Raw genomic sequence first — 274,460 nt, forward strand, 5'->3', positions numbered from 1 at the left:
ATTTCCTGATTTTGTGTTATCGGTTTGTGGAAATTCTGACATCTCAACAGATTTCTAAGCACCACAAGTGTGAACAGGCAGCATGCTGCACAAGTGAAACATAACGCCAAGACTTACTTACTATTAGTTACTTTAAGTTGACTCTGGCAAGTTAGTCCCCACAGACTTCCAAATTTAAAACAGACATAAACATGTTTACAGGCCGTTAAATGAAACGGTCTATGTCGATTATTCACTCTGTGGAATATTTTTTTTCACAGCTTATCAATTTAAATTCTTTTGAAGACTGAATGCAATCCACTCCATAACCTTAAGTATAAATTAAAGTCTGCTACATTTGATGTGTCTTCACACAGGCCATGTCTGTGCTGTACCAGTCTAACACGAAGAGCATTTCTGTAACTTCAAGACAACACTGCATGTACTATGTAGTATGAATTGCAAGTTACAGTTTTACTAGTAGTTACTTGAAGTGCCACTATCTTGGATTGTTAAGTAAGGTTTGATGGGGCTACTCCAATTTTCAGAGTTAGAATTCGGACTAAAGGGGACATTCCAGTTGAATTTTCGACTGGGAACTCATAAATTCTGACTTTCTGCTTGAAATGTATCATGCAACATGCATCATGTGCAGGCTGTAGGATGTGTTTTATTAATGAGCAAGTACAAATACTCCCATGACGGGAAGCAATGCCATGCAGCACCAACCAAGCAGTTAATATCTTTAAAATTAATATGTACTAACCAACCTATTAAATTTAGGGGTGTTGCCACATCGAGTTACATTATGCCAGCACAGTCTAACTGGTACCTGTCAGCTGAGTGTCACGTCATTAGACCAACTCCCTGACCTACACTTTTCATCTCCATGTTGTCGTAACAATATGGCTCATTGTGCCTAAACTAGCTAACTAGCTTGCTAGAATTAGCGGAAATCTATAATGACTACATCATTAAGAGCATCAACAATAAATAAATATGATCTTATGTTGACAATGCTGGGTTTTACAAAACCAATGGGAGCAGTTTCACAGCTACCTCCATCTTTTATATATAGTACACTCTCCAGTCCAGAGTTTTATCCTGTAGAGCACACATGAAGAAAACCATTTTCGATGTTCAGATCTTATTTAATTTAATATTGGTGGTTAGCATTGTTGCCTCGCAGCAAGAAGGTCCTGAGTTCAACTCCACCACCTTACCAGGGCCTTTGTGTGTGGAGTTTACATGTTCCCCCCGTGTTTGTGTGGACTCTCTCCAGGTACTCCTGCTTTTTCCTATGCAGGGTTTCCGCCTTTGTGTTACAAGCTAAGTTGTCAAATGTTAAATGTTATAGTTGCACGCAGCACATTGCACAGATGAGACAGTTTATGTTGCTGCTACTGTTTGTATTCCTGTGCCACAGGAAAGATAATTAATCATGTTGAAATAAAAATATGGTAAAAATTGCAAAACAATACATTAAGTTCAACTTCCCACATTTATCTGTTTGGGTCACAGTACTGTTAACCAAACATCGTGCCATATAAACAGCCCTGTTATGCATACCGCAAAGGTAATATATTTTTGTCAGGCTGGGAAAGGACTTTCTTAAACGCGTGTAATGTCAGGAAATTTTTTGTGATGATGTGCAGCGCTCATTAGTTTTTCAGATAACGCATTCCCTGCGGGGATATGGCAGCCAGCTCCTGCATTGCTAAGTGAAGCGCTGACAGCTGTGACATCAAATCACTGTTTGAAAGCGTAACTCATCACTACAACATTGTGTCATCATAAAAAGGAGGCCATACCTGCTAGTGTCGGTGCAGCAAGCCTCACATCATGACAGCCAGCTGCACCAATCTGCAGCATGAAAGAGGTGGGTGGCAGGTGGGGGCTAAAGGATCTGTGGCACTGAGAGAGGGGGAGGTGAGAATGATGCACAGAGAATAGGAGGAGTAGATAATGTAGGAGGGCAAAGTGGAGTTTGAAGTACTGTATTACATGGGATGAGGGAAAGCACTGGCAAAAACAGAAGGAGTTAAAGCAGAGACGGCAAAAAAAGATGAGAAGAAAATCTGTCAGTTGTTTGAACAGATTGGCAATAATGTCATTTAATACATATTCTGTTTGAAATTCACAGTCTGTCCAAATTCACTCTCAGAAAGGGCGTCGCCTATCTGATGACATTCAAACATTTTGTCCAATCAGCAGCTTAGCCATGGATTCAAAGGGACTCTGATATGACAGATGACAGCTAAAACTTATCCAAGCCATCCAGATGTGTCAGCTTACATCATATCTTTGTGATATCTGGCTTTTCGGGACCCGGAATGGAAGTGACAAGAGAGTGTTTTCTAAAGCAGTTCCTTGGCGATGCAGCTGTCACACTGACAGAGAGAAAAAGAAAGTCATAAAGGCTGTGTACACAATGTACATGCCTGTATTTGCATCCTCCCACTTGTAATTGACGTGAAACTTTCAAATCGAAATTGTTTGAATGATCTCAGCTGAGTATTTTGACAAGTAGAATACCGTATGCTGCAAGCGCGGTCTGTCTTTTCTTTTTTTTCCCCTCCGTGTCACAGGAAAGCTTGAGGTAGACTTGTCTGAATGGTTGCAAAGCAGCAGGGGGTCCCAGGCAATAGTATTCCCTCAGGTGCTTTGCAGACTTTCTGCCAAGTTTGCGCGGGCCACACGCTGAGTTTGTTCAGCCATCTGAAATTGTCGCCACAATTTTGAAGTCAAGAAGTTGGCTGATTGTTTTAAAAGATTATTCTCTGCAGATGAGTGTGAAGTATCATCCAGATTCAACAGAACTACACATGCAAACTCATTTGTATCTCTGCGCTACCGTATGGGTTTCTGCTGTAACACAACAGTTTTACACATCTGCCTTTCTTGTTTGGCTCAAACACTCCTCTTGGTGCATATTGTAAGTTCATTTAGATATACTTGTATCCCCTGAAAAAGTTGTCTTTTCTCATACTCATCAGTGATGGTGAACTACTGTGCCTGGATGAATTTATTGTCTGTGTGCAGAGGTGCTAGTTTCTTCATTACATGGCTGATCCACGTGAATTCGAGCAGATTTGAAGTCGGGCTTACTTTCTTCCAAATCCTGCTGAGGATTTCACTGCAAATTGATGCGGTCCCTTTTACAACGTCCTCGCCTGGGTACTGACAGAGCCTCGATAAATCAAGGCAATCACAACGAGACGGGAGAAGACATTGCCATAAATTCCATAAATGTACAGAATCTTAGCACATCTGTAGACGCTACCTGTCTCGCTCTGTTTCATGCTAATGGCACTTTCCTTTTGTTGTCTTTTTATCCATCTTCTTCTTGATTTCAAAGACTCCCATGTCAACATTTATCCTTTCATGATTTTAACAGTTGTGTCACTTTAATCCTTCACCGGCTTCCAGATGATTGTTGCACACTTCAAATGGAATTCAGAATTAGTAAAGTCATTGACAGAAAGAGGATTAGAGCAGAGGATATGCCATTATGCATTATTTGGTTGTGTCTCTTCACAAACACTTGTTGCACTTGTCAGTCGTGGGTCTTGGCCATTCCCATTTGAGGCTCTGGTTAGCGAGATGACAGGCTGTAGAGCATCATTCTGAGCATTTCAATAAACCTGAGGATCCTGCAGAGTTTATTTTGAAATTTTCACACACATTGACAGCTTCTCTTGAAAATAAAATCGAAAAATGTTGCCATAATGGAACCATCCATGACATTTTTGTATCCCTGATAGTTTTATGTACTGTGTACTATAGTATATACAGTTTGTATTGTATAAGATATTGTAGCGTTCGACCCGATAAACATACGCTGGGGCGATTGTTTTGACAGCAAGGCTCTTTATTTAGAGATGTGGGTTTATTCACAGCCACTCCCGCTCTCTGCAACTGTCACGTCCGCTCTCCCTCCGACTGTCACTGTCAACATAAAAAGACACACAATCAGTGTCGGAACCCAGCACACCTGTCGACCCCGCCCCTGCGCCGCCCCGGGAGCTCACTGTGTCACCCCTCCTCTGCAGCTGGCCAGAGACCACACCCACGCCACAGATATATATTTTAAACTGAAATTACAAATAATAATTTAATTACATTCATAAAACTAACTCTCAGTAACCTGCAGCAACCACTCCCCCTCTCCTCTTTCTCCATATATACACATTTCTGTACCCGCTCATGGACTGTTATAAATGGCTGTATATTTAGGGCAGCACAGCATGCCTGAAATGGTGATGTAGAGTTGTGTTTTGCTGCTAAATTTATTTTCAAGATCCTGTACAGTTTTTCATTTGCCAGACATAGCATGTAGACCCCTTAGTTCTATTCTTTCATGTTTATATCTCAGATGCATTTTTAGATTTTATGACTTTAGATTTAGATTTAATTATGTTGTTAGTTTGATGGTGAATCAATGCAATGAAATCTCCTGTTGATGTCCACTAACTGGTCTTTGTCCGATGTATCTATTCTATTCTGTACATAAACGAAAACTGCATACATATAGAAATCTAGGTTAGACAAAACTGAGTAACGGAGCAAAACTGTTGGTTAGATAGTTTGAGTACAACCACTGACTGGAATCACAGTTTACACATAGGTGTCTGTAGAGGTTTGAGAGCAATATCAGCCATACAGTGGAAACACACTAGTCACATGTTTATGTCTGACTCACCAACAACACCTGCTTGAAATCTGCACATTGCGATCTTGGAGATGAATATGCCTCTCAAGTGTCTGTGTGGGTCATCTCTGGCCTTGGCTATTCTACACCCTTTTTACAGGTTCTCACAGATCTTCCCATAGGTCAAGTATGTACAAACCTCAGCAAATGATCCAATTAGTAACAGCAAAGAAAGTGATGAAAATCTACCACGTCCTTCTCTGTAGGTTTCTAATAATAATAATAATAATAATAATAACTAAAACAAACATTTCTTTGCTGGGTACTTATGTTGTACCTCAATTGCAATCCCTTCGGAAAATTGAACATTGATGATTCAAGTTAGTGTTAAGAGCAAAGATATCATGCATTATCATCTTATAGCTATCTAGGCAACTTCATAGGATGTAGACTGTTAATACAAGGCTTTGCTGTATGCAAGAGTGGGTGACGTCACCCACTGGTGTGATGACTAAAGTTTTGTATTTTAGCTCTTGTGGTTCATGTGATTGTATTTGGACAAGACAACAGAGTTGTTGAGTTATCAGCAATCGGCCTCGAGGTTGCTGGTTGAGTGACATCAAACGCTGATGAATGTTTTATAGGAGCCTGAGCAGTCAGCGTGAATTACAAAGATACGCAAACCACTTTTCACTCTTCATAATGGCTGGGTCTCGAGAGGATCCTGCAGAAAAAGCAATGTAGCTCTTTCACTCCTCCATTTTTTTAAAATAAATTGCCCCTTTAGGTCGCAGAACTCCCCTGAGCAACATCCCTTTATGAAGATGACCCATGCCGGCTGAAATTTTCCAGACAGTTTCAGCACCTTCAGTCTTCCACTGTGAATCACTACAGTCAGCATTTATCACAACGCCCCGCTGTGGGGCCAACTGCCAGGTACATTTTTTACTCGGTGGTGGAAAAACCTCGGTGCTGCAATATTTAAATGGATGTTGAATGTGTCTTCCTTTCAGATGATATTTTTTCACTCATATCCACTCAAAATCTAAAGCTGGTCATGGTGTAATGTGTCTATTGACCAGCAGGTGGAGAAGTTATATGAACCGTTTGATCCTCAAGCCCCCACCCCTGTCCCTCCTCTGCCTCACGCTGCTCCCGATGTGAGAAGTTCCTGCATAAACTTCCACTCCACAGAGGGAGAACATATGTGGGAGATCTAACAGAGGCACACCACAAAGAACAGACAAAGAAACTTTTGAGCTGGACCTATTTCCTATTCTTGGATTGTTTTCTCAGATCAGGGTCTTCATGTGTATGGATCACTTTGTCAAAACATAGTGTGGATGTTTGATTGTGGAGTGTAAATGTAACTGCTGTAGACATGGATACATCATTTACTGTGAGACCTTTTGTCTTTGCCCTTCTGCTCTCCCTTCATCTGCACTTACACCTTTTTGTTTGGGCTGCTATGGACTCCTGCTATGATGAGGAGGGTGTGCCAAGCAGCTGTATGCCCAAGTTTGAGAATATTGCCTTCAGTCGCACGGTGGTGGCTTCCAATGTGTGTGGTTCTCCACCTGAGGACTACTGCATGCAGACAGGGTCAACTCGTTCATGCCACATCTGTGATGCCTCAGATCCACACCTGAGCCACAATACCAGCCTCCTGACAGACTTCCACCGGAATGAGGAGCCCACGTGGTGGCAAAGTCAGTCCATGTACTTTCGTATCCAATATCCCAACTCCGTGAACCTCACCCTTCACCTCGGTAAGAGCACACATCCTGAACACTTAATTTAAGTATCTGTCTTTACGTTACTTTGGTCTAATAGCTATGTCTAGAGTTCACTTATAGTCTCTGTTATACTAATGTTGTGTATAAATATGTATATAATACGGCACCGCATTTGTTGTTTTGATGATCTGAGCCTCTACAGACTGCAGATAGACTCCAGTCTGGTGTGAATCTCACAGAAATACAGTACATGTTAGGGATTTTTTTTTTGCACACTGAAATTTGATACCATCAGCTTTTTAGGTTTCTGGACACCCATATCTTCATGCATTATTCTGTGTATTGTGAGGCCTTTGATGGAGAAATCTTTAATCCAACACAGATGTGCTGCAGAACACATGATTTTTGTTAGGCCGCCTTGACTCTGAGGTTAACACTTTGGCCCAGACATAGCTTAGACTTCTGGTATTTCAGTGAGGACACTTTCACAAGAGCGTGTCTGAGAATTTGGTGGGATTTTACATGAAGATAACCTACAGTTGCATCTGACATGCATAAACAGGCACCAAGTAATCGTCTTCAGGCTCACAGTATCGTTAATTTAGCCCACATGCTGTCATGGAGTATGAACCCATGTTATCTAACCTTTTTTTTTAACTTGACATCCACACTTTCACATGGTGTCATTACAAATTAGCATTAATCTTCTGCTACAGGTTAAATTCACAGTTTTGCAGCAAATATAGAACTGACTATGAATGAAACTGAAGCCATCGTGTGTTTTTTAGAGAAACTGTAGGCAATAAGTAGCTTATAATAATAATAAGAAGAAGAAGAGGGACACGGGAAGTTAGCGAGGCATTTACATGAATCATATTTGGAAGGCAATAGATATTTGTCAGGAAAGTAAATTAATTTGCATTACCTGGGACTTTTTCAGCAAATCAGACACACAAGTTAAATCATATTTTTTTTGTTCGGTTTTTGTTTTAAATTGCCTTCTTTGTGTCCTCTTTCCCCCTGAAAAAATGCCTCTGACATGCATTTTGTGCACTGTGAACACATTTGACATTTCTCACTCCAGCCATTAACATCATTATCCCATTACCATGCTGTGCAAAACTGCTGAAATAAGCAGCACAGCACATTTGTCACTATAACTGAATTAAAATGTGGCGATTACTGTTAAAACGCATTAATACAAATCTTTTTATGCAATTATTTTCCCCGTTCCATTTATTTTTTTGAGCTGTGCTTGTGTGCCTTTCTGCAATTAAAGGTCTCTTATCACCAAGATGGTTCGTATATGTATTTGACATACCCAGGAAAAATATTTAGCTTATTTCTTATAATGTTGATTTTAACACTGATCTAATTTTAATTACTTTTTATGCAGAGCATTATATTAAGCACATTTGATTCAAAGTCTGAACAGAGAAATTTCCTGATCTCCCCTCTTTTGGCTTTATTCTGCCTGCAAAAAATACAGAAACAGTCCAAATGCACAAAATTGTTTTTTCCCAAATGAAGAGAAGTCAGCAGTGTCTTCTTCCTATATTATGCCATAGGCAGGTTGTTAACAAGACAGCACACCCACAACAAATCAGCCTACACAGCTAACAATAGTCCTGAAAATGACAATGGTCCCGAATACTAAAATGAGATCTGTCCGTATTCCAGTTAAGCTATACCTAGCAACTGAAACTCATACTTCACAAAGTCAACTTTAGGAAAAGTTGATACTTTTTAGATGCTAAAAGTAGGAAACAAATACAATTGATTTTTTTTTCACGTCTTTATTGATTTTTTCTATGCCATTTTGGAGTTAAAAGCAGGTGTAGATGATTATTTTTGCAGTTCCACTCAGTTCACTCAAATTAAATGGGAACTATCTCACAAAAACACTCTAATTACATTGTTGCCAATTTCAGTAGAATGGCATTGCTAGAAATCTCCTCTGGGTTTTATTAATATAAAACAAACTTCATTCAAAGAAGCAAATGGTGGAATTTATTCAAATGCCTCTTTTGTTCCAACAAAATGACAAGCAAGTGCTTTTTGCTTTTTTTCTGTTATGTCCAACATTGGGTTTGTAGATTTGAATTTCTCTGTTTATTAATAACAATGCAAAAGATAAATAAGTCTCCAATAACACCAGAAAAAGTTGCCAGATTTGTTGCTAGTCGCTTTTTAGAAAAAAAGTCGCTACGGGGGTCTGAAAACTCACTAAATATAGCGACAAAGTCGCTAAGTTGGCAACACTGCATGTACGGTGGCCCTGAGAGGCCACACGGACTGCAACTTAAGAAAACACTAGCAATAAGAAAAACGCTGCAAAAGCACACAAAACACAACAGAAGTAGGAAAAACGACAATGGAAATAGAAAAAAACAAAAAGGAAATAGGAAAAAAAAGATTTCCAAAAGCACAAGGGAAGTGTTTCTGGGAAGACAATAACCTGACGGACCAGTTGCAGGAACCAAAATATGCTAAGAATTGCACTGGGAGACACTTAAAAGAACTGGAGGTTCTATCGGTTTTGTGAGGAAAGACAAGATGAAAGCGTGTTAGCCTAACTTTTAGCCTAAAAATACGTCATCAGTATTATATGAATCATGATAAATCATGCCTACCATGTTTGGGGTTCCTGCAACTGGTCCGTCGGGTTATTGTCTCCCCAGAAACACTTCCCTTGTGTTTTTTCCTATTTCCATTGTGTTTCGTGTGCTTTTGCAGCGTTTTTCTTATTGCTGGTGTTTTCTTAAGTTTCACTCCGTTTGGCCTCTCGTAGACATGCTCTGTTTTGTGTTAAACATGTAATTTGATTGTTGCAAATGTTAATAAATCAGTTTTCATGTTTGATTTAAATATTCTAAATATTCTTCTCAATAACCTTGAGAGACGTATTCCCAGAAATATGTTTACATAACAGAGTTTGTTCACTCTGACACAATACCTTATTAAAACATGCCATAAGCCTTCGCCTTCTGGTTTGTGCCCTACTATTTTATAATGTATTGCTTTAATGTACAGCTACTGGAAGGCTATTTATATTATCAATAAACAAATAGAATAAATACAGAGGTCGAGCAGCAGATCAAATATTTTATAATGGAGATAGCTTGACTACATTCTCAGTTTGGGGTTACAAGTTTATTGGAGAAGTGCCTGCCAGTGTCCACTTGCCTGCCCTAGCCTGCCTGGGAGTGAGGGCTTTGGTTCACTTGTAAAAAGAGGAATGCATGGATTTTTTTTATCCCCCAATCTTCCCCTACCTATGCAGTAGAGGGAAGATGAGTGCTCCCTGTCAGAAAGTTGTGTTTCAAAGAAAAAAGAGACAAGGACAAAAATGATGAGAGAAGTTGAAAATGTCAGCGCACAGATGAGCGGTTACATCACGTGCTCTGAAAACAGGAAGTACCTCAATCAAATGGAGAGTATTGATTTCCAATAGCAAGCAGATGTCTGACTGTGCTTTGAGGCTTTGTTGTTTATATTTTCTGGCTAGTTCTTTTCCTGGAAAAAGGTGGCAGTGCTCCTGCTGCTGCAAAGGTATTTTCTTTGTTATTGGAGAGTTTGTTATTCTTCTAACTATTCCAGCACCTACCAGTCTGTCTCCCTGAGACTGAACTGACCTTTGCTCCCACTGCCCTATCTGCCAACTTTGTTTTCCTATACCCGGCGGCTTTGATGCTTCCATCCTGACACTGTATTCCTAAGTGAATGATGACTAAGTTTTCACATCACACACTTTTATGTAACTGAACATCCCTAAATTTTGCATGCGTGGCATACTTTTGGTTCACATGAAAACTGTGTGATCCATCTGGGTTGTTGGCAGGGGGTTCTTTAGACATCACTGTTTCCCTCTGCCTCTCCAAACAAAACAAGCGCTCTCTGAAGGGAACGCAGGCAAATGCGGCGATGATAAACACAGCAGTAGGACGCAGGGACACACACTGCAGCCAGGTCAGACCGGGTCTGTGGAAGAGTTAAGAGGAAAGGGGGAGTCGGGCTGCTTCAAGGGGAGTAAACAAAACATAATGAGGAAGAAGGGGTGGAAAAGAAAAAAATGCCAGGCAGTTTGCTGGTAAGGAATTGGGGTCAGGTTTTTTCCCACAAAGACTGGATGAGCCACACAAACACACACACACACACATTCTAACAGCACCCACTGATGTCTGCAGCTGGTTCTCATTCAGCGCAGTGAAAGAAAAGCAACATCCTGTTTCTGATGTAAAACAACGATAAAAGTCTGCCTCATTCGGCGTGACGCCTTCACAGCCTGAGCATCGGCTCACATAGGACACGTAATCCTGTCACAGAGTAAGAATTGGTCTCAAACTCTGAGATATAGCGTGATCAGAGGACAAATCCACTCCCACGTTTGATTGTTGATTTCAAAAATCTCCGCTCGGAGAGTAAACAGAATGTAAACAGTCTACAGTGCTTGTGTTGGGTTTAGCCTGGGCAGATGAGAGTAGCTGTGTCAAGTTGACATGGATGAGTCAGAACAAGTCAGACATTGAACTTCTCCAGCATACGACGCTTATTCTCAGTAAACATTGTCAAAATATCCACGGTGCGTTTGTGTATCTGGAGAAAACATTGAAAGCTTGGGCTGGATCTTTAATGCACATGATACTAGATCTGCTCTGTAAAGTCAGACAAAGCTGTTTTACCGGCTGTGCAAGCTTAGTTTTCGGTTGAATCATTTTATTTTGTTGTATTTAGCTGCGACACCTTAAAGGCCTGTCCGTGAAAATATTGTCTGACATTAAACCGGTCCGTGGCGCACAAAAGGTTGGGGACTGCTGATCTAGTTGATGTTTTCAGTGTTCAATAGCGTCCCTCTTGGTATTAAGTTACAAGTAGTACATATCTACAACACTACTTTCAGGGAGTATGATTTTTAATACACTTCTTTGACCACTTAATATTGTATAACTTTTAGAGTTTTTCATGAGAGTAAAATAAAAGTGCACATTATTCACAAAAAGGATCATTTGACATCTCTGAAGTGTAAGAATGCTACTAATTTTGGATGCATTTCAGCATTGTACACAGTGGACAGGTATTCTTTTGTTATATGTTACTTTGCTAAATTAAGTTCAACAACTAAAAAATCCCTTTGCTGTGCTCACATAAACTAATGAATATTTTAATGCACTCCTGAGTGAATATGGATCATGAATCATTAAACATTAAGCATAAAAACATACAAATATCATTTGCAATTAGTCTACATTTCATCACAGGGGATATCCAACAATTGCTTCATATTGTGCATCTTTTATGTCTCTTGCCTGAGTCCCAGCAGGACTGAGCTCACCTCACGCAGTGAGTAAATGAAAGCTAAATGATCTTAGAGATCCCAAAGGAATGATACCATTAGAGATTTCTGCAGAGACAAGAGACAAAGATGCCTAGCTCTGACTTGGCAGAAAAATAGCAACAGATGTCATTACGGCTGTACCAGAGGACAGCACCCCTCCACGAATGTGCAGAGCGATTGAGACTTAGTATCTAATGATGTAGAAAAAATACCCCAGAGTGCACTGAAGAAGACTGTTAAGAGAGTTTCTACATGCTTCTTCTCATTCTGGTCTCAATATGACTTCATTTTGTGTCTACTCAGTTAATCCCCCACGATATGGCTCCAAGGTTATTGTTTGAACTGTCAACAGTGAGTAAACAGTGGGGGTAATAACACCCCTCAATCAAAAAGAAGCATTGATTCAGGAAGAAGATGTCAGCTTTCTATATTAGGACAGAGCTATAGCATTAATCACTGACCTCCCTACTGCAGTTGTCTAAACAGGAAGTGCTGTAAAGAAAAATATCCCCTCCTGACTCTGGCATGCAAACCGGTGGGCAAATGTTAGTGGCATCCTTTTATAACCTCTTCCTCTCATACCATCACAAATGTATCTAGGTCAGCGGTACGCAGCCCCCGGGCCATGGACCGGTACCAGTCTGTGAGTTGTTTGGTACGGAGGTGTGAGAGTTGAGGCTTGGGTGTAAAATTTATGGCTTTCGGGGTTTTTATCGTTAACTCAGTTTCCCTTGGTCTTTTCCCGTGTTGTAGTTGTGTGTCTTATTTTGAAAGAAATATTTATGCGTTACCATAGCAACCAGAGAGCATTAAAGGGCGTTTCGGGAGGACGCTGCTAATAAAGTTACACAATTAGACAGTGAATTCATGTTTATTATTATTTTTACAATATACCAGTTTTTGTCTTGCTTGAATCATTTTATTTTGTTGTATTTATCTGCAACACCTTAAAGGCCTGTCCGTGAAAATATTGTCTGACATTAAACCGGTCCGTGGAGCAAAAAAGGTTGGGGACCGCTGATCTAGTTGATGTATTTTGAACCAACACTTTGTATTTCTTCATTTACAATGCAACAAATACAGCACGAGACGGGCAGATTTGTTAAATCCTCAACAGCAAGTCAAACGAAAAATCTGATTGCATCTCCTCAATTGTGTTCGAGCTATTAGTTGCAGTGATTGCTTTTTTCTTTTTCACAAATTAAATCTGAAATCGTCAGTACTGATTTAGACCTTTTGATTCATGTTTTATTTGTTTTCCACAGGGAAATCCTTTGAGATAACCTACATACGACTGAAATTCTACACCAGTCGACCAGAGAGCTTTGCCATCTACAAGCGTACAGAAAACGATGGGCCCTGGTTACCTTACCAGTGTTACAGCGCTTCTTGTCGAAAGACCTACGAGAGAGACGCTAAAGGTTACATTCGCCCAGGGGATGATGAAAGGACTGCTTTATGTACAGACGAGTTCAGCGATATCTCGCCCCTCACTGGAGGAAACGTGGCTTTCTCCACACTGGAAGGTCGGCCCAGTGCCTACAACTTTGACCAAAGCTTGGTGTTGCAGGTGAGGATGCATTTTGTTGGGTGACATGTATTCATGACTGATAGTGTTTCATTGTGTGTTCTCCAGATATGCTGTTACTGCATTGGCAGTGTGTTTCGGATGATTGTTATGCTAAAATGTCACTTTTGCCAATCAGATAGCATCCCATGCTGGATCAATATCTATACTTCTCTGTGTAAATAATTTAATCAGTTTTGACATGATATCCAACACCAGTTGCTCAACTGTAGACCCAAACCATGACAGAGCCTCAGTGCTTTTAAGGACGCTGTAGACACTCACTTATGCCTCTCCTCTGTATGTATTTATGACAATTTGAATCACAATTTAAAAACTGGAATCTACCACTCCATCAGACCCATTGCCAGCTGTTTTCTTTACTTAATATAATCATAGACTGTAGCAAAGTGATAGAAAAAAAACTTTTTAACAAATAAAAATCCAAAATGCATTCAAAAATACATATTTATCATGAATGGCAAATATTCATGTAGATATAATATGAAAAGAAATATTTGATACATTACATTGATGATAATCCACAATGGGTGCTAGCTTCTGCTCATATTAATGTTGTTAGAGGAAATGAATATATCTAAATGTGAGAATAAGCAGTAGCAGCAGGCTGCTCGCGTGATAACAGTGTTAACAGCACTGCATAACTTGATGTAAAGTTTATAAGTGCATGTAATGTTCTTGCCCCCCCTTCAAGCACTGATTTTATCAAAGCCTCTCGACTGCACACACTTTCACACAAACAAACATCCCGTAGCCATGCATGTATATGCATGCCTTTGAGCCTTTTTCAAAGCAGCTGAAGTGAATCTAATGTTATGTTTAGCTCTGATTAACATTGATGAAGCCTTGAGAGGGTTGTGCTGAATTAATGGAAGTCTCTTGTGGGCGAGTCTGGGAGGGGTGGGCACAGTAAAGCGTATCTAAAAATGAGAAAATAAAGTACTTTATGCAGCCACTCCTTTTGCTTTGATGGTGCTATGAGTATGCATTCATACATGCATCTGTTCACATGTTTCCTATATTGCAACTCAAGTTGGAAAACATTGGGTGAATTCCTTTATTATTAAGTATCGACCACCAGAAAGCCTTGATAATTACTGTATGTTCTAAATAGACAAAAGTAATCATGTCAAAATAAATTAAGCTGTCTAATTAGGACAGAGAGATCCTACAAGACTGAAGGAACCATATGCTTCATACATTACTAATACTATTTATGAACATATGAAAGAAACATATGTGTGTGTGGTTGAAAATAGTGGAAAGAAAGTAAGCAGTGGGCAAGCAGTGGATCCTATAAATTAACCAAAGAAATTTCAAGCAAAACATTTCCGGGGACTCATATGCAGCTGTTTTTTGTTTTTTCTAAAGCCACTGCCAACTTACAAACACACACTGATACACACTGGATATTGGCACTGGTGACGTGTATGTTACAAATATGAAAGACCCTGTGGCGTCAAATTTAACATACTGGGTTAGTGTCGTTATTTAATTTGCAGGGATAATGTTGTTAAATGGAGCATTTCACCACAAACCATAATCTTGTCCTAATTGTAACCAAGTAGTTCTCTTTTTGTTTTTGTTTTGTGCTTAATAAGACCAGTGAGTGAAATCCAAAGCAAAAAGCAAGTGAAACGTAAAAGGGAAAGCACAATGCTCCCAAACTGGACACAAATCAATGGCTCTTGGCTGACTAACTGGTGACTTATTTCACCAACAGCCCTCCAGCTACCAAATGTGGACCTTGTTCCCCTTTTAGAAGAGGACCGTTATCTCTCCGAGTCTAATATTGCCGTTGCCAGTGTTTTCTGACAGGCAGTAATTTACGTCCTGGCATCCTGGGATGACAAAACATTGAATTTGTGAGTTATTTCTGTAATTCTGAGAGAGTTATTATTACTGTTATTATTATTATTATTATTATTATTTTTAGCTGGACCTTAAATACTCAAAGCCATAAAGTCACTCGAAATGACATAAATCATATATACATGCAAAGTAATGTGAGCTGTGAGCTGAAAGTTATACAATTTTTACATTTTAAATTTAATGCAAGCACACGTAAAGACAAATGTATATTTATATTCATAACTTTGTAGACAGAGCTGGGTGCTATACCAGTAAAAATGTCCTGCATATTGATTTATCAACGACCACTGGGAGCAATGATGAGGAGAATGGACCTCTATTAAATGTGATCCCTCTTACTTGCGGTTTTAATCAAAAGTGCAGGTAAGATAACAGTTAACAGCTGGGAGATGCTCCATCGCAACATTCAAGAACAGTAAAGAGAAATGGAGGATGAAAAGACAGACCCGAGATGCACTAAAATAACTACTAACCAAGAGAGGAGTTGTGCCTGCTGTGTAGAAAGCTTCAGTTTTATAAGATGGAAGTCATTCTGCTGTAATTTCTTGTCCCACTGCTTCGATGCGCCTGACTTTCACTGTGGGTGGGGCTCGTTCACCTTCCTCCACAAATATGCAGCGACGGAGAACGAGAGGCCCCGTGTACAGATGGGTTGTGTACACTTGTTGTCGTGCACACACAGGTGTAAAACACGAAAGCAACCTGAGAATATGTGGATTGTCATTTCCAGTTTATAGTTTTTCACAACACTGGCACCTTCTCCGTCCATTCCTTAACTTGGGTTATTATACACATTAAGAATTTCAGCTTCAAACTAATGCTCTTTACAGACTGGCAGCCTGTCCGGGCTGTCCCCCACCTCTTAAACTATTGCAGCTAGGGTAGGCTCCAGGCCTCTGCGACTTTTAAATCAATACAGTTGTGAGTTGCAGATACTCACATGACACACATAAGGCAAGAACCACATCCTTCTGCCATGGAAAGAAACTGTGGTGCCAGGTGGGCCAATAAATCCACAGTACCCAATACTAGAGTACATTGGCTAGTTGTACATTGGCTATTTGGCATTTGCAACTGGTTCCAGTGGACAAATTCTACTGAGCAATGCTAAAAATTAACCTTTTCCTTTAATTATATCAACTAGGATTTGCATTTAATACTCATTTGCATACATGTAGACGGAAATTACATTGCATTTTTTAATCAAGTTTATCAAAATTTTACTTAGCCCCACAATAATTCAGAGGCCATTATTTTCTATTTCTATTGGCCTTACAAGTAAGCAGGAAACATAAATCAGTAGTATTTAGAAGTATTTAGATAGTCTCATACAACCCTTTTAATCAGAAGGAACTGTACTTTCCCTTCTTTACTCAAAGATTCACAAGATTAACAGAATAAAAGCAATTCTTTATTTTACTGACTTAAGAAGGAACAATTCTAAAAGATAAACAGTCACACTTTTCTTCACAGTAGTCTTAATGAATAGTTCTCCAGGCTTCTTGAGGGATGTTCAAAGTTCTTCTTTGAATGCAAGCATCGTGTTGAAGCACTTTACACCAGTACATTAAATAACTGCAAACTGCAATGTGTGTTGGAAGGAAATTCAACACCACCAACTTATAAAAAGACATAAAGGACCACTAGAAAGAGAACAAGCACTGAAAGAATTGAAGAGAGGAGGAAGTAAATCCCTCAGACGGACCCAGAGCCTGCTGTCACAGTCTTTCAGAGAGAATAACCAGGTAGCCTATATATTGGTGAAAGTAATGCTTCAATCATGACTGATGTTGGAGCTTCAGCATTAGTTAATGTTAAAATGTTATTGGTCATAGCTACATTAGCAGACCAATTATCTTTAGACTATATTCAGACATTCAGATAATATATTCTGCCCACTGAAATGTGGTACAATTCATACATTATTTTATTGGAAATTAAACACGAGCTATGAAAAATGTTTAAATATAATAACCTTTTTGTGTTGACTGTGAGGTCTCTTTCATTATTACATACACAGCCCATTTAAACTACTGAAGTTGGTCCAAAGTGCTTTAGCGACAGACACATTTACATTCCACGTCTCCAAAAAAACCCAGTTTCAAATACAGAAAAAGTTGAAAGGCTTGTTTTATGGTGTTAACTGATTCCTATGGAAAGTAAAAATCACAGTGATTCAGTGGTCAATAAAATGTGATTAGAATTCAGAAAATTGATGATGATTCATCTCAGAAATCATGACACTGCCCTCTGCTATATAAATTGACTTTATAAGTTAAAACTATTAGTATTTGTATTGGTAATACTGGCCTTCAATTTACTTGGTATTCAATCAATACAAAAATTTGCAGTATCGCATATCATTAACAGGTTCATCCTTTGCGTTAGGACCTTTTACTTAATACTTGAATGATTCACTGGTCAGTGTAAAAGGGCTTTAAAAAAGGACACAATATCAGAAGAAAAACTTTGTAAGACCTTGAAAAAGGGGAACTTCTACTCATTTAAAACATTACAACAAAAGTCCGGCTCCTCGAGATCAGTCCGCAGTCAGATCTCCTCCTGTCCTGTGCAACGTCTTCCAGAAAATAATAATAACACATTCTTATATCTGACCTTCCTCCTAAAATTTAGTGTGAAAATACACCTGACAGAGCCAAACTAGCACTTCTGTATAGTAAGCCGTCCTCCTCCGCATCATTAAATAAGAAGAGTTAGTGTGGATATCTGGGGGATATGCAATTTAACCTTGCCTAACCTACACTAAACATGAGAATGGTGGGGGGCGATTTGTGTTGCTCGTCCTGCCAATATGTTCTGTTCACAGTATACAACCATTACAAATGACATTTAAGGTGATTTATTCGTAACATGACTAAATCCAGGTCTTTTTTTCTTTCTAGCTCACTGTTGAAGTTCATGGTTTTCTGCAGGCTTTCATCCCCCCACGCTTGCTCGTTTCAGGAACATTTGATTTGAATATTTGAATATATACAAATTGGATTTTAAAAGAAAAAAAACAAAACGGCCTCAGTGAAAAATACGCAGATCTTTGTGAAATCACATAGTCATTTGTTGGTGTTACAAACTTTTTGTTAAAACCTGCCTATTTGTAAAACTGTTTGACCACACCTCAGATCCAATTATGGTGCCCACCTCTTTCCACAACAGCACACACATGCTTCCTCTGCCGTGCGCTGTCTCCATAAAAGAAAAAAAATCCAGTCCTCAACTAAGACTCTTTAAATGGGTGATGTTTGTTCCACCTCCTGCAGAGCAGAAAGACGCTGCTTTCTTCAAGAGTGATCACATTTTAAACTGGGAAAAGACGGAGGGTAGAAGGCAGCGACTGAAGCCACATCATCTCTCAAGCACGAGCTAAGCCGCGCTGAGAAGGATAAGGACATTCTCGCCACATCTCTGCTATGTAAGGTTCCCTTGCATCTAGCTGCAGTGAAAATAGAAATGAAATGCACTATTGGATTAGCTTTAGTGTTGTTAGAGGTTCGGCACATTGTGTGGCAGGCAACTGTCAGTAAGATGACAAACAGCTGCATGAAAGAGGAAAAGGACGACAGAACTGGATTGGACTCCAAAAGACTCCACTCCATCTGTCCTGCTAGGACAACAATGGAAGGAGAGTGAATGAAAAAATAAATATGTCTGTGGCTTAGCAATAGCCTCTTAACCCACTGTCAAAAAAAGACCACTCTGGATATTTCTACAAGCACAAGAATCTTCTCTCCACACTCCCATTATTCTCCCGCTTCATTGTTGCATCTCTCGCTCTCTCTTTCCTCTCTGGTGTGTATTACTTTGTTTCACCTCTTATGGCGGTGGAGCCACCATTTATTTCTATATATATATTTATTTATTTGCATAAGAGAAGTCAATGCTTGCTAGAAAACACAGCTGCACCCCAGTTTTCTAGTTTAGAAATTATTAAACTGTCTTTTTCTGATTAATCCCTTCACACTAGCCATTCACCGCTGTGCTGCTATTTTGGCCTCTGTATCTGTCTCTTATAAAACTCTGACTACGGCAGCTGGGACAATAGCAGGCTAAACTCTAGGCTGGAAGGACAGGCTGCTTTCAAGAGGTATTGTGAAAAGAGCATTACTTTTTCAGTTCACTTTTTCAGCTTCATGAATTAACACAGAAAGAAATGCCTTTCTCGCCATGAAAGGATTATGTGGGATTAAGTAATTAAGGGACTAAGGATTATATAAAGGACGAATGGGAAGCAGGTAGTCCAAGAGTTATAACAAGTGTGTAAGAAAGACAGGCTATTGCGGACACTTTTTTCTTTTATGACCACTAGAGTTAGTGTTCATAAAAGGATGGACACAGTAGCAATACTCATGCATGTGGCATTTAATGATGCTCAGTTTGCACTAAAGGGCAAACAACCCTGCCATGTTCAAAGTCACTCAAATCACACTTCTTCCATATTTTCATGCTCGTTTGAAGATCAGCAGGACATCTTGACATCATGTCCGCATGGCTAAATATACTGAGCTGCCAGCATCTGATTGGCTGATCAGATTTGTGTTGTGCAGGGAAACAGGTGGCCTATGAGTATACAGTATATAATGTCTATTGATTGAACTGGTTTTGTTTTCATTCACACACAAACTCTTGTATCTGTCTGTCTTGCAAAGTTTGACTCACAGGTGTGTCCACAGTTACAGCTTGTCTCAGAGGAACAGCCTCAGTAAAAAGCAACTTTTGATTCTGGTGTTTCTTCCTCAGTCAACATCTATGTGATAATTCCCAGAGTGCTGTGTATGTGGAACCACTGTGACCAGCTGAATAGAAAAATCAATCAATTATTGCATTAGTGTGTAAAAAGGCTTAACAGGATTCCATCCGTAAAAAGAAAAACAGCTTAGGTTTGCATGGGTATGTCAGTCAGCACCGGCTTATATACTAATTTATTGTATTTAACAGTATTCCGTTTTTCTCATGTAGCCTGTAATGTTATCTACTGTATCTCAGAGCATTAAATCTTAACTAGGGAAGTATGCAAAATATGATCCACTTTATTTAATGATTAATTTTATGTGTACAAACTAATTTGGGCCAAATCTCCCAGTAAGATTCCACACAATCAATGCAGTCAGGCAGCTCCCATTTAAAATGATTGATTCATATCAGCAGCGGAATACATTTAGAGTTCTGCATCTAGGCTCCAAGCTCACAAATATACTACACAGAAAACCTGGGGAGTGATAAGTAAATATCCACCAGAGCCTACAGGTGTATGCTGGGGCGGTGGATTGATTGAAACAGCAGGCAGCAAAGCAAGGCAACAGTGCCACTGACATGTCAGAGGGGAAAAAAGATTCTGCTTAAATTCAGAGGGTGTGCTTGGTATATGATGTGAGCAGAAGAGTGGGGTATGTTTCGTGTGTACGGTGTGATGCCGTGTAGCTCGACTTGCCTGCCTGGTTCCCCCACCCCCTCCTCTGATATGCCTACTCCGTGCTTAGTGAAGTAGAGCGCAATACTTTTGTTCTTATTACTGCATACACATTATGATTCAATTAATTCAATTAATGACCACTGCTGTGGAAAATTGCAGTAATGCAAAATAAGATTATTACACAATGTTTCACCAGTTAAATAAATCAATCGTTTATTTATTTACCGTTTAATGAGTTGTCATCGCTGCAGGTGTGCAACTCTCATTTCGACAACTTAAGCCTCTAATTACTTGTGTTGATTGTAATTAATTTCAAAAGTACACAAGCTTTACTATACTGGGTCTTATATATAAGACCCAGTTATATATATATATATATATATATATATATATATATATATTATTTTTATTTATTTTTTTTTAACCATACCAGTCACTGTTTAGAATAAGGGCTTAATTACCTTTTCAAACAACGTGGATTACTGGCATTTCTCATTAGCCTCTTGAACCTTAAGATGATTTTATTTAAACTGTAAAGCCATGTAGATCTTTTTTTTTTTTTGGGGGGGGGGGGTTAGGTATTCGGTATACAGGTGTTACTTACATTAAAACCTTTGCTGGCTGTATTTCAGTATGCTTTGGAGGACCCACTGATTATAGAGCAGCGCGGGATCAATATAAGCTAAGAATACATAGATTGGGTGGCAAATCTCTCAACAGACCTGCCAAACACCCGCTCTCCTTCATTCCACCTCCCCCCATCCACTCTCCGCCATGTTTTAAACAACAAGATGAGAAGACCCATAATTGACTGTGATCTGTTCTCCCATTAGAATAAAAGACGGATCAATTGCACCATTTCTTTCATTCAATCTCTCATTCCTTCTCTATTTTAAGGGTGATGGGACAGATGGGTGTAGTGAGCAGAGACAAAAACACATCAGCCATCCTCTTTGATGCTAAATCAAAGCTGGTGGAATGCAAAGGAGTGCTTTTTTTCCAATACAGTGAATCAGCAAAACAAAGATGGTGGGGCACAGGTTTCTTTATTGCTGCCATGCTACTTCCCGCTTGAGCTACTAATACTATTATAACAGGAAGAAAACAAGCAATTAAAACCGTTGGTGGTTAGAGTTACAAACCCATAATATGCCTTAATTGAGTATAGGATTAAGAGCCATAAAAAGCAAGGAGACAGGAACAAGGAAGGGAAGCGCGTATATGCACGTAGGTATGTTATTTGAAATGTCCACTGTAAAGAATCCCTTAAAGTTTGTCATCATTTAACACAAATATTGTATAGCTGTCTTTCAGAATCAAGACTACTATTAGGAAATGCATAGTTTCGTTTTACGATTTGTCTTGTCTGGTAGCATTTTGTCTCTGAGTTTTGTTTTGGGACTCATTATTCATTTGTATACAAACTAAACAGAAATAAATTAAAGTCTAGTAGTAGATTTTCCTTTTTAAAATGGTCTTCTCACGTCTTGCTCTCCTTTAGCGATTACGTTAATTGGTGCCATAGGTGTGAATGGTTGCCTGTGTCTCTGCCTTAGCCCTGTGACAGATTGGCGACCTGTCCAGGTGTGTACCCTGCCTCTTGCTCTATGACACTTTTTTAACATATGTTAACATTTCCCAGACAAGGAGTGTGTCCAGATTTTAAACAAATACTTGTAATACTGATGATTAATGATCCACCAGCTTTAGCTGTTTGATCAATATTAGCAAATATTAGCCAGAAGACTAAACTCACAGCTACTCGCAGGGCTTGTATTGTTAGAAATCCTGTTTTTATGCACCCGGTATAAACAGCACATCTGTTGTTGTCTATGAATCTGGCAGCCTTGCAAAATAATATCTCAAGAAATCATACACTCTAAAGAAGTCCTTCATCTCCTAAAGCCTCTTCATTAAACCACACTTTGTGTGACTATGATTAATATGTGGATACAAATTACAAACATTCACATTTTAGCACAGGTGTGAATGCTTACAAGCTGCTGATGCACAGAGGTAAAAGACAAGGTGCCATTTTTACATTGACAATGTTAACTACTGGAAGGGGGAAAAAATCCAAGGCATCCCACAAATGTCACAGACGTGTCATTAACTACAGCTGCTTTAAAAAATGCTGATCTTTATTTTGATTGCTTCTCTCCTATTGATCACTCTGAGCTAAAATCAATAAATACTAAATCCAAACCATCAACATATCTATTAGACATGTCTATTAAGGCTTACCATTGAACTAGCAAATAAAATCTGCCAATTCAAAAAATGATTATTAATAGACTATGTACCACAAGTTTTTAAGGTGGCAGTAATAAAATAATTAATTGAAAAGCCTTTAACTGACCAGGCATTTTAGCCTGTTATGTACAGATTTCCAGCCTTTGTTTTACTTCTAAAATCCTTCAAGATCAACTATGTGAGAGGGAAGGATTTACTTGAAGTATTTCAGACAGGCTTTAGATTGTATTATAGCACAAAAACAGGACCAGTAAAGGCTAAAGATCTTGTCATGGACTCTCTGTGCTTGTCCTGCTTGATTGCAGTGCTGCATTTAGAATACAGCATTGGGATTAAGGAAGTTGCACCGACTTGGTTAGAATTGTTCGCATCTGAAAGATTCCAACTTGTTTAAGAAAGCGTAGAGTCTCCCTAGACACAAAAGTCATCTGTAGAGCTGCACAGGGTTAAGACTTAGAATTATACATTCTTCATTTAAGGGAATTTGTAGTAGAAAAAAACTACACACATTTTAATTGCTATGCAGTTGTAAGAGATAGGTGATTAAAAAAATCAAGCCCTAAACTACAGGTATAACTTAAAAACAGTAAGGAAAGGGTGGCCTGGTATTTATTACTTCTTAGTTCAGATAAAATTGAAGTTTCCATGGTAAACACTATGATTACATGTGCATCTGTAAACATGATAGCTCAAAAAGTTTAGAATGAATTCTGATAAAACATTGCAGGGGTGTAGAGTGGGCACATGTTAGTAATGTCTTGATGCATTCTCAATCATCCAGGAAAGTAAATCTCCAAAAGTTTTGGAGACATGTAAGTAATACATTAAAATTAGCCTCAAATGCACAAAGGTCTTTAAGGTCAACTTAATTATTTATTGGTTGAAAATCGACATGAAGCCTTGTAATTTAGAAACTGGGATTCTTACAAGTGTGGTGTGTATTGTCAACATATGGAAAGTACCATATAAAGGTTTAAAATCATGTCACATCTGACCTCTGACCTCTCCTTCAAGGTCAATGAATTGATCCGAAGGCGAACGTAATGTTAATACTATATTGAACTAGCTTGCACTTTGAATTTGTCCATGCGCTACAAACTTCTGAAAGCATGTTTAAAAAGAAAGTCCTGGGTTCAAATCCGATTGCATGGGTTCTCTTTGGGTACTCTGGCTTTTACAGTCCAAAAACACGCATGGAGTTGGGTTACGCTAACTTGAGAGTGAATGGTTGTCTGTATGTCTGGGACAGAGTGGCGACTTGTCTTCTCACCCTGTGGCAGCTGAGATAGGCTATAGTCTCTCTGAAACCCTGATAGGTGCTATACAGAAAAATGCAGGACAGACTTTATTCAATCAAAAATATAGTCGGTGACAGAATCTTATGGAGCATGCAATACATCTAAAATAAGCATTTCAGTAAGCTTACCACTTGGCTTCACCTTGCTTTATTTTCTACCCCCTGCTCCCAGAAAATCAAACTCGTAAGAGCATTCTTTAGGCAAAGTAGAAGAAAAAAAATTTAAACATTAATGTAATCAGTGATTAGCCTCTGTGAAACCATATCTATAAAACAAGCCTCAGTACCTTCTGTTAATGCCATTGCTCAGACAGAATGTGTTTTTCATAACATTGATGTAATCAGAGTAAATGCCTCGAGCAAATACTGCCCGGTTATTTTTGGAATTGTTTGTAGCAACATTGCATTTCTATAAACATGTGCAGTGATCCAGCTAATGGAGTAAAAGCATACCCTGGAGGTGCAAAATAGGCCATAGTCTACCATACAATGTCTATCTTATTGACACTGTTTTTACCACCGGACCATGAAGACATCTCAACCGAGGACAGTTTTCAAGAAAAGGGATACATTGTAAATATAATGTATCTTTTTTCTTGGAAATTGTCCCCGGACAAGGGGAGGGGGGGCTCAGGAAACTTTTGCCTGGAAGGTTCATAAAGGCTGGGCACTTGTGTCAGGGGTTGAAAACAAACTCTTTACAAAGAGACTGTCAACAGAGCATTAAATGATTCCTCTTCTTCTATGCGCCATGTCAGTGTGCCATTTCCTCTGCACATTGGCTGTACAGAGCTATGCATTTTTCATGAGGCTTAAAACAGAAATTGCATCCTGTCTGTTTTATTAGCATCTTAATCCTTTTTCACTATTGCTACTTGTGCCTCGGTTTTTGAGGCGTGTGCGGTCTTGATATAGAGACTTCACATGCCTCATCTGCTGCTTTTAGAAAGTGTCTCTTGCAATTTTGAGCGGTCAAAGCAAAATGAAATAAAAACTAAGCCGGCGTTTAAATGCGCAGGTGTTTTTGTCTTACTTGTGTACATGCCACATATAAACACACAGCATTCTTTGCAACACCATTGATCTAATGGACTGTGTTTTCACTGCTAGTTTAGATTTTTATTTGAAATAAATAACACTCACCTCCTAAAGTAACGGCTTACTTCAAAGAGAGCCTTGTTGTCAAGTTTGTAAAGCTCTTTTTTTTCAATAATCATGCAGAAGATGAAAGCTGCTGTATGAATTCAAATTTAATTTGTTCAGTCATCCATTAAAACGGTTTGTCTGTCTCCCCTGCCACCAGTCCATCCCCTCTCCTTCAGTGTCTCGCTGTCTCTCTCTCTCTTACACTCTAGAAAGCTGTGTGGCAAATTGGAGCTCCGGCATTGAATGCCAATGAGTAAAAGGGGAAAAAAATACATATTGAGGGCACAGTGAACTTAAGCAATTAAATTAAAAAGTTATTAACTTTGGAATGAGGGACACTGCTCCCTTTCCTGTCACTGCCTGCAGCTAGAGGCTTCAGAGTTCAAGGAAACAGGGAAAGAAGATGGGAGAAGGGAGAGAGGAAGACAAGTGGAGGAAAAAAGGAGGGAGAAAAGACCAGAGAGATTTTAGAGGTGAGGGTGAAGGTTGTAAGCCCCTGAGCAAAGATGCATTTTAAAGCTGTGTGTGGAATGATAATAATAATGAAAAACAACTTTGCTATGTGCGGTCAAATGCATGTCTGTGAACCTGCCCATTTGATCATTACACGCTTATTGTCTTAGACAAAGGACTGGCTCTTTGCCACTCTCACACGCCAGAGCCTAAGTCAGCATCATTGTAGCATTGTGGACTAAAATTTCAAGGGAGTGAGAATCAAAGTTAATTAAGCTTTTGCTGTGCTTTGCACAAATAATACGTTTTGGGCTGACTACTAATTAACCCTGAGAAACCGCTTCCTTTCAGCAGACTAAGTGATATTTAGAACTATATCTGCTTTTTTTTTTCTTACACAATTAACACTGTTCTACCGAGCATTACTAATTACTCTTCCGTATAATAATGGTTGTGTACTCTGATAAATGGAAGAGTATTTGCTTTTAATGTGTGTTAGAATTTTAAAATGCTAAGAATTAATTTAAGCATTTGATCATTTATGAGTGTGTTGAGTTGGAGGCTGGGATTTAAAATCACTGAAATACCAGCCTGGCCCCACTGTAGTAAAGGCATGTGTTTCAGTATAAATGACTGTTAAGTAGTGTTAGTAATTTACTTATTAATTTAACAAAGCGGCTGGTCCAGTAGCCCCTAAAGTCTCGATCACATAAAAATGTTTCCCCACAGTAGACTGTATATAAAATATGGCAGTACTTCCTGTGCTGTCACCATTCAGTTTTGATACCTGTCATTGTGAAGCCTTAACTTTGCCTTTATGGATGCTGTTTTTTTGTCTTTCTTTTTTCTTTTTTTTTTTGGAGTCATATTTATCTAAGTTATCAGATAATGCTAGCAAGATTGAGAAACAGAGTGCATCTATAGACTATGTAAAGTAGAAGCATCACAAAGATACTGACTAATCCTAATTACAGCTAAATAACAAACAAATAGCTGAAGCACAGGCTTCTTGGATGGCCTTTTAGTACAGTTAACCCCATAGAAAGCTGTATTATTTGACAGATAATTGCATTAAAATGCAACAACAGGCACCAGCACCACTAACATTTCACTTGCATATCTCAAATTAGCTTAGGTGACGCCAAGCACAGAACTAGTAGCTAATTCTCAGCTGAACCCAGCTCTGCTCCAGCAATGGGGGAAATGAAAGATAGTGGCAAAAGCTTTTTTTCTTTTAATGTGTGCATTTTTATTGTAAATGTTTTTCAGCCTAGAGGTTGCCACTTGACAAAAACAGACTCAAAGCATTAAAACAACAAACTATAGATCCTATTTGTGGATAAATTAGCAGCAGATGACCAGTTTCTCTTTCTGCTGTGGGGTTTAGCATTGCTATCCCCGCAGCCTTAAACAAACAATAGCATGCTTGAAAACTCTCAGCATCAGTTTTCATTAAGGAAGCCTTCAACTATTTTGAGTGTAAGTCAAGAAAAAGAAATCTTTTCCTTGTGACAGAAAATGTGCAAGATGCTATAAATAGTGTTTCGTACAACAGACTCAAAGACTTTTCATTTATGTATGTGGCCTTTTTTACATTTTTTTTCGTCAGCTGTGCATCAGGGAGAGTTTTTTTTTTTTTCATTATAAGGACATTATGAAGGCATCACACCCATGAGATAAGCCAACTCTAGACAAGCGTAGCATGGATGACAAAGTAGAAAAAGATGACGATTCAAAGACATTTTGTAAGCATATTGCAGAGGATGTGTGATATTCTGTCATATCTGATCCCTTGTGCTCCCAGCTCCTCTCAGAAGCCATGGATGAAAATATAGTCATATTCAGGGAGCGTACTGCAAAGTGAAGAATGAGCATCTGTGTTCTCAATGCATCAGAGTCATAAAGCGTCATCCCAAAGCACATTAGCCTGTAGAGCCGAGTCAAGCAGGGGCAAAAATCGATAAAGCAAGTCTCAGAACAATAGCATGCACGCAGTTCTGCCACATTTTAGTTACTCTTACTACCAAATATCCTCAATAGGTTGCAAAAGCACAGAACCCTATGGAAAATCTGAAGTGTACTAGAACGATCATACTGGCGGAAAGGAACATATGAAGACAAGATATAGAGACATGAAGAGACGTTTCAGGCAAGAGGAGAATGAGTTTGCCCTCGCCTGGTGACAGATGCAATTCAGTTACCACCTTCAGTTGGTTGCTCTAATTAGAAGAAAAGAAAAAAAAATTCTTAAAAAAGGAAGTGTTAATTACAGGTTTTTACAGTCTTTACCACAAGTTGCACTTTGCTGACCCCAGTTGAAATAGTCCTCTTTATAGCGTTGACTGACACAGCTGACCCACGTGTGGTAGTCATACTGAGACCATTTATTGCAAAATCAATCAGGAGCATGTGCAATGCATTTACACCAGATGCTTCAAAATGTGGACTGTGACCACTTGATGCCACAGCAGTATGTCTCTTGGATCTGGAGGCACTAACCACGCAGGTGGTTTAAATCCCAAGATTGTCTCCTTTGAAATAGGAGGATGCTGGACCTGCTGACAGCATAAGAAAGCCCCCCAGAAGCAGCTCCTCTAAAGATAATTTAGTTCTAAACTTTTACTGCAGTGCTGCTCAGGCTATTTTAAGCTAAGAAACATCAGAGAAGGTTCCTGTGAAGAGAGCCTTAGAGGGTTCAGGCATGTCACCTTTTTTTTTCATTTCTTACAATCTCCCAACCATTTTCTTCTGCTGAACCATGACTAATACCTTACTCTGGTTTTTTTACATGCTAACTATGAAGAGGCAGAGGAATAGAAATTTTCTCAATGTGCACTGATACTATATTGATTCCAATCAAGTGTTTTTGGAGCCATTTTTTTATACTCTTAGAGACTCTTCAGTCTGCAGATCTTTTAATACAGAGGATGCAAAACTCATTTTAAAACCAGTGTAGTCAGGGCTGGCCAGATCACCAAAATTATTAGAGAACAACCTACTGAAAATATATTGAGCCATCCATTTATGAAACAGTTGAGGAAAAAGCAACAGAAAGGTACAATTTATAAAATTACAATATTAATATTTCATTCTTTTCCATATTCAGTCAGTAGCCATGCTGTGTATATGTGTGTGCTGATGTGCTGATGATCAATGTGTATATGTGCCATTTGGTACACCATGGGAAACCTCAAGCCACACCCATGTTCTGTGCATAATCGGTACACATGTGTAAAGATTTGTGACTATAGTATACATGGTTATGACGCTATCATGTTGCCAGAAGAAGCCAAAAATGGTCAAAAGAGCTTAGTAGTAAGTCTTGCTACTTACTAGGTCTCTCCAAAACCATGATTCCACACAGACTCAAAGAATAAAAAGAACTGTTGTTGGCAGCATATGCAAATTAACACTAAAAAGCAACCTACAGTTAGGACCATACTAGGGGTGCAATGATACACAAAATTCACAGTTCGGTTCGGTTCGGTACTTTGGTGTCACAGTTTGATATTTTTTCGATACAAAAAAAATATTCATGCTTTTTTAATTTGTCATTTATTAAAATTATAAATATATATATTTTAACTCAAAAGTACAGTTTTGCAAAGTAATAAAAAAATAAATCTATCTGATCGAGAAATCACTCATCTTTGGAAAAGAGAGTTTATTACAGAGAAATGGCTCTTTCCAAAATAAAAGCTATACTATACGCTTGTTCTGGGCTATATTCTCAGCAGCATATTAAACATATCAGGTCCCCATAAGGAGAATCATGTGCTAACGGCTGTCTAAATGACTCGGGTAAAGTTTGTAGCATGCGTGCTTGTTGTTTTTGTCTGCTTCCACTTGTCTTTGCACTAGGATGATGTCGGCGTAAATGTGCAGTCATATTCATTGTGTTCCCACTGGTGCTGTCAGCATTAATCTGAAATGATGTTAACGCCACAACACGGCAAATCTCCATTAACGAGATACAGCGGATCGCCCCGTGCGTGGGGCTGGACGGCGTCAACACGTTAACGAGCAAACTGTGCTAACGCACTAGTTCCCACCATTGACTGTATAAATGATGTGTTCTACAGTCAATGGTTCCCACCCATGTAATTGAGCATTGCGTGGCACATCCGACATACTGTTTTACTTTTGTCCATGACGCGCTTACCTTCAGGGTCACCAAAATAGTTCCAAAGGCCAGATCTGAATGAGGGTGGGGGAGGTTCAATTTGCCATGTTGCAACGAGCTTAGCTTCTGTCTTGCTAGCTTGCGCTGTGCTCAGTGGATCTGCGCTCGGTGGATCTGTGCTCGACAGTGCAGCCTAGGCAGAGTAGTCGAACGCAGATCCACTGAGCTCTCAACACAGACAGCAGTTGATAAAATAAATTAAAAATTTTGTATTGTTAGATACATATGCGTACCAAACCAAAAGCACTGTATCGAACGGTTCAATATCGACACTAGTATTGTTGCACCCCTAGAACATACCTTTAGCTGTTGTTGGTGCACATGTCAATCATATGTTAAACCTGCTCCAGCACTACAGAAAATTTGAATGATACATCCACAGTAAAGCATACATGTCTGTAAAGATTTTCCATAATTTAGTCATGTAAGTATAACGTTCACTTCAGAATTTGATAACAAGGCATTTGTAAATGACACAGTTTTATGTTTAATTGTCTAAAATTGTCAGAGTATATGTACTATGTGGTAAGGGGTGCATGCATGGTAAAATGCATGGTACATGAGATTAAAAAAAATGAATGAATGAACTCTTCACACATGTTTTTAGTCTGAGGCTCATCCGCTCCAATCTCCTTGTCTCCCATTGCCAGACTTCAAAGACATCTCTGGGGAGAAGCTTCAAAACATTAAGCATGACAGGCTTTCTCAGGGATCCCACAGAGTCCCAAACTAGCCAAGAAACAAAAAGAAAGTTTCTCTCCAGCTATTTGTTTTAAAGTTGTTCTGTTAAAAAAAAAGAAAACGTCATTTGCTCTCTCTTTACCTGGCCTCGCTTTTATCTTGCACCCTCTATTGTACTTCCCGTTAGCTTTTCCACTGTTTGTGTTATCCCTCTTTACCTTCTTTTCCCACTCTTGCTTCATCCTGCCTGTACCTTTGCAGCAGTCTCAAACAGAAGAGCTTAAATCATATCAGTGGTGGGAGCTTTGCCAAGTGCCATCCATTATACTGAAGCAGTGCTGCAATGTTGTCTCTTTTCTCATGTTTTTTTTTTTTTTCATATTTCAGCTTTATTCTCCATTAATCCCCTTTTTCTTCAGCCCTCTTTGTGACATTAACTCAATTTCTTACACCATACTCATTATCTCCCCATCATATCTGCGCTCCCTCTGCTGTTACACTGTAGTTTTCTTGACCATATCTTCTTTCCAACTTCCTCTCTTTTCTTTGCTGTCAACATTTGCTGTTTTATATATCTCACTCTTTTACCCCTATCAACTGAAGCCCAGTGTGGTTTTTTTTTCTCTTGCCAACCTTCTTGTCTGCTTTCTTGTGTCACCAAGAGTGGCAGCAGCCAGCAGACTTCCCGACGATGGTTCTCTTACATAATTTTTTTTTCTTTTCCTTTTGGCTAACCCTGTATATTTTTTCTTCTTCCCGTATCATTTCCTCTTCTTTTTTCTTTTCCAGGAATGGGTAACAGCCACTGACCTGCTCATCTCTTTGGACAGGCTTAACACCTTTGGAGATGAGTTTTTCAAGGACGCTAAAGTGCTGCGCTCGTACTTCTATGCCATCTCTGATTTCTCTGTGGGTGGCAGGTAAGAGACACCAGAAAATGTGGTGCCAAAGCAATGTCACCATGCTTGATACTCTCTGAAATAATAAATGTTGGGAACTAGTGTTGCTTAAGCAATTTTGATTTTCGACTTCACTAGCAGCTGTTTTTAAGGGAGTTATATAGTACTGAATGGCCAAATGTGTTTTAAAGTAAACTAATTCCCTGGCTGAGGTGTTATCGGTAGGTGGCTGGACATGCAAAGCACAGATTTTACCCAGTATATCATAAGTTGATCAGTTTTAAGGTTTTATGTATCAGGACATGATAAAATGCATTTGGTTCTTAGTAGGTCTTCAAATGAAGTAAATACGACCTCAGATGAACAAGTGCACCTAACTTATTATCCCGTGTCACTATTCATTTAACAAAATTTAGACCAAATGCAGAAGCACTGTTTGAAAAACTAGATCTATGCCATGATTCAGTAACCCTTTTCTATGGTCCACTCATCTTAACAATGTTGTTTCAGTTCACTCAGGTTTCTAGGTAGTCATTTATTCACAGCTCCCTGTAGCTGCTGCCAAAGCAGTTAATCGGGTTGAAGTTTGATTGCACCTTGATTTTTTTTCTTTTTCAGCCATTCTGTTGTAGATTTGCTGTTATGGTCAGTACTATTAGTTAAACTGCAGGAATGTCTTAAAGACATAAAGACTTGGATGGCCACTAACTTTCTGCTTCTTAACTCAGATAAAACTGAGGTCATTGTACTCGGCGCTGAAAAGCTTAGAAATATGGTATCTAACCAGATTCTTACTCTGGATGGCATTACCTTGGCCTCCAGTAACACTGTGAGGAACCTTGGAGTCATTTTTGACCAGGATATGTCCTTCAACGCACATATTAAACAAATATGTAAGACTGCGTTCTTCCATTTGCGCAACATCTCTAAAATTAGAAATATCCTGTCTCAGAGTGACGCTGAAAAACTAGTTCATGCATTTATTACTTCCAGGCTGGACTACTGCAATTCATTATTATCAGGATGTCCAAAAAACTCACTGAAAAGCCTTCAGTTAATCCAAAATGCTGCAGCAAGAGTACTGACAGGGACTAGAAAGAGAGAGCATATTTCTCCTGTTTTGGCTTCCCTTCATTGGCTTCCTGTTAAATCCAGAATTGAATTCAAAATCCTGCTCCTCACATACAAGGTCTTAAATAATCAGGCCCCATCTTATCTTAATGACCTTGTAGTACCATATCACCCTATTAGAGCACTTCGCTCCCGCTCTGCAGGCCTACTTGTTGTTCCTAGAGTATTTAAAAGTAGAATGGGAGGGAGAGCCTTCAGTTTTCAGGCCCCTCTTCTGTGGAACCAGCTTCCAGTTTGGATTCGGGAGACAGACACTATCTCTACTTTTAAGATTAGGCTTAAAACTTTCCTTTTTGCTAAAGCATATAGTTAGGGCTGGACCAGGTGACCCTGAATCCTCCCTTAGTTATGCTGCAATAGATGTAGGCTGCCGGGGGATTCCCATGATGCATTGAGTTTTTCCTTTCCAGTCACCTTTCTCACTCACTATGTGTTAATAGACCTCTCTGTATTGAATCATATCTGTTATTAATCTCTGTCTCTCTTCCACAGCATGTCTTTTATCCTGTCCTCCTTCTCTCACCCCAACCGGTCGCAGCAGATGGCCGCCCCTCCCTGAGCCTGGTTCTGCCGGAGGTTTCTTCCTGTTAAAAGGGAGTTTTTCCTTCCCACTGTCGCCAAAGTGCTTGCTCATAGGGGGTCATATGATTGTTGGGCTTTTCTCTGTATCTATGAAGCGCCTTGAGGCGACTTTTGTTGTGATTTGGCGCTATATAAATAAAATTGAATTGAATTGAATTGAATTGAATTGAATTGAATACTAATGTTTTGCTGTATGATCCAATTCGGGCCAAGCTAAAGTTGTCAGATGTCGCATTTAACTCTAGAACACTCGTGGTATACAGAGGAGTTCATGGTTGACTCAATGAATGCTAGGTGTCCAGGTCCTATGGCTACACAACAAACCCAAATCATCACCCCTCCACCACCAGGAACACTGCAGCTGTTTCAATGAGATGTTTGTGCAGATATGCTGTATTTGGTTTTCATTAAATGTGGTGTTGTGCATCATGGCCAAAGATCTCCACTTTTGGTACAGACTAGATGAGAAGTCTTCCACAGGTCCTGTGGTTTTCTCAGATGCAACTTTGCAAACCTAAGCCATGCTGTGTTGTTCCTTTTAGAGAGAAGAGGCTTTCTCCTAGCAACTCTTTCCAATCAAGCCATCAGTCTTTTTCTTGTCACGAACTTTAGCATTTAACATGCTAACTGAGGCTTGTAGAGTCTGAGATAAGCTTTTCACAGTCTGACCTTGAGGTGAATTTGTTGGGGAATCTGCTACTGGGGAGACTGGCAACTGTCTTGAATGTTGTGGGCTTGTAGAAATCTTTCTCACTGAAAAATGGTGAACTTAAGGCTATGTCCACACGTACACGGGTATTTTTGAAAATGGACATTTTCTGTTTTCGTTTTTAAAAATAATCCCGTCCACACGTGAAGGCAGAAATTAAGGAAAACGCTGCTAGGAACATGCCAAAGCAGCAGGTGGCGCTATATTCCTAACCGTGTAGAAATGTTGGCCAATCAGAAGTCTAGAAGCCTCGTGGGAAATAGTAAACAAAGCTGGGGCATAGAAGCAGAACCCAGTAGTATGTGTGGAGGGACAGTAACTGTGTGTGTATATGTAAGCATTTAAACACTGCAGAGAGTACAATTAACAGTAACAGTATTGTAGAAATTCATTTCACCGAAACAATAACGTGGCGCACAGTGTGACGTCAAAAAAGGCGCACACCTTTGACGCTGCATTTTCTCCGTTTTTCTCGTCCACACGTAAATGCAAAAACTGAGTTTTAGAAAATATCCACCCTGGCTGGAGTTTTTAGAAATCTTAGTTTTCAGTGACCGAAAACGCCGTTTACGTGTGGACGAAAGGTTCAAATGCATAGAAAAATCTGCGTTTTCAAAAATACCCGGGTACGTGTGGACATAGCCTAAGATTGTTTGGAAATAGTCTTTGAACGCTTCCTAGATTGATGGGCAACAACAATTGCTTCTGTAAGATCACAGCTGATATCTTTCCTCCTTAGCGTTGTGTTAACACACACCTGAATGCTCCGGACCCACAAACTGCCAAAATTTCTGCTTTTGCTGATGATCAATTCATCAAATGCCTTTGATTAGCAACAACTGGCTGCTACTTACCTTCTTAATTTCTATGAAAGCAGTAAGGGTGTGCTTAGCTTTTCATACACTGCTTCTGCATTCTTAAATGTTGTTAATTAAATAATTTTACAGTGTATTTATTCATCTGAGCTTGAATTTACCTAATCTAAAAGTTTACTAAGAACAAGATAATTTTTACTATGCCCTGATACATAAAACCTTAGAACTTTCTTTTTACTATACCATGACTCTGTGTGGCCATGGCAAGATAACGTGCTGAACCTATATTCTGTCCTGCTTTCTGCCTGTCAAGTTGCCATCAAATGAAAGTAAACCAAGATAATTCTCACTTCTCCTTCCACATCCTTGGGTTTATTACTCATAGTAATGAAAGGGGACATGGTACCAAAGACCAGGCTGCACCTTGGCAGTGCAGATAGAACTGAACGATTAAGCAGCTGAGATAAAGCCCTCACAAAAAACGCAAAGTTGATCTGACATCTGTCATAAACACTTAGGGTCTTTCAGCTGGATGACAAATTACCCACCAATGTCACAGCACGTGGGTAAGAGAGCCACATGGCCATTAGCCATATACTGGTGCTTTCTGCCTAAGTACACATGTTTTTACACCACACGCTACAGGTCAGGTCAGCAAGCCAGATGCTATTAAAAAATCCTCCAGGTTTTCTACAATATATCAATAGTGCAAAAAGAGCTGTGGTGGCTTCAAGGTAAGAAAAACAAGCTTACGACCAGAAGGTCGCTAGTTAAAACCTTGGACCCTGGATGGGAAAGTGAGAAAACAGCACTTTCCTCTGTCTCATCAAAGAAAGGTCCTTAACCTCAGTTGCTCCAGCGGAGGTGCTCAGTGGTCAGCAGGGTATGCTTAAGTTATATAAGGAAGCTTTGGGGTCTAACTTTGTCAATGTGAAGACAGAATTTAGCGAATATATTTTGAGTATAGCAAAATAAAGTAATGTTGGAAACAACCCACTCATGAGACAGATGTCTAAATATCTATGAGAAAATTTAAAGTGCACACATTACATGCTGCCAGTATATTTCAGATCAACACTCTCATATTCACACCTCACTTCTAGCAGTCTAATATGTAGATCGGAAGCACCTCAGAGATAACGGAAAGGAATGGGTGTGAGCCTCAGGCAAGCATACATCTGGTTCTGGGACAGCTGGCTAAATTTGACACAGCTTACCACTCAGCGACAAGTGCCTGTACCCCTGTCACAACCACTTGACAAACCCAGCGACACTGCCAGGAAATAGTGCACACAGGAAGGCATAGCTGTCATCATGCTTCAGAGGAAATAATCCACAGGCAGAGGGGAAGGAAATTAGCAGATAACAGTCTTATGAAAACTGAACTAAACAATCACGTTTAGCTCACAAATATTGACTTTTAATTTTGGAAGTTATTAAAATTACTGGAGATGCAAAATTTCATTTATAAATTAAAAAAAAGACAAGCATAGAGTTAATGCTTTTGCACATACTAATGCTGTAATACTGTAATCGATTACTTTTTTCAAGTAACGAGTAAAGTAAGGGATTACTATTGCAAAAACGGTAATTAGATTACCGTTACTTTCCCGTAGGAACGCTGCGTTACTGCCTTACTTAAACCGTTTTTGCGAGAATGTCTCATGACAGTGACGTAAGCGAGTGCGACGTTCGTGACAACAGCTGTCTGCAGATCAACAATGGATCATATATCGAGTGCAGGAGAGAGTATGAGCGTGCAGCGTTTAAAGCGTGGAAGTACTGACCTTATTTTGAGTTTGATTTCATAAAAAGTGACAAAAACCTTAAAACTAATAAAACAAGTTTTAAAAAGAGACTTTTCCATTTGATTACATTTTGTATGATGGATTATGCAGAAAAAGTAGAATTGGGCTGAAAGATCTATCGCTTTATCACCTATTCAGGTTGTAAATCGTGTTTTTAAAAAGTAACTAAGTAATTAATTACCTTTGAAAATAAGTAATTAGTAAAGTAACAAGATTACTTTTTTGGAGAAGTAATCAGTAATTAGTTACTGATTACTTTTTATAAGTAACTTGACCAACACTCGTTACCAATATTAGAGATACTGCACTCACTTGTTGCTGTTTCTGATACACTGGGTGAGTGTGAGTGTATTATTAGTGGCATATTAACACAGTTGAAAAGTGTAGTTGCTGAAGGAGAATAAAAGCCCTGCCTCACTCCAGACCACGTTTTCATCGGCGAAGGATAATAGAAAGTGACAACTTCTTACGGTGGAACTACCTTCCCGCTTTCCTTCCGCCTTCAAATCCATTCACTGTGTGCATAACTGTGTCCAAATTTGTGTGAGTAAAAAGGGGAGGAAAAACAGAGACAAACAAAAGCTTGTACATGCAGACTTTACCTAACTATCGATGTTTCCCTCAGATGTAAGTGTAACGGCCATGCCAGCGAGTGCACTGAGAGAGAACATGGTAACCTGGTCTGCGCCTGCCAGCATCACACAGTGGGAGCCGACTGCCAGAGATGTCACCCCTTTTACCAGGATAGACCCTGGGCCAGGGCCACTGGGGACTCTGCCAATGAGTGTTTGAGTGAGTAGCTTGATCCCGGGGTGACACCGTGAACCCACTGGGTGCAGCCATCTGGAAAATACACGGGCCAGTGTTAAATTCAAATGACATTCTCAGGCTGTCAGAGATCCCATTTAATCCATCAGTGTGCTACCTCACATCAATCCCCAGTATTTCTTAAATCTCGATATCTTCACATGCACCTTTTGTGTTTTATTGTGCGAGTTAGTAAATACAACCATTCATCACTGTTGGGGAGGATAAAAAGCGCGTAGTCTGACATGAAGTCCTCGTGGAAATCACTGAACTTTACTGATCTTCATTACGCTCTAGGGTGAATGATTTTTTATTATGCTGAACTCAGCTTTACACATAATTTAACAATACGTCTGCCACTGCAGATTGCCTTTTTTTTTCTTTTTTTGTGTGCAAAAGTTGCCAGTAAAGGAAATAATTTGATGTATTTAAAATTGCCTGATTGCAGAGCTAAACAGCTGAGAGATCCCTGGAAGATTTGTGTATATTTGAGTTTTGGCTCATATGCACAAATGTTTGCAGGCATTCTCCCACCGTTGCTTTTGTATATGTGATTTAGCTGAGTGTTATCGGGTTTGGCTCGTCAGACCATGCATTCCAGCTGAATCCTGCTGACGATTGACCCTTCTTTTTTTTCCCCCTGAATTCTATTAAGCAGCAGACTTGCTCTAATTACTCTTGCACTTGCTTCCAAGCAGATGGCATCTTAAATAGACTTCTGCACCCAACTTAATAAATTCTGTGCATTAATATAGACACCTTATAAAAGCACCAGAGAATGTGAAAGTGCAAAAAACCAAATGCTCATTGTAATTGTTCATCTCTGTCTGGCAAAAGATTCATTTTGACTGAGTTTGCCCCAGCCAACGCCGAAACAGTAATCACTGCTTTTAACTACTTGTGATTACAATCAGCAAATCAAAATCAACATACACTAAATACACAGAGTCATGTAAACAATAAAAAACAAGCTTTTTGGTGTTTAAACTAAATTTCTGACAAAATATTATTTTATTAAACTTCATCATCAAAAGGCTGGACAGTCTACATAAACATATGTCGAATGGAAGAGGTTCAAACATAAGGTCTGTGGGCCAGAATCAGCCCAAAAAAGACTCCAACCTGGCCCACTGGACAGCTGTGGAAAATGTGAAGGAGGACATAAATTTTGGACTATTAACAGCATTTTCATAAACAACTTATTGTACTGACAAAGACCTCACCCACAGCCATTCATACTACATTAATAAAGTAATAGATAAACAATTAAATGACAGAAAAGTTCCTGATTTTTCCCAATGTACTATAGAAACGTCTGTTTGTTTTACAGTGTGTACACAGTTAAATCAATAATAAGAATAGGAAATTTTCTTTGAATGAACAGAAACTTGCCACTTTATGATTACAGGGCAGTCTTGGCAATGAGGTATCAGAAGTTTCAGTAATTTTACACATGAATTTCTTACAGTTTAAGCCCAAAGCGTCATGCTGAGTCTTTCATTTACTATAGTGTTTCTTTATCGTGTGGAAAAACTGAGACAGTCTATTGAAATAACTCTTCCTTTTCTTATTTTGAGATATCTCATGGATTAAACTTGTCCGGCCCACTTAAGATCAAAGTGGGTTGTATGCGGCCCACGATGCAAAATCTTGTTAGAGTCTGTAAATGAAGGACTTACAGGGTAAGTTTCCTTTAAAATATATTACCCCATAAACTAAAAAACATGCCTTATTATATGAGCTATAAAATAATATAGGCTGCAGTACAAAGTTTAAGATTTAGTGTTTTATCTCCAGTTTTATGACTACATAAAAACGTCCTTTCCTCAATTATGATAATTTTACATAAAACACTGTAAGTTTTGATATGATTCACTGGCAGGCATTGGGTGTTCTATATATTTTGTAATTTATTAGCCATGCAACCCATTATCTTAGCAAGGGCAGTGTTTGGATTTGCAAACATTCATAGCGACATGTAGACTGGCATGTGTTAACAATATGGATCATTTCAGAGAATTTAGATGTATTCTTGTTAAACACGTGTTTCTGCATTTATTGTGGATGTATAATGTGTCCATCCATCCATCCATGGATTGAAATCTATCCCTGCTGACACTGGACAAGAAATAGGGCACACCCTGCGGGTCAGCATTCAGCCAAAGGCCTGACACATACTATAGAGGCAGGCAACCATTTACACCCCTATTCACACCTAAAGGTTGTAAAGCTAACTTGCATGTCTCGCGTGTGGACAGTGAGAGGAAACTGTAGCATGCAGAGGGAACCCATACAGGCAGAGAGAGTGCCACATCATTTTATTGATGATGATGGTGATTGATGTGGTCACTGTTTAAAGACTGCTATTCAAAAATGATTTTTAAATGATTATTATTTTTTTCCTAGTGGTACTGGTAGTAAGCCAGTTTTCCAACTTTTTCTAATTCAGCAGGTAGAAAAGCTAAAATGATAACAACAGAAATTTGTTCCTCAATAGACTTTAATGTAATGTATAATGTATAATTTAATGTAAAAGGTTTTCATTATCTTAATATAAATTGATTAGCACACAACAGCTGCTGCTACTAACAGAGCAAAAGAGCAAAAACATAATAACACAAAGATATTAAAGTTATGTTTGTGGCCCATTTAAAAATTAGCTACCCAGATTATACAACGTCAGTTTAAGAAAAAATGAACAAAAAAACATCCAGAAGACTCTGGTGAATCAAGCATCTCTTTTAATTGATATTTTTACACAGATATTCTTTTAGAACTGAAAATAAACTGCACCAGATGAGACCTTTAAAGATTTTTTAACTCTTGAAAGTTAACAATACGGCAATAATAAAGACAAAATATGAATTTTGTAAAACAAACACCAAGTGACACCCAGTTAATTAACTTCCTATTTTCTGCAGTCACGTCTTTTGCTGCATATAATAAATCATATTACAGAGATTTAAAACTTAAGCTACTGCTCACTTTCCAATAATTAACTTGTAGCTTCATATCATATATGATCATCCCAGAAAATCCAATTTATTAAATTTGTCTCTTAATCATTGAAGTGTTTGTTTGTGAGCACACGCAATGGGTTTGAATGAAGGATCAGATTCCTCAAAGGCTTTCCATTTCAGCACAAGCACTGCAGTGTTAAGTAAACGATTACCCACATTTACCAGAATGCTTAAAACAACACGAATAAGCACAAGTACAGTCATTCCAAATAATCCAGTGCTGACCCTGGATGGATTGTGTCAGCACAATGCTTTGGTCAATTGGGAAAATTTGCATAATCTTCCCACATAAAATGACACTTGACACATTACCCATCGTGTTTTAAAGATAGAGTATGGTTCCCTTTTTTTTCTAATACCATGTGACGATGATCATGGTTGACATAGAATTAGGGCTGGCAGTAATATCAGCAGGCTGATTACAATAAATGGTTTGTTAATAAGATGACTAGTTTCTGTTTTGCAGATTAACAGAAAACCATCTGTTTTATCTTCTTAGCTTTATTTCAGCCATAAAAACATAAAAAAAACTGTCACAGTTCCATCAGTCGTAATTTATGATCTTTACAGGGCACAATGTTTGGGGAGTTTCAGATTTAGAGCCTCATTTAAAAGAAGAAAAGGAAGAAAAGTGTGACAATCTTGCGATTATTACCGCTGTCTTTGCTGTTGTTCTTATCTGAACAGCAATAGCAGGTGGTAAATGGAAGCTTTAGGTGGCTGGAGTTTTTTCAATATTATGTGAACGTGACGTGAGTAATTTTAATATTAGTTTGTTTTTTTTTATACAAACTTGAATTCAGACTGTATTTTGTTTAGTTTTTTTTCCATCTGGCTGTTTTTGTTTTTTTTTTGGTCTAAAGGTGTGGAGAAATAACACAAACCCTTTTGCTACAGTTTGCTCTGTGTGTGTGTGTGTGTGTGTGTGTGTGTGTGTGTGTGTGTGTGTGTGTGTGTGTGTGTGTGTGTGTGTGTGTGCACGTGTGCACGTGTGTGTAAGTGTGTACGTGTGCATGCGTGTGTGTATCTGGAGTGCAAATGGAACGTCATTCTCATCAAGATTCTCCCCCTCTGAGACTGAAATCATTTATAGCCTGGGCAGGTTGCTTTGGGCCTTCACCATTTTTTGTTGTTTGCTTGATGTTGGAAGTGGCTTAGCCTGAGGCTGTTCCAGTAGGTACATGCTTTAAATCCCTTTTTAAACCACTGATTTATTGCTGATCCCGTTGTAGCTTGTATACTGTGATCATTTTGTTGCATACCTATTGTGAGGTCCATAACAAGGTAGATACATCACATACTTAACATTTTATTTCTGCCCCCTAAACTCCTGCTGTGAAAAAAGATGGTTGGGTAGCACCCAGTAATAATCATGCTATTTAGCATTAATAAGGTTTCATTACGGTATTAGCATCAACAACGTTAGCGTAAAACCTACATACATATCAACATTTAATATTGAAAACCCAGCTGCTAAATGTTCATGAAATTAGCTTGCTTTAAAGTAGCCAGGTCAAGATCATCATCAGCAGTTGCAGGTTGAGAAATGTTTCTAACATTAATTTCACACTAAGCTGAAAATGATGATAAGCTGGTGTAGAATATTCAATACCAAGACACTTACTTAGTCTGCAGTTTCTTAGAACATGCAAAATTCTAGAAAGCATCTACAGTTCTATAAGAATTAAGAGAGTAAGCAGTATCCAGCTGTTAATAATCAAATGCAGTTGATTAACTGATCATCAGTAAGTTTGTGCACCTGTGTAAAAGGTTTTGTCAAATAGCTTTCAGGAGCATTTAGATGTGTGTCAATATAGTGTCACAATCTACCCAGGAGTGGATGTCACAGCAAGTTCACTCATAGGTCAGACTGTACGATGCTCAGACAAATCGCAAGTGCTAGGTCTCAGTTAGCATGTGAAACATTAAAGCTCCTGATAGTACAATTACAAAATGACTGAACAAGTATGGCTGGTTTGGCTGCCAGAGAAAGTCTCTTCTCTCTAAAACAAACCTGGCAACATGACTTAGCTTTGGAAACCACAACAATTCTATATAAATGTCAGCAAAAACACTTCACTGTAAAGCACAATGGTGGAGGATTGGCAATTTGTGTTTGTTTTTGTAGCCACTGTTCTTGGGCACCTTGCAGTCACACAGTCAGGTTCTACAAGCTATTGAATTATGGGATGTATATATCTAGAATACTGCATAGAGTTCTGCAAAAACTTTCTTTTTCACATGACTTTAGGCTAGACAAAGGAAAAGAATCCCAAAAAGACTTTAATAGAAAGATTACAATAAATTCTTTGTTAGCATATAAAAACCTTTGAATTTGACATTTACCTTCTCTTCATCCCCACACTCATGAAGTTAAATAAAGTACAAGTATGATAAAGTTTAAATAAATGATAAAAGGAAAAAGTAAATGTGTGTTTGCTGCTTGGATTATATTACTTCTTTTGCATACAGCTATATAATCCTGTTATATTAAATGTATGGTCACATGTCAACATTTTTTCTTTTGGTAATTTCTTTAACCCTTTAAAACCTACCATAGAACCAAGTCCGCCAGAGCTTATATTATATTCTTACATGCTGTGGAGCCATTTTTGGGAGCATTTCAAGTTGCTATACATCAATACAACCATTATAGCCCAGATTTTAATAATATGTCTGCATTAAGTGCATAGTAATTACATAAATTGCAAAAAAGTGCAATAAACTACAAAAAAATTGAAAATCGTTTTTGCTTTTTTAACATATATTTCTAGTTAGAGAAATTTAAGAGGCGTATCCCTCAAAACTGTAAATACAAAAAAGTTGCACAAAATAGTTTCCCACCACAGGAAATTTATTTTAAGTGTCTTCATAGTTTTATTTTTGAAATACACCAATTTTTATATACTGCAGGAAAAACGAAAATAAATATTATAATGCAAATTTGCAAAAAAACAGCATATGCATCAAAATAAAGTATTTCCAGCAGTGCAATATGAGTCCTAAGCATCCCAGAAACGACACAGAAAGTCATAAAGTCAAACATAACTTTTAAAAACACCAGTATAGGCTCACGAGGCCCTGATGGTAAAAAAAAACTACATTTCCGCGAAAATGACGTCACTTCCGGTTTCGGGCAGGTCATGGCGGACATGCGAAAGTTCGCGCTGATGTCTATTCCAATGTAGGAAGTGTTATGAACAGCTGATCGGATCGGCAAAGCGTGTTTCTGGAATATTATGTTTTTGTTGCTGCAAACGCTTTTTATGCAGTTTTTGCAAAGCTATATGTGGAAGGAAACTGTGACCGAGGACAAGCTGATGGCATAAGATGTAAGTACAACTCCTCTGGTTTCATATGCAAAAAAAATTATTGCGCTAGCTTACGTGGTTGCAGAGCTACCGGGATTTAAAAATAGTTACGCAAAACAGAGCGTGCCAGCTCCGACCGGCTTTAAAGGGTTAAATAAGTCGTCTAGTCATTTATTAACTGGAAAATGTTCACTCTTTGATACAGACATACGAAACAATGGGAAGAGTCTGAGAAATAGTTATAATATTTATTACACATACAGTAACACAATCAGATCTCATATTGTTCATATGGTTTTGTAGAAATTTATAACATTTGCGATTTGTACAGTGGAAGAAAAATATCCCATCACATTCAGTCAATGCAGTTTTCTCTTTGTGTACACCAAAAGTAAAAAAATATCTACACCTAAGGAGTTCTTGTGTGAGCTTTTTGAGTTCAAAATAGGTATTGCATTATCTGACAAGACTTCCAACTCAGTCCAATCAACACCAAACCACCAACCAGTACAGAATGGTACTATACTTATTTCACACTACACCCCATTACATCCCAATGACTCTGTGACCAGTGTCAGATAAATTTGAAAACTTTTTCCCTCTAAAACTCTGTCCAGTTTATTTACGTTGAGACTTTTTCACCTCAACTGGCACATGATTGAGGACACATCACAGTTGTTTTCCATTACATCATAAGTAACCTTAACTACCAACAGGCCACAACAAGTCAGAACAGCACTGACCACAGCAGAACAAGCTTTATTCCTATTTTTCAGCAGCTGAAATGAAACCCTGTGCCACAGCTGTGCTAATATGTTGAGATAATTTAAATTTAATATATTTTGGATGGTAAAGTTAAGTAATGGTGGTTTGTAACGTCACCCATGATGAGGAAACTCAGAAAAAAGTCCTTCCCTATAGACATAATGAAAGGACAGAGAAATTAAAAGAGCAAATCATTAAAAATAAACAAATCATATATAAAGAAATGTCAGCTGTCCTACATTACTACTGAAGTGTCTGAAAGATATCAAAGCATGGGTGGCCTAATTTTTTGGAATTTTAATGAAAGTAAGACCGAGATCGTTGTTTTCAGACCCAGTGGTGTTTGTGATTCCTCGTCTCTTGGACCTGCTCCCCCTGCATTCATACGTGACTAACCTTGGTATCAAACTGGACTGTGATTTTATACTAGATAAGCAGATGAATTCTGTTATTAAAGCTAGTTTTTATCATTTGAGACTTTCATAAAGAATCAAATCCACTTTATCCTGTAAAATCTTTGAACGTCTTATTCAACTTCAGTCATAATGCCCCTTGGACGATTGCACTGCGCTCTATATTGGCCTTAGCAAAGCTTCCCTTAACACCCAGACCAAAGTGCTTCAGCTCGTCTTTTAGCCGGAACCTGCAAACGAGACAACATTTCCCCCGTCCTGGCATCTCTCCACTAGCTCCCAGTTCAGTTCTGGATCCATTCTAAGATTTTATTATTTGTTTTTTAAACTTTTAATGGATCACTGCCACCATACTGATCACTTAACTCCATATGTTCCCTCAAGATCGCTAAGGTCCATGGACCAGCTGCTCCTGCTGTCCCTAAAACCCGGCTGAAAACCAGGGGCGAGAGAGCCTTTTATGTTATTCAGCATGGCTCTTCATTATACTAAACGGTGGTTTTATAATATAAGTAAATGACTCTAAGGGGAAGAGAGAAATCAACTTTCCCAATAAAACTCAAAGACCTTCAACATATTTAAAAGGTTTAAAATGATTTATAGGATGTTTAGCTACTAAGCAAACATTATTATCATAGCAGTATAACTCACAGCAGCGAAACATGATGGCTTCTAAGTTGAAATCTTTATATTTTATATCATTTTATACACCAAACCATCACACTGGTTTAGCATACTCTTAAAGGCACTGTTTCCGGGAATATGTTTGTTTGCTTTCTTGCTGAGTTAGATAGGAAAGAGTGCAATTTTTCATTTGAAAAATCAAAATCAATCAACCTTGGGATAAATATACAATCCAACCAAGACAGGAAGCAGGGGGGGAAAGCCAGACTGACTTTGTCCAAACACAAACAGCAATTCACTTAAGTTGGCTGATTGACACACTAAGTTTGTCTGATCAGTGGCACAAATCTATCTGAAAAAAACAAACCCAAAAAACATCAGTTTGTGGTTTAATGTCATGTTGAAGTTGGGTGTAGTGAGCTCTAGTCTCATATTTAAGCTTAGATGAAAAATTGATGGCTCCTTAATGTCTAACTCTTGCCAAGAGAACAAATAAGCATATTTCCTGAAAGTAAATGCAATATAAAACACATTTATGAGGCCTTGCTGCATTGAACCTCAAAACACATTAAAGATTAAAACATGTATGAAATTGCCTGTCCCAGTTTTGTATGTATTACTGTAGAGTGTGTCATTACACATTCTTTTGGCAAGAAGGAAAGTAGATAGTGAGAATTATGGCATTATTATGTTAGAAATGAGACTTTGGAGGACTCCTGTAAAGAAATACAGACTTAATAACAAAAATAATAATCACCATCACTACTTTGGATAAGCTGAGATGATGGTGGTGGTCATGACATGATGACCATCACCATGTGTGGGCCAGGTCCCATGTAGTACGCTAAAAGTCTTATACAGTATGTGAAGCATGACTCCGCCTCGGCTGCTTTATCACTGCTGCTTTTCTATATTCTCTTGGCAGGACATCTCATTCATCCAGCAAATGAAATGTAAAAATGAGAAATCATTGTGCCTGCAGGGATTTCGGTCCCTCTCTGCAATGTGTTCTGCAACAGCACTAAGAAATTATTCATATAAAGGGCAGAAGACAGTAAGAGTGGTTTACATTACCTCCCCTGCAGATGACGCAGGGTGGCAACCTCCTTTACACTCCCAAAATCATTCCTCGCTGCTAAAAGAAGGAAAAATAAAGACTAGTGCTGGGTAAACTGGCCACAAAATATTGTCACAGCACTGATATTAATGTTTACTATGCATACGCTCAGACACTTTGGGTATTTATTGCTTACAAGATAAGATAATAATAATAATGATAATAATAATAATGGACAAAGAAGAAGAAATTGTTTCTAAAATCAACATCTTTGAACACTAACATCCTAAAATCACACAGCTCATCAAACAAAAGATCAGCATGAACATTTTGGCTGCCCCTGTAAAATTAATCAAAATAAAATACAACCTCAAGTGTGATTTTTGTCTTTTTGATCTTTGATCAAACATCGAACTCCCAGACTGATACTGGCAGGAGTTATAATCAAAATAATCAAAACGATGGGACAGCCTTCATATCACAGTATCACATCTTTTTATTTAGCTTTGATTATTTATGCTTTGCCATGCCACACAGAAATAAGTGGTGATTCTGGGCTATGAGAGGTCATGTGCTCTTAAAACCACAGGAGATAAAGAAGAACTTCGATTTTACTGCATGTCCAGATTAATTTCTCTGAGACAACGCCCCAAGGAGCAATAAGAGGGCATCGTCCACGCTTGTATAGGCATAATCTGCAAATTAAAGAGTCCTTGAAAGCCCTCAGTAGGAGTCTGAATGCTGCAGGACTGGCCACTCACCAAAAGTTAGTGTCACTGGCTCATAGTCTTACTGAGGGCACGGGACTGTCCATGTTTCTCACAGGGACAGTGCAGAATGTAATGAAACATCCACTTAATGTACAGTAAAGATGCACACAGAAGAGGAATTCAAATTTGTTATCAGAAGAGCTTGGACCTTTGTTTGTTGACTTATTGACCTGTCTTGTCACCTGCAACACTTTCTGTGCTGCATGAGCAATGGAGGAAAGTGATCATTGGATATACAATGTGCAGGAGCTTCAGGTAGCATTTAAATCCATACATTTCCAAAATTACTGGGACAGTGTTCAGTGAACTTTGTCAGTGAAACGAGGTCTGTGCAATTCTTTTATGAAAATATGACAATTAAATGATAATATTGGCAAAAATGACTATCTGTTGCAATCTACATACACATAAATTCATTTAGTCCACTTACATTCACAGTACATCCAGAACCTCATTCATCTAAAACAGAAATTCCAATAGTTACTGGACAGCTATTTAACTGCAAAACGACATAGCTGCTGACAACCTTACTTAACCAGAATATAACCAGTTGGCAACTAGGTACGACAAGTCACGTATTGCAAAGAGATTGGCTGCTAATAAGTTGTGCTTACTGGTGCAGACTGATTTAGACGGTGTCTATACATGATATTTACAAACCTTTGCAACTTTATCAGCCTCCAGTGGTTTGGAGACAGGCTGTCTCTCAGCAGGTAACCTGTGCAATCACCTTGTGATCAAAAAATGGTTGCCCAGAGGTTTGGGTTTCAAGACTGAAGTTGATTCACTGAGTGCAAAAACATTTGGTGCGATTCCAGGAAAACCACTGATTTTTCTTTATTGTAAAGAAGTTGCCATCCGATTTTTTTTTCCTCTAGTGTGACTGAGCCATCATCCAGTTCAGGGGTTGCTGGAGACTTTTCCAGATGACCTTTGGTTTAGATGTGGGATAAATCTGTTCTTCACTGAGAGGCAAACAACCATGACAATTACATCCACAGTTTCAACCAATTTAAAGTCAACAATTTTCCTAATATGAATGCCTCTGGACGCTTAGGGAGAACACGCAGAACCTTCTTCCTGTGAGGTGACTGTCCTAACTAGCAAACCTTAATTAGAAATGTATGTATGTAAATACAGAGTAGAAGTTACATCTTGTGCTTCTAGTCACTTTTGATTTATTTGGTGCCTCGTTTATTGAATAAACATAAATGCGGGATTGTGGTGCTCTCCAAAGATTATTGTGCCGTATGGTGGTTCAAAAAGTTCATATAAAGGGCACAGGCTATCAATTTGCACAAAAAACAAAGTGACTTTAATGAATTTATGAATACATTAACAAAAAACAGGATGCTGTAGCCTTGTCACAGAGCCAATCCAACAAAAGTCCAAAAAGAAAGATAAACTAACACAGAAAATAAAACCCAAACGTAAAGAACTAAGCACAAACGAAAAAGAGATAAGCAGGGAGAGGTGAGTAGGGGTTTATTAAGAGGCAAAATGACAAAGAACAAGTCGAACTTTAAATACGGAGGATTTATTGAGCACATAAGAAAACAACAAACAACAACATGGACTGGAATATAAAATACAGGGAGGCTTAGAAGCAACTAAAAGTTACAGACTTTCCTGTTTCATATCTGTTACACAATCATAATTTTGAGAAGACAGAAATGAAACCATATTTCCAGATTTGGCAGTTTTCTATAGTTTTGTTTGTTTTTTTGTTTTTTTTGTTGTTGTTTTTTAAATCTAATTATCCATAAACATTTATTAGTTTTCGTATTCCAATAAAACTGTCCCTCCCGTTATGTGAGCAGCACAGTCAGATAAAGATCAGGTTTGGTAGGTTTAGATCATTTTTAAAACTAAATTACAACCATTATTTGTAATAAAAGTTGTGTTTATTTATTTATTTATTTGATATATATATTGAACTTTGTTGCTTTATGGTCGATAGATTTTCCACTCTTAAACATAAGGTTCTGAGTTACCCTAATTGCACCGATTAAACAAGACATAAATGGTAAGGTTTATGGTTGTTATTTTATTTGCTCCTTATGGTCACACCATTAGTTGTGATTGTCATAATGCACTGTTCATTGTTGGTCCAGCAAGAAGTGCAACTAGTGCCACTGTTAAACTGATAAAAACCCATTTGATAGATGGAAACAATCAAGAGTGCAATACAGTCTGTATTCCTGTTGTAATCCTGTAGGTTTCAACCCTAAAGGCCACTCAAGAATGTATGAGCCGTAGCATTCTGGGAGGTTTAAAGTGCTTTGTGAACTATATCATCAGACTCAGCAAGGAGCTAACAGCGCCTACTTACTTGCATGAAGCCTCCACAGTGACACACAAGCTGTGTGCTCCCCAGGACAGGACTGTTGTAACAGCATGTTAAAGAGACAACAGTGGGTGGGCAAACATAAAAATGTGGACAAGATAACCTAACACAAGTTATGGAGAGCTGTATGGGGGAGTCTTCATGTTAAACTTGTTGAGAAACAGCCTCAAATGATTTGTTCTGCCTCAGCTCCCCTCTCCCTTTCTGCTGGTAGCAATCTTCGTCCCACATACGTATAAAACCTTAACTGCTCAGCTACAGTTATTTTACACCCCGTTACTAAGATGGCGAAGATGCTGTACTGTAACATGCTTATGATAATGTGCTCAGCAGTTTGATGTCTCACAAGAAAGGAGGCTAACACGGCCAACATCAAAGGCAGTTAATGTTAAAAAAAAAGTGTAGAGTAATATAAAATACAGTCGGGTAGCCGAAACCATTATAGTCACATACACTAAAAAAAAGTCATAGCACTAAAAAAATTACAAAATGTAATAGTAAAGAAAAAAAGAGAACACCTAAAATAGAGCTTTATAGTAAAAACAGATTCATAACAATGCTAAAGTTCGAATGATCAGAAGTATCATGTTGTGATTGCCCTGTAGCTTGTTTCACTATAGAGAACCACATTTACAGGTAAATGAGTAAAGCCTGGTTTCCAGATTATTATCTGGCACTGCACTGTAATACGTTGTCTTTATGAATGAGTAAATATTGTTTGAAATATCAATGTGTATGTGTAGCACTAGCTGAAATGTGACTGTCTCACAGTGTTTCTGACAGTATTTCTACTTGGCTATTAGCTAGCCTGTGCAGCAGTCACACTACCACTACCTGACATGATAAAGATAGAGTGAATGGGAGGTGACAAGTTGAGACAACCAGTTGTATTTGTGCCCTAGCTACCCGCTGGCGCCAATCAGAAGTGAGTCATGCAGAAACTTTTTATTTTTGTAGGTGGGGTGGTTGTCAGATTTTGTTGAACTGGGGATAGCAGATGTGTTTTGAAGGATGAGAACTGCAGTTCAGGCCATAAATATCGTCGGCCTAGACGGGCTAGGTGGACTTGTTTCCACTTGAGTAACAAACTGGACTGGTTATATTTGTCTAATGTTAGTATTTGCACTAAGAAATGGAACAAATACTTATGCCAATGTATATATAAAAAAATATAAAGGGATAGACATTCATGAAGTGCCTTGAGCAGCTGGTCAGAAAACACATCTGCTGCTCCCCAACATCCTGGACCCTCTTCAATTTGCCCACAGAAGGAGCAGAGCCATGGCAACACACACTGCCCTCATCCATCTGGAAAACGGGAACACCCTTCCTCCTCGCTCACTGAAAACACAGTGAGCGATTTCTTACTGTACTCTTGTGCTCCTTTTTCACTTCCAAGAACATTATCATTAAGTTTGCAGTCAATAGGACTGTTTGCAGTCAATGATGAGACAGCCGACAGAGCTAAACAGGCCAACAACCTTTCTCTCACATCAGCAGAACAATGGAGATGATAGTGAACTATCATCCAGTGGAGAACACTGGCTCATCCATATTAGCTATGCTAACATTGAAATGGTAGGCACTTTCATCTTACTCAGTGTGAACATTACTGAGAATCTATCCTGGACCCTTCACATGGACATCATGGACAGAAAGAACCGTCAGTGCTCATACTTTCTGAGGACACTTAGTTTTATAAGACACTATCTCCTGAATCTTCCACATAAGCACGATCAACAGCCTGGTGACAGGCTGTATGACAGTTTTGGAATGGAAGTTGCTTGCTAAAAGCTGGAAATCACGACAGAGATTGGGACAGCCATCAGAGATCGTCACTGCCAAGAGCTATCCCGCCATTAAAAAGATCTGCCTGATGTCTGTGTAAGGCCGACAGAATTATCAACGATCATAGCCATCCAGAAAACCAGCTGTTCTCCTTGTTACCCCCAGGCTGGAATATGGCTACACCAAACACTAGATTAAAGAACAGTTTTTATTATCAAGCCATGAGACTCCTCAACTGCAACCTTGGTCATGCATTGGTGCGTTACTGCAGTACAATATGTAACAGTAGAATTTAATCGGTCACTGGTACTGCTGTTTATAACTCTCAGTTTACCCATGTGCAATAATTCTCCATACTCTAATCTAATTTTTTCAAGAACCTCAGTATCCATGTTGCATCTGTAAGTCTTCTCCTAGCAAAGGTTGCTGGTTCCTGCTGTATCTTTTACAATAATCTGAAGTACAACTCAAGGATGGCGTTTTAGAAATGCAGAAATGAATAAACCTAATTTATTAAAAGCAAACAGGTAACTCACATTAACTCACATTGATGAATACACAGATAACTTGATTCTTCAGTTCATGTTTGATTTACTTTTAAATTCATTGGGGATTTAAAGCCACAACTTTTAGTTTTAGTTTCCATTGTCTTTAATTTAATTTTCAGATACAGCAGGCAGCAGTCGTCAATTACTCTTTATGTAGATTTCTCATAAAAAATGTAATCACATTCCCTCACTAATGATTCAGCAGCAGAAGTGATTTGTTACATTACATGTTTGACTCAGAACAACTTCATCAAAGGTGCCCTTAAACAACTTCAAAGACTTCACACCCACTTGCCTCATCTTCTGTATTTAACACTTGAAGGAAAAGAAAACAAGGTATTTTGGTTTTAATAAGCAGTCTGTACAGTCTGGATTCCGAATGTTTACTAAACACAAATTCCTTAGCTCCAGTGACTGCACAAAGCAATTAAGAAGTCCCATCCTAAGTGTGAAGACGTGCGTTCACACACCGACCCCCTCAAAACCCACATGACTCCATAAGCTCTTACCAGCAAAGCCTTTATTATGTTACTGACATGGACACGGACAGCTGGAGACACAGCGGCCAAGTAGTCATTCCTGTTATACTTCTTTGAAGTCCACTTGAAGTCCGCCACCTGGGGTGCGTGCGTAGTTGGTGCATTGAAATGTAAATTCTTCGCAGATGAGCGTGTGTGGTCACAAAAATATTGCTAGGCACCTGGATGTCAGCATAGACCCCTGTGCTCAGTGTTTGATGATGAAATTAACGTCACTCACACCTCAGCGGACTCACATAATCAATGCATAAGAAATGAGAAAACTTAGTAGTTGCCGTTCTTACCTCATTTACATGAACTATAGAGACCACTGAAGTAAACCTTTTACTAACGTAGTGTACAAATTAACGCGGTATCAGTAATCAAACTGTATGTAGCTTATCACATTGTCGATGCAAGACCATAGTAAGTATGATTGTAGGTAATACAGGCAGCCACAAGCCAAATGGAAAAACTAATGAGCATTTAGGAGCTCAAGTGCCTGAGTTTCCCTTAATGATGCAGTACAGACCAAAATAGGACAAAAAGAATTGGGCTTTTAGTGGTCAGAGGGCTGGAAACAGCTGCTGGGAATGATTGCTGTTGGGTTCCTATATGCTTTTTCTTTCTCCAATTCTGGGTAATAGGAGGGCCGGATACAAGCTATCATATGGTGAGAGGTTGCTAGTCTAAGCCGAAGATTAAAACCAAAAGAAATTCATGCTCAGATTCACGCCTGCGTTTATTTGGATGTTAGCACCTCCGGAACAACTGCAACATCCACACAGAAGGGTGGTGGATTTGTACCCATGTGCTGCTCAAAGAAGAAGAGCTAAGCCACAGCCAAGGAATGGATTAATATGTGTTAAATCAACAATAATTATGAACTCATTACTTTTAAAATTCTAAATATATATGGAAATGAGAGCAGTCACAATAGTGGTAGTTTTTTTAACCCTGCGAAGCCTTGATTTGTGGCTAGTAACTGTATCTATGCAGTATAAGTTACAGCCAAACAAATGAAGGCTCTGCACATTAAAGTCCTTAACCACCGAGCCCAAGTTCATCACATGTTAGGTTTTAAAAGCAACTGGTGAAAAAAGTTAAATACTAATGAGACTTCTTATTAAAAAGAAAGGGTAATCATATGGTTATTTCTAGCTCAACTGGGAGCTTGATTCATAATAAAATGGGCAATTTCACCTAAGTCCCCCCTCAGGGTAACTTGTAAACTAAAGAGGGATTTGATGTGAGGGGTATGAGAGCTGTGATGGTGTGTTATCAGCTGAGTAATTTGCTCTTGTATAAACATGAATTACTGTTATCTAAGTGCCCCCTGACAGCCGATTGGCTCCTCATTAGGCCTGTGTGAAATGAGATTAGCAACGAGACTCTAAATTATGATCCAATCCCAGAACACATAATCTCTCACATGCATATACCCTTTGTGAGTCTCTCCACTCCATCTATTTCTGCCATCCTTTTTTTTTTTAACTTCATTGCTTTCTGTATCTTCCCCTGTGGCTGCTCGTTCCTCGTCTTAGCATCTCTCCTGTCTTGACCTCTTACCTCTTCTCTCTTTTTTTTTTTCTGCCCCACCGACCTCACTCTCAGAGTGTAACTGCAGTGGGAGATCAGACCAATGTGTGTTTGACATGGAACAGTACCGGAGCACTGGCAGTGGGGGGCGATGTGTGAGCTGCAGAGACAACACCGATGGGCCCCACTGTGAGCGCTGCAGAGATGGCTACTACCGGAAATCTACAGAAGATCCCTGCCTACCCTGCAACTGCAATGTCAACGGTAAACTGCAGACACAAAAATCTCAATTGTTTTGATAATAACTGAAGCCCTAATTATGATCCATGCCAATGTCATTACTTGCTACTTTTGTTTTCTCCTGCATTTGAAAATGTAATTATGTTTAAATTGGAATGTCATACTGGCACAAAAAAGCACCATATGCAAGCTTTAGCTACAAATGAATTGGACTCATAGGATTAATTTTACAAATTTTATGGCCAATGTTTTTAAAAAATTAATGGCACTGCATTAATATTTTCTACGTCCCATCAGCTCACCAAACTTGCCTAGGAGTAGAATCTTTTTCAATGTATAATTCATTCAATCTCATCTTAGTTATCATTGCCTTAGCTTCCACGATGATCATTAAGGAAATCCATGGATTTACTCACCCATGCGGGTGTAAATTGATCCAGTTGACTCACTGAACATTATCAATAAAAAGACTCATTGCTCATTAAGCAAGGCCTAACTTTAGGTGGAGGAGCATTAGTGGTGGTGGTCACCCATCATCAGAGAATGAGAGAGAAAAGTGAACAAAAAACATTAACTATCTTTTCCTCTTCATATAAATAGTGTGCGGTGAAGGCACAGAGCTGCTGGAGTCCATTATATTGATCAAAGGTTATAGCAGACTCCATCAGGCTTCCCTTTTTCTCTTCTTTCTGCCCCAGATGGCCTTTTTTCTCCATTAACTAAAGCTTCACTATATCGGCTACAGTGTAGAAGCAAGGTTATATACTCCTCTTCCAGGAACAGAAATTCAAAACAAATGTTCATTATAGATAGATAGATAGATAGATAGATAGATAGATAGATAGATAGATAGATAGATAGATAGATAGATAGATATTTATAGAAAATACTCATCATTCTTGTCCTACACTATGATTACATTTTTCTTTATTTGAACCCTGCCAGGATCTGTGAGTCTACAATGTGATGTAGAAGGAAGGTGTGCTTGTCGGGAAGGTGTGACAGGAGAGAAGTGTAACACATGCCAGGCTGGCTTTCACTCGATAGGCCCCGGTGGTTGCAGGTGAGCAACATACATAATATATACAGCATACATGCATTCATTTTATGCTAGTGAACACAAGGCTCACTGACATTACATTTCATACAGCTTTCCTGTTTTATAGATGTGACACCTAACTTCCCAAAGCCTGAATTTATCAAACTGCAAAGCAGGACAAAAGGATTCAAATTTCTCGACGTGACACTACTGTGAATTAGTGACCTTATCAGCAAGTACCAGGATGTGCCAAACACAATGTCAAACTGCTAACAAGCATTGTAACAAGCAAGCCACCAAGTGCAGTGTTATTTTCCACATGGATAAAATTCATTTCAGTTTTATTAAGCTTTTTATTTCAGGGTGTCACGTATATTCATCATGCACAATATTAGTTACGCCAATGTGATTTTTTTGCTTTATGTATGTTTGGAGACTACTGAATTACTTCATGGTTATCCCCTTTTATGGACGTGTGCAGAAGTTGTCTGACTTCTATCAAGAAAACCTTTTTGTCTACATTACACAAATGCATCGTTTCTTGTCTAGCTATATTTTAAAGTTTTTGTTTTCAAAGTATCTTTTATTATTTTTGTTCAGTTTCACTCTTACCATTAGTGCCCTATTCAGCCACCACAAGCAGTTATATCCAGCACAGAAGCTCAGATAAATCCATGGCACACAACCTACTAAATACCAAACAGTGAACAAACCAACATGTTCTAAACCCCAACTCATCACATAGTGACACAAGTCAGAAAATCGTTTTCACGTTTATCAGAAGACAGCAAGCATCAGTGTATTTTGTAAGAAGCTGAGATATATAATGTGGTACCTGGCCATTTAGTGCCCTGTATGTAAATCCTAAAATCTACTGAAAGCCAGTGTAAAGACTATCTTAGCATGCTTGCTAGAATGTGTTAATAGTCTGGCTGCAGAATTTTGTACTGTATAGCTTGGAAGCACAAAAGACATGGTTTGTCCAAGCTGGTCAACACACATGATAAATGCAATGACACAAATGCTTGAAAGAATTTTTTTATAGTTCAGTTGAGTAGACCCTATGTCGCAAATTAGAAATGTTACTTAAATGAAAGAATCAGGAAATCAGCAAAGATTTTATATGCAAGTCAAATAATCAAATATTACACTATGATTTCAAATGCTGGACTTGACCAAAGAGAAGTAAGAGCCTGACTGATTTTAGGAAATAGTTCAGGAGGAGCTATAATTATCTATCAGTCTTGTTGATATTTAAAGTAAGTTCATTATCAGAGAGCCAATCACTAACCTGGATTAAACACTGGACTAGAGTGGACAGCCTATTCAGATGATGAGGCTTAAAAGATATATACAGCTGAATGTCATCGGCATAGAAACAATAAGAAACTTCATTAAAGTTTAGGTATTAAATTACTTTAATTTTACTTATTTTAGATACCAAATACATTAGCACCACAACTAAAAAATGCTAAAGGGATGTTTTCACAATATAAAGACAACAAGTCCAAGCATCACTCTGTGGCGAATAAGGAGTTAGACTCAGTTGGACACACAGTTAGTGAGTAGGTGGTGGACACAACTGCATTTAAGAAACAGATTTTCTTTTAGAACTGATGGAGAACAAAGAACTCACTGAAGAAATTTGTAAGATTTTTAGTTAAATGAAACAAAACATTTTTCCATGTTTAGTATACAGTAAATATAACTAGTAGAAACACAAAGTCCTAAGTCATTCCGCTCAGTTTGCTAAGCGACTTAGAATGCCAAATCTATTGTTTCTGCTCACCCTTTCTTAACCTCCTAAGACCCAAACTCTTCCACGGCATGCATTTTTAATTTCTCTTTGATATTTGGGCTGATTGGGACCAGATGAATGTAAAAACAAAGAATTACCAGATTTTTTTTTACCTAATTTTTGTTTCAAAGAAAAATGAGAGCCACATATGAGGATATTCGTTTAAAATTTCGATAGAACAGTAGCAGTATAATGTCCTCGTAAGTAGATATCAGGCCCTTGAAGATCAAAATTGAGTATTTTTGTCTAAATAACCCAAAATGTGATGTCCACATATGTGGACGCCAGGTCCTAGGAGGTTAAAATAAGTTTGAATCAATTCCTTATTTTATCTGCTTAGAACATGAAAATACATTACAGCTGATTTTTTTTTTTTAACTCCATTTTCTCATACTCAACTTTAAATAATACATTTCCAAAGAAATTTTACCAGTGTCATCAACTTTAAAAGGGAAAAGAAAAAGGCTGACCTAATGTCTTGCCAATTCATTGCAAACTTTTTGCATGAGTTCCCTCCTACCGCATATGGTCGTTGTTCAGATTGGTGAGCCAGCAGTCCTGAATAGCAGAAACGAAAGATCTGGTGTGTGAAGTCTCCTTAGAACCGAGCAAGAGATCATGCAGTCTTCTTCATGTTGCCATGGTGACTGAATCCAGCCTTGCTGCCTTCAAAATCTTCAGAGAACAGCTTGAGCTGCAGCTAATGCCAAGGAGAAACTTAGCCTGTAAAACTTTCTACTTTTCTCCAAAGGTAGTTGTCTTTATATGTAGTTGGTAGCATTGATCTGGTTTTATCCAAATTCATCAATTCATGATTGACTTAAACAGTCCTTCTTTTTTTTTTTTAACTGCCAGCAACTAGTTGACAATGAAGAGTTGTTCATGATAAATAAATAATTTAATAATTACACTTTTACTCTTTATTGATCATGATTTTTTTTTAGCTTTAATGTGTTAACTGTATGCATTACTAATGTGTTAAGTAAAATATTATTCTAATGTGTTTTACTAAGCTCTGACTTTAAGTTTCAGTATACCAGATGAATGAGCTCATTGGGTCAGACCGAGTTTAAGATACAGACTTGCTTTCAACCTGTTTTACCTGGGAGTGGGTTCAGTCAGACTTTTTTTCCAACCTTTATTGGAACGTGAAGATGCACTGACCAGCTGCATACATTTTTATGATGAAAAGCGCATTTCAACTTTGTCTGAACTGAGAGCCTCATACTAAGTATGAGTGCACATGAGCCTGCATGTAAATTTATAGGAAGGTGTATCTATGTGTGTGTGTGCACATCTGTGTGTTTGTGTGTGTTGTATGTTGTAAAATTCATATTCATAAGAAGTCTATCCGAGCTCTCCCTGACCCGCTTCTATCTGCCGGGGGAATGCTAAGTTGCGATAGTGTTGAAAGGCATATCAATGAATGTTTGGTGTTAATATTATTTCTTCTACCTGGATATTTTGACAACAGGCTGTGGGATGACTGTTAAGCAAAAGAACAGATATTGAGCTTTAGCCTCATTCATTTGACTTTATAGCTTCTACAGTAAGCATTTCTTTATGAAAAATTAAGCTATGCCTCAAAATGATAAATTTAAACAGAATAGCTTCCCCAGTTCTACAGAACTTTTTAACACCATTCAGCTATTTGTTTTGGTTATCTGTAACCGATAAAGCTAATGCAAACAAGAACCGATAAAGCCACTGTTTAACAAAAAGCAGTGCAAATATCAGCTAAATTAAAGGGAAATTTAAAGGAATAGATATTTTCCCCAAGAGCTGGTGGAGACCAAACTAGAGCTTAAAGCAAATGAGCCAGATAGCCATTTGTGTATGTTGTATCTCAGTTAACAAAAAGTCTGTAAATGCAGGTTTAAAAGTAGGCTTGATCAAGAGAATATTAAACCTCCCTTTCTAAAGATTACATACCAAAACGGTACATTAATATCTGCAATTGTTTCCCATAGATGATATTGATATGCACAAACACACACTTACACAAACAAACACACATCACTTTCTCTCATTCGTGCTGAAAACACAGGCTATTGAGTTGATGTGTGAATTACCCAGACCACTAGAGCAGAAACAACTAGAGGCTGCTTGCCTTGGGATAATTGAGTTATTGTAATTGCACCTCATTAAAAATAGATCCTGGGTTTCAATCTCAAACAAAAAGTAACCAGTCAATAAATGTGATCAAACAAAATTTGACAAAAATCCAACACGCTGCTGATCCATACACTTACACTTACGTGCTTTTTAATTGAGGTCGTTTTATACAGCCTTCAAATTTCAGATTTGGGTGTTGATGATTTGCTATGAAGAACATTTTGTACTTTTGAAAATGACTTTGTGGTGATGGCAGCAACACTGTGAATCAGTAATTAGGAAGGCCCAGGTTCAAGTTTTAAGATAAGAACCCATGTTGTTAAAATCTACTTGAGCGTGACACCCTGTGGTTTTTCAGAGCTGAACATCTGCTGTCTTGAAAGTGAGGAAACAGACAACAGGGATGTCTTCACATCAAATTGTCCTCATCTCAGAGTTTCCTGCCCATTTTCTTTTTCTGTTTCTCTTTTATACATGCGTGCTAAATGCAGTAGATTAAACTATTTCCTATTTTTCTGCAGGCCATGTGAATGTGACCTCAGTGGCAGTGTGGGTGACTGCTCTCCTCTGGATGGACACTGTTACTGTAAGCAAAATGTGGAGGGACAGAACTGCAACAGGTTGGTTATCGTGCTGTTGTTTGTTTCCCAGATAAAGAACAAACAAGCCAACTGTAAAGGTCTTTTACAAAAAAAACTCCAAACATTATGTAATATACCTATGTTTGGTCTCTTTTTAGCATCGCTTTTGAAAATAAATCATTTTCATTATCGCTCCTAAGGGGAAAATAACTTTGCAAATTTCATTCCCAGTCGGCTGGTGCAGCAGAAACGGAGGGCTTAAGAACAATTTGATTCAGACTTGCTTGAACATTTTTAAGCTATCTGTCATTTTAACAACTAAAGCAGTGCAAGCAACCGTTAAACTATGTCAATAGTCTCTGCTTCTCCCTTTCTGCTTCTATCTTGCTCCTGTGGGATAGAGGATCAAACAGATAACCTCACTATGACATTAGCAATACACACAGCCCCAGGTCTCCAACTATTGAATAATTCTGTACTCCCTGTTTGTTGACTTTTTGGCTGATTTCACGGGTGGTTGAGCAAGCTCCTCTCCTGTGTAATGTGACTAGTGTAGTGGCTGATTTTTAGCGGTGTTCCTGTCCCACCCACATGGCAGCAAGTGCCTGCAGGTCAGGGTGCTAGCAGCTGAGCTCCATTTTTCTTCTTAAAACGCCGCAATGTGTGCGGCAACTTGCACCCAAACTGCTGAACTGAAAAAAAGCTTAAATAGATAGTGAATATAACGGTGCAGCATGGATGTGGTAAATAGCTGTAATCAGGCGTGAGTAAAGCTTCTGCATGTTAATGACTTTTTTTATGCACAAGGATGTGTGTGTGTGTGCGTTTGTGTACCTGCAGATGCAAGCCAGGATTTTTCAATCTCCAGCAAGTAAACCCAGCAGGCTGCCAACCGTGCTTCTGCTTTGGCCACTCGCTGGCCTGCTCCTCGTCCAATCACTATGCTGCTGTCAACATCACTTCTGACTTCGTTGAAGGTATTGTCTTCCCAGCCATTAATGAGGTTTCCCTTGTTGCCTTGGGAGCTTTATTACTGAGCCAAAATTAACGAGACCAGCGATGTTTACTTTGTTCTCTCTGACCCTCTGTCCTCACTCCATTTTCAGCATTTGGCTCTGTGCTGAGAGCTCAGGAACAAAGCTGTTTTTTTTCTCCTCTTTTATTTTTTAGATAACAAAAAATGAAAGAAAGACAGAAAACATACATAAACATACATTGCAACCTACACAAAGCTGTTTGGACAGATAACCCCTGTAAGAAAATAAACATACAAACTCTTTGTGAACATGAATATTTAGCAGATGCGATGTCTTTCACCTCCAGATCAAGAAGGCTGGTTGGGAGAGTTTTCTGGAGGGCTGGACTACCCCCTGCTGTGGAAGGAAGGAGAAGTCTACCTGCTGCCTCTTACAGAAGAGGACACTGGCTTCTACAAAGCCCCCGGTGAGTCGGCAAGAAAAATAATAGAGATTTGAATGAATCCACAAGGTCAGATTGTTACCGCAGTCTCAACAGGTGGGCTGCATCCCCCAGGGAGATATTTAAGCTTTGCTGAAATAAATTTTATTCGTTATTAGTGATAAAACAGCCCCAGCTGTTGTTCTTCAAAACAAATATGTAAATGATATTAGTAAAGCATCTGTAATATCCATAGCTTGTTCCTATTGTTCGTTAGTGAGATTAATCAGGATTTTTTTGGCAGCGGGTCACGCGGTGGTTATTCTGTCACCGCTTTTTCCAATCCCTTATCAGAGCCATTAGAAGATAAGGGAATAAGCTGGCCCTGCCACAGGACTTAGGGCCCATTTCTATCAGCCGCGCCAGGAGCAAAGGCCTGATGGAATTGGATGTCTTGGCCATGCTGGAGAAGCAACAAAGTGAAAATTGGCTTGGTTTCTTCTTGTCTCCACTAAGTCGCTTCTAAGCATCAACTCACACGCCCCCCATCCCCACCAGCCTCTAGCCACTGTGCAGTCCGCAGCCCGAAGCAAAACAGGAGCAATCCCATTAACTCTGCATCCTGGAGGTTTAATGCCCAAAACGGGCGATCACAGGGAACGACTCCATTTGGAGGCGTCTTTTTTTAGGAAGATGAAAAACTCACAGCTGAAAGAGGATGTGACAAGGCCTAGTGGTCGGGCATAATTTATATAATGTCATTATAAATGCATTAGTAAGTTATGGATGCTCAAATGTGCGCGCGTGTGGTGACATGTCCTGACACATGCATTATGATTGCTTATATGCCCAAGCATATGCATATATATATATATGTATGTGTGTGCGCGTGTGTGTGTGTGCGTGTGTGTGTGTGTGTAATTAGAAATTAACATAGTTAATAATGTTTTGAAAAGTTCATTTCTTGTTCACACACTCTATATTGACGCCTCTGTAGTCCACAGCACTCAGATTAGTGGCCCCCACTGGCCAACAGCAGCTTTGTGACAGCCTGCTTATCTACTTTGTGCAGTACTTGTTTATGTTGTCTCTCCACATAATAAATGCACACATCTATTGCTTTACCATCCCCATTAATGATCTAATTTTCTCCCCTCTTTTTTTCATATTTGTGCATGTGTACAGTTTTTTTTTTCAAGATTACACCAGAGCAGCAGCTTTGGAAGCAGCTTTTTTTTTCTCTCACACTGTTTCTCCTCTTTTTTTATTTTTTTAAATTTGTATTTTGTGCTGAAATCCCTCTCCAGTGTTCGTCACCAAAGAAAGAGATAATTCTGAGTGACAACTCCTCCTCGAACATCATGCAAAACACAATTTCTGTGATTGCCGCAAATGTATTTGTCACCGTAGTTTGCTTTCGCCTTGAGCTGTCACTTGAGGGACGGGATTCAATCATCTGTTATTTTATTGAACTGGTAATGCAAGGGAGTGGCACGTTTTGGGGGATCTTCATGGCTCATTCTGCTCCAGAAATATCAGCCATAGCTAGGAGAAGGACAAGGCGTCACAGATATTTCCTTAATAGTGTTTAACAAGGAGTTGCTGGCCAGGCAGGCAGCCTTTTTAGACACTATGTGAAACGAAAAAGGGAGAAAGAATCTCACTCGAGTTTCCTGAATTCCCCATGACAATCAAACAATCACTTACACCAGCCGGGCTGTCAGAATTGTTCCTTCTTCTGCGTTGTGTGAAGATCAATTTTTTTTTCTTTTTCATTTTTGCTCACATCTCAAATTGTCCTCCCTTCTATTTTCCTTTCAGCGCTAGTCTGTCAAGTAGTAAATTAATATACGTGGGCATTTACCAACCAGTATTTGTGTATGCACTTGAGGACGCTGTTTCTCTGAAGCATTGCCACTTCCCCTCCTTCCGATCCTGGACATCTGCTTGACAGTTGACACAGGCTGAGTTCAAGTCCCCGCGGTGACTCAACAGACGGAACGCTCAAGTGTGGCTGCCAGGAACTATCACAGACAAACATGAAGTACCACCCTAAACAGTTGCTTTGACCTGCCTCCAGCAACTGTGGTCACCACTTGAATCTGCTGGACAGTAACGGCGGTTCTCTTGGCTGAGCACTGTTTCATGCTGAAGGGGACATCATCTAACATAAGTCCTTGCAGCCATGAGTTGGAGAAGCTTGCAGTGTGGATTTGAGTATATGCACCACATGCCAACCTGCTAAGCCTTAAGCAGGGGAGAAAGGGGGGGGGGGGGGGGGGGGAGTGAATTTTAATGCAATAATGTCTAGCAGGGAGAAGCATATAGTTGAGGAGTGAAAGGGAGAGAAAGAAGATCCGTGATATCAGCCCCAGGCTACCTGTCAGTCTGACTGAAGCTGCATGTGGCAGCTAAGGGCCTCACACAGCCTGAGCACTACCTGCAACTAAGTCTGCATGTAATTCAGTCTAGTGGCCTCATCATCTGGAAGGGTATACAAAAACAGAAGGGAGATGCAGCAAATGTAAATCGGGCAGTGCAGTGGAAACATGGAAGAGGGAGGAATGAGAATAAAAATAAAACTGAGGTGAAGAGAAACAGAGCAGAAGCAAAAGTCAGCCAATTTAGACTGAGTGATTGAGTGAGACAGTTCAATATGCTTGAAATAAACTGATAACGTCTAAAGACATCCTGACAGGAAATATTTCAGGCTCTGCAAATAAATCTGTGCCCTCTTGGAGTTCCTTTAATCTTGACCACAGGCAGTAAATAAAAGACGGCTGTAAGCATTGAGCAATCACCTGGTGGTTTAATGTTTGTTGTTGTTTTCTGGTGGGTTTTAGGTGTGTGCGTGGGGGGGGGAGGGGGAGGGGGGGTTGTTTAGTTTTAATCTAGCAGATATGACCACTGCTGAGCTTTGCTAGTGCTGGTAGGTACTTTTGTTAGTAGGGCACATTCTTAATTCACTGTTAATAAATCCCATGCTAATTGTGGCGTGAAGAAATCAGAACTGCTTATAAAAAGTACTTGCTGGGAAAACTAACCAGCCAGCTCCTTACACAAAATGACAGCCATCTGTCACTCAGACTGGTTACCTTTCCTAACTTTATGCCTTAAATGGACAATTTCTTTAGAAAGTCACTTCCCCGTGCAGTCATGAAGGAGGGAAAGAGCTATAAAGACCCAAGCTGTTTTTTATACCAGGCTGTAAACGTGTTTATTTCTGCTGTATTTCTGCCAGGAATTGAATCACTTTTGCAGCCGGCCTCAAGTGGCCATTTGAGCAACTGCAATTTTTGGCACTTGGCGTTGGCATCACTTTAAAATTGGAGGTTGATCTTGGCAAAAATATTATTAGTATAAGTGAGTCTCTTCTTATTGGTGTTAACACACCATTGATAACTTTCCAAAGCTTTCCCCATAAACCTCATATATCATTCACTGTGGACTTCCTGGATCTTCTCACTTGCAGTGTACCTGTAATGTTCTGCTGACACAAACACATTGCCTTGCAGTTATACTTTTGGTGTAAACACTAATAAAAGAACAGCATGTCAGAATTCCTCTTAGAAAAGTTCTGTGTGGGTTTCACAAGAGCCCTCAGAGCTAACACAAGTAATCTGAGTAGATCACAGGTTCACGCTGCTTCACACTCCACTGTGTCCTCTTCTCTGAAGTATATGAAGCAGCTGTGATTCTTAAAAACTCTAAAACAGAAAATAGTCTGCTCTTAGCCTTTATAGCATCTTTAAACCTCATCACTTTTACAAAGTGTATTGCATGTGTTTTGCATTTACTCACACGCACACTAATGGCAGCAGAGCTGCCATTAATTACACACGGATATCTGCATATGAATATACTAGAGATGGCACGATACTGCTTTTTTATGTCCGATACCAATATCATAAATTTGGATATCTGCCGATACCGATATGAATCCGATATAGTGTGTTTTTTAATATCTTGCTGCATTTTGTATAAGTTCATACTCAAGTTTGAACCCTCCACCTCGTGATGCTTAATCGACATAATCATCTTTAATTTGATGCAGTGTGAAAAAAAACGCACAGAAATAAATTATTTTTCAAGAATAATTAAATAGATTCAACATCTTTCTTCAACAGAATTGCAGACTGCATAGATGGTATCTTCCCAAAGGAAAAAGTAGTATAGCTTACTAGGGTATATTAGACTTAACAGTTACTATATACAGTAATGGACTTCTATACATTTTACATCAGATTAAAACTTTGGGTGTAAGATTCAGATAATTATTTATTAAAAGCTGGACATTTTAAATGAGAATAAGAAAGAAAAGTATGTCTTTGTGCCCCCTTTTCCCTGTTCATGCCCTATCGGCCCCCCTGGCTAAACTTTGCTAGATCCGCCCCTGCACAGTTACCAGCCGTCAGCGTAGAAAAGGATTCTGGTGTAGAAAGTAATATTAAATAAATTCTAACAACAGATTATCAAGCTTAAACGTGCTGTTGTTGTTCAGCCGCTGGTTTCCTCTTTCTGGTGCAAAGTGGGCCAAAAACAAAGAAGAGAGACGGACTCGGGACAGAAAAGCCGATCAGCTGATCATTAAGCAGTTTCATGATTGAAGTAGCAGCAGGAGAGGGAGGGAGAGAGAGAGAGAGGCAGTCGCTCCATATATCGGTTGTTAAGCTTAACGTGGGAATGCTTTACAAACATTCAGAGATGAACTTACACACTTGCTTTACTTCTCTCTGAGATAACTTCCTTGGAGATGAAATGCCAGATTGGTAGTGAGGCTCCAAATACACACAGCCGCTCTATCACGTGAGGCATACTGCTCCGACATGCTACGGTTATGAGCCAAGTTACGCCATGTCGCAAGTTTTGTGAGGTGCTATTTAATGGATTGGATTACATTTTTTATTTCTCTCTCATATCTGATCCAGTAATTTATGTCAGTATCGGACCGATACCGATACGTAATATCGGATCGGTCCATCTCTAGAATATACATCATCTCTAGGCATGGGACTTTTGGTTCTGGAAGCCATCTTTGGTTGCATGTTGTTAAATATCTCAATGTGGATAGCAGGAATGAAATCTTGAAACCATACAGTCCCATTTGATCGCATGTAATTTTTTTATTAGCAATTTAAAAGCATATCTAAAATTGTTTTAACAATGACCAAAAGACATAATACAGGATATACAGGATACAATAGAAACCCCCAAAAAGTTAGCAGACCAGTCAATGTTTTTTCAAAGTGGGGATTATGTGGGTCCACATAGCAGACCAAGAACCAAACTGCAAAACCTCTCTCTACTACCTGAGCCACAGTCTCCTAGTACAGCAGTCCCCAACCTTTTTTTGCGCCACGGACCAGTTTATGGCCAACAATATTTTCACAGACTGGCCTTTAAGGTCTCGCAGATAAATACAACAAAATAAAACCAGTACCGGTACAAAAAAAGGAAAATGTATTCATAACACATGAGAAAAGACCCAGGGAAACCAAGTTAATGATAAAAAAAATAACGATAAAAACCAATAAAAACCCTGAAAACCATATATTTCACATCCTAGCCTTAACTCCCCATATGGAAAAGAAATAGTAAACTTATATGATTTACTCATATATACAATTGCTCTTTGTGCTTCTGTATTTCATGTGTAGTACACTAGTCTGCATGTGCTTACTTTCTGTGATGTGTTTTGCTTTATCAGTCAGCCTGGATATGAATAAAATCTTCCTTTCTTTCCTGGAATCACATTTATATTGCAGCTACCGTGGGGCCATAGAGCGCCTGCAGGCAGTGCAGTTTAGTGTCAGACTTTTAGAGTCCTGAGAGTATTGAACCTGTTTAAAAGTTTAAGGTTTGTCCATCCAGCCTTTGCCCTCAGATTGCCTGCATGGTGGTCGATGTTAGAGCCTCAGTGGGACTCCGGTTTGTGTGAGGCAGCAGTGATTTAATTGAAAGGGAGCTGATTTAATTTGGTTGGAGCAAAGTCTAAACCCTCTGATTGATTGGGAGCTGCTTCTCCATTCCCCAAAAGTTATACGGGCATCTATCACTTGTTGTGATGGCAGCTTTATGTGTTTCTGGCACAGTGTCAAAGGTGGCACAGTGAGCGGACTTCAGATCATTCTGACAGACTCATAGAAACAAAATGGAAATCAAGTGGCTCAAACTGCAGCTCTGGTTTCTTTTTGCTGCTTTTGCTGTTGTTCATTCAAATGCACGCATCATTTATTTGCAATGACCCAGGGCTGCAGCTATTATTTTTATTAGCAATTTCTCTGTTGATATATTTCACTGTTGATAGTTTTGTCCTTCAGCTTCTAGAGTCCAAGATGACATCTTAAAATATCTTGTTTTGTCTGACTAACAGTCCGAAACACAGTGATATTTGCTGCACAATGATAAACAGAGAACACCAACCAATTGGAGAAGTGAATGCTTGGTATTTTTTTTGCCTAGAGCAGTACTTTTTGACATTTTAGGAAATGCATTTAATCATTTTCTTGCCAAGATTTGAATGAGAAATTTGATGGTACTATTGTTTTGTCTCTACAAAGCCACCAACAGCTCATAGACGATCAGTGGTTCAACTTAACAAAAGGAGCACTGGGAGTCTCACTCCAACCGGGCATCTCTTCAGAGGTTATGAAAATTGCACCTTGAAAACCAATGAGTTAAGATAGCATATTTTGCTTGTTTAATGTGGAAGTCCCCATGCCCTGAAACTGTTTTTTTTTCCTGAATTCACCTGGTTTTTCTGACACAAACCAAATTAAATCTACTCGCTTTTACACCTCATTATATTTGAAAGTAAAACAAGTAAGATATAATGCTTTAAACAAAAAAAGAGGCTACTACACTTATCAGTACATTAATGTTTATGAGCAAATGTTGAAAAAATAACATGGTCATGAAGCAGTTTTATTTAAAAAAATAACTTAAGGGCAGGTCTATCGTCTACAATCTGTTAACTAATATCATGTGTGCATAAGTAAAGTGTGGGTGCTTGAAAAGTCCCTCCTTTTCTTTTTCCTAACCTCTTTTCCTCGACCTCGATGAAAACAACATTGAGGTGAAGGAAAGGTGAGTGGAACTGGTAAAAATTAGCAAAACAGAAGAGAGGTGCACTGAGAATGTGAACGACCTTCATTTGTCTCACAGTAATTTCCTCTGATTAGTACGTCTGTCCAATAGCCTATAACATTCAATACATTTTCTAATATTTACCTGCTGTTATCCAGTTTAACTCTTTTTCACCGCCCTGTTTAGGATTTCTGTGACTGCATTAAAATTCTCTCTATCCATCACTTATCGCAGCTGACCTCAAATAAAAACGAAATTATGATAATCCTGAAGGCTGCAGTACAGCAAAGGACATTCATGCAAACTGATTATACAGAACCTTAAACACACTCTAATCACTTAATAGAGCTCATAATCTTCTGCTGTGAGGTTAAGAGGCAGTTGTTAAAACCTCAAAATATATCTGCAGGTAATGGCATGAAATGGAAAAGGTAGTTACAGTTAACATTTACATACACTGTTTATTATGTTGATTGTTTTCATGAATTGTCAGGTGGTCCTTTGTTATGAATTATGGAACTGCCTTTTCTCCTCCCCTTTAATAAAGCATGGTCCCAGTGTCTCCTCTGCTAAAGGAAGCAGTAAAAGAAGCATTGAAGCTTCTTTTACTTAGTATTTGGATACTTCCAGGTCACCTCTATCAGTTGGGAACTTCTGTGATTTCTATAATCACTGCTGTAGAAGACTTAAAGGTATGAAAATCACTAATAAAGATATTAGAGATTTGCTGCTGAGTGTCAGGTGGGTGCATAGTGGGATACCAGCTGTTATTAGGCCACTAAATTGGACCTCTATTATTTATTTTTCTAAATATCACTTATCCAGAAAATTTTATAACTAGCCATATGGTTAGTTATACTAGCAACCCATCCAAGAAATCTTTTACCCGGTTTTAGTGAGTTAAATAATAATATTTCATTTTACATTGCATTGCACTAACTATCTGTTTCTGTGATATAAAAAATACTATAATATATACTATGCAGCATGCTAATCAAGCTGGCTTTTGCTAATAACTTAGCACCGGGATGAACGTTGGATTTGGGAAGAGGTATAAAAGACTAAAAATTTATGTGGTGGACTGTATATTTATATTTGTTATTCTTTGAAAACCAGCTGTTGTCAGCTGACCTCTACTGATGCCACCTTGAGGTTTTCTGGTCTTTTAACCAAATACATTCTACAATACAGGCAGATGTTACATGAGACATCGTGGCTGCTTTCCGAACTCCAGACAATGTAAAACTAATGTATAGGTGGAATTTGGCAAGTTTTACTAAAGATATAATGCCAAAGTTTTTCTAGAAGAAATTCCTAGCATAACTGGAAACCTTGGCAGTTTTTTAGAAAAATACTCTACATTAGCTTTAGTTTCAGTGAGACATAATGTACTCTATATGTATAGAGTATCCGGTGTAATCTGATAGAAATTTCTTCAATTTGCTGATTGTTCCCATAAAATACGTTTTTAATTCTTTGAATGGCATCTCTCACTTTTATATGTACCAAACTGAGCAGTGACCATGGATGTAACAGTCTGTTATGTACCAGTGCAACATAATCCATCACTGTAAATTATTAGCCTTCTCTTTCTGACCTTTGAAGAATGTAAAATTACTATCATTTAATTTGTTTTCAAAGCTCTTCATAAGTAGAGCTTGCTAGATGCTGAAATACTGCAATCACAACTTTACTGACATTTTTATGAGAGAATGACAAGGATGAAATGCGAACAGTAGGTGGAACCATGTGGTGACTTAATGGTCTCTGTGGGAGCAGCTAAAAGGTCTCCTATGCTGCAGAACACAAAATTGAACTTGCTTGAGTCTTATGCCTTAAAATTCTTATTTTACTTAATAACTTATTTGTTGAAAGCATCCCAAAATGTCAGCAGCTAAAATGCTAAATTAAGGCTTTAAAACTGGATTTCACTAACTAGTGGGTAAAATCTATTTTTGTATATACAGTAATGTTTTGTATCATGAACTGTACCTAAAGCAGGGGTCCCCAATCCCAGTCCGCGAGGGCCGGTGTCCCTGCAGGTTTTAGATCTCACCCTGGGTCAACACACCTGAATCATATGATTAGTTCATTACCAGGCCTCTGGAGAACTTGGCTGTGTCCCAATTCAGGGTCTGCACGCTTGAAGTACGCATTTTAAGTGTGATTACGTCACCGCCACGTGACAACGGCTGTCCCAATTCGAAGTGTACTTCAAATGAATGCTCCAAATGCGCTGTCGATTTCCCCAAATATCAAGGGTGGTCCGGTGCACGCTTCGTGGTCCCATATATCCCACAATTCATAGCGCGGCGGTGGGTGTGGATAATTTTGCCGCGAAATACGGCAGAAGGGAGCTGCCGAAGAGTGAACTGTCAAAAGCAAGTACTGAATATGACACTTATTTATGTGCGAATGTTTAACCCTTTAAGACCTACCATAGAACCAAGTCAGCCAGAGCTTATATTATATTTTTACATGCTGTGGAGCCATTTTTGGGAGCATTTCAAGTTGCTATACATCAATACAACCATTACAGTCTAAATTTTAATAATATGTCTGCATTAAGTGCATAGTAATTATATAAATTGCAAAAAAGTGCAATAAACTACAAAAAAATTGAAAATCGTTTTTGTTTTTCAACATATATGTCTAGTTAGAGAAATTTAAGAGGCTTATCCCTCAAAACTGTAAATACAAAAAAGTTGCACAAAATAGTTTCCCACCACAGGAAATTTATTTTGAGTGTCTTCATAGTTTTATTTTTGAAATACACCAATTTTTATATACTGCAGGAAAAACGAAAATAAATATTATAGTGCAAATTTGCAAAAAAGCAGCATATGCATCAAAATAAACTATTTTCAGCAGTGCAATATGAATCCTAAGCATCCCAGAAACGACACAGAAAGTCATGAAGTCAAAGATAACTTTTAAAAACACCAGTATAGGCTCATGAGGCTATATGGTAAAAAACTACATTTCCACAAAATTATGTCACTTTCGGTTTCAGGCAGGTAATGGCGGACATGCGATAGTTCGCGCTGATGGACATAGGAAGTGTTATGAACAGCTGATCGGATCGGCAAAGCGTGTTTCTGGAATATTATGTTTTTGTTGCTGCAAGTGCTTGTTATGCAGTTTTTGCAAAGCTATATGTGGAAGGAAACTGTGACCGAGGACAAGCTGATGGCATAAGATGTAAGTACAACTCCTCCGGTTTCATATGCAAAAAAAATTATTGCGCTAGCTCACGTGGTTGCAGAGCTACCGGGATTTAAAAATAGTTATGCAAAACAGAGCGTGCCCGCTCCGATCGGTTTTAAAGGGTTAATAACGAAGAACATTAAAACACTGCCGACATGTGGCCAACAGCAAAGTTATGTGACATTAGTGATGTTTGTGCTATATATATATATATATATATATATATATATATATATATATATATATATATATATATATATATATCCTGTAGGGGTGCAATGATACACAAAATTCACGGTTTGGTTCGGTTCGATACTTTGGTGTCACGGTTCGATATTTTTTCGATACAAAAAAAATGTTCATGCCTTTTTAATTTGTCATTTATTAAATTTTCACAGCACATTCTACACCACATCTCTGTGCGTTCATCATTTGTTTGAAGCCAGCTCACCTTCTGCAACCACTTTTCCGAGAATACGTGCTTCTTTTGTGGTTCGCACTCCTTCTGACATTTCTTTGGAGGTGGAGGAACACCAAAGTAATTGCTTAAAGGAGCTTGCTTCTTCGACATCTTTAAGAGTTCTAAACAAATGTCAGTCCTCCTCCTGAAAATCTTATGTACGCAAACACGTGTTGCAACTTCTTATCTTGTGCGCGTTTTTTATTTTGACAGCGAATGCGCACCTGCGGACCACTTATGTGCAGCCCTGGTTATTTAGCTCGTCATATTGCAGCCACAGAAATTCTTTTGTCCATGAAACCATAAAGCTGCACTTTCTTTTTGCCTTATAGTCTGATTTGTCATAACTTTTCCGTTTTGTGATAAGCTTTTCTTTGGCTGTCACTTCTTCACCCTGACCTGTCTTATTTGGCTCAGCAGAACTAAAATATATATCCTGCTGCTTTTACACAGGCACTCACATAACGCTCAGCGATTCTCTGCGCGATCAACCTCTCACATGTTTAAGCTTGCTGCGGGAGATTTCACTTGCCATGTTTGCATAGTAAGCTAACGATTGATAAGACGATGTCAGAGGAATTGGTGCACAAATTATCATCACTCACCAATCAGTGCTGTCGCTCTCTATACACAGTTCGCGCGATTGCAAAGTGAAAGCAAAAAACAAGCGCAAATTCAAACGCGATTTCAATATGTCACATATTGACAGTGGCTCACGGATGCCAATGACATAATTACCCAGCTACATTTCCGAAAGAATGCAAAAGCATTGACATATATTTTTCCTTCCTACGATAGGCCGACGGGCAGGGCAGAGATAGATTTTGGTAGCCCGACTGGAAAAATCGCTAGCCCGATTTTGCGAGCCCTGTATCTGATTGAGGAATCACCCATCTTTGGAAAAGAGAGTTTATTACAGAGAAATGGCTCTTAACAAAATAAAAGCTATACTATACGCTTCTTCTGGGCTATATTCTCAGCAGCATATTAAACATATCAGGTCCCCATAAGGAGAATCATGTGCTAACGGCTGTCTAAATGACTCGAGTAAAGTTTGTAGCATGCGTGCTTGTTGTTTTTGTCTGCTTCCACTTGTCTTTGCACTAGGATGATATCGGCGTAAATGTGCAGTCATATTCGTTGTGTTCCCACTAGTACTGTCAGCGTTAATCTGAAATGAGGTTAACGCCACAACAGCAAATCTCCGTTAACGAGCTACCGCGGATCGCCCCGTGCGTGGGGCTGGATGGCCAACACGTTAACGAGCTAACTGCGCTAACACACTAGTTCCCACCAATGTAATTAAGCATTGCTGGCACATCCAACATACTGTTTTACTTTAGTCCATGATGCGCTTACCTTCAGAGTCATACATCACATGAAAACCAAAATAGTTCCAAACGCCAGATCTGAATGAGGGTGGGGGAGGTTCAATTTGCCATGTTGCAAGGAGAGCTTAACTTCTCTCTCGCTAGCTTGCCCTGCGCTCAGTGAATCTCCACTGAGCGCTCAACACAGACAGCATCGTCAGAAGGAAAGTTGATAAAATAAATTAAAAATGTTGTATAGTTCGATACAGTGCTTTCGGTTCGGTATGCATATGTATCGAACGGTTCAATATCAATACGAGTATCGTTGCACCCCTAATATATATATACACAGCAAATCCAGCATGTCCAAATTAACACTGTCAGATTTGATTTCAACACTTTTAAAGTGTCTATATGGGTCCACACCAGAGAGTGTTAATTTAACTCTTTTTGGAGAGTTAGTATGTTAACTCTGATTTAGTGTTAAACACCAAATCTCTCTGGAGTTGATAATTTAACACTTGGTGTTAAGAGTTTATATATTAACTCTCAAAGAGTATTTTAGTTTAACTACGTAAGAGTTATCTTCTAATTAATTCTAAAAAGCGGGAATTTTACTGTTCTGAACTTCTAGAAATTTCTTTTGGAAATAAACATTTACTAAAAAGACGCAATGGTTTTTGAAAAACATTTATTCTGAACTGTGCACCACAATTTCAAAACATTTTCTGAAAGATGTAACAGGGTACATGTTCTCACTTTCATTAGAATTTCGTTTATCAAAAGGTCTGACATAGGTGAGCTGGTAAATGCAAATAACAGCATTCTCATCACTTATTTCAATAAATACAAAATACAATATACATGTCCTTCATTCATCACTTTGTGGAACTTCAACGCACTTCTGCTCTCCCCCATATTCCATCTTCACAAGCATATCCTATGTGGAGAGTGAATAAAAATTAGTTGACACTAATTAATGGCACAAATCAATTGCAGCACAGTAAAAAAAAAGGAATCATTTTTGAGCCATTACTTGTGTAAAGTATTTTCCCAAAAGACAAGGACACAGGCAACAGGTAATACTGAACTAAATGTAAAACCTCAACCTTTTTCATTTTTACCTAAACCGTGTGCACAAAACTCTGGAGGGATCTAAGTGCTAACGTAGAACTCAGTCGGGACATCTGCTACTGCTGTTTGCTTGTTTTTTATGGGAGATCGTTTTCAGGCTTCAAGTAGCACCATTATATCAACATTTCACATTCTAGACATTGTTTTAAGTGTATTTGACCAAGAAATTTGACTGAAAATTCACATGCAAGCTTTTTTTCAAGGCTGTGGTATTTGCCGCAAACAATGCCTTTCAGCTAGCTAAAACAGAATATTATGCTATCACCGAGCAACATGGCTAATGCCTTTCACACAGCTTTGTCTCAACTCCAAAGAGCCACAGAAGTAAAAGCTAATAACAATAATTGAAACAATCTTTGAAAACATGACTTACCAAGCATGGCAAACAACTCAAATATGTAGAACAAAATGTTCTGAAACGGCTTCACTTCAGCTTCGATTGGAGCCGTGCTGGGGGCGGAGTCTGTGAATTTACTCTATTGGTGTCATAGCCCCTCTAGGAGTTAAGAGGTCAAGAGTTAATGTTTCCATTGTAACACCTCCAGATTTGAAATAGAAACACTCATTTTTAACACTCGATTTTAACTACTATCATTTTACACCTCAGAGTTACATTAAAAGAATGTGACTCTACTTAGAGTAAAATTAACTCTAAGACTACTAACACCAAAACATTTAACACTTTTGAATTTGCTGTGTGTATATATATATATATATATATATATATATATATATATATATATATATATATATATATATATATATATATATCATAATAATCTGTCAATACTATAATATTGGCCATATTATAATTACATTACCACAGTGAGATGACTTTAGTCTCATGAACAACATCAGCTAATTGTTATTTACTAACTAATCTTGAAATGACTGTTCAGTACAGAAATGAAGCCCAACAATCATGTTTTACAGTCCAGCCTCAGATACTCAACTAATCAAAGTGATGTCATGACAAAACTGAATGACTAACAAAACATTTTTCTCTTTCATTTATGTCATACAATGCTTTATGAGATGTTTCTCGCGGTTAGTATCATGGTTGCTAGGCAACCTGAACAGCGCGACGAAGGCTAGACCGTCCCATTTCACAAGCCTCTCACTTCCGCACTTCTCGTACTCATAGTACGCACTGTATGTAGTACGCATAGTGTGCGTACTTCAAGCGTGCAGGCCCTGAATTGGGACACAGCCCTTGAAGACATGTTGAGAAGGTAATTTATCCATTTAAATCAGCTGTGATGGATCAAGGACACATCTAAAACCTGCAGGGACACTGGCCCTCGTGGACTGGGACTGGGGACCCCTGACCTAAAGAATAGCACAACATCACCCAGTTATTTGTGATGGCAAATCCACAAACTGATTACTTTACAATCCTTATCTTAGGTTTTTGAAATTACATGTCCCATTTTCTTTCTGTCTGTCTGTCTGTCTGTCTGTCTGTCTGTCTGTCTGTCTGTCAGTCTGTCTGTCTGTCTGTCTGTCTGTCTGTCTGTCAGTCAGTCAGTCAGTCAGTCAGTCAGTCAGTCAGACAAACAAACAAACAAACAAACAAACAAACACACCCAGCACGGGCGCTTTATCCTTCAAGCTCGGGTCCTCTACCAGAGGCCTGGGAGCTTGAGGGTCCTGCGCAGTATCTTAGCTGTTCCCAGGACTGCGCTCTTCGGGACAGAGATCTCCGATGTTATTCCCGGGATCTGCTGGAGCCACTCGCCTAGCTTGGGAGTCACCGCACCTAGTGCTCCGATTACCACGGGGACCACCGATACCTTCACCCTCCACATCCTCTCGAGCTCTTCTCTGAGCCCTTGGTATTTCTCCAGCTTCTCGTGTTCCTTCTTCCTGATATTGCTGTCATTCGGAACCGCTACATCGATCACTACGGCCGTCTTCTTCTGTTTGTCTACTACCACTATGTCCGGTTGGTTAGCCACCACCATTTTGTCCGTCTGTATCTGGAAGTCCCACAGGATCTTAGCTCGGTCATTCTCCACCACCCTTGGGGGCATTTCCCATTTTGACCTCGGGACTTCCAGGTTATACTCGGCACAGATGTTCCTGTACACTATGCCGGCCACTTGGTTATAGCGTTCCATGTATGCCTTGCCTGCTAGCATCTTGCACCCTGCTGTTATGTGCTGGATTGTCTCTGGGGCATCTTTACACAGCCTGCACCTGGGGTCTTGCCTGGTGTGATAGACCCCAGCCTCTATGGATCTTGTACTCAGAGCTTGTTCTTGTGCTGCCATCATTAGTGCCTCTGTGCTATCTTTCAGTCCAGCTTTGTCCAGCCACTGGTAGGATTTCTGGATATCAGCCACCTCCTCTATCTGCCGGTGGTACATACCGTGCAGGGGCCTGTCCTTCCATGATGGTTCCTTGTCTCCCTCCTCTTTCTTGGGTTTCTGCTGCCTGAGGTATTCACTGAGCACGCTGTCAGTTGGGGCCATCTTCGTGATGTATTCTTGGATGTTCGTTGTCTCATCCTGGACTGTGGTGCTGACACTCACCAGTCCCCGACCCCCTTCCTTCCGCTTAGCGTACAGCCTCAGGGTGCTGGACTTGGGGTGAAACCCTCCATGCATGGTAAGGAGCTTTCTTGTCTTTATGTCAGTGGCTTCTATCTCCTCCTTTGGCCAGCCTATTACCCCAGCAGGGTACCTGATCACGGGCAGGGCGTACGTGTTGATGGCCCGGATCTTGTTCTTACCGTTCAACTGACTCCTCAGGACTTGCCTGACCCTCTGCAGGTACTTGGTGGTTGCAGCTTTCCTAGCGGCTTCTTCATGGTTCCCATTCGCCTGCGGGATCCCCAGGTACTTGTAACTGTCCTCTATGTCTGCAATGTTGCCTTCTGGTAGTTCAATCCCCTCAGTTCTGACTACCTTCCCTCTCTTTGTTACCATCCGACTACACTTCTCCAGCCCGAACGACATTCCAATGTCATTGCTGTATAGCCTGGTAGTGTGGATCAGTGAATCGATGTCTCGTTCACTCTTGGCATACAGCTTGATGTCATCCATGTACAGGAGGTGGCTGACAACTGCTCCGTTCCGTAGTCGGTATCCGTAGCCAGTCTTGTTAATGATCTCACTGAGGGGGTTCAGGCCTATGCAGAACAGCAGTGGGGACAGAGCATCTCCCTGGTAGATCCCGCACTTGATGGTGACTTGTGCTATGGGCTTGGAGTTGGCCTCTAGTGTTGTACGCCACATCCCCATTGAGTTCCTGATGAAGGCTCTTAGGGTCCCATTGATCTTGTACAATTCTAGGCATTCCAGTATCCAGCTGTGGGGCATTGAGTCATAGGCCTTCTTGTAATCAATCCAGGCAGTGCACAGGTTGGTTAGTCTGGTCTTGCAGTCTCGGCTGACTGTTCTGTCTACCAATAGCTGGTGTTTTGCGCCTCTGGTATTCTTGCCAATTCCTTTCTGTGTCCCGCTCATGTATTGACCCATGTGCCTGTTCATCTTAGCCGATATGATGCCTGACAGGAGCTTCCATGTAGTACTGAGGCAGGTTATTGGTCGGTAGTTGGAGGGGACTGGTCCCTTCTTGGGGTCCTTGGGGATCAGGACCGTCCGACCTTCGGTTAGCCATTCCGGGTGTCCCTCGTTAACTAGCAGCTGGTTCATTTGTGCTGCCAGACGCTCGTGGAGTGCACTCAGCTTCTTCAGCCAGTAGGCGTGAACCATGTCGGGCCCTGGTGCTGTCCAACTCTTCATACTGGAGACCCTTTCTTGGATATCTGCCACTGTGATGGTTACTGGACCCTGTTCAGGGAGGTCGCTATGGTCTGCCCTCAGATCCACTAGCCACTGAGCATTGCCGTTATGGGTTGCGTCCTTCTCCCATATGCTCTTCCAGTATTGCTCCGTCTGCAGCCTTGGTGGTGCTGTTCTCTTATTATTGTTCCCTTGCCACTGAGAGTACACCTTTGCTGGTTCTGTGGAGAACAGCTGGTTTATTCTCCTGCCTTCTATCTCTCTGGTGTACCTCCTCAAGCGGCTGGCCAAGGCTGTGAGTCTTTGCTTGGCAGTTTCCAAGGCCTCAGGTATGGACAGCTTGCTGTATTTCTTATGCACCTTCTTTGTCGCACCTTTCTGCAACTCCGTTAGTTGGCTAACCTCCCTCCATGCTACTTTGATCTTGCCCTCTAGCCTCCTTCTCCATGGAGGGTACTGCCCCTTGTGGCTGTTCAACTTGTAGCCAAGCATCTCACTGATCACTGCTGCCGTATTGTAGATCAGCTTGTTAGTGTCGGTAATCGTGGCTGTAGGTATCGTCCGTAGTGCTGCATTAACATCATCTAGCAGACCTTCTGAGGGTACTTCACGTAATCTTGGTGACCGGCTACGGTTACCAAGATTACGTGAAGTAATCTTGGTAATATATATATATACAGTGGGGCAAAAAAGTATTTAGTCAGCCACCGATTGTGCAAGTTCCCCCACTTAAAATGATGACAGAGGTCAGTAATTTGCACCAGAGGTACACTTCAACTGTGAGAGACAGAATGTGAAAAAAAAATCCATGAATTCACATGGTAGGATTTGTAAAGAATTTATTCGTAAATCAGGGTGGAAAATAAGTATTTGGTCACCTCAAACAAGGAAAATCCCTGGCTCTCACAGACCTGTAACGTCTTCTGTAAGAAGCTTTTCTGTCCCCCACTCGTTACCTGTATGAATGGCACCTGTTTGACCTCATCATCTGTATAAAAGACACCTGTCCACAGCCTCAACCAGTCAGACTCCAAACTCCGCCATGGCCAAGACCAAAGAGCTTTCGAAGGACACCAGGAAAAGAATTGTAGACCTGCACCAGACTGGGAAGAGTGAATCTACAATAGGCAAGCAGCTTGGTGTGAAAAAATCAACTGTGGGAGCAATCATCAGAAAATGGTAGACATACAAGACCACTGATAATCTCCCTCGATCTGGGGCTCCACGCAAGATCTCATCCCGTGCGGTCAAAATGATCATGAGAACGGTGAGCAAAGATCCCAGAACCACACAGGGGGACCTGGTGAATGACCTGCAGAGAGCTGGGACCAAAGTAACAAAGGTCACCATCAGTAACACACTACAACGGCAGGGAATCAAATCCCGCAGTGCCAGACGTGTTCCGCTGCTGAAGCCAGTGCATGTCCAGGCCCGTCTGAAGTTTGCCAGAGAGCACATGGATGATACAGCAGAGGATTGGGAGAATGTCATGTGGTCAGATGAAACCAAAGTAGAACTTTTTGGTATAAACTCAACTCGTCGTGTTTGGAGGAAGAAGAATACTGAGTTGCATCCCAAGAACACCATACCTACTGTGAAGCATGGGGGTGGAAACATCATGCTATGGGGCTGTTTTTCTGCCAAGGGGACAGGACGACTGATCCGTGTTAAGGACAGAATGAATGGGGCCAAGTATCGTGAGATTTTGAGCCAAAACCTCGTTCCATCAGTGAGAACTTTGAAGATGAAACGAGGCTGGGTCTTCCAACATGACAATGATCCAAAACACACCGCCCGGGCAACAAAGGAGTGGCTCCGTAAGAAGCATTTGAAAGTCCTGGAGTGGCCTAGCCAGTCTCCAGACCTCAACCCCATAGAAAATCTGTGGCGGGAGTTGAAAGTCCGTGTTGCTCTGCGACAGCCCCAAAACATCACTGCTCTTGAGAAGATCTGCATGGAGGAATGGGCCAAAATACCAGCTACTGTGTGTGCAAACCTGGTAAAGACCTATAGTAAACGTTTGACCTCTGTTATTGCCAACAAAGGTTATGTTACAAAGTATTGAGTTGTATTTTTGTTATTGACCAAATACTTATTTTCCACCCTGATTTACGAATAAATTCGTTACAAATCCTACCATGTGAATTCATGGATTTTTTTTTCACATTCTGTCTCTCACAGTTGAAGTGTACCTCTGGTGCAAATTACTAACCTCTGTCATCATTTTAAGTGGGGGAACTTGCACAATCGGTGGCTGACTAAATACTTTTTTGCCCCACTGTATATATATATATATATATATATATATATATATATATATATATATGGTCCAGAAACTGTCTCACCTGGGACTCTCCACCCCCATCTGCCTCTAGATCAAGGACTTCCTGACAAATAGACCACAGTCTGTTAGACTCGGCCCCCACCTGTCCAGCACCATCACACTCAGTACCGGGTCTCCACAAGGATGTGTTCTGAGTTCCCTCTTGTTCACGCTCTACACATCCGACTGCTCCCCTACCCATCTCTCAAACACCATCATAAAGTTCGCGGATGACACCACAGTGGTTGGACTCATCTCAAGGGGGGATGAGTCGGACTACAGAGATGAGGTTAACAGATTGACTGAGTGGTGTTCAGTTAACAACCTCCAACTGAACACCACGAAAACTAAAGAACTTATTTTGGACTTCAGGAAGGGCAGAGCAGACCCGGCCCCACTCTACATTCACGGGAACTGTGTGGAGAGGGTACACTCCATGAGGTTTCTGGGCGTGCAGATCTCTGATGATCTCTCCTGGACTGCAAATACCACGGCGGTGGTAAAAAAGGCCCAGCAGCGTCTCCATTTTTTGAGAGTGCTCAGGAGGAACAACCTGGAGGAGAGGCTGCTGGTGACATTCTATAGAGCCACCATAGAGAGCATCCTAACGTACGGCATAACAACATGGTATGCAGGGTGCTCAGTTGCAGACAGGAAAGTACTGCAGAGGGTCATCAACACAGCCCAGAAGATCACTGGCTGCTCTCTGCCCAGTCTGGAGGCCATTGCAAACTCTCGATACCTCAGCAGAGCTGGCAATATCATTAAGGACTACTCTCACCCCAGTAACCAACTGTTTGAACTATTACCGTCAGGCCGACGGTACAGGTCACATAAAACCAGGACAAACAGATTCAGGGATAGCTTCTTTCCCAGAGCTATCACCGTAGTAAATAAGCACAAAACAATTGAACCTGCTTAACTATACCATACTTGCCATTGTCACTATATTATGCTGCTATCCTGTATATATCGTACTTATTATTGTCTGAGTACTTCGGTTGTTTTATTGTACTTTTATATTTTATATTTATATTTATTATTGCATTTTGCACCAAGGGAGTGGCACTCCAATTTCGTTGTACTTTGTACAATGACAATAAAGGCTATTCTATTCTGATCTATTCTATATACATACATATATATATATAATGTGAATTTAGGTACTAAACCCATATATACATTACAAGAGTCTTTGCTGTGTTAAAACTTCAAAGAGGAAGGAAGACTTTTTTAAAATAAATGTATGTTTGTTTGTTTGTTTTTATCCCATTTTCTGAAGTAACTTTTTACTTTGTTACCTATTTTTTTAGTGGTAACTTGCTGATTTATTTGGGACTGAAGTTGATTGAGTAATCAATTTTTCATGAAGTAGAAAAGCAAGTTGCACATGAATACAGCACGCTGCACTATTTACTTATTTGTTACATTTTTAAATCCTCCCCAATTTCTCATGCGAGATGATGAATGAATATAAATCCTTGGAAATACACAGACTGCAAATCACACTTACGCATGAATAATCCTTTCATTGTTTTTTCTATAGTGATTCATTACTTTGGAGATTGGCCTGCAAGTGGGGCTATTCTTCGATGGTCTATTAGGATTGTGAGTAATTATCCCTTGGTTCCTCAGTTCCTTACAGACAGAGAGAGAACTCCCGGGAACCACATGACGTAAATCAAACCCCCAGCAGAATAATAGCCAACAAGCTACATCTGAAAACGAAGCCCTCACCACCATAAGGGAGCACTTTAGGAGAGAATATTAGCTTAGTCACACAATAGTATTACTGGGCTCATTAACCACAGTTATGCAAGGGATGTTCAGTATGTATTTCCTATTAATCATTTCAAAAGTAATAGTTCGGTGAGCACAAGTTTCTTACATTACTCATTACAGTGCATCACTAGCCAAATGTTGGTAATAAACACTTGTCTGATTCCAAAATATATTAGCTCTACCTGGACTGTTTTTACAGTGCAACAATGATCTGGTGCTGGTGGTGTTACATTTTTGAGTCCTTGTTTAGTGTTTGAGAGACTGACAGTCGAGGCAATACCTTATAAAAGAGTTCATCTATGTCATCTCAAAGAGAAGATGGCAGAGATAATACATAAAGTTCCATTTTATTGAAATGCATCCATAGGTATTGTTTAAAAACACATGAAGCTAAGTCAAAGATTTGTAAAACATCAGTCATGGTTACAGCTAAAAATAAAACTGCTGTTAGAACAAAACAGTGTCAGGAATGACAGGAAATCTTACCACTCAGTTTGGCCTTAGATTATCATCAACCCCACACCCAATGCTCTCCTTTGCACTGCAAAAGGGTCAAAATGGTGTGAATGGGACATCCGTCCCATCCAATTGTTACACTTCTTTCTCCTCTATGAACAGGCGTTACAAATAAAATCTATAACAGACAAATCTGTCTGCTCCATGTTCAGAAATTGTCAGAGCTCTGTTACCACTATGTTCTATAAGCATGTTTTACAATCTCCTCAGATTTTGACAGATGAATTATTATGCAAGTGATGACTCACACAATGAAATAATGATCAGATAGGTAAAAACATTAATTAATTAATTTGTAGAAACGCAATTAATTTTGACTGAGAGGATATACATGACCAAGAATGTTCAAACTGTATACAACTGACACAACTTTGACACAACAACGTCATTTGTTTTTACTGAGAGTCCTTGTGTAACTGTCTCCCTTTTTTTTCTTTTACCCTTTCCCTTACAGTGATGTACAATAGCAGAAGGTTCCTTGGTAGAAAACTAATAGGACTACAGCGTTAGAGACACAAATAAGTCCACTCTCATTTAGTCAAATTGTTAATATAAAAAAAAGTCACCCACCCTGGTTTGCACAATGTCAAAAAACTTGTCATTTTGGTAATTGCCACCATTTATTCCACAAAATAAAAGCTTGATTTTGACACATGAATTAGAGGCTTTCGGTGAGGTACAAACCATCACTGGTTAACAAAAATGGTCAGACAAAAAGTGCCAAAGCAATTGTTAAAACAGTAAAACAAGTTTTGAAAGTTTTAGTTTATGCTGTGATCATTTTTTCTGTTTAGTTTTACTAACTAACTAGTAGAAAATGTCACCCTGTATGAGAAAAAATATAAGCTACAGGGAAATTGTAACTTTGAACGTTGGTGCCCGCATAGCCTGAGCAACACTGAATGCATAAACATGCTCTGTCTATTAAACAATGCTTTGTTACAGATTTATGTGAAACTAAATATATATTTATTTATTTAGTCCTAACCCACCCACGTCCATGCTGATTTAATCTGTAGAAGTTTTTTTTTTTAAATGTATTTAATTAAAAGTATAAATGAGCAAACGTTTACTAGAAATATAGCTGAAAACATGAAGCCTATAGAAAGGTAAGACATTACTGACTGTACATGTGAACATATACAAACAAATACACAAAATAATGTTTCCTTTTTTTGGCCGCATGTCTTAGGATACATTATTTGTGTATTAGTAGATGATCATTTCTTTCTTTTATGACCTTTGTGTTTTCTACTAAAATCTTTTGTGTTTACATCTTTAATAAAATACATTTAGAAAAGAAAACTATATTAATTTATACCAGCAGAGAAGTTTTAACCAAGTAAATGCAACACCATTATATAGAGCACATTATGACAAGCCAGACAGCTACACATCTTGCAGCTTGACTATCTATATTTTTATTGCTGCCAAACCTCCAGTCCACATAGACAGTCCTGAATTTGGAGTCGTTTGTTGTCTTATGATCTGCCAAATGAGAGCTGGAGCATTTTAGCCTGCAGCAAACTAATGCTAATAAAACTAGCTGTTGCCCCATGTGATCCATAAATCAGTGTTAAAGCTTTAAACAGAATTGTGTTTATCAACTGCTGTGAAATGCAGACTTGAATTATTTACCTTGCATCACCACATCATGTGGAGGTGTTTCAGTCTTTGGGTCTAAATTAGACTAATTTAAATGGTGATCAGGCTCAGAAACTTTAGTTAAACATCTTGGCCTTGCAATATTGGTCATTTTTTCTAATGGGTTAGATGTTTAGAAGGTGCTCTATGAAGGAATTAGTCTTTAATTGGTCAATGAGTTAGCTTAGCCTCTTTTCTTTCCTGACCGATTTTTTTTTTTTTTTTAACAGCTAGGAACATCGATTGATTGTGAAATTACACTTAGACTTGCGACAGCTCATTTCAAAATGAGCAAATGTTTCATCCTCAGCAGCTGCTTGTGAAACCACTTATCCTTGTTCTGATTCGCTGTGCCTATTTCAATTGATTTTGATCTTGCATTTACATGAATGATGCCTTATTAGACTTAGACGAGTGCTATTGATTGGTCGTGCAATTGAAGCCTTCTCCCTTTTAATACTGCCTGTTTTTCATTTCCCACAAATACTAATCCTACTGATAGGGATTAATACATATCAATAACACAGTGCCCATCCCTCGTTCATGCATTGTTGCAAAAAAGAAAAAAAAAATGTTAGCAACTGTGATGGAAGTGTGATGCATTGGCTTGGTTTTTGAGTTTGGTTTCTTATGTGTGAAAGCTTGCAGCTTATTAGACATAACAGTCTGTCACTTCATGTTGGAAAAAAAATAATCCTTACATTAGAGTTACAAAAGTCTCACTGGAAAAGTTGCTGAAGCTACAGCATGACTACCTATATAAGAATGTGTTATACATTTATTAAACATCATTTACTTGATCATAATTTGCATACTGTGATAAAAGAAGAAGCACGGTCCAGACCAAATCGAAATAACAATTAAGCTTCATTTTATTAAAGCAATAGTGTATAACAGTACTTAACCAAGGCACTTTAACAAATCGTCAGGTAATTGCGAGCAGCACTGGTGAAAAGCAACACTTCAAGTCACAGTGCAAAAAGGCAGGTGAGAGAGAGGTCAAGTAAAAACCATCGATTAACACGCTTGTGGACATCACAGCGAGGGCAAGCTGCACATGTAAGGGCACAGCCCAGATAATAAAAGCTAGCTCCTGGTTGAGCAGATATTAGATGATAAGACAGGTGAATTGTTCTGAGTGACGCCAGAGGCCCCTCGCAAGCAAAACAATTCTTTCAAGTCCACAGCCCCCTCAACCCCCAAAAGAGTTCAGGATGTACTTCACACACCATTACGCTCAAAAACAAGATGGCAACCAAGCGTGCAACCTGTCAATTTTGCCCACTCACTCATCCAGGTATTGTAGCGAATGGCAGCTTGCTTTATTTCTGTTTTTTTATTTCTTTAAATAGAAATTGTTATAATTTGTGCATTTTTAGAGCAAAACTGTACAGGATCTATACAATGGCTTGGGCTTTTTACATTTTTCAAATCTGCATAATCAGGAAGTGGAAGATTTTTGCCTATTTTTATACATCAGAAGCGTATAACTCTTGTGTGATGTTCTTTTGGCCAGTTTGGGGTGGTAGCGGTAGTGGGGGGTATCTTGTGGTAGCTAAAAAGCTTTGAAGTCCTGTTATATGAGGAGCCAAAGCCTAGAGGGTGGGTAATTACACGCAGATTCCTGCAGTGCTCAACGTGATCTCAAAAAGCTTGTACTCCACTGCCCTCATGAACACACACATCAACTCAAAGTGAAAGGAACTGGCAGATTCTTTGAAAAGCACAAAAACAATTAATCCTACTTCCAAAAACACCATGCTTATACACAAAAGTTTAGCTCTGTATTTACTACATTGATGGCACAGAGCTGACTCAGACTCCAGTAATAAAACTCCATCCATGCATCTTTCTAACATCCAGTTTCTGCCCTTACCACTCTAGTGAAATTCCTGGGTCACAAAGTCTACAGCTATGGCCAGCTTCTCTTCATCACCTTTGCCTCTGAGACCCCCGAGCTGCTGCCCGACCACATCGCCCTGGTCCTCGAGGGCTCTGGAATCACTCTGTCTGCTGACCTTTCATCCCAACCAGTGCTTGGTTATCACCCTGGCCTCACACCACGGCACTCTTTCACCATCAGGTACAAGACCGCACTGAGAGGTTTCATAATTTTTGAGTGTTTGAATGTGTTCTAGTTTTTGTCCCTCTAGAAAATATCAAAGTCTTAGCTTATATGTTGATATGTTTGTTTTGCTTTGAATCTGTGCATCTCCCTGTCGCCTGAGTCACAAGAGTATATCCTATTCAGTACCGATTACAGCTCACCCACGTTGACTTTGCTGTCACCGTCCCAGCAGAGTGTCAGGATATGAACGCAGTGATGAGCCAGCTCCCTCATGCGCTGGCTGTCATGTAGATCTAGCACACGTTGCATTTCCATTTTTACATTTTATACATATAGCAGATGGTCTTACCTGCAGTGACATGTAATATGTGGAGCAGAGAAAATGCATCCAAAATTCACAAAAGTGATACTGATAGTAATTCTATTGGGTCAAAAGTGTTATTTTGGTCTAAAATCATTGGAAAGAAATCAAAGAGTTAAACAATTAAAAACTATAAAGTAAGGCAGAATCTTGTGGAAAAAGGGGACGTTAGTCCACAAAAATAGAAAAGCCTTGAGAATTTATCGAGTGGAAAGAGAGGGCATATGAGGTATTTCTTTAATAGAAGAAACTTGTAAAAGTCGGATGTTCTGGCTGGAGTAGGGAGGTCACTCCACTATTAAGCTCAAGGAGGCAGAGAAGGGGGGTCGGGCTGGAAGGATGACCAGGTCGTAGCATGGAAAGGAGAGCTAAGTGGATTATAGCGACAGCTTGCAGAGCACTGGATGGAGTGTAGGGTGTGTCTATAGCCTGGAGGTAGAGCGTGTATGCAGACAGTAGTGGTCCCTTTGCAGCCTCACGTGCCAACACCAAGGCTTGAAATTAGATACAGGCTTCCACACATAGCTAGTGGATGAAAAACATTATTGATTTCCATGAAGAAAATTGGTCTGTTGAAGGAGCAAATATAAACAGTATATGAAAATGGTCACATAAATATCAGAGGCGTAAACCTAAGTGAAACCTAAACACTGTAGCTCAGGTGCTTGGATTGATCCCCGAGTCCTCCGTTCATGTGAAGGACTGGTATACTGGTATACATCCTTCTTTTTTTCCTTTTTTTGCAACATATTGATACTGTTTGAATAGAAAATAGAAGTGCTGTATGAATGTGTGCGATTGGATGAAAAAGACTTGTGATGGAAGGCAGTTTGAGTGCTCAAATTGAGTAGAAAAGCAATATATAAGTATCAGATGATTTACAATTTCCACAGTATTTGGATATGAGCAAGTGATGATCCAAGAACAGAAAAAACATATATTTTCACAAGCTGTAAAGTAAGGCTTGAGTCATGATACTGAAGCCTGCCACCGCAATGACTTAACAGTATAAGTAAATCTCATAAACTGAAGTAAGAAACCATCTTGAAATTGTGTGGAAGTAGTTTAAAGCATTTATCTCCACTCATACATGCATTTATATTGTACTGTCTTGACTCCTTTTTGAAGGGAGCCTCTTATGCTTTCTTCCAGCTATATACATTTATCCTGGGACTCCACTTCTTTCCACTTGAAACTTCACCAATGAAGTAAATTTCACATCACTATTAGTCACTTTTATACATCCATCCATCCATCACTTATCTGGGTATGGGTCAGCAGAGACACCTAGACCTCCAAGGTGTTTGCAAGTCAACCAGAGATGTAGACTCTCCAGTGTGCTCTGGATTGTCCTGTGGCCTCCTCTTGGTAGAATGTACTTGGAAAACTTTGCCTTTCAGGGGGCATCCCAGTAAAATGTAGAACCAGCTAAACTGGCTTTGATGAGGGTCAGAGTGTAGACTTACTGGTAGTGGTGCAACGGATCACAGTTGATCCGTAATCTGAACCAATCCTACTCCACGGTTTGGCACGCACGTGATCCAAAGATTTGAAAAAGAAGGAAAAAAAGTATGTGTATGATGCGCGTGGTCAGTCTGTCAAGCAATAGTTATGGCCGGCGCTGGCGGTCCAAGTGGAGGAGCAGAGGAGTTTGCGGCATTTAAGCAGCCCTTTGCTGCCCAGTCCGACCGGGCTAAAGCTATTACAAAAGCTACTGGGGTGTTTAGCTGCAGACGGGAGGCCGTATTCCGTTGTGCAAAACAACGGGTTTAAACTGTGATGAACGTGCTTGAGCCACGATATGATATCCCGTTGCACGTCCACTTCAGTGACAAGATCGTTCCAAGCATGTATGAGTAGGAAAAGTTTAAAGTTGTGGCTGAACTGTCCCAGGCATCTTCTGTTCCCCAACTACAAATGGGTGGACCCCCAGGACAACGGAAAGCTACGTAACCGTGACCGCTCATTATATCACAGCGGAGTGGTAGATACAAAGCCCTGTACTGCCCCATATTGCCCTTAATTTGTTTTTATATAATTGCGTGGAATGAGTCTTGAGTTGAATGTCTTTAATAGGCAAAAAATACTTAAATAAGTTAATGAGTAAATGTTAAAATTCTTTTTTTTTTTGCTGATCCGAAAGTTGATCCGATCCGTGACTTAAAACCGCGATCCTATCCAAACCGTGAGATTTTGTTGCACCACTACTTACTGGTAAACTGGCAGCTTTGCTTTCACACTTAGCTGTCTCTTCATCACAGCAGACTTGTACAGCATCCCCATGACTTCAGGTGCTATGCCTAACCTCCAACACCTGTAGCAGCAAATTGTTCACAACCCAAAGTGAGCACTCCACTTTTTTCCAAGCTGAAAAACAGGATTCGGAGATGTTAATTCTCATCCCAGCGAGTGTTGCATATATCCAGTGCAAACTGGAGGTTATTGCTCAGTGAACCCAAAGAATCACAACCACACCCAAAGGAACATACTCCAGGTCCATAAATCACATGTAGACTAGCTGGCAAGCTATCACAAATCCTTGAATATTCTTAAAGGGATAATGAGCTGGTCCAGCATACTAGGACCAGAATGAAAATCTCATTGTTTTTCCTGGATCCAAAGTTTGACTATTGGAAGAACTCTTATCTCCAGTACGCTGGCATAGACTTTCCAGCATGTGATGTTCTGAGGAGTGGCTGAGGAGTGGCTGAGGAGTGCGATGTTCCTGAAGCTGGAATCTATCCTCTGGTTCCTTTTCTTTTCAGCTCCAAAGCATGTTAAGCCTTAATGAAGTCAAGGAAGATCTCATCCACCAGAGGTTACTTGCAACCATTAATCAATTTCAGACTTCTAAAATAGTCTTGTAAAAAAACATAAACTAATTTAAATACTTCAAAGAATTATAAAGAACACAATACAAGCATTCCCTTCACAGAAAACCATTTTGTTCAATGAAGTACAAACACAGATTAAACTGTATAGGCTCTGGTCTGGGTCAGGCAGGCTCCTGTGAAAGGACAGGAAAGGACTGGTTTAGAGGGGGTCTTACCTTCTACTCCAGACATGATTCCAGCACTAAATTCTATCTACAGATGAACAGTTTGAAGACCGCGGGAGAGTGAAGATGTCACATATCCTATCAGTTATAGCCAAACAAATTGCAATATTGGCTGGATGACAGAGACCAGGAAGAGCTGTGAAGTGGAATGGGTGTATGGGCACAGGCAGTCTTCCAAAACTTCATTTTGTAATTTATATTCAAAGTGTTAATATTAATTTTTAATATGAATGAATATTAATATTTTGTTAAAAGATACAAAAGCCCTTTACTGACAAAGCACTGATTTCAAGGACCATATGACAACATACACACACACTGCAATATAAACAGGTCTGTGAGGCCCATCATATAGTATGCTCACACTCACACACGTGTTTGAACTGGGGAAAAATTCACAAGACCATAATGTAACACTAAGCTTTTCTTACTGTCTGTATTGTGATTCAAATTTCTCATTTAAATTTCAAACAAAAAAAAAGAAAGAAAAAAAAGCTACAGCTTCATTATGGGCTCTGTTGATGAAAGAGTCCTCTGTGAAGTGGAAGAAACAAAACTGTTGGCTTTTGGCTGTTGTTGGTCATTTCTGTAGTACTTTCTTTGAAAAAGTCAAACAAATATAGCTATTCTAAACAACCAAAACAAGTGGAAATCCTATTTGCAGTGTACTCCAGAGCACAGCAGTGGAAAATATTTTTCAAGTTTCAAGCTCTCAGACCCAAAGCTCTTTCTGTGTCTGTGTTTACCATGCAAGAAAATCCATTCCTCTCCATTTGACATCAATCAAACCAAAGAGAAGGAAAAATCGAGCACTAAAAGCAGGGTAACGCCTAAGCTTTCGGCTCACGTAGATTTCATGCACATATGCAGACCTCATTATTGAATCTTGTTTAATACAGGCAGCCGCTATTGTGACAGCTAATGTGACAGAAAATCAGAAAAGAATCACAGCAGGTCATACAGATTAACAAAAATATTGAAGCTGTTGGTGAAACTAGAGGATGCTTGGTATATCAACTCAAAATGGAGCTAACTTTAACTGTAGATAACATGCCCAGAATGTGCTGTGTAGGTACAGACAAGTGTGAAGTCACAGTTCTATTCTCATCATTCGGAAGTGTAAAGATTTGATGGTTGGACAGTTTACTGAGGGAAATGAAAGTGTGAGTTTGTATGCGCAGAGAGTTTAGTTAATGGCAAAGTTAGGTTTGAATGAAATACTTTTCCCATATTTTTAATGATGCATAGAGTTAATGCATCTCTGACCCACTGCAACCCTTTGCTGTTAACAGCTGCAGTTTTAATGTTTGAGTAGTTTCACTTACTAAGCTACTCTATAATTCATACTGTAGCCTCCCACAACTACATGTGGAGGCACATTATGTCTTGTAGCAATCAGATCACATTTACATGCAGAGAAATATAGAGATAAACATAAACTTACAGAGCGGTTTTATGCATTGATGCGTCTTATGGTAAATCTTTGTGATGTGTAGATCTTGCAGGCAGGTGATTCATATTGCAATTTGAGGGAAGCAGCAACTTTTTGAACACAGGAATCACAGGTTGGATGTTGTGATGAAGATGGCGGCAATCAAAATCAAGCTGCTTCGCAGTTCCTGCCGCAGAGCTGATGGTGTTTACATTGCAGCAGTCTGCTGTTTTGTTTTCTTGGTGTTGCTCTAATAGATTATAATATTCTGTGTGTATGTCAGTTGTAATCATTTGTGTTGTTGATTAGCATCTCCATTTGGAAACTGAGACTACGCGCTGATTGAGTTGTCTTGTGCCAGCCTGCAGTTTCTCTTTACTGCATTAAGACCCTCAGCTGTTTTTGTTTTTGTAAACAAGTCCCGATGATGATAGTGAGAGGATTTCTTTTTAGGGTTTTTCTTTTTTCTAAATGAGTCCAGTATGTTTATGTCAGTATAAATATATATTAGAAGTTATACTCCTGCTCTATCTTTCCTCCTGTACCTACTGGAAGAAAAGATCATATCCCTCAATAAGAGAATTTCCATGCACTATAAATTAATAAAGTCCATTTTCTGTGCAATAATGCACTCTTAAATTTAATTAAAGTGAATTAACTTTATAATTCAGCTGTGTTCACACTGGAAGTGATTCGCTGTGCAATCAGAGACCAGACAAACTGAATGACATTTGTTGATTCAAGCTGCTATGGGCAAAATAAACGCTGGACAGGAAAAATTTTCTTAATTTCCAGGCATGTGATTCAATAGACAACCAATGAGAGTGCAGGACACTGTTTACTGACATAAATACATTAGAGGCTTATCAAGGTAACCAAAGCCCGAAACATCCACAAGAAACCACTGCCATCACTTTAAAGCTGACGGCAGATTTTGTCCTTCATCACTTAGCTTGAAATCAAGTTAAGGAGTGGCCTCGATACAGCCACTGCAGACAGGAACAAGGGGCAGGAACAAATGTTGTTGGGGTTTTTTAAACTATGGGTATATGAGTATTATAGCATATTATATGATGAGGCAGACAAAGAAATATGAACATATCCTGAACTCTATTCTGTGGATTCTCTGGCTGTTCAGTGTCTGCCTGTCCAGCATACTAAAAAGGCAGACTCTTAAAGTATACGTCACTCCATCCTAAAAAAGCAGCCTCATGTCATCGCTCATGAGCTGCCTTTCCAGCTTCTAGTATCATAAAAAAAACAACATTTTTTGATGACACTGACCCTCAGCTATATATTCACAGGCTGAAATCCTTAATCTGATCTTTTATCTAACATTAGACTTCCTGCAGTTCTACCCGGATTCATTCTTGCCCTTCACAGTAAAGCTGCAACTCTGGAGTCTGAATGACCGGAGGCTGTAAAGGTGAACCCTGGCAGGGAAGCAGCGTTGTAATCAGTCACACTGTTGTACTAATTAGGCCTGTCAACCTGGGGTAGTAGGTGTAAGCAGCCTGGTCTCCACAATGAACCTCTTCAATACTGGGCTTAAGTTATTCACTCTATTTTTATTCACTTTCCCCATTTGGCCTGCCATCTTGTACCAAGTAATCCTCATCCCACTCCACACCTCCTGCACACTGTTTTGTTGTAGTTTGTCTTCAATTATGTCCCTTTGTATCAATCTTTTATTCTCCTTCTCAGCACTAACAGACCAGCTTAACTTCCTCCCTATTGTCAGCCCTCAAACCCCTTTTCTACCCTAAGACGGGATTTCATCTCCTTTGTTTCCCAGTGCTTGTTTAAAGTGAAGCAAAGAAAACAGCTAACCGTTTAATGAAATTGAAGGGTCTACATAAAAAAATACAATGTTATGTACCTGGGGGACTCTGCTTTGTCCTCTGTTTGTACTCCACAGACCATGTTCTATTCTGTTAGCTCAAAACGGTCCTGCAGTGCCTCCACCGGGACCACACTCTTACAGTATCAGTAGCAATATTAAGTTGTGTATTGGCACCCATTGAAAAAAAAAAAACATACAAAAGAGGCAAGGTTTAATTTTGAAGAACCTGAAATAAGCTACAGTAGGTTACAACATTCTGAGTAAGCTGTACTTTGCTAGAAGGGAAGTTGCAGTGGTTCAAATTGGAGATGATTAGAGCATGAGCAAAGAGCTGTCCAGAATCCTCAGAGAGGAAAAGGCTGATTTGATGGATGTTGTGCAGTGTTAACCTGGAGTATTAGGCTGTGGTTGCATTTGAGGCTGTGCGCAGACATTGCTTGTGCTTGTCTAGAATCTCACTATGGATGTTGACAGTCTACGCAGGAGTCAGTACTTGTGCAGTGTTCTCTGTGATGGTGGAAAACTGAATCTGACAAAGGACAGAACAGTGTTGTTGGCATTGGTGTGGTGGGTAAAAGCAGAGATACCCATTACAGAGATGCTGAAGTTTTAGGTAAGGGGGAAAGCAGAGAGAATGTATTTCTGCTAAGGCAAAGGTAGTATAAAAGGAAAAACAGGTATCTGTATTAGTGTACTGTGTGTATAGTCATGTCGCTTTGACTGCATATTTACATTCATTACATAGTTTCTGTTTTTGTGCAGCTGTTTGCTTCATCTAAAGTCTGTATCCACTCTAATTTCTATGTTGTTAGGCTGGTAAGGATGGTAATTAGGTGCGTTTCACTTTTGAATACAAAATACAAAAGAAAGCGATTTATTTCCTTCAAAAATATATTCAAAAACAACATCCAGTGTTAAAGCTTCCCATTCATATGCAAACTATGAAACCCACCTGCCACTGCCATTGACACAAACATCAATACAAGAGCAGTAAATTTAGATCAGAGTAATGACTATTATCATAAACTTACCATCTCCTATTACCAGTTTTATTTCACTTTTTATATAAATAAATACATTCATATAATTCATATACAAATTTTGGTATCAATCCGATACCAGGTACATATAGGGTAGGTATTGCTGATACTAATACCGATACTTTTATCTTATACAGGCAGCTTATGTAGGGGAGAGCATTAGTGTGACTTATGACCACTAAATCACTGAGAGTTTTACTTTCTACAATACTTTGTTAACAAAATAAAACACTTTTTTCAGATTTTTGTGTCTTTTGAAACTGGGTTTTTGGAGACCTAGAATGTAAATGTGCCCGTCTCTAAAGCACTGTGGTCAGCTTCAGTTGCTTAAATGTGCTGTAGGCTATGAATAAAAGGACGTGACAGTCAACACAAAAAGCTTCAGATATTTTTCATAGTGCATGTTTGAGGTATACTTTTTCATTTCCACATAAATATTTAATTTGGCACAGTTCGGTGTGCTTTATACTGAACTTGGAGGATACACATAAAGTATTGATTCTACCACGCTAGTATTGATCCAATACCAACACCAGCAAATATCAATACTATTGATGATTTGATCGATCCGCTCACCTCTAAGTCCCACCCCACACTTTGGGAAGCACTGCTCTACAAAGTAGGTCATTCATGTTTTCCTCCAGTCAGTTTGCATAACTACATTTAGCAGCATTATTTAGTTTCTGTGCTTTGTGTTTACTGTTATTTATCACTCGCTAAAATGCTAACATGTTAAGCTGCTGTGGTCAAACTGCTTAACATCTAAATAACAGCCTCGCCTCTGAGAGCATGTGAACTTATTGGCAATAGCATTGAGCTCAAAGCACTGCTTTAATTACAGCCTCACAGAGCTGTTACAGCAGTAGCTGCTAAAACTGCATCCACACTGGAAGTGATGTGGCCATCAGAGACCATAATACACCAATAACATTTGGCGACTTCAAGCGACTGCAGGCAAAATAACTGCTGGCGACATGAAGTGGGTAAGCGAGACAAATTTCAAATTCAGCTTCTAGGCAACCAACTGAAGCGACTACCAGTGTCAGTGCAGGAAACCGCTGATTGACATATCAGGGAACCGGAGACTGAAATGTCCACAAGCGACTAGTAGTCAGTTTCAAAATGGTGCACACTGAGCAAATCGCTTCCAGTGTGGACACAGCTTTAATATGCTTATTTTCAGAGTGAGCTACACAGCACAGATGGATAAAAATCAGTTTATAGAATGTAACACCACAGTAAACAATAATATGTATAAGATAATATTTTAAATAATGAAGGCCGCTTTTTTGCTACCTGTAAACTGCCACTATATTAACTTTTCTTAAAAATTGTGCTTTTAATTTGAAATGTATCCTGTAGTGAGCCCCTTCAACTCATCATAAAAGACTGAGATCTACATGATGGCGCATTGGTGTGGTAGTTAGCACCACATGGTCCAGGGTTTGAATCCACTACAGCTTGCATTCATCTCCCCACATCTTCATCAGCTCTCTCTGGATATTTCTGCTTCCTCCCCGAAGGTTTTGCAGAGCTGATTAATTGGTGACTCTAAATCCTCCATAGATGCGAATTGTGTGTTTATATGTGTTAGTCCTGTTACAGATTGGGAACTTGTCCATTGGTACACTGTCTCTCACTCCATGATAACTGGGAGCAGCTCTTTGACTCTGAACCTTCACCCTGAATGGGATAAGTGGAAGAAAATGGATTGGTGCATGAATACCAAGTCCAATTCTGCCCTCCCTTTAGCTCTTTGTTTGGTTCACTTTAAATTCATAGGAGGGGGGGGAAATCGTTTTTTAGCTAAAACTGAAACACTCAGTACTTTTTGATCAACAATAATAATCAGAATTAAAGTTACAGTTTCTACTAATCATGATGCTCCAGTTTTTATTCTTTCTTGACTTCTTTTTGACTCACAGTGCCTCTTACATGATAAACTTGCAAACATTTGACTTTATAAGTTGACAGTGATCTACAATATTGCTATATCTAAGATCTGTTTGCTTTGAAAGGGAGCTCTTATCTGTACTCTTGTGTGTAATCTTATTATGGAACAGTGGCTTAGGTTTACCCTTGTTTTTTAAGCTGAGAAGAGCATGTCTTCTTTGCCCAGTCCATCAAAAAAGGATTCAGCCCTTCGTCTGGCACACTGCTTGTGACTCTCTGTCCAATTCTTCCCTGCCTATCACTGGTGTCTGTGCACCAGTAATGACTCTTCTCTTACCACCAAAAGCCCTGGCTAAAGGGACTTGTTGATCCTCTCTCTGAAATGCAGTGGAGCTTGGGGAAAGAGCCAGTGATTAAATGTTCTTCTCCACAGTTCTCCACAGAACTTATTACTCTTGTCAGGTACATGCTTAGATGCACTTCGCTGCACTTCGCTGTATCATTCCCTCGATTTCTCTTCACACATACATACACAAATAGTTTAGCATTTTATTTTTTTATGTGCAACAATTAGATGCAATACAAGCATTAAAAATAATTGCGCTCAGAAAGTGGAAATATATGTGCTTCTAAGTGTTTTTGCCAAAACTCGGCGAAAGCATAAATAAACATGAGCATAAACACACGCGCCAAATCTCTCCTGAGTGACAGCATCTGCATTGAGAAATGATAAATATCTTAACCTGTTAAGTGGCTTTGTGTTCCCACTTGATAGCAGAGATCATTTCGGAATCAGATGAAGAAGAAATATATGGAAGCTCAGGGATTCAAGCGGAGGGGATTAATGAGAGGAGGGGGGTGAATGGCTTATATGAGGTAGCTTTCACTCTTCTCTCTGATGTTCTCTCTGTTCACTTTTTGTTCCTTTGAAATTAGTAGGAGGAGAGGTTTTATTGCCTGTAGCGCTTTGTGTACATCTTCACCATGTAAGCTTAATATTCATGTGATAAGATGCCAAGCTCTTGCAATTCATAACATAAAGTATCAGCGCTTCCCCATTTTAAATGCTAAAAGTAGTCTTTCAACAAACTACATAGATGAATGCTTGTGAAAAGTAGTTTTGGCTTATTTATGATACAATGACCCTCTACAGTCCTGTTTGAGAAACTTCATATAGACTGTATATAAAAGATGGGCGTATATGTGATTTCCACTGGGGCCAGCTGCATCATATTTCAATGCTTGTAAATCCATGGCTCTCTCTACCTCACAGCACCAACCATATAGTTTGGAAAGGCATACGGGTCAGGAAATTTTCAAAGACCTTGTGTAAACTAAATGCTGTGTTTCTGAAATGTTTCTGGTGTGCAGAAGGCGTAGAAGAAATATTAAAGAACAAATCTGCGTCACAGACCCACACCGAGTATATACACGGTGTTAGCCTCCAGGCATCCTTTCTAATGGCAACAAGGGGATCGCTGTTGTTAGAGTTGAGTGCCCTCAGTGGCCTAAATGCTCAAATCAGAACTGCAAGTCCACAAACCAATTTGCAACTAAATGATGGCTACATCTATTTTTTATAGTCTATAACATCACTCTCGCTCTCTTCCAAAATACATAAATATTTTATTTTATTCCATTACAAGCATATATTGTAAATATCTTTGAGTGTTTGCAGAACATAGCTTGGTCTGAAACCATCATTTACTCCAAGTAACTTGGATTTAATATGCCAGTTTTGGGGTCATGTATTTGTATTCCTAGTAATTAAAATGAACCTCATAGTTAGTTACTTTAATTAGACAACGGCAGATTGGCACAATGGATAGCTCATAACATGTTCCCACATGTATGCCTGTATCTTTTGGTATCTACATTGCAGCCATGTACTTCATCATTCCTCTGTTTTTTATACACTGCTTGTGTCTTTCTATCTTGCTCACCTTGTATCTCTATCTGTCCTCTCTAAGGGCACTTGTGTGTGCTCGTGTGTGTTTGTGTGTGCCCGCTATTCTTTTGGGCTTTTCTCTCCTGATGATCTCCTCTCATCCTCCGTGGTGCAGCCTTAATTACAGTGTGGCTCTTCGCGCTCTGCTTGGTGCTGATTAAAAAGGACACTGACGCTCCATGGGGAAAGCATGACTGGGAGTTTGTTCACTTTCATGCACACTCTGCTTATCGCTGTCTGACCAGCTCCATTACCATGGCTTTGAGGCCCAGTTTGTAATTGCCTCTCTTTATTACTGTGCCTACATGTCAGGCCAGGGAACAAGGACCCGCCGCATCCGGCGAGAGTGTGTGGCAAGCCAGGAATGCACGCACACACATACACACGCATAAACATGCACAATGTGAATCTGAATGCTACAACCCAGGCCAGGCAGAAAACAAAGCATTTTCAAAGTGAGCTAGTGTCATGCTGAGAACAATTGACCTAATAAAATAGAGGCCCTCAAACACTTGCACATAAAAGGCCTGACTTAGCCTGATATGGTTAACAAACCAAAGGTTTGGCAACTCATTCTTTTAAGGTTCTTGTCTGTGATGACAAGGTTTTGATTTTATAATGTATTACCAATTTCAAATAAAAAAGACAGAAAGGGGCACAACCATCGTGTTTATTCTTTTTTTAAACAAGCGTGAACAATGACACTAGCTTTGAAAAGGCATGGCGCTGTTTTTAACATTGAACACATACTGTAAAAGATAAAAGCCATCCACTAGTTTGTTCACTCCAATTATGAAGCCCGTATTTTAGCTTTATTGCAATTGTTTTTTCATTTATTTAATTATTTATTGAGTATTGTGCAAAGGTCTTGAATCAGTCCCCATTTCTTTATATTTAGCTAACAAGGGAAACAATTTTCAACTAAGTAATGACCTGGCAAAAAACCTGAGAGATGCACCTGGTCCTTCAGATGATTCCTCTACTGTTTGTGAAGCTTCATCCCAAATGCTCTCAGTGGAAGAGTCGCTAGAAAGAAATCATAAGGCCTTAGGGCTATTATTATCATCATTATTATTGAATTTTGATTATTATTTTTAGTTTCCCAAAACACTAAAAGCCACAAAATGCTCAGAATTACAATTAAATAAACAAACATAAAATAAACAATATTAAATTCAGTGTGTCGGCTTTTATTTTATTTATGTTTCAGTATTCCAAATATTAACTCACAAGCTTATTAGAATTTTACAAGCAATGTTTTTGCTTTGAACACAGTATTTCCATGTATGTTTCCTATTTATTTGTCTGTTTAATTTCTGGAGCTGGAAATGACCATATTAGGACATGGTTAAAGCTAAGTTTTCACTTAATGCTAGCAAGCTTGTTTGGCCACAGACCGCATATTTGTTCATTTGTCCATTTGAGGAACTACACTTCTTGGCACTTCAATGTGTACTATATTCTTTAGTCCTAGGTTGGTACACAAATTAAAGCTGAGGCTAATACAAAGGCGATATTTTCAGAATAAGTTAAAGTGTTGGACAAGTTAAACTTTTTGGGGTTGGTGATGGTGCTGGATGAATTAAGCAACCCCCGTATTCTAAAACAGGTATCTAATGGTTTTAAAGCTAATATCAGTTTTGGACATTCAAATTAAATTTTAAAGCAATAGCTTTAAAATAGGTGTAATTCTTGCTATTTCATCCTTGGTATTTTCTGTACTATAAAAATGTTTAGTGGATTAAATTCCATGTATTGGGACGGCGTTTGTAACCGCAGACTCGATAGCTTGACTAATGGAGCATATTTTTTATTAATGGGAAACACCATTTGGTAATGATGCAGTGCTGAGTCCCATATATTAGACAATGTTACCTGTAAGTCATTCCTTAATGGAGAGTATATGAATATATCACTTAATCCGTCTGTTCCTTACCTTTGGGACCTTGACACAACAGTGGGTGAAAAATTTTCAACACAACAACACGGCGCAGAGCTGACACAGCACCTGTCATCAAGATGGAAAGTACGCGTGATGCCAGAAGTAAAACAGGCAGATGTCAGCTGTGCTGACTGCCTTAGCAGAACATCCTCCAACAGATGGCAAATCTCTGTGATGAAGACCCTGAATATATGTTGAAGTCAGCATATTTACATTCGGTTGTTTTCTTTTTTGAATTGTTTTCTGTGTTTCATACCAACTTTTAGGGGCGCATTATGGGAAACATGGGGAACAAAGTTAAATGTGGAAAATGAGCTAAAAGTATTAAGATTGAGGTTGTAATATTTTTTAAAGATTACAAGTTGAAGTATGAAGAACAAAGCTGACAATCCAAGTCAAAGTGTAACCTCTACTGCATGGCTATCTTGACAAAGTGCCTTGGGCTCATGAATTAGTAAAATCACATTTCAAAACTGGTTTAAATCATTTCTCTTTTAGCACATAAACAGTGTGAAAACAAGTGTAAGAAACCCGAAGAGCTTGTGCAAAAAAACAGCATCTCTGGAGAAAGAAAACCCTCAAGAAAGAGTTGGTTGCCATGATGTAAACTGACCTAGACGGTCAAGACATATGCAAGGATCATATGATCTATCACAAGAGGCAATAAGACAGTTGATCGAATTGTTTAGATTAATCATATTTTGTATGTGTAGGACACAAATCTCTTTTTACTTGTAACATATGTCTCTGTGTATATAGGTCTGGATGAGCCAGTATGATTGAATGAATGAACATTGTCAGCAAATCTTAACATCTATATGTTTTTAGAAATCATTTATTATAAATCCCAATTCTTTGGATTTTCATATATAATAGGTTAATATTATCTCTCCCCTAAAAATACCATGCAATGTTCTCCATTTGCATGTGTTTCATGTGTCACGCTGACCCAACAGTCTTTAAAATTTGTTCGACAGGTCACTACATTCGAAATTAAAATTTTGAGAAAGCCCTGCAGGCCTTTTAGCAAATATTAAATAAACGACACGTTTGCTGTTTTTCTTTTTGACAGGCTTGATGAAAACGAGAAGAGATTTAAACCTGCGCTTTCTGCCTTTGACTTCCAACTCCTACTTTACAACCTGACGGCTCTCAAGATCAGCAATGCTGGGGGACACAACTGTAAGTGTTGGTTATTGTTTATGAACTTGTCCCAACAAGCATATCCAATGCATTTTTACATGACTTACACTGGAGCCTTAAATGGGTGGTCATGTGTATGTGCTGCAGGAGCAAATAAAATCTATCAAATCTATTTTTCTGAAAGCACTATTTACAAATAATGCCAACATTTAGAGGCCTACAAAATTACTAAAATCATTGTTTTTTATGACCGTTTTCTGTAACCAGACAGGAACACATTATTCAAGCTGCAGCAGAACTTGCTAGTAAATCGGTGTTGGTGTTTGTGCTCGAGGAATCGTTCAACTGTCCCCTATCTGGCTCTGCAACAGAACAGGACATTTATTCCCAGATGTTTGCAATGAGTTCTTGAAATTTGATAGTTTGTATTGTAATGAACCAGCGGGATCTGAGAGGCATTACGGTGGATTAAAGCGTGGAGGAGACAGAACAGCTGGACAAAATCACCAGCTTCCTCACACTTACTTACACCATTTTAATTAGCTGCTTGGTGCAGGCGTCACCACACAGACTCTTATGTAGTTCCACATGCATGGCGTTTAGGCACAAAAAAGAAAAAAAAACCCACACACAGGCACACTCATGCATATTCCATCAAACTGTTTTCTGTACCCACCCACCTACCTACCCACATGAACGTGGTATCAAAGTCAAGCACACAGTTTACACTGCATCTTTTGCACATTATGGGGGAGAAACTGTTAATGACTTGTGTTAGGTCTCAAACTCATTCTCAAACAGTGTTAGAAGTGCTTTATTGCTGCAGGCGGTGCAAGAAACTTTAATATCCAAACCCCATAAAGCTGTCCTCTCATCATTCTCATCTCTGCCTCTCACATTTTCCTTCATTCTTTAAAATTCTCCCTGCACCACAGAGAGTCTGTTATTAACAGAACTGTATTACTTAAGTGACAGTATTGTCTTTAGGTTGTTAAGTCAAGGCTGTGATGGCAGTCGCAGTAAAGAGCTTTTATTTTCCCCGCCACAAAAAAAAATTAGGTTTGAAAAGCAAGTGTGGCCATATTGAGAGTTTATGGGAAATCAATGGCTTAATGGTTAAATGTACAGGCGCCTAAGGGGACCTAAATTGTCAGAGTCTGCCAGGCTGCAGTAAAGTCATTCGTTGCAAGTAAAATCTCGACTGCTCTGACAAGGTTTCCTGCAGAAAAAGGATTGATGGAGAGAACTTGCACAGCACGACTTAAAATGGAAGGCTTTTAATTAACCGAAATATAGGCTTCAGTATCTGAAAACTCTTTTAATTGCACATTTCCACCCGTTGAACGAGCTAATAGAATTCAGGAGCTACTGGAGAGTAAAGGGTAGAGGCTAAGGCAAGTCGCGGAAAGGGAAGAGGACCGGCTTGCCTACTGATTATCCCTCAGAGGTGTAAATGAACCGTCTTTCATCACCGCTCAAGGAATCTCTGAATCATGGCTTGTTAGATGTCAAGGTCCATCCTCTCCTCTGGTTCTTCCACTGTCTCGCCCCTCGCCGTTTCTGCCACTCAGGTCATTATGCAGTCGCTCATCCACACTTGGTTTATTCCTTATCTGACAACTGCTACATAGTCATACGTGCATAGAATCTGTCCGTCTGTCTGGCTATTGAAAACGGACACGGTAATGTACACCAAAAGTAATTTTGTGTTCTGCGGCTGTGGCTCAGGCAGTAAAGGGTGAGAGGGATACAGTTCAGCATGGCCTGCCCCCATCACTATTCATGAGAGGAGAGCGGGATCTTGAAAACCCCACAGGAACTGCACGTTTGACATACCTCCACAGAGTCTCCTGTCTGTTTTTTTTTCTTGTCTTGCTCTGCTGCAGTGATTTATTCATTTGCTATATCAAAGAGTCCCTGGATCACAAGTGTACGTGTGTGGGCACGTGCAGGCACATGTGTGTAAGCAAGCATTAAGTGCGCCATTTATGGCCGTGTGGGTGGATGAATCGGTTATTGTGTTAGTGTGTATGTGTGGGTGCATGTGTGTATCTGACTGTAAAATGTAAACACAGGCCAAAACCTATAATGAGACAGGGAGAGAGGGACGACACTGCAACAAATGCTAATAACCTACTGCTTAACAAGATGCAGAGGCCTCCCACTGTCACCACCACCACACACACACACACATACTTGCACCTGTCGCTTATTCCAGAGAAAGATTTGTATTAACATCTTTGACATTCCTCCTTTTCCTTCCTTGCCAGACACATCACAGCTCGCAGGAGTAACCATGACCTCAGCAGTCGTCTCCGCTGACCCAGCCTTTCCTCCTGCTCTGTGGGTGGAATCCTGTTCCTGTCCCCCGGGCTTTGCGGGCCAGTTTTGTGAACAGTGTGCCCCCGGATTTACCCAGGAAGAGCCTGCTAGAGGGCCTCTCTCGGCATGCGTTCCATGCAACTGCCACCAGCATGGAACGTGCCATCCAGAGACAGGTAATAAGTGAAACATTGACATTGCGTTGTACACAGCTGTGTTCATGTGATAAATTAGAAAAATGTCAGGAATTCATAATGAATTTGGTGCCACTTCACTGACAGCCAGTCAGCAGTATTTCTGTTTCAGCGACTCCAGCTGAAGTAGGAAAAAAAAAGCATGAAAATGTTGAATTCATAAGTCAAGCGCATTTCATTTTTAAAGGTGCACTTCACTAGTTTCACAGTCAACGTACTACTTATAGAGAGTGTGCCACAGTCTGTCAAAACAGCTTTTTTTAATCTTTCTGTGTCTTTGGGGAGCCTTGGTTGTATACAAGAAAACATCGTGAGTATCGGTCAGAAATGTAAACTAAAGTTTGGAGAGTATAAATTTAAAAAAGAAAACACATATGGCAAACTTCACATGGAATTCAGAAGTCAAGAGTGGTCTAAATAATATCAGAATAATCCTTTTTAATAGAGGTGGATTTCTGTAAATAGCCTATAGCTCGCTATCTATTTGTTCATCTGTCCATCGTCACAGAGTCCATTTACTGGAGGTCTGTGGCAGGGTTTTAATAGTTTTGCAATTTTCATTAGTTTTTATTTTTATTTAGTTTTGACTTCAGATTTTCAATTTTATATCAGTTTTAATTAGTTTTTACCAATTGTTTGCTAGTTTAGTTTAGTTTTTATTTTTTGAAAATCCTTAGTTTCAGTTTAGTTTTGATTAGTTTCAGTTATAGTTTTAGTTGTGTTTGCAATAATTAAGTGTAACAAAATCCCAGTTTCATCATATCAGTCATTCTCTTCTGCTCATCCTTGGGTATGTTGCTATTCCAGCTACCATACCCTGCACCCTGGACAGGTCGCCTGTCTGTCGCAGGGCTAACACGCAGAGACAGACAACTCACATTCCCACCTATGGGTTCTTTAAATAAATAAATAAAGGCAGATGAACAACCATTGATACCAGGCAACTATAAAACGTATATCTTGGCCCCAATGAGACTATTAACTCTTGCAGCACCGGGTGTTCGTAATTGTGGTTCAAGTGAATTGATAAACTTTTTGAAGGTAATTGACTCACACAGTTATGTAGATATCCCAGTCCTGTTGTCTCGGGATGCATCACGCTGCCTTGCCTGGGGTTAGCTTCTGTTTTCTGGGGATGAGGGTTGAGTGTGCTCCCTTACCTTCTCAAGGTAAGCTAGGTTAGCCTTCTTGTGTGAGCTTTTCAAGTGCACTTTAAGGTTTGTGGGATTTTTTTCCCTTTAGAAATGTCCCTCATAATTTGTCTCTTTCCACTACAAGACACTTGGTTTATCCAAAACACAGTCATATTCGAAGTAATCCCAAATTGGACTCTGGCGCTTTCTCCCGACTTTTCCTGACATGATTCTGCGCGTGGACGGAGCAGCAACACAGACGACTCGACTAACGTACTTGCCACCTGCTGGCATAATGAGACACAGCAAGAAAAAAATCTGGAAACTAAACTTCATTTTCACCCTTGACTATTGTAAGACACGCACACATCAATGAAAACTAAACACATTTTTGCTATAAATTCAGTTAATTTTAGTTAGTTTTGTGAACACTCATTCCAGTTTTAGTTAGTTTTCCTTTTTTTGTTTTTATTTTTATTTCCGTTAACGAAAATGTTTTTTCACTTCTAGTTTTCGTTATTTCGTTAGTTTTCGTTAACGATAATAACCTTGGTCTGTGGTGAATCTATGTAGAGCCAATGCGGGCTATGCCGATGGCAGCAGGCAGGGAGGTAATGGCGTCCGGTTTAGAAGTGCAAAAAAGAGTCCATGCACATCCTCCTCATCCTAGGGGGCAGGTGTAGAGCTGAAAAAATGCAATAAAGAAGTAGTAATGGTTCGCATAATGCAGTATTCCAGATTCCTTATTTATTGCATCTGGTAATGTTTGTGAATCCAATATCTCAAGAATGAAGAGACATAGGAATTTCAAATTGATACCACAAGTGTCTCTACTAAAAATCCCGGGCAAGGTCAAATCTCAGTGACCTCGATCTCAAGGTTCAGGTCAAAGGCCAGGCTTTCTGAAAATCTTGTGAATGCAATAAGTTGAGAACGAGGCAACGTAGGATTTTGAAATTGATATCATAGGTGCATCTACTAGGAGGCTCGGGATTCTAGTATTCAGCAAGTATTCTTGCAATTGATTTCACCCAGCAACCCTTCCACATTTTTTCCAAATCATCAGCAGTAGCAAGGGGGTCACCGACTGGTCTCTAAGCCTGTGAGATTGGGGCCTTATCCAGCTTAGAGTTGCCAGGGGGGTCTGGATTCTTTCCCAGCATACAGTGGAGAAATGTTGAGTACACCATGCTAGTCCATCACAGGGATAATGGAGAAACACACACATCCACACCTACAGCCAATTGTGAATCACTAATTAACCAAAAATACTGTATTTGGGCTGTGGGAGGAAACAAGATGAGCCTGGAAAAACCTAGAAGTGTGTTTCTCATCTCCTTTTGTCCTAATTCTTGTCTTACTTTTTTTTGTCCTCTTGCTGAATGCCCACTGTACCAGAATATTATTATGATAACTGACTGCTAATTGAATACTGTTTAGATGCTGATTTCAGGAGCACAATGTTTTACATTGTCAGGCAAAAGAGCACTCTCATTTGCATGTAAATTTGCAGGGATAGTAATGTAATTGAGAATGGAAAACAATAACACAGCACTGGATAGGAAAGAAAAAAATACATGTAAACTACTGAGGCTAAATGCTTTCTATTGCAGTGTAACAGGAGACAAAAAGGTAAACAAATCAAAATACATCTTCCTATTTTGTGTCGCCTCCCCCTTAATATACTGTAATATCACACATTATTACTCCTGTTTCTTCTCCAAGGGCACGCTTTAGCTTCAATGTTTTTCTCTGAGCAGAATCAGAAATGATTGTAACTCTGTGTCTCTCAAGTGTTATAAAACTGTAAAAAAAAATAATACTCATGACTTAAACCTGTAAAGTAACAACCGCGGCAATCTCTTAGCAACCAAAGTAACCGCAAGGTATTTTTTGGTGCACCACCGTATATCTCTTTGTGTCCAATTTAAGCTAGTGATAGCAAGCAAGCTACCAGAACCGTTAATTAACTAGTCCGGGACTACATATCTTGCCAGCAATTTGCCAGATTTTGAATTCTATGTATGACCTGTATCTGAGTGATGTTTAAGGGGCGTCAGTAAATTTAAGCCTCGAAGGTATAAAACACCTGCCTATGCTCTGTAAGTCGGGGATCGGCGCTGTCTGCGTATAGCGGCGGTCTCCCCACGCGTGTCATTAAAATCATCGTTTGACTCCACCCGGCCAGATCAGTGTTGTTATTATGAAAGTTGATTACCTCCTGTATCCCTCCTCAATATTGAACCTAACAAAACCCAGAAACTTCCAGCAACCACTCAAAATCAGTTAAGGAATACTAAGTTTACCAAACATCCAGTCAGCAACAGTCTCTATGTAGTGTGACTTGAAGGAGCGAAGCTAGCTGGGCAATATATGCTTTCCTTGAAGCTTTGCGTTTCACCTGAAAACAAATTTACTGGTTGATCACATCAGCCACTCCATAACAATGCAATTTATGAAATGTCAGCTTTTCTGTACTATTCTACATTTGATGACCTGCACGTTGAAAAAAATAACTTTGGAGAGTTAAACTCATCTTATAGAAAAACAGTAAAATGCATTTTGCTGACAAAAACAAATCCAACTGACATTTGTCGTAATTCCCAGCAGCTGTGTCTTGTCATTTGCCTAAATGTGCTAAAACATTATTTGCAAACAAAGAATGAGAAATGCTCTTTCTGATAGATAAGAGTAACAAACCACTGTGAATAATTTCACATATTGTTATGACAGCTTCAAGTGTCAATTCAGAATCAAGACAAAATAAGTAGAAAAGTGTCAATTTCATTGTGTCATATTCGAGTACAGTTTTACCGTTAGTCTCATGTGGAAGTGCTGTCGGAGGCATTACTAAAAAAAAAAAGTTTTGCACATTACTCATTACTTTCCTTAAAAGTGATGTAGTACATTACTTAATTACCTGCCAGATAAAGTAATCAGTTTCGCTGTTTGCTACATTAGTTACGCATTACCAAGCCACTTAACAGTATAAACCTGAGGCTACAGTCCCACACACTGACACAAATCCCTGTCCTGATGACGACAAATAGGATCTTTCTTTTAGTGTTTGCACATGAACACAAAACCAAGAACACAAAGAGTTAAAAGCCAGCCCAAAGAGACTTCAAAGTAGTCACCACAGTGATTGTGCAGATGCTTGCAAAGAGTCAAAGTTGTGCTGTTTCTGTCCAGGACATACCATTCACTCCTTGATCCAAATATCAATGATATAGATGCCAATGCTGGCATTACTATCGGATCGACACTAGCATCAAAAGGTTAATACTGTGTTTCTATCCCATACTGTATGCAGCCCTCTGAATTGTGTTAAATAAATAATTGTTTTTGGAAATGAAAAAATACACCACAAATATGCATGATGAAAGATGTCTAAACTTTTTTGTGTCCTATAACACATTTAAACAACAAAAGTGCTTTAGAGACATTCCAGGTTCTACAAAAAACATTTTCCAAATATATGACAAACTGTAATGTGTGTTTTGCTGCGTTAGTTATTGTGGAAAGTAAAAATCACAGCAATTTAGCTGCCATTTAAAATGTGTTCCGAATATCACAATTGATGATGATTCATCTCACAAATCATGACACACTGGTCTTAGGTTAGGTTAAAGTATCAGTATTGGTATCCGGAGTATTGACCCTATATTTACTTTGTATCAGATTGATACCAATATTTACAGTACCACACTAACTCTTGTCTTTTTTTGCAATAAAAATAAAAATAATCTCCACAGTTAAAGACATAGATCATTATTTTCTTCCTTCCTGCACGCAAACAAATCAGCTGATTAGACTGCAAAGGCACAGGATGAAAAAAAGCATGGTTGTGTTTTTTTATTTGATTTGATTTTTTTTGCTTTTTCTTTTGTTTTATTTATTTGTTTATTTGCTCAATATTTCTCAGATAATTGAAGGAGCTTTGTAACGCAAGTAACATCATAATTCTAACTATAATGTCATTACTGTATTTAGCCCAGTAATGTGTTACATTACTGTGTTACTGAAAAATGTAATGGGATTTAAAATTAACCTCCTAAGACCCAAACTCTTTCATGGCATGCATTTTTAAATTTCTCTTTGCTATTTGGGCTTATTGTGACCTGATGAATGTAAAAACAAAGAATTTTCTTTTTACCTGATATAGTTTCTAAGAGGAGGATATCAGGCCCTTGTAGAGCAAAATTTAGTATTGTGTTCCAACCCCAAAATGATGTCCAGTACAATCAACAGTAGTAAATACACACAGAACAAGCAAGTATTCAAATCTACTACAAGTGATAAAAAAAAGTAGTACAAGTAGTAAAAAAAGCAAAAACCACCAAAATTCTTGAAGTTCTTTGTCAATAAAGCCCAAAACATGAGTAAAAGGCATAGTCTTGGGTAAAAAAAACAGGAGTCGTAATATTCATGAAAAACATTTGTAGCCTGAAGTAACTGCCTCCAGGTTACCTAAAAACACCTTAAATACATTTAGCGAGACCAGCTCTTAAAGTTTTAAGAGATGTTGCATCTGATTCCGCGAGGAGGGAGCTGCAATGCCCTTTTTCCAAATGAATTTGGGAAAAGGGCATTTCAATATGATGCCATTCAATAAAATACAGATCCAAGTCTCTAGTTCTAAAATGAAGTCTGAAGTATTCAGCCAGTGTTACATGACACGAGGGATCATCGCGGGTTCTTGAGACAATATTTTCTATCACTGGGCCCGTGAGAGAGGGGAAGAACAGAAAGATGGAGGTTCTTTGACGGAAACATTTTTTTTTTTTTAGTCTTTCTAGAACTGACATTCAGTCATCATCACTTCAAGGGAATGTAGCTCAGCCATCCCTCAGGAGCATTGGCAAGCTATCACTCAAAACTTAAAAACTGGGTGGCTCTACTAATACAGCAGTATCCTCATTTCAACTAATCTTTATAATAACAGCTAATTTAAGAGTCTGTATTAAAAGTACCAGACTTTTTTTCTTGTGGGCGACAATAACAGCAGTCGGAGCACGCTTTGACATTCGCATCCCAAATGTAACGTTCCGTAAATGACAGAAGTAAAACGGCAGCTGTTGGGTGTGTAAACAAGTCAACCTGTGTGCGCTTATTTAGATATGCTTACGTGTCTGTCAGCGTGCGCTCTTTATTTTCCTCCCTGAGCCTTTTCCGCGCTATCTCGTTCGCACAGCTTTTAAACGACTCCATCTCACCAAGAGCAGACAACTATCCCATCCAAGGTCCCACCCTCCATCCTTTATCTTCCCTCAATCTCTCTCTTCCTCTCCTCACCCGTCTTCTTTCCTACCCTACAACTTGAAGACTCAGAGATATGACCTAGTTAAGAGATGCCTGGAGCTTTGGCTGAGAGTGCGCATTATGTTTGTGTGTGTGAGTGTGTGTGGGTTATATCACTGACTCTGTGTGCATATGTCTGAGGTCCGGAAGCAAGTCTAGTATCACTGCCTGCCTGCCTCTCCCCTAATTAGACTTGTTAACCGCCTCTTGGCTAATGATGTCTAATTTGCTTGCAGATTTCCTGTCTCTTATGTCTCTTCTCAATCTGGTTGTCTCCTTCTCTGTCACACGCTCTTTCTCTCTCCCTCTCTGCCTCTTCTTTTTCGGCAGACTCCCTTGTCAGTCTCTTGCTCTCTCCCGCTTCCTTCTTCCTGTCAGCTAAAAACTCCACCTGCTCTCACCAGTCACCTTGGCTTTGTTATGTTTTTTTTCTTCTCCTTTTTACGTCCTTTACTCCCCTCTGTGGGGAGCGTTCTCCAGTTTCTACTCCCTATGTGGCCTTCTGTCTTTCATTGTTGTATTTCCTTTATATTGGCATAGTAGTCCATGCTGTTCTTTTATGCTTTTACCAAGGCGCACAAATGCTTTTATTTTAAACAGGAGGTAGTAGCATTAGTACTTCAACTTAGACCACAGAGAGGGAAAGTGGGGAGGTAATAAATGAAAATCAGTTTTGTGTTTTCAGCATCGTTTGAACACAATCCGTGCAATTTTTATTAACTCAATCCTGAACGTGCTTAACCGTTTTGGCATCAAAGTGGTTTATACACAGCAAGCGATACTTTGGAGTGTCGTAATCGTATCTTTATCATTTTCCCCTGTCAGGTCTCCTCAAATTATGAACAATTTTCACTGAACAAACATACATACACACCCACGCACACATACACATACACACCCACACACACGCTTTTCAGGATGCGTTAAAAATATATACCTGGCTCAGACACTATGCAAATGATGAATGAGAGGAAAGCAATGTGTCCTCTGAGTCATGTATTATAAATGTTTCTTATGATGTGTCCCCTGGACTGACACTTCAATAGCGCTGGCTGTTTATTAGAAAAGGAAGCTAGTTAAAATTATCCTCTTCTTTTTTTTGGAAATGAATGATGATGGCTTGTCGCCTTGTGAACACAAGCCGGCTTCCTTTATATAACAGCAAGCAAACAGGCAAGAGAGGCGCTCCATGAATCTATAAGTTCTGGTCAAGGGGAACTATCAAAGTAAGTTGATTAGAGACATCCTGTTCATCGTGTGTCACCAGGAGGGCGGACCAACCTGCTGTTTCTTCTATCAGAATCTTAATTGCTGTATAATTACCTAACGACTTGTATCATCATGCGGGGTGTGCCCACAGACAAAACTGGGATGGAATTTATTCGCTGGCTGCCGAGGGAAGCTGCAGCCAATGGTGCTTCATAATCATGATTTATTAACACTCCCTGAGTCGTGTCGGTCCTATTTGCTGTAGAGCAGCACAACAGATTGGAAATGTTAATATTTGTGGTGGAACAAGCAAATTGCGCTCTCTGCCGAGCTCTTGTGCTGCAGGGCCGATGAAGTCAGACATATGTTGTTAGAATGCAAAAAAAAAAAAAAAGAACATATGTGTACACTATAGGTTTCCACAGTTTCACAGACCTTTACTTTACTACACCACAGGACCAGACGCATTTCTTTATAGCATGTTGGCTGTGGTAATTGCATATACACCATCCATAAAACTGGGCAGAGGCCCTAATTTATGATCTCAAGGGGGATATGGAGGCATAATTATAATGTATAGATAAAATGGGAACACTCAATTTTCTATGCACCCCATATTGCAGGAGAGCGCTCATTAATCAAAGAAACAATTGAAACACACGATGCTCTCAACACTGTGCTGGTTAGTGAGTGTTAGGGAGCTTTATCTGAGTTCCCCTGTTAGCACCTCTTTCTAATAGACCTGTGTTCTCTTACAGGGTGCATTACATTTATACTTACGTCTTAAGAAAACGCTACCATCACTGGGAGGTGGTCGGTATATATAAAAGCTGCAACATCCACCTCATGTACAGCACTGTGCAAAAGACTTGTTTTTTCAAGTTATACATTGATTTGCATGGCATTGAGTGATATAAGTGTCTGATCCTCCAGCAAAACTTGACTTAGTACTTGGTGGAGGAACCCTTGTCAGCCTCTTTACAGAAACTCTTTAAATCCTTTAGGTTTCTTGGCTGCTGCTTGGAAACTTGAAGCTTCAGCTTCCTCCACAGATTTTCTATCAGACTTTGGTCTGGAGACTGGCTAGGTCATTCCATGACATTAATGTGCTTCTTCTTTAGCCACTCCTTTGTTGCCTTGGTGGTAAGTTTTGGGTTACTGTCATGCCGGAAGACCTACTCAAACCCATCTTCTGTGTTCTGACTGAGGGAAGGAGGTTCTGGTCCAAGATTTTGCAATACAAGACCCCTTTCATTGGCCCTCAGTGCAATGAAGTCATCCTGAACCCTTAGAACAAAGCATAATGTTTCCATCTTGATTGTGTGGATGGTGTCTTTGGGTCATACTCAGCCATTTTCTTCCCCCAAACATGGTGGGTCGGGTTGATGCCAAAGAGCTTGATTTGGTTTCATCTGACCACAGCGCCTTCTCCCAAACCTTCTCTGACTCATTTAGATGTTCACTGGCAAACTTTTTAAGACAGGTCTGTACATGTGCTTCTTTAAGCAGGGGAACCTTGTTGGCGCTGCAAGATTTCAATTCAATCTAGTTCAGTGTGTTACCAATGATCTTGCTGACTGTGTTCCCAACTGCCTTCAGATCATGAACAAGTTCCACCTTTCTAGTTTTGGGTTGCAATTTCATGTTCAATAGACCTTTCTTATGATCATCTTTACCCCAAGAGATAAGCTCTTGCATGTAGGCACAGACAGATGGCAACTGATGGTCATTTTACATTTCTTCTTCCATTTCTGAATAATCAAACAATAGCTGTCAACTTCTCGCCAAGCCTCTTGCTGATTGTCTTGTAGCCCATGCCAGTGTTGTGCAGGTCTACAATCTTGTCCCTGACATCATTTGGCTGCTCTTTGGTCTTGCCCATGGTGGTGGAGAGGTCGGAATTAAAGAAATTGTTTATGCAGGCAGGTGTACTTTGTACACATAACAAGTGTGTATTGATTGATTGATTGTTTGCTTGTAATCTGTGTACCTCATGGACACACAGCCAGTCTGTGGGAGCCAGAATTCTGGCTGGGATGTAGAGGACCAAATACTTAATTCATTCAGTGACATGCAAATCGATTTATTACATTTTACTAATCTGTTGTTTTCTGGATTTTTTTGAAAGTGAGTGCAAACCTACAAATTCAGTAACCAGTATAAATACTTGTGGGGGGTTTCTGAGGACATTGCTTCAATTTTCTTTTCTTTTTTTTTCTTTTTTGTTTGTGTTCAGGTTGGTAAAATTCCTTTTTTCTGTGTAATTTTATGGATGTATCTAGTTCGTTGCACTGAGTTTTCCTTGTCTGAACTGATTTCATCAGGGGAAAGGTCGAAACCTTTTCAAATCTGCAATCACTGACAGTGTGACTAGAAGCTAAGACAGGCAGACAGAGTGTGCACATTGTTTATCTTTCTGTTTATTTTTGTGTAGAATAAATGTGCTGGTCGTGAGGAGATAAGTAAAGCATGCCAAATAGGATCAGCAGTAGAAATTACATGGAAAGATGCTTTGTAACGGACTACATCTGTCTTATTTTGCACTTTTTCACTTCCTTTTCCCCTCACTGTCGCTCCTCATATCCCATCATGCTGATACAGGCCAGGCATTTCAGGGCTTAGCCTGCAACAAATGCAACCCACCAGAGAGATTAAGGGGCTGAATAAACCACCACTAGAGCCAGCTTCCCTCTGTATCAGTTCTTCTGCCTCAACTTTCTCTGAAAGATTTTTCCAACTAATGACCTTAGAGAGGCTGACGATGGCATTTAAGGAGGCATTTGGGAAATGCGCGCCCTGACTTCCTCTATCTCCTTCTAAAGTGCCCCTTTGTTGGTAAACACTGACTCACAGCATTCTCCAGTTTAACTTGGCATTCTAATGAGCATGCAGTAAGCAGCACACTTGGTCATTTCTTCATCTGTACCTTAATTGATGCAAGGAGACAGGTACTCTGGGTGATGGCCTTTATTAGCCTGATTTCAATGTATTTTGCTGCTCTAAAGCCCAGACCAGGAGAAAAAAATTGCTTCAGTTCCCTGACCTCCTCCACCAGACTGCAGTGGGCGTGACATTTAGTTATGCAAAACCAGTGCACATTATTCAAAAATTTGGCCCTGCACAAATGTCAAAGTGAGAAACAAGCATATGCTGTTATGAAACAGAACAAGGAAAAGAAAGACCTTTTTATTCAGCGGCTTTGGAGGAGATGCACATGCTGTATTCAGGTGCGTGTGATAGACTGAATGAAGCTGGCCGTCTTCATCGCCTGAATATTAAAGCCAAGTGCTGAAAACACGTGATTTGTCTGCATTTATAAACTGGCCCAATGATCCCAGTTTGTGGATGCACAGCGTGGACTTACAAACACAGCTAACGATCGCTCAGATCAAACTGAGCTTCCTCTTCAAATCCCTATGAACTAAATACTTAATCCCATCACTTCACATTAATAAAAATGCACAAATACCTACCTCGTGTGCGATTTCCCATTTATAATATTCTATTTGTGCAAAGAAAGAGAGAATAATTAAATGACTGAATAAAACAGACCCAGTGTTGTTTTTAATCATGCCTGACTTTTAAAATAACAATATTAAATTGCAGCTTTGTGCCACATGAACCCATTATTGTGTTGTTTATGTTAATTATTTTATAATGAAAATGATGTGGCAATATGCTTTCGGCTGGAAACAATTGGAAAAGCCCTGAGAAGGATCATACTGAGGATCTGAACATTAAAACCGCTCCTTACATTAGGTACTAATTGGATTCAGAATGGTTGACCACTTACAGATGGCCACAGATTTAAAGAATAAAAACAAGAGGGGAAAAAATCTACCGCCATGATGGTGCTTTGGACTTTGCACTAATTGCTAATGTCAGTTCTAATAAATGAATTAACTCTTTAAGATTAATCACAGATTGTTTTCAAAAGATGAAGCTTCTGAGTGAAGCCAATTTGGAAATATGCATATTTTGTAAAAGCCAGCAAGAGCCAACTCCTCTGGTTGCAAATCAGATTGTATAGTCTTATGTGAGAAAATAGCCTTTCAATTATAATTTTCTATGGCCTCTTCCAAGACTTTATTGGTGTGTATATGTCCTGATATGATAGGTGAACCTTCACTATATGGACAAAAGTATTGGGCCGTACCTTGTAATCTTCAAATTCTGGTGTTTTCAGTCACGTTGTCACAGGTCCATAAAATCAAGTTTTTTGCCATTCAGTCTGCCTTTACAAACATTTATGAGAAAATGGGTAAATCACCGATGCTACTGTAATAGGATGCCACTGCAACAAGTCATAAATGTCTTCTCTCCTACATATTCCACAATCAACTTCATTGGTACAGAGCATGTGAAGTTACAGGGCAGCGTCGTCTAGTCCTCAGTCACCAACGCTCTACTGATTCACTGACTGCTGAGTTCCAAACCATTTTTGGTATTAACATGAGCACAAGGAACTTCATTGAGTGGGCTTCTAAGGCTAAGTAGCTCCTGTAGGTGTAATCTGTAGGTTGCCCAGTACTTTTGTCTATGTAGTGTATCTTCTCAGGAAGACCAGAGTGTTGTACAAAAGGGGGATTAGAAAAAAAAGAATAGATAAGAAATAAGTGAAATATATCTTAGTAGGTGCTAAACATACACAGTCATGAACAAAAAAGGTACAGACAGACTCAAATGCTAGTAAGTAAAAATATGTTTAATGCTGCATTCCTGAAGAAGTTGGTAGTCCCAGTCAGAACTTTTTGTGGAATGCCCCCTTCAATTTTCCTCTCGGAAAGTCTTACTATAACACCCTGAGGTGGTAAATCCAATCCAGTTAGCAATCCAAGATGGCGGCACTGAACATAAACCGTAGTAAAACTGTAAACATTTCATTTGTACTGCCACTTTTATGTATTATTGACTCACTAAATGAGCCATATGTAGAGCACTGACCAGACTCTGTCCATTAATGTGTTTTTTAAGTGCAAAGTCTTATGCAGTCTTGTGCTGTTTTGCTAGTGATGCTATGAACCAAAAGTTTTTTCTCGCCTTTTCTGGAATGCGCTCCAAGGTATCTGGAATGCGGCATGGGCATAATTTTAAAAGACTCAGAAGAAAGGAGAAAATTTGACTTTGAAGGGAATGCTGTTACACAGTTTGGGGGTAAACACAGAGAGGACACGGTCTCCTCTGAGTTTAAATCTAGAGTGGGGGAAAGCCAGAAGCATCTGACCGGAGGGACCTGGAAACTGAATAGTTTCCAGGTTGTAGGGGTCAGCGATGTAAGAAGGAGTCGAGCCATGAGAGGCTTTGTAAACAAGCAGGAAGCTCTTGAAATTGATTCCAAACCTCACTGGCAACCAGTGGAGAGAAGCTACCAGAGGTGCAATATGATCTCTTTTTTCGTGTGTCTATGAGGACCCCAGCAGCAGCATTATGGACAGGCTGTAGACGGGACAGAGAGGACTGACTAAGACCAGAGTAAAGTGAAATGCACTAGTCTAAGCAAATGAATCTCAATTTTGCAATGTCTCAGAAAAAAAAATCTGTTTTATTGTCAACAGCTTAAGGAAATTCTGTTAAGAATTAGATGCCCTCAAAGCGTATGATGATTTTATCCATCATGGGATTGAGGACACAATATAGTTGAATATCATCAGCAAAGCAGTGAAAGGAGATATCGTGTTTACTGATGATTTGACCCAAAGCAAGCACTTTCTGATTGCCAAGTGTGAGCGTGCACTGCTCGGTCGGCAGGTCCACTTTCAAAAGCACCAAGATGGTGGAGGTCAAAGTGCTCATCTCAAAGCACGTGTGATATCCTGGTTGCTACATCAATCATTTATATGCAGTCTGGGTTTATAATGTTTAGTAGGTCCCCCTTTTCACTTGAGCTTGTTTGTCATTAGTTTGATGGCTATTTGCTCAAAGACTAAACACCTTTAACCTGATGATAAAACTTTATATACGCAACTGCCAACGTTGTTACAGTTCATCCTGAGGTTAACATCTATACAGTGTGAGTGCTGCACTTCAAATTTAATGCATGGGAATCCATCTAACAGGTGCAAAGATGAAAAAAAAAAAGGATAAACTTCCAAACCTATAAACATAAATGTTTAGTTGTTGAGGTACTTTAGTCTAGGGGACGGCTGAAGTAGTCAAACATCCTGAGTTTGTCTCTTCATGCCATATAACACGGCTCACTGGGGATCTTACAGTTAAGTCTCAGATAACAGTCTCACCTTTTAATTACATGAAAAAAGAATAAGCAGTTTAAGATTATTATTGATTGGCTTTTTTAAGCAGTTTTCATGGAATTAGCATTTAATAAGACATCATAAATCTCTTATTCAGCTCCTCCCTAACATCTAGGTAACCCAGAGCCAGAGTGAGAGACAACATGAGCTACAGCCACCGCTGTTAGAGTTTCCATCCCCGGGATACCCAGGGGGCCTTGGCCGTAACAATTTGGCTGACAGCGTCTATACACAAAACAGCAATTGATGCATTTATTTTCCACAGTCACAGCACGACAGAACGTATTTCCCCAGTCATCCGTACTGCACACATTATGTATGGCGCTGGACACAATATACTGCCCCTCCCTCTCTCCTCTGCAGCAGTCCACTTATTCAGAGCCCATGACAAGCCACATCTGCAGCAGCAGTCACTAGCAGCATATCTGTGTTAAATTAGAGAACAACATCGCCATAACAGTCGCGCAGCAGATTTAACCCGGCTTCCACCCTTGAGGCCTTAAAGTGGCAGGCCAAAAAGTTCTCTCTCTGTCTCTGCCTTTCTGCTTTTATTTCCTCCTTCCCTTCATTAAAGCAGTGTGTTCACATGCATTAGTAAATAAATTTCCTTGGCCAGAAGCATTTTAATGTTCCAGTGGGCTAAGGAGACAAGCCTCCTGGAAAATGTGGAGCTCTTGAAAAACTCATGTTTGTGAAATCACATCCGTGCTGCACTATTGTTTAATGTGCATGGGGGGGGGGCAGAAAATGTAGGAATCTGTTATAGTCCACGATTATTTTCATGCGTGTTTGTGCTGAGTCGTGAAGTGACGAGTAGCCTAAACACTTAAGTGGCACAGCTGAGTTGCTTGTTTTCCTTGTGTGTCTGACTTCACACGTCATCAAGGGCCCCACACGTCGCCCTTCATTCTCAGAAAGACCTCCCAAGATGGTGCAGAGTGACACGCGGTGATCTTAAGAAACTCAATTTAGTCAGAAAATAAATCTTGAGACTTAAGAGGCGAATGTAATAACAGAGGAGAGTTGGGCTACGATCTCTTTAAAAACAAACACACACAAAAAAAATATTTAAGAACCATCTCTCCTTGGAATATCTTTCCTCCTTTTCTGTCTCCATCTGGTGCTAAAGTTATTACAAGCTACCACGAGCGGCGATAACCGCTATCTTTGGAAGAACGACTCCGTATGAGAGAGGAGCAGTGAATGATGCTCAGATGTGAACGAGAGAAATGAGTGAAGCCGCCTGTCTTTCATTTGTTCCACAGTGGCCGCCTGCGCCCCTGCAGCTATCTCTCAGTGATGTATTCCACTGTATTTCTATTGGCCACAAGTGGCTCCATTAATGAAGCGCATTAGTCCTGGGTGTGAATGCGCTCCTGCAGAGAGAATGAGTGCAGGGATGGGGCGCAGGTAGAATAAGCACTGGTAGAAAAGAGCTCTTTGGAGGGTGATGTATATATATGAAGGAGGACTCGTCTTTAAGAAAAAGAAAAAAAAAAACAAGGAGAAATATTGCTCTGCCATCACAAAAGAGACAAGGAGAGCGGAGCACTGAAGTGCAGGACTCCTTAGCTGAAAGGGGAGGAGCGCGAGAAGGTGAAAGCAGAATAGGAGGATTGTGTGGATTTGTCAAAGGATTCAAAACGCACTGCTCCAGACGTTAGCCTCACAGAAATCCCAGTTCTTTAACAGGCCGAGTGAGCGGTCATTGATTCATTGATAAAATGATTCTCGAAGGATGCGGTCGGCATGACGATGAGGAGCGTCACGTGTTCCTGCCATTCAGCGCCACTTTGCGATCCGTGCCGTTAGCTTTTCCGAGGAGCCGATAAAATGATAATAGCGTCGAGGAGGCCCTCGGTGGCTCTGCTGCCTCATATCACGCTCAGTCATCTTCACACTCAGTAAAGTCAGCACATTTCTGCTGCCATTAAATTTACTATGGCTCATTGGGGATTGACACTGCACAACATCAGTGTCATTGGAATGCCTTGTGAAATTCAAGAAAGACTCACTTCTTCATGCTGGAAACAATCATTATTGCTAAATGCTCTGTTTAAATGACTGGCATTACATGCTTGAAAGTTACTATCATTCACCTCACATCATCGAAGAACTAATAATTATTTTTTTTCCCCCAGAAGTCTACACTTCATGAGGCAACAGCATAATTGTTACCGCTAATGACTTTGCAGCTTTTATTCCATCTCATATACTCACAGGTTCACGATGGGGGGGGGAAGCTGGTTGCGGTGACACCCCCCCCAATAACTAGAGGCAAGAATTTCTTTACTCCAATATTCAGTGGTGTGAGCTGATTTAAAAATACACAGCAGAGAGCTTTTCACTGAATTACACCGTAGGCTATGAGGGGAGTGATGGGAAATTTTAATGAGGACTCAGTAAAAAAAATAATCACATGCCTGCAGATTATTTGTGATCCATGTTACTGGTGTTCTGTAGAATATATAAATAATATATATAATTAATTATTATATATATAATATTTGATGAATACTAAAACACAAAAAAAATCTTGGAGTGCACCAAAAAAAAATATGCGCAGTCACACACAGAAACCCAAATGCAGATACTATTTTTATACCCTATTATTAATGTCTTCCAAGAATAATAGCACTTATTATTTTGTGGTACACTAATGTGCCACTTTAAATCATGTCAGATTTAACGCTACGAGTTTCAAAGGCCTACGTAGGTCTCTTCGATTCAGCGTGTGACTTCAGAGCCACGGCGGGTCACCGAAAGCTGCTTTACATTCACTCCATATACCCATACATTATATCAGTGCCTCCACTGCTGTGGGTATTTTCTACGATTATCATGTCATATCATTCAGCACTACCCGTAGCTTAATGGATTTGAAATGTGACACGAGGGCAGAAAAAGCAGCTCGGTAAATCGAGCAGAATTCATCGGGGATTTTATGAACGTGCATGTATATCAACACATTTTGCACGTGAGTAAATCCTTTAGAGTGGCTTAAAGGTGCAAGGTGTTCTTCAAAAGAGGTTTCAAAACAACAGTTTGTTTTTTTTTGTTTTTTTTAGGACATCATAGAATTGGTAATCTCTCCCACTTGGAGGGGGAATTGCTTTACTTCTTGAAGGTCTTTCGGACCACATTTGGCTTATATTTTTCCCAAAGCAATTATAGACTGGGTGAATTTAGTTGTCTTGCGCTCTCCACGGTGGGCTGTGGAGAGCGCTATGTTTTTTTTTTTTCTTTTTTCCCCTTTTATTAACAGAGCTGGAGTATCTATGGGGAGTAGGTGCAGTGATGGTCAGAGACACAGCGTCCTCTGCTGGTGATGAGGGAAACGTTGTTTTCTGTCCCCTGTTTGTGAGATAAACAACACTGTCTAAGCAGGTGTGCATGTGCATTACCAATGTGTCTTTTTTGTGTGTTTTTCAGGTGTATGTGATTGCTCGGACTTCACCACTGGGACGACCTGTGAGCGCTGCCTGGATGGTTACTATGGCAACTCTTTGATTGGCACACCTGGTGATTGTCAGCCTTGCCCTTGCCCAGGCCAGACCAGCTGTGTCCAAATTGCAGAGACAGGACAGGTGGTCTGTACCAACTGCCCTGCAGGACAGACAGGTGACGTGAACAATTTAAACAAATTCATATGGATGGGAAGCACACTGAGTAACGAGCTTTATGTCAAGATCAAAGCAGTCAGAGCGTCTCCACACGACAGCGTGATACTGAAAAGAAGGTGGCTGTAGCGCACCCCACCTTAATTTGAGCTAAGGTCAGGTGACGGTGACCTCCAGCAGTGTTCTTTCTCACTTATTCATCTATTTCCTGCCCGTCTCTTTCTCACCTCATTCCCTGTGTAGGAATGCGCTGTCAGAGGTGTGAAGATGGCTACTATGGTGACCCCCTAGGGCTCTCAGGGGCAGCTCAGCCATGTGTGAGATGCAACTGCAATGGTAATGTGGACTTCAACGCGGTGGGAATATGTGACCACGTCACTGGGCGCTGTCTGAAGTGTCTGGGACACACGGAGGGAGATCACTGTGAACGCTGCCAGCAGGGTTTTTACGGCAATGCCCTGGACCAGACAGTGGGCCAGAAGTGCAAGTGTGAGTAACCGAGAGTGTGCCGGTAATTTATTATGATGCTAAGATGTCAGTGCAAGATGAGCAATGAAAGATGGGTCTCCTGAAAGAGTTCCCCTGCACTTATAGATGTGTTTGGCTTACTTCCCTTGGAAACATCCACTGCATTCAACCTTTTTTCCGGCAGTGTTGCATTTAAACTGTATCAGCATACAATTCATACTGTCATATTGTTGTGTTTACAACCAGAAAGCTACAATAAAGTAATGGACATATTCTACTAAAGGCTACTTGACCTTCGAGTTGGACTTTTAAAAAGAGGAAAAAATAGTCCATTCAAATTGCCTTCAATTCAAGAGTTCTATTTTGACAGGTATAGCTTTCTTGAGTCATGAAAGGCAAAAGCTGAAAATGGTTTGAACAAATGGCTGTGGGTCAGAAAGATAACACAAAAAAAGAAGAGACTCGCTGGGCTGGGAGAATGGAAAGCGGGAAAAAAAACTAACTGAAGTTACAAAAGCAGAAACAGTAATAGCTGTGACGTGTTTGTCCTTTGATTTTCTTATCCTTTTCTTATGCTTCATTCTACCACAGTTGAGCCTCTACAGAACAGAACAACACCACAGAGGGATATAGGACATCTATTATTCTATTCTTTGTCTTTTCTTATTGTTTTCATAATGAATTGATAAACTGGGAAATGTAATATTTGGTTGGGCTGGTGACTGAAATCAAGCTATATAACATAAACAAATCACTCATAACTGCAGATGTGAAAACAAGATGTTGTGTTAGCTATTTGCTGATATATTACTATAATCATTTATAAAGGATGAGAAATGAAAATTAAAAAACAAACAAAAAAACACTTCAACCCTGTTATGTTATGATTGTTGCACAGGTTAGCCACCAGTGGCACTCTGCAGCTTCCCTGTTAGCAACATGTGTTTGGAACGCGATGAACAAGTAACCCACATCTCCTATTGAGACAATAAAGATTCCAAAACACACGTTTTTGATCGATGTAAAGGTATCAAACTCTGCACTAAAATTGGTCTACACAAAGATGCACATCCCTAGATGTTTCTCCTGGATCATTGTGGCTTGTTCTTAAAATCAAAACTTTATTTATCTTTGTTCGTCATACTAGCCTATTTAAATAGATGACAAATACAAGAAATCCAGTGTGCCAGTTGAAAATATACAAAGTAGGCGTATCTTGTACCGCAAGCTGTTTGCAAGCTGCAAACAGATTTTTTTGTTTCAAGTTTTGTGTTTATTTCCTTTAGCATGCAGCTGCAGCTCTGCTGGAACATCTGGGCATGTAAATGAATGCCATCCTCAGACAGGAAATTGTCATTGCCTCAGTCATGTGACCGGACGGGATTGCAGTTATTGCGAAGTTGGCTTCTTCAACCTCCAACCGGGCATTGGATGTGAAATGTAAACAGATCTCCTGTGCGCTTCAGAGTTGATTTGTATGAAAAGCAGTAATAACTATTCTTAGAAGAAGACTCTATCATTAATGTGTCATTTTCCTGCCTTCCTCAGATGCAAATGTAATCCAATTGGCTCATCGTCACTGGCATGCCATCCAATCACAGGGCAGTGTGTGTGTCGCACAGGAGTGGAGGGGAGACTGTGTGATACTTGCCGTTTGGGCTTCTTCGGATTCTCATCACGAGGTTGCAGAGGTACAGTACTTTACTCGAGGCATCACAACTGCACTATGTGCCATCCTCTAATCCTCTAATACTTCCTCTAATACAGATCACACATGAAGGCATTTCTAACTCTATAAATGTTTATCTCTGTTACTCCTCGGCTCTGCCATCCCCTTGTGGTCCCATCTTGCCTCACCAAGCCTGTAACTGTGACCCGATGGGCTCCGTTTCTATGCAGTGTCGCAGTAACGGCACCTGCCACTGCCGCCAGGGCTTTGTGGGTTACAAGTGTGACAAATGTGAGTTAAACTATTTCCACAACAGAGCCACACACCAGTGCGAGGAATGCCCAGTTTGCTATGGCCTTGTCAAGAAACAGGTGGGTCTATGTTTCGTTAAATTGTTTATGTTCGTTAATATTTGCGTTTGGAAGAAAAAAAAATCGGGATTTTTTTCATTTTTACTGCTTCGAATGGCAAATTAGGGCACAGCATATAAAAATAAGCTTTTGCAGTCAAATGGCAAACTTGATAGCAAAAAAGTTGCACAAGTTGACTATTGTTGGGAATTTACCCTGTAATGTAATCATTTATACATTACCACTCACTTGTAGCAATTAATCATAGTAACACTTCTAATTAACCAAGATCAAATTTAGCATATTTAGAGGATTTTATTACCACTTAAAAAAAATGCAATGTTTTAAAGTGTCACACTGTGTTTTAACCAGCCTAGCTTTAGGTATTTACTGGGGTTTCTTTAGGGTTGCCAACGTTTTAACTATCAAGGGCCACTCTGGCGTGCCAGAAGCACAATGCACAGCCAGCAGGGTATAGTGTAAATATGCAATGTGTGTTTATATTCTTACATTAAAAATGCAGTAATGTTGGTATTCACTCAATTACTCATCTCAAGAAAAATACAGTAAACAATGACAGAAATCACATGAAAAGAAAAAAATATTCAAATAAAATACTGTAAATAGGGGCTTACATTACCCAGGTTATTATCATGCTACGCAGACCAAAATGTATTCCTTCTTAAATCTGCTTTGCGTGGCTGGCCATCACTGATGGCTGTAACTGGACACAAGCACTTGGTATTTGTAAGAGTGCCATCTGTTGGTCAGGAAGCATCATTGTAGGTAAAGATCGCCATACAAGACATTCAAGTTAGAATAAGGAAGAAATTATATGGGATGTCCCGGATAAAACGGGACCTTTGGCAACCCAAGTTTACATACACTTCAACTGCCAAGATAATGTCTCTGAAAGTATCTAATGTTAGCATGACAGCTAGGATGGCCTAATACAGTGTTTCCCAACCTTTCGGCGCCACGGCACATATTTCACATTAGACGGCACAAAGAAACATGTCACAAAATGCATATTGATAATTTTCTCCCATGCACCAGGTATAGCGTAATTGTCTCAGTTTGTCCCAAGTATACCTTTTTTGGTTTCCTCTGACGACTACTCATGCTGGGCCTTCATCTGGGGCGGAATTTTCTGCAGGACCCTGGTCAGATTGACTACTTTTTCTTTTCAAATATTTATATATTGAGATTAAGCCCTGCATCGTCTCACAGCATGACTATTATGTAATTTCTTCATCGTCTTTTTTTGTTTTACTGGCAGTTGGCAACCCATTTAATTAGAGCAGGTAGTTGTACTGCCCTCTAGTGGAAGAGAATGTAATTGTTCTGCCCGTTATTCACACCGATCGCTTAGAGTGCTAGTCAGGTGGAACCAGATAATCTTCCACACCTGATCAATTCTCACGGCAGACCTATGTGCCGCGGCACAGTGGTTGGGAAACACTGGCCTAATATATGAATAAGCTACATTATGAAGACATTTTTCACAGGATTGTATGCAGCTAGGTGCTGCTAATGAAATGCATTTGATAGACATCATCAGCAGGTGTGAACCCCTCTATAAAAGGAGGAGTTTTGAGAGTTTACTGGAGCATTCAGAGCGTCCCAGCAAATTCAACCCAAGGTCAAGCTGTGCAGTGCTGAGAAATTGCAAAAAAACCCGAGAGCTACATCTCAGTTAGTATGTTAAATGTTAAAGTTCAAAATAGTACAATTTGTCTTAAGAGAGCTGTGCATATGCCTGCAAATGACAAGCCAAAATTCCTCCACAAGGATGTGAGAGGCTGATAAAATCATACAGAAAAAAAATCACATCAATTTATTACTGCTAAAGGTGGATCTGGACTGTACGAAGGACAGTACAGAGTCCTTTCTCACAATAATGTTTTTGTCCATCAATATTCATTCCTCTGTGGTCTCTACAAAAGAAAATGTCTTGCTATTTAATGCTAGATAGTTGGTTTAACTGTGTAATTTGATCTTTGGCAGGTTATTGGATAGATTTTTAACTTTTTAATAAAAGTATCTGGCAATAATGACCTAATGAAAAACAATAATGTTGAGTGTTAATATAGTGCAAGGTTAATAAAGAAGTACAAATTAAAACCAGCTGCAGTTGGTCCTCGCTGTCCTGCTTTTCCTACTTAGGAAGCAGTAGACATTATGAATTGAATATGAATTCTTTTTTGTTTAGGAATGGAACTTTTTATCTATGTCAACTCTGCAACTATTCAATTAGTAATTTCTTCTACAAAATGTGAGATAATTCTGATCAGATTGAATGTACTTGTGTGCATTTCTATAGCACTCTAGTTTTACTTTTGACTCAAACCACTTAAAGACTGCAAGTCACATTTTAACCTTATATACATGCAGCGCTTTACTCTATAAACCTAAAACACTTTATCTCCTTCACATTCAATTAACCTATCATGCATGTCTTCAGACTTTAGGTGGAAGCAGGGCAAAAGCTACGCAGGCAAAAAGAGATCATGCAAACGCCACACACAGGCTTACTCTGAAGCGATATTGCTAATCACTGTAACTGCTGTGCCGACCGGAGCCTACAATTCAGTCTTAAAACACTCTAATAAAAGTGAAGTGTAGCATTGTACAAAATACCGCTTCAGTTTAGCTGTCAGTGTCTCACACTATAGCTTTCTTGACCTTGCATTGGGTCTTTATTTTCTGCACCTTCCCACATTCTCACTATGTTCCTTGCAGGTCCGTGTACTAGTCCATATTATTGTTTTGCACGCCTACGCAAGGTGTTTTTGGCACACTTTTAATGCGTGAGGGGCAATTTGATCCTGAAATAACACAGTCCCCATAGTACATCCTGCCTTTGTAGACCCTCATGGCAGCCATATGGCTCCTTTGTATTTGTAGATTGCAAGTAAACAGTGGCTGTGCAGTGAAACAAAAATGATCTCCTGCACTGCTCCTCTCTGTCCCTTTAGATTTGTAGCAGCCCACGTCTGTATGCTAAGGTGCCATGTCTCTGGATTTGCCTTCTGAGGACAATCCAATAGCGCTGATGTGTTCTGTCTGTTCTCTGTGCATTTTCTTGTTCCGGCTAAAGTGGCTGCATGTTCTCACCGGGCCGGCTTGTACCTGTGTGAATGCATTCTGTGATTTCCACAGTGTTAGCGATTCAGTGAACATCCCAACCCTTGTCTGCTGCGAGCACCTGCAATTACTCTCACTGTCCTGAGTCTCCCCCAGCTCTCCCTTTCTGCTGCTCGCGCTCTCTGTCTTTCCGCTGCTACTTTTCCTGTGGTTCAAACATAGAAAGGGAGGAAAAAAAGACTAACAAGCACAGAGAGAGAGAGGTTGAGAAAAGACAGAGACGTGCGAGGGATGATCAAGAACGGTGTGAAAAAGCCCGTGGATGACAGCAGAATTTAGAAGAGAATTTTATTTTATTTTTTATATATTTTTTAAATGGACGGGACTTGATTAAATGCAAGAATGAATAACTCAGAAAAAGCACTCACTGTTTTATCTGAGTGGTGTTAAGCTGACTAGGCCTTATTAATACACCGATGATTGCTCTCTAAAGTTATCGGCAAGAAATTCCTGCTAACACAGAACACACGTGCACAACGTACGGCTACCAGCTTAACAAAAGGTGTAATCACAGCCAGATCGCAGGCTCTATTTATATAGCTCTGGACTATTTTTTTTAACTGCCGGGGTCAGCAAACTGTTGCCAATCACGGCACTTTTATTCCATTTTCAGACCTGGACTTCCATTCTCTAAGAAGTCTAATCTAGCTATCTGCAGAAATGCTTTCCTCGGCCGCACGCTATGCAGGGAATAGTGAGTGGATGCGGATATGAAAACTGTGTTCTGTGCTTATCCTGTTTTTGGTATTCATTTATTCATTGCTTTTGGTGAAATACTACATTTTGATGTTTTGGTGTACCAAGAATCTGAGTCCTATCTCAATCCCTGCATCTGAATAAATAAATACAGATGGAGGTACATAGATATTCTGTTGTGGTGTTTTGTTTTGTTTTTTTCAAGTGTTTTGTTTGGTTTTTCTTGCTTTTTTTGTTGTTGTTTTTTTTTAAACCCGTATTCTCATTCACACCTTCGGTGAAAAATCTCGATGCTATTACAGGTGGAAAAGCTCAGGACTCGGCTGCAGGATTTGGAAAAGCTCCTGGCTCACTTTGATTGCAGAGGTAGATACGGGAAGCGGCACCACCTGCTGAAGTATCACATGGCCAGGCTTTATGAGCATGAGCACCAAAGGGAGGATACTCTGCCCAATGCTCTGGAGGATTTTCTGGCCTTCCAAGGTATCAGCAGCCAGGAGCCGAGATAATTCCGCTGTCACTCCTTTTAATGTTTCCTCCGTGGTCGTGACATCTTGCGAGGCACTTGGCAGCCTTTGCGTTGTGAAACACGATGCTCGCTTAATGTGCCATTGTAACCGCTGTGTCACGCTTTGGCTATGAGATGATAACATGCCATATCAGTACATACAAGACCAGCCGCAGAAACGTGATGTGAAACCGCTCCCGGCGTTTCGAAAATCTGCTGCTGTTGCTCTGTGTCTGTCTCCTCCAGTGTGACTGGGCTACATATACAATGCAACAAAGCGATTAAATCAGGAAGCAAGGCGACAATGCAAACCTCTCCCAATTACTTTAACACAATGTTGATATATCCTCATTATCTTTGGAGGGGAAAAGGCTTACAGGCTCAGCTGCACAAGCCAAATGGAGACAAATCATAACAATATAGAACAGGGCGCCGTGTGACCAACTTAATCCCTGTTTATATGACAGCCAGGGCATCGCTAATCCCTGCTTATTATGATTATAGTTGCAATCATGATAACAGTTGCCCAACAATCGCCCTCCCATCACCCACACTATATATATATATACACACACACATTGTTACCAGTCGTGCTCTTTAAGGCACTGGATGGCCCGGTAATGATTTAATGAGTATGTGGAATCAACGGACTCACTGTGTGGGCACACACAAGCTCCTTGCTTCTCATTTGATCAGACACGGAGTCAAAGCGACAAGTAAAGCATGTCCCAAAATGAAGCAACAAAGCGGACAGATTGTACTAATTGTTCTGTAAAATGCCTTTGCAGCCAGTTAAATTAGAAACACGACAGCAAACAAAGTGAAGTTACCAAAAAAAAATACGAGCATCTGGATAAATTTCCATATGGTTCTGCTTATTCTGACTACCAATATGCGGAATGGATGAGAGTCCTCACATGAATTAACACAGTAAATGAGGGAGCCGAGAATGAGAGATGTGTCAAAATACAGCTTTCCAGCTACAAAGAGTTGGAAGAATGGTATTCTTGGTGAAGCAATCCATGAAAGACTTAATGTGGTTTTATTTGCTTTGTTCTTACAGAGGCACGGGAGGCCTTAATAAAACAATTTTCCTTGCTGGAAGCTTCTACGGGCACACTTTTAGCCCAGCTGCATGGCATTACATCTTCTTTGAACTGCAGCATCAGCATGACAGAGGAAGAGGGGAAGGAGAAGAGGAAGGATGAAAGCAGCGGGGCTGTGTGTCAGACCTTCACAGACACTCTACACATGATCAGAGTGTCTCAGAAACAACTGAAGCAGGCAACACAAGACCTGGACAATATGGTAGGTGACCTAAATGTACACTTTGTCCTCAGTATTGTAGCCACCTCAAACACTTTATTAGTTATGACTTGCTAGCACCACTTTGGACACCCTTTGGGTTTCCAAACTGCCTTCTTTATAGCATAGATTCAACAAGGTGCTGGAAACATTCCTTGGATTTTGTTCCATCAAGTGAATCTCCAGCATCTGTTGGTACGAGGCAGGATGGATCCATCCTTTTATGTGGGCTACTCCAAATTCTGAGCCCACCATCCAGTTGCTGCAGCAGAAATTGAGACTCATCAGATCAGGAAATATAGTTCCTGCCTGACAAGCCTGTGTGAACTGTAGCCTCAGTTTTCCTGTTTTTTAATTGAAGAGAGTTCACCCAGTGTGGTCTTCTGCTGCTGCAGCTCATCTGCTTCCAGTCTTGGCATGTTGTGTGTTAATAAAATAATTTCATTTTTGTCACCGACCTGTTTTTCCTGACAAAAACAAGACAATAACTAAATAAAAACAAACACACAAGGAAGAAAACGATGATGACAATAATTATGATGATGACAATTTTGCTGAAAGGATTCTGGAGAGACAAGATCCAATCAGAACTAATTAAATTGTGTAGGAAGGTGGAATGGGTTTTGGAAGTGATCTAAACTGAAGTAATCTCCTTGTGCGGTAAGGTTAGAGAGAAGAATAGAAATCATGGAGGAAACTAACTTAAGATTCTGTCTACTAAAATCTTAATCTTTAGTCGACTAAAGCTAATAGAATTTAGATGCCTTAAATATGACTGAAACTAAATGAAATTGTAGTCCAAAGATTGACTAAAAAACTAAACCAACATTTGCTGTCAGAATTAGCACTGCTACATACCTTTTTGTAATAAGAGGCTATTAGATTTTCTGTTGCCTTGAAGCAGCGTGACCATTCGCCTCTGACCTCCGGCATGAATAAGGCATTTTCAAACCAGAGAGCTGTGTCTTACTGGAGTATTCTCTGTAAACCCTTGAGGCGATTGCTCAGGAAAAAATCCCAGTACATCAGGAGTTTGTAAAATACTCAGACCAGCTGATCTGGCACCAACAACCACACCACATTCAAAGTCTCTTAAATCACCTTTCTTCCCATTCTGATGTTTCATTTGATATTCAGCAGGTGGTGTTGACTATGACAATATGTCTAAATGCATTGACTTACTGCCATTTGATTGGCTGATTAGATACTGTACCTAATAAAGTGGCCTGTGAGTGTGTCACGACTTCCAAAAGTCAGATTATTTCCAGGATAAAAATAGAGTTTGTAGATTTAGAAACATTAAGAAAAAACACAGGTTCTGACAAGTGAAGGGGCGCTTATGGTGTGCATCATAAGGTTTGTATTCAAGTGGGAACCGCTCGTAGCACTGACTATGCTAACTCGGCAGTACAGATTTCCTTCGGTTGTTTCTGTACAGTTTCACTGAAGAAAACTGATGACATGTGGATCTGAGCTATCCATCACAGACTTCGTGAAGTAAATCAACCTGCAGCCATTGTTCAGCTGTGATGAATATTGCCGTGCCCCAGGTTTCCAGCAGAACAGCAGACCTAAGCATAACTATGCACTATTGTCAAATTTTAAATTGGTATATGTTAAGTAAAGACTTAGGCTTTCTTAGTGCCAAATTATAGATATACCACTGGCTTTAAAGGGGTACTTCATAGCACTCTGTGTGGAAACTTTAGCAGAAGCAGCAGACCAGCATTGCAGAAACTTAACAAAATTAGTTAAACAAGACAAGATTTAGTTAAGATACTGCTAAGCTGAGTGGTTTCACAGCACCGGTAGTGGCATTCACACCACAAAGGAGGAAAAAATGTCAAAATCAATAGTATGAGTGAATGATTGGGAGAAAAAGAAAGTCCCCTTTGCCAGTGAATCCAAATGTGAGCTTACATGAATGACATATTAACAATAACAGATTCACCAAAGGTCAGCACAGTAGCATCAGCAAAGTCCTGCTTGTTTACTGTCTTTGCATAATTCATACTCGTTCTACTCAGTCTCACGGCACGTTTTCCACCGGTTATACACGACCCCTGCAGAGTGCCTCTGTGCCTCACAGTGAAAGCCCACTCCCAGTTAGATAACCAGTGATTTAACAAGGCGAGCTAGACAGAGAATAATACTGCAGTGTATCAAATGTGTAGCAAAGTTTGGTAGTGGGAATTTGAAATTGATCAAAAGTAGCCCTCCTTAGAACTTTTTGGAGGGAAGATTGACAACATGGAACATTTTTATTGTTATCTGGGTTAGAAGGTATTGCACATGATAGCTCGAGCATATGCTTATATTAAATCAAGTACTATAAATATTACTGTAAGCAATAGTCAGTCTTTTATGCCATTGCATTATATACTGTGTGCTAGCATGCTGATGCTGTATGTAGCATGTTTTTTTTATTGTCTTTACTGTGGGAGGTTGCAGTTTACCTTGCTAGATGCTGCTCTTTTGTGTAGATCCACAAAGACTCCCCCCAGGCAAAACCGTAACTCCACCCCCTCACACCCCCACCCTTCTCCGTATGAGTGGCACACTCCTCCCTCTGAAACAAAAACCCAAAGATGTTGATGGACGCTAAAATTAACAACTTGTTCTTCACCTGCCTCAAGGCTTTTTACGGTCTCTTCATGACGCTTGCAGGAATTTATTATAGATACTCCTGCCATGTTATTTAGGTTTGGAGAGATGAGTGAGCTTGTTTTGCCAATATATAGCTCTCTATTTCTGATTGTGCGTGCGTGGGTGCGTGCGTGTGTCCATTGTGCTTATCACTTGGGTATGCCTGAAGCAACAGCAATGTAATTTCATATTAATAAGCACAGCGGCCACCTCCCTTCCACTAAAATGAAGAAAGAAAAATGCTAGTGTGTCAATTGTTGATTCAGTTTGCCCTTTTTATTTGCATTTTGTCAAATTAAATGCCACTCTGGGAAGGACTCTGGTTTCAACCGTATAAACACTGCATTTATTAAGACAAAACTTCAGGCAATTTCAGACCTTTTTAGGATCACAACTTTTCTAACGTGCAGTGCTGTAAAATAGTTTATGCCCCCTTTTTGATTTCTTTCTTTTGTCATTTTTCTTTTTGCAATATTTGTTACACTTACATGTTTAAGATCATCAGACATAATGTAATATTAGACAAAGGTCTAAACTATCCAACCATATCTAATCCTCTGTGAAAAAGGAATTAATGTATTTAAAAGTAGATCTAATAAATCTGCATTTTGTATTTACATCTTTGTCGAATATGACAAATATTGCAAAATAATAAAAAAAACAGGACAGAACTGTACATGTCAATAATTAGAAGTTCATTTATTTTTGATGTACTGATTTTCTACTTTGGGATTTGTATTTTCAAGACAGTCTTTTAAACTTTTTAATGTTCATATGAGAATCCAAATTAAAACGTTTTGCTCAAATCATTATCTAACAGTCAATATGTACAGACAGGGGGAGGTACACCACAGAGCATCTGTTTTCATCTGTAAAACACGGCAGAGGTACTGTCATGGTTTATGGCTACGTTTAATTCAGAGGTGGTTCAGATCTTATCAGAAATGATAAACCTTTGAACGAGGACAAGTGTGGATTTTGAGCCATCATGCAATACGATGTGGAAAGCAACTGGTAGACAAAGAACAGAACAAAAGGTAGCTCACATCCAGTGAAGAGCTTTGAAATGTCCTTCGGGAAGCCTGGAGAACTTTTCCTGAAGACTACAAGGGTGTCCAACTCCAGGCCTCGAGGGCCGGTGTCCTGCAGGTTTTAGATATCACCCTGGGTCAACACACCTGAATCAAATGATTAATTCATTACCAGGCCTCTGGAGAGCTTCAAGACATGTTGAGGAGGTCATTTAGCCATTTAAATCAGCTGCGTTGGATCAAGGACACATTTAAAGCTGCAGGACACCGGCCCTCAAGGCCTGGAGTTGGACACCCCTGACTTAAAGAAAGCTGCCAGAGAGAGTTCAGGCTGTGTTTTGTGTCCATGCCAAATATTGACTTTCAAACTCATGTGCTGTTTTTCCACGATTTCCCTATTTGAATAAATCAATGCAGCTATTTTTAGTTTTCTAGCAAAATATAAAGAAATGAAAGGTGGTTCAAGATTTTAGCACAATGCTGTATTTTTCTGAATAACTCTCAGAAACATACAGTTTTCACACAAATGAAAATTTCTCTGACTGCAAACAGCACTGTGTCGAAAACATTTTTAAAAATAATCAGCTGAAGTGTGAAAAATCCTTTAATTACGTGACCTCATATGATTTAATTAAACACGTCCAAACAGCTTAGACCCATTCCAAGACCAGAGCTGTACTTTTTTTGTCATTTGCTCAGTATGTCGCTTTCTCTCACTACCTTTTTCACAGCTCATTCCTTTTGAGGCAGTGTCACGACCCAACAAATGGAACATTATGGTCAATGACTCACAGGTGCTAATGAAAAGGTAAGTTAGGTCAATGGACTTTGAGTTGTCAGTTAAAAGCAAAGACCGCAATAGTAATTTACGGAGCTTCATCACTCCCGGCTTTTAGCTTGTCAAATACATTGTGGTTAGGTTACTGTGAATCGATGCTCTCAGCGCTTCAGAGTCACACCTTTGTTCTAGTTAAAAATATCCAGAGTGGAAATCCATTTTTCTCTTTCCTTGCAGCAGCTGCAGTACTCTACTATTCTGTAATGCTCGTTTTATTCCTCTTTTACATTATTTACCTTTTTTTTTATTTCTTCTTCTTCTGGTAGTCACCGGGAAACAGCGGACCACATCGAGGCTATAGCCGACAGGGCAGTAAGAGCCTCAAAGCAGACCTATAGCTCACTGATGGATCTACTGCAGGACAACTCTACAGAGGAGTACATCAGGAACCTAACGGAGCAGTGAGCACAAAGACAAACATATGTTCTTGTAGACATGCACAGGCAGAAACAATGCTTTGTATGAATTCACATTCACATAAAGCATTCTACAACTCCCTGGATTATTGCGCTTTTGCAGTGTGTGTGTGTGTATATAACAAAGTGCACCTATCACTGTATTATAGCTCAAGGTCCTCTTCTTGCTGCTGCCTCTTAAAGCACACTAGAGTTAAGGAGTAAGACATTTAGCCACAGGGAGACAGCTTCTCTCTACTGTAAGCCTATTGCTTTCTTGGATTTGCCACACGCTTGCTGCATCTCCTAGCGTGTGATTGCTCTGAGGATTATCCTGGATGCCAGACAGAATGATGCAAAAAGCCCTCCGGTGGCCATGATGAGAGCAAGAAGTGAGGAGCTCCAAATTGATTACTCCCTTCTACCAGTAGTCAGCTTGATTCAGAGGAGTTGTGTTCATCTTCGGAGCACTGCCGTATGTCTGTGTGCGTGCTCGCGCGTGTGTGTCTGCGTGCGTTTGTGTGTCGCTTTATAGGATGCAAAGTGAGCAGTTTACGCACAGATGGGCAGCATAAAATTGCATTTCCCACACATATTTCCCCATGTGGTGGCACTTAAGCAGATCAGAGGCATTTTATAGGCAGGAAGCTACCCAATCAGAAAATGACAAAGGTATTCAACCTGTCTCCAACAAAAGGTCTGTATCACTAGTACTCAGCAGCACTGCAACTGTTAGAAACAATTCACCTCAGTGTTTGTAATCAGCAACAGCAAAGGGGTAGTAGCACTTATTCAGCACAACTTTGAGCTACATTAATGGACTTTACATTTTAGTGGGAAACTGCGTACTTGTTTTTACCTTCCCGCAAGTTTTTTGGAGATATTATTACTTTCTGATTGAGCTTTTACATAAAGAAGAATGTTGAAGAATAATTTAAATAATAAACTGAACGGCAGTTCGCTGCCCTCTCTGGTTTTTTGAACATTGTGCCTCTTCTGACCATAGTCAGAACCATCCAGTAGAAATGTCACCAGGTCTCGGGGCAATTTTGTACATCCTTATTGCAAAGTGAAAAGTTAAATCACTGAAAATAAGCAAAAAATGATTTTTAGCCAACGCTAGGTCACCGTTGAAAGCTTAAACTACAACTTTCTTGTAAAATCTGTGCAGACATGTAGTGTCTAGTTGAAACCCCAGTCATGTTTTAGATCTCTTAATAAAAGCAGCTACAGTTACTGTTGCAGTTTTTATTCTGCAGTCACTTTTTGCCCCTCCCTTTTCTTTTTCTCACAACACAGAGTGATATATTTGCATAGTTTCACACTAGCAGGCTGTTTTCTTGTTCTGATGGAGAAAGGCTCCCTATAGGTTTAAAACATGCCTTTGAGGATCTTTGAATGAAGACATAAAAGTATGAAATTAATCACTGAGTGGGGAAAGAGATAAGGCAGAAGGGACAAAAATTAAATTTGTGCATTAGGTTGGGGCTCTTTGAGCCTTGCTGTATTTAACGTAGTGACCAATTACAGTGGTACAAATGTATTTGTTGTTGGGGATATCTTATGCGGCCAGGTTTATTCTTTCATGGAGAACTTCAGGAGACTCAGATGTCTTATACACACACACGCACACACTAGAAGGCTTGACTGAGGAGAATAAAAGTGTAGTGACACACACACATATATAAAGCCATTCTGAAAGCTCTGCTCTGATAACACAGCTCATTCATACTATTGCTGTATGTACTATACTACATACAAGCAATTCATGTGTTCATGTCACTCTCAAGATATTGCGCACAGTGCTGCAAGGGAGTGAAAGCAAGTTAACTATACAAGTTCTTTTCTCTAATGTTGGGGAAATAACAATAAACATGGAGGGGATGCAGAACCATGAGCAAAGGAAGAATTTTATGAACAGCTTTACAGAGATGCTCGAACCATCTCAAACCATTTCTAATGCTACAGTCACATCAGGATAAACAATGGTTGGAGACTGGACACAACCAAAACTATTGCATTTAACTTAAGACCACTCTGAAATGTTTTCCTGGAAGATGGGGATTAGACCTGTGACCATCTGCAGTTATTTGCACTTTTTAAAACGATGTTCACGCATCAACTGTGAGTTTGCAGTTGAATGTAGTCATTGGTAATCAGTTCCAATTTGTTTGCAATAATAGGGGAATCAATCGGTCTACAGACATAGAAATTAACATTTAAAATGTACTCTGACTGCCGTCAGAACCTCATGGACAGAAGCAGAAGTTTCTCCACAAAGAGATGCTTCAGGACAGATACTTTAATGCAAAATGACATGGGCACACCTCTCTATAAACAGAAATATAACCAGAATACAACTGGCTGGTAACCGACTGAGTTCCGTCCTCTATTGCAAAGAGTAAAGTAAAACGAACTCCAGACTGCTTCACTCTGACCACTGTCCAGTTTTATAAATTAAACAGCAAATGTTTGCTTATTCTCTTATTCTCAATTGAAGTCCTATTTTTGCTCTAGTGTGACTGAGCCACAGCAAGCAGCAAACCTGCATGCTGGTCAAAGAAAGAGTATAAGTCACAAAGTCAAACACACCTCTTTAACACTGATGTCACCTACCATTTCCTCTCCCTCTGCCAAGTACCTCTTACTGCTGAGTGCAAAGTGAAGTCAGCTCTACAGGAAGTAGGGGGGTTTCTGAGACAGCAGAGAGAAGGGGAGAGACATCAAGTTGTCGTGTGGGTCGTCTTTCTTTTAAATTTAGAAACGAGGACCTCTGTATACGTCCTGTACATTCTTGCAAATAAAGTCTAAAACACAAGGAAACTCTTTAACACTAATTTCACTGGTGCATCAGTTTCTGCAACTGATGCATCATAATATACAGCATTATATGATAATGTGTCTGGGTCAGATAGGTTGCAAAATAAATAATAATGTATGTTTCTCTCTGCATTTAACCCATCAACTCAGTGGGCTGCCACCAATCTAGCACCTGGGGAGCAGTGTGTAGGGACGGTACCTTCCTCAGGGGTACCTCTTGGTAGCCATTCAGTGGATTTGAACCCCCAACCCTTCCAATCATGGGGTGATCACTTTACCTATTGAGCTATCTCTCAGCAGTATAAAGCTGCTGTTGTATATAAGGAACCCATTTTTTTATTTTCTCTTTTTGTCTTTTTAAGTTGCCTTTTTATTAAACAGGATAATACAGAAGGCTGAAATTTTGCCGTATGAGCTTTTGTGTCCACACGATTCAAAAGAAAAACATTTGTCTCACATACTAATTAAAAAAGCACTTTTTAAATTAGTTTCAAGATTGTTATTGCATTCAGTATTGCACGCTGTGATCATCTTATTATTTGGAAAGTGCAAAATGATTTACAGTATATGTGACATTCGAATGATCCTGTAGTATAGTATCTCACTATATGAACACTTATAAATGACCCAGCATATTTTACATTAAAGCTGAAATAGACTACATGTTTTGGACTTCAGTCAGTCAGTCAGTAAGTCAATCATGTTTTGATATCAGTATCACCATATTTTTATGTAAATGTTCAGTGAGGGAACTCCTGCACTGCATCTGGGAACCGTTTGCAGGCTGTAGAAAAATCTAGTTCATGACATGAGACTTGTAAGAGGAGAATGAAGAAAGAGACAGAATGTGCAGTGGCTTTAGAAGAGGACTTTCACCTTGGAAAGTGTGGTTAAAAGCCAATGTGAAGCTAGAAGTTAGCACTAGCACATTTTTAGCATGCATGTGCACGTAGGTGGTTGTGTAGAACAGAGACAAGAACTTTTAAAAAAACTTTTCTATATGTTTCCCACCTATCGGGGATATATTATATGTTTTGATACATTCTTACTGTACTTCTTTCATTTTAGAATCACACAGATGCAGCAGCAGAAGGAGAACCTGATGGTGCAGGTGAACGATACTGTAGCCGAACAGCTGGCCCTGGAGGAAGAAGCTGCTGGTTTAAAGCTTGCCTTGGGTAACATCACATCATCCTTACATCAGCTGGCTCTGACAGATGCCAGCCCATATCCGGAGGCTGATCACACTCAGTTCAACCAAACCAAACATCTAACCAACTTTACAACAGAGGTCAGTTTAATCTTCACTGCGATTTCAAGCATATTCTGTTGCATTTGGAACCAATAAATCAATCATTTCATTCTAATTAGTGTGGGTGCTGCTTATATAAGAAACCACTCTGGTTTGTTTAACTTGGCTCATATAGAGACAGAGGTATGGGGAATTAGAAGTTAATGTCACTTCGTTTTTTTCTCATTTAATATTTGGCAAGGAAAGACGCACACTGAGGCACAGGAGAGAAGATTCTGGCAGCTTCTGTTGCTCACAGGGCACATGTTGTTCTGGAGGGGGGGATGATTACCACAGCAGCATGTCTGAGCAGAATACACTGTTAAATGACCCAGAAATATGCTAAGGTGCCCTTTGTGTACGTGGTAGTTTAACAAAAGTAGAGAAAGCAATTAAAAAAAAGATCTTTATTCTAATAGAACTGTTGCTTCTTGTTATCCCCTTTCTTGTGTAGTGGGGTGAGACCCTGGTGAAACAGACAAAAGAACTGGACCAGCAAGTTCAGACTCAAGACGGTCTCATTGCTAAGGTCAGAGAAGTGGTGGAGCCTTTACTACAGACAGTCAACAACAGCATGGAAAGCGTGAATAACGTCAGCAAGGTAACTACACTAAGTGTTTGCTAGTATTGATTTTCAGAATGTTTTTATTTTAACAATGGTTATTAGCCATGTTAACAGCACAGTTCTGTGAATTATTAAAACACAGACATGTATGTTAATTTATTGTTATTCTTTCTATGTTCATTCTATCACTACGTATAGTGATACAGCAAAACCTTAAACACCAAAGAAATGAGTCATATAAACATATTTTTTGTTCTTCTTCTTTGCAAGCTACATTTTCATTGTATAAGGCAAAGTAATCAATTATAGATATGCATGACAACACATTCCACAGACCCCAGAGTTTAGCGAAAAGTATTTACAAGCAACAATGTGCACGTAGACGTAAGGTACGTGCAATGTCAACAACGTAGGCGTAATGTTCGTCGTCACTGTTCATTTTGAGGTCAGCTAATACCAATCCATCATTCTCTTCCGCTTATCCTTTTCAGGGTTGCTGGAACCTGTCCCAGCTGTCTTAGGGCGAGGGGCAGGGTACACCCTGGACAGGTCACCAGTCTGTCACAGGGCTAACACATAGACACAGACAACCATTTGCACTCACATGGGCAATTTAGTGTTTCCAATTAACCTATCTATGGGAGGAAGAGATAGATAGATAGATAATTACAGAAGAATATTTTGTTACAAACACAATATTTGAACAAAATATAACATGAAACACAATAAACATTATTGCAAAGATTTAATAAACTACACTTGACTTTACTGACTTCTTGCTTTATCCTCCTTCTCTTGTACTAAAGCTGCAAACTCAAGCTCACGGAGCAAAAGTTGTGACTTTGTCATCAGTTGTGACAGGCAAAGAGGTGGAATCAGAAGCAATCTCTCTTCACAGACAACTAGAACGTAAGCCTCTATCTTTTTGACATACATTATTGCTTTTGTTGAATGTACAACTAAATTATTTTGCTTAAATTGAAATGTCAAGTACTGAGATGAAAAGAAAAACACAGTATGACCCAGAGAGTCATGTATTAATATAATAGATATGTCATCACGGTTGTAATGTCTTGACCCATTTGTCACATATTGAGCACAATAGCGGCTTCTGTAGAAAAACAGAAAGAGCCAGAATGTTTTGAGTCGTTCTAGCTTAAACTTCATTAATTAAATATTGACATTTATGAAACATAAAGAGAGTCTTAGGTTATTTTGTCTGCTCGGACAGTCAGTAATAGTAGAGAGTAATACAGAGTGAATAAAAAATTAAATTCACCCAGTACACAGTGACCTTTTTAGTCAAATATTTTTTTAATCTAATGCAACTTTGATTATGCCTTAATCCTAATAACATCCATCCTCTTGAATCTCCATTCAGGCATGGTTACACAGTGGCCCCGTCAACAAGCGCAGACCAAGGCTGCAATCAAGAAGGCAAGACCCTTGGAGGAAAAGATCCTGCCTGATGTCAGGAAGAAAGTCGCAGAGACCGAGAAGATGCTTAAACCAGCTCTGGAACACTCCAACATCTCAAGTAGCACGGCAAAGGACGCCGAACAAAAAGCGCATGCTGTGGTAAAGGTGTGAATACTTGTTTTTCCAACCATAACACTGAACAAATGGGATTATAAATGATGCATGTTAATTGGAGAATTGCTAATTTGTGGAATTGACAAAAATTTTGCAGTAAGTCAATCATTTTTTGTGTGATACACAAAATAAAATTCCTAATTTGTTCAAAAGTTTGTTCTGATTAGATGATGTCACAAATAATAATGTTCCAGTTAATCTCACCCAAAGGCCTTCTAGAGTAACAACTCTGGGAAGTTATTTTGACTTTAAAAGTCCCACTCTATGAATTAATAGAGAGCCGTAGCTTAACTTCAATAGTCACTGAGGCATAAAAACTGCATGTATAATATCCCAAGTCAAATATGAAAAAAAAACTATGAAATAAGTTTTTTTCCTTCTTTTTTTGCAACGTTTTACACCAAGGATTAATTTAAGCTCAATACGAAGTGTTAGTACAATCAGCATATTTGGCTCATTTCAACACCCGACCAGCTACTGTGCTAATTCACATGATAAACACGCAGCCAAGATCAACCACCAATGCACTTTACAGCCACTACACAAACCCAAGCCCAAGCTGTGTGCATGCATCAGTTGCAGATTATTGATTCTTTGGAGGAAGAAATGTAACAATCGCCATCTCTGACATTACAGAATTCCCCAGAAAATTTCTCATCAGGATTCCTTGAGTGCCACATCTCTCTACTACAAGTTCTCATCACATGATACTGCTGTTCTGTCAAGTGCTGATACTAAGTGTCTGTGCCTTAAGGCTAACATCTAATGGTGCTCTTTTGATTAGCCAAGTCTGTGCTGGTATAAATCTTAAGTTTGTCTACGAGGGCACCAGGTTCATTTTACTGATGGGAGTTTGACTGTTATGTTTTCACTCAGTTTTGACGTTTAATTTTACTCACTATCAAAAAAGGCCATATGTGATGCTGTCACATATTGCCGATCACAGCAGTACTTAAATGCTGATTAGGCAATTGTTAGCATGCTAACATACAAAATAAAAAGCTAAGCAAACATTAAAGTAGCATTCACAATCCACAGATCCATAGATCTCTTAGTGGTTTTCCATAAACATTCCAGAATATTTCCGATAGTCATTTGCTAACCTTTCCCTCATTTTTGTGTTTAGGAATCCAAAGCCATTCTGACCCAGGCTAAGCATACCAGGACTGCATCTGCTCACCTTAGCTCCAATATAGACTCTGCCTTAGAGCAACTGTCAGTGCAGGAGTTGCTGACTGATAGAGTTAACACCCAGATTACCTCAGAGGTATTTAACACAGCCATACACATATTTGAAGGAAAAAATCTATGCATATCGATCTGTTCATCCTGTGTGCAGCTTAAAAGACTGTTTCTAGAGCATGTCTTGTAATTCTCAGCCTGGGGTGTATCTGGCCAGCGTAAAGGAAGATATGGAAGCAGCCAAGCTCCAGCTAGAGGCCTATTCTGTTACACTAACTGAGCTAATCAGCAAGATTGGTAAGTCACTACTTTTTGCTCTTCTGTGTCTATAAAACCCATAAATTTTCATTATACCTTAAATATCAGCCCACTAAAGAGCTCGGTGCTTTTTAATGCCTCATTAAACATGGAAATACTCCTCAGACCGTAAAACACGAATAACTGCTGTGCACAAGTCCGAGCAGCATTTCCTTTAGGTCTGACATATATATCTGACCTACTGTATGTCGTCTTTGGTCAAATCATTTGTATAATTCGTTAGAAAGGTGAGGTTTTGCACTTTATGGTCAGTTCTACTGTGCTTGAGAGAATAATCATCCAATCACTGCAATTAGGTCACGATGCTGGGTTATGTGCTGTTTGAATAAGTGAAGTAGGACAGCCATTAATAAACCACAGTCTAAAAAAAACTGCTCTTTTTCAAGTCTGTTATGCAGTGTTTTCTTTTTCTGTCCTCCCTCCAGATGGGGATGTGCCACTGGAGCAATTTCACCGGATCTTGAACGAGACAGCGCGCCGTCTGAGCATGCTTCGCGGGAGTGTAGAGAGCCCAACGCTAGGCTCAAAGATCCAGAAGCTGCAATCGGCCGCTAAAGAGCAGCAGAGCCGTCTGTCCCTCATTGAACAGGACATACAGGAGATCACGGAGGAGAGAGACAGTCTCAGAGACATTGCCTTAAACCTGCCCCAGTCCTGCCCCGAGGCAACCGGAGCAGGCAAAGGATAGATGCCGAGCATTACATCATTGATAGCTGAACATCAGAAAAGTCTGGGATGATTTTGTTAAGAGAAGGAGTTGCAGTGATTTTGTGTTCAACTTCAGAAAAAGTCTTTTTAGGTTTTCCCTTTTTTGCCCCAAGGTGCAATTCATTTTACCTCCACAGCAGACCGACACACACACACACACACACACACACACACACACACACAACAGCCAAAAGCCCAAGACTTCTCCACTGCCTCCCATGATTTATAACCAATCTTCCTTCTCCTTCTTGTTTTTATCATTTTCTTTTTTTTTTTACTCAACTCTCTTTTAGTAACAACATCCAAACTTCAATTTCACCATGAATAATAAGCAGCCATTCTGAACTGCTGGAGTGCACTGTCAAGTTTAAAATAATGCTGATTTTCCTTTGTGGGGCTAAAAGGTGTGTCTGAGTGCTCCTTCAGACTGACACATTCATTTACACTTGAGCTCTTTTTCATCACCATTGCTTAATTAACAATTAGTCCCCTTGGCCTCAGTGGAGTTCAGGTCAGGCTTCGACAGCACAGAACCTGTTTTCAGGATTATTACAGTGCCTCTCTCAGTTTTTGCAGTTTCTCAATATTTCTGTCTTTCTGTGCCTCTGTCAAATGGACAAACTTTGCTTGGCTTGGAGTCGCGCTTCGTCACACTGCGTGGCTCCCGATGACTAAAGCATAAAAGCAAAGGGTCTTTGCGCAAGTCTTACAACAGGGTTCCAGCAAGTTCATTAGAAAACATAATAATAGTTTTGGTGTTGGTCTTAAAACATAGATTATACATCATGTTTTTTCAAGTTTTTTAGTAACATCGCAATTTTCATGTCATTTGCAGCGATGATCACCAAATTACTGTTAACCAGTGTTGGTTAATTTCATTAACAATTTCAGATGTTTTCACAGCTTCAAGTGTCGTTTCAGAGTAAAGACAAAAATAAGAAAGAAAACTATAAATTGCACTGTGATACTCGAGCCTGAGTCTAAACACACACTTTTACAGATTGACTCATGGAAGTGCTCAATAATGCCACTACTGGTACCAGCTGTAGCTACACATGACATTTATAATTTAACAAAACAGTTGAGAACTGTGCTTTTAGTATTTCGGATTTTTTTTCTTTTTATTTAACTACAATAACTCGAGATGAGATTTAAAATCTCTTTTGCAAGAGAGTCGCAGCCAATGCTTGGGTCATTACGCATTACTTTACTTAAAAGAAATGCACTATGTTAGCTAATTACTTGATTGAGAAAGTACACTACTCATTATAGAGCTACTCTATAAAATAACCTGAAATGCATCGTCACATAATTACTCGTTAAAAATGTAAGCCTGAGGCTACAGTCCCACACACCAATATAAATCCCTATTTGAATACAGAAACACGAGCAATCTTTCTTTTACTTTTTACAATATGAACACAAAACCAACAACGCAAAGCAAAGTTTAAAATCCGACCAAAGAAACTTTAAAGTGATGGCCATAACGATAGAAATGAAAGATAGAAACGTTGGCTACAATGCTACAAGCCTGAGTTTGCTACCTTTTGAAGTGTCTGGCTGCGGGGCTGGGGCTGGCTCAGCTTTAACATCACTCTGGGTTCTTCGCTAGCTTTGTGTTAGCATGCTGTCTGTGCAGATGGCTGCAAGGAGCCAAAGTTGTGTTTCTATTCTGCACTCAGTTTGCGTTTCACTATCGCTTGTCCTTTCATGCAGTAAAAACAAAAGTTATCTGCAAAAATGTAGACTACACCGTTTTCCACCTCCCAGCACCAGAAACTGAAATCAGCTGATTGTAGCATGTTGATTTTTTCTTCTCCTTTCTATCTGCCCGGCAGAAAACTGAAGAACCTAACAAGACAATAGTAACTGTAATGCAATCACTGAATCTTGCATCATGCATATATTAGTGTGTTACTGAAAAATATAATGAGATTAAAGCAATAATGCTGTTAACATCTTTTACATACAAGTATGATAGCTAAGGTACATATGTAGATTCTGTCTGAGATATCATTAAAAACAGATTCACTTTACTCTCATTTGTGGCACGTAAAAATATCACTGTGTAAGGATTATTGTAGTCCTTCATAGTTGTATACCCAGCTACAGGTTATGGCCTGTTTACAGCCTGACTGTGACACATAATTTGGACATTGAGGTCTTAAAAGGGTCCCAAAAAATACAGGTTTGGATTTTTTTTAAATGGTGCAGGAACCCTGTGCAAGACCTGTAAAGCGATGATAATGATGAAGCGAAGATATTATTTAAAAATTACATTGTTCTGCTTTTATGAATGCTCAGTCTAATCTAATCAAAAGTTATACCTGTTTTTCATGCAAGTGCCCCAGTCACATGTCTGCTTGTAATAATTGTAACAATGCCCGAGTGTATAAGGCCTGAACCATAATGCAATAAAATATACATGATACATCCGTCTTGCATAATGTATCGAATTCTTAGTGGACATTTTTGTGTAATATTGTACAACAAAGCATAATGGAAATGAAAGGGCTGCTCAAAGCTGAGTAGATGCGGATATCTGGAAATGGGTGAGTAACATATTGATGAACACAATAAAATTATGAAAATGGGTTTGTTTTATTTGTGAATTTACTTTCCTTCCTTCCTTTCCTTTGTCTGAGTTTTGTGTTATCTCTAGAAGTGAACAAAGAGAAGTCACTAATCCAGCAGCCTTGGAAGGAAGAAGGTTTCTGAAAAACAATGAAAGTGCTGAAGTTCTTAGCTCCCTTATCCAGAACCATTTACCACAAGCCCAAAGGTTCAGCAGAAAGTGGATCAAAGACAAACTCATATATGACACGATAACTTTAGCCCTTTAAACAAACACATTTTCTCTTAGTACAAAGTTGTGTTACTGTTTTTGTTTGTGAGCAAAAAAGTCTCCTATCACTCTCGGGTGTCAGGACTAAACATAAAGGCCAGTGGTCGATTAGCTTAGCTTACCTAGTCTGACTCTTCACAAGGGGAGAGGAATCACCTGCCAGTCCACACTAACCCTCACCTGTCTACAACTCTTTACTTGTTGTTTGCTTGTTTTTTCCCCAACAACAGATCAGCTTTTGTCTTAAATAAAATAAACATTTACAGTTAGGTTTATACATTTATAGACACTCAAGTATTTTTGTTAATTATGACTCCTTACATCACCACAGTAGATTTTAAACAATCAAGGCCCAACTGAAGTGTTAATTGAAGAGGTTTCTTCCTGTTAAAAGTTTTTCCTTCTCACTGTTGCCAAGTACTTGCTCATAGGAGGTCATCTCATTGTTGGGGTTTTCTCTGTATTATTGTGGGGTCTTTACCTTACAATATAAAGCTCCTTGAGGTTTCACATGTTGTGATTTGGAGCTATATAACTAAAATTTAATTTAATTTAATTTAAACATATGGACTTGTTTCTAATTCTTGTATGACAATCCTCAGTTATTGTGTATTTGTGGGTCCTTCTCAGTTTTGTCTTTTCTAACTGAAAAACACACTCTATTGAATAGAGATTAGGTGAATGACTTTGTCACTGAAGAATATCCCATTTCTTTGCCTTGAGAAACTCTTGGGTTGTTTTTCAGAATGTTTTGGGTCATTATCCATTTGCACCGTGAAGGGCTGCCTGATCATTTTTGCAGCATTTGGCTGAATGTGAGCAGAGAGTGTAGCCTTGTACACTTCATCCTGCTATTCCAAGCAGTATTCAAATCATCAATTCCTTTCTTGAATTTACACTTTGACGAGAGTGTTCTTGATTTGGCTAGATTAGCGATCAAGGCATTTTTTTCTTGAAGGGGAAGGAATTTTGCTGCCATCTACTTTAGTTGTCTCCTGTGGTCTTCTGCGCCTTTTGGCTCTGCTGAGCTGGTCAGTGCACTCCTTCTTTTGAAGAAAAACGTTCCTTTGGGATTTTCAGCCTAATGTTTACCTCCTTAACTTTTTCTTTGGACCTCATATTTAAAGTTAGAGTGAAAGCTACTGTGCAGGAGGCGTGGTCCCTGGCTCAGCTGCAGGGGAGGAGTGGGCCAGTGAGTTCAAGGGGGCAGTACCAAGGAGGCTGGAGGGACAGGTGGCAGCAATCGGTCTAATGAGGCTTCTCCCTTTATATACAGTGAAGCCAGAGACCAGAGGGAACTGTCGACCGGCTGAAAAGTCGAGGAGCAGGATGTGAACAGACATGAGCGTCACATCAATAAATGCTTCCCAGTAATAAAACCATATTCTTGTGGGGTCGATTTCTACAGAATCCATTTTCAAATCTTGGAATTAACTCTATATGTATATTTTAATTTCACTCCACTGGCTACCTGTACATTTTATTGTTTTTAAAATTCTCTTATTTGCTTTTAAATCTCTTAATGGCCTGCCCCCCCCCCCCCCCCCCCACCTCTCGGAGCTACTACAACCATATACACCTGCCCGTTCCCTTAGGTCCGCCAATCAGCAGCTCCTTAAGGTACCGAAAACTAAGTATAAATTTAAAGGTGATCATGCTTTTGCTGTAGTTGCTCCAAAGTTGTGGAATGATCTACCCTTGCATGTTAGGCAGGCCTCTTCTCTTTCTGAATTTAAAAGTCTTCTTAAAACATATTTATTCGCTGAAGCCTTTGGCATTAGAGGGGTTGACTCAATTTGTTTTAACATGTTTCAATTTATTTTCGTTTTTTAGTTATTTATTTTATCTTATCTTATCTCATTTTAATTTTCTTTACTTATGCTATTAGCATGTACAGCACTTTGTGAACTCTGGTTTTATGTTAAAGTGCTTTATAAATAAAGGTGGTATGGTATGGTATGGTATCCACTGTGGTGGTTTACAGATGCAAAAAATAAAATAAAATAAAAAATCTAATTTATAATATATAGCTTCATCGTTTTCATCTGAATAAACAGGAAAGTAAAGGGTCTTCCAAAAAGTATGGTTTAAGTGTTCAGTGCAGTTGTCAAGCCACCATTGTCTTTATGTAAGGTAAGTATGTAAAATGATGTAATGTGTAATGTCTTTCATGACAGGAAAATTGCAGTAGAACATCTAAGTACTTTAAATTCAACATTATGCAATGCAAGATAATGGGTCGCCCACAGATTACAGAGTCTAATGGAGAGTCTATTCTAGTCAGAAATTTGGTCCCAGCACACCAGCAATGAAAAGTGCAGATCCTGTATATCGTCATGTAATTTGTTTTTAAAGTAACGCTTCTTCTTTTTTTAGTTTCCAAGGTCAAAGTTCCAAAAACTGTGTTTGTGTTTAACACTCTACAGTGAATCAGTTTTGTAATTAGGATTACGAGAAGAACAGTGAAACTATAGATCAATATCCGAGTTTTAAAAAGAATATGACTCAAAAACTCCATCATAGGGATGATCACAGCTCTGGATTAGGAATTAAGGGTAGTCAATTCCACTCAGTTTAGCAGCTAAGCAGCGATGATTATCATTATCATATGAAAATGAAAACAAATTTCATGACTGCTGAGAGGTAGCAGGGAGACGAAGAATATCACTGAGTCATTACAGTCATTACAATATTCATACAATTATTCATATTGTAGGAAATATTGTGTATCAGTTGATATTAGCTGCAGTGAGTGCAGGTTGGAGATCTATTTAGGAATCAAATGTCAAAAAAACCCACTTTTGATTCTGAAAGAGTTTTGTTTATGATCCCACATACTGCTGCACAGGAGTGGCCCCGGGGATAATTTCACAAAGGATTAATCGAGCAATTAAATTTTGGATAGGAGAGCCGATAAGATCACACCACTGCCATGTTTGCAAGAAAAACAATTTATTAAATTTGCTAATCCTAAACAGATTGTAAATGCTTACATAATCAGTCTCTCTTGAGTCAGCAACATGTGCATCATCTAGTGGGAGCTGTAAAGTGGCAATACAGGTATATGAATCCTCATTTGGACAAAAAGCTTTTTTTCTCAAACTGGACAATAATTGGGGTGATTTTGAACTTGAATGAGTTTTTGCATACTGTCATGAACAATCTACCGCTCCTTCCACTACTCTGCACTCCTCTGTCTGTCCATAATTTGTTCTGAGCTTTGTGTTTAATGTATTTATTGTGTAGATTCTATGTCTAATCATGGCTTGTGTGCATGTTGCTCAGTTTTGTCTCTTTAAAAACCCATCAAAGGTTAAGCACTGCAAATTAGCTTATGCAATAAAAGCTGTGCTGAGTGGGCTGGTGGTTATCTCTTTCAAGATCATCATTTTGTGGATCTCTGTGGCCCTTCCAGTGCCCCAGATATTTTAAGATTGCTCCCTAGATGTATTTTCTTAGGGATGAGAGGAGCAAAATTAATTCCCTTTAGTTCAATCTCGCATTTTTTCTCCACACACAGTTAATGACTAACCCCAAAGCTTCTTTCACATGTTGTTTGTATCTCTTAGTTCTTATGTCTTAGTTCTCTGCCTTAGAAGGAAGGGTGGTAACATTGATGAGTGTGAGTTTTAGAGTGTGAGCATGTGGCTATTTTCCTTTTTCACTTGATACTTCTATTGTAAACAAGCTACAATGTATATTCAAGCCATGTCGATGAAAATGGACTCACCGTGAGCAGGTGCTGGAGGTAGACGACGTTAAATTGGTTGGAGAGGATGTAATGCATGTCATTAAAAAGTTCTCATCCAAAAGGAGTGGTGTTCAGTGTGGGAGTTGGTTCAAACATAATAGGCTAAGAGCCAAACAGAAAGTGGCCATGTTCAGCTACTCGTGAGTTGGTAATTGCCAGCCACTCCTTGACATATGCGTATAGGATCCATCTACCTCCACACGTTTCTCTTTGTGTATCAAGATGCCTACTCTCATATCTTGGATGTCATTCACACAGCAACCATGTGCAGGGGATAGATTACTAAAATGAAAACAATGTAGTTTTTTTTTGTTTTTTTTACACACATACCCCCTCTCCACACACAAAACTTGTAATATCAGAAAAATAGATTCCAAGAACCGTTTTGCTCATCCCTTTTTATTTGCTTTGGTGTCAAGCGATCACACAATGGCTCTGAGTGCGAGCGCGCTGTAAGTAGGGTGTATAGATTAAACAGGCTCGTAACAAAGAGAAGAATAAATGTCAGATATGTCAAATGCCACAGGCTCAACACAACAAAAAACAGGCACAAATAAAAAATAAAGAGGGATTGTTTGCTGTATCTGTGATACACCTTTTGAAATTAAGTGAATATATGCAAATACGTGCTTTTGTATGTTGTGATTTGTATATAAATGCAACAAATTTCAACATAGTGTCAAGTATCTTTTATAAAAGTACTAAATACTCTAAAAAACGCTAATTTTCTGTTACGCAGCAGAGCACTTACAATCCACACATCCTGCAGTGAATCATTCGTATTCAGCGTGCTGACTGACCCAAAGGTTGACATAAATATGACTATCTTTAAGAAGGTATTAATTTAATAATTCTGTGTATTAAAGCAATCCCATCTCATTATAATAAGTAAGAAGTCAGCCCGCAGCATGACAAGACTGAAAACTGATCCGCTCCTTGCATTGCAACAAGTGATATCATTCAGGTTAAAACAGTAAAGAAGGGGAATTTGCATGATGAAATAATTGTAACCTCATTTACAATCACCACACTTCTCGCACTTATCCTGCTCTTCTTGTTGAAGCATACTGTGGCTCCTTTAGGGAATTGTTAAGCTGTAACAACTTCCCAGGCAAATTATAAACGCCACAGCGTTGTTGACAGATTATATAGGAATGAGAATGATAGAAATAACAAACTTATGTGGGTTGATTAAAAAAAATAAGCAAAAATTTTTTAAAAGGCTTTTTTTGTGGTAAACAAGCTACATATGTTGCCCAAATGACTCTACAGGGAAATTCAGTAAACAAAATTAAAGTGCACGAGAATGACTAATGAAGAAGTTGGTTTGGAATCACTTTCTATAGGATACAAAAACAATTGTCTGCTTTATCTCGTGCACTGATGAAACAAGATGAAAACTGGCCCAATAAAAAATATAATCCTGCTGGTATACAGTTACCTGTTTGCACATCAAGAAGACATGCTAATTAATCATTAATCATTCATGTGGACTTGCATTTCAGGCCTCATGGCAAATTCATGCTCATCCTGCACACTTGTTTTTGCTCTCTGAATCACTTCCTTAAGAAAGATTGGGCCCTAAAGCCCATAAATGCCCCATTACGTTCATCTGCTCATAATAGCATTCCAGACGGCATTTTAAGAAAAAAAAAATCTAATAACATTGCTAACTTCCAGATTCAGGCTTTTCCATAAGAAAATAGCCTGAATATGAAGCACTGGAGAGAATAAAAATGTGTATCTATGCGGTGATGAATGAATAATCAGTGCGCCTACAGTAAATTCTCTCTACCTGCCTTTTTATGTGCTAATAGTGCTGCTGCCTGTGATAGTGTGGAGCTGGTTCTGCCTTGGTGCCTTCTGAGAGCCACAACACAGTTTGAGAGCAAAATGGTGATTGTGGAAAGAACACACATATTCTGCAGGACAGTGTGAGGCTCACCTTTGAATTCCTTGCAAGCCACCTCTACGTGCCAGTGGGTTCAACTTATGGTCTAATTGCGCAACATCACTACCAGTGTTGGTCAAGTTACTTGAAAAAAGTAATCAGTAACTAATTACCGATTACTTCCCCCAAAAAGTAATCCCGTTACTTTACTGATTACTTATTTTCAAAAGTAATTAATTACTTAGTTACTTAGTTACTTTTTAAAAACATGATTTACAACCTGAATAGGTGATAAAGCGATAGATCTTTCAGCCCAATTCTACTTTTTCTGCATAATCTATCATACAAAATGTAATCAAATGGAAAGTCTTTTTTTAAAACTTGTTTTATTAGTTTTAATCTTTTAACTTTATGCATCAAGCAAAAATTTAATTATATGCAACATTCTCTGACTGGAAGAAATTTGTTTAACATTTAAACTTATTTTCTGCGCATTCCAGCACATAATATATATATATATATATATATATATATATTTATTTATTTATTTTTTTTATTTGTGTTTACACTCACTCTTTCAAATAGATGCAAGTAAAACACAGCAGAAAATAAATAACATCAAAGACTAGCGGTCCTGTTGCTCTATTTTCACCTGTAAAGCAGGAGTGGCGTAGGCAGAGGTTTACCCTGGTGCAGGTGTGCCGCAGCGGTCAGTTGAAGAATCCGCGAGTTTACCTGTGAGTTTCCCATGACGTGGTAGCGCACTCGGTGCTTGCTTGGAAGTTTAGGGGGGTTTTTTTCGCTGTAAAAATAAGTTTTCTTCCCACGCACAATTGACACTGATGTTTTTGTCACTTTTTATGGAATCAAACTCAAAGTAAGGTCAGCACTTCCACGCTTTAAACGCTGCACGCTCATACTCTCTCCTGCACTCAATATATGCTTTAGTAACGCAGTAACGCAGTGTTCCTACGGGAAAGTAACGGTAATCTAATTACCGTTTTTGCAATAGTAATCCCTTACTTTACTCGTTACCTGAAAAAAGTAATCAGATTACAGTAACGTGCGTTACTGCCCATCTCTGATCACAACACGCTCTGAAGATATAGGTTTAAAAGCAGGTGGTAGAGCAAAGCCATTATAGACATAACTGTGCCTTCCTATATTACATAATTATCATCATTGTGCCTTATTGCTTTTATAGGATATAAAAGATGATATTTTACCATGAACTTTTAATCAATGCAAGCACGTTTTATTTTTAGCTTGATAGGCTGTGTGCAAGGTGCCCAGAAAAAAAGAAAACATCTTTTACTTTTTTATAGAATCAGTCAAAAAAAAGTGCTGGTAAGACTTATTAGTAAGTATTAGTAAGGTATTAGCTAATACTTATATCCTCTTCCTTAGTATGGCATTTACAAACATGGTTTTAAATGGTTTAGTCATGCTTAAAAAGCTATGTAATGTGTTTCCTAACAGCATTTTTATACCAATGTGCTCGGGAAAGAGCAACGTGTGACAGTGTCTTGAAGAAAAACCTCACAGCTTTCTTAGTGATGGTTTAACCCAACCCATAAAATAAATTCAAAACACCTGTTGCAGAAACCTAATATCACATCACATACACAATAATCTTAATTAAGATTAACTCAGAGATTTTAAGTTTTAATTCAGAAAGTGTTCCCCGACTGCCCAGATGTTAATCATTATATTGTTGTTCGATATTTTTTGATGACATTTTGAGGACAAATCAGCGCTTCAGTAAATGTATCAGTCCGTTATATAACCACATTTAACAGGCTGGTAAATAACAGACGACAATGACTGTCTTCTGTCAGATGATGGAGAAAGTGTAAAACATCCGGGTTAGATGCCACTATGTTGTATGCACGTCATGTCAGTTTATATCAGTTAGTCTGCATCAGAAGTCAACGTTTTGCTTTGCTGTATTTTGTGTATTCAGCAAAATCATACATCTGTTTAGCTCACCCTCTGCTTAGAGTAGAATATAATAGCCCTTTATTGTCATTGTACATGTACAACAAAATTATGAGTGTTTCACCCCAACTGAGCAGAAGTAAAAAAAAGATATAAATAGTAAAGACATCAGGAATAAATAGCAAATGGAAGAAATGTATACAGTCAAGAGAAATATATACAAACTAGAGAAAGGCACAAAACAGAAAAGCACACACTGGAGAGCAAAGTGGAAGCGCCTGAGCAGATCATACGATCCAGTTTAACTGATGCTGTCTTAGTATTATGGAGGGAAGATAATGATGGAAAATGTTCTTTCTGTTTTCAAGTTGTGGACACTTACATCACTGTACAGCTCATGATAACAGGTTCCCTTCTGCAGCTGGACATTCCAGCTGTGCTAATAGTCTCCAACCAAACAAAATACACTCAAACGCCACAAAACATGCTTACTAAAACACATAGGATACTGAATTTATTTTAGCATTTTTGTGGAGATTATTTTTGTTTGGATGTTACAGTTCACCATGTTGTGACCAGTCAGTATAATCATTACCACATGATAAATGAGACCCCAGTTCTCCTGGATTGGACTAGACCCAGTAAACTTTACAAGTGTGTTAAAACACTTGTAAAGTTTAGTGAATGTCTCTTGCACAGTTGTGATAGTAAAAAAAAAATTGTCCACAAACAGAGAAATATTTATATCCATCCATCCATCCATTCGCTACCGCTTATCCTTTTCAGGGTCACGGGGGATGCTGGAGCCAATCCCAGCTGTCATAGGGCGAGAGGCGGGGTACACCCTGGACAGGTCACCAGTCTGTCGCAGGGCTAACACACAAGGACAGACAACCATTCACACTCACATTCACTCGCACATTCACACCTAGTGGCAATTTGGATTATCCAATTAACCTATCCCCACAAACTGCATGTCTTTGGACGGTGGGAGGAAGCCGGAGCACCCGGAGGGAACCCACGCAGACACAGGGAGAACATGCAAACTCCACACAGAAAGACCCTGGCCTGATGGTGGAATTGAACTCAGGACCTTCTTGCTGTGCGGCAACAGTGCTAACCACCGTGCCACCCGAAATATTTATATATTGATCATAAAATATTACAGTCTTATTATTGTGACAGTCCCCTTTGGAACCCCAAAACAACTCTGACAAATTGGAGCAAAGACAGGGGACCTCTGGAGGATGTCCTGTGGAGTCTGGGATTGGGACATGCGAGCTGCAAGATTGGGAAGGTTTCTGTAAATTGGAATTTTTCCAGGAGAGATATTCTTGTAAATGCTCAATCGGATTAGGACTTTGGAGTTGGAGGCAAGGTCAAGGCCTCTGTGTGAGGTTCTCTGAGCAGTTCTTGAGTAGTTTTTGGGGGTTGGTGCATCACATTGTCTCACTGTACCACCAGGGAGCAAAGAAAGGGGTGCTCAATCAGCAACGATGTTAAGAGAAGTGTTATGTGTCAAATTAAAACGTAAATGCACACACAAGGGCTCAAGTGTTATTAACTTCACCTGTCAGTGGTTATAATCTCGTAGCTGGGAAGTGCATAAACAGATGCCAAAGTACTCAGAGCAGTATTTTTGTGCTAGTAAATTGTCTTCAGGGCCATATATCTCCATGATGACACACAAACACACAGAGACAAACTCAGAAGGTGAATAATGTATCATTGCTGCTAACGGGACATCCATGTTGTTTGCTTTTGTCAAAATATCTCAGAAAATCAATAAGGACAAAAATGCATGGAAGTGGTCCAGTCCAGTACAATGAACGGACAAGGTTATAAACAGGAACTACAAAATGGCTGCAAAGTAAACCCACCAGGCAATGCCCCGTGTCAAAATAAGTACTTTTTTTAACAACAGAAAGGCTCAGATTTGTATCCTAAGTGTCGGTGATTGGTTTTTATGTTATCCTGCCAAGCTTTTGTGTGTAGAGTTTCCAGGTCAACAAAATAATTTTCACTAATAGCACTACCAGCACTCTGTCTGCTCTTGAAAGGGCTCTTTCCTTCTCCTTCAGCAAAATATGTTTTGGTGAGTTCTTCTGTTTGACTGAACGTAGCCAACCCTGTCAAAACGGTCAGTGCAAACACAGTCTGGAAGATGCATTATATAAACGGGATGTTTCTTATCTATTTAGAGAATAGCATGCCCCATACCCCCAAAGTGTGAAAGATATACATATATATACATACATACATACATACATATATATATATATATATATATATATATATATATATATATATATATATATATATATATATATATATACATATATATATATATATATATATATATATATATATATATACATATAATAACCAAGCAACTAACTCTGGGGTTTAGGAAGAATATTCTGAATAAGAGGAAATATCCAGTATTCTAACAAAACAGCTACTCTATTTTTTTGACAGAGAAAACATATCAAATTTTTAAACTGCATACATTTTAGCATTTCATAAAAAATAGGAGCTCCTTTTGAAGTAGGCAGAAGTATATCTCAAAAAGGCTTTGACAGGGATAAAGGAAAGGGCTGGAAAAGTAAGTGTTACCAGAAAGAAATAGGGAACATTTTGCAACAGGTCCAATACATGATTGAGTATAAAAAGAGCATCTTAGAGCGCCAGAGTTTCTCAGAATTTCATGGCTCCTGGGCTGGTTTGAAGGTTTCTATGTTTTTAGTGCATTTTTTTCAGTCACCTGTTGCTTTCTGAAGGGCAGCCCCCACCTAGCCTTGTCTATTCGGTGGAGTTTCCAGCACCTGTGCTTCACACTGCACACCGGTTGCTCATCTGCTCGTCAACCTGCCAGCACCTTCCAAAATCATTCACAAATACAGGTTAAAGCTCTATCATGCGAAGAAGAAGCCACATGTGTACATGGTCCACGATCGTCACTGCCTTCTCAGAGTCAAAGCTCATTTAAAATGCGCTGAGGCAAGTGTCAAAGTGCTGTGTGGGCAGACAAATCAAAATTTGAACATTTTGTTTGAAAAACACTGACACTGTAACCTCTATATGTTATCAGTATTTAATTCAATCGCCTGCATCTCTGATGGTACAGAGATTTAAACAAGGAACAAAGACATCTAGCAAACATCATGATTTTGTAGAAGAAGAGTAAAGGTAATGAAATGGCCTGCCTTCAGTCCAGACCTTTTACCATGTGAGAATATTTGGGACATCATGAAATAAAATATACAACCAAGAAGAGCCCAGAACTGCTGAGAAGCTGGAATCCTATAAAAGATAAGAATGGGACAAAATTCCTCTCCCAAAAGCCCAGCCTCATTTTCCAGACATTTACAGACTGTTGTTAAAAGAGGGGAAGTTACATGGTGGTAAAAACCCCATATTGTTTGAGACATGCCACTGCCATCAAATTAAAAATGAGTCAATACTTTTGTGAAATTTGTATATTTTATACATTTTTTCTATTTTGAATAAATGGGGAGGGGGGGCAATTAATTGGGATGTCAAACATGTTAGCGGGTGTAGGGAAGGGAAACCTGTATCAGACATGAGCTCCCTTCCCAGTCAGGAGCCTGAAGGTCTGATTTGACAGCGGAAGAGACAGAGCTGACAACCCCCCCCAAAAAACGGACTTCTGTGTAAAGAGATTTGCACAAATTGAAAACAGGAGAAATGGAAGCTTCCAGAACAGCCTTGAGACCTCTAACCAGGGCAAATAGTTTATTATAGGTAATACATTTCTAGTAGAAACAGCAGCATTTTACAGTTTTCATGTTTTAAGTAAAGCAATAATACAAACGAATACAATAATGCTAAACTATGACAATGAGTATGTAGATGGAGAGGGTTCATTAAGGGCATCTGTCTTGTTTAGTTCTTGTTTTTGGAGAATAAAACCAAGCATTTAAATAATTAACACTGCCATAAAAACGAAGTGTTGCTTCATGGGACGTGAAGAGGGAGGAGTGAGAAGACTTTAGAATGAAATATCATTCGTCTTAAGGTGAAACTCATGGAAGATACCAGTGGCGATTCATGAGAAACAAATATTGCTGTGTGTCAAAACTGCCAAGAGAGGTCAGTCAAAACAACATTACACAATTACCAGAACCCACAGCCATCTGAGGGTCATTAGACACCCTGAGGAGAGCTGACTCAATGCACTGCAGGGTGAGCCATGACAGGAATGTATCCATAATCTATTTTTCTTGTTGTTGTTGTTGTTTTAACCTGTTCTTCGTGGTATCTATCTAAAGTTTTCTATCTAAAGATGAAGGGAATTTTTCTGGGCTTCAAGAAGGCAAGAATAATCCGCTGACCTCACCTTGACCAGCCTTCACTGCAACTGCTTCTTCCCTCGGAAGCAATGGCTTGATTTCTATATTGTGCTTAATATCTTTCCTCAGGTCGTAAAATTTCCACTTCCTTCCATGGACTCAGACACCATCACGATGACAGGTGTGTAATGCAAAAGATGATAGAGGGGTCATTCAATCCCGAGTTGCAAAAAACCCAAAAATATAGCATGGCTTGCAATTTGGCAACGACAGAGTTAGCTCATAGACAACAATCGACTGGAATTTCTATTGGAAGAGGAAAGGAAGTGAAAGAGACGAGAGGAATAAAAACTAAAGCAGAGTTGTTTTTCTCTTAGACAGGTAAGTACAGTTTATATTATCCAGCATGTATTAGCTGGACTATTGCTGCCAGGGGAACGTCTAGGACCTGAACAACTCCACTCTTGAAAAACACAGCCTACTGCAGAGCACTGAAAGCCTGAGCCTTAAGAAGAGCAAAGCCAAGCTGGTTAATTATATGTTTTACAAAGGAAATGGGTATGTTTTGCTGGTGTTTTGTGACTAAAGACTTTTTAACCTTCTTTATTTTGATTCTGTAAATACTGAGAAAGCTTAACATTCAACATTTGGATAAGAGCAGAAACAAATCTCTCAACAGCTTTTGTTGATGTGACAAGCACAATACAGAGAATGATTTTTCATTGAAAGGTGCTAAAGGGCACGTAATGGACTCAGCGGGTAGCTGTTTCAGCAGGAACGGCTCTAAAAAACAATTGCGCACTGGCTGCCTGTCACCAGAACAAAAGGCAAGCAAATATTAGTGGCCGCCAAGTGAACCTGTTGAGCATTTAGTAGATGAAGTGCCATATATCTCCCGAGGCAGGTGATGCAAACCCCAGCTGAGGAAAAATGAAAACAGAGAGTGGACCTTTTTATTCACGGTTTTAAACTGTTAACATCTAACATCTCCCTGCATCTGCCGGATGCTAGCGTCTGTTTGCTAACAAATTTGTCATCCTTAAATGTGCGAATGTAATATTGCCGTGTTTACAGCTCGTTCCTATTGCTCCCGAGCGGCATCCTCCGTTTAAATTTGCCATAAACTTAAAACCTTTAATTGCAGATGAAAGCAAATAAAACAGTTTGAATTGTCAGTAATTTAAGTCATTCGGGCTTACAAATGCATTTACAAATTACATACATAACACAACATGTGCATCTACATCATGGAAGCAGACCTGTTTGTGCATCCCTTTATGCAGCCGAAGGTACCAGAATGAATAAGTTTGGCTCGGCCTCCCCCTCTCTCCCCCTCCGCTGTGCCCTGACAAGCCACTCTCTCCAGCTGCTTGGGCACACCAGCAAATAAAGAAAAGATACACACGAGGTGAATAAAAAAGGTAATACCCACTTCAAACACCACTTCCCACTAATCCCTACATGCTCTCAACCTTCACACAGCGAAAGTATACCGCTGACACCTGGATACTGACACTACCCACTCAGCCAGCCTTTCCGGAACAGACTTCTCTTCCGAGGAGTAGCAAGGGACTGGAAAGAGAGAGGATTATTCACTCAGGAAAAAAAAAAGGAAAAAAAAAGAAAACACACAGAATCTGCCTGCCCTTTTGCAAAGCATATATCCCTCTCTGCAGATACAAGTGCGGCAAACAATCAGGCTCCCATCCAATTGGACAGCATCATTTCCTGCTGTAATCAGCGGCTGAATATGAGCTACACAAAGATTCAGCCTTGTACAACCCACCCCACCCACCTTTTTCTGCTTTCCCAGTAAAAAGTAATCTCTTTTTTTTGTAGTATCCTTCAGATTCTGATAGGATTTTATCCAAGAAGGTTTAATAGCTCCGGGTTTACAGTATATTTTTTGGTCTACTTAAATTGATTAAGGGTAGATTTGTTTGACGTTTCCACTACTAAAGGAGAGCTTTTATTATCCATCTTCTCATCTGTCTCATGTGTTACATATGTAGTTGTAATTTGAACATACTGTATTTAAATGTCTCTCTCTCTCTCTCTCTCTGTCTCTCATCTTATACAGTTACCCAAACGGTCAGAAACATTTAAAATGTACCTAAACTAAATTATAATTAAATTCTAGGTGAAAACTGTATTTTTTTTTTTCAAAAATGTTTAGAGTTTACCATCACAGAAAGCAAATATTATTTCAATTTAGTTCAAATGTTCAGTATTTACATTTTATATATTGCCAAATCACAACAAAGGTAACTTCAAGGTGCATTGTGTTGTAAGGTAAAGACTCTACAATGATAGAGAGAAACCTTCACCGATTAAACAACCCCCTTTGAACAAATGCTTGGTGACAGCAGGAAGGAAAAACTCCCTTTTAGCAAGAACATGACTTTATCAGAACCAGGCTCAGGGAGGGGCAGCCATCTTCCACGACCAGTTGTAGGTGAGTGGAGGATGGCAGGACAAAAGACACAGTATGGAAGAGAGCCAAATGTTATTGAATATTAGCCAATATTCACATTTGATAAGATGAAATATTTGATAGGTTGCTATAAAGATTGTTTAAATGCTTCATAAAATATTAAATGTGTTGCCAGTGAACTGCTAGTTGGTCTTTCAGCTTTAAAATATCATTTAAAAAATATATAAAAGTAAACTAACATGCACAGTGGGGATCAGCAGAAACAGAATAACAAATCTTTGGCCAGGAATAGGAGATGAATCAGGCCAAAACTATTCACTCACCCATCTAAATCAATGAATTTGTGTGTTCCAATCACTTCCATGGCCACAGGTGTGTAAAATCACCTAGGCATGCAGACTGCTTCTGCAAACATTTGTGAAAGAATGGGTCGCTCTCAGGATCTCCAGCATGGCACTGTGATAGGATGACAACCGTGCAACAAGTCCAGACAGAGAATTTCCTCACTAGTAAATATTCAACAGTCAAATTGTAGTGGCATTACAACAAAGTGGAGGTGATTGGAAATGACAGCAACTCAGCCACAAAGTGGTAGGTCACATTAAATCACAGAGTGGGGTCAGTGGATGCTGAGGCTCTTAGTGCACGCAGATCTTGTCAACTTTCTGCAGCTTCAAATGCTGCAGACCTCTAAACATCATGTGACCTTCAGTTCAGCTCAAGAACACTGCATAGAGCTTCCTGGGATGGGTTTCCATGACCGAGTAGCTGTATCCAAGCCTTGCATCACCAAGCACAATGGAAAGCATTGGATGGAGTTGGGGTGAAGCATACCACCACTGGACTCTAGAGTAATGGACGTGTTCTCTAGAGTGATGAATGATGGATCTCCGCCGGACAATCCAATGGATGAATCTGTGTTTGGCATTGCATCAAGTGTAAAGTTCCAGTGAAAGGAAGTCTTAATGATTCAACATGAATGTGCACCAGTGCGCAAAGTAATGTCCATAGAGACATGAATGAGTGAGTTTGGTGTGAAGGAACTTGACTGGCCTGCACGGAGGTCCTGACCTCAACCCGACAGAACACCTTTGTGATGAATTAGAGCAGAGACTGAGAGCGGAGACCTTCTAATCCAGCATCTGTGTCTGACCTCACAAATGTGCTTCATAAAGTATTGTCAAAATTTCCCATAAACACTCCTAAACCTTGTGGAAAGCCTTCACAAAAAAATAGTTGAAGCTGTTTTAGTGGCAAAGGATTAGCCACACTCATTTTAAACCCTATGCCTGAAGAATGGGATGTCACTCCAATTCAAATGCATGTGAAGTCAGATGAGCGAATACTTATGGCAATACAGTGTATCTGCAAATATGCAAAGGGATAGTGTGAAGAAATAAAGATTGAAGATGTGCTGGCAGATTGAAGTATTGATGAGACAAATTCAGACCTCTCAGGGAAACATTCAAAGTTATTTCTTATTTGTTTCACAGATGGCTAGTTTAAGATATATTTGGTTGACAAGAGAACTACATAATGAAAAAAAAAAAAGATAAATGCAGTTTTCCTTCAAGAATAAATAAATACTGGCGCAGGAGAGAGCAAAAGTGAAGCTCACTAGAGATCCATATTCAGACCTTTTATGCAGCACTTGTTGATCTTGCTACAATGACATTTCAAAGTGCGGTACTCGTACACACAGACATTTACACATGTACAATCCTCCAAAGAACTGCAATGAAAACAAGCCACGGGCTTTCCTTTCATCGTCTGCTTTTCTCTCTTTATCAAGTGTGAGACTGTCACTGCATTCCCTGCATCACATGCTGCAGTTTCCATGAGAACAAATTCAAACAAACACACACACACAAGGTTAACTTCACTTGCATATTACGCTAAATTTTTCCAAACCAGTCCTGAATTGACCGCTACAGTGGTAACCTCAGGAAAGAGTCAATATTTAAGTTGGCAAATTTGACAAACACTTTAATCTTTTTAAGCTCATTTAGCTCACGTGGTCCATCGTGATCAGGGGTTATTACCTAGGGTAAGAACACCATGAACCATGCCTGGCTTTTGGTTTGTTTAGTCTGGGCACAATTCTCTGTGCAGACTGCTTTCCTTCAAATGTCCCTAAAAGAAGCTTATGTTCCTCCAAGTATCACCAGCACACACACACACACCTACTTCATAATAAAAAGGCAATTCAAGACGGCAACACAACAAAAAAAAGGCTGTTTATTCCTAAACAGGAGAAGAAGGCTGACATTAGTTGACATTAGTTGCTTGCAGAAATATAGGCACTGTACTGGACCTGGCTGCACCTGGAACTGAGGCACAACGCCCAATTTAGAGGTCAGCTATAGTTCCGACACTCACCTACACTAGCAACAAGCTTTGGCGGGGGAAAACAATGAGATTGTTCCAGATGAAGGCTAATTTCCCTCCTCAACCTGGGCTCCAGCTGCCACTTCTTCAGATTGCCCCTCATCTGTCCATGCATTCATAAATGTGCATAATGAATGTGTAAGTGTAATCTGGTGCAGTGATAATAGCTTCATATTTGTCAAATATTTGATGATGTTTCCATCACACCGGTGTGCAGAAAACACCCGCAAAGACATTTCCCACATGGGAAATCCTGTCAGAGAGGCAGAAAAATCGGTTCTCCGAGGCGGAGATGGAGACGTAATAAATGATTCTGAACCAGAATAAACAATTATTATTTACCAGCTCACATAGGGCTGGTCTGCTGCTGCCATTGTTGCTTTAACTTGAGCAACAGGACAGATGGATTGATGAATGGATGGAAGGATATTACAAACATGATCTTACATTTATGAGCTTCCTGTAAGGAGTAATTAGGGATGATCGCCATTCATGCTCTAATGCGACTGCATGGTGTAATCAAAGATAAAGGTAATGAATATCAGTAACACTAATGAATATTTTAAAGCAGTGCATTAGTCATTATTTAGAAGCTAATTGCAACATAACAACAAATCACAACATATTTTCCCAAAGTTATTTACAGAAATTAGATGATTTAATGAACATTATGGCATTAATGCAAGTCATTTTACCCACTTGTCTGTTTTTGTTAGTTTTGCTTCAGTTAACAGTTTCACTCACCCCAAATATTTATAGATCTTTATAAGAATGTAATACTTATAGTTTAAATAAATACAGGATCTACTGTCAGGTCTTCATGGCTGCTTACACTAACACAACACACTATTTAAGTCCATGTTCACTCCTGTTTTCAATCCATTCTCTTTTTTTGATACACATTTGTCTTTGGAAGCTCAATAACTCAGCATGAAACAAAATCTGATATTCAGTGAAACACATATTCTTCTAAGAATATTTACTGACCACTCTGCAGCATTTATGTTTTGTGATGATTTATCAGTTTTTCCAGCGGTATCACTGACCTCCTTCCGATTCAGCATTCAGCATAACTACACATCGATCCGTCCGGTTCTCCCCGGTGATGAGTTTAAGGATCGGGTTTGAGTTCATTGTTAGTATTTCTTTAGAATGTTTTGTTACAGATTTCCCTCACCTTCTGTGTTTGAAATTATATACTGCCTGCAGTAATAATGACGGCCATGTTTAGAGGCAATGCCAGCATGAATCAATGCTGCCCCCATGTGGTGGGTTTGATGTTGAGTACGCCCAAGAAAAAGAAAAGCAAAGCGAAACCTTCTTTACCTGGTTTCAGATTGTTTCCATCTGTTGGGTAGGGTGTTTTGTGTTATATGTGAAGTACAGGTCATGGTTTTTTTTCTGTTGTTCATAGCAAAATATAGTTTTTACAAAAGGTGTCAGCAGTGATGGGTTATCCGACAGCTTTCCGAGAAGGAACTGTTGAAATAGTTGCACCTGTCTGTATTTTCTCACTCCGTTATATTTGGTTCACTGCTCTTTTTTTTCCTCCTGATTTAAAAAAAAAAAAAAAGAAGGGGAGAGAAAGAAAAGGATGCCCTGCAAGGATACAATTAACCTTTAAACCTTAACCTAATTTTCTCACTGCCTCCTGTATGACTAGTGATTCTGAATTACCATTTCTCTGTACAGGAGCCCAAAAACTCATTTCCAAAGTGATATCTGCTGCCTGACCTTTTAACTCTCTCCCTCCTGCTCACCCTGCGGTCAGGTCATAACATCCGTCTCAGTTCTACATCAAACTGCAGAGGCCTTGCTACATTTCTGCTTCTTTTCCATCTTTGAATGCAACACTCCAACTCTGTCATCACCCCCGACACACATACATTCCAGATTCAGTATGTCTGCCGCACATTAATGTTTTGTGTGTTCACGCTGCAGGAGTTCTCTCATTCTGCACTGGCTTCAACCTCCTTTGACCTTTGACCTGCCAGATGTTCGCTGTGGACCTATCGATCTCGAGGGAAAGAATAACAACAAGGGGCGTGTGAAAGTTGCTAGTTGTAGAAGTGCACTATAAGTGCAACATAACCGACACATGGTGGCCACTTTATTAGAGATACTTGTGTATCTCTAATAATCATCTAGTCACGAGGCAACAACTCTATGCATGTAGGCATGCAGACAAGACAAACTGTTTAAATCACCTTTCTTTACCCATCAGAATTGGGAAGAAAGGTGATTTAAGTGACTTTGAGCGCATTATGTTCGTTGGGGCTGGTCTGAGGCTGGTCTGAGTATCTCATAAAATGCTGATCTGCTGGCATTTTTCCACACAGCCATCTACAGGGTTTTAGGGGAACTTTCCTGAAAAGAGAAAACATAGATTCAGGTGCAGTTCTCAGTTGATGCCAGACATCAGAGGAGAATGACCAGATAGTAATTCAAACAAACCAACAGCCATGGTATGAAGAAGCGCATCTCTGAATGCACAACATGTCAAACCTTGAAGGAGAAACTTCAAGGTTTTAACATGTAGCAGAAACTTCATTATGGTTATCTAGATGCTGCGCTTTCAGCAGGAAAAACTTTTCATCACTCATCCAATTGACTTCTTCAGTCTCAGCTGCAGGTTTTGCCAACCTCATCAATGATACATACAAGCCAAAATTAGCACCACTGACTAATTAATGGACTGTGAGCTTACTTTCATCAATAATATACACATTGTCATGACCATTGATCAATAGCTATGAGTACTGTTTACAAACCTTGATGCTCAAACCACCTAAACTGGCTTCTTCCGATGTGGAGGAGCAGCGACTCTACTCTAAGCCCCTCCCTGATGGGTGAACTTCTCACCCTATCTCTAAGGGAGAGGCCAGCCACCCTTTGGAGGAAGCTCATTTCTGCCGCGTGTATCCGTGATCTCGTTCTTTCCGTCGCAACTCACAGCCTGTGACCATAGGTGACGGTAGGGACGTAGATCAACCAGTAAATTGAGAACTTTGCTTTTACTCACAGCCCTCTCTTCACCACGACGGATCGGTACAGCATCCGCATCATTGCAGCCGCAGCACCAATCCTGTCGATCTCCAGCTCCCTTCTCCCATCACTCGTGAACAAGACTCCGAGATACTTAAACTGCTCCACTTGGGGCAGGAACTTGTCCCTGACCCAGAGTGGGCACTTCACCCTTGTCTAGTTGAGGACCATGGCCTCAGATTAGGAGGTGCTGATTTTCATTCCCACTGCTTCACACTGAGAACCGTTCCAGTGCGAGCTGGAGGCCATCACCCGATGAAGCCAACAGAACCACATCATCCGCGAAAAGCAGAGATGAGATTCTGAGACCACCCAAAAGCCTTCCACCACTTGGCTATACCTAGAAATTCTGTCCATAAAAATTATGAACAGAATTGGTGAGAAATGGCAGCCCTGGCTTAAATAAAACAAGAAGACAAAAAAAACAACAACCAAATAACCCTCATTCGTTTCTTTCAGGTTAATCTAAGTTTCTTTTACTTGTTGTTTTAACTCTCTGATCAATATGAGTCGACTCAGTTCTAATAGCTCAATTTAATTCAACCTTATTTAGTTCACCCGACTCTTTCACTATGTACAAAGTGGCTGGTTATGAATACTCTTTAATGAGTTACCAATACAACTTCAACAGAATGAATGGAAGTAGAATGCTGAAGATGAAATCAAATGAGTTATGTTTCTCTTATGTAAGAGGACAAATTTTCAGCAGATGTTTAACATAAGAGAAACACATGCGTAATATGCACTATTTAGACTGGTGAAAAGCACAGATTTTATTCACATTTGGGTTAAAAATAAATAAATAAATAAATAGAAGGAACAATTGAAAATATTCTTAAAAAAAAGAAAAATGTTTACATATTGTAGCGCTGTAGACATTTACAGATAGCTAGGACCAGAGCAGTTTATACTGGTAACCTGAAGTAACAGACCACAGCCCACTGTGAATTTTGAACTGCTGGCTGCTTTATTGAAAATGGAATACACAGAAATGTACACATGTACTGTTTCAGCACTTAAGTTGTTGGATCTAAATTACAGAAGGAATTTAATAAAACATCCATCCATCCATCTTCTTCTGCTTATCGGGTCAAGGGGGCAGCAGCCTAAGCAGAGAAGCCCAGACCTCCCTCTCCCCAGCCTCCTCCTCCAGCTTGTCCGGGAGAACACCAAGGCATTCCCAGGCCAGCAGCGAGAGATAATCTCTCCAGTGTGTCCTGGGTCTGCCCCGGGGCCTCCTCCTGGCGGGACATGCTCAGAACACCTCACTCAGGAGACGCCCAGGAGGTATACTTGGGGTATTTCTGCAATTAAGGATTTGTAAGATATTAGGCTGAGGACACCTGTACTCTCTAGCTGTAACTAAGAAGTCACTTGGATGAGTGATAAAATGTTTCTCCCACTGAGATCACAACATCCAGATGAACGCAATCAACTGTCTGGAATTTCATTACCTGGATGAATGACTATGCATCAAGACACTTGCAGCAGATGGGCTACAGCAGCAGAAGACCGCACTATGTGACTCTCCTATCAGCTAAGAACATTAAACTCAGGCTACGTGTCACAAAAGGCTCACCAAAATTAAACAATGGTATGTTGGAAAAACGTTGCCTGGTCTGATGAGTCTTCATTTGTGATACAGTCGCATGTGAGTCAGAATTTGGCGTAAACAATATGAAACTATCCCATAAACATTGAGGCTGATGCTGGTGATGAAGGGGTTTGTCAACAAGAATTAAGTTGATAAACTTAATTCTAGCTAACGAAGTGGCCAGTAAATGTTTATTCTATATTAAAACGTAAGACTAATGCCTATTTTTCTTAATTCTCTACTCTTAATGTATTATGTATGACTCTTAACTGCTCTTACTCTAAGCACAACCGTTCCAGCTGAAGATGTTAACCCAGAGGATACTGTTACCAAACATCAGCATGGAAGTTCTGTCCAACTGCATTTATAGTATATTTTTGTGTACTTACAGGAAATGGAACAGGTAAAGACCATATTTAGAATTCATAATTTCTGATATTCTTAATCTTGTCACATTGTGAGTGAAGTACAAAGACACTACAAAACCTGATTAAAATTTCTGCAGTAGGATGAAATTTCATTCTTGTCAGGCAGCTGTGCAGATCTATTGCACAGAGGTGGAAAGAAAACTATTAAAGCAGTTCTCAAAGGGGGGCCGATTATGCTCATTTCCACCTCTATATTTCTTTTTTTTTCTCTTTTTTTTCTGGGAGTCCTCTAGGGTACCTTTGCATGATTCACAGGTAAAAGAAAATCCTTCATTATATTAAAGAAAGCGAGGCACAAGAATAGATGTCGAATAGCGAGTGTTTAGACTTTTACATACACTGACCTCATTATTTGAAGCTATGCCCATTGCTATGAAAAGCATAAAATGTCACCTTTGAATCAAGACTGAATCTCAATGGCTCGTCTACAGGCTACGTTTCTGCAGGGTTCCCATCTCTGAACATCAACAAAAATATGAGAGTGCTAGGAAATCACTGGGAGGGCAACCCATTATGATATGAAAGTGCATCGCAAGTGCAATTTAGTACCAGACTGTGGTCTTGCCAAGGCCATAATTTATTTAAAACCAAGCAGCCCTGTGATGTAACACTGAATTAATGAATGTTTAAAAAAAGGGGTCCCAGTGTAGTCTTGCTGATTAATACGATGCAGTCTAGGCTTTCCAGCTGAAGACCAATCAAGCTTTTTTGGTGAGTATTAACAGCGTCTCCTTTAATAAAACTAAAACCACTGTGGTGAACCGAACAACGTGAATTTTAAAGCATACGCCCATAAATTCCTGAAGGTTTTTCTGGGTGTACAGTCACATAACCAAACATAATACAATGCCTGTTTTCTTACAGCCTATAAAATGCAAACTTGTGTGAATATATGTACAAGCACACATATACATTTTTTTCTGTTCGCTAAACAGGTCTGTCGTGTTCCCGTGTAGCCTTTTTTTGTTTAATGACAAAAGAAATACAGCATTTTGAAATACATTTCAAAATGCTCCAACTTCTGATAAAGGCTTTGCCCACAACTGCCTTTTTGTTCTGTGTTTGTATTCACTGCAGCAAGGCCCTTAACAGAAGTAGTGATGTGATTTCAAATATCACTCCTGAATTTCCATGTGCAAATAACTGCCATCCAATCAATGAAGTGAGACACTTCAAAATGTTTTGCAGAAGAAAAAAATAAAAGCAACACATACACATTCAAGTTTATCAAAAGGGCTAATCGGGCAAAATAAGGCCCGCAGTTACACTCTAAGAAGTTTTAACAATGTCTATATCACAGTTAATGAAAATGACACCCCTTAAGACAAAAGGACTGACGCTACCAGACTCTTCAAACGTCCGGTGCCACCACTGACGGAGCTTAGCCAATTAAAACTTCTTTGCAGTCTCCTTTCCCTGATTGTCCACACTGACATCTCTATTTTTGGTATAAAATATGAAGTAAAAAATATACAGACTACAAAGCTGACTGAGGCAAATCTGTGCTACTCAGGTTTCTTAGCAAAACTGATGTGATATGACTTTATTTCCTCCCTGTGCTCTCACCACATCAGCTGACTGTTTGTTTGTCTAGTGCAGGGATGTCAAAATTAGAAGAACAGAAGAAAGAAATGTAAGAAAAACAGGAACTCTTCTGTCATTTCATTGTTACTCTATTATTTATTTACTTTGGTGTAGTCTGAATAGCCCAGAGAGGTCTTTATTAGTAGGAAAAGATGTCACACTTAGTGAAAAGTCCAAAATTTATGCTCTCCTTTACATTTTCCATAGCAGTTCAGCGGGCCACATTGGAGTCTTTGTTGGGTTGATTCTGGCCCCTGAGCCTTATGTTTGACACCACTGGTTTAGTAAGGCTTTACATTACATGTTGCAACTTTGTGGTCACACTTTGATTTTGGGTTGCACCTAACATTTATTTTCATTGTCAGTCAGTAGTCTGGGAGTTATGTTTCTCTCCCTGCGCCAGCAACAGCTGTGGTTGAAGGTATTATGTTCCTGGATTGTCTCTGGATTGAAATCCTTTGAAGGCAATATATCTCAGTAATGTCTTGTGAACGTGAACTGGGAGTTATTAGAATTTGGTGATCAAACTTAATGTCTTTTTGACCTCATAAACACTGTTGGACATAACCCAAAGCTTCATAAGTTACCTTTGCCGAAAATGTTCCATACTTAGCTAGTACCGTGGTGTCAAATATGTTTGCAACTGTCTTGCAAAGAGTCAAATTCGGTCCACTAGATCGCAAAGGCAATGTGAGAAAATTGCAATTAATTGCAATTAATTTTTCAATAACATGCATTCTGATTATTATTATCAGTTATTCTGGCAATGTCAGCTTGCTAATTAGGTAAGTAAAGTAATTTAACAAGATATAATGCTTTCTGTTGTCTGGCAAAGTTTTAATGTAATGGTATAAAAGGTTCTTATTACTTTGGCATATGGCTGTAAATATTGTTGTTCTGACCCAAGTGAATGCTTTCAAAATGTAACTCTTAACATGAAAGAAAGAGAAATATTATTTTTATTATGCAGTGATTTTACTGGTCCGGTCCACTTGAGAGCATTTTGGATAGTTTGTGGTTCATAAACTCAAATGAGATTGACATCTGGTCTAATAGGAAACAAATGCAATGATATGAAATTCACTTTCACTCCAAAAAGGTCAGCTTACTGTGAAATCATGATGTTTGGCAAAACCACTTCTGACATTATCAAAACACATTAAATCAAGAAGACAACAAAAAAAACAACAAGATTTATAAGCTGATTATCTGATGAAATCATATAATCCTGTAGCAGTCATTTTAATTTTGATCAATCATTTAGACAATAAAACATTATAAAAAGGGACTTCTGAAGCGTCATAAAAACCTTCATGTTTCTTCAACCACAATCCAAAACCAGCTGTTTTGAATAATACACTGGGTTTTTATCAGCTTATATTTGCTTTTATTTATTTATGTTTATTTTTATGTTTTACTTTAAATGAAAAAACACCATAGAAGTATATCTTGCTCTTGTTCTGTTTCTACAAATAAGCACTAATTATCTAAATGATCTAAATGCAGATTGATTCTTTTCAGTTCAGCTGTTGATCATATGTTACAAGAACTGTTCTAATTGCTAATGGGGGGATTTTTTTCTGATTATGGTGACATTTGTGTTATACCTTGAAATAAAATTACCATACTAATATTACAATTTTTATGCAAATTTATCAGCATTTGATGGACAGTAATCGCACCATAATCGCTCGCAATAATTAATTGTATCTAGTTGTCTAGTTTCAGTCATTGCAATGACAGGCAGCGGTCGGTTTTAAATAAATAGTACTGACAGGCCTACAAGAACAGAAATAGAGCACATGAGCATGGAAAATGTGCTACAGAGCAAGTGATTTATATAGCTCTCCATATACTCTGTATATCAAGCATGCCTCAGTGGCTTGATATCATAAATAATGTTCAGTGGGAATACATAAATGCATGAATAACACCGAAACAAACAAATAACATGGCTATGGCATTGTCATATATCTACAGTGTTTCTAACCATATGCAACCCAAAGCTGACCAAAAGAAAAAAAAACCTGAAAAAAACCCATACATTTCATTTGTAGGGCTTTGCGAAATTGACCACAAGGGGACGACAAATTGCAACGACTATATTTTCTCTGGCCAATGTTTCAGTAGCAACACCGAAAATTCGAGGAGGAATTTGAAAGCAGAGATTAATTTCCATATTACTGACGATGGAGTTTTATTTGAATTGATCGGCATGAACTGGTGTAACTGGAAAGCATTTTGTTTGAACAGCTCAATAAAAACACAACCAATCACTCTCTAAGTTTGGATATCTCCTGGGAAGCAATATGAAATTTGGCATAAGGTCAGTGTGGGCTATTGAATGTTTTTGAGCTTGGTAAAGATTATTGATTTTCTGGCCTAATGCCATGTATGTACCAGACATTTTAATGTGGCTGTTATCTAATTAAATTATAATGGCATTGCATTAGTATTGACGGAGAATACAGATCTGTGAAAAACATTTTGCCCCCTTCCTGATTTTTTTTTTTTTTTCATATCTGTCACACTTAAGTGTGTTAATCATACAAATCTGAATATTAGCTAGCAATAACCTGACTAAAGACAATGCAGTTTTAAAAAAAAAAATTAAAAAGAAATGTGATCTCATTTATCAAGGCTATTTGGATGAAAGTAAATATAATTTGCTGATAATCTCAGTTCTGTTTCACTAGCCACACCCTGGCCTGACCACTGCCAAACATGTTGAATCAAAAAATTACTTAAATCGAACCTGTCTAACAAAGTGAAGAAACAATTAATTAATTAATTAAAAAACAGAGGATGGTCAAAGTCATTGCCACCTATCGGTCTGCAAAGCGTCACAAAGCCATTTCTACAGCTGGGAACAGTTGAGAATCTTTTGAGGAACCTATCAAAAGGGCACTGATGACTACCAAGACGGTAAGAACAGTAACTAACTGAATTAAATAATAAAATAATTACAAAATTACAAAGTATAACAAAAGCTTTAATAAATACACAGCTCTCATTATAAATAATCCAGGATATTACACATATTGTCCTTATCATAATGATTATCTCTATTGAGGATTTGATATTAAGGGTGTGCACTATGCAGTGTGCCCCAGCATTCAACAGCATGAGGGTAGCACTGGCCACAACAGACTAGCAAAAGAGCCTCTGCATTATCCGACAGGTATTAAAAGACCTCAGCCACCTCAGAAAATAGAAACAGCTCTGGCCCTTCCTGTAGACTGCAGTGGTGTTTTTAGCCCAGTCCAGTTTATTGTCAGTCCTGTGATTGATAGAACCATAAATTCTGCTCTCTACCAGAAAATCCTGAAGGAGAATGTGTGGCCATCAGTTCACACCCTGAAGCTCAAGAGCACCTGAGTTATGTACCAGGACAATGATACAATACACAGCAGCAAGTCCACCTCTGAATGACTCAAAATAATATTAAAATAAAATAAAATAAAATAAAGGTGTTGGAGTGGCGTAGTTAACATCTAGACTTCAATCAGGTTGAGATTCTTTGGCATGACCTTAAAATTCCTCCACACGGATGCTGTACATCATGTACTTTCATATATAACATAAGTTGTGTTTCCTCAATATTGTATTATGTGTTAGATTTTAGCACATTTGGTGCCTGAATAACATGGTGTGTCAGATCTAACACAACGCGTGTTGTTTTGAAAGAATTTTTTGGGTTTTTGGGGTTTTTTTTTAAACGTGTTAAAATTCACACAAAATGTGTTACACGTGGAACAAAAACACAGCATCGTTTTTAACACATCCTGCCTAAGAGTGTAAAGCCTCATCTGATGAAAGGACGGCGAGTCAGATTAAATCAGGGGAGTAAATTAACATTTTACTGGATGTGCTAAAATCCAGTTTTGCGGAATAATATGTTAATGCAATTTTTTATTTACTATAGAGCGATTGTTTCAAAAAGATGTTTGTATAGATACCTTACCTCAAATATATTTCTGCACATTTATTTCACCTTTTAATTCATCCCAGTCAGCTTGTTTGCTCAGATATGGATATTTACCCTTCACTGCCCGTGTATTGTCTTGGTCACGGATTTATTGTGAGCAGATTCCTCAGAGGCCACGTGATGGCGAAGGCGTTCCAGTTTACTCAGCGCATCACTTATTGACGAGAGGAGCGTTTCTGCGTCGTGATACCGGAATGTGGATATTTCACCTTTCAAAATAAGAGCGGATTGTTAATAAAGTAGAAGAAATGTGGCTGTCCCATGTAATATGCGTGGAGTTTTAAATAGACTCGTAACATTGATGCAGATTGTGCCCATATGTCTCAGTGGGAAGCGTTTGCGTTTGGCAAAATAATACAAAGTAAGGTATTTCACGACCTCACATTGGGCTTTGGAAAGCTGGAAGTCATTGATTAATATCTGTTTCATTATTTTAACAACCGATTAAGTAATCAACATCCGAACATCAACATACCGCACGCTAGAACTCTGAAACAACACAGAAGAACTCTGCAGTGACACTTACAGGCCAGTGGTCACCCTTTCAGTGATGAAGATGTACACATCCTGGACAGGAAGGAATGCTGGTTTGTGCAGGGAGTCAAGGAGGCCATTTAGGTGAAAAGGGAAAGACCATCTCTGAATCGCTGATGGGGGCATAAGGGTAACTCTTTTACCATCTTACAATGTGCGATTGCAGTCATGGCAATTTGATCATGAAACTGACCTCACGGTCAGCCATGAAACTGACATCATTGTTAGTCACTGGTGCTAGTTTCGGTCATTATGCTAATGTGCTGTTTATAAAGTCAGCTGAGACTGAAGGAGTCGCTCTCCAGTTCAGTGCGTGCGTGACGTTTCTCCCGCTGAAAACACTACTTCCAGAAGAACAGAATCAACTTTCTGGGATTTCAACGTTTTGTTTTGAAAGGACTGATCGGATGTTCCGTTGATAATAGTGTATGTTTTGACACCGGTGCAGTGAGTGGCCTATTGAGCCCATTCTCTAAATAGGAGTATCTCCCAGGCGGACAGTTGCGGCAGCCTTCTGGCTCGGATTTTTTTTTTCATTTTCTGGATTTTTCCATCACAGATAAATTCCGGGATGCCTTCAAGTAAAAATCTCCAAGGTAATAAATAAAATGGTTACGGACTGCCATGCCCCCCTTTAGCGGGCATCTGCTTATGTCTGTGGCTAGCTACAGCTTAACGTTAGTCTTTACAATAGAGCATCTTAGGCCGACCGGCTACCGTCCAGGCTGAGCCTGTGTTAGTATTAACCAGCTATTTAATAAAAATAACCTCACTTTCTTTTGTTTTGCAGGTGGAAAAGCCTTCGGGCTGTTAAAGGACCAGAAAAGGCAAAAACTGGAAGAAATAAACCAGGTACGCGTGTTCTCTTTATTTGCCACGAGCTTCTCTAACGGCACTCCACGGTAATTTGAATTTTAATGAGCTCGCGCACACTTGACTTGGCCTTGGCCTCGTTTTGAGGATTCGGTGCATTCCCGGGTAACTGTCTCAGGAGTGCGGTGAATTAGAAATCAAAACGCCACTGTCTCGTGTTTTGAAGCTGGCCGTGACCATGCTGTTGATGATGCATTTTTATTGATTTCCCCCCGTCACCAACTGCAGGGTCTGGGGTGCACTTGTTGAATGGTTGCATGCTGTCACACAGCTCCGTGCTAAAGGACCGTGAACGTCTCCCTCTGTCCCGATTATATCAATGTGGGAAACGTTTGAAACGCGTTTCGTGGCGTTTCGTGCCGACGGGAAACAGGTGTTACAATGAGCTCTTTGTTTAACACGCTTCGTCAGCCGTAGTTTGACGAGATACCTGTATAATCTCTGTTTTCCTCCTCTGCTTTGGATGTCATCAGCTCACTGCTGCGGCAAAATGTACACATATATGAATTAAAAAAAAAAAAAAAAAAAAAAAAAGGCAGGCCACTTGGAAAGGAGCCAGTGACAGTAATGTATTTGCACAGCAGTCCCAGTTGCCACTACGCACTGCTTATATTTATTTGTTCATTAGAGAAATGACCCCTGGTTCCTAAGCGGCTCTGTCTAAAAATATCAGTTATTTTATGATTAAATCCAGGATTTTCTTTTGTACAGTGACATCCATTTAATTCCGCTGTATTATCATGACTGCATCTTGTAATTCCGGATCTCAAATCTCAGCTTCTATGTTCTGTATTCTGGCATCACTAGTCTATTTTTTTTTTTCTTATTAAGGCTCCAATAATAAGGAACTAATAACATGTGCAAGACATGTAAACGTGACAAGTAAATTTTGGCACTATTCTTCTTGTTTTTCATGACCGAAAACGATATAAAATGACTATAATTTGCTCATAGCTGTAAAGTTTAATCCATATATCTGTATTTCGGTTTAACCGTTCCTTATAGATTTTCACGACTCATAAAACTGGCACTCCCTTTGTTTACATAACGAAAATGACTAGCAGGACACTTCTGTGTGGGAAATTGCTGTGTGATTCAGCACAGCTGAGTCAGGCATCCCTGATAAAGGTCCAGTCGTGGTGTTTATCCTCTTTACACGTAATTGCAAGTTCGATAGATACACAGAGGTCAGCGCAAAGAACAACGGCACACTCTGTCATTCTGGCTCTCGCTCTGTCCTGCAAGGATTGTGGATGACTCCCACACGCCATGTTGCATCATTATAATTTTATTACATTAGCTCCCTTCTGGCAGCTTTATACCCTTGCGAGGTGTTCCACTTAATGAACGCAGTGATAAGTAACGACAGTAAAGGGAGTCGTTGGTCTCCAGTTCAAAATTTGGACAGGACACAGTCAGATTTGGTGTGCTGAAAGTTCTCTGTTCATGTGTGGGGAATTCGCTGGAATCTAACAAGGAAGATGGAAAAAGTAGTCCCAGTTTCATTAAACTTGTAAAACCTGTATTTTATGACCAGCTTCACTTTTGGTTTACCCCCTTCCTCTTTCTCAGGAGTACCTGGAAGACCAGAAATACAGTGATGAAGAAGACCTGGCTGAAAAGTTGGAAGGTTTCAAAAGTAAGAAAATCCAGCCCTTCCTTCAGCTGATGGCTGTCTGCGGTGGTGTGGCTGGGGCTTTTCCTGGCTTTTGTCTTAGCCTAAATATTTGTTTATTTGGCAGGCGATATATATATATGCATACACACACACACAATCCTTTAATCTTCAGCATTTTGTTTTTCTCTGTGGGAAAGACAGAATGCTGTGATTTCTAAAACATTTGTAAGGCCAAGTCCTTAGTGGCCTGGTAGGAATGTGCCGGGGCGTGACTGCTTGTTGTTGCAATATTTGGAGCTTTCCTGGGTAAACTCGTAGCTCCTGGGAACAGGAGTAAAAACATTGATACTTGCTGAATACAAGAATAAGGGTTGCACAATTTAGAAAAGAACTCCTTCCCCATTCCACAGATATTGCGTTTACATTTAAGGAATGTAGATTTTCTTTTCTTTTTTACAGTCGGTGTGAGTTTTAATCAGTTTTACATCAGATCAAAAAAGCAGTTTATTGTAAAAAAAACAAAAAAAAAAACAGCGTAAGTATTGAAATGAAGAAGAAAAAATGCTCCAGTGTCCTACTTACTTTGCATGCTTGCTGGAGGAAATGGAGCAGTAATATATAAACAGAAATGGGACCAAGCACCAGGGTCCTGGGAGGTTTGCTGGGTTTTTTTTCCTCCCCCCCTCCTGTCTTTTCCACATTGTCCCAGAGGCTTAAAGGTCACACTGCTTTTAACTACCAGTCAGATCGACTCATTGCAACCCAGCACATGGAACAAAAAAACAAGATAAAATGTAGTCATATTTTATTTTAACATTTACATAAAAACCCAATGCAGGTTTTTTTTTTTTTTTTTTTTTTTAAATTAATTTTGGATATTCAGATGACTATATTGATGTTTTCATTGATTTGTTTGGTTTTTGGACACTTGTTACTACTTTCATGGCTGAATGTAGTTATTCCTATCAGTTAGTCAGTAGATTAAATTAACCAGCCACAGGGTACTCAGGCTGCTGGCCTTATTAACATAAATGAAATATAAAAAACATGAAAATATAGTGTGTGAAACATATTAAATCACATTAACAAAGTTACTTTACAGAAATAACAGTTTTGGAGCTGACCAATGTGTGCTTTCCTATATTAATATGATTTCTTAAAATAGAGCTGTTTCAGCTGGTGATTTCTAACTAATGAGCAATAACACCAATAAGCCTCATGCTCTGAGCAATTAAAACTGTGAATTTTCTTTCAGTTTTAATGGAAAATTAAGTTTTACACCCAGATTTTGGATGGGGACAATTTTTAGACCAAATATATCAAAAAGTGTTGATTCTATTATTCTCACACTCTAAGGCATAGGTGTCAAACTCTGGCCCGCGGGCCAAATTTGGCCCGCAGCCTAATTATATGTAGCCCACGAAGCCATACCAAATTACTATTAGAGCTGGTATTAAACAGCTAAAATATATATATATATATATATATATATATATATATATATATATATATATATATATATATATATATATATATATAGTTTAGTATTAAGCTTTGCTTGTTCCATATTCAGTTTTTTAGCAAAACTTGTTTGAGTCCATAAGAAAAGATTCATTCATGTATCTAGAGGAAGATTTTTATTTTTTTTTTTTTTCCAATAAATATTAATGTTAGCCCGCGACTTTGTTCCAGTTTTTAATTTTGGCTCACTGTGTATTTGAGTTTGACACCCCTGCTCTAAGGCTACGTTCACACTGCAGGCAAAAGCGCATCAAATCTGACTTTTTGGACACTATGCGCCCATATCCGATCATGGTATGACAGTGTGAACGGCACAAATCCGATACTTTCAAATCCGATCTGGGTCACTTTCGTATGTGGTACTGAATCCGATACATATCTGATGTTTTACAAAGCGACTGTTGTGTGAATGGTCATGTCACATTAAATACGTCTTTTTCGTCACTGACACAAGACAGACGCCAATTATCAGCGCCAGAGAAGCGCCCGATGACATCGTGAACGCTTCCTGGCCATCCAGTGTAGATGTTAGTGAAACTGTTTGGAAGACAACGTTGAAGAAATGTGAACATTTTATTTGTACTGTTTAATCTGCAGATTCTGACAGAAATCTGCAACTATCCTTTGAAGCACTACTCCTCTCTAAAACAGCAATAAGGATAATTATTAGGCCATATTTAAATAACAACAAAACTTCAAGCAAAATTGGAAAATGTAAAGTCCGAAACAGGTCTTTATATTAAGGGCCATCAGTCAAACAATACTGTTTGGTCTGGGTCTAAACAGAGCGTGTTGTGTGTGATGTCTTCTTTTGCGCCTGCGGGCCGCTTTAGGGCCGTGAACGGTTCACATTAGAGCGCGTTTGCTGTCACATTTTATTTGTAGTGTGAACAACCAGACAAAAAAATCGGATTTGATCAAAAAATCGGAATTGAGCATTAAGACCTGCAGTGTGAACGTAGCCTTAGTCTCAAGCATTGTACATACATAAATTGTACTCATCGGTACAGATCTTTTCTCCTTCTAACAGCAGCAGTTATCCAACAAATGAGTATTGGGTCAAATGAGACTGTGTTAACAAACCAGTCCACTAATCAACCTGGAGAGTACAGCCCTAGCTACTTCAGCCCAAGGGATTTACCGATACAACTCCTACCATGTCCAATACATACCAATATCGGTGTTGAATCATCAGTACACACATTCATACCTAAGCACCCTGTCTAACATTTGTGAACACACTGCTGTGGAGAAGTGTCCAGGGAAATTCTGAGTTCAGTATCTTCAAGACTGGAGTAGCTAGGGAATCAGCCCATCAGTCATACCATCTCTACCCCATGAATCACTGCTGCCCATAATGAAGCCCAAAGAGGACAGAACGCATCAACCTGTGTCTGAGTTTTTCAGTCCCATTAACTCACTTGATTACAGTTAAAATGTTTAAATAAAACAAACTTCTGCAACCACAAATTCTGTTAGCTTGCCTGGTAATTGCGGCCACTTGGCAAAGTAAACACAGACTAATCTGGGACTAAAATGAAAAGATGGTGCTGATAATCAACTACCGATTGAGCTAAAGTATGTAGCCTGCATTTGCTCAGAATTAGCCATTAGCAGTTCCCCTTTCTAAACTAATTCGGAAAAAAAAAAATATATATATATATATATTAGGGGTGCAACGATACTCGTATCGATATTGAACCGTTCGATACAGTGCTTTCGGTTCGGTATGCATATGTATCGAACAATACAACATTTTTAATTTATTTTATCAACTTTCCTTCTGACGGTGCTGTCTGTGTTGAGCGCTCAGTGGATCTGCGCTTGACAGTGCAGCCTAGGCAGAGTAGTCGAACACAGATTCACTGAGCGCAGGGCAAGCTAGCGAGACAGAAGTTAAGCTCTCCTTGCAACATGGCAAATTGAACCTCCCCCACCCTCATTCAGATCTGGCGTTTGGAACTATTTTGGTTTTCATGTGATGTATGACCCTGAAGGTAAGCGTGTCATGGACTAAAGTAAAACAGTATGTTGGATGTGCCACGCAATGCTCAATTACATGGGTGGGAACTAGTGCATTAGCGCAGTTAGAACGTGTTGGCTGTCCAGCCCCACACACGGGGCAATCCGCGGTAGCTCGTTAACGGAGATTTGCCGTGTTGTGGCGTTAACCTCATTTCAGATTAACGCTGACAGCACTAGTGGGAACACAACGAATATGACTGCACATTTACGCCGACATCATCCTAGTGCAAAGACAAGTGGAAGCAGAGAAAAACAACAAGCAGGCATGCTACAAACTTTACCGGAGTCAGCGGTTAGCACATGATTCTCCTTATGGGGACCTGATATGTTTAATATGCTGCTGAGAATATAGCCCAGAAGAAGCGTATATTATAGCTTTTATTTTGGAAAGAGCCATTCCTCTGTAATAAACTCTCTTTTCCAAAGATGAGTGATTCCTCAATCAGATACAGGGCTCGCAAAATCGCTAGCCCGACGTCCCGGGGCTAGCGATTTTTCCAGTCGGGCTGCCCTGCCCTGCCCGTTGGCCTATCGTAGGAAGGAAAAATATATGTCAATGCTTTTGCATTCTTTCGGAAATGTAGCTGGGTAATTATGTCATTGGCATCGGTGAGCCACTGTGAATATGTGACATATTGAAATCGCATTTGAATTTGCGCTTGTTTTTTGCTTTCACTTTGCAATCGCGCGAACTGTGTATAGAGAGCGACAGCACTGATCGGTGAGTGATGATAATTTGCGCACCAATTCCTCTGACATCATCTTATCAATCGTTAGCTTACTATGCAAACATGACAAGTGAAATCTCCCGCAGCAAGCTTAAACATGTGAGAGGTTGATCGCGCAGAGAATCGCTGAGCGTTAAGTGAGTGCGTGTGTAAAAGCAGCAGGATACATATTTTAGTTCTGCTGAGCCAAATAAGACAGGTCAGGGTGAAGAAATGACAGCCAAAGAAAAGCTTACCACAAAACGGAAACTTTATGACAAATCAGACTATAAGGCAAAAAGAAAGTGCAGCTTTATGGTTTCATGGACAAAATAATTTCTGTGGCTGCAATATGACGAGCTAAATAACCAGGTCTGCACATAAGTGGTCCGCAGGTGCGTATTCGCTGTCAAAATAAAAAACGCGCACAAGATAAGAAGTTGCAACGCGTGTTTGCATACATAAGATTTTCTGGAGGAGGACAGACATTTGTTTAGAACTCTTAAAGATGTCGAAGAAGCTCCTTTAAGCAGTTACTTTGGTGTTCCTCCACCTCCAAAGAAATGTCAGAAGGAGTCCAAACCACAAAAGAAGCACGTATTCTCGGACAAGTGGTTGCAGGAGGTGAGCTGGCTTCAAACAAATGATGAACGCACAGAGATGTGGTGCAGAATGTGCTGTGAAAATTTAATAAATGACAAATTAATAAAAAGGCATGAACATTTTTTTGTATCGAAAAAATATCGAACCGTGACACCAAAGTATCGAACCGAACCGAACCGTGAATTTTGTGTATCGTTGCACCCCTAATATATATATATATATATATATATATATATATATATATATATATATATATATATATATATATGTCCCTGTCTCTGTCCCTCCCAACACACACACACACACACCCTGGGGGTTAGTGTCTTTTAAAGTGATGGGAAATCTTTGTGTTTATCTGTTGGCCAAAGTGGCAGAGGAAGTCAGTGCGGTCACCGTCCATTGCAGCTATTTTATCAGCAAGTCACCCTCCTTTTTTAAAAATGGAAAATCCCTTTGGATGAGCTGACTAAGTGGGTGGTAGACAAACAACTTTGTCTAAATCAAACTTGCACTTCAGACCTCCTTATGAATGTCAGAGAAAAGTAAAAAATAAAGTATATTTAAGGCTTTCTTGAGAATTTGATGCCATTTATTTTCTAGCATCACTTGCCAAAAGAATTTGGGTCAGGAGGAGCAACTAAAGACTTGAGTTTTGTGCAGTTGAGCCGTTTTCTGTGGCTGCAGATGATCAACAGGCTGCACTACGACAAGTGGGCCACTCAAAAACTGCTGTGTGTGTGCGCATGGCCCACTCCTCAGAGTTTACGAACAGGGTCGGCATTGTCCCATCCCACTCCCCACGGGTTCGCTCAGTTAACACAGTACCCTCTCTCTGTCCCTCCCAACACACACACACACACACACAGCTCCCATTGTGGTACAGAAATAGCAAGTGTAATGTGACTAAAGTGCTCTTCCAGGGAAAAGGGAACAGAAAAATTTAGGCAGAAGCGGAAAAATGTCCGCTTCCAAAGAAGCAGTCAGTTCATTGACATGTTTCTGTTGTGCTTTTATAAGTGAATGCAAATCCAATGGTTAATAATTACTATTTATTCTTAAGCCTGTCTGTGGTTAACACCACTTAGATTAGAAGATATACCAAAAGTAATCTTTAGGCCAATTCCATTTCATTCCATCCCAGTTTAGAAATGAAAGCTTTAAAAAAGCAACAATCTTTTTCAATTCCATGTTTTAAAATGTGTGAATTGTTTTCTTTTGGTGTGATACAGCAAAGTGATTTTTTTTTTTCAATAGGAAAAAAAGAAGAAAAGAAATGTCTGATTTATCAGTGATGAAAGTCATGACTTGTTTTAGTCCTAGATGAGATTCTCATGCTCCTATTAGAGCTGCGGCTGGAGGCGTTATGTTTTCAGGCTATCCCTCCATCTGTCCCGTTCTCACAATTGTGATATCTCCTGAGGGATTTCAGATTTGACCCATAGTTCACTTAGACTCGAGAAAAACCAATTAAATTTCAATTCAACATTTTATATTCAAAGAGGTCACAGGTCAGCTACCTCGTGATGTCACAATGTTGCCAAAACCGTCAACTCTTCAGATCATTATTCACCATCATAGCTGCAGAGATTGTGTCCCTAACTGACATTTAGAAGGATGCTAAATTGATGATACTAGATTTATTTCTCCTAAAGTTTTCACTGCATCTATTATAAGAGTTTCCCTCCAAGTATTAATGGTAAATGTTGTTCTATGCTAATTAAAAAAAAAATGTAACATTTGGTCTCATACATCCAAGTTATTCTATCACATAAATAACAAGTTGTTTTTTTCCTTTAGCTGAAAACACTAATTAATGAGGAGTTGTTAAGGGAGTGTTTTCAACAATGACAATGTGTTAGTGTCTCGAACGTTCAGTAATTACAACTTTTGTTTCTTTATAGTGAAATGAGTATAGAGCAGGGGTGGGCAATCTCAGTCCACGAGGGCCGGTGTCCCTGCAGGTTTTAGATGTGTCCTCGAACAAACACAGCTGATTTAAATGGCTAAATTAGCTCCTCAACATGTCCTGAAGTTCTCCAGAGGCCTGGTAGTGAACTAATCATGTGATTCAGGTGTGTTGACCCAGGGTAAGATCTAAAACCTGCAGGGACACCGGCCCTCGTGGACTGAGATTGCACACCCCTGGTATAGAGTCTGTTTGTTCACAGCCCATGAACTTTCTGTATGCTGCTGTGCTTGGTGATTTAGGGTCCAAACATCTTTCTTTTAACTCTGTTTAAACTTGAAGTACTGTTTTAACTTCCTGACCTTCTGACTCTTAATCTGGCTGCCACGGCTCCCTGCAGCTGCCAGATTGCTTGCTTCCTGCTCAGATGTGGGAAAACAAACACAAAAACCCACCTGTCCTTATCAGCTGTTTTTGTCTTTGCTAGGTCAGCTGTCAGCACAGTGTAAGATGTTGAGATCACTGGGCAGAGTGTGCTAACTGTTTTGCTGACATGTAATATGCTCTCTGGAGGTTGGTGCTTGTTAGTGTTGTACTGCGAGGTGTGTATGTGTGTGGGGGATGGTGAATGAACTACCACTGTCGGTAATAATCTCCTGTGCTTGTTTTGCAGATAAATATGCTGAGTTTGACCTGAACGACCAAGGAGAGATTGGTGAGTAATAAAAAAACAACCCAGATAACAACTGTCGCTCAAGCCCATGTTGACATGAGGCAACAGTAATTAATACTGTGTGTGTGTTGTCTGCCCCCAGTGGGCGCAGGATTTAAACAGGCTCATGTTACTTTGCTGTGTGCTGCATGTGAAGTGAGACTGTTCTGTCCATTGTTGTGGAAGGTTTTGAACAGGTGTGGGGCCAACTGTAGTGTCAGGATCTGTTTGCAGTTCCTAAAACAAGCTCTTGTATGTCCTATAAAACTTCCCCAGTCAGCAAAATATCTCTGAATATTAGCCCCTATTCGGTTTTCTGGTCTCTGCACAATTAATATTGGATTTCCATAATTTTGCACAGATATCTTTGTGATTCAGAAGCACTTTTACCAAATCATTACAATGTATTTTAAACTCATTACAGCTGAAATAAATGGTATTTCTGTCAGAAGCAGACATTATAAAACTGTTAGACAGAAACTATCTCTGTGTGATAAATACTTGAAACTTTCTGTGTAAAATTAGTCAAATCTATTGTAGGTGTTGATGTAATTTAGCGTTTTTGAATTTTTTTTTTCTTTTCTTCATATTATTGTGGAAAAGAGACTTGTACATAAATAGGAAAGCAATTCACCTTTTCCTGCTAATCGTTGATCCATTTGTCAACTCCACTTTCTCAGATCTGATGGGTCTCAAGCGGATGATGGAGAAACTGGGAGTGCCCAAGACCCACTTGGAGTTGAAAAAAATGATCGTGGAGGTGACAGGCGGCAGTAGCAACACCATTAACTACAGGGACTTTGTCAAGATGATGCTTGGCAAGCGCTCAGCTGTGCTCAAATTGTAAGTAAACCCCCTTTTTTTGTGTGTGTGTCTCATTTGGATCTTTAGCCATCAGAATTGTTGTCTTAAGGCCAAGAAAGATGCCAAGCGGACTTATTTTACCAAGTGGATCATCATGGCCTTGCCATATTGGTCCATTTGATTGACCTTTATTATAATTATGTATTTATTTTATTTTCGGATGCTACAAACGGGACATGACTGGGGGATAGGACAGGGAGAAAGAATGAAAGAGGGAGAGAAAGAAAAACAGAGAGAAAGAGAAAGCAAACAAAAAAAGAGCAACATAATAAATACAGCACCATCACAATAAACTTGGGGTTTTTTTTGTTTGTTTTTTAACAGTGATATTTTGTTTAATGTACGACTGTGTGCTGGTTCATTGCTTGTGTTCACATGTCTAATAGGGAGAATATGTATTGTGTGCTGTGTCAGCCAATTGCTTCCTTAAACAGCAGGGGGTTCAGGGATGACAAGGGATGATGTCACAGCCCACATGCTGCATTGGCTGCTAATCAGCATGATAACAAAACCCATCTCTGTAGCCTATCCATAGTCAGCTCATCCCTCTCTGTAGTGGGTCTTAGGGTACTGAGAATAGGCTGATTAACCACTTATGGTTGCATAGGCCTGACAAAGCCACCAAAATTTACCATACTGTATCATTAAAATGTACCCTTTACAATAGAAATGGTGTCTATAGAATATGTAATTATAACTTTTTCATGCTCCCCAGTGGATAAAGTGGTGCACTTGTTTTTAAATGTGTTAATGTAGCCAGTGTAAGCCTTTTAAAGCAGCCTTGCACTAGGTCAACCTACAGGAGCTAGAGCCTGTAATGGCTGCTGCGTGTCAGCTCTGCTGGACTAAGCTGGCTGGACCCTTTAGCAGACAAATCTTATAATCCTGAAAAACAGCAAGCAGAGAATTTGCATAGCATTTCCTCCTCACTTTTGAACAACACTCAAATGTTGTTCAAAAGTGTATCCCATAATCCCACAGCTGCTATTTATAAAGATTTAAATCCCTTCCTGCTTCTCTTGTCTGCTTGCTGGTATTCTAGTAAGACTGTTGTTGCATCCAGAAATAACGTTTATCACTAATATATGTAATACATGCATATCATATTTCTTGTTCTACAGAAAAATGAAATGATTATCTGTATGGTTAACTACTAACTAGGGGTGCAACAATACTCATATCGACATTGAACCGTTCGTTTGATACAGTGATTTCGGTTCCATACGCATATGTATCGAACAATACAAAATGTTTTATTTATTTTATCAACTTTTCTTCTGACGATGCTGTCTGTGTTGAGCGCTCAGTGGATCTGCGTTTGACTACTCAGCCTAGGCTGCACTGTCGAGTGCAGATCCACTGAGCGCAGCGCAAGCTAGCAAGACAGAAGCTAAGCTCGTTACAACATGGCAACTTCCTCAACGGCAACGCTACCCGAAACTGAGCCTCCCCCACCCTCATTCAAATCTGGCGTTTGGAACTATCTTGGTTTTCATGTGAAGCATGACCCTGATGGCAACAGTATGTCTGATGTGCCACGCAATGCTCAATTGGTGGGAACTAGTGCGTTAGCGCAGTTAGCTTGTTAACGTGTTGATGCCGTCCAGCCCCACGGACGGGGCGAACCGCGGTAACTTGTTAACAGAGATTTGCCGCGTTATGGCGTTAATGTCATTTTAACGAGATTAACGCTGACAGCACTAGTGGGAACACAACGAATATGACTGCACATTTACGCCGACATCCTCCTTGTGCAAAGACAAGTGGAAGCAGACAAAAACAACAAGCACGCATGCTACAAACTTTACCCGAGTCATTTAGACAGCCGTTAGCACATGATTCTCCTTATGGGGACCTGATATGTTTAATATGCTGCTGAGAATATAGCCCAGAAGAAGCGTATAGTATAGCTTTTATTTTGGAAAGAGCCATTTCTCTGTAATAAACTCTCTTTTCCAAAGATGAGTGATTTCTCGATCAGATAGATTTATTTTTTTTAAATTATTTTCTTGTTTCAGCAACATTAAATTTAAAAACTGTACTTTTGAGTTAAAATATATATTATCGTTTTAATAAATGACAAATTAAAAAGGCATGAACCTTTTTTTTTGTATTGAAAAAATATTGAACCGTGACACCAAAGTATCGAACCGAACTGTGAATTTTGTGTATCGTTGCACCCCTACTACTGTTTTTGGTTTTTTTTGTTTTTTTTGTTTTTTTTTGTTTTGTTTTCCAAACTTCAAATGGCAACCTACTTTTTTTTTTTTTGTGTTTGTTTTTTGTCTCGAGAGGATATGAGAGGGAGAAGCTGAGGCCACACAACAGCTTTAGAATGATGTTATTCAAAGCATTTGGCAGGACAACAATTGATTTTTGCAATTAGAGGCAATGAATGACACCAAGCTCCGCAACTGGGCTCAGTTAGTGTTAGTGCAGTGCACAAGTACAAAAGAAGACAAAGTCATAATTTCTTAGACCAAGATTTTGATTGACAAATGAGCTGTGTAGGGATTTGTTAAAGGTCTTGCAGGAGAGCAGCAAAGGAGACCTTGCTCTTTGAAGAGATAAGTGTAATGGAGTCTTTATCAGATAATAAAGTCACACTGATTAAATAACACACATAGATGCCATAACATTAAACAGAGTCTGTTCAATGTTATTGCAGCTGGTCTGGATGCACAGGCATCCAAGTCCACGTGAGTCGCTCCCTTTGAAACTATTGACCATCTGCTATTAAGATACCAGAATTCCCACCTCAACCCCCTTTAAAATATGCTTGCACTTTGGGGAAAAAATACAGATGTGTGCTCATCTCTGTAAAAATCACAAATCCTTATGCTGACAGAACATGGTCACAATGGTCATGAAAACTCTTCAGTTCAAACATTACATTGATGAATATTAGTGGTGACGGGTAGAATGGCAGACAAGTCCTAAGTGTGAAGAAAAATGAGTGAGAGTAGTGGTCAGGGGAATGTGCCAGAGTTTGAGTTGCTGAGTGCCTGTTTCGTCACTGGGATCATTACTCCTTATGAGCTTACTGGAGCTTTGCAGAGTTTTCCAAAAAAGGAAGTTAAAGGCAGGCACTTGCTCTGAATAGCTCTTGTCAGATCACTCACTGTGCTGTGTCTAGTCTAAACCACTGTTGCCCTCGGTCCTTTTGTGGTTTCCTTTCATTCCATTCCTTTCACTTATTGCTCAGCTGCTTCTTGCCTGACTGCTACATCCTGTGTCTACTGTCAGTCTTTTAAATTTACATCTAAATTAATATTTTACAGTCTTTATGCCTCTCTCCGTGGTGCTGAAGGGAACATGCCAAGGCACTTTATTAGGGTCTTGCTAGTACTGTTTTGCCTTGAGAATTGTCCTAATTCTCCATTTCACAGATTCAGCAAGGTGCAGAATAATTCCTGAGATTTAGCTCCATATTGACATGATAGCATCACGTAGTTGCGGCAGATTTGCCAGTTGCACATCTTTGGTGTGACTCTTATTTTACCACATTCCAATGCTCTATTGGATTGAGATCTGGTGATTTTGGTGGTCACATTGAACTTGCTGTCATGTTCAAAAACCCAGTTTGATATGATTTGAGCTTTGACATGACAGATTATCTTGTCTTCAGAAGATGTGTGGTCACAAAGGGAGGGAGTTGGTCAGCAACAATACTGTGGTGTTTTAAAAGATGCTCAGGTGGTGCTAATTGGTCCAAAGGTTGTAATGAACACCTTTCCCACACCTTTGCATCACCACTAGCCTAAACTGTTGATACAGGGTAGAGTTATGCTTTTACAGGCAAATGTTGCAGAAACCAACAGACCAGGCAGCATTTATCCAAACTTCTGTCCGGTTTTGGTGAGTCTGTGTCAATTGTTGCCTCATTTTCCAGTTCTTAGCTGACAGGAGTGGTCTTCTGATGCTGTAGCACATCTGGTTCAAGGTTTGCCTTGTTGTGCATTCAGGGATGTTCTTCTTTATTATTCTTTGTTAAAGTGGTTATTCGTGTTGCTCTGGGCTTCCTATCAGCTTAAAGCAATCTGGCCATATTCCTCTTATATTAACAACAGATTTTCATCAACATTTATTGGATATTTTCTTTCAGACCTTTCTTTGTAAATCCTACAACTGGTTGTGTGGGAAAATCCCAGTAGATCAGCCTTTAAAAGTGAAATACCCAGACCAGCCTATCTGGGACCAACAACCTGTCATGTTCACACTCTCTCAAATCACCTTTGTTCCCCTTCTGAGGCTGGGTTTGAACTTCAGATAGCCATGTTCATCATATTTACATGTATAATTGCATTGAGCTGCAATTACGCATGGTGACAATGATGTAAATACTGCTCTGCTGGTCCTGTGATGGACCTATAGAAGGTGCAACTTCCCTGCTGGGATACGCTCAAATTAACATTAAATGGAGATATTGTGTTAACCGCCCATGACTCATCTCTCTCCACAGAGTTTTGGTTTTTGAAGACAAAGCCAGTGGCTCTCCCTGCAAGCCGGCCGGACCCCCTCCAAAGCGGGACATCGCTAGCCTTCCTTAAGTGTCAGGCCTCCATGCTGCTAAAGGAGCTGAGGGACCATCAATAGCTATGTGGAATAATGTGGAGTGTCGTGTTCATGTGGGACCAGTGATCAAGAACGTCATTTTGTGAATATATGATGTGTGTGAGTTTTCTGTTTGAAAGACTGAGCCCAAAACTCACTAAAATTGTTTGACTGTGAATATTTTATTCCTCTTTTTTCCCTCCTTTAATTAAAATGTAGCAGTGATAATGGTAACTTGTAATCAGCTTGATAAATTACATTTTGTAGTGTGTTTCATGGTTGCATTTTAAGGGAAGACTTAAAATTCTCCAGAGGTCTCTTTTTCTTCCACGGTCTGTTTCTTTTTTTTCTTTTTGACACATTGATTTTAATGATTTAGAGCAGTATGCTTTTGGAAAAGCACAAGGAAAACGAACAGTTTATTCCAACACATTTTTGCACTCTTCTTAGCACTCTTTCATGCATTCCTGCCAGGCTTATCTTGGTCAACATCTTCGCTTCAGATCAGATGCCAGAGATTTCAAGCCCTACCCACTTCCTCTGGGTCTAAAGCCCCTTTTGAGTCAAAGTACTGATCTGGAATGAGTAACCAAGTTATCATTCCCACTTTATGATATAAAAAAAACCCACTGGTGTACATGTGTGTACTTACTGTACTTTGTGAGTTACAATGTTAGTAAAAGGATAAGGCATGTTGTTGACTTTCAGTGTCCTTATGTGGCTTGAAAAGCAGTAAATATGACTCGATTTAGAACCGCTAGTCTAAGTTTGACATACAGGCACGCAAGCAGAACAGATGTACATATTATACTACACATCGTACAATCATATTATTTCCAAGTGCCTCAAAATGCAGATACTCTAGAGCTTACACAGTTTGGAGGAGGGAGTGCACACTAGTGTTCAGTTCAAGCAGTCCTTGTTGTGTATGAATTCAAGAAAACCGTGAGATACTATCATTTAGTGTTTGGTGAGAGTTATAATGATGTTTGTTGAAGTGTCTGATGTAGTTTTTGTTACTGATTTCCACAATATTCTGAGTGAGTGAGGTTCACATATGGTGGATTTATTTTTTCCACTTTTTTAACCATTATTTTGTATGCCACTGAAAAAATGTAACCTGATATTGGGTTATTTGTCTTTGTCGAGTTGTCTTCCTCATATTGTTCCATAAGCCAGCCATTTATCTCTGACATGGTTTCTTCTCCTACATGTTAAGTAATTTATGACTGTGTTTGTCTCCCCAGTATAAATGTTCTTTTAACAAACAGTATTTACTGTGAAATTGGTACTTTGACACATAACATGTTTTAACACCATTAGGATACTTTGTCTTTCGTCTGGTGGTTATTTTACATATTTAGTGTTGTTAAGATACACATTGTTTTGCCGACACCAAAGCAATTAAAAGTCTTCTTACACTGGGCACAAGTGTTGAGTTGTTCACTGTGGCAAAACTTGTCTTAAACTGGTAAGATTTTAGGGTTAGCAAGTTTCAGATGGTTTAAGTATTTGAACGGTGATATAGTTTTTGTAACTTGGCCTTTGTACAGGACCCCAGTGGATTTTTAAATCAAACGAAGTGATTTAAGTGCTGACTTCTTGCTTTAATAAAAATGGTTCAAAAGTATTGCATTAACCACTTTTACATCTGAATCATAGCACATCATTTGTCAGAAAGTGGAGGCAATGTTATGCATGTATGGCTGTAGGTGTAACTAGAGTTTACTGATGATGTGAATGCTGATAAAACCAGCAAGATGAAACCTGAAGTGTATCGGGCTATAACATCTGCTCAGATTAAGCCTAATGTTGCGAAGCAGATCAGAAAGCAACGCTTCTTTCTCATCACCAAGAAATTAGATATTCAGGGGTCAAGTCAGCCCAACATATGCTTGCTTTTCATTTACTGAAATAAAACGGAAGGCAGAGGAGACCCCCAAAGGAGCAGAAACTGAAGGTGTAACATATCAAGAGAGGAAACCATCATTTAAGTATGTCAGTGGTTTCAAGGCTATAAGCAATAATTGACCTAAATGTGAGTCAGGCAGAGGCCCTGGTAGTACTTTCTCCAGCTATCAAGGTTTGGCTTTTGGGATCTGAATCTTCTGAATCTGAGCTAGTGGATGAGGTTGAGAGACACTGGCTAGTCGCCTCACCTCAACGCATGGCTTGGACTCTCATGGAGAGAGGCTGGACTCCAATCTGGAGTTGCCCTCAGTGAGAGGCGGCGGGCAGGGGAAGGTGTCCTTGTAATCTTTTGGCTTGCTGCCTGTAAGTTGAAGCCTGGCTGTGTGCTGGGAAGGTGCAGCAGAGGCCCCCATCCCCATAACTCCCACCTCAACAGCATTCAGAGGGAGGATGGGGACATTATTATAATATTAAACATTATTTTAGATTGTCCAACTACTTTTAAGTCTCTGGAAATTGAATGCTATGTAGAAACATGGCTGTAATTCCTAAACAGTTTTGTGAAACTGCTTGAATTACAGACAAAAGTCTGCACTTTGGATTGGAATCTAGCAGCAGCCACACAGCAACAGATTTCACTTGATAAATAGTAATTTTATCTCGCTACAGTATATTCAAAGGTGAGTGTCCTTGAATGGCACCACAGTCACAAAGATCGGCAGACCATTAAAGAGGGAATCCTTATGCTAGATTAAAAACAGTTTTTACCACCAAGCCATACGACACCTCAACCACAACACTTAAACACACATAACACAGCACTCAGAAGCTGCAGCTTCACAAGTACTCTGTTTAATCTGCACTGGTCACTTCACTTTATTGTCATTGATATTTATATTTAAAAGTGCAATACTGTAATTTTCTGCTGCTCATTCCTGTGCAATATCCCATCTGCCCTCCCGTCATATTTCTTTTCAAGATTTTCTTATTTAATCACCAGTGTACATATATTTATATTTATAGATACATATATATTTGGTCATCTTTTCTCTTTTACCATGTCTCTCTAATATTTAGCTCCTTACTATTTTTATACTTTTTTATTTTATTTTATTATATTTTTATTATATTTTCTCCTACTGTATCATGCTGCTGAGTGACTGCTGCTCGTCAAACACATTTCATTGCAATGTTGACCCTGTGCTAACTTGCATATGACAAATAAAACTGAAAACTGATTACAACACATCCTTTGTCTTAGTGCTGACAAATGCAGAAAAAGGTGATATATTATCTAATTTGGAGATATCCATGTCCGTATTGCATGGACACACACACACAAAAGTTATGTGTGTTACCATAAGAGAATCTGGGTGTACACACTAAGTTGGGTCATTGTCTCAGTGCATTAGGCTACTTCTTGATGCATTCTCAATCATCCAGGAAAATAAATCTCCAAAAGTTGATTCTGTTCATCTGGACGTAGCGTTTTCTGTGGAGAAACGTTTCGTCACTCATCCAAGTGACTTCTTCAGTCTCAGCTGACTGCAGGTTTCTCCAATCTTATAAACAGTACATTTGCATAATGACTGAAACCAGCCCACTGAAGGAACAATGGGCTGGGAGGTCAGTTCCTTAATCATAATTATGCAAATTCTCATGACCATTGATCAACAACCACTGACCAAAACCCACTGATCAAAGACCACTGATCAATGGCCATGAGTACATGGACTCCCCAGTTTCACCCATCGTGGCCAATTTGTACATGGAAGAAGTGGAAAAGAGGGCTTTGCTATCCTACCCTGGAACACCACCAAGCCATTGGTACAGATATGTGGATGACACCTGGGTGAAAATCAAATCTCAGGACGTACCGCAATTCACGGATCACATTAACTCGGTGGACCGACACATCAAATTCACCAGGGAGAATATGAAAAGTGGCAGGTTAGCCTTCTTAGACTGTGAGATTTCCATCAGTAATGGGGGACATCTAAAAGCTGACGTGTACCGTAAACCTACACATACGGATCAGTATCTAAGGTTTGACTCTCATCATCCACTGGAGCACAAACTGGGTGTCATCAGGACGCTACAACACAGAGCGAACACCATCCCCACAGACACAGCGGCCAGGGAGGCAGAAGAACAGCACATCAAGAAGGCCCTGAGTAAATGTGGTCATCCCAGCTGGACTTTTGTCAAAGCTGGAAAGGCACCCAAAGAAAGCTCCAGCCGATCCAGGAGAGAAGGACAACCGCTGCCCAAGCGAAAACCTGTAGTGATCCCATATGTGTCAGGAGTATCGGAACAGTTGAGACGCATTTTTTCGAAACACCGGGTCTCTGTGGCTTTTAAACCCCAAAACACGCTGCGCCAAAAATTGGTCCACCCCAAGGATCGGGTCCCCCGACACAAACAGAGTAACATAGTGTACGCTGTTAAGTGCCAGGATTGCCAGGATTTATACATCGGGGAAACCAAACAACCTCTGGCAAAGCGGATGGCACAACACAGAAGAGCTACCTCGTCAGGCCAGGACTCTGCAGTCTATTTACACCTACAGGCCAGTGGACACTCTTTCAATGATGAGGCTGTACACATCCTGGACAGGGAAGAACGCTGGTTTGAGCGTGGAGTCAAGGAGGCCATTTACGTGAAAAGGGAAAGACCATCTCTGAATCGAGGAGGGGGCCTAAGGGTACATCTTTCGCCAACTTACAATGCTGTGATTGCAGCCATTCCCCAACTCTCTGTGAATGGTACTCATGGTCTTTGATCAGTGGGTTTTGGTCAGTGGTTGTTGATCAATGGTCATGAGAATTTGCATAATTATGATTAAGGAACTGACCTCCCAGCCCATTGTTCCTTCAGTGGGCTGGTTTCAGTCATTATGCAAATGTACTGTTTATAAGGTTGGGGAAACCTGCAGTCAGCTGAGACTGAAGAAGTCACTTGGATGAGTGACGAAACGTTTCTCCACAGAAAACGCTACGTCCAGATGAACAGAATCAACTTTTGGACATTAGGCTACTTGTTTGTCCTCACGAGCTTTTCGTTTTGCTTGTTTTCATGAACAGGTAAAATAATGTGAGCATTAACAGTCTCTTAAACTGGTCTGAATGTGTTGTGCTCTCTGTATGAAATGCGAGGCCCATTCACTTTCCTTGTTAGGGGGGAGAGCAGCTGCCTGTGTGTGGAACAGAGTAGAGGATAATGAGCAATACTTTAACAAGCATGCAAACAGGCGGGCCCAGTAGGATTATAATAAGCCTGTCTCTAATTAAAATGATAACCACTGTTGCATGTAATAAACTGTCAGGAGCTTATGGTAGCATAGTGGAGGAAGATGAATTTGCTGGCACTGCTGGGTTTCTCTTTAAAGACACCGATCCGCAGGCCCGTATTCGGTCTTCAATAACAAAACTATTTTTTGCCACTTTTTGTTGCACACCATAATTCATTTTGCCTTAGCTATGTGTGTATGAGATTTAGGGCACTGCAGGGCAGCATAAAGCAGCATATTCATCATCTGTCTCCTTACCAGATCCTGCACAGACATCGCCATCTATTGGACAGTCCAAGTTATGGCATGGTTTCAATCCTTTGTTGGTAAAAACGCAATGTAAAAGTGAAACGTGAAAAATAAAAAGGGGATAACTGGTGGTATAAAAGCAAAGTCACATACAGGCTGTAATTAACCAATAGACTGTCACCAGTTAAACATTCATAGAAATACACTTATGAAAATAGAAACATTCAGCTTTTGGGAAACTTGGCTAGCTGCTCTGCTTTCTTAGTACTTTTCCTGCTGGAACCACATTATAAACCTGACATGTTGTTCAAGTAGTGTTATTAATTTAATATGCATTGTTTCTCTTTACAACTTTTTTTTTTTTTTTTGCATTTAGCATCCTTACAGTCTCTGGTTGATGCCTTTAATTGTCACGTGGACACGCCACTTTGGCATATGACATAACTAACTATACAACTAAATGCGTTTATTGTGTATATGTCTTTTTCATTAAGCTGCCACAATCATCTGGATGACATTTAAGTTTGCTATGGTGTGAAATGTAACTAGAGCCCCAACAATTTATCATCAGACTGATATTTTCAGGCGATATTATCTATTATCATCTAGCATTTATAATGACTGTAAAATGAAATATTAGAAAAGTGAAGAAGAGAGGGGAGAAACACTTCAACCAAGTTATGGATGTTGGTGTTTTACACTTTTTGTCCACCAGAGGCCACCCTGTAACTTCTCTGTTAACAACTTACCTTTGGATACAACCAGCTGATCAGAGTAGAGTGGGGCCTAGATTAAAGAAGTAAAGAAATCCCTAGACATAACAAATATTTGAGCAATCTATTTATGTATGTGCCAGAAAGAAAAACAAATATGAACTGGTATATCAAGCTATTGGATATTTTTTTAAATTCTCAAATAGTGATGTCTTAAAAATCTTATATGGGTCAGGCTCTAACTGTAACCCATGACCTGCTTAGTGGATGCAAACAAACAAAAATACTGCAATAAGATATGAAGCAATACTTATACAAAACTGACAACAATATTGTATTATAATACAATATTGTACTAACAATACAGTACTGTTCCTGCAGTTGGTGTCTTCAAGAACATACTTTCATATGATGACACACACATGCAAAGATTTGTACGGTTAAAAAAACCAACAAACAAAACGTGGCCAGTTTACCTTTCTTAGTGCCCCTCAGATACAGTGCTGCTTGTGTCTGACAACCAGTAGTATATAGCTGTCATGATTATATAGCTGACACCAGCCACCATAACATATTTGATACTTTTTTAAAGAAAACTTCAAATACTTCTGTATTTTTGGTGAGCTTCAAGTGATAACATATCATATATATCATATGATATGTTTTCACTTGTTGACAGCACTGCAAACCCTTAGCCTTCTCTCAATGAGCTTCATGATGCAGTCACCTGAATTACATTTCACTTCACAGGTGTGCCTTCTCAGGGTTCATTTGTGGGATTTCTTGCCTTCTTAATGGGGTTGGGATCATCAGTTGTGTTGTGTTGGTACATAGCCCTATTTGACAACTGTTAACATTCATGTTACGGCAAGAACCAATCAAAAAGATATAATATAATCCATTTAATATAATGTTTTGCTTTGTAATTATGTAACCAAATTACACTGAATTCATTTTTTTTTTTTTTTACATGTAATCAAATTACTTGAATTACTTAAATCATCATTTTGGGTATAAATATTATCTTGAGTGCAGTACTTCTGGGATGTATACTGAGTTCTTTGTGTGCTAAGAAGCTCAATCAAATACCTGTTTTGTGTACTGCAGTGAGCCAGATCCCTACGTACTCAGACTCAAACTGCATACAAAGTACAACATTCACACTTGCAAAAATACACTAAGTGTCACTGACAGGACTTTTGGTACTCACTGTTAATTCCTACCAGAATTCTCAAGGGAGTCATGGTAACTGTTCACCAAGCCTTTCTTTTTTTAAAATAATCACTGACTGAACAAAACCTGTATTTTTCAGTTTGTACTTAAGAAAAATAATAATAATTTTTTTAAAAAGGGCAGTGAAAGATTTTTAAGATCTTTCAGGTTCATTGTCCCATGCTTTAAACATGAGCCTTGACACTCCTTAGAACCATAATCTGTGTGGTCATGCATTACTGTCAGTGAGGAGTTTTTCTCCTCCTGACCAGTTCATTGAAATTCCCTGCATGTCTGTAAGGATATTTCATGCTTCAGGTCTTGACATACAGTAGGAGTGGTTTTTTACAAGGTTTATGGAGTTTTGTAGTCAGACTACACAGCAAGGTCAAACTGTCTTTTTTTCCTCTCTTGCTGGATATGTTTGCATATTAAATGGAGCATAGTTTAACAAGTATTTCAAAGACGTTTTACTCCATAAAATGAATAATTATAATTGTTGTGAAATCTGGTTCCCATGAATATTGTGCACATCTTTCTGTTTCTAGACAGTTGAGTGTCCTTTCTTCTTGTAACCTACCATATTTACCTTTGAAACTTTTCAATATTTTTAACAGTTAACAATAAGTGCAACAAATACTGCAGGGTGGGATGATGGCAAAATATATATCCACCTCATAAACAAGAGCCTAAAACCGCAACTATGAACTGGATTTGCCATGTTGCAGAACTGAATAGTATAGGGGAAAGAGTGGTGCATTATATATTTCCTCCAACACAATCGAGCCATATTTACTGATCTCCGTGCTATGACTCATTTCAACGTGATTTTTCCAGCATAAATTATGGACCAGGAGTCATATTTCAGCAGAGTTTGCTGATTCATTCGCCAAATTGAGCTTTCTGCTTCCAAACAGTGCTGTGCACTATCTACATTAAAATGTTCCTTCACTTGTACAGTGTGCCTTAAGTATAAACCCACAAAACCTGATTGTGTCACCAGGCAACAGAAATCTGTGGATACAATAAGCCTGTCTAATTTGCCCTTGCTGAAGCGGCATTTAATGTAATTTGGATAGTTTGGACTGGAGTGCAGCTTTTGTTTATATACTTTTTATGAAGTTAACAAGGCATTGGAAATATATTTGAGACGATTATGAGAATGGATTCTTATGAAACATAGTTCACTGTATTCATGTATTTCTAATGTATTTAATCCTGATGGTATTTTGTCAGTTTTTAAAATCTTTTTTTATGTTGTATTTAGACAGATAAAAATAGGGCCCCAGTAAGGGAGCAGCCAGAAATCCTTTTTATATAGGCAGAAAACTGCTGACTTTATCCAGAGTTTCCATAGTATTTGATTGGGCACATCATAATTTATCTATCTCATATATTCCTAAAGCACATTTTCTCTCCTTTCACTTCCTGACCCTGAATTAACCTATACGGTAGAATTTCCGGCCAAAACAAGTTTACAACATGAATTTCACCCAGATTAACAATTTCGGAGTTTATTGAGAGCATTTAAATGCAACATGTTACGTCGTTGACGAGTTTGACGAATCGCGCAGGAGCCGGGACGCCTCCCACCCTCAGTGTTTAGCGGAGCCGCTAGAGTGGAGAAACACATAGCGGAGTCCGGTCCATCTCTACCGCAGCTAGCTAACCCCGCAGCAAGGCCACTGCGGGAAGATGGCGACGGAAAAAGTGAAGCATGAAGGAAGAGTTAAAATTGGACATTACATTCTCGGAGACACTCTCGGAGTGGGGACGTTTGGGAAGGTTAAAGGTATGTGTAACTGTCTCAGGCGTTTGTGCATCCTGCCAGCTGCGAGACGGTGGGAGAGGGAGCTTTTAGCTTAGCTGCTAAGCTAGCATACTAGGAAAGCTAACTTGTCGCAGTGCTGGGGAGGCAACACACTTGTTGTCGCGTTATTTTCCGAACTTTTTTGTGTGTGACAAAACGCAGGTTTTAGAGTATGTCGTTGTAGTTTCTAAGATAAAGAAGACACTGCAAGTTTTATGAAATTGGCCTGTAGCTGGTCACATAGTTTGCCATTTAGCGTCGGTTGCGTTGCGTGCTAGCGAGCGAAGCGCTTGTTGAGACATACACCGGGAAGTCAGCCCTCTTCATTGATGTTGCCGCAAGCAAGAGTACATTTTAATCGGTAAAGTACGGTTTCCTCTCTCTTGCCTTTAAACCCAACTCTGCACTACATTTATTCACAACTTCTTTCCCCACGAGGCGTATTTGTTGCCTGTTTCAAGTATTCAATGTTATTTCTGAAATTTAGATTGAGAGAGTTGGACAAACTCTGCTGAATCTACGCCCACTTTGTCAGTGCACAGGGCTGAACGCTTAGAAGCTTAAGTCAATATACAACTTGAGTTGTATCAACACGCAATGGACTAAAAACCTGTTTTATTTCTTAAAAGTGATCGTGTCTGCGCGTTACTTGTTTTGTTTACCTTACAGGCTGTTGTGTTCAGTAGAAACACTGAAACCACAATATATATCGAAATGGAGTGGAACCACCGCAAGCTGCGTGATCGGTTAATTCCCAATGAGTCATCTCCCAGCTCTCAGCTATTTGTTGATGTTGAGGGAAAAGAGCTAGAGTTGGTGCTGTGTGATTATGGTCTTGATTACTACCGACACAGCTGGTAAATCAAAACCAGCTGTTTGCTAACTCCCATGGGCAAATGCGCTGTCTTCCCACCGTCCATTGAGATGTTATCTTTTTGTTTCTTGTGCGGCTTTTTACCGCTTTCAGTTATGAGGACTCTGTATTTGACCTATTTGCTCATGTATTGACTGTGTATCCCCACTCATCTTTACAGATAATTTAGCATGTGCTAGGATTTTTTTATTTTGTTTTTTTTAAATATAACTTTCAGCTGGAGACTTTATAAAGTAGAGATGTGGCGTTCAAAGACTCTTGAATTTACATATTTGAGAGAATGCTGAAACAGCAGATAGAAGTAAAATTTTGCAAACTTGTTAGAGGTTTTGGTTAGCTTTGACTGATGTTTCATAAGTATGTGCCCTATAGTTGCTGGAAGGTGTTTCAACATTGTGCGTGGCAAGATTTGCTTCTAGAAGGACTTTTGTTTCAGCATTGGATATATCACACCCAGTAGGCAGCCAGTTTCAGCAAAAAACAAAAACAAGAGAACTGTTTTACAGTCTTTCCATAATACCAAATGACAAAGCTATGCTTTGATATGCTTGAGTGATTGAATATGGTTGACTGAATACAAAATACTTTTTTTTTTCCTTTCTTCCATTTTTTTCTTTAATTTGAATGTTTTTATTTTTTTATATTCTTAAAATTGTGATAGGAGGTGGTGATTTAGATCTCCCATTCCTCACACTGACTTCAGGATATTGGTCCTATTGCTGCTGTCCTTCATCCACCATGCTGCCTTCTGTTTCCAAAATAGGTTTCACCTCTAAGATTCGTAGCATGTCCGGTAACCTTTATCCTAATAGTGTAAACAACAAATTACACCTTTCCTTAAGTTGCGTGAAGATGCCTTGTTTTGCATAATACTTCACCATTCCCTATTTTATATGGCCTTGGTTGTAATAGAATTGCTCCAACCACTCTCTTTCTATCTTTCAGTGGGCCAACATGAGCTGACCAAGCATCAAGTGGCAGTGAAGATCTTGAACAGGCAGAAGATCCGCAGTTTGGATGTGGTGGGAAAGATTCGCCGGGAGATCCAGAACCTCAAGCTTTTCAGGCACCCTCACATAATTAAACTGTAAGTCCTAGATTACACCCTGCTCACTGCTCCATAATCCCCTTGCCACCACATTAATGCCACCCACTGAGCTATTTTCAGGCTTTTATAGTGTTGTTTTAGAATGCATCCATCTAGGACAGTATCTGTCTGACTCAGTCCACTCTCTCTTCTGACCTCTCCCTATTGTGCAGTATTGACTGTTTAGTTATTCCCTCAGTTGGTCTTTCATTTTAATGTACAAAAGTGCCCTGGCTTTGCCTTTGTTGTGGGTAGCTGTGTAGCTTGCTCTGCTGGTATTATTGTCAACATCTGGTAGGCTAAAGCAGATAAGTGTGTCATTTGAAATGAGTCATTTTTTAACGTCATAGTCTGAGCTGACTGTGCCATAATGTTCTGGTGCTCTAAGCTAAACTTACTATTTGACAGTTGTCAGGGGACTTCCTGTTTGGTAAGGGAATGCTCACAGACTCAAGGCCACAGTTACAGGGTCATTAAACTGACGGGGGGGGGGGGGGGGGGGGGTATAATTGCCCCGTTCCATGTCAAGCATGTTAAAAAATGTAAGCTATGTCTGTGTGTGTCTACACATGAGAGACTGATTCCATCTTTGGCAGGGTGCACGGACCACTGGGGCAAAGCACATAACATTGTCTGTCTAGCGGGGATAATAACAGATCGAGTAATGTAACATAATACTGCTTCATTTTTATTGATGGGATGTTTTCTGCAATTGCAACACATCAGATTCACAGTTAGTGAACATCTCTAACATCTGCTGAGCTACAGACTGCATGGCAGACATTATTGCCTTTGGTTTTATCCAGCATGGTAGTGCGTGTTAGTATTGGATTTACAAAAGCTCTGAATGTTTTCTTAAAATATCTTAACACTGTCACATTGTCAATGCATTTTTTTGTTGTTGTCTGTATTTAAAACTTGTAAAATCTGAGCTTTAGAGGCTGCATACAATGTGGTTTTTGGGACTTGCTATCAAGAATTTCTCCTGATTTGATTCTACAGCTTGATAATGGTTATGTAAAACAGCAACAGATGTGGCTAATGTGCAAAGAGAGCTACACAGCATTTTAGTGCAAATAGATGTAGGTATGATGAATGCCACTAATGGACTGCAAGTATGCAGTGGAGTCTAACTCATAGCTCAGTCTGTTGTCTGTCTGGCAGCAGAAACATAAAAATGCTCAATTGTTTTTGTATTCTATTATAATATTCAACATTTGCACAAAGTGCTGCTCTCATACACTTTTTTTTCAATACTGAGCACACCAATCTTCTTCCATGGCAACTAAGTTTCTTCCTGTTTGTGAGGAATTGTTTTTCTTTGTTACAGGAAACCAAAAATTAGATGTGTTAACAATCTCCTCTGGGTTGAACTGAGCTGCTGGTTGATTAAATTACTTTGTTAAAAGTCATCATAAATGGGCTAAAATAGACCATTGGCAAAGTAACATTAAAACTAAAAATAAGGGACGTCTATTTGAGTCAGCTGTCCAAAACTAAGCACATATTCCAATTATTCTTTGTAATAATTGTCAAATGGTAACATACATGTCTAAATGTCTAAATTTTCTTGTATAATACCTTCCAACTCCTAATAACCCACATGACTTGTTTTGACTGTAGGTATCAGGTTATCAGCACCCCTACAGATATCTTCATGGTGATGGAGTATGTCTCAGGGGGAGAGCTCTTTGACTACATCTGCAAAAATGGAAAGGTACTTTAGGACTGGAAACTTGTATATTGATTCCAAACTTCTTTAACCCTTTCCATCATTTCATATTGCACAGATGTTGTGTAGTTTATCATTAGTGAGATAAAGATAACACAGATAAGTATCATACACTTGTCATCATCAGACTACAGTGGAGATAAAGTAATCTTTGAACTTTGTAAACTGTGAAGGCTGAAAAAGATATTCAAAACACAACATGAGGTGCTGCTTAGTCATCAGTGATGTTCTGACTGAGGAAGGAAAGATCACACCTAATGAATAATTTCTGCTTTGACAGTTGGATGAAAAGGAGAGTCGACGACTGTTCCAGCAGATCATTTCAGCAGTAGACTACTGCCACAGACACATGGTGGTACATCGAGACCTTAAGCCAGAAAATGTGCTGCTTGATGCGCATATGAATGCTAAGATTGCAGACTTTGGTGAGTAGTTCTTGGACTTAAATCGAGGAGTCTCAGCAGGAACCACTGTTTTTAATTTGTTAATTATACACACAGTAGTAATAGTAATTAGGGCTGTTCGATATAACGATATATATCGGATGACGATATAGAAAAACGTCTATCGTTTAATTTTACGCTATCATTTGTTTTGTGGTGTCGCAAAATAAACTGTTTACGGCAATATTTTTTCATTGTTTTGATGGTCACTGTAGTCCGCTTGTTTATTTTCCACATAAACCTTTCACAATAAAGCTCAAGATCCTGTTGAGACTTTTCAAAATAAATGGAATCACGTGAAAGAGTATGCAGAGTATTTTCGGATGAGAAGCAAAAAAGAGCAGTCAGGTGCTAAAAAATAAACCTTAGACTCAAACGTTAGAACAGGCTTTTCCCTGCAGCACAGCGTGTAATAAATACTCACAAAGAAAACGGAAGCCGTTACAACTTGTGTCTAAAAAGGTATAGTTTTATGCATCGGTTAAAACACTCGACTCCAGCTACATGACGCCCAGCTGGAAACACTTCACACAAGTCGAGCTGCCCGAGATTCACAGAATTTACAAATTTTTTTTTTATTTTTTTTTTACATTTTTGTGATTTATATCGTTTCGGACGATAGGTGTCTTATATCGGGATATGAGATTTTGTGTCATATCGCACAGCCCTAATAGTAATGATAATATTTATTTGTAGAGCACTTTCATAGAAAGTCCTTTCCAAAGCAAAGAATAAACAAAGCTAAAAGCAAACACAGTAACAAATAATTAAAACACCATAATCCTGAAAACTGAGACAATAATACCTCAAGAACTACATACAATAGAAAACAGGTGGGTAAGACCTCAGTTGAACTTGACAGTCTAATGTCAGACAGAAGGCTTTTCCATAATGTTAGGGCATGATATAAAAATATGTTGTTTTCTTAACCTTTGGGACCTTCAGAAGACCACTCCCCTGAGAGTGTAGCGGACCTATAGGTACATATGGTCTCACAAGATCACTCGGGTAGCTTGGTGCTCTGCTAGTTAATATTTTATAAGACAGCAGCAGTACTTTAAAATCTGCTCTTGTCTGAACAGGAAGCCACTCAAGAGAGCTGAGCACTGGAGTAATATCATAATTAGATAAACTAGTCAAAATCCGTGGTGCTGCAATATGAACCAACTACAGACCTCTAAAGTCACTAGTTCTAGTTCATGTCACAAAGACATGAACTAGAACCTTGGCGTCCTTGAGCGCCATCATATGTCTGTAGCCATTTTTCTCACCTAATTAATGAGTGTCAAATTAAAGGCTCTGATCAAAAAACAACAAGATGCTTACCAAATCTTCAGAGTGGTTCACACAGTCATCAAGACACACTGGTCATACTTATGACTCACTCTTGCCATTCCAGTCACTGACATCTCAGTTTTAGCTGAGTTTAACCCGCTGGTGCTGCATATTATTGAAAATAAAAGTGGGCCAGGGACTGACCCTTGTAGACTTCATACTAAATAGTGCACGACTCAGAAAATAATTTAAAGCATATATTGAGATCTTTCTGGAAAGTACGGTCTCAACTGTTGACACACCTGAGATGACATTGTGTTTCATAAGCCTGTTCTTAAGTATTTTGTGGTCCACTGTTTCAACCACAGTGCTAAGGTCTAATAACAAGAGAACGGAGGTTGAGTCAGAGTCCAACAACAAGTGACAGATCATTTACCACCGTTAAAAGTGCCGATTCTGTAGAGTCATTAACTTGAAAGGCAGACAAATAAATCATATATTAACTAGTATTTCACAACTTAGTTATAAGTTACTTTCTCAAAAGATTTTTACAAAACCTCACACACCACATAGGTTTATAATCCATGAGCAGATTCCAGGGTTGTTTAGTGTGAGCATGAAAACATATTCTAATAACAGTTTGTCATTTCAGCGATCAATCATTTCTGGCAGTAGTGTGCCAGAAACATAAAATATGTTTCAGAAAATCCTTCATACATTCCTTAAATTTGTCTAAGCAAATATACAGAACTACATTCAAGACTTTGATAATATTAAACTATTCTAGTGTGCATTGGTTGTTATTTAACCTGCAGTTATTCCAAATTATTTTGAATCTTTAGTATTTTTGTCACTCTTCTGTTAATTCATGACTCATGTTCACCATTGCTACCAGTGAAAAAGACATTGTCTCCTTGCTGAGAGGATGAACTGCAGTAAGTGGAGAATCTTAAATAAATGGTACAGCTAAATTATAAATCAACTTTTTTGGGGGGTCGACAGAAAACGAAACATTACTGCTTTAGTATTTTTCACGTTAGGTATATACTTAATAAAGCACTTTAAGCTAAAACCAAACTAGAATGGTTTGAAACGGCATTAAAAACATTAAATGTTTATGTGAGGTAAATAATTGAAGTTGTGTTTTGAAAAGTGTGCATATTATATAATAGTTAAAATCTTTTGCAGGTTTGTCAAACATGATGTCAGATGGAGAGTTCCTCAGAACAAGTTGTGGTTCTCCAAACTATGCTGCTCCTGAGGTCATCTCAGGAAGGTAATGGCTTATTTTAAATTCTGTTTTGTTTTTTTCTTTTCTTCTAATGATACTTTACTTACATTTCAAAGTGAGACAGAAACACAACTCGAAAACACAGCCTAGTTAAAAATAGTTTTTGTGATTCTTTCTTTTTACGCCTCCTCAGGTTATATGCTGGACCAGAGGTGGATATTTGGAGTAGTGGGGTGATTCTCTACGCCTTGTTGTGTGGAACACTTCCCTTTGATGATGATCATGTGCCAACACTTTTTAAGAAGATCTGTGATGGGATCTTCTTCACCCCACAGTATCTGAACCCTGCAGTAATAAGCTTACTGAAACACATGTTGCAGGTGGATCCGATGAAAAGAGCCACCATCAAAGAGATCCGGTAAGCCTGGCGGAGTATTTACAAAGTTGTTTTTCTTTTTGTTTTGTTTTTGGTTGTCTAGATTGTAAATCACATTATTTCATGATGGCAAGGGACTGTCTGCGTAGAAAATTAGTTCTGTTGGTGCTGTTTGCATTCATGATCTTTTAACTACCAAAATGATTCTTCGCCACAGAGAGGACGAGTGGTTCAAAAAAGATTTGCCAAAGTACTTGTTCCCTGAGGACCCCTCCTACAGCAACAACATGATCGACGACGAGGCCCTGAAGGAGGTTTGCGAGAAGTTTGAGTGCACAGAGGAGGAGGTCCTTGCCTGCATATACAGTCGCAACCATCAGGATCCATTGGCTGTTGCCTACCATCTCATCATTGACAATCGTCGCATCATGAGTGAAGCCAAGGATTTCTACTTGGCATCTAGCCCTCCTGACTCTTTTCTAGATGACCAACACCTGACTTCATCAGGTGCAGCGATAGTTAAGCCTCACCCTGAGCGTGTACCTTTTCTCGTGGCGGAGACTCCTCCCAGGAGTATCCGTCACACACTGGATGAACTGAACCCTCAGAAGTCCAAGCACCAGGGTGTTAGGAGAGCCAAGTGGCACCTGGGTATACGCAGTCAAAGTAGACCAAATGATATCATGACCGAGGTGTGCCGTGCAATGAAACAGCTGGATTATGAGTGGAAGGTAAGGAAGAAGAGGGACACGATATAGGAGGAAATGCTTAATATTTACAATTTAAAAAATGTAGTAAAAAATAATCTCACAGTTAGTTATTGAAGTTGGATTGTATTAAAAGTTTAATAAGCTCCAGGTGTACTTTTAAAGCATCACAAAGACACATTTTTCTTCCTTTCAATAATTTTCTAGGTTGTGAATCCATATTATCTGCGTGTGAGAAGGAAGAATCCTGTTACTGGGATGCTTGCCAAGATGAGCCTTCAACTGTACACAGTGGACAGCAGAACCTACCTCCTTGACTTCCGTAGCATAGACGGTAAGTTTCACCTTCACTAGTCTGTAGCAGTAGGTGAGGAAACAGTCTGCATTTAGGTCACCACTCATTTGCATAAGCACCCGGCAGGATACACTGATAAGGTTAGCTAACCTGTGTATGGCTCAAATATTAGAGAATAAAACACATGAAAGATCATACATTAGGCCGTTATTTGTTATGATTCAAAGTGCTCCACTAAGTCTGTGTCATAGCCTGACCCGCACATCCCAGAAATGTAACTACATATGACGCAGATGTCCATATCTGTTTATTGATTAGCACATGGATTATACCACAGGGAAACAAGATGTAATAGAATGTAATTACATGCTGTGCAGAGGCTAATATTCTGCCAGTGTAGATGCCTTTGTGTTTCATTTTATTAGCTCTGGCGATACGTGCATAAACTCAAGGTCAGTTGTGAATTCCCCTTATCTTCCTGTGTTTCAATAAAAGTAACTGTTGTTCAAGATTTATTAGTTCCATGCTGCTGCTCCATGCTGCTCGGTTTCAGTTATGATGGCAGACACACCAGCAATGTTCCCTCTAATTTTTCATGTGTCTGAGCGAACTCCCTGAGCGATTCCTTGGACCACTGTGAGCAACAGCAAACGCGTTTTTTTTTTTTTTTTTTTTTTTTTAAATTTAACATTTTTTATAAAACTCTGACTTATTATGAGTATGAGCCTGTGGTCTGGGAGAGAGTCCTGTAACTCTCTGCCTACAAAATATAGTATATAATGACCAATGTTGGGCAATTAATTATATAGTTACTTCTTCAAAAAAGTAACTGAGTTATGCAAACAACAACGTTTTTTGCAGCTTTTTTTTTTTTTTTTTTTTAAATGCAGCCAAGGCGTTTTTTAAATAAACATTTCAAATTATTGACAGAACAATCAGCTGTTCTGCATCAAATCTGATGCCACACAAATTATTTGTGCCACTCGAAAAAATAATTTCTGTCCACTATGAGATAAAGGAGACAGCCTCATACCTGCAGGCCTGACAATAGGAGATGTATCACTCCAGTAACACCTGTAACATTCAGCAGTCGCCTCATTGTTCTGACACACACAATAAAACTAATATACACACTAACTACACAGGATTTGCACTAAATGTCTCAAATCTCTCACATCTCAAAACACCACCGTCACTTCTAAAACTTCCCATTCCATCATTTTTTGATTGGTCGACATGGTACTTTTTTTTTTTTTTTTTTTGACAAATAGGAAAGTGAGAGGGGGTAGGGTTTGACTTTGCTCCTAGGCGGAGAGTGCTTTTGAGCCTTTTTTCTTATAAAACGCAGTTTTTACCGTTTATTTATATTTTTATCATAACTCTGGTTTTGTGTGGCCTATCAACACAATTTAAAAACTGGTATAAAGTCCACACTTTTTCCCTCAATTGTTCCGTCTGTCCTGCTCACAGCTCCAATGGTTGTTCACGTCGTCATTAACGTGGCTTCACTCCACATCAGCCACGCCGCTTTGCTAGCTAAAACACCAGTGTCGGCACATAAGGGCGCTGTCACAGCCTGTCAACGACGTTGATTAGCTGCGTATGTGCGAATGTGAATTGCATTATTGGCTGGACTATGGGATAAGGTGGCATCGTTCTAATCACATATGGGAGCAGCCAGTCACTTACTGACTAACACTGCAAAACAGAATTGTTAAAGTATTAATTTTAATTTCAATTCAGGTTTGATTTTTTTGTGCGCAACGCAGATTTTCTGTGCGCAGAGACCGTGCCAGCAGTGCGCAATTGCGCACGTGCGCAGCTTAGAGGGAACATTGCACACCAGCATACAAAAACAAATGCAAACAAGGACAGGTGGGGATTCAACACAGTACTGTGCAAAATTAGGAAATTGTGTTAAAGGGCAGTCATAAGACGTCAGTGTTTGGGAATTATTTGACTCATGAAGCTCAATGGCAGCAGTACAGCATGCGTTGTAATTTACAGATGGATCAAGTTTTGATTGTTTGTATTGTAATATATTGAATTTTTAAAACTAGTCTCATACAACTTACACTCAGTTTTGTAACATTTGACCAGTTAACCTAGATCGTCAGGTAAGCCCTTTACTCAGTTCTCTGTATCTTCAGTGTTTATCTGGATTTTGTCCTCTAGTATGCTGCCTCAGTGTGGAATTTATAAATGATTAACTCATGGATGATGGTTTGGAAAGTCTGTGTAGGTGTTTGGCATTACCTCAAAGGAAAACATGAGATTGAAGAGCTGTTGTGGGCTTCTGATACATCACAGGCTTTCCATTTAAAGTATGTGAAGCTTTGGCTTTGGGCTACAGCGAAGTCCATCATTAAGCTTATGTTTATCTGAACTTATACCTGATGACTCAGAAATATAGAAAATATTATGCTGATTGTTAATATTTGTCTATAACTACACATAATGAATCACACGAATTTATAGCTTAGGTTAATTTAGGTTTTAAACTCTTTGCGTGATAGTTTAGCAGCATTTCTTAAATTAAATTACCTGCAGTAATATTTGTTGCAGGTCTTAACAAAATTATCTGGGAACTAAGTTTGAGAGACTGCAAATATATTAATACATATTAAATGGTTTGATCAGGCAAGATTGGGCATTGTTAAATGTTCGTCTGGTGGACAACATGGAGGACTATGAGAGAAGTTGCAAAAAGTATAAGCCATCAGCCGCTGTATCAGTGCAACAGTCCTGCCTCCTGTTGGAAACCTGTGTGCTAATGCTGTTAGCCCAAGTTCATAATAGGACTGCTGTAGCAGCAGCAGTTCAGGCACAACCAAATTGGGCACAAATCGGGCACCAGATCAGGAAAGTTGGATGCATCCTCTGGCACTGCATGGGAAGTAAAGGGATGCGTGAATGTGGATTACAAGAAAGATTTTCATCTATATATACAGCACTTACCTCATTTATTTATATTTTGCTTCCAAGCAGCGAGAGCTTTTTTTGTAAGGGGTCTTGAGCAATAGTTCTCCAGGATTTCTGAGGGTTTTTCTTTGGACATTGGCTACTTTTTTTACTCATTTGAAGTCCAATCCCTCTGTCTTAACATTTTGTTTGTTAAGCCATTTAACACTAACCTGTGACTCATTCAATCACAGAAAAGGGACCGAGCTCAAGAGATAAACAAATAGCTCCTGTCACTGTAAGTGTGTGTCTAACGCCCCAGATTATAATAATTTGACCAAGCAAAGTGGACATTGGGACTGCAGTAATCTCATAAAATTATCATGGTCAGCAGTATTTTGATCAAGAAAATTAAAATACAGTTGTATGCAGTCTGTTTCCAGCATTAAAACTGGTATTAACAAAATGCATAACCACATTCATAGGAAGCAGGTCATGCACCGGCAAATATAGCTACATTTAGAATAGGTTCATTTTAGAAAGCCGAATAGCTTATATTAAAATTTGTTTACTGGTCAACCCCTCATGAACCAAAGGCTTTTTATCTCAGTAAATGGTGGCTAAGAAGAAGTCAGTGAACAGTAGTGATGGGTCGTTCGCGAAAGAAATGGCTCTTAGAGCCGGCTCTTTGAAGTGAACGATGCGAGCCGGCTCCTTATTGGGAGCCGTGAGGTTTTTTTTTTTTTTTTCTTTCTCTCACCCTCTCTCTCGCCCTTTTTTCCGCTAAACTCCGCACTTTGCCCTAGGCAGAGGGGGGAGGGGCGTTAGTTACACTCGCAGTAGCACAGGAACAGAGCCAGAGAGAAAGAGAGCCAGGGACAACAACGTCACATTAGAAAGGTATAGTAATCATTAGGGGTGCAACGATACACAAAATTCACGGTTCGGTTCGGTTCGATACTTTGGTGTCACGGTTCGATATTTTTTTGATACAAAAAAAAAAAGTTCATGCCTTTTTAATTTGTCATTTATTAAATTTTCACGGCACATTCTGCACCATATCTCTGTGCGTTCATCATTTGTTTGAAGCCAGCTCACCTCCTGCAACCACTTTTCCGAGAATACGTGCTTCTTTTGTGGTTCGGACTCCTGACATTTCTATGGAGGCGGAGGAACATCACAGTAATTGCTTAAAGGAGTTTCTTCGACATCTTTAAGAGTTCTAAACAAATGTCAGTCCTCCTCCTGAAAATCTTATGTACGCAAACACGCGTTGCAACTTCTTATCTTGTGCGCGTTTTTTATTTTGACAGGGAATGCACACCTGCGGACCACTTATGTGCAGCCCTGGTTATTTAGCTCGTCATATTGCAGCCACAGAAATTCGTTTGTCCATGAAACCATAAAGCTGCACTTTCTTTTTGCCTTATAGTCTGATTTGTCATAACTTTTCCGTTTTGTGGTAAGCTTTTCTTTGGCTGTCACTTCTTCACCCTGACCTGTCTTATTTGGCTCAGCAGAACTAAAATATATATCCTGCTGCTTTGACACACGCACTCACTTAATGCTCAGCGATTCTCTGCGCGATCAACCTCTCACATGTTTAAGCTTGCTGCGGGAGATTTCACTTGTCATGTTTGCATAGTAAGCTAATGATCGATAAGACGATGTCAGAGGAATTGGTGCGCAAATTATCATCACTCACCAATCAGTGCTGTCGCTCTCTATACACAGTTCACGCGATTGCAAAGTGAAAGCAAAGAACAAGCGCAAATTCAAACGCGATTTCAATATGTCACATATTGACAGTGGCTCACCGATGCCAATGACATAATTACCCAGCTACATTTCCGAAAGAATGCAAAAGCATTGACATAGATTTTTCCTTCCTACGATAGGCCGACGGGCAGGGCAGAGAGATTTTGGTAGCCCGACTGGAAAAATCGCTAGCGATTTTGCGAGCCCTGTATCTGATTGAGGAATCACTCATCTTTGGAAAAGAGAGTTTATTACAGAGAAATGGCTCTTTCCAAAATAAAAGCTATACTATACGCTTCTTCTGGGCTATATTCTCAGCAGCATATTAAACATATCAGGTCTCCATAAGGAGAATCATGTGCTAACGGGTGTCTAAATGACTCGGGTAAAGTTTGTAGCATTCCTGCTTGTTGTTTTTCTCTGCTTCCACTTGTCTTTGCACTAGGATGATGTCGGCATAAATGTGCAGTCATGTTCGTTGTGTTCCCACTAGTGCTGTCAGCGTAAATCTCATTGAAATGACGTTAACGCCACAACACGGCAAATCTCCGTTAACGAGCTACCGCGGATCGCCCCATGTGTGGGGCTGGACGGCCAACACGTTAACGAGCTAACTGTGCTAACACACTAGTTCCCACCCATGTAATTGAGCATTGCTGGCACATCCAACATACTGTTTTACTTTAGTCCATGACACGCTTACCTTCAGGGTCATACTCCACATGAAAACCAAAATAGTTCCAAACGCCAGATCTGAATGAGGGTGGGGGAGGTTCAATTTGCCATGTTGCAACGAGAGCTTAGCTTCTGTCTGGCTAGCTTGCGCTGCGCTCAGTGAATCTGCGTTCGACTACTCCGCCTAGGCTGCACTGTCGAGCGCAGATCCACTGAGCGCTCAACACAGACAGCACCGCCAGAAGGAAAGTTGATAAAATAAATTAAAAATTTTGTATTGTTCGATACATATGCGTACCGAACCGAAAGCACTGTATCGAACGGTTCAATATCGATACGAGTATCGTTGCACCCCTAGTAATCATCCACTATTTTCAGTTGCAGATGATAAAGGATTCAGAAATCATGCAGGCCCATATGAAATAGAATGTGCATCTTATTTTGTTTTAATATTTTAATTTATATTTGATTGTGTTGTGGTTTGCAGTGTTTTGTGTTGTTTCAAGTTAAATTTGTTTAAAAGGAAAAAGCTGAAAATTTAAATAGTTAAAAATTTTAAATGTAAATAGTTGTTTTTTGTATTATATGATTTATTTATTACATTTTATGTGGAGTGAATAAATAAAGTATATTTATGGTGGCCCTTAGAGACAAAGCACGTACAAACTCCAAAACACGTAAAAACTCAGAAGCACGTACAAACTCAGAATCACGTACAAAAGACAACAGAAGTGCTCCAGGATGCTAGGGCGCAGTGTTGAGCTTTTGTTTCCTAGTGGCTACACAAGCCAGGAAGTATCAACAACCGGATTTGGTGTGTGGTAGTAACAGGTAAATGAACTTTTTTTTTTTTTTAATTATTTGAATAAATATGAGTGCTTGTCTATAAATACACAAACAATACGCACATGCTTTCAATTGTGTAATTTAAGTGATCTGAGTCTGTTTTGGAAGTTCAGTAAACGCTAGAAATGTGTTTTGGAGTTTGTACGTGCTTTTTGGAGTTTGTATATGCTTTAGAGTTTGTACGTGCTTTGTCTCTAGGGGCCATATATAAACATATATAAATCAAACCACTTTTTTTAACATTAGTAATTCCTTTTCTGCATAATTTTATATTATTGTTAATGATTAAATAATTAAAGCAACAAAACAACCTGAAGAGCCGGTTCGGAGCCGAAAGAGCCGGCTCTTTTTAGTGAGCTGAGCCGAAAGAGTCGGATCTCTAAAAAGAGCCGGAAATCCCATCACTAGTGAACAGAGATGTATGTGGGTGTTAGAGCCATGGACTATGTAGCCACAGCTGCTTTGAGAGGAAATGGTGAACACTGCTTTGGCTTGTGCATATTTCATGAACTGAACCCAAAATTGTTCAAACTCGGGGTGTCGGGATGATCTGGGTGTCCGCAGTGCAATATCTATATTACAGTTTATTAGGTTAAAAGGAAGAAAAGAATCTTTATTTTTGACTACAAAAATCTTACACTTTATACCTAGCCTAAACAATCGAGTAAGTATAAACTAGTAATTAATTTCACTGTTTACAGCAGTGTCTCTGTGGCAGGAATTGAATTAAGTATTTTCCAAGACTTGTAGATACCCTAGTGATACCCATTGAACTTCTTGTGTTTGAAAATCAGTTTGTCTTATTGTTCAGATGATATGTTGGAGACAAAATCTGGAAGTGCTACCCCTCTGCGCTCTGGCTCTGTGGGCAACTACCGGACCGCTATTAAGAACGATGTAGATGGAGCAGAGCTTCCAGGTACACCTAGTACCGTGCACCCCACCAAGACTGGAGAAGGCTCTTTGACGTCATCGTTGACCTCCTCCATCGATTCCACAGGAGGCGGGGACAATGCATCTGTCCCTCGACCAGGAAGCCACACCATTGAGTTCTTTGAGATGTGTGCAAATCTTATTAAACTACTTGCACGATAGCTCGCAAAACAATCGCTAGCCTTTTTCTCCCTCTGAGTGTCTTTATAGCAATAAGCATGCAACTGAATCGTGGCTCAGTTCATCCCGGCTGAGGATGAAGTGATTGTTCCATGGCACTGATGCAGGTTGGTGTTCCCTAAGCTGAAGGAATGTATACTGAGCTGACTGGGGATGCAAAGGGTTACTGGGGGAAAGACAAATGACTAGCTGATTAATTAGCTAGGACAGAACATTTAGGAACGAGGGTTTTACAATTTCCTGAACAACTTAATAGCAAGCGTCTACATCCCAACTACACATATATGCGCAAGTGATTACACTGAATTTTCTGTACTGTAGTCAGGTGAGCACTGCTTTTCAGTACAGAGAGCAAAATCACATTCTTACCTGTACAAAAGGAAGCCACACATGGAGGTTGGGGGTTTGGGTGGCAGTCACGGGATGCAGGAAGCACTTTTGCACAAGTTTCTTTTATTTCCTGCTGCTGTTGTTTTGTTTTGTTTTTTTTGTTTTGTTTTTTTTTTTTAGGGGGGGGGGGGGGTTCCGTAGGGATCTGAGAATTGGTGCACATGTTCCGAAGCGTTATATATAACTAGGGTGGGCATACCCATCACATTCATTGGAGTCTGAAGAAGTTCAGTGACTCCTGTATTTCCGTCTTGCGTCAGGGACTAAAGAATGCGTTCATCAAATTTATGTTGGGTTATTATTATTTTTTTAAATTCTTTTTAAGAAATTGTCAGACTAAATTTCATGGTTTTGTCCTGTTGTAAAAATGTGTTTTTGAATTTGTCTGTCCCCCACCTTTTTATATATAAAGACGTAAACATATTTATCAGTGCATTAAGTAGGTGGAGTGTTGGTTGTAAAGGAAATTGATTTTTTTCTTTTCTTTCTTGCAATAAGATCTATTGCTGGATGGTATATATATATATTTTTTTACAGTCTGGCTTGTAATCATAATGAATTTTATTTCATTCAATCAGTTATTCTGATACACGATTGTCTTTGTATTTAACTTTAGACAGCTTTTTGCCACGACAGTCAAAATCTAGAACTATAACTTTCCATGTCGCATTAGAATGACAAGTTGATTTTTACTTATTTTCTCTTATTTCTTTAGTGGTTTTGGTTTTAGATTAATGAATACGATTTCAGTATGATTACTAAGTGAAATGCCTTTTGCCTACATTCGTTTTGTAAATGCCATCACACATGAATAGGCCTCAGGGCTCAGTGAGTAGTAGCAATTACATGCAGCGCGTGGACAATGTCTGTTGGTAAGTGAATACATCCACAATGTCATTTTTGGACATGTTTTAATTTCCCATACATTCCCTTGAAGTTTGACCTTGTTAAAGGTTTTATGTTTTTAAATCTGAAACAGACTTAGGAGCTTTGAATGACATAGATCGGGGAGGTAGATTGCACTTCTGGTGACTTGCAAGCTCACAAAGTAGAGTTAGATATGTCTTTGATTATAAGTGTGATGTATCTCATTATCCATTGCCTCGCCGTGGTCTTAAAGTTTTAAGTTATGCCTGTTTGGCTGCCTTATCATTATCAGTACTGTTTATCAGTTTTATGTCAGTAAAAGTTGGAAATTGTGCCGGTCAGAATTCTTGGTGCTGTTTTTGCGGTTTTGAGGATTAAAGTAATCTAATTACACTATCTTTATGGTTGGTTCATTCATTTTTCTAGGTGTTTTGCATTACCAAAAAGGGAAAAAATTCTAACTGCAAAAACCTAAAAGATCTGATCGTCATCTGTTTTATAGACATCAGTAACTACTGCCATCTTTAAAATGATGTCAACAGGATCAAGTTAAATCAAACTTTTAAGATTTTTTTTTTTTTTTTTTTTTTTGGGGGGGGGGGGGTGTGTTCTTATTTGAATTAAAGTATTTGTATGCCCTTGCTGTAAAGTCAGAATTTTATAATCTGACATGTTTATTAGCAAATGTCAGCAATCTGAACTGTTGTATGAGCATTTTACTTTTCAGAGATAATTCAGGAGTGACGATAATCGTGACCAACTTTTATCTGTTGTTCATATTCACATTTGACCTTCATGTCTCACAGACAAAATATATGGATCATGGTAAAGGCACACACACTATGGTTTGTTTTTTTTTTTTGGTTTGTTTTTTTTTTTTTTGGAGGAGTTGCAACCTCTGGTTATAAACTACTTTTCATTGCTTGCTTGATACATTTTGAAAGAATGTGCGCAAAAAAACGTTTTCTTTTCTCTTTTCTTTTTGCCTCTGATGGAGTATTGTCCTAGTGGTCTGAGTTCAGCATCCGTTTCATCTGCTTCAAAGAATAATTGTTTTTGTTTGGTGTGTAAGGGGACCCAACCAGACTGATCAGTGTATATCTGAATGGACAGTATTGAATCATTTATATACACAACTGCATAATAAACTGCTAAAATGCACATTTATGTGTGACTTTTTTGTTTGTTTTTTTACCTGAAACATACTGTGAAGAATATATATAGAACATTAAATCTACCACTACCATACTAAGCTTTTCTGTTTAAATCAATAGCATTGGACTTGTATTTTGGAATGTGATCGCAGGCATCGGTAATTTTATTAAAATTTAATATATTTGTCCTTTAAATTAAATCTACATTAACAGATTTTGATTTCACGTTTATTTTCGTGCGCTTTAATAGATTTAAAACACGGTTCGTGTTTCTTTAAAAGACTGTAAACATTCTCACAACTTCCGGGTCATGCTGCATTCACGCGCATTCCACAGAATGGGAGGGGGGTTGGACTAGTTCGAGGCAAAGTTAAAAAAAAAAGAAAACAAAGGGGGCGTACACGTTTCATTCCGAAATAGTTCACCAATGTTAACGCAAAGTTTACACTTTTGTTCCCTCACGTCTGTAGTTTCAATTGGAGATATTTACTTACCAAAAGAAACTGCATGAATTGTGCAAAAACGGGCTGATCCACCCCTCCCCCGCTGTCAAATTTTCCAGTATTTACGATGGGATGTTGGCTTTAAACCGATAAGACCTGAACGCAACGTGAAGGTCAACAAATGTGGCTAACGATTAGCTAACTGCAGCTTATCCACTGTTGCTCGTGGAAAGCCGTGGATGAATGTGCGTATGTCCCCACTTTGTTCTAGAAATAACGAAGTATAAAACCATACCTTCAAAATTAAAAGAAGTTAATTTCATGTAGGCAAGCCTACTGGCATGTCAAGTTTTAATTGCAAGTGTTAGCTGAGTTGCCCGAATTAACGTTAGCTGGCATCAGTATGACGAAGTTAAAAAAAATTTCTAGCGAGTTTTGGGGGATGTTATTGCCATAACGTGCCATAATACCACGTTAAATATCCAAAATAAAATGTAAATCTTTCTGCTACGGTATTTTGGAAACTCATTCAGCGGCCATGTATACGAATTTAGATGGCAAAAGCAGGCCAGTATTGTTGACTTGCGCTCATAATAGTATTAATAATAATGTACATTTTTTGTACTACTCTTAGTCGTAATTAAAGCTGAAATCGAGCATATATGATAAGTGACCACCGCCACCACGCGTCGTATTCCGTTTTTTCCATATAGGATGGCGTCATTTGGCTGGAAGAGGAAAGTTGGGGAGAAGGTGTCCAAGTCAGCGGTACAGCAGTTTGAGGCAGAAGCGGAGAAAGCTGTGGATGATGGGCCAAGTCAGGACCCCGAGGTGGATTGGCTGCACGCTATCAAACGACGGCGGGAGATCCTGCTGGAGGACTGTGCTGCCAAGAGCAAGAGACTGGAGGAGGAGGGTGCCCTGTTGGCTGAGCATGGCAGGTGAGAGTGCTTGGCGCAGACACATTATGACAGGCACACAGAAACATTCATTACAGTACACATACAGTAGGGTGACCAACCGTCCTCGTTTTTTGCACTTGTTGACATTTTTTATTTCACCATTCATTAACTGCACCGAGAAGTTGTCTTTTAAATATGGTAAAGTTTTCTTTAAGCAAACAATATTATTAGTTCTTCATGACAGGGCCAAGTGTCCTCTTTTTTGGGAATCAAAATATAGTCACCCTAACATACAGTACTGTGCAAATGTTTTGATCCACCTCTTATTTTTTGTCATTTATTATTTCCTTACGCTTAGAGAATTAGGCTATGTTCACACTGCAGACGAAAGCGCATCAAATCCGATTTTTTTGACCCTATGCGACCCATATCCGATCATGGTATGACAGTGTGAACGGCACAAATCCGATCTGGGTCACTTTCTTATATGTTACTGAATCCAATACATATACTAGAGCATACTAGAGAGCGTTTGCTGTCGCATTTTATTTGTAGTTTGAACAAGCAGACAAAAAAATCGGATTTGATCAAAACAAATCGGAATTGAGCATTAAAACCTGCAGTGTGAACGTAGCCTTAGAAATGGTTGTGGCGATTTATTGGAACCTGCTAACATAAATGGAAATGCATTATATAGGACAGAAACAGTTTGTATCGTTAGTGTAAATATATGGTATGATCGCCTTTATTTTTCAACACAGCCCAGCAAAGACTCCAATCCAGCTCCCTTGATTGCTTTGGAAAATGTGTAGGAGGGGATACATTTTTGGACTTAACTGTATTTTTATACCGTTTAGGTTTTATAAATATGGAACAATATGGGCAGTGAGCTACCAGAACATTTTCTGCAATTCTACAATTCTGAATTGTGCTCCTGAAATTGCATTTCTTTTATATATTAAGATATCTCAGGCATTAAATGTGTAGTTAACCGTCTTTACGCTGACAGAAAGTGGCGTTTCACTTGTCCGGCCCACTGAAGATCAAAGTGGACTGTATGTAGCCCCCAATGTAAATTTAGTTTGTCATCTCTGGGCTATGAGGCCAGTCCCTAACTGATAGTGCCCATTGTCACTGACTGTCAGTCCAGTTCTTGTGTAGTCTGGGATACCTCAGTGTGTTGTCTTCAAAGACAGCCTTCTACTGAGACCATTTTTGATGAGACTTCAGTGAACAGTAGATTGATAAACTGAAGGGCCAGATGTCCTGTGTCTGGTTTCTGGTGGAATTTTTTCCAGTTTCTTAAGGAAATTACTTCCAGATACTATTCATCTGCTATATATATATATTTTAAGGCCTCTCTCTTCTTATTTGTCCTCCACTTGTCCACTTTCCTCAAAATCCTTTAAGGACGCACTGCACACCATACCAACATATAGAAGGTTAATAGCTCTTTAGAAATCAACCTTGTTGGAAAAAAAATATTATTTTATACGTGTCAGTCTGTGTTATCTTTGGCACTTTTCATAGATTCAGACAAAGAAACGGAAACAAATTGTGTTTTTTGTTACAAGCTGCCAGTAACAAAGTTTCTAAAGATACAATTTGAAATTGGTTCTTGGCTAAGTTGTCTGTTATATCTAGACAAAACACACTGGTTAATCCCTTTAGTTAGGTGCCTTTTGAGTGTGTGAATGATTTGTACTTCAGTGTTAAAAGGTTTGAGAAACAAAAAAATCATTCCTCTGAAAATAATCAGGTAGAAGGACTGGACTGAAAATTAGTGAAAAAGCTGCCAATGTCCAGAGAAAAACTTTGAAAGACCCTCAGAAAGACGGGACAACTATTTTTCAAGACTACTTTAAAAAATTACAAGAAAGCCTGATTCACTGGAAGCAAATAATAAAGAAATGAGGGGTGGCTCAAGTCTTTTGCACAGCACTGCAATTCAATTAAGCTGTAGTTGTTAATGAAATCAGACAATAGAAATCCAATATTTGTGCAGCTGTTGCCTTGGCAAAAACAGCCAGTGGTGAAAAAAAAGGCTGTATACATAAGCCGCGTTCTTTCAAAGTAATTTTCCACACTGTTTGCCAAGTAGGATTACAGCATGAATCATATTTGTATTCTGTGGTAATAAGGGCATCCTGTCAGTGTGCTGCTAGATTCCCTTGTGAAAAGTTCTGGGAGAACTGTCAGTTTCAACATTTTTCCCTCCTCAGCTTTGCTGTTAGTAAGAGATGTTACTTCAGATCCTCTCCAGAGGAGGGCAGCATCGTACAGACAATAAAGACATATCGAACACAGTTTAGATATTTCTGTTGGCTTTCTAATAAAGATTTACATTAAAAACATATTAAATCCAAGGGCACGTGTAACTTAGAAAGGCATCTATGGTTGAGGTTTTCCTTGTATTTAATTGAATGGCTTTTCTGTGAAAGGTCTAGCGAAAGGTTTGAAAGGTTTAAATCTACTCAAAGCTCTACTGTCAGAGTTCCCGAAGTAAACTTTAGAACTAACGTTAGACTGACTAATAACAAGCAATGTGGTAAGTTTAAGAGAGCTTTTTATTTTATTTTAAATGGATACTCACCATTTCAACTCATTATTTTTTTCTTTTTAAATAGATACAGACATTACAAAAAAAATAAGCCTCTTTCAGAAGCTGTTTTTATGTTTGTTTTGTGATAATTTAACCTCTTTAACCAAATAACAATCACATCGTGAAAGCTTCCTAGTCCAGAAGACATAATGCTGTTGTCCACAGTGACTGCCTGTAATTATATTTGTGAAAAGAAAGTGGATTTTACTGAGGAAATTATGTCTTACTGCTCCATAATTGCAGTTCAGTGGTTTGAAATGGTGTCTGGTCGAGGATGTCGGCCATGTCTTTTTTTCTTTTCTTTTCCCTCTAATAACATTGACCTGTGATGTTAGCCTGATATTACAAAGGTTTAGATGTTTGTGATGTAATTGAACAGCTCCTATAGTACCCGCTTGTTCTGTGAGCAGAATAGTAGGGGGGTTATGTTTTGCCTGTTTTTCTACAATTATGTCTTTATGTTAACTTCTATTTGCTACCTAAAGGTTTTACCGTACACATTTAATATTTATATTTGCCACAAATGTATTTTGTTTTGATATTTATCTCATTTTATTTCCTGTTGCCAAATATCCATATATGATTAAGATGCTTTAAGTGGATTCCCTCCCATAGCTGCCTTAAAACACTTCTTTACCATCATCATTACCATCACTACATCAGAGCTTATTCACTGAACTGATATAAAATTAACAGCTTTGCAGTGTAAATATCAAAATTGCTGTATTGTGATACTATGGTGCATAATGTGTTGCCATACTTCAGCAATGGCTCAGTCACACACAGAGTAACAAATAAAGTGGCAGACAAATAATTACCATCTTTGACCAATGCAGTCAGATTGCCATCATGTTGGAATTAATTAGAGTCCGTGTGTGCCGATGAGCGCAACACCTTATCTGGAGTACAACTCTTTGCAGTAGGGGAGTCGATCCAACTGGTTGCATTTTGGTTCTATTCTTATATAAAAGCAAGGTTGCCATTTTGCAGCAACTACATTTCTATTGAGCAATTTCTAAATATTTGTTAACTCCATAAATAGTTAATATGAATTTGTTTTTAATGTGAATTGTAAAAATTGATGGTAACGGATTTGCAGTTTTTCCTGGTTTATATCAGTTAATTGCTGCTTTATCACAAATCGGTTGCATATCTCATTCTGTCACAAACTGACCGCAGCTTCCATCTTATTGCTTTTTTATCATCATGTTGATGCACCAAAGTTTCTTTGAAGGCAGCAAGTAACTGCCAGTGATCGCAGACCTGCTTAATGCTTTTGAAACAACCATTTCAAATCCAACTCAGCTGCAAGTTCTTTGCACACGCTCAGATTAATTTTGGGAAACACCATGGATTTCCCTAGTGTTACTGAAGTTAGTTAATTTAAGAGTAATATAAACTTCACACTAAATGTCATGCTTACCAAAGAGTTTTCTGTAATTTGGGCTGTTGTTGCTATCTTTAGGAGATTAGCTGCCTCGTCATTGTTGTATATGTATGACTGGGCTCACTGACACATTTATTCACAAACTGCATATGTGTTTAAAAAAAACTAAATGTCTGCCTCACAGTGAAACAATCATCATTTCAAGGAGGTTGCATAACAAACAAAACGTGACGTTTAAAGACGTTTATAAGGTAAAATATGAGGTAATAGCTCATCTTAGGTATGTCTATTATTTTTTTATTTTTAAATTTTGTCCAGCAAGTTGTGTTTTCTCAAAAGCAGAGAATGCCAAATATGATATTTGAAATCTCTTTGAAATGGTCAACATGTTATTGTGTAGTCAGGATATGAGGGTTTCTTATGATAGGAGCATGCTGGGATTTTCTCCTTTTTTGGACAGTAGTGTGTTAAATGATCTCAATGTTCTGTCCTCTACTGTATTTCATAATTTTCCACTCTTCCTTTAAACTAATAACGAGTAAGCACTTAAATCATTCAAATGGTATTAGGCTATGAGCAGAGGCATTATAAGAGAGACATAAACAACTAAAGGAAACCTTTGTTTTAATCTGTGGAAGAATTTTGCAACAGTAAAATCAGAGGAATATAACTTCCACTGGAAAAGAGTTGGCAAACTGTTTAAGTGTGTTTTTTAAAGATAGTTTTGAATAATGATTCTGTGCATGCAGTTTTTATTTGACTGATAAACAGTTATGATGCCACTAGAAGAGCCATTTTTAGCTTGCAGGCTTCACATGGTTTATAGCTCATTGCTTAATTTCCTCATATGATTTTGCAGTATTCTGTACTTCATGTAATGGAAAGATTTCCACACTCCTGTAGTTCCGTTCCCTCACTGTTCTCTCTGCCTTTTGAATGGCAGTGGCATGTTTTCTGACTGCAGTCTGAACTTTGTAGGTGATGACCACTAGTTGTCTCATTGTGTGATTTGAATTGCTTTTGATTTTCTCAGGATATCCATCTCCATAAAGCTATAAAAGGTGTAGATTTGACATATATTGTGAAACCCAGAACGTCACCTCTTGTCTTTATCTTGATCAGGGAACCAGTGTTGTGTTAATATTGACCAGAGGAAGAGAGTTCCTAGAATCACCTGGAGCGTATGCATATGTGGTGAAATACCTGAAGACTTGTGAATCCTGGTATACAAATCTATGCAAAGCAGTTAACTATAGTGGTGACAGCTGCTTGGAGTGAGGTTCTAGAGAAGCTTAATGTGACTTCATGCAAATTCTGCTATCGTTCTGCTTTAATGTCTGGGAAGGAACAAGTAGACAACGTAATTAGCTCATGCTAAGAAACCACCAAGGGAGATTTTGGTTTACCGCTTGTCTGTTCACTTCAGCCAACCTTTTTCTGTTTATGTAACCTGCTGCAGCCTGTGTGCACTCTCTGCTGCCGGAAGTGGGCAGATGTTGTGGCGTACACATGCAGCTTTATAGTTTTAAGAAATTCTTTGTTCTAGAAACCTTTTTTCCCCACTTTTTCTATTATAAAGACAATAAATGTATTTTAGGTTTCTTTGGTTTTTAACAGGCAAGACAAAAAAGCACAAAACCAACCATGTGGTTATGGTTGTAGTAAACAAATGAAACATGATCCAGCCATGTTAGTAATAGTCTGGTTTTCTAATCTTTTAGGGAGTTGCCTGAAAGAATAGAAAAGTAGGGCAGAGGCAGCTTTCAAATTAGGTGGCATTTCTACAGCACGCAACAATAGAAATAATTAGGGGAAAGTGCTTTTATGATGTCCACAAGCATATGGACCCATGTTAGTTTGCATAACATATCAAATCTCAGGGTGGAGATGGGGAAACTGGGTGTCTCATTTCACTGCTTTATATTATTTACTGTTTGAATTGATTGTGCTTCAGTGCTGCATTACCTGCAGAATTTAATGTTTAACTTGGTGCCGTGAGCCACGTCTGGATATTTGGTTTTGTGTAGGTTGGCAATGTTTAGATTGGCTTTGTGTAAATTCACAGTGAACACAGCAAGCATTCATGGTTCATAAATGCATGACTATTAAGAAGTGAATGTGCTTTACCTATACAACTCTTGATTATAGATACCTGAATCCCACTTTTCTCAGTTGGATTTGAACCACAGTGTGTATTTTCTTCAGGCACTGGGAGGCCATCAAGAAGTGGGATGAGGCCATTCAGTTGACTCCAGACAACCCACTACTGTATGAAATGAAGTCCCAGGTATATCATTAATTATATTCTCTAACAGACATATTTTCTCAACAAACAGTGGTGGAAATAATTAGTCGATCCTCTACTGAAGTTTGTTCACATCTTTGTAAGTGAGCAATCTCAAATTTTATGATAGCAAGTAAACAAGATCTTGCCTCATGAGGTGATGATGATCATGAGAAAAGTTTTGGATCACCCTAAAACTGCACAAAAGGAGCTTGTTAATGATCTGAAGACAGTTGGGACCACAGTCACCAACTGGTACCACTGGTAACATACTAGCAGACCAACAGACCCATCATGTTTGGAGGAAGAAAAATGCTGATTATGAGCCAAAGAGCAACATCCCTACAGGCAAGCACGGAGGTAGAAACATTATGCTTTGGGACTGTTTTTCTGCAAAGGGCAACTACAGGCCAATGCACAGTCAGATCTTGGATGAAAACCTCCTTCCCTCAGCCAGAACACTGAAGATGGGTTGCAGATGCATCTTCCAGCATGACAATGAGCTAAAACAAACCACCAAGGCAACAAAGGAGTGGCTAAAGAAGAAGCACATTAGGCCATGGAGTGACCTAGCCAGTCTCCAGACCTCAGTCTGATAGAAAGTATGTGGAGGGAGCCAAAGCTTTAAGTTGCCAAACTGCAGCCAAGAAACCTAAAGAATTTAGAGAGTTTCTGTAAAGAGCAGTGGGCCAAAATCCTTCCTGAGATGTGTGAAACGTGGTGACCAGCTACAAGAAATGTCTTACTGCTGTGCTTGCCAACAAGGGTTTTTCCACCGAGTGCTTACTCAAGTTTTGCTTAGTGATCAAATAATAGATTTTTAAAATTCATTCTTATCAGTAGCAGCCCTAAAAAATAATTTGATCTTAGTGCGATTTTAATGATAATTTATTTTCACTTCCATTGAAATTGCATTTGAAAGGGATCACGGTTCCAGTATGTATGACTCGAATCTGACACGAGTGCAGTATCATATTTCATTTGTGAGAAAATGTACTTTAAAAAGCATATGTGGTTAACATTGTCTTTAACCACATGGTTGAAACAGCCACCGCATTTTGTTCTGCTGTTTCCTGATACACCGTAGAATTTTTGCGAGATGCGAAACCTCAAAACTTTAAAGATGCTGTTTTACACTTGGAGTTTTGTATTCAGTTATGCCAGTAAACCAGGTTGCAACGTCAGAGCTGAAAACAAAACTAGTGCAGAATTACCAAAAACTGCAGTAACTGCGTGAGGCTAGCTCCACAAGTGGGTCAGTTCTTGTAGAACGTTACAGTTTAATGCCCAGCTCAGCAGTAGAAGTAAATATGCGCAGTTAACATTAGCTTTCATAATATAATCCATAGCCAATATTTTTCAAGCAACTGATTCAGTTAATTGCATATCACAATGGGCATGTCAGGCATTACCTATCTTACCTACCTTAATCTGATTCATTAAACTAGCTCCTTCAGTGTTGCCAGTGTATCATTTAAATTCTATTATTAACACCTAGCTTGACACTGCACCTTCTGGTCCAGTTCTGCCTTTTAAAAAATTCACCAAATGCTAATCTTGAGACTTTAAGCAATAGTCCACAAACATCAATCTTTTATATTCAGTTCATGGAATCCATAGTTAAAATTTTCTTGTTTAGTCGCATAAAATTTCCAAAAATATATTTTTTGTGATATCATGGTGTTTATCAGCAATGATAAATAGACCATTTTTCCTGCTTCCACTTTGAGATTAACGTCTGTTGCTTATTTCCAATACCATGTAAATAATCTTTAATCTTTTCTTTTTTTTTTACTTTTCTCAACTTTCTTTTCCTCTTTATTTTTATAGTTACTCTTTCTTTAGGTTATTTGGCTGCGCCTCAGTTCTTCTTTTCTTGTTTCACAAGAAAAGTAAAGAAGTCGTGGGTGTAGTCTCACAAACTCCATTATTTCCATAGTCATTCACATCTCACAGAGTACTCCAAGCCTAATATAATATCATCCATTATAAGAAATTTGAGAAGGAAATCATTAGAGAAGCATTTATTAGGGTATTGGGAAAACACCGCAGCATGATTTTGTTTTCCTCATTCCAGGAATGACATGAGCAATGGCATAAATTCAAACTAGCCTTATACCATTTCTACTTGGATTGGGCTTCAATGTGCTTGGACACACATGTACACCCACTTCACCTATTAGTATCCATTAGCACTGCTGATGTTGTTCACAGTCGTTAGACTGAAAATGGGCTGGTTCTCATCAAATGCCTATTACTGGCCCAGATGACGAGTTTGGTTACAGTGACTCTGCTGGCCTTTTACTTCCTCTCATCACTTTCTTCCTGTTTAATTTAATCTGTGCCACTTGTGTCCTGCCACTTGTATATCTGTGTGGCTGAAATCAGTCCAGTTTGTAAACCTTTTACTGCGTCTTACTGGCTATAAATTAATGATTCCAACCTATGGTGGATCCTGTTGATAATGAGATGTCTTCAAAATGTTATGGCTTTGAAGGCATTTTGGTTTGCGGTGTTCTGACAGAGACATTGTAGGTATTCCTGGCGTATCAGTGGGTATCAAGCTATGGTATTAAAGCAGTCTTTAGACTTCAACATGTTGTGTTGGTGCATCCTGCTGTACACTGGTGCTATTCTCAAGTCTCATGTTGAAATGTGATTGAAAAAGGAGGAAGTAAAAGTAAACCTGTGTCCAGCAATAGCAGCAGCATAAATGTCCTAACAACAATACTCAGTATAGTTTTATTTTTGCTCTTATCTTTATCTTATCTTATCTTTGCTCTGCATATATACAAAAATCATAAAAGACAATAATGGTATTTTTAACAGCATTACCAGCGAATGCAGAAACACCACTGCTAAAAGTCAGAGAACCTCTTCAAAAATAGTTTTTGTTTATTATGCAAATACATGCACAAAGTTGTCAGGTCTTGACTTCAGGCATGACAAAAGCAAAATCAAAAAGGGCCAGCATCGGAATAATAGATGACTTTATAATACAGGGCAGCTGTGGCTACAACTGTAGCTTGCCTTCACCAGTGTATGAATGTGAGAGTGAATGAATAGTGGTATTGTAAAACGCTTTGAGGTTCTCGAAAAGCGCTATATAAATGCAATCCATTATTATTATTATTATAATTATTATTATTATTACAAGGTTAAAGACGTTAACAACTTCAGTTTTACACTGTTAAATGCGATCACAGAAAATATCAGTGATTTAGAGAGAAATCTTGTGACCATGAAGGTGCTCTGCACTGTACTGTACTGCAGGACTAGTGGTTCAGTGAGTCACCACAAAACAGTCTGCAGGGAAGGAGATATCAATTATTTACTTTTAATATGGTAACTGACCAGTATCAAGCTGAAAATAAAATGGTGTGATATATGAAAAGATATATAAAGCAACAATAAATAAATAAATAGTCACACTACAAAATGTAAGCAAAGACAGTTTAAAGCCTGTGTACTTTCTGATCTCGATGATCTTTTTTTCTCTCTGTGATTTTGTTGCTGTTTTGTTTATGGCGTGCATGCACTGCGACATCATCTTTAACCTTCTTTGTTGTCAGGTGCTGACCGTTCTGCAGGAAGTCTTTCCAGCTGTGAAGGCAGCAGAGATGGCAGTGAAGTTCCGGCCATTGTGGTGGGAGGGCTGGCAGACCTTGGGTCGGGCACAGCTCAACTTGGGAGAGGTGGACCTAGTGAGTGTATCTGGCAATGCGTTAAAAACGTCCTGTGAAGGCAGGGCTGCAAGAAAATGCAAATATTAAATGGTATTTTTAAGTCACAACTGCTGCAGACTGACCTCCTTAACCGCTTATCCAATTCAGAGTCACGGTGGGGCTGGAGTCTCTCCCAGCTTTGATTGGACGAGAGCCAGAGCACACCTTCAACAGTTCACTAGTCTATCACAGGGCTAACACAGAAAGACAGACAATCATTCAGGCTCATATTTGCAGTTTTATTAGGTTAGTTTCACCCAACCGAATAACCTTATCTTTGGACTGTGAGAGGAAGCCAGAGTACCTGGAAAGAACAGGTGCAAAGAGACGACTAACATGCAAATTCGCATGGAAAGGCCTCATGCTTTTGTCAGATCCCACCACACAACTGTGTGACTTCTTAGGCAGTCGCTAATGGTCTTTACTGAAAGGATTAATTTATGCATTTGATTTTGCAATAAACTACGCCTGTTTATGTAGATGCTTGTAAGTCAGTTGTCTCGAATTTGGAGCGCCGTTAAGATGGATGACTTACTGTGTTTACTATTACTTTTTTTGTGAACTCTGTGAGACAAAGCGACTCTATGAAAGCACACCCAGGTGCCTGGGGCTTGGACGATTGCTTAAATTGCCCCAGAACACGCCGGGACCTGTGGGTGTTCAAAACTCGCAGATCACAGTTCTGCTGCTCGGCCCTTTTCAAGCCTAACAAACAGGGGTGAACTCAGAACGCCTTCAGCTAATGTTGCTCCTACACGCCCCAGAGCGGGAAACCTGTCCTATGGTACCAACAACAATAGGAAGTGTTGAAAGTTACAGCTAAAACTAAACCAAATATAGACACACCTCCCTGTGTAATGAAGCTTTTGGAAAGGAAAAGAAAAATACGGCACATCTATTTTTAGCTCGACTTGTTCAGTCGAGTTTCAAAGCTTTGTATGCACCGACATGTTTGAGTAGCACATGTTTGTGCAAATGTGAACACAGTGATTTCCATGTTTCCTCTCCATGGCTCTGCTCTAGTCCTTCCCTTCTTTAATTATTATCTCCTGCAATCCAATTCAAGAAAAATGCATAGTCTCCATGCATGATTTGCGTTTTAGCATAAAGTTTGTTTGGCCACGACTTTTATAGAGAAGACTGATAAATTTTTTTCTGCAGTAGCAGTTGAAGGATTACTTTCATTTAAAAAGGTTGATTTGGCTCTAGTTGATTCAAGATTATACTTGATGTGTTGTTTTAGGCACAGACAGTTGCACTTTTTTTCAGAAGTCTTATTATGATTAACCTGTCATCATCTTTGACAGCGCATGTTATTTATGTTACAGGTGAGGAATGTTAACATCAAGTAGTTTTGGTAGATTCCCATCAGGAGATTAATGCAGGCTAGCAATTCAAGCATGGAAAGCAATCTTCAGATTACAGAAAACACCATTTATCTTATCCTTTAAAGAGTTGTGTTTTAATGAACAAGTAACAGATTTTCTTTTTTCTAATTTTTACTTTTATTGGAAAATGGGAGGTCAGACAGGAGTCTCCGTGGACTATGACATTGCCAGGCAATAATGTGAGAGTAGGCAGCAGGTGGTAGAGAGCCTGGAGACGTGGAGTTATGCACTGGTGAGAAGAGGAATGCAAGGAGAGATAGATGTGACAGTTAAGCACCTGGGGCCAACCGACAGCGCACAAGAGAGGTGAAGAAGAGTAGAGGCAAGGTGGTGTGGGTGGAGACGGGTGTGACAGGAGCAAGAGTTAAAGGTAAAGTTTACAAGATGATTGTAAACCTTCCCATTTGCTATGATGTATATTGTGTGGGGACACTGGCACTGACAGAGATCAGGATTGGTACAGATCAGGATGGACAAGATTAGAAATGAGTATATCAGAGTGCTCATACAGAGCTGTTTGCAGACAAAGTTAGAGAGCCAAGGGTGAGATGGTTCGGACATGTGCAGACAACAGATATTTGGTATACAGGACAAAGGATGTTGAAAAGAGAAAGACCACGGAGAAGAATCATGGAATTAGTGAAGGAGGACATGCAGAAGGTTGGTGTGACAGAAGAAGATGCTAGAGATTGATTGGAGGCAGGTTATCTGCTGTGGCGACCCCTTAAAGGGAGCAACAAGAAGAAGAAGAAACCAGGCAGCATATTTCAGGAGTGATGTGTGGTCACATAGATAATTATAGACCATGAATCTTTCTGTTCAGTATAACTATTAACATTCAAACTAATGTGCGAACCCATCCCACAGTCATATAAAAGTTATTGAGCTCCTTTTAATGGAACGATCTATCTGTCCACAATGAAGCTTGTGGTCGTGCTCATTACAACGCTGATGCTGCAATCACCTGCGGCATTTAGGACAGTAGTCTGAAATCTTGTATATGCCCCTAAGCTCATGTCATTACTGTCCCTCTAGGCTGTGAGGTCATTCCAGATTGCCATCCACCAGTGCCCATCAGAGCGCACCCTGTGGCAGGAAGACCTTACCTGGGCTTGGAGGTTACAGAAGCAGCAAATGGCAACCAAGGAGAAGATTCGGCAAGAGGAGGAGACTAAAAAAGAGATCCTTAATGCCCCTGAGCTCAATCAGGACTATGATTTTGAGTCTGACGAAGTGCTAGCTGCTTGTGTGGCCGTCGCTGAGCGACAGACACGGTATGAGGAGCTAAAGAGGACCGCTGTAATCATAGATGCTGAGGGGAATGTAAAAAATGTACTCACAGGGGAGGAGGGATCAGCAGACTCAGCCACACCATCAAAGGAAGAGTTTGTCAAAGCAAGAGGACTTTGAAGAGAATATAAATGACTTTTAGGGTTCCGCTTTTGTTTTTGTCTTTTTTGTACATATTAACATTCACAATTCTTGTGAATGTTAATATGTACAAATTAAGACAGTTGAGTTTTACCCATGTGTGTCTGAATCCCATTCATGTAAATAGTAGTAAATGTGCATGTGATAATTAAGCTGTAACATAATGTGGTTTCAGACAACAGTAAAAACAGGCTGAGGGTCAGATTTCAATCTGTGAAGGTCCGTTCATTAATTACTGAGGATTCATCCTGATATTTGTAGAAATATAAACTTTATTTGCTTCTAGTTGTGTTTCAAAATAATGTGGACACTTGAATTGAGAGACTTTAACTTACCTGATTTACATGAAAATGACAACATTTGCTTGTTAAAATCTACAGCCACAATCTTGATGTGCGATTGTAAAGTACAGAGAAAATTCACGAGACTTGTGGTTACATTTTATTCTTGAGGTGTCTGTGAATATGATTGTTTGTGAAATAGGATGTGGATTAAAACACGATTTATGCTCAGCAAATTGTCAGTGAGTAAATAAACAATGAAAAAAAAATGTCATAGTTGTGTTTCCTGCAGTTTACTTTAACCGGAGAAGAAGAATTGACTTGTGCAGACATTTATTATGTACACTACCAGTGAAAGATTTGGACACACCTTCTCATTTAATGGTTCTTTATTTTTACTGCTTTCTACATTGTAGATACATACTGAAGACAACAATTATATGAAGCAAGATATATGGAATTGTGTAGCAAAGAAAAAAACAATAAATAACTCAAAATAAAAACTCTGTTTTATATTTTACATTCCTCAAAGTAGCCACCCTTTGTTTCTTCCTGTTAAAAGGGAGTTTTTCCTTCCCACTGTCGCCAAAGTGCTTGCTCATAGGCGGTCATATGATTTTTGGGTTTTTCTCTGTATGTATTATTGTACGATCTACTGTACAATATAAATATATATAAGCAGACACATCTCTACATCAACTGTTCAGAGGAGAATCGAGCCTTTATGGTCAAATAGCTGCTAAGGAAAAGCAGCAAGCAGAAGAGATTTGTTTAGGATTAAGAAACACAAGGAATGGACATTAGACCAGTAGAAATCTGCGCTTTGGTCTGATGAGTCCAAATTTGAGATCTTTGGTTTCACCCGCTTGTCTTTGTGCAATGCAGAAAAGGTGAACGGATGGTCTCTATATGCATGGTTTCCACCACAAAGCATGGAGGTGGAGCTGTGGTGGTGTGGGGGTACTTTGCTGGTGACACTGATGGGGATAATAAACCAGCATGGCTCCCACAGCCATCCCATCCAGTTTGCATTTAGTTGGACCATCATTTATCTTTCTAACAAGACATTGACCCCAAACATATCTCCAGTCTGTGTAAGGGTTATTTGATCAAGAAGGAGCATCAATGGAGTGCTGCTACAGATGGTCTGACCTCCACAGTCACCTGACCTAAACCAAGTCGAGATGGTTTGGGATGAGATGGACCGCAGAGTGAAGGCAAAAGGGCCAACAAGTACTCAGCATCTCTGAGAAAACCATTTCACGTGACGACCTCATGAAGCTCATCGAGAGAATGCCAAGAGTGTGCAAAGAGGTAATCAAAGCAAAGGGTGGCTATTTTGAGGAATCTTAAACACAAAACATGTTTTGAGTTATTTCACACTGTTTTGTTTACTCCTTATGTGTTGATTCATAGTTTAGATGCCTTCAGTGAGAATCTACAATGTAAATAGTAATTAAAATAAAGAAAAAAACATTAAATGAGAAGGTGTGTCCAAACATTTGACTGGTAGTGCATGTGATAAACATATATGACTAAATATGCCCAAATTGAAAATAAAGTTGGAAGAAAATGTTTGTGAATCCTCAAGATTTGGCAGGAGTTTTAAAAAAGAGCAGTAAATGCAGGTGACGGGAGTGAAGTGAGAGGGACAGAAGGAGGATAAATTAATACATATAGTATATGTATTAAGAGAGTTAGGCTTTAACCCTAATCCTGAACCGCGGCTGGTGAGTTGCTGACCCTATTGTAAGTGAACTATTTTCTTTATGTGATACCACAGGATCCCAGCATGCTAAAGTCAGGATTCTCACTTGTTGTTGTTGTCATTCCAAAAAAATGTTTGTTTTGGGAGTTTTTAGTTTTTTGGTGGGGGGGGGGGGGGGGGGGGGTTGGGGTCCCCTCATCCATTCTGTTTTTGATTTACTTGTTTATTTGAAGCTATTACAAGCTTAATCTCTTGAACTATTATCCTGATTATCTCTGGTAATTGTTTTTCACATTTTTTTTATAGTTTTCCATTTATTTTTCCTCAGTATTTGTAAGTCATCAAGGACTCATCAAGCCCCCAAACCATGACTCTCCCTCTGCCATGCTTCCATGCAAACACACTGCTTCCATCAGTGTCTTGGAAGTATTAGAACCCCAGTTCTTTCAGTCAGTTTTTAATTGAAATTCAAGCAGTTCAATGTCTCACTGCACTCTGAAAGGCAGAGAACAAATAAAAAATTGAAGTTAAAAAAGAGATCATGGACTCCATGTTTTCTCCACAATGGAAACCAAATATTTTTCCATAAGCTTTTCCCAGCTCTGTTCCAGAAGTTCCTATAAATCTGTGGCACCTGTAGGTTGCTTTGCTTTCACTCTTATGTCCAGTTCATCCAAACCAGCTTGAAGTTGGCGTTGTTACGTTTCGAGTGTGTGCTGCCACTCCATATTTTCAAGCTTATATTCTTGTTCTTGCATAGCTGACGGCATACAGAAAGATTTTAAATTTTGATTCATCTCCAACACCTTCTTCCAGTCTTCAGTAGTCCATTGGCGGTGTTTAACAGCACAGAGCTGTGAATTGCTTGCTGCAACCACTTGTATGCTATCTTGAAGCTGTGGTGCTGTGAGACACCTATCATCCAAGCTGTTAACTCTTAGAAACATTTTTCTGTTTCTGTTGTGGCTTTAGGTTTGCCAGACCTCTTCCTGTCAGTTTCCCCCAGTTGAATTGCCTTTTTTTCCTCATTATCTTTATGAAGCAGTACAATACTGTTCAGATAATGCTCATGAGGGTATGGTGCCACAATGTGTTCCAACACTACTTTTGTGGAGACACACGGACTTCTAAGTAATCAAGGAAAATTGGGCCACCTGTAGGAACTGGTAGTGCCAACTTTCAAAGCTTCATTGCGGCTGAAGAGCTTTAAGTTGTTAACCCACTTCTCGTTTCCTGAAAAATGATGAACACCAAGTTCTTAGAAATGTTTTTGAGCCTTCACAGTTTTGTTTTATTTTTCATTACCACCACTAAGTTTTATAGAGGATTGTCTGAACAAGAGAAAATATCTAGCGAGTGGTAGTTCTTGGAGGAAAAACACCTTAATGCCAGAGGAAAGGTCAGAGGAAAACAGTCGCACTGCTTTGAGCTGAAAGTAAGGCAAGAGAAGCTTAAATAAATACTTCTTACAACTAAAGTAAGCAGAAAAACATTTATGAACATACAACAAACATCAAACTTTGAAGCAGGTTGGCTACAGCAGCAGTACTGCACACCCCTTTACATCTATCTCTTTAGGACAACAGTGATCCCATCTTCTGATGCCTACTTCCAGCAGGATAATGTGCCATGCCACAAAGCTCATATCATCTCAAAGCGGTTTCTTGAATAGTGACGGTTAGTTCACTGTACTCCAATGGCCTCCACAGTCAGCAGATCTCAATGGAATGTCATATTCATGTCATGAATGTGCAGCCATCACATCTCCAGCAACTGTGATGCTATCATGTCAAATATTAAACAAAATCCATGTCAGAAAGAATTAAGGCTGCTCTGAAGGGAAAAGGCTGTCCAGCCAGGTACCAACAAGGTGTACCTAATAAAGTGCATGCTTAGTGTATTTTATGATCAAGGTACAGCTCTCACACTCCAAAAAATGAGCAGATTTGGTCAGTACAGAATTTGTATGCCTCCAAGTGAGGTCTGTGAAGTCTCACCTGATTAGCTGGAACATCTGATTCCAAGAAACTGTTGAAGAAGTTATTTGCATAGAGCAGTCACTTCCCTTTTCTTGTCTGGATTGTAGGAAGGATGGGAAAAACATTCATTTCAGTTAAAAAAAAGACGATTAGGAAGGTGAACGTAAACTGCATATAATTAATTACTTGATCAGTCAGCACCACAGATGGGTAATGTAAACACGAGGCGGGACATAGATTGATTCTCAGTGGTGATAAATGTCAGCGCTTCAGATGACTGACAGGAACACTGTGTAATAATAATAATAACAGGAAAGAAAACAAACTACTAACACTTTTTGAAATAGAGAAATATGGCAAAGAGAAAAAGAAGACATTTCTACAACGTAACCTAACTTCTGAAATATATATGTATATATAAAGATTATATTAGTTGTGACACGCTTGTCTGAGACACACCCAAAAACATCGCTGGCGCAGTTGTTGTTTTTAGAAGTTGCATAATAAGATGAATGGAGGTCACCTGTGTATAATCAGGGTACGCCAAGTGATTTTAAACACTGTATTTGGATGGTTCAAATGCTGGTCAAGCCACGTGTTCAATTTCAATGTAAATCCAAACTTTCCAAAAGAAATAAAAGAAAATGCATGAAAAAAAGGAACTGTTGTTAACCAACTGGCTTTGCTCAGCCGAACCTGCACCTCCTACTTCACAGATGCCTCAGCATTTCTGGGACAAGTCAAAACTTTTGTTTCTCTAAGAGTACGGCTGCTTTGAAGTTGTTCTGACGCCGTCAGGTATATACCGGCTACTGGCTTTTTCCTACTCTTTTTTCCCCCCATTCTACAGTGTAGCTCAAGGGATAAAAGTATTAGTCAATCTGCAACTTCATGTTGCGATCAACAGTCTCAACAGTTATTGGGTGGTTTTATTTGAAGATGTCTGCAAGGCAAGTCATCCCTGGAGGATGAATTTTATTTATTTGCTGAATACGCTTGGGTACCAGACAAAAAGTCCTACAGATTAAGATAACTCTTTTTACTTTTTCTCTAGAACGATTTATGTGGGTTCAAACAAAGGCATCTACAACGGTTATAAAGAAGTGATTGTTGCTGCCATGGGAAGGTTTAAAAGAACATGTTAAATCAAAGTGAAGTCCACAAGTCATTCCAAAGTGAGAATTATTCACAGTTACCCATCTTCTCAGGAGCAGATATCCCCAGGGTTGCCAGAAGAAACCCTCTTATATCTAAAAAGAGCATGCCAGCACAGCTTAAATGTGTAAAGTTGCATCTGAACAAACCAAAATATCAGCACAAACACCTCTGACCAATTGTCAAGCACAGTGGCAGAGACATAATAATTTAGACTGATTTTACAGTCATTGAGTCGACCATGAACTCCTCTGTATACCAAAGTATTCTAGAGTCAAACGCTGGGCCATTTGTCCGACTGTCGAGTCATGTAACAGGACAATGACTCAAACACAGCAGCAAATGTACAACAGAATGTCTAAAAAAGAAAAGAATCAAGGTGTCACAATGGCCCAATCAAGCCTAGACCTCTAACTTACAGAAATGGGACCTTAAAAGAGCCGTGCATAAATGCAAACTTCATTGAATTGAGGCAACACTGTGGAGACAAATGAGACAAAATTCCTCTTCAAAAATGTGGGAGACTAAATCAGATCAAATGGGAAAATGTTTGCTTCCAGTTATTAGTAAAAGTACTTCTACATGCTATTGAATCATGGGGTGTGCTTAGTTTTTTTTTTACACAATACTTCTGCATTTTGGTTTCTGTGAAATAAATATTGAGATGGCGTAATGTGTCATGCATTGCTCTTTTTCTCCAGTCGTATAAATAAAGTTATAAACTGCCAAGAAGCAGCCAGCACCACTATTCAGTGGCTGATCGATACTGTAATATGTCCTGAAGGCATTGCAACAGAATACACATGACAGCATGCTGGGATTTGATTGCACAACCTGTCACTCAGTTGTCTTTTCTGCATTACTGCACAAGCACTAAGTGGCCATGTGTCGGACCACACCTTTCTTGGCTTTTATTTCAATGTAAGCTACACGTCTTAAAGTTTCATAATTGCAGCCTGCACAGTTTTGCAGAGAGTCTATTGTTTTGACAAAATCTGCCTTCAGATATATCTGCCAAAATACTCAGAACAACCTTTGTGATAGTTCCTGCTATGGTCGTGTTGCCATGAAGATACACACTCCCAAGATAAAAACAAGATCAGCCATTCTATTCCAGCTCATGAAAACGATTAGTGCACAGTATAGTTTGGTAAGCCATCAGCTAGAATGTAATTACAACCTTTTTAAATGGTTTGCAATGCTAATAAGTGCCATTATTCATCAGCTACTCTCTGACAAACATCGTCTAAATCAATTTGATTCTGTTTCTATCCTCAAACATCCTAATTGGGTAAAAACAGCTCAAGTTAAAATAGTGCAATAGTTATTCTAAAAGCCCAAAATGTCACAACTGGCCTCTTTTTCAGTGGCATCTTCTAATAACCCTTTGCTTTCATAGGCTCATCATGGCGAGAGTTTAAATGTCTAAAACAGGCTGTCACATATGTCACATGTTAGCGGCGCGAGCTGATGAGATGGGGAGAGAAGGGACAAGTTTCCAAGGAGAATCGTTTTTCCCTCCGAGTCTCTGCTAAAATCCTGTCACAGCTGTTTTGTCAGTCACTATTTCCTGTCTCCCGAGAGGCTCTATAGCTTTAACAGATTTCTGAGGTCAGAGCTGTCTTTAAAGGGTTATTGTTCTCAGAGGGGCATTTCATTGCTTTCGGAAGGCTCTGGACGGAGGCCACAGTGGAACTGGAAATCATCAGGGGTAAAGAAACCAGCTGTCTGCAAGTGAACGACGTCCTGCCGTCTGAACCGGCTATTGATTTTAAATTTGCTCAAAGCAGTCAGTGCTGACCAAGGGGATGGCAGGTGCTACGTCTTTTATAAACATCCATAGCATAGAAATGTTTAAATTTCACTTGGGTTGTGTTGAAGTCGTCTACTTTCCCTTTTGTTTTGCTTTTTGCTTTTTTCTTGTTGCAAAGAATCACTTCCACAATGGCCCCAGCCATTTGTTACCTGTAGGCTGGACTATTGTAATTCCTTAATCTCCGGATATCCTAAAAACTCCCTTTTACTTCCTCTGCATTTACCGGCCGCTATTTAATTTTGGTCTTCTCTCTCTCTGTAGTTTATGCTTTGTTCTGTAAGTTGTCTTTTTTCTATCCTTTTCTTTTTGCTTTTTTCCTAAACACACGCAGTCATGTGTTATTTGTCCCCGTTGTCCTTACGTACTTGCTCATTGACACCCAACAATCCATGATCCCTTATCTATAATACTGTAGAATCCTTACCTTAGAATAGAAAGTGCTAAATGAGTACTGTAAATTGGTGCTACATAAACTGAACAGAATTGAACCAGTTTCATTGTTTTAATTGACAAAGTGGTGAACGCCATTAACCCTGAAGTGATAACTAATCATTTTAACTCAGTCTTTGCTGGACTGATCAATATTGTTTTCAGTGGACTCAGAGAAGCACTTGCTTGTGATGTTAGTAGGTTCATAAGTATTTGGACATTAACACATATTTTTGTGTTTTGCCTCTGTATGCCACAGCAGTAGCTTTTAAATCACATAGTCAAGATGTGACTGAAGTGCAGACACAGTACCCCATTTTCAGATGCTCGGAAGTAATCGGACATTTGACTGACAAGCTGTCTCATGACCAGGCGATGTCCGTCCCCTCATTATTCCATCACAGCAGACAAAACATCTGGGTTCATTTCAAATGCTGATCTTGTATTTGGTAACCGGTCACTGGAACTCTCATTAAGAGGTCCAAAGAGATGTCAACAAGAGCTCTAAAGTCTATAATTAGGAGATACCTTTGTGGATGGAAAAATCAAGAAGGTTTACAACAAGGCGCGAAGCACTGGTCAGACTAAAAAACAGGAAAACCAGAAAGGTATTCACCAGAAAACATCTAAAAGAGCATGCAGAGTTTTGAAAAAATGGAAAAAAAGAAAAAAAAAACTTTGGACAGAAGAAACCAAGATTATTTTGCACCAGAATGAAGGGAAACGTGTGGAGAAGGAAAGGAACAGCAAGTCATCTGTCAAACATGATGTTGTTATGTTGTTATGTGCCTGTGGAACCGGGTCACTGCTGGTTATTGTTGATGTGACTGCTGCTAAAAGCAGAGGATGAATACTCTCTGCTGAGGTTCAGCAAATGCTGCAAAACTGATCAGACACTGCGGTTCCACAAATAGAACCGCAACTAAAGGCAACTTAAGCAAAGACCTGGTAGATCATCTCAAGACAAACACAACATTGGGCTCTAGACTTCAAGCAGTCACTGACTTCATTAACGCATTAAAACAATCCTTTTTAATGTGGATCTGTCTATAAAAATAGCTGTAATTTCTAAACACTTAATGAAAGTCACATCTTGACTGTTTAAAATCCTCTGTGGTGCTGTACAGAAGTGAAGCTTCAAAAAAAAAAGTGTCATTCTTCCAGAATTTACTGACGTACAGTAACTGTACATCATCAGGCATTTATTTGCTGTTAATACTTGTTTGCAAGTTTTAAGCACATCATTGACGGTCATATTCACTCTTCCTGTTGATGCCAAAAGAAAACAACACACTGATGTTTATTAGCTTATATGAATATTTAGACACTTTTATTTTGTTTATAAATTTGGTACATAAGTTGTTGCTGTTTTTTTTTCATTAGACACATTTACACAACATTTTGTGATAAATCTGACACTGAACATGAACGTGTGTTTATATTTATATAAGTCTTTATAGCAGCAGTATATCGAGGTCATGGCTTCAGCTTTCATTTCCTGCCTTATCTTCCTTATATACTCTGATTAGCTGGGATTATTACGCATTGCATTACAAATTAAATCAATAAAATGACGGGATTAGAAGGATTTTTAGGAGTCACTTTGAAGTCTAACGTCCTCCAGTGTCTGCACTGTGGTCCTCTAGTGTATAGCTGCCTTTGTTATGGGATTCAGGGGATGGTATGATCATAGTTTTGATGAAAGAGCTGCTCTGACAACCAATAAAAGTTTAATGTTTGAAACAAACAAACAAACAAAATAAAACACGAACACACATTCATCCCGCACCTATCTTCAAACTAACCGAACCTTCTCACAGAGAAGACAGTAGCGTACAATTTCACACTAAAAATAAATTAACATCCTGGCACACTGTTCACATTTTAACACAACAAATTCTTTACAGACATCGTGCAGGTTGTTGAATCACAGCGAAACAAAGACAACCTGGCAATGAGCTGAAATCCGAAAAGTGCAACAGGAGAGCTTTATGATGCTCCCCCGGTGGGGTTGTACTAATAAAAGTTATGTGATTGTATTCATGTGAGTTTAGCAATATAGCAAAGAATGACTGTGGAGTGACACACTGATAACGGGTACTTACAGAAGGTCTGCAATTCATCTGTCAAATGTTTGTAGCAGTCCACAAGATATCTACAGACTGACAGATTTTTCAGTCTCCAAATTTTGTTTGCAGTGCTTTCACTGGTTCCCATCTTTGAGGGGAAAGTCTTATTTTGGTGATTGCGCTTATGGTTATATACATTTTTCTTGTATATCTGCTGTCTCATCTGTAAAGGTGACATGTAGAGGTGGGTCTTTGGGACACACTGGAGGCTCTTTCAGTGGTGTTTCCGACACTTCGTCCTCTAATACTCTGTGTCCCCTCTTAGACTCCTGGACTTCCTGGGGGACCTGCAATGTCTGTACAGCAGGAATGCTAGAGTCACCCTGCACTCCCGCCTGGACTGACCCACGCGCCTGCATGTGTCTCTCTGATGGGTACAGCATGGTGTGCGATGTGTTCACCATTTCCCGTAATTCACGGGACATCAGTGATGGTGAGTCCCGAGAGACGATGGATGAGGAGAGATAACCGTCAGCACAGAGGAAGTGCCTGCCACTGCTTCGTCCCCGTCCACCCATTTTACAGAACAGACACTTGATTTTCTCCATTAGCTTGAGAAAAACTGTCTTTCTGAGCAAGATGTAGATCCAGGGGTCTAGGATGGGGTTGACAGAAGCCATGCGGATGGCCTGCAGGTCGTCAAGTATCGAGTTCTCGTCTTTGCGGTTTCTGAACAGCTGATTTATGAAGATCCTCAGCTGAGAGGGAAGCAGAGAAAACAGAAAGGTAGAAAAGCTTAATAAGCATGAGCATTTTATTTATTTATTGCTGCGCTGTAAAAGAACACAGAATAACATTTCACAAAAGCAAACAATTCAATTTTTTGGTTTTTGTCGACACTTGATTGGCTACACTTGATTCCTTCATTTAAGAGTAATATTTTATATATTTAATATTCTTACACAGTTGAAATGGAATAGTCAAGCATAAACAGACACTATCTGACTTCTGCTAACTGAGGTAAAGTACAAAGGGCAAGAAGCCAATAAAAGAAATTCCCACATTTCTTGCTCTCAAATCGCAAATGAGATTTTGGCACTTGGGCTTCCCCCGAGTCTAATCGTCAGTTGTCTTTTTCAAGACAGATTTAAAACAGCACTCAGTTATCACTACTAACATTACAATGAATTGCTTCTTATCATTTCTAATCATTACATCATAATTTTGACGGATATTAAGAAAAAAAACTCATTCAAAAATGTTTCTAACGGCACAGTGAGAATATAAAGCTTTTGCAAATGTATTGTTGAGTTGATCTAAAAAATAAACGTGACACTTGTCTGGGTTGTACTAATTGAAGCTACGGTTCTCTTAGTGCACAGTTCACTTCTGCGAAAGTTACGCAAAGAGGACGATGTTTTAACAAAAACACTCAAAACTTTGCTCCTTGACATGATCTCAGGTTGGACAATGACGTCTGCTGATAAAGCTGAGAATAAACTGAGAATTGAGACTTTTGAAGTTAGCAAATTTAACGACACTGGTTACTGTAAATACTCGCATTAGTCCCCCACACAAACACACGTATTCCCTTGTGTACGTGTGTACGTGTGTATGCTGAAGTGAAAGCACAAAGGGTGTTAACAGCGAAACGTGTGAAGGCTCACAAAGTGTGTCATCAGACCACAAAGCTCTAAAGCAAGGACACAACATTCAAAAAGCATATGCGTAAAACCTGTGTTGGTATTTGTGTTTGCGTGCGCACAGTCTATTTTTTCATTACTCTGATCAAGTTTAACACAATATCTTTCCTGGTTTTTCTGTCTCGAAAGAACCAGCTTCTTAAAATTCTGTGACCGTCTAGTGCGCGCATATACTAGTGGCGCGCTTTCTCGTTACCATTTCGCCATACTCACCACTAAAGGTATGGAGCAGATGAGGACGACAGCGGATGTAGCTATAAGCAGGATCACCATCTGGATCTCTGCCCCAGCTAATCGTCCAAAATTTCGTCTACGCCGGAGCTCCGCGACTCGCCGCGGATCTGTTCCCAGAGACGTGCGGCGGATAAACCGCTTGTGCATCAGGATCAGAGCTCCACACACGACCACGTTGCATATGACAGTGGCCAGCACGATGCCAGAGTTCACCCCAGCGTACATCAAATTAAAAGTCTTGACAGTTGTGTCACTGCTGTTCCAGTCGATGAAACACCAGGTCTCAGACTCCTGGAGTTTCACACGACCGAACCCCATGCTGGGCATCGCGCAAAACACAACGTTGGAAATGTATATGGCTAAAAGAGCCAGCGCTGCGAGTCTCTGGTTGACATACTCGTTGTAGAAATATGCGTGGTTTATCGCCAGGTATCTTTCCACTGACATTGTAAATACAATGCCTAGCTGCACCACGAAGAAGAAGAGAAGGATGAAGCCGGAGTACTGGCACAATGGATCAGCTCCAGGCCAGGTGCCTTTGATGTAGGTGGCGAAGGTGACGGGGCTGGCCAGCAAGGTGCCCAGCAGGTCTGTCACTGCCAGGCCACACACAAGTGTGTAGAAAGTCGTCTCTTTTCGTTCCTTTCGTGATATTCGCAGAACAACTATAGCAATGACATTCCCCACCACCCCGAAGATGAACATAATCACCGGGATGGTGGGCGTACGAAATCCGGGTTGTTCTTTCGTGGAGTTCATAACTGCAATGAATTCTTTCACTTGTTCACGCTGAGCAAAGCAGTGACACTTCCCATTAATGCTCGTTCCTCCAGTTCTCCAGTAACCAAACCCATATCTCCAAAACGTCTCTTTTTACGCACAGAATTTATACTCCATATCTTTGGTGAAAGTACGGATCCACAGGAGACAAACGTTCACTCAGGTGGTTTTGCTTTGCAAGAGATGCTCCGACCGAGGTTGCGAGCTGCGCTTCACGCTGTAATTACACCACCATCTGACAGAGTAGTTTCCTCTTGGGTCACTGACGGCAGCTCCTCCTCTGTATTTCCTTTAACCAGCGAGCTTTTCGCGCAGCAACACAACCAAACACCATCTGCAGCAGAGAAGCCGCCAGAAAGAAGGCGCAGGTTAGAAATGAGTGTCTCAGATCTTCTTTATGATTGGATTTCCAAGTGTGCACCTCCGAGGACGTGAGTTTATCAACGTCTTCGTCACCGCAAAAGCCATAACAACAGCTGGTTTGAACCAGAATAGTTAATTAAACTGGGAATAACCATGCATAAAAAAAATATCTAATGAAATAGAGTATATAAGTGTGGTTTATAAAAGAAAAAGCGACTTTATTTATCAAGCAAATTAAAAGATAGCAGGAGATGATTTAGTGGTTTTCCAGAATCAGAGGAAACTCAAATGATGTGAAGCAGTCTAACTAAAGTCTAGAAGCCTGCTTCATCTTTGTCTTTACAGAGAGGGAAAAGTCACACTTTTTATTGCGCCACAGTTGCAAAACAGCTCTGCACACCAGTTTCCCGACTTATTTTCATACAACACAAATACAGTGTTGATGCACTGTTATCTTGATCATGATGCATGGTACTCTTCAGGTTATGTAGTAATTTTTCACTTGCTTCAAGAAATGAATAAAGAATGAATAAACCCGGTCATATTGATGCATTAGTGATATAAACTATAGGTACCACACTACAACATAAACCACTCTGCTGGAAAAATTAAGCTGAAAAATGAACTTAATGTACTTACACTTTTTTTTAAAAAATTTTTTTTAAACTTTGTTCGACTGCTACTTGTGTATACCTCCATCAAAGTCGAAGCACGACACACACTGTGATTGGCACTTTAAATATAAGCTTGAGAAAGAATTAACTTACCATCTGTTTGAATGAGGAAACAGAAGGCTGCAGATTGTTCGATCCCTTTTCAAAAATGTCACCAGTCAGCACAAACTCAGAGGTTATGAGTCACTGTGAACTGGGAATAATCTTTTAGTTCCTAATGAATGGGAAAAAACCCAAAACAAAACAAAACAAAAAAGCACCAAAAAAAAACTTCTTCTTTTTATCCCCATTACTGGGACCTGTCTATCAGGACCTGTGGTTTTAATTTGCATACCTTTGCAATATTTAATAGTGTGTTGAAAATTAGCATAGTGAATTTATCCAGGTTTTCAAGTACTTTAACATAATTTAGACTGGTATAATTTTGAAAAACTCATTTTAGTTACATTCTAAGAGTTTGATATGGTGTGGAACACAGATTAAGCATTGTGAAATTAAGTGAAATGGTAACCTGTCACAATGAAGAAAAGTGTGGTGAATACTAAAAACATGGTCAGTGATAAACCTGGGGGCAGGATGAGAAACAGCACACAAAAGTGTACGTAGAGTCTATAAATGATCATAACCAAGAACTGGGTGAGAGGGAAAATGTATCAGCTGTATTTTTCTTGTAAAACAAAGGAAAGTTTTACTTCCAGAGTTTTAATATATGCAAATGATAAAGCAGATTAGTCATAGGGGAAAAGGTAAGTCCACCTCCACGTTTAACATTGTTAAAAAATCTGATAAATCAGATAATAAGATAAAATTCAGGGATTGTGGAATACGTGGACGCAAAACTCCAAAGAAAGTGGGAGACCAAAAATAGACATTGTCTTTTTTAGACCTTGAAAAACTGTGACATACTCTTGTCCTCATGCCATGGCCTAAAGTCCTCATCAGCTGCTCACTTTTTTCCGTCATGTAAATTGGCATTTGAAATCACCAGACCTGACGTTCCCAAGTGAAGCCCAAGAGAAGACTCATCTGTCTACATTGCCAGGTTTAAATCATTTTCATTTTCACATGCTGTCAAACTAAGTTCAGCCATCATCATTCTCACCCACCTTCTGTTTCATATGTTTTAAATGTCAGTGCTCTCCTGTCATTCTGCCTTTGATGCTCTCATTTGCGCAAACCACCTCCTCGCCATTTCCACTTCACCCTGGTCGATCAGAGACCCTCTCCAAGCTTCAGTCTGCTTCTTCTAAACTAGCACCACCACCGAGACTTCGAAGGGCCCTGTCCTACTTCCTGTTATTCTGTTGCTTCATCAGACTCCAATCACCAAATAGCTTTTTACTTTTTAACTATTTAAATTCTGTAACTCAATTAATTCGTGTTTAGCAATGTCTGGATTTACTCTTCTATAGGGAGCATTTGATTTAGGCCAGATTAAAATTGTTGTCTCTTTTAAATCCGACAATTTTAAAGATCAAACCAAATTCTTTATCTCAGTTGATCACGTTCACTTCTTTCAAATTATCTCTCAGTCATAAAAGTCACAATGTCTGCAAGTACCTGGTGAACAAAATGTATAAATCTGTACTCTGAAACCCACGCAGGTACACGGAGAACATGCTAACTTGACACAGGAAGGCTTTAGCCAACAAGGAGCCTTGAACAATTCTCGCTTGTCCAAACAGAACATTTGACAAAGCTACAGTTATGGTAAATATTTAGCCAAAGATCAGGTTTTTGGAATAAAAAGGTAAATTTGAAACAGTTGTTTGGCCACCACACTGGTAAACACGTTTGCTTCAAAATACATTCATAAGCAGTGATAATACTGCGGATGACTGCGTTTACACCTCTATAGGCAGTATCTCGCTTAGCTTAGATTAAGATCTTTTAAAACAGATGAATTCCCCGGTGACATGCAGACACATCTGCTCCATCAAGATTAATTAACCACAATCTTTAAGATGACTTAACCAAAGCAGTTTTTAAATGAAAAAATAAAACACAGATGGAAGTATTCAAAATTCAGTGTGTGCTCTATACGCCCACCATCCACCCCACGCATCTCCCAGTGAGTCTGTTGCAGTTCTTGAGGTTTTGATATTGCTGCATACTGCCAAGCAATGGAGACTTTAACACTGATACAGGAGAGCTAGAGAAGCTGCTGCAATGCATGCTGCAGCATATCAATATTTTGTTTTACGAACAAAGTTTCAAGACTGTTCATGTAGCCCACTGATGTATTTGCTTATATATATATATGTATGACCTTTGCTATCATGAGTCAGCTGTATACTGTAGCTGTATACTAATTCTGCTATGCTCTATGCTAAGAGCAACGCAGAATTAACTGGGTGGGTTACACTCATGCAGCTTTAGTAATATAAAAAGTGCTAATGAGCATGATGAAGAAAATGTACTTCCCTCTGCCGTGCTCCCTCTCTGACATAGAAATGAAAATAATCCGATGACTTATTTTTAAACACAGCAAGTTTGTTCTGTACGGTATTTAACCGGCTAACACCAAAACAATTTCAAATGATTCCTATGACATAAAAGGTTATCACAAAAAGAAGAAAAATCCCACAAGACAATATGGCAAGACATCTATAAATAGCATTTTGTCACATTTCTTATCAGATTTCCACACAAAGATTGTGACACATGCTAGTTTACAGGAATCCACTCTACAGCTGGAAATGTGCACAAGCTTCCAAGCTGCTGTCAATGAATGCAAACATTGCTGTATAAAGTTCTTAATTTGCTTTTCACACTTCGTTCAAAGATCAAAATGTGTCGAACACACGTCTACGTCAGCCAGTGGTAGGTTTTAACCTTGTGGTAAAGACACATTTGAACCACCATTTCCCATCTTGTAAACATTCCACTGAGTCACCTCAGAACTTTGCAAGACTATGTCAATTATATAAACTGACACGAATATTTAAGAAAGTAGCCATTAATCCAAATAATATAAAGTGCTATAAATATACAACTTCAAACACAATGTTATGTTTGTTGAATGTATGACATTTTAATATGGACATTTATACTGTGCAATGCAATAACAGCTGCAGCAGGTAAATAACGAAATGTTTGTTAGGGCACGTGTCAGGAAGTTGATAGTTGTTGTGAAAGTTGTGATTCAAACAAGTCATGACTAACAAATCAATTCTGTTTTTTGTAACTTGTAAACAAGATGATTTAGAGCAGGATGTTAGTGTTTGTATGCTAGCTTGGTCTGCAAATGTGTCACTTACTCCACCACAACACCTGTGAAACTTTCAAAGGGGTAGCACTTCTTCTGACCACACGGTGAGGCTTTCTTTCCAACAAAGAAAAAGATAACTCATATCAGAAAAAAACATTTTAATGGGTAACTTTGCTCTAGTAACAACTAGGTACAAGGTGAAAGGTTTAATTAATGGCATGGCAAGTCTCATATTCTAAGAGGTTTCATGGCATTGCTGTGTCTCTAAGCCGGTAGTTTGTCAGAAAGCAAAAGTTCATGTTTAGTGCCATGAAGCTGTGGAACACTTTCTAAAGCAGCCAGCAAGTCTAATTCTTAAAAGGCACACTGTGTTGCAGATGAATCCAATTATGGGAGTGGCTTACGGTCTGACAGCCTCTCTTTGCTGGTGTCTTTTCTGATGGGATGTTGCAGCTATCCTCTCTTTATTTTGTTTAAGAGGTCACTTAACTTCTGTCTTCCATGGTCCAAGGCAATTTCCTCCCAAAGGCCAGTGGCCATGCCACTCCTCTTCATGTCTCTTTTACACACATCCAAAGGGGTGCTTGCCTTCTTACAAGGTCTTTTGGGATGCGTCCATTGTCCATTTTTCTGACATGTTCAAGTCCAAATGTCGGATTTTTTGAGGATAGTGTACATAGTTGGTAGTAGGTATCGCTGTTCTGGCAAGCATGAGCATGTTAGTGACCTTGTCTGTCCATGTAATGCCCAAAATGTAAATTCCTCATGTAGAAAGTGTTCAGCCCATATTCTTGCCCAGCGTAGGTTGTCCAGGAATCACTTCCTTGGAGAAACATACTGAACATGTTGGTGGCAGCCAGGCCAGTCCTTTTGCAAATTCCTATTTTCATGGACTTGTTTGTGGTAGTTGTGCAGCAAAGGGAAGCAAAATGTGGAACAGCATCCAGTGCATAGCTGTTGATTAGAAGCTTTGAGACAGCAGATGTTCTTTGGCACAAGATTTGGGTTTTCTTTAATCTGATGTTCAGCTTGAAGTCATCACAAGCAGCTGCGAACTTGTCAAGCAGTGTAGTGCTTTCTCCGGGCGGGAAATGAGTGTTGCATCATCAGCAAATTCTAGATCTTGGATCAGGACTTCTCATGCTTTGGTCTTTTTCTTCCAATGTTCAGGGATGAAAAGTTTCCCATTGTTTCTTGTGTGATGCTCTCTTCGAATGTGTCATGTAGAAGTAGGCAAAAGAATATAAGCTGAAAAATGTTGTAGCCAGCAAACATCCTTGTTTGACCCCACTTTATATTGCAAAAGGGTTGGACAAAGATCTGTCACATTTCACTGCTCCTGTCCTAATTGCAAGAGAGAATTTCCCTTTATTGAGATTATTTTATGTTTTATTTCAGCACTCGTGTTATTGTAGAGGGTGGGCCATTTATATGGATACGCTGTAATAAAATGGGAATGTTGGTGATATTAAAGTCCTGTTTGTGGCACATTAGTATATGGGAGGGGGCAAACTCCTCAAGATGGGTGGTGACCATGGTGGCCATTTAGAAGTCGGCCATCTTGGATACAACTTTTGTTTTTTCAATAGGAAGAGGGCCATGTGACACATCAAACTTATTGGTAATGTCACAAGAAAAACAATGGTGTGCTTGGTTTCAACATAACTTTATTCTTTCATGAGTTATTTACAAGTTTCTCTTTGGTCACAGCCATTGACATGTCGAAGAGGTTTACACGTGAGGAGCGGATCGAAATTGTGTTGCTATCTGGTGAACGCAGTAACTGGGTCATTGCAGCAGGTTTCAATGCAAGACACCCTCCGAGATCACCCATCTCCCATGCTACGGTTAGCAAACTGCTTGCTAAGTTTTGTGAAACTGGTTCAGTGTTGGATTTGCCAAAATGTGGACGCAAGAAAACTGTCACTAATGAAGAAACATCAGTGGCTGTCCTAGCTTCATTCAACAAGAGCCCACAGCGTAGCACTCGCCGCATGTCACTGGAGAGTGGCATTAGTCGAACACCCCTTTGGGGGATATTAGCTACTCACAAATGGCACCCTTACAAACTCCAGCTACTGCAGAATCTCAACGAGGATGACCCAGATCGGCGCACAGAATTTGCAGAATGGGCAAAACAAAAATTGGAACAGGACCCTCAGTTCACACAGAAGATTTTGTTCTGATGAGGCAAACTTTTATGTGAATGGTGAAGTTACCAAACAAAACCACCGCTATTGGTCTGACACTAACCCACATTGGATGGATCCCTCCAAAACTGTTGGAACAACCAAAGTGATGGTTTGGTGTGGTATATGGGGTACAACGATAGTGGGTCCATTCTTCATCAATGGAAACCTCAAGGCCACTGGATATTTGAAATTTCTACATGATGATGTGTTTCCCTCTTTATGCACTGAAGCTGGCACGTTCCCTGAGTTTTTCCAGCAAGATGGTGCACCACCACATTACGGGTGCCAGGTCCGAGCATTCCTAGATGAACAGTTTCCTGGAAAGTGGATTGGTCGTCGTGGGCCAGTTTGAATGGCCCCCAAGGTCTCCTGATATGACCCCCTTAGACTTTTATCTTTGGGGTCATCTGAAGGCAATTGTCTATGGTGTGAAGATACGAGATGTGCAGCACCTGAAACTACGGATACTGGATGCCTGTGCTGGCATTTCTCCTGTGGTGTTGCTATCAGTGTGTGAAGAGTGGGAGAAGAGGGTTGCATTGACAATCCAACACAATGGGCAGCACATTGAACACATTTTATAAGTGGTCAGAAACTTGTAAATAACTCATGAAAGAATAAAGTTACGTTGAAACCAAGCACACCATTGTTTTTCCTGTGACTTTACCAATAAGTTTGATGTGTCACATGGCCCTCTTCCTATTGAAAAAACAAAAGTTGTATCCAAGATGGCCGACTTCTAAATGGCCACCATGGTCACCACCCATCTTGAGGAGTTTGCCCCCTCCCATATACTAATGTGCCACAAACAGGACTTTAATATCACCAACCATTCCCATGTTATTACGGTGTATCCATATAAATGGCCCACCCTGTAGAAAGGTTTACATTGCTCTACAAACCAAGTATATATAACTCCTAATACAGTTAGATCCATAACTACCTGGATGAGGACAAAGTTTTTATAATTTTGCCTCTGTACACACTTGAAAGTGTTGTAATTCTGTTCAAGAATTAAAGACATATTTATATATAGTGGCATATTTTTCAGATCTCATTTTAGACCATATATAGATTTAAGGTTTTTTTTCTTCTGTTTTACACTTGTAGTATGTTGGCTTGCACTTGTTTTTCCCTTTAGGGCGGCAGCTACTAGTCTCTCTAAACAAAATGGGCAACTGGGTACCGCTTTCTGGCTTACACTTCATGTGGCTTTGGCTCAATAATAAAGAGGCAAACAAGCATTTACTGTAACTGTTGAGGCATGACTGCTGGCAGCAGTGATAAAATTGCAAATACCCAAGGGTGCAAAGCACAAGTACAAAACAAAAACAATGATGTAAGCACAAAGACGTGTATGCTGTGGCTCTTCAGCAAATTAGTTAGATATTTGAAGTGTGATCAAATCTTTATGGATCTTTATGGTTTCCCATTGCTAAACATTTTTGATGATAGTGTTTGCAAATATGACTCAGAACCAAGAGTTAATATGATATGCCATTAATACTCTTCCAGGATGGGCATTTGCAATGTTTATACAGCAACTGTGGTAAATATGATATGACTAGGTTTCATTTTAGATTCATCACTAAGCTAAATAATAAAACAGTTTGGGGTTCATTGTCTTGACCAAAAAGCAGGTGAACTAACCACTGGCTTTCCAAAAACCTCAAATTTCATTCATGACATGACTGTGTACAGTCTAGTAAAAAAAAGAAATTTTCACAGGACTCTATGCAGTCCTGTGACAAGTTAAGTAGACCCTTGGTGCTTCCATGGGAATTAGGAGGGTAAGCAGTAGCCAAGTGTTGCTAATCTAAAGCAGTTGATTTACTGATCATCGACAAGTGTGAGCATCTCCATGAAACCACAGGTATTGAAAATCTGCTAGTCTGAAGCATTGGGTATGTGTTAATGCAATGTTGCAATTTTCCAAAGAATGGATGTTCAAGCAAATTCACCCCATGGTCAGACTATGAGAAACTGCAACAAACTACATCTAAGACTCTACAGGACTCAATTAGCCTGTTTATTGGTAAAGTAAATAACAGGAAAATTTGGAAAAGACTGAACAAGTATGTCTCAAAAGGTTGCCTCGGGAAAGCTTCTTTTGCTTTCTAAAGAAAACCTGGAAACACAGCTTAGATTTGCAAAGTCTCTTCTGAATAGGTTACAAGGCTTATGGAACAATGTCCTTTGAAACAACCGACCAAAGAGGCACAAACAAGGCACATAAACATAAAAATATATTTGCACATAAACCTCATACCAGCTGTCAAGCACAGTGTTTGAGGGGGTGATGATTTTGGGTTGTTTTGCAGCCCCAGAACCTAGACACTTTGATATCATTGAGTCAATCATGAATCATATACCAAAGTATTCTACAGCCAAATGTGAGGCAATTTGTCCAATGGCTAAAGCTGGGCTGAAATTTTGTTATGTTATAGAACAATAATCCAAAACACAACAGCCAATCTCCAGTAGAATGGCTGAAAAAGTAAACGGCAACAGCCCAGAGCAGAGTCCAAAGTAAAATGCAAAAATTACAAATGATCAACTATTTGAGAGAAGGCATTTGGGACAACTGCAACAAGCCACTACACTCGGTAGTTATTAATTGCTTTAGTAAATGTAAAAGTATTTAAAAAGTTTGTTTAGTTTAGCAATTACATTTTCCTTCCTTTTCATTGGAGTGTTACTATTTGATCGGATTTGTAAATCGTTACTGTATGTTTAGGCATTTTCTTTGGGATCTTTGATATGTCAGCTCTCACCTGCACCTGAACTGGAGCAAAACTGAATTTATAAGAGTGATGTGCACAGAGTGACGAGCTCATAGGTTGAAATCTTTCAACTTGAATAAACTACCATGGGTGTGTGTAGATGTAGCACAGGAATGCTGAAAAAGAAAAGAAAAAAAGGAGCTTTGTCCCAGCCTGGGAAAACCATACAGATTTTTGAGTTCCCCAGGGAAGCATAAGCACCGAGATCACCAACCGCCACAGCCCCCATGCTCCCATCCTTTTTTCTCTTCCTCATCATGAACTCAGGTCCACTTTGGGGAGTTGAGCCAAGTGTAAGTGAGGTCATGTGACAAAACCTCAGATTCCTTTTTAGTGTGGACTTCCCCGGAGGACTAATGAACACAGAATTTATCATAAGAACAGATTGGCTGCAGAAATGGATTTGCACAATAACCCCCTGAGAGCATAGGATAGATTTTCATGAGTACAGCAGAGAAAATTAATTATCATTTTATGTGTCAGTGAGGATCGCGTACTCTGTTTCTCTTGTACAAGTGCAGATCTGTCTTATGTTGTTTATTTTACTGTTGCGGTGTATGACTATGCATGCTATGCTCTAACATTTCGGAGTTTGCCAAGAGTTGAAGATGCCCAATACAGCTTGAAGATCCTCTCAGTTCTAAATAAGGGGATGGATGTCTGAGTGGCAAGTCCTGATTTGTCTTTACTCCATGCCAGTTCTTATTTAAATAAAAAAAAGACTGTGGAATTATGACACTGCCAATAAAGAGAGGAAAGCCAAGCACCAAAAATGGCTTAAACGTCTTGGGTGTTTGCTCCAGAGAAAGTCCAGCTATTATCACACCACCCCACACAACCTTCCCACGTCATCAGAAAGGGGTAAATCCCCTGGAGACTCAGGTTACTGCCCCTAGTCCTGTGAAGCAGCTCGGGTTAAAGGTGGATCTCTGGGGATGTGGATGTATTCTGAGTTTACCCCAATAAACAATCCAAAAATTGTATTAGCAGTGGGATCTTTAGAAAAGATTTAAAGGTAAACACTGAGGGAGACATGACAGCAAAAAGCTGCAGCTTGGGCTTTTGACAGAGTGCTGATAAGAGGTTAACATAAAAAATCTGTGATGGCTTTATAGCAGTGACATCTTTTACCTTTTAACTAAATACACAAATAAATATTTACATGTGATAATGTTTGGTCTTTTTAGTATTCCTGTGCAGTAATACATGAGACATAATATGTAATTTATATACTGGCTGAGTGCCTGCGGTCTGAGCGTAATCGCTGTGATGTTTAATGTTTAACCTTTGTGGAACAGAAGTTTGTCCTCCTAAAACCTGTTATTTTACTAATAATTTAGCAACTCTCTCTCTCTCTCTGTCTCCCATATACATATGTATTAGGGGTGCAACAATATTCGTATAGATATTGAACCGTTCGATACAGTGCTTTCGGTTTGGTACGCATATGTATCGAACAATACAAATTTTTTAATTTATTTTATCAACTTTTCTTTTGACAATGCTGTCTGTGTTGAGCGCTCAGTGGATCTGCGTTTGACTACTCCGCCTAGGCTGCACTGTCGAGTGCTGATCCACTGAGCGCAGCGCAAGCTAGCAAGACAGAAGCTAAGCTCATTGCAACATGGCAAATTGAACCTCCCCCACCCTCATTCAGATCTGGCGTCTGGAACTATCTTGGTTTTCATGTGAAGTATGACCCTGATGGTAAGCGCATCATGGACAGAAGTAAAACAGTATGTCGGATGTGCCACGCAATGCCCAATTGGTGGGAATTAGTGCGTTAGCGCAGTTAGCTTCCTTGTTAACGTGTTGACGCCGTCCAGCCCAACGCACGGGGCGATCCGCGGTAACTCATTAACGGAGATTTGCCGTGTTGTGCTGTTAATGTCATTTCAACGAGATTAACGCTGACAGCACTAGTGGGAACACAACGAATATGACTGCACATTTACTCTGACATCATCCTTGTGCAAAGACAAGTGGAAGCAGACAAAAACAACAAGCATGCATGCTACAAACTTTACCCGAGTCATTTAGACAGCCGTTAGCACATGATTCTCCTTATGGGGACCTGATATGTTTAATATGCTGCTGAGAATATAGCCCAGAAGAAGCGTATAGTATAGCTTTTAGTTTGGAAAGAGACATTTCTCTGTAATAAACTCTCTTTTCCAAAGATGAGTGATTTCTCGATCAGATAGATTTTTTTTTTACTTTGTTGTTTCAGCAACATTAAATTTAAAAACTGTACTTTTGAGTTAAAATATATATTTATCATTTTAATAAATGACAAATTTAAAAGGCATAAACATTTTTTTGTATCGAAAAAAATGTTCATGCCTTTTTGTATCGAACCGAACCGAACCAAACCATGAATTTTGTGTATTTTTTTATTCATTTTAATAAATGACAAATTAAAAAGGCATGAACATTTTTTTGTATCGAACCGAACCGAACCGTGAATTTTGTGTATTGTTGCACCCCTAATATATCTATCGATCGATAGATCGATGAATCAGAAATGCACTTTTGCAAGTGCATTTCTGATTACAAATGAAGTTGCAAAAGTGCAAGTTTGCATTTCTGCAACATTTGTTGGTTCTTTGCAACAATGCTAAAATAAAAGGATGCATGGTTCTACACTGGTAGCAGGGCATGATGGACAAGACTGTGAAAAAAGTAAAGTAAACCTTGTTTTTTACGGTAAACTACCTTTATCTTTTTTTCCTTTGCACTTTATTTATGAACAAAACAGGACAGCAACTTAGAAGAGACATCTCCAGGACAAGGACATCTACGATACAATAATTGAAAACTCAAGTAAACCTAACACAAATTATGCATTTGCACTAAATGTCATAATTACCGAGAACTCACTAAGTGACAAGGTATGACAGTTTGTGTGGGAGGTGATGAAGAGAGAGTACCCTGTGTTGTGTGTCTCAAAATATTTGATCCAGACTTTATGAAAGCAAACACACTCTTTGTTATTGTGTCGCACACTTAAGTCATGTATGTGTGTATTAATTATAGTCAGTGTTTGAAAGCAGGGCTTTTGAATCGAATGGTGAGGTGGTAGAGGAAGAATGCTTGAAAATATTAGCTGCAAAAGGAGCGCAGTTTGGGAGATAAACCTTGGGAATGCAGCATACAGTATGCACTCACTTGCACAAGTCATACATGTAGCGTTACTCCCACGCCTGAGCAGATGTAGCATTTCTGTGTCATGAATCACCGCACAGTAACACTGACTTTGTAGATAGAACATACAGCCTGTTCTCTACTTACTTGATAGCTCTTGCTTAAAAGGGAAAGAAAACAGTGTTTTATCTTTGCTGGCACAAGTATAGAGAGTTGGAGCGCGTGTGACCGTGTGTTGAAAGATGTGGCCCAGCAGTCGTGTCACATATCTGACCCATCACTTCTCTTCTTGGACGTCCTGCACATGTGGGTGGGGAGGACATGTGACAAGTGGCATCTCTATACGTGTGTGTCTATTTTTTGACTTCTTCTTGCTTTTAGATCTTGTTTTTAACCTGCCCCTGTTTTTCCCTCTAAATCAGTGCATTCATAAAGAACCTCAGACACTTATACAGCTATAATTATGCTCATCAGTTCGCACTGGTGCGGTTTTAACATAAGCTTTAGAAGAACAAGTCTTGACAGTTGCAAACTATTTCCCTGCAGCGGCTTGGAAAGCAAACATCAGGTACTTCACGTCCCAGGGTTTTTGTGTATGTGTGAGACTGAGTGACAGACATAGATGGGGAGATGCATTATACAATTACCAAATTAAAACAACTGCCAAAACCTCTCATGCACATTTCATCCTGTGTACATAAAAAAGCTACATTTTCACTTCATTCAGTTTGACCTGAAGTGAAACAAGCCTCAGCAGACCCCAGCTATGTGAACAGGTGACCTTGTATGACCTGTTTACTGAAACATACGCATCATTTCATTTTGCACAGTGCACTGAGTGTTTTGTGAGCAATGAAGTGTATCGCTTTGGGCAAATATTTAAGGGGAAATCCACCCTGTTATTTTGTTTTATATTATGGTCTCTTCCTTCAGCTTGATAGAAGCAAGACAAGCTGTGGTAAAGATCAGGGGTAAAAAAAAAAAGGGGGGTAAAAGTGATCCAAATGATCTTAGATGCTTTGTCAATAAATCTAAAACATAATTTCACCACCATCCGTCCGTCCTTTGTCCTTGTCACTATCGTACATGTAGGTAGATGTCAATAAAGTTGGGGTTGTGATACTTCAGCATTTAGGTAGCACTATAGAAGAGGAACAAGCATTAACTAAGTTACTTTTTAAAGTGACAGATATTTGCACCATTTCAGATCATCGTTTCAGCGCAGCAAACACACACACACACACACACACACACACACACACACACACACACACACACACACACACACACACACAGTCATAAGTAAAGCCTGCTATGACTCTTGTAGATGAGCCAATAGGTTTTCTGTGGTATTTTTCTTTGAGAGACAACATTTCTGTGGAAATGTTTCTATTTATATGCACCTGTGCTGGTTAAGTGTGTCTGTCTAGCTCTTTCTCCAACTGACATATGGATACATCACTGCTAGTTTAGCAGATTGGAACACTCATTATTTCTTTTCATTTACCTATTTCTGCCTTTTCTGACCAGCTACATTCACAGAGAAGCAGCTGTCCTTTATAATATACTTGTATAATTTTATGAGAGGGTTTGGTTGAATAAGGAGCCAGTAACATGGAAATAACTTGTCGATGCGTGCTCAATCATCCAGGTAAAGAAATCCCAAAATGTTGATTGCATTCATCACTCACCCAAGTGACTCCTTCGGTCTCAGTTGACTGCAGGTTTCTTTAAACATCACATCTCTGTGGGTTTCAAACCCCGAAATAGGCTGATCCACCCCAAGGATCCAGTCCTCTGGCACAAACAGAGTAATGTAGTGTACACTGTAAAGTGCCAGGAGGACTGCCATGATTTATTGAGCAGGAAAACCAAACAACCTCTGGCTAAATGGATGGCCCAACACAGAAGAGATACCTCGTCAGGCCAGGACTCTGCAGTCTATTTACACCTACAGGCCAGTGGACACTCTTTCAATGATGAGGATGTTCACATCCTGGACAGGGAGGAACGCTGGTTTGAGCGTGGAGTCGAGGAGGCCATTTACATGAAAAGGGAAAGACCATCTCTGAATCGAGAAGGGGGGCTAAGGGTACATCTTTTATCATCTTACAATGCTGTGATTGCTGCCATTCCCCAACTCTCTGTGAATGGACCATTGATCTATGAGTACTGATCGATCAATGGTCATTGATCAATGGTCTTTGATCAGTGGTTGTTGGTCAATTGTCATGACAATTTCGGTCTGTTTTGTGGTAACAAAAATTGCAGAGGTACTGTTTATAAGGTTGGGGAAACCTGCAGTCAGCTGAGACTGAAGAAGTCGCTTGAATGAGTGACTTAACGTTTCTTCCACTGAAAATGCTACGTCCAGATGAACAGAATCAACTTTTTGGGATAAGGAATACCCATATGGAAAAGATATTTATAAATCTTATACATTTTGTATCTGTCTTGTGTGAAACTTGTATGAAAAGCATTCAAGTGTGAAAACAGATATAAGATCCCTTGAAAAATTACATAAATGAAACTTCCTAAAACAATACATGTGAAAGTAATGAGAAAGTGGCCACTTTCATTAGTAAATCATATTAGCCTTATATGATTCACTATATGAAGTAGGCCACATCTTATGCAAGTCTTTTATAAGTTTTTACTATTTCTTTTCCATATGGGTAACTTGCATATCAGCATATTCAGTGGTGAATATGATGTGTGGCTCAGAAGCCACACATCAGGAGCGACTCTGTCATCTTCTCATAAAGGATGTAGCACAACACTCTGGGTCATATACATACGCAGTCTCTGTAGGTTCCCTTCCTTCTCTCACATATCTCTTAAAATAAAATAATTTTTAACAAATAATTATGCCAATAACTGTATGCAACAATCTGTAGTGGCTGCTATGGTAGCCGGTAATGAGCTGTTCGTATGCAACATTTAATAGAAATACATAAGTCTGCACAGCTGGAAATCTCCTCACATTTCATCCTTCCTCCTAAAGATACTAGTGTACAATTAATTTTATAGTTAAATTAGTTTTACTTGGCGCATCAAAATTAAGAGTGGATTATTTTCTTCAGTTTTTCTTCAGTACAATTCTCAGGATACATAAAGCTTAAAAAAATGTCAGTTTCTCAGTTTTGTATTCTAACATCAGTTATCCTCTATCACATCATCTTATTCACAGCCTGCTACACAGACTGAGCAGCTCTCAGTTCCGTCTCGTAAACCTTCACTTTCACACTTGCTGCTATCCTTGCTTCACAAATCAGCCCTAAGTTGTGACACTTACTCCACCCTGACTGCACTCTATTCTTCACCTCTCTTGACCTCGTGTATTAAACTCATCTTGACTCATCTAAACATCCAGGTTCTCGTCTACCAGCTCCCTACTCTCACTACAGATCACAACGTCATTTCTGAACACCAGAGACTCCTGCCTGACCTCTGTCAAGTAGTCAATCACCACTGCAAATGAGAAAAGACTCAGAGCAGACCTTCCGTGTTTCACTCTGACCACAGAATTCAACACTATTTCCCTCATGTATGTCCTGAACCTCACATACCTCTCTGACACTTCTGACTTCCTCCTGCAGCACCGCTTTGCTTCTCTCGGCACTCTATCATCTGCTTTCTACAGATACGCAAAAATACAGTGCAGCTCTTTCTGACCTTCTCCACCTACACTCTCACTATAAGACTCTCCCTTTGTCTATGCCATGTCTCTTGTTGTATGCTCAGCCTCCTAGTGCTCGGGTCTACTATTTTAATCTCCCTGATTATCCCACTTTTTCATTGCCAAACTCTTTCTTTGAATACTTTCCTTCCCTGTCTTTACCAGTCCTTGTCCCTACATTTGAACTTCCAACTATCACCTTCAAATTCCTGCCTTTGCTTCTCTCTCACTGGCTCCTAACTACCTTCACCCTTTCTTCATTTTTTGTCTTCAGTCAACAATTGCTCAGTTTCCACTAGCACCCTGTTGGCCAATGGTGGTCATTGTTAACCTGGCCTCAGACCACATTTTTCCATATGTTTGATTTGGATAGATACCCTTCCTGATGCCACCCTCTTCATTTATCCAGGCTTGGGACTGACACTAGGTGTACACTGACTTGTGCCACCCCCTGTGACTGAGCTGCACAGGACTGTTAAACCTGTTCACAACCTCATAGTCTTTTCGGTCTGTTTTGTGGTAATTCACATCAGCGGTCAAACCAGATCCCGAGTGCACATCATAAAATTCTAATTAATGTAATTATCTTCATAACTGTGCAAGTTTTATGAAGCACAACAATTATAGCACCTTGGATGAGTAGGAATAATGGTAGTGCGTTAAAATGCATTTGCTTAAATTAGGATATTTGTACATGCTATGATATGATATATTACCATTCCTCTGATTTTATTAAACTCAAAGTTGTTATATAAGGGTGTATAATAGTCTTGCAGATATAGTGGATGATTTAGTAACACATAAAAACATTTGTTAGAGTTTACACAGGTATGTTGGTGTGCTGTTCATGTTTCATTAGAACTAGCAAAATCTAAAATAAATGCATGTATAGAAGTAACGACCTACAAACAGTTCTTTCTTTGTTTTTAAAATAAAAAGCAGGAATTAAAATGCCTGAAACAGACAGACAAAATGCCATGATCATCCTCGTGGCACACCAGTTAAGAAACAGTACACTCCTGCACTCACTCTGCCCATGGTGTTACATTTTGCTAGCACATTTTGATAGATATAGCTTCACATCTGTCATTGGCTCAACGTCTTTAACAGCTGCTCAAAGCTAAACCAGCTGCTTTTTCGGTTGAAACAAGGTAACAGCTGAACTCATTCACTTTCTCTCCCTCTCCTTTTTCTGTCTTTTGCTTTCTGGGAAAAATACATGACTCACACTGTGCATTAGCAGTCACTCAGAATAAATTAGCTGTGCTATAAAGGTGAGTCTGAGTGCAGGGTGGACTAGGTTACTTTATATGATTTGTAAAGGGTGAAAATGGCATCATGGCAATGTAACTATGACACTAAATTAAAAACAAAAAGCCTAACTACATCAAAAATTTCAGTTTAATGTAGTGGAAGGGTTCTCCCTCCACTGAAGCCCTAGATTGTTTGTCACACTTTTTACCCCACTATGTAGCCTCTAGCTCACTATAATAACCATATTAATATTGGCTTCTCTTAAAGAGAGTAAATGTTCAGATGTTGATACCTGCTTTTTCCACCCCTTTTAGTCAGATTGTTTATAGTAAATGGCCTGTATTTGTATAGCGCTTTACTTAGTCCCTAAGGACCCCAAAGCGCTTTACACTACATTCAGTCATTCACACACTGGTGATGGCAAGCTACATTGTAGCCACAGCTGCCCTGGGCGCACTGACAGAGGCGAGGCTGCCGGACACTGGCGCCACCAGGCCCTCTGACCACCACCAGTAGGCAACGGGTGAAGTTCTTGCCCAAGGACACAACGACTGAGACTGTCCAAGCCAGGGCTCGATCAGGCAACCTTCAGATTGATTACAAGACGAACTGCCAACTCTTGAGCCACGATTATTGTGGATATTTCTGTTAGATATCAACTCCAAAAACAGACCTCTCAGAGATGCCTGCAGGGGCTGCTCTAACCGCCAATCTTTGTTTAACCCAAGTGTCCCACCGAGATTGGCACACGATCAGCAACATTAACCTGTCACTATCAGAGAAATGGAGAGAGTACAGGAGAGAAGTAAAAATGACAAGCAAGTACTGGTCAGCAGGCCTGTGGTGTCTGTGGTCATGGTTAGGTTACTAGGACATGTACTGAATCAAGAGTGAAATGGAATAAAGTCACTTTGGCAACTTTGCCTTGAATCGTTTTTTTTCCTGCAGGTTAAAGATCTTCAAATTTCATATCTTTCGGTCTCGAGTGCAGACACGATTAACTTGTGTAGCTCATCCCACCAGAGTACTGAACAAATACCATTCTAATTTATGCTATGAATTAAAATCATTGGTGCACTTTTTAGAATTTTTTAAAATTAATTTTAAAGAAAAAATCAACGGTAAATACAATTTCTCTGGAATATGACAGTCATGGCTCATTTCCTGTCTCTGAGATGACTTTCATGGCGTTAGAGACGTCACTGTTCACATTACAGCCTTACTCCTTGCATTTAAATTTAAATTCAGTAGAAATTACAAGTATATTCCCTGAGCGCCTTCAGGTTTTAAGTCAGTGTAAAAAAAACAACCTAAAACTTGTCACTTGACGCCCAACACCTTAATTCCCAGCTTATGATTGTGTATTTGGAAAAATTACTAGACACAATAACCTGCAAAATATTACGTTAACAAAATATGTTTCTTGTAGAAGAAGTGACAGATTTCCATGCTTGTTTTGTGTAAATATTTTAATGAGACAGTCAGTAGTCTTGAGCAGTATGTGCCGGCAGCTCTTGAGATACCACAACAGCCACACCTGTTCTCTTCTGCATTCCTTCACAATAAGCATGTTCCAGGGATGACAGTTTAACTACAACAGTCTGTGCTGAATGTGCCAGTTATACTATTGTGAGGAGTGCATTTCTGAGTGCATGTCAGCACTTTTTTTTGTTTAATACTCTTTGGCAATTTAGCTCCCTTTGAAAAGATAAACAGTAAGATCTAAGTTCTACCGATGCACACACTGCCTCTCTCTGTTTTACTAATAAAAAGCTTCGTAAAGTTTTTCTTAGTGGTGTTTGACACCACTTTAGCTCGAGGGCATCCTATGGGTTTCAAAACAACATAAGTACTACTGCTCACAGGAACAAAAAGGAATCATTGTCTAAATAATCTGATTGACATCTATGCTTTAAAAGAATTAATGCCTTTAATTTCACATTGCTTGGGTTACTTCAGGAGAACAATCTTTTTGAGAACCAGCAGACAAAAATAAAGACTTAACATGGTCACCTTTCTTGACTAGTTTGCTGACATTTCAGTTTCTCTAAAACGAATGTGAACTGTATAAATATTCAGTCAAATGTAAGGAGAAATGATGTACCTGCTTACTTAGATCAGAACACCATGTTTAACATGCACCAATACTTGATAGAGGTTTGCATATTTCAAAAAAAGTGTAATTAGCTTCTGTTTTCTGCCTTTATCTTTAAGTAGAAATAGATCTATAGGTTTTTGGACAATCAGCCTTTGTTTTTTTGTAGTTTTGCCTCCATATGTCACCACAGTGGATTTTAACCCTGGGGTTGACATTATGAAAACACACAAACATTTTTCAAAATTTTATCCTTAAATCTGATGACTGTGACCCAGAGTGACACAAAAAACAATAAAATTAAAAGTTGCTATCATTTTTAGGCTGTTCTCAAATAAAGGTATATGGTGCAAAGGTATAAGGAACAGAGGTCATACAGAGGTGAGAGTTTGCTCTGGGAGATGATGCCATCAGACAAGATATCTGAGATAGATTGGTTAGTGGCGTTGTTACCTCACAGCATGAAGGTTACTGGTTTAATCCTGGCTGGGCCTTTTTTGTCTAATGTTTACATGTTTGACCTACGCTGGATTACCTGGAGCAGCTTTCCTCTCACAAAGACACAGGGGAGGGGTCATAAGTTGATAAAGGCACCTGAGCTGCCATTTCAGCGAGTGTGGGATACAAATGTATGCGTCCAACACACGGAAGGTTTCGTACCACCACTTTGAATGCACGGACTAGCTTAAAATAAGCACGTTTCACATTCTCTGTGTTAATTCATTTAAAAAAATAGTATTGATAACTATAAATGGTAGTTTTGTGGACCTTTTTATGTTACAGAATTGAGAACAGCGATTATATGTGGTTATATAATAAATCTCAATAATTTCTTGAGACTTTGGCAGAAATTGGGAGTGGAAGGAGGTTGCTAGTGTTTATAGCAACAATTTTAGCAACATATCTAAAGTGTGTGTGTGTGTGTGTCTGTGTGTGTGAGAGAGAGTACAGGATGTGTCTGTAGAGTGGTTTTTGCCCTGGCTGGTCATAAAAAGCTTATTGGAACAAGGAGCCAAAAAAGGTTCTGTTGGTTTTTACCTGACCTCCCATCCTGACACACAGTTATAATTCTTGGCCATCTGTCTAAAAAGCTTGTCCTCTAGACAGACATCCCTCCTTGATGCCCCATTGAACAAAAGGAAAAGGATATGGGCAAAAAAATCAACAAAAGTAATGCTGTGTGGGCCTGTCTGTGAGTACCACATGATACCAATCGCTATTTTTCCAGGTGGAACTAATTGTTTAAAAATACGCTGAAATTTAAAGATGTAAAGCCTCTTTTAAATGATCAAAAATCAAAAATATATAAGGTTATCATTGTTATTATTTAGATCAGGTGAGCATTTTCTGTGATTTTTACAACCAGTGCATCATTTTTGATTAGGTGCTTTGAAGACCGACCTGGTATCTTATGCGTACCGCTTTTTTCAGCACAATCACGCTTTTTTTCTTTCACAAATGAAGCAAGTGATTTTAGTTGAACTACATTCTTAGAAATCTACTCATTCATAACTGTTAAAAATACCCATGATATGTTAGCAATGATATGTGCCAGTGCCAGTATTACACAGCTTACATCATCACTCACTCTTAAATCACTGGAACTTCCTTATCTCAACTCTGTAAAAAAGATATTTCTTACTACACAGCTGTTGACAGGACTTAAGATTTCAACTGTAGGATTTGAAAATGTAGGAATGGGTGATGAAACAACAAGCAAAAAAAATGGATATTTGATTCATTGGAGATTTTATCATACGTGAACTGGTGGTGGGGGTGAGAAGAACAAGACATGGTGTAGAAGAGAGCCAGAGTTTAATAATCACTAATGATTAAATGTAAAGTGATTTATAAACACAAGGAAAGCAAAAAGAGGTGAGTGAAGAAGAAATGTGTAGTGCATTATGGGAAGCCCCGTGCAGCCTAGGCCAATTACAACATAGTCTTTGCAAGTTTTATTAAAAAGGAAAGTTTTAAGTCTATTCTTAAAAGTAAAGAGGTCATCTGTCTTCGAAATCCAAACTGGGAGCTGATTCCACAGAAAAGGGATCTGAAAGCTGAAGGCTCTGCCTCCTATTTTAAATACCTTAGGACCACTATTGGGGTCATGTGGTACTATAAGGTCTTTATAATCGGGCCACGACCTTGTCTTCCTGGTCAAAATGACACCAGTGTCCTCACAGTGTTATTGGAGGCTAATGTAATAGCAATCAGAATAAATATCTGATTAGATACCAGATTTCTAAGATTCCTAAGGCTGCGTACAACGACCTCTGTTTTATCTGGAGTTAGAAGCAGAGGATATGCAGGCCTTTATGTTTTTATGACTTTGCTCTAGTTTAACTAATTGGTGTGTATCATTTTTTCTCATGGATAGATAAAACTGCACAGCACTGAAAATGTATGTTATACTTTATAAGAACACTGTCTAAGAGAAGCATGTATTTAAACGGTATTAGTCCCAGCACAGGACTCTGTGGAACTCCATAATTAATCTTACTGTATGAAGAAGACTTCCCATTTACATGAAGAAATTGGAGTCATAGCGAATGCTCCAATGAGGTCTAGCAGAACAGGCATAGAAATTACTTCATGGTCAGAAGCCAGAAGAAGACCATTTGTAACGTTCCCTAATGCTGTTTCTGTACTGTAGTTAATTCTGAATCCTGACTAAAACTCTTCAAATTCACCATTCCTCTGCAGATGATCAGTTAGCTGTCTTAGAACTACTCTTTCAAAATGTTTGTAATACTGGCTGGGGATTGACCTATAATTAACAAAGACAGCTGGATCAAGTGATTGCTTTTGAAGTAATGGCTTAATTATCACCACCCAAAGGCCTGTGATACGTAACCCCTTAATAGAGATAGCTTGATCATGTTTAAGATCAAAGTGTCAAATAATACTAGGATTTCTCTGAGCAGCTTTGCACGAATGGGGTTTAATAGATATGTTGATGAAGGAAGTAATTACAGAAGTAATCAGAAAGATCATGATGGATCACTGTTTACAGCTAAAAAGATCTTTGTTTGATGACCTGAAAAGCTTGATTGGGTAATAAGCAGTGAATAAATCAGAGATGTACCAAAGTGCCAAACTCCCAAGTAATTTATAAAACAGCCAACATGTTCATGTCTTATTTTGTGTTGATTGAAGATAAGTTACTGAGCCCACAATATGTGAATGATGCACATCATATAAAGCAGGTGGGTGTGTATATTTTTCAACAGGCCAAGGGGCCCATTGGGGCCCTCGGGCAGTGTGATTAAATGTTTCCAGAGAAATATTTCATCACACTTCCTGCTTTACTTGGGCTGCTTTGCACAGACGGTTTCCTGAGTGCTTGCAAGGTTGAAAACTGACAGGAAAATAAGAAAAACAGTAAGATCTGGTAGAATGTTTTATCACAGCATTGTTGCTAGGTAAGCACGCACTGGATTCACAAAAATGGTAAATGGACTGATTCTTATATAGCGCTTTTCTACTCTCTCGGAGTACTCAAAGCGCTCTATACAACATGCCACATTCACCCAATCACACCCATTCTCACAAGCACTTTATCTATACTTAGTGCTATCTAACTACATTCACACACATTCATACTCCGATGGACGCATCGGAGAGCAACTGGGGGTTAGTATCTTGCCCAAGGATACTTGACATGCAGACTGGAGGAGCCAAGGATCGAACCTCCAACCTTCCGATCAGTAGGTGACCTGCTCTACCTCCTGAGCTACAGCCACAAAATGACATCTGGAGCATCTGGCTATGCCAGTCTGGCATCCATGTGTGTCCAGACTGCGGGTTGAGCTACGCGCCTTCATGGTCCATCAAGCGCTGATGTCCTTTAAAGATGCATTTCACCTTCTGTTTTTGCAAAATGGTGATGGAGCTTATTTTTTTTGGATCTTTAAACACAGAGTATGCAAATCTACTAACTGTGCTCTGGCACTTTGCTGAACTGCGCAGCTCTCATGTCAGAGTGAACATCAACACGGCCACCTGCTCATTCTCACACGCTATCAAGGGCTGAGATAAATTCAACAGACTGAAACTGTGACACAAGTTTGTTTGAAGTTACAACACAGCTGCTGATTTTACACGGCTGTAATATTTTGTCTGAGGTAAGGGAGAAAAAAGTTTACTTACTACCCAGCTCTCCCTTTTTAGGGTGGAATTATACAACACAACACTGTTTTGTTTTTGTTTTTTACTCTGTATTGCAGGCTGGTAAATTTTCTGTACTCAGAAATACTGGTGCAGGTTCAGGCAGATTATACTATGTGGTGTAAGTTTCTCTAAGCCATGGATCAGTATCAAACTCTTGTTAAAATCAAAAGAGGAGCATTAAACAAGGAATCGCATACCGTATGAGACGTGTTAAATCCAACACGGAAAGGCTCTGTAGCAGTTTATTGCTGCAGAATAGCATCATGTAGTCATAATGGTGCAGTAGGTGTCTGTTTACCCACAGCTATTTCCAACCGATAAAAAGGCAGCTGCTGCCACCAGACCAAACCACCGGGTTTCAGTTCAGGTTCTTTCCTCAGGCTGTGAGATTACCGAATTCATCAGCTGCCCTTTAACACGAACCCTTGTGCAACCTCATGTTGCGTAATGATAACAAATGATGTTGGCTCAAATCAGTGTGAGCTGAGCTTATTCCGTTTAGTGCTGCTTTACAATGGCATACATCATGAAATGCCACAAAGATTAAAGGCATACAAGGCTGCAACTAAGAAAAGGTCAGAAATAATTAAGGTTTTCATGAAGTTCATGTCGTGTTTCTACAGGTAGAATTCAAAGGCTTCATGAAAATGTGTATATGTAGGATCTTAAAATAATCTAGTGCGAGTCTCGTTTGCTGTATTATTATAGAAATAATATCTATTCAATCCTCGAAGCTTTTCTTTAATGTTAAACTAAATGTTTAATAGAAAAAAAAAAAAATACCAAAGCTCTGCTTAGCATTCACACACCACAACTCAACAGACAATCGTCTAGCTGCTGGAAGATCTTAAAAAGCAAACTGCATACTTTTTGTGTCACCACCTTCGTGTCACACATGCAGCTGCATGTGTGTGAGAATCATAAGTCTATGGCCACAGTCAGAAGCAGTGAAGAATATTTTCTCCTTTTTCTTTTTCCCATTACTTTTTCTTGACTTTGATGGAAAACCTCGTCCAGGATGTGCAGGAAAAGTCAAAACAAAGTTTCTAAGTAAAACTGACCGTTGACGTCAACCTCCATCATTTTTGGCGTATTGAGCACTCAAAAGGTTTATATAAGGCATTTTAAACACTTACACAAGGATTAACATTGTTCTATTAAGTGCAGGAATATATTAGACAGGAATATACAGTTTGAATTTTGTCTTGGGGCTGTGATAAGGCTGGTAAAAGATTGACTGAATAACACAAGTGGGAGAAATTACTGGGACGTCAAGGCTAGACTGGAATGTTTGGTTCCACTAATGACATCACATCAGCTGTTGTCCAGTCCTGTCAGATGTTCCTAATCTTTAGGATTTACCATCCAAGTCAGTAAGGATCGTATTATTTGATCCAAAAATCCAGCGGACCTCAAATGAGATTGCCAGTCTACCGTGTGTTCAGACTAACCCTACATCTTTTCCTTTTTTTAATATGAAGTGTGGTTCTGGTGTGTTTGGATTTTGATGACTAACACCCTCCTGGACCTTTGTCTATTGTATTATTTTAAAATGTTCATGTTTTTCTAATGTGTGGGAATGAACTGCATGTTTGTAAATTTGCTTGCCTCAAATTGCCCCCGAAGAAACAAAGAATTCCGACTTGATATGAGCAGCTCCTTGTGTGATGATTTTACGTTCAATTGTAGGTAATCCAACAGGTGGTGTGAATACGACTGAAGAGTGATGACTGCTTATGGGAATTATCAGTTGTCAAGGTTGCTTTGGTTCATTTACTTGGTTGTAATTTTTCATCCTGTTTGCTGGCGGGATCCATGCAGCTTTGTTTGCACAAGGATTGACTTGTCTGTTTGCACAATCTTTGTGGTCATAACTTACCATCGTCTTCCTCCTTCCTCTTGGCTGCTCTTATACTTCTATCACAGCGTAAGTCAACTATGAACATACTGCTAAATAGTTCAGTATACATCATTTAACCTTTGTGCCAAGGGAAATCAGCATTATTATTATTATTATTATTATTATTATTATTATTATTATTATTATTATATTTTGTATGAGTTTTCAGTGACTTTACATGGAAAAGAAATGGATCATCTTTGGTTTTATTTTATCTCTCCCACCCTCCACCATTGATCCGCCAAGGAAAGCAACAGAAAATAAGAACTCACAGCTGGCTTGAAAAAGTCTTTCTGAAGTTGACAGCTGACACTGCAGTAACCTTAAACTCCCTCATTCCATGTTAACTTACGCCACTTTCTGACATTACTGAATTTGTGAATTGAGTAACCAAAGTTCAAGTGAAAAGCTCCTTACAGTAAAGATCAGTATCCGCAAATAATTTCCCTTTATAAATTACTGGTCAGGCATAATTGTGCATGGTCCTCAAATTTAGGTCATAATGCCCAGACGCATCTGATTGATAAGCTTAAATATCACCTTGGAAGTTTTCCCAAGCTCCACTTCTACAAGAATATCAAGTAGGCCCTACTGCATTTTGTTGTTTCCTGGCAGTTTGGAGATGTGGTACATTCCAGGATGGAGAGACATATTTGTGTGGCCTGGGAATTGTTTTTGACTTGACTTTTTCAGACTGATTCATATTGATTTGATAGAACAGTGACATCATTTTATACAGAGGCTTACCAAATAGCTATTTCTCGAAATTTATGCAGTTTATTCTTTTTTTTAAATTCCCAGAAACAGTATGCAAGCACAAATTCCTTTCAAAATTGTTTAAATAGTCGACCTTAAATCCCAGACCCAAAACCACTGCTGCACCATCCATCTAAGCTGACCAAAAACAGAGGAACAAAAGAAGAATCCTTGCTAAAGGAGCCTGAGCTATAAATCTGTAATTTAAGCTTTGTGAATTGATTCTCTGTAAATTGGAATTTTTATAGTTTTGTAAACAGGAAGTCAATATTCAAGCTAGAAGAGTGTCAATTTAATGGTTTATTTAAGCAAAGCATTGGCAAATTACACTCACTGACTTCATTAGGTATATCACCCTAGCCCTTTAAAGCTAGGTGTATAGTTTTTGTTACATGAGTTTTCTGAGCTTTTAAGATGCTACATCATCAGTGTGACCCCCCCCCCCCCCAAAAAAAAAACAAAAAACAAAACTCCAAATAAATTCCACAATGCATTTGTAAGTAAGAATTTGCAAAGCAAAAAGCCTGATACAGATAATATGATAAAAATGTAAACTCATATGTCCACATTTGTTTGTTTTTTTGTCAGGAGGTTCAATAAAAACACAAGAATTTTCTGGCAATTATTTCATGCTTCATGCTTGAAAGGGCTATTATTGGTTTGTACTTATTTTGCTTTCAGAACAAGGTGCTGGAGGCATGACAGCATCACACACTTGTTGCAGATTTGTCAGTTGCACATCCACGATCTATTGGCTTGAGATTATAAAGGAATGGACATGGTCAGCAGCAATACTCAGGTAGACTGCTCCGTTAGTACATCATTATACTAGCACAAGCCTGAATCGTTGGTACAAGACAGGATGGATCAATGTTTGTTGTCAGTGTTGTTTACTCTCAATTCTGTCCCTACCAACTGAATGTTACATCACAAACTAAGAGCACGCAATGTTTTTTGCAATCTTCTGTTGTTGATTTTTTCTGAAACTGCAAGAACTGCAGCCTCAGTTCCCTGTTCTTTACAGGAGTGGCACCTGCTGTAGTCTTCGATCTGCTGCCCATCTGCTTCAAGGTTTGATGTGTTGTTTATTCAGAGATGCTCTTCTGCAAACTTTGGTTGTAAATGCATGGCTTTTTGCTTTCCTATGAGCTCTTATGACATCAACAAGGTATTTTCATCCAGAGGACTCTAACTCACTTTTCTCTGCAAATCCTTGACATGGTTGCACAGGGAAATCCCAGCAGATCAGCAGATTATGATCTATATGTCGAAGGTCACTTAAATTGCATTTCTTCCTCATTCCAGTGACTTGTGCATGTATACATGCCTAAATATATTGCATTGCTTGCGTGTGATGTGACATTTCAGTTAACAACCATAACAGCCATATCTAATAAATTGACCTGTGAGTGTGTTTTGCAGGCTCATTTACATTGTGAATTTTCCAAAAATATGTTTTCAAGATTTAGATCAAATCCCAATTAATCCCAATATCAAGGTTTAATACTGTTTATCAGCTAAGATGTGACCAAGTCCATATTACCTCTTTAACCTTTTCTCTGTAGCTTTTCGACAGTTCACTTTGATAGTTTTTGTAGTGCGTGTAGTTGTGTAACCCATTTAAATGCAATCATTTAGCAGCATTCATTCCACTTAATTAAAGCGCTTATATGACAATATCCATGAGCATCTGAACATGCCTAATGTGCAATAAAAAAAGACGGTGTGCTAACGTGACATCTTCTTTCACTTCTTCCCTATGGCTAACCACCTGCTGGCCTTGCAAAGTTTGTCGTTCCCCTGGAAAACAATCACATAAATTGTTTGTGTAAGCTTTTATAAAACAGTTACATTTAAGTTACACCACCTGCAGTGGTTGCATGAATGCAATAAAGCGAAAGTAAATTGTCTGCTTATATGATGTGGAACTCGGCATCCTGTTAACCAACAAGATGTTGGTGTTCTGACATCTGTTTAATGTTGTGAAAGGCCTTTTTTTAAACCAACTCGCTATCTTTTCCCAACCCTGACCAAGAAGTTGCAGCGGCCGAAGTTAAGACAAAAAGTAAACACTGAATAAAGACAAAAGTTAGAAGTGTTTCCAGACACAATCTCCAGTCTCACAGTCAGAAACAGAGTTTGTTTGCACCCCCGCTGCTCTTTCACACCTACCTGCTAATGCAGACTTTCTGTCAGAAGGGAAACACTTCAATATGTTGTTACAGAAATGCTGAGAAATGTTTCAGGAACTAGAAACAAACATCCAAAATGACTGTTTAGTTGAGTTTAGTTATGTTGCAAACAGAAAGAAGTGCACTTTCAGTCTTCCCATCCCCACTCTTGCCACATGTTGCTACGGAGACAGATAACCACAGGTTTTGTCCTTGGACTAAATCATTTGAAGGAATGTGCTTGTTTATTAGCAAGACTAGAATGGAAAGAATTTCTCCCCAGCAGGGATTTAGGCAGATTAATTGATAAGCCAGTCTTTATAAAAAGCTACAAACATGTTAACTTAATTGTCTATTTGCATATTATTTCTCTACAAATACTTACAAGATCAGTGTCCTGGGTGATAATAAATACTGCAGTGAACATATCTGATTAAAAAGTGCATTAAAATCATAGCAGAAATATATATAAAAATATTAAAATACAACTTTTTCCACTTTCTGTCCAGTATGTGATGTAAAGGGTGGTCAGGGTTACTTAATGGTGACTTCCTCTTCAGCACAGCTTCAAAAGTGTTGAGTTTGCAGCCAATTACAGAGCCCGCCTTCCTGATTAGTTTATCAAGTCTGTCAGTGTCACCAGCTCCAGTGCAGGTAACACGCTGATGGAAAATCCATCATTTTCCTGCACGCACTGAAGGATCTCAGCTTCCTAAGGAAATGGATCCCCATTCCTCATCTCCTTTTTTGTATACAAAAAGGGGGGGATGAGGGGAAGATCAACGTCTGAGTCGATCTTCCAGTTCAGCCAGTTCAAGTCCTCCACCACATCACCTTCCTGTCCCAGGTTAGACAAAACCAACATGTTCGTTCTCAGTCAAACAATCACCATGCCTGTGGGTTTTTTTCACATTCAGATTATTCATTGCATTTGTTTTTCAACTTTATTGGCAGTCAGGTTCCTATGAAATCATTCTTTGTTTCTTTTCTTTTTTAACTTGTAAAATGAACCATATTATCCACATAACTGCCTTTCTATGACGTTATTACGTCTGCTGATTGTTAGGGAGATAATACTTTGACCGTCTGGAAGGCGTGCAATGGGGCAAACAAATCTGGGGCTCCTATGAATTACGGCCCAAAACAATACGACACTGTGGCCTGCTCAGATGGGAAATGTACACCCAGTATATTTGAAAATATTTGCATATGGGCACAATGTTCATAAATTTGGTTCTGAATAGCACCACAATTGATGTGAACTTTATCAGTCAATTAATCAAATGGGTATAATTCAAGGCTTTCTTTCAAAATATCATATAAAACACTGAAAAATTGCAGTAATTTTTTTTTTACTACGCAGTCTGCTGTTTTCAGAAGCTCAGGATAGGTATTTTATTATACCAGTGTTTAGTTCCTTTTAACTCTAACTCCATTAACCTCCTAGGACCTGGCGTCCAAATATGTGGACACCCGATTTTGGGTTGTCTAGACCAAAATACTAAATTTTGCTCTACAAGGGCCTGATATCCACTTACGAGGACATTATACTGCCACTGTTCTATCGAAATTTAAAATGAATGTCAACATATGTGGATCTCATTTTTCTCAGAAACAAAATAAAGGTTAAAAAAAGGTAATTCTTTGTTTTTACTTTCATCAGGTCCCAATCAGCCCAAATAGCAAAGAGAGATGAAAAATGCATGCCATCTAAGAGTTCGGATCTTAGGAGGTTAAATATGAGGGGAAAGCAGTAAAAGGTTTGGTTATAAGCAACAGACCTAACGAATAAATCTTTATCTTGTAACAGCAAGATATGCCAATGGATATATGAATGTTGCTATTTCTAAACTGATGGTAGACATGAGACAAATGTAAAAAAAAAGGTTGAATGATGCAAAGAGTGTCATCGCCGATAAAATCACAATTTGATCTAGTTACACAAAGGTTTGGGGAATTTTTGCTCATTCATTTTTAAAATGCTACTCAGGAAATCTTAGTTTTACTCAAGTTCAAAACATCCAACTCAGAATAAATGATCCCATACAGTCAGAGGATCTTGGATGGATCCTGAGTAAGATTTCAAAGATATGAGTGAGTCATTGACAACATGGCAATAAATGCACACCTATGCTTATAGGACGCTTTTCTCACCTTTTGATAAAACCTTGTTATTGTCACAGCAAGTTGTGAAGTATAAAATAGAACCTCAGTATAGTTTGCTGTAGTATATATGCCTGATAATGATCTACAAAAATGTGAGCCAAGTCCTCATTCTAGCTTAGGTCAGTGTTTGAAAATCATGCGGCAGATTGCATCTGCTGCCTTCTGAGCCACTGTTCCTTGTTTCTGTGGGAAAGGAGTCGGAGCTGTGCAGCACTTTGAATGACCTCAGCTTGACTACGTCTGTGATCAGGAGGCTTGTTCTGGTGTCCCCTTGTGAACAAGAACTCCAAGCCAAAGAAATGCGTGCGATCTGTGGAAGATAAATCCTTTCCCAGACAACACAGGGACATTTAATACTTCACTAATGCCGCTGTGTGTTTGTGCTTAATTTGCACCGTAAATCTGACCATGTGTCAGGGGAGTGAAAGATCTGTGTGCATGCTGAGTGACAGTTTTGCTCCATTTCTGCTTGTCAAACTGTTAAAGACTCTTTCCTCATGTCTTATGCCACTGGAGTGATGGCGATAACTGTATTGTTTACCAGAATGTCATTTAAAAAATAATTAAATTGTGAAATCTTGACAGATTACTAGTAATTCTCATTGTGGTTTCTTTCAGTTACATTTAAAAGTGAGTAGATGAGAAGTGAGGCGGCACAATTTTAATAGTTCTTTTTGAGTATCAGTGTGTGGGGGCTTTTTGTTTTGTTTTTTGAGGTTTGGGTGGGTGGGGTGGCGTTGTACTGGCTATGAAAAAATTTTAATAATATTCCCAAGCATGCCAGCTTCTTGGCCTTTTAACAGATGGCCTTTCTTAGTTTTGTACACACTAAGTACAGTATTTAGCTGGCAATCACTGTTGGCAAAGGACAATGACACTGGCCGGGCCTGCCCGCTGCTGCCAAACAGATCAAGGTATGCTAAACAGACACAGCAAGTCTGCTTCAGGTTGTGCTGAGATGCTAGGAAAACGAGGGTGTGGCAGAACACAAAGAAGCAAATTGTAAATATTGGCAAGGTCAAGCTGTGACACTCTGAATTTAAAGTAAAGCTAAACATGCTTACTGTAATAACCCAGATCAGGTCTGCAAATGAACACATAAGGAAAGAAAAAAGCCCGCAAAACCCTTACTTACTTAGACCTGGAGTGAAACTACTAAATTCATAACTCTTATTATAACTTACTAGCTCATGATTACAAAGAAACACATTTATTTACATTATTTGTGCATTTTAAAGCACAGAAGAGCTGTTTTTTTACTTCAATAGAAAATAAATACACTGCCAACTGTGAGTGACGGCAAATGTAAAAAGCTAATTTGTTGTAGTTCTTTTTCCAGCAATTAAGCAAGTATAGGTTAAAAGCTCCTTAAAAAGCTTCTGTTGATATAAAATTACTTGTATAGGTCCTTACCTGGCCTGCAATAAATAGCAGATCTAGATTGGTTGTTCACATCTTGCATTTGTTCTAATGAGCCTCCAGGGAGCTGCTCATCTGGTTGTAAAAACATGAATGATAGTAAAAATAAAAAACAGCTCTATTACTCCACAGTGGAGTGTGTGGACATGAGTTTCTGGGGTGATTTGTGACACAGTAAAAGCTAAGAGGGTGAAAGGGAAAATTTACAAGATGGTTCTGAGACCTGCTATGATGGTGGCAGTGAAAAAATTAGTATATCAGAGAGAGAGTTTAGGATGAGCAGTTTGGAGACGTACATGAAGAGGGCCTGCATGGGGATAGAGTGACAAGGAGGCAGATTTTCCACTTTTGTGACCTCTAAACGGAGCAACCAGAGAAAGAAAAAAAAGGAAGGAAGAAAAAGAGAAAAGGAAGAAGAGAAAA

The 274,460-nt window shown here is 39.3% G+C and overlaps 5 protein-coding genes and 1 long non-coding RNA gene across 6 annotated transcripts; 4 read left to right on the forward strand and 2 right to left on the reverse strand.

Moving 5' to 3' along the window:
• Positions 1 to 5,778: 5,778 nt before the first annotated feature.
• Positions 5,779 to 145,156, forward strand: lamc3 (laminin, gamma 3). Its single transcript, XM_085166147.1, has 28 exons — positions 5,779 to 6,399; positions 12,967 to 13,271; positions 31,389 to 31,519; positions 37,169 to 37,335; positions 54,126 to 54,314; positions 55,236 to 55,353; positions 59,764 to 59,862; positions 60,664 to 60,800; positions 61,147 to 61,266; positions 86,317 to 86,515; positions 101,090 to 101,199; positions 103,431 to 103,658; positions 121,003 to 121,191; positions 121,434 to 121,679; positions 122,945 to 123,098; positions 123,207 to 123,349; positions 123,520 to 123,698; positions 127,823 to 128,003; positions 129,092 to 129,336; positions 133,742 to 133,818; positions 134,115 to 134,249; positions 138,132 to 138,354; positions 138,809 to 138,955; positions 139,726 to 139,828; positions 140,301 to 140,503; positions 141,639 to 141,779; positions 141,892 to 141,991; positions 142,438 to 145,156. The coding sequence occupies exons 1-28, from the start codon at positions 6,012 to 6,014 to the stop codon at positions 142,698 to 142,700; spliced, it is 4,920 nt and encodes a 1,639-aa protein (XP_085022273.1). The 5' UTR covers positions 5,779 to 6,011; the 3' UTR covers positions 142,701 to 145,156.
• LOC146514037 (uncharacterized) lies at positions 73,959 to 75,118 on the reverse strand. The gene is made up of 2 exons (XR_014875065.1): positions 74,792 to 75,118; positions 73,959 to 74,224 (listed from the first exon to the last, which is right to left on the reverse strand). It is a non-coding gene; the product is annotated as an uncharacterized LOC146514037 (long non-coding RNA).
• A 28,718-nt stretch (positions 145,157 to 173,874) lies between the features above and the next one.
• aif1l (allograft inflammatory factor 1-like) lies at positions 173,875 to 192,428 on the forward strand. The gene is made up of 6 exons (XM_085165954.1): positions 173,875 to 174,049; positions 174,244 to 174,305; positions 175,899 to 175,965; positions 183,380 to 183,421; positions 184,099 to 184,261; positions 188,745 to 192,428. The coding sequence occupies exons 1-6, from the start codon at positions 174,025 to 174,027 to the stop codon at positions 188,830 to 188,832; spliced, it is 447 nt and encodes a 148-aa protein (XP_085022080.1). The 5' UTR covers positions 173,875 to 174,024; the 3' UTR covers positions 188,833 to 192,428.
• A 5,340-nt stretch (positions 192,429 to 197,768) lies between these two features.
• prkaa1 (protein kinase, AMP-activated, alpha 1 catalytic subunit) lies at positions 197,769 to 216,131 on the forward strand. The gene is made up of 9 exons (XM_085165950.1): positions 197,769 to 198,002; positions 199,840 to 199,981; positions 201,605 to 201,698; positions 201,994 to 202,138; positions 204,620 to 204,707; positions 204,856 to 205,080; positions 205,256 to 205,769; positions 205,953 to 206,079; positions 213,032 to 216,131. The coding sequence occupies exons 1-9, from the start codon at positions 197,906 to 197,908 to the stop codon at positions 213,313 to 213,315; spliced, it is 1,716 nt and encodes a 571-aa protein (XP_085022076.1). The 5' UTR covers positions 197,769 to 197,905; the 3' UTR covers positions 213,316 to 216,131.
• Positions 216,132 to 216,309: 178 nt separating this feature from the next.
• Positions 216,310 to 230,456, forward strand: ttc33 (tetratricopeptide repeat domain 33). The gene is made up of 5 exons (XM_085165952.1): positions 216,310 to 216,432; positions 216,901 to 217,128; positions 223,284 to 223,365; positions 226,935 to 227,066; positions 229,511 to 230,456. Coding segments are annotated over exons 1-5 (819 nt in total). The 5' UTR covers positions 216,310 to 216,430; the 3' UTR covers positions 229,886 to 230,456.
• ptger4b (prostaglandin E receptor 4 (subtype EP4) b) lies at positions 227,485 to 242,535 on the reverse strand. Its single transcript, XM_085165951.1, has 2 exons — positions 241,260 to 242,535; positions 227,485 to 240,101 (listed from the first exon to the last, which is right to left on the reverse strand). The coding sequence occupies exons 1-2, from the start codon at positions 242,037 to 242,039 to the stop codon at positions 239,532 to 239,534; spliced, it is 1,350 nt and encodes a 449-aa protein (XP_085022077.1). The 5' UTR covers positions 242,040 to 242,535; the 3' UTR covers positions 227,485 to 239,531.
• Positions 242,536 to 274,460: the final 31,925 nt, after the last annotated feature.

This window comes from Neolamprologus multifasciatus, chromosome 7 (genome assembly GCF_963576455.1).
Source record: "Neolamprologus multifasciatus chromosome 7, fNeoMul1.2, whole genome shotgun sequence".
Lineage (NCBI taxonomy): Eukaryota > Metazoa > Chordata > Actinopteri > Cichliformes > Cichlidae > Neolamprologus > Neolamprologus multifasciatus.

Coding starts and splice junctions, on each gene's coding strand:
- lamc3 (XM_085166147.1), top strand. CDS start 6,012: ATGGATACATCATTTACTGTGAGACCTTTTGTCTTTGCCCTTCTGCTC. Junction 123,099..123,206: donor CCGGGCATTGGATGTGAAAT/GTAAACAGATCT, acceptor TGCCTTCCTCAG/ATGCAAATGTAATCCAATTG. Junction 141,780..141,891: donor ACACCCAGATTACCTCAGAG/GTATTTAACACA, acceptor TGTAATTCTCAG/CCTGGGGTGTATCTGGCCAG.
- aif1l (XM_085165954.1), top strand. CDS start 174,025: ATGCCTTCAAGTAAAAATCTCCAAG. Junction 183,422..184,098: donor GAACGACCAAGGAGAGATTG/GTGAGTAATAAA, acceptor CCACTTTCTCAG/ATCTGATGGGTCTCAAGCGG. Junction 184,262..188,744: donor CGCTCAGCTGTGCTCAAATT/GTAAGTAAACCC, acceptor CTCTCTCCACAG/AGTTTTGGTTTTTGAAGACA.
- prkaa1 (XM_085165950.1), top strand. CDS start 197,906: ATGGCGACGGAAAAAGTGAAGCATGAAGGAAGAGTTAAAATTGGACAT. Junction 204,708..204,855: donor CCTGAGGTCATCTCAGGAAG/GTAATGGCTTAT, acceptor ACGCCTCCTCAG/GTTATATGCTGGACCAGAGG. Junction 205,770..205,952: donor AGCTGGATTATGAGTGGAAG/GTAAGGAAGAAG, acceptor ATAATTTTCTAG/GTTGTGAATCCATATTATCT.
- ttc33 (XM_085165952.1), top strand. Junction 217,129..223,283: donor CTGTTGGCTGAGCATGGCAG/GTGAGAGTGCTT, acceptor TATTTTCTTCAG/GCACTGGGAGGCCATCAAGA. Junction 223,366..226,934: donor TGTATGAAATGAAGTCCCAG/GTATATCATTAA, acceptor CTTTGTTGTCAG/GTGCTGACCGTTCTGCAGGA.
- ptger4b (XM_085165951.1), bottom strand. CDS start 242,039: ATGAACTCCACGAAAGAACAACCCGGATTTCGTACGCCCACCATCCCG. Junction 240,102..241,259: donor TCTGCTCCATACCTTTAGTG/GTGAGTATGGCG, acceptor CTTCCCTCTCAG/CTGAGGATCTTCATAAATCA.